Here is a 280107-nt window from a genome sequence, read left to right as displayed (position 1 = left end):
TTTCTTGTTAAAATCCATCTGTGAATAATCTCTGAAGACAAATGAATAAGTGTTTGTTACTTGAAATATATCCACTTCATAAAAGGTGTCTCTAGGACAGGAGTCCTAACTGCCATTTCTTTTGTTTAAACAGATTATTGCCAACATGTACACACAAAGTTTGACTATCCAGAATTAGCATTGTAGATATCAACAACATCTTTCTGACTAATTCTAATCACATTTTGAACAGTTGGACTTTTCATTCAAGATAGCTGTAACGTAATTGTGACTAGTTGAAACGACATATAGAGATATCTATAATTCAGTTTTGACTAGGCACAGCTGAATTACAGATATCTGCAAAGACGTCACTGAAAACGTCACTCAACTCGTCACACATCTTAAATGACAATTGCAGATATCTGTAAGTCAGTTTTGACTGGGCAGAATGATAGTTAAAGATATCTCAAACGTCATGCATGATGTTTCGTCATGCATGATGTTTCTCTGTTTTACATATCAAGAAATACGTCACTTCCCTCAGTCAGTGGGTGCGGCATTGAATATTCGAGTAGCTCTGGCTGCTCCGCCATCTTGTTCACCACAAGTGCATTGTTTATCAGCAACCCACTCCGACTTGAAGTGGTAGAGGGGACTGGGACTGAACAGCTGTGTAGACTAACTGGGAAAAAATGGCTTCAGTTTGTTAGGGAGCATAAAGATTAGACTCTGCCTCAGATTATACAAATGGAAGATGGCCATGTGGTCTGATGAGTCCAGAATTACCCTGGTCCAGAGTGATGGGGCATCAGGGTAAGAAGAGAAGCAGATGAAGAGATGCCCCCATCATTCCAAGTGTCTACTGTACCAGCCTGTGGGGGCAGTGCTATGATCTGGGGTTGCTGCAGTTGCTCAGGTCCAGGTTCAGCAACATTATGCCCAAAGAATGAGGTCAGCTGACTACCTGAATAAATGGATGACCAGGTACCTTCGTCAATGGATTTTTTTCTTTCCTTATGGCATGGACATGTTCAGAGATGACAACGCCAGGATTCATGAAATTGTGAAAGAGTGATTCGGGGAGCATGAGGCATCATGGACTGGCCACCACAGAGTCCAGACCTTAACCTCACTGAGAATATTTGGGATGTGCTGATGAAGGTTTTGTGCAGTGGTCAGACTCTCCCATCATCAATACAAGATCTTGGTGAAAAATGAATGCAACGCTGGATGGAAATAAATCTGGTGACATTGCAGATGCTTCTTATTGGAGTAGTGCTACATTGAACGCTGCTGTAATAAAAGCTAAATGCTTTTTTTGGTGGCCAAGCAGTGTGTGCTATTGGCAGTGAAGGTTCATTATTGACTGGCAACCTTTGATCCAAATAAAGCTAAACGTGACTGCTCCGATAACACAATGGATAAATACTTAAACAAACAGGTTCAGATAGAAAGGCTCCTTGTAATAGTGTAGTTGAGACACTTCTGAATGAGTAACTCTGAAAGAAGAACACTGTCACTGATACGCAATTACAATAGTATGGAGTTGAGCCATTGGATTGCACAAAAATCAAACAGACACAACCTGGTGTGATTGAGACACAGTGGAAGAGAACAAAAGGTGTGTTTCATATGAGTAATTCTGATTACAGGGGGGGATTTCATCAGACCGAAGTCAGCGGATGTCAGCTGTGATGGTACCGGAAGGAGCATGTTTAGTACTATGAGTAAGAACAGCACAAACTTCACTGGCATTTTAAAGAGTTAGATTGTAAATATGTTTTGAAGACGATAGCCACCAGCTTCATCACTCGTTCTTAACAGCAGCCTGATGTTTTTCTTCTGCGATATGACAATTGGTGTTTTATGCTGCATTAAAGGTACTTACATGTCATCGTTATGGGGCGGAGGTGCTTGGTCCGGTCTAGGTGGGGCTCTCTGTATTAGCCCTATAATAGACTGACAACCTGTCCAGGGTGTACCCTGCCTCTCACCCAATGAGTTTGGATAGGCTCAGTTACAGAAAATGAATGAATGAATAAATGTAAGCTCATTCGTCTGTAATAGATGAGCGTACATATGATCCACCCTCACAAAAGCGGCCTTGGGTGATAATATATTATAATCTGGGGCGACACTAGGCTTCTGTCCTTTTGGCCTGGGGCCAGACATATTTATAGAACAACAAAATGGTTCAGAGATCAGTGTGTGTAGCTGTGTCCGTCTTGCTGGTCAGAGAATACACAGACACTTTTGTCACATAGAGCAGTGGTGAACAGTGGTTGAAACCAAGGTGATCAGTGGAAAAAGAATCACCGAGAACAGACCTAAAGGTGGTGCCCAGCTGCGAGGGAGTGCTGAGTAGAAAATTCTCTGCATGTTTACTGGCAGGGATATCAAACATCTGTTTCCCTTGACTGATGGAACTCCTTTATTCCATTTCACTCCCTTTTAGCCGACGCACTGTTGACTTACTAAATTTAGGAGTAATGGAACGGTGCACGATTGTTTGATGTTTTTATAAAATCTGTGGTACTTCTCTATTTTTATACCACTTTGTATGATTTCAATCTGTTTGAAACAGACGAATAACAAATGTGTAAAGTTGACTAATGTATTCATACAGTTCGTTAGGTTTTTTCCTATATGTTTAATTCTTGTTTTATTCATTATCACATAGATTTTCTTATCCATAGAAGTGGTCAGAAGGATTTCTGAAGACTAAAAAGATATCAACCGTCATCCCTAAATAAAACAATAAATTTGATGCAATCAGAATAAAAACAGAAAAATAGCAGAAAGACATATGTAACCACAGTAAGAGACCAATACCTGGTGAGAAGCGTTATCATCACTAACTGGACAAAAAGCTTTGTGTGCATAGAGCAGACTTCATTTGATCTTCACATACAGCACCCTGAAAAGACCATTATAACATTCACACAACAGCAACATAAGTGACATATAAATTATCAACATCCATTACCTGTGCAGAGTTACCCAGGAATAAAAATCAAGTAATGAATGAAAGAGATATGTCCTCTTTTTGTACAACCATTGCCTTCGGTGAGCAGGCAGAAACTGCTCACTAAAAACACAATGCAACAGTCATAATTGAGCTTTTGCAAGTGGCTGGATGAAATATTCACAGTTTTTGTGGATGCACGTCCAGCTGGTAACCTACACCTTAGAAGAATTCTTTAGCTAAATAATAGCTAAAATCACAGTTATGCCTTATTCTTTAATCCATTCGTTCTGTTAACCCACTCAAGTCATTCCCGGATTCCTGATTTCCTCCTGACCTGTGCTCACCCGATTCCATTCCCCTCATCCCTCACTGCAGTTAGGCTACAACCTAGGCTCAACCTACAGCACACATCGCTCACTTGTCCGATTGTGTTTGTTTAGCTACGTACCTTATGTTCCATGCTTGTCTTTATGTCTCTGTGCTGGTGATAGTTGTAGCCAGGCATTATGTTTTGGGGTTATTTGTCCATACAGCTCTACGTCCACTTGTCCCACTCTTGTGAATGCAACAGCTCAGAAACCACATGACCAAGAACTGATAAGAAGATGATGGAAAAGGGTCACTGTGCACTCACAAGACATGTTCTGGACCATAACCATTGAGTCCATATGCTAACGTTGACAGTATTTAACGCAAATGTCCAACAGGATACAAATACCAAATGCCAAATAACTACCAGAGCTGGCCGCATCGCTGATACTACAAATCCCATAATGCTAGTGGCGCGGCCAGAACAGGACAGGACCCGTCTACACCCTCCCCTTTGTTGACAGTAGTAGCAGCGTCCGCATGCTGCTACTGGCGCAGCGCGGCACCTCCCAAAAATGGAGAAAAGAAAAGCGGAAAACAGGTGGGAGGCAGAATATCTGTTTACATATAATATCAGGGGTTGAGAATGCAATTGCAAATGCAATGCAAAATGCAATTGATAAGTACATTAGCAACGAAAAGAATGAAGTATTGAAAAACGCAATGAAATATGACAACTCGTCCCTTGCTGAGTAGGTAGAGGGGGGCATATAAAACAAGGACCCAAATACTTACGGTCTGGGACAAAAATATGTAAATAAAACACAATGGAAGCCCCGCCTCAACTTGACCCAAAGCATTAATAGTAATTTTTCTTCTTTTTTTTTTTTTTTTGCAAATTTTCCTTTTTTATATTATTATCAAATGCATTGCGTGCAGACCCCAAAAGATAAACAAAAATGCTTTATGTGGCTATACTTTTCGTATAAATAAATGCACAAAAAAATAATAATATTCTGGCCCGCGACTTTGTGGTTTATTAAATTTTGGCCCGCTATGAATTTGAGTTTGACACCTCTGCTCAGACCTGTTGGAGTTGACAAGTTCATTGTCTGCCCCCTAGTGGCAATCACGAAGGACTGAAACTCGTAGCTTCCTGTAAGATCAAGATACAGGATCATTATATATAATATTCAAAACTTCAGTTCAAATGTACCATCAAACTCTCTCCATGATGAACTGAAAACAAATGAAACAAATGAAATTATCTTGCTGCATGGACAATTTCACTTGACAAGATTTCTTAAATTAAGATTGTTAAATCTAGAAGTAAGCAAGTCAAACACTTGGAATAAGAAATTAACTCTTAAAACAAGACAAATTATCTTGCACTTCTAAATCTAAGTTGTTTTTTTTTTGTTGTTGTTTTTTGTCTTGGTAAAAGCAGTGTAGTTGAAATTCTTGTAGTCACGGCTACTCTCTGCATCAGAGGGTTGTGTTACATCACAATCTCTAAACCCAAACTCCCGCAGGACCAAGAGAATGCCATAAACGACCTTGTAACTCCCGATCATCTGTAATATCACCAAATCCACTGTAGCCAATCAAATCTGTAGCATTTCTCTGTCGTATGAGAAGAGTCGGAGACACGACCACGTTCAAAAATAACAAAGCGGATCATGACCAAATCAAGGCGTATCATGCTGTTCAGAAACACTCAGGCAGAGTGAACTAATGCATATTGAATGAACACAAATAACGCCAAGAGCACTGAATTGTAAAGTGCCTCTTCACATTAACTATTTTTTTTTTTTTTAGCAGACTCCTTGATGAATCATCCGCTCAAATTGGTTCTCAACAAAGAGAGAGGATCTCTGCAAACCGCACTCCACAATTAAGCCCGAAGTGGACAGTTCATGTTCACAAATGTGTGCATTATGTAGTGACGCACACTGTCTTTTTTTCATCTTGGGTGTGGATGAGGTAGATCCAAGACAGTGATATGTACAGTTTGCAACATATGCTCCTATCATGTTGCCCATGTTTTTGCTTTGAACGCTGTCTTTACCCTAAAAGACTGTCCGTGCTCAAACTATAACAGAGCCGTCATTTCCGACAAAAAGCTTAACGGTTATTAATGTACTCTAGTACATCAGTGTCAGATTTCAGAGACTCAAAAGCACGGCAACAGAAACACGCAGCCTGGATTCACTCTCAATTTGCAGAGCAGGCCAGCCAACCTGGTACCCCAGACGGTTTGTTACACAGATCCATCTGGGAAGTTATCACTGGAAAGTGTTTGGAGAGGGAAGGCGCTGTAAAAAGAATTCTAATAGGTGACTGGAGGAACCACCTGTCTGGTTTAAGTCAACCAGATAAATTGAGTTCTCTGCCTGTCAGTGACTGATGTTTAGTAGCCCGTTCATGCACCTTTGAATTTAATCAAATCAGTGTAGAGCATTGTTCCATGGAGTCCTGATGGTTCACAATATGGCTTCAAGGATTGTTCTCATAGACTCTCACGTTAAAGTTTTTTAAAGTAACTGATAAGGAAAAGCAGAAAAGGGGGATCAATGTGAGTGAGTAATGTCATTTAATTGATGGGTTATGTGACTGGACCTACTTTATATTAAGTTCAGTGGCTGAGTTGTAAATGTTTCAACAACCTTTATTGAACATTTTCAAAACACGCACCGCTGCTCTTCATTCTGGTTTTGTTGCCCTTAAAATGAATTGTACGTGTTGAACTCACCAGATGATTGCAATGAGTCAATTTATTTTTCTTCCATTAAATGATGAAGACCCATCTGTTGATGACAACTGCGGACGGGTATTTTTTTTATTGTCGTAACAGGCGTTGACAGAGCCAGCATGTATCGCAACTTGAGTTGTGAAGCAAAGACCTGTTGTTCAACGTGACAGTGTCCAGCCGTCCTGTTGTTAATTGACCCAATCGAACAGGTCACCAGATCACCCATCCATAACTCAGTTGATTTAGCAGGAACAGACACTTCCCGAATATTTTGTTGAGATAAATTAGAATGAATTGGGAATTGGGTTTAGATTTAGGAAAAGATTGAATAAAATCTTGAGCTAGTACAAGAAAAAGATTATCCCCTACTCTCCCATGAAATTGGAATATCCCTTCAACAACAAGCACGTTACATTCCCATGGGATTAATGACATAATGAAAAAACAATGAAACTCTAAGCCTGCTATATATTCTGCTTGTTGACAACCAGATCATAAGCGCACCCAGTGTGAGCAGTTTGTCATACTCAGCTAAACGAAAACATACAAAATATACTGGTCTTCATCATAGCAGAAACAATAGATTAAGAACAAACGTTTGCATCTGTGTACACGACCCAAGCTTTTCTTTAAAGACAGTCTGATTGTGTTTCAAATCAACTCTGAATGAACGCTGCAACAGGAACACAAATCTTTCAAAGTGTAATGTTAAAATAAAAGTTCACCCATTCAAAACTCTTTTTGAAACTTTTTTTTACAAACACATGCCAGCAGTTTTTCATTTAGGATTCAAACTTAGAAAAACAAATGAATACACAGGAGAACAGAAACAGATACATTTGAAGCTCTATACAGTGGCTCTAAAAACAGAGCTACAGTTGTGGAGATAGAAAATTGTGTGACTTTTTTTCAGACACATTATGCATGTTTTCAAAACTTACTTTCACACTTTCATTTATTAATTTATTTATTTTTAAAAAATGTATGTTTTTGTGAGAGGTTTTCACGTCTTCCATATCTACAGTCCACAGTTTTTTTTACAGTGTGCTATAGACATTATCACTGAGGCAAACGACGCAATATCTGCCTTTGACTGATAGCAATGATACAAGTGGGATCTGATGGTTTGCCATTTAAAATTTTTAATTTGACCAAATTCATTTTCACAACCGAGCCCAACTGATTTGAACTGACAAATTGCTTTTTAGACTAATTGCTGTGATAACGAGCGGGCTGCAGCGCCGGTAGACTGGGGAGTTTTATTTATTTATTTATTTATTTGGACGAAGGCAGGATCTTTTATGCCTCAGTCAGTGCAACAGAAAAAAAAGTCGTTCAGCCGCTGAAGCCATTGGCTGGAAGTCTTCAGGTCCCTGCGCACTGGCGGTGGCCAGCGCTCATAAGCAGCGCTCAGTCTGACTCACTACGCACAGCCATCTGTAGGGGAACATGTCGCAGTACATCCTGGGAGGTAGGACGTGTCTTTGTGTGCTTTTTACTTTTTCTTATTGTGGTTTGTAATCTCTCTAACCTCCGCTTTGCTTTTATTTATGTCTTGCATGCCTTTATCATTCACGATAAAAAATAAAGAAATAATAATAATAAAAAAAAAACATCCGCAGCATCAGGATGTAATGCGGATTTAAAAAAAAAAATATATATATATATATACATATATATATACACTGAAAAACTGATCTCTAAAGCAAAGAAAAGCCATAGACTGAGAGAGATTAAATTGAGGCAAATCTCTGTGGCATGGACCATGCAGCGGTGCCTGTAACTCATGTGTCCCAATTCTTATTTGCCTTTGATAAGTTTGTATGGATAAGAAACAGGAGTCTTTGAAGGCAACGAACAAGATCATTCAAGCTCAAGGGTTTAGAACAAGCTTCAGTCACATGCAACCAGTGTGAAGTAACTGCATGCCTCATTACTTTACGCATGATTGGTGAAGTCTGTGTAGCATCATACACCACAGCAGCACAATGCAGGCACCATTTGAGACTCTGCACTAAATGCTGAACATGCACATTACATGATCAGGACTGTACGAGCTGGCCATTCATTTTATTTTAAAGTGATCCCATCTGCTTTTATTTTCCAGCACCCAGTCCACTGCATTTTCATCTCTTAATGGAGTCTGCGTGAGGAGCTGCCTGCTACTGCAGGCTCTTTGACGTGGATGAAATTGACAGTTGCTTTGATATTAATCATCTTTATGGATTTACAGATGCTCCTCATGCGGTGTGCTCGTACTCCCAAGTCTCCCGTGACGAGAGGATGTATGCGTTAAATTTGCTGTCAAAGTTAATGAACCTTAATCTTAGCTGTTTTAGCATCCAGCTGTTTTCAGAAAACGGTTTTCGCTTTTGTTGCAAGCTGTTTGCCTCACTGTGGTCAGTGGCTGAAGCTCACAGCATCCCAATCTTATTTTCACCAAGTGCCCCAGTGTGTCTGATGTATGAGTCATCCCAATACACCCTCATTACCTGACGTCAAATGAGCATCAGGCTCAGCAGCTTCAAATTGTGTTTTAATGGGAAATTTAGTCCCGGGAAAGTTGGAATAAAACGGTGAAGATGACAAAGTCTTGAAGAAAGTGGTCTTGTTAAAATATGATAACGTGTTTTTTCAACTTGTTTGTTTTTTTGTGGAACTTCTGGCGACTAAATTAAATAGTATATTTACTCAAATGCTGAATACAAACAGGCATGCCGGTACTATGCATGTTCACTGCTCCTCCTTGGATCAAAACAGCAACTGCCCCAATATCATTTAAAAATTATAATGAAAACATTTCCTCTTTAATCTCATCAGAGAGTGCAGACACAATATGATAATGGTCCAGAGTAAGATTTTTTTTTTAAATGAATTTGGCTTCATTGACAGTCAGACTCAAAGCTGATTCGATGTGTCTGTCTGGGATGAACTTACTGATCTTACTTTTGCTCACTCCTCATCACAGACACAATATAAACCTGTGGCAATGGCTTTCTTTTCCAGTCCACCTGCAGATCCTGCTGGCCGTGGGTCTGGCTGTGTTCTGCTACTGTCTGGTTCTTGGCTGCGTCCTTTGCTGTCGCAGGAGGAAGAGGGTTTCGTCGGAGGACAAGGAGGCGGTTTTCTCGTCTCCTCATCACGGTGAGAGGGTGACCGTGACGTTGACTCCATCTCCGTGTACGCAGCTTGTCAAGCAGCAGTACGAAGAGCTGGAGGGGGATGTGTTGGAGTTTCCTTCCTCTAAGAGCAGCTCTTCTCCTTCTGAGGATGACCTCACTGCTCTGCCCTCTGTCTCCAGCCCAACCAGGTCAGCCGAACTGGTGCAGTCTTCGTTCCCGATGCGGCGCCTCAGCACTCCCGCTGTCCCTTGTTCACCTAATAAATCCCCGAGTCACGGCAGAGCCTCCTTGCCCTCACTCACTAAGCTCAGTTTTGTGTCCAAATCTCGCAGGGCGATGGGTCGGCGGAGCACTGTGAGTGGGGAAAGTTTTGCTTACAGTGAGGGCAGTTTCCTGACCTCTGGCGCCACCAAAGCTCCCAACCAGCAGGGGGAGTCCTCTCAACTGCAATATGGCTCTAATGCTCTTTCAGTCCCCTCCAAGCCAGCTCCTCTCCTGAACTTCTCCCTACTCTTCTCCTCTGCCTATGGCACCCTGGTGGTCAACATCCTGGGGCTCTCCGGGGCCAGCCGGAGGAGGAGTGGGGTGTTTGTCCGGGCCAGCCTCCCTCCACTCTGCCCCTCACCCCAGCAGATCGCCCCGCGGCGTCGCAGCCTCAGCCCGGAGCTCCACAGCCAGAGCTTTGTGCTGCAGGTGGGCTCTTTGGAAGAGCTACGCAGCTGCACCTTGAGACTTGCAGTCTATAGCAGGGACTTCTCCGGCCTAAGAGAGACTACGCTGGGGGTGGTGGAGCTGCCTTGCGAGCAGATGGATTGGGAGCCAGACACCACCACTACCTACACCAGGCAGCTCATCCCAACTAAAAGCAAGCTGAAAAAGGTGATTTGACCATTTAATATGTTTGGTGCATTCATTGCAATTTTATCTTCAAGGTGAGTATAGAAATGTTATTGTATAAGGGAGTTAGACATTGGAAAAAATACAATGGAACACATACTGAAACACATGAAGATGGTGACGCCCAGAGTGACCAAAACAGAAGCTTCAAAACTCACCTCCAGAAATGGTGACAGAGGATTCACTCATCTTTATATACTTGCGCTGAGTGACTCGTACCTAGCGCCTGGACTGAGCTGACACTCTAATTTGTCTAATTTGTTATGAGCTAACACAGACTTGTTGCCTTATCGGCCACCAGATCAAACAAGTCTGACAAATCTAGGCTCCAAGGATAGGTGTAGCAGCCTGGTTATAATGCAACTAGGGAGAGTTATACGTGAAAACTGATGCCACTCTCATGTCTGTAAAGTAAGTATAAATCCAGTTTAATGCAAATGCTGACGACAAGGAGACAAGTAGCCGGGCTCCTCATTAAGTTCCTCTCTTGTCATTACCAGAAGTATAAACGAAGCAGTTGGATCTTTTTTTGGCTCACTTCATGTTGAATGGCAAGAAATAAAATGCTTAAGGGGATTGCTTATATGGAAAAGTAGTGTCTCACATATTTACAATTCACTAACCACACCTTAATCGATACAAATATGTTTATTGGTAAATATAGATGGAGGGATGAGAAGGGTCAAAGGGAATAAGATGAAAAGTAGCCGAGATTATGGGATGAAAATGGATGAAAAGGGGAATGAAGAGAATGGTATGAAAAGTGGTGGAAAGGAAGACATAACATGGGTGGAGAGAGAGAGAGAGAGGGTTAAGACCAAGCGGCTACCTCCGGGTCTGAGCAATGAAGCGGAAGTGCAGAAAATTGCAGCTCATCGAGCGGCCGCTTGAGGCTGGTTGCAAAGGGGAGAAAATCCCAATAGACCGCCATGTTAAAAAGTCCAACTTTACCCCAATATTGAACATGTTTACAGCCTGGTACAAACAGTTTTGGCCTCAGTAGTTTATTTCACTATTCATGACACTATTCAATAATTTTTTTTTTTTTCTAATTCATTTGTTTACTTTTTATTAAGGTTTAAAATTCTGCATGATTAAGGGCGTCCCCGATTTGAGTGATCGCCGCTAGCCTGAGCTATCAGGTAGCGGGGAGTAGGGTGGATGGGTCTCAACATCACGTCAACCCCCATGTCCAAATTTGGAATATCCCAATGTGGGCGGAGTAAAGCTCATTCAACATGGCTCCGCCCACTCCGGGCTTCATTTTCGAGGTTCAGAATCCAATGAGTGACATCACGATGGGTTTGTCCAGGGCAGATACAGTCAGTGGTTAATTTATAGAGCACTTTCTCAGATTTTTTTGAGTCATGTGAGATCCATCTAATGCAAATAGGAAACTCAATGTACGAGAATATGTAGATGATGGTGTGGTCTGGGTCTCTAACTTTAATGGTTAGACTATGGGCTTTGTGTGCATCTAGTGTACACAGTTTGTTATTTGTGTGTTTCTGTGCATGGATAGCTGGGATAGCAGCTTCTTTTTAGGCCACTGACTATATATATATTTGTATCAACTGCACAAACAGTTTTATCTCATCGCAGAGAATTTACTTGATTATTTCTTTTGAAAATCTTTGCCAACGTAGTCCCCATTGTCAACGGTTTTGACGATAACGGAACTACGCTGGCGGGAGTATAAATAACACGTATCATGTTTTACCCATGAAGGAATGCGGCGTCTAATCAGCTCCCCCATTAGTCCTTTTTCCATTGTTGGTAGTCACGGTGACATTGTTGTTGGTGACCGCAGAGCAAACAAGCAGAGTGCAGCAAAGCAGCAGCACGCCCACGGCGACCTCGCGCCCTCTGCGGCTGTGCTGAAACGCTGCCAGAAGACATTAATACCAAAGCTTTTGAAGGGGAGGAGAGTCTGATGTTTCAGCGGACGTCACTCAGTGAGTCACTCTGAGACGTGCTCCACTCTTGGCGAGGAAACCTGTATCATACCTCCCGCTTTGCAGTAAAGTCAGAGTCAGTACCACTTCCACGTGCATGTGTGCTTCATCATCCCCCAATGCACCATCACCTTCCTCTTACTCAGTCAATATCTGCTGCCCAGTGTGAACACTGTCTGTGTGGATGCGTAGTAGACAGTTGTTGGGAAAGACCAGGGATGCTCAGCAATCTGAATAATTCTTTGAAGAGTGGGCATGCAGAGGCTGTACACTGATGACTCAGGCTTATAATTTACAGTAGGCACATCCTGGATTTTGTAATCAGTGTAAGGGGACCAGCTGGATGATTATTCATCTGCATTGCTGGACTTATTTCAACATTTTTGTGGGCATGGGTGGGATGACATGGCAGGACTTATAGTAAGACCGGAGCTAATCAACTAAGTTCACACTGGCTTTTCATTTTTAACCACAGTCGCATGCAGTATAGTTTTTCATTACCAGCCAGTGATAATAGGAATATATGAGGGCTATAGCAATGCTATACAAGACATTATCATCTATATCTGCTGCTGCATCAATCTATAAAGACAACAATTAAAATTCTATTTGTGTTATATTGTTCAGTCCCTAAGTAGCAATTATAAAGTAATTCACTACACAGGTTTGTGCAGGACCTTGTGCAAGCGTTGCTTGTCTCCATTTCTGGGCTGAACACAGGTGATAAAAGACACCACTGTTACAGTTTATTTGACTGGCAGATTTATACAAATATCAGATTTGCAGTTTCCCTGAACAGTTTGGTCACTAGAGACACAGATAGAAGAGAAAAAGGGAACTTTTGCCAGACGGATGACATTTGATAGTATGGAGAAATTTGTGTAAAATAAACATGGCTTTGATTTTCTTTGTTGCCATCGGCCAGTACTCACAGCTCTGGGCCCACGCGAGGGAACGGTCAGCAGGTGGCAGTAGAACTGAGGCTCCAAAGTTAGTGGAGGGGAGCTAGAGTCAGAGGAGACCGAACTGCAGTCTACTGACAGAAAAAACAACAGCGTTAAAAAAAAAAAAAAAAAAAAGATTGGTACTGAGCAGCTATTAATGTGTGTGTGCGTGCGTGTGGTTGGGTGTTTGTGTAAAATTTCATTCAGGCATTTCTTCCCAAATAAAGACGCGGTTAGAAGTTTTCTGATATTATAACCTGTTAGGTTTGCTTTGCAGAGTGACTCATAGAATCAGTCTGTGAGGTTTGGTTATGTAACTCAAGACTGCACATTGTTACCAAATAATAACAGACTTCTGCAGTAAAAATAAATGCCAGAAAATTACAACACACCATGTTTTAATTTAATCTAAACTATATTGTACCTAAGGGGATATTTTTTTTTTTACACATTTCTGTTGTTGTTTTTTTTTTCAAAGTAAATTTTTTTTTTTTTTTTAAATCACACATTTTGATAAGGATATTTTGTAGGAGCAAGCTGCAAACCTAAAGCTCCATACTTGTGCTAAAGAAAAAAAAGTAGGAATCGTTTCAGTTTGTCAAGTAGTTATTGATATTAAAATGGTCTAGCTACTCTATAATTCGTTTTCAGCATTAGTCTCTATAATTAATTTGTTGTTGCTCCCTGGCTGTGTCATAATTGAGGTGTTGCCTATCTCAAAGTGTCAGAGTGTCTGAACAGACAGCATTTGCACTGAAAGGTTGGGATGCTGGGTGTGCACCTGCTTTTCAGATGAGACCAAAGTCTGCTTTGAAGGTTTATACTAAGGATTATGAGGGTGCCTCATATCAGCCTATGAAATGCCAGCTAAAAATCTTCTGTGAAAAACAAATCTCCAGTGTAGCTTTAAGGTTTGTTCTGCAACGCATGCCTGCAGAACAGAACGAAGCCAGTCTAAGTACGAGTGACTGTCTCTGAGTGTTGGTGACAAACGGAGGCAGTGAACTGAAACTCAGTTGTTGGATAAAATCGCCCTCACACCCGACCTCAGCCAGTCGCTGGCGGGCTGACACTCACACACACCCAGCTGACAGCAGAATGTGACTCATTGGGCCCAAACAATGTAAGCTGACGAGATTTGACGTGAAATTAGATGGAAATTAACAGCTAACATATGCATGCTATTTTATTTTTATCCCGCCTGACTTAGTGTGTGAATGTCTGTGACCCCAGCCCTATAATACAAATTAGCTTCAAGTGACAGAAAAGAGACATAAATTTAGTTCTGCTGACAGTCCACAGTCGACTGACAATTTACTTTGCAGACATGGAAACTCTCCACTGTAAACTGCCCATATACTTTGACTGGCAGTTATTCACATTGTCATGAGCATGGGATTTCAGTGCTTCACAGTTTGAATCAGCTCTTTCCTCTTGTTTCTTTATTGGTTTTATTCCCAGCTTCCCAAATGAAGCAAACATCTGCTCAGCGAAAGAAGACTTTTTTTTTCATTCTCATCCTTGCTAAACCACTCACATTTTAATCTTTATCCCTTTACCCTTTTCGTTCTTCCCATGCTTAGAGTGTGAGCACTCAGGAAACGCTGGGTCGCAGGAAGAGCTCGGTGTGTGGTGCACCTCGGGCTTTGGGGCAGCTGTTCGTCCTGCTGCAGTACCAGACCGTGGCCCAGCGCATCAAGGTGATGGTCCGAAAGGCCGAGAACCTGGCCAAGCTCACGCGCATCCCGGGAACTCCAGGTGAAGACCAGCTTCATACCCAATGTCACGTTATGTCAATCTGGAATTACATTTGTTTCTAAATGTTGGACTAAATGACGATTGGCCATTTGTTTTTGTCCTCCTGATGTCATCCATCCAGTGGTTACAGAAAGGAGGAGGCAGCATTTCCATTTTCCCACATTGTTAGTTTACTATAAGCAGCAGTTCTCGTCAATCCATTGCATTGCACTGTTTCCCCCCAGCCATAAGCAGACAGATTGGATCCCTAATTGGTTTGTTATACAATCAGATTAGAAACTGATCCACCCAGTGTCATTTCCCCTCCTGTCTCCACCGTATCTGAATACATCTGATTTAAAGCCCTGCTTGGACGATGGTGGTGACCAAAGGAGGAAGCAGGAAATTCTGAAAAAAAAGAAAACAATTTTGATGCTTTGGTTTCCCTCAGATTTCCCTAGATTGGCGCTTTGAGACAAACGGTCAGTTTTGTGCCTCTGGTCCCTGGAATCTGTGGAAAAAAGGGCTGTTTGCTTTTTCCAGATGGACGATTCTTGTGTGAAAGTGACACATGGCTTTTTAATTTTAGTAAATCCAATTAGCATGCTAGGATGGATTGTGAAAGGAAATTATGCTTTTCAAGTGATGATTCATATCTGCGACAGTGACAGCGGGGAGGAGTTCAGGGGCGATTAGAATTGTGTAGATCAACAAGTGTGGACGTTTTCTTGTGAATGTAACAACGCACAACACAACACATGTGGTTTTATGCTGCTCCTTAATTACTGGCCATTTAATATATGCATCCACTAATACAGGCACTTCTGTCCTATTTTGCTTTTTCTTTTGCCCAATAGACCACTATGTTGTTATTAACTTGCGTCAAGATGGCAAAGTAATAGCCACCAAGGAGACCAAAGGGGCCAGCGGTCCTAACCCCATCTGGAACGCTCCATTTCTGTTTGACCTGCCTACTGGAGACATCACTCAGCTGCCACTGGTTCTTGAATTCATCATTATGCAGGTAGGAAGTTCTCCAAGCATCCCTTCTTCATGCGCAGTACCCCGTCAGTGTCTTTAAAGCTCATATTTTTCATCCGACTGTGTACCTACCTGCAGGGACGCCTCTACACTAAGAGCAGCATTCTGGGTCGTGTGCTGATTGGCAGCGATGCATCCGAGGCGGGACAGGGACACTGGAAGGAAATGTGCAGTCGGGGGCAGATAGAGACCGCTCGCTGGCACACCATCGAGTCTGACGCGCCGTAGGTTCGACCGTGGGACTGGAGATTGGTGGAGGGAAAAGGGAACGGCACGATGGACACGCGTCATTTGCATCCACGCTATTTATATTGGTCATTTTGTCTTATATCTGAGGGTTTAGAAAGCTTTGACCACTGGATAGGTTTCATTTAATAACAGATAATGACAAATTGAACTGTGATCTAAAGGAGAGACAGTAGTGAACTGGTTATGAGGCCCGTGTGTGTCTAGGTGTGGTGGGGAATGTGTAGGATTATGAACAGTATTCTGCATCCCTGCATCGCCTTTGTGATTATTTCCACTGTGACTTCTTAAAACTGTAGCCTGTAAAAAGTGTATCATTCTCGGTGGACTGTTTGAAACCTGTACTGACGATGTAGCACTGTTTCTATCGTGTCCATTTTGGTTACGAGGCATATTTGGTACGGTACCTCTGTGCATGTGGTTTGCCGTGGTGTGTAACTGTGCCAGTGTTTGTCCACAATCTCATCTCCCAGTATGAGGCTTCACTGTGTGTGGCATGCCTGCTGGATTATGGTTTTATTTTGTTCATTCCCCAAGAGGAGAAAAAATGCTCTGTTCTTTTTTTTTTCAGTCACTGGAATTAACAGAAAACATGTGGGTGCTTTATATTTCACAGTCACCGTACACCAGGCAGTTGGCCTGCACATGGATGCACAACAAATGTGTAATTAAAAATTACTGCTGTATTCAACACTGATGCAAAACTGATAATTACAAGGATTCAGTTGCAGCTGACGGTCTGCAATGCACAAGAATAAGTGGGTGTTAGCTGAACAGTGAACTCACATATGGTTTAATAATTACTATAATTTAACAGTAAAATGTACAGACTTTTTTGTTGTTGTCGTGTTTAAGCAAGAAATGTTTTTGTTTGTATGTGGAGTATATTGACCCTGTGGATTCTTGCTAGTGGCATGTATAGTCTCAACTGTGTATGAATGTCTTTACGTTTTAAAGGAAAGCGTTTCTGAGAGTTTAAATAAAAGAATAAAGGAATTTTGCCCAACAGATGCAGATTTTATTGAGTCTGTGCCAGTTGAAAGTCTATAAAGTAAGAAAAACAAAAACAGAAAGACGTCACAAATTTGAGAATCAGCTGCTGGAAGACATTTTGACCATTTGCACAATTTCCAGAGTGTGGGTATTGTGCATGCAAGCTCACTGTCATGGTTTACTGGGACACTTGGGATGAAGCCGTACTTAATGTCATTAGTAACACATGTTCCCCCCCTGTCAGAGGGCAAAAGGTTTTAAGCAGCCACCTGCTCTTTGAAGCTGCTTAGCCGAGTGATGAGATTAGACTCAGTGGCCTTTAGTGTATAATTGTGGACTGTATGTAAAAGATGGACGCAGCCACAGTGATGCCGCCGCCCACTGGTTAGAGGACTGCTGTTTTAAACCCTTCAGTTGTGGTCTCTTGATTTGCCCTTTGCCGCCTTGTTTTCTGTTGACCATATTTGGAAGTGAAAGAAGAGTTTGGGACCTCTTTTTTAAGGTCAACGTACCCTGGGGACACAGGCGCCGTCATCTTGCAAGTTTGTAGTCAGAGTCAGCGCAGTACTGAGAGTGGAGCCACGTGGAGCCTCATTAACGATGACCCACCCGCACTTCCGCCAGCCTCAGTTTTCGTTTAATTACCACTGTGCTCTGCTCTACCTCCACCAATTACAGGGAAATGTTATATTATACACTGTACTTATTTATTTATTAATTGTTTTCCCATTCTCGTGGTCCTACGGGACCGCTTTATGCAGTGGTGGGCATGGCAACTGGTAGTCATCACAAGGTCACATCCTGTTTCTATAAACTAATAACTAAAACTAAACTTATCAGAAATGCGATGCTTGAACATGGATCAATAGTATATATATATTAACTACTTAAAATGAGAGAAGCTATCCTTGGGAAAAAAATAATAATAATTTTGTCCCAAGTCTCACCCACTTGGAAGAGGTGGAGTTTATGACCTATGCTGCAGCCAGCCACCAGGGGTGGTCTACGTCACAATGTAGGAGATGTTGACATCAAGTTAGAATTGGTTGGACAACAGGAAGAAGAGGAAGAGGGGTTAACAGTTCTTTTCCGGGATAAAACGTCTTAAATATTTTTGCGCCTATTATACAAATGAATGGAACACACTATTACTTCTGCTGCCATGGTATGTTTTGTGTTTTGTGGAAATTTAAAAAAAAAAAAAAAAAAAAACTTTATTGAACTATCTCTTCCAAACATATTGTGGAAAATAAATTAAACCCATGTTGTCTAACCACGAACCGATCTCGCAGTCCGAGACGAATGGAGCCGAATGGAGCCGAACGGAGCCGAACCTCACCGAACATGAAGGGCAAACATATAGACTACTTGACGTCATCTGGAAGTGCCGGATACTCAGCTGAGCAGATCTGGTGAGTATGTCTAGGTTTATGCTGTAGGTTATTGATAGGACATTAAGTATGTCCTATGGTTGTGCGCTGTTGAGAGCTGCTGCAGACACTGATTGTCAGGACTACATCTGTGCTACAATCTCACAATCCAAAACTCTAAGTAAACAAAGTCTTGCGTTAAAGCTAAATGCTAACATAATTATTGAAGCGTGCTCACAGAGACGCTGCCATTTTGCTATTTAGCATGTACAAGTTGTATCATGTTCACCATGTCAACCAAGTTAAGAAGTAGCTTTAAAGATGGCTTCGAAAGTCACAGTAGTTAGATTTCACTCAAAACCATAAATGTGGTTCTCGTGATGCTAGAGGAAAAGTCAGGGTATCAAAAACATCTGCAGGATTCATCATTAGTGGAAAATGAATGATAGTACAACGCTTTGTAACAACCCATCCATCGTTGCTGAGATTTTTATGTGATTTAGATCTTTGGAAGCCGTTCAGTAGGAATGAAAAGTGTACAAAATTCTGATTTAATTGGCCAAAACCTGGGGAACCACCATTAAGATGCCAAATGAATTCCTCCCGGAGCTGAACAACCGGCTGTAGTAAACATGTCACAGAGACGAATGCTGGAGCTGCTCCGCAGACAGTGAATAAACAAGCTCTTCTGACATTATGACAGCTATCTCTGAGATTTTATGGGAATGCAAGGACAATTTCTGCTTCATAGCTGGAGGCTCTGCACTTAAAATAATGAAAGTCAATAAAACTCAAATGAATACCATTTTTTAAACAAAAATTGAAGAGCCCTCAGAGACCGGCCTTAACTAATTGACAGTGGTCCAACTCCAGAAAGTGTCCCCTGAAGATATGCTCAACTCAAGTGTCTCTGCTCCGGTTGTAGCTAAGAGAAATAAGACACCACACTGAAAGTACGAGGTGTTGACAGGTGTATTGTGTCAAATGTATGCTTAACAACCATATCTTCAACTTGCTGTTCACATTGGGGGACAACCCTCCTAAGAGTTATAAATATCTACAGGATGTGCAACCATAAGGTGATGTAATCTGGCTCCTGGGGTGATCTTATGTCACATCGGATCAACAAACAAATGTGAGTAATGGTAAACACACACACATATAATACTCAACAGCACACCGATTTAGGCACACACAGAAGAAGTCACGACTCGGGTCCACGTGTCTTGAGAAAACATCACAATATGTAAAATGTGCAACTTTGGGCCCAGCCAGATGGAAAACACTTTCTCACGCTTAATTACACTCATCATATCAAGCCATGCTTCACATGCAGCTTTTTCATCACAGTTCAATACAGATTCGCTTCATGTTTTTTTTCTGTTTGTTAAAAATGCTTCAAATTCCTTTTTTTTCTGTCCTCTTCTATGCAAAACATGAACTTAGTAAACAACTAACAAGTCAGTGTACAGCAGTATGGCCTATAAGAGATCATCTGCACCTCCAAAGGTGACATTAAACAAATATTTTCCCAAGATGCTTTTGTAGTGGTGTAATGTCAATAAATCCTTAAAATGTGAACGCACAAACGACTGCACATCCTGTTTAGTGTAGAGAACACTAAATAATGATCCCGGCATGAGGCTGTGAAGAATTTGACACAGACATGCCTTTCTTTCTCCATTCCTCTGATCTGCCCACTCTTCTGGGGGAGGCTTGGTAAATAAGATTTTGATGATCTATCCGCAGTCTTCTTTTTGTGTGGGCCTGCAGCGACTCAGCCAGCGTTACAAACAGGCTTCCAGATCCAGCTGCTGAGAGATAAAACATTCAACATCATTACTTAAACCATCAGCTTTTTTATAGGTATAGGATTATAGGTGAAAGAGATGAGAAGAGACACTGTATAATCGATCTGAAGAGTTGATGGCACTTATCATCTGTTGTGATCCAACACTAACGAAGAACGAACGAGAGCGTTGATGGCCGTTACTTTTGGCTCCGTGTGGAGAAATGTTGGACGTTGAGGTTGAACACCATCTCAAAAATGCCTTATATTTCTTGATCATTTTTGACAACTTACAGTTTTCTTTCTTTTCATTAACAGTTAGGTTTTCATATGTAGCACAGGTCTTGATAATTTTCAAACTCTAGAAACTTAACCCTTCAAGACCTGTACGTCCACCTGCTCATAAAAAAAAAAAAAAAAGCTTGAAGTATTTGACTTAACCTTAACTTGCCGATGGACAAAATTCAAAGTGTGGCTGACATTGAGAAGTTGCGCTTTCTGGGAACAAAAACCTGCCATTACCGTAATGATGACGCACCGCTGCTGACGGCTACAGGTTGGGTAGTGACGCAAGGGAGATCAGGGAGACCCAGGAAGAGAGCGTTGTTTGGAGGAATTTGTTGGTAAAAATGAAGTTACTTATAGCCTCGAGATGTCACGAGGGTCTTCCAGACAAAAGCACAACTTCCCATTGTTGAACTACACTTTGAATATTGGCAAATAGTTGTGAGTTACGGTAATTCAAAAACTGCGTGCTTTAGCGGATTGCTAGCAATCCGTTCGGTTTTAAAGGGATAATATATGGCAATGGCATATACATGACGTTATGATAACGGCAAGTTCCAAGTAACAAATAAGTAAAAATCTGATGAATAATATAAAAATTATATCATATTAGTTTGTATTGTATCAATTGGCTCATTATTGTCCCATATGACGATGTCTGTTTAAGAGGAGGATACATCAGTAAGTTTACTTGATAGTAAACCACTGCTGATTGTTTTACCTTCCCCTCTCGTGACGGACTAGTTCTGTATGATTAAATTAGCCTCACTCTGACTGGACACTGTGTTCTCTCACAGGCAAATATGGAAATATAAAACAAAAGGTAACTCCATCAAGTCCAGTGAGCATCCCTCGTAGTCTGAAAGTATTGATTCGCATGTGTCAGCTTGCCTACCTCTCTATTTACCTCTCTGACCCGCTCTGACTCCCCGGTGAAACACGCTAGAGACAAAAGTTTAATTCGTTCGTGTGAACACGGAAAATATCTTCAGCATATGTGCCATCATTAAGCATCGAATAAGGCAAAGGGTTTTGGAACTAATGATTGCCAGAGATTTCAGGGCTCTAACATCTTCCTCCCTGCACTGCAGGACACATGCGTGACTCACTGCTTCGCTCGGTTGCCTTCGCCAGACCCACGGTCTGACATTTACTGCCTGTCACTGTGCACCTGCTTTCATCTGAGGAGACAGCGGGTCCTTTCTGTTTTAAGGGTAGAGGGGCCGTGTCCTCCCTCTCTGTGATGCTACTCTAAATTGGATGTCGTGGGCATGCCACCCACCAACAGCTTTATTGCTCTGCCACGACAGAATGAAGAAAAACTTTGCGTGTCATGAAAAAGACATCTAGATCAAATAAAACAAAGAGTGATACCTGATCGAGGTGACAGAGGCAGTGAAATGATGTCATGAAATTTTGGAATCAAGCTTTGTGTCGCTCAGTTTTAGTCCAAAAATGAGTGGAGAGATTGACACGCACAGATATTATGAAGTGTAATAATCTTCTAAAATCTTTTCATTTTTTGTGACCTACCATGAATTTTGGATGATTTCTGTAACTTAACTTTTTTTATGTGTTAAGAAATGGAGCTCAATCAGAAGTATGTATTAAAGTTAAGTTGGAGTAAAGTAGATGAATGAATTAAATATTTTGTAAGTACTATAGCGTAAATACAAATACATGAGAAATCTGTGACACAAATAAAATCCCTAAAGTTGAAGTCACTGGACTCGACAAAACATTTCTGTCACATCTCGGCAGCTCACCAAGGAAACTCTTAGTCGGAATTCTGCAGAATTGATTTAAAATACTATTTTTTTTTCTTTAGTAAGTATAGACTCAACAGAGCAAAGAGAAACAGCTGGACATCATCTGGCCACTGTGGAGCAGCTGCAGAGGATCCAGCAGTGACACAGAACTTTGTGCTCCCATTGTGTCAAAAATACACTTTCACCACAGTTTTTTAAAATATATTGAGTGAATCGCGTGTCTTTAACTTTATTTAATCATCACAGGCAACTTGATCTTGTATCTGCCTTTTTTCCCCCTGAATTAAGTTTCCATTTACCCTAATGAAACTATATTTGTTTATCATTACGCTTTAGAATCACAGAGGCAGTGACTGACAGATAAATTCAGAATAGATCATTATCACAGCACAGATCTGGACAAGTCACTGGCAGGAAAAAGCACAGGAGAACACAATGCAATTAATTATGACTAAACTCCATTTAGCTGCTTAATTTTGGATGTCGTTAGCACCGCATGGGATTTCCTACCACAACCATTCAAAATGTCATCTGTCAGAAACGTTTGCCGGTGCAGCATTTAGCCACAAACGCTGCCTTGAGGTGTCCATTGAGAATTACATTTACTTTACGTGCAATGCATGCACAAGTATTTTAGAGGCAGCATTATGAAAAATGGATTGTGCAAGAAAGGTAGTGCAATGCTGGGCCAGAATTTTCCTGTAATGTATTTAAAGCGTTTTGCTGTGGGAGCTTTAAAATGTGTTCTCCTTGCTCTGAGGACAGAATTTTTTGGCTGCGATTCATGATACATCTGTGTGAATGTGGCCATCTAGTGGATCCCTGAGGTAAAACGTCTTTTGGCTGAAACTACATTTGTAAACTGTAAAACATGTTTTTTTCATTGATAAGAGTGAGCTCACATCAGCATGACTAAAACTCGGCGGAGTTGTACGCTTGCATGCATGCAATAAATACCACGCTGCTCTCGTCAGGCGGACGTAAACGCAGGCTGTGCGAATGGCTGTGACCTGCGTTGCATCAAAACAAATACACATGTCCCTCCGCCGTTTGAAGGTGAAATCGTTGTGTGCATGCGGATTCGTGGCAGCGACTCCGCGGTAAGCCCTCACATCTGGAGCCCACTGCAGACCTAGTAGAGGATCAGAGGACCAGACTTGAGATCAGAGCTGCCTCCTTTTCTTTATTAGAGCTCCTTGTGACCATGATTAATGATTTCTCTGTCACGTTTAGACCCTTTCATGCCCCCCTTGTGCCAGCTTGGAACTTTAACCTCTTTTGTCTCGCGTTGCTGCTGGGCCTTGAAATCACGGCACGGTCAGAGGTCTTGAGACTGACCGCAGCGGATCAAATGACTGCTGGATTGATGCGGACAGGAACGGCGTTCAGGTTTCTGGAAGTGTCAGAGGCAGGCAGGGGGGAAAAAACATCATGTAAACATGTTGACAGTCTTGCAGACATGGAGGTTTTTGAGGGGCCATTTGAAGGTATTAGGGACTGTCCAAAAATGACTGGTGTGGAATTAAATACCATTATTGAGCTGGTATAATTTGTGTGGTGCATTTAATAAACAAGCTGCATTACTTGTGCTTAATTTACTTAGCTGCGCTGCAATTAATAAGTTAGCATAAATAAGTTACTTCGCTTCCATAAAATATTAGGTGCAGGATGTCTCACCTCTGCTCTGCCAGTCAAAGCATGTGCTCATTCTGTAATAATGGCTGTAACACTGCGGTAGTAATGATTCCCTAATGATGTCCAGTCACTAATAAGTGTGACCGTAGCTGTGAGCTCAAACCCTCTGTCTCATAATATATGTATATGAGAGTGAGAGCTATGGCTCTCAAAGGCACTTCTCGAGTTAAGTTGCTGTTTAAGAATGTGAACGCTGGCACACAGACTTTCGTAAATCAGTCTGCATGCTGTGGCCGTTGCTTTCTGCCAAACACTGTCAAGTGTGGCCTGCTGCGTATTACCAGGGCTAACGCTGCTGCCGATGCGCATTGTGTGCTTGGCTCGCGCGTGACAACGTTGGCTGGGTACGCTCCTGTGATAGCTAAACTCCGCCTGACAGTAGTTTCACACAAACTGAACTACTGGCTTGGGAATACATTGGGAATAAAACTATAAAATTGCCGTTTCTAATATTAAACACCTTAAGGTAGAAGTTTATTTTTTTTTTCAGCTGCATGAAATTGTGTTAAGGCGCTGTCACGTTAACTCAGACAGCTCCGAAGATGACATGCTCTATTTTGTGTGCAACAAAACGCACATTAAATACTGACAACCACAACAAGTTTGTGCCTTATCAGAGTCGGATTATGTTTTAGACCGAAGCTAGCACATAAGCATTTGTTAGTGTCGTATTTTGAAACTTTGCCCTAAATAATTTTCCTGCATTCCCTTAATTATTTTTTCCCTCTTAAATGTTTTATCCTCACATGTTGCATCCCCCCCCCCCTAAATAAAACAGCAACAAACAAAAGGATCCATCTGCCAACCTGTGCCAACACTAGACCGTAAAAGAAATCAAAGTGCTCTAAATGCAACACGTGTTCCATTTTACACCGCGTCCTTGTGCCCAGATGTCCACCGCACTAAGCTGTCCCTGCTACGCATTCAGTGGGACAGCATGGTGCACGGCTACAGCTGCGGGGAGGACTGGTGAGAGCTACAATGAAGATGTGTTAAAGACAGCGAGGCCCAAATATTCCGGAGCAGCTGGACTCAGTGTGCCTCTCTCTTTTCCATGTAAACAATGGACCAGGCAACGTTTAAGCAAAAACACATGAGATTCGTTGCCGTTCAAACCGTCTCCATTGTTGTGTTTGCTCGCAGGCCCATCTGCACGAAACGCATTTTTGAACTCCGCAAAATGTTGGGACGTCTTGAGAAACTGTGAAACGCTGCGATTAGTGGTGTTTCAACCAGGAGGAATGTCAGATCATTCGATGACCACATTTCATGAGTTGGAGCCCTATTTTCCAGATACTTTTATCGCTGGGGGAAACGCAGACGAAACACAGACTTAAAATCATTAGGGGTCAGTTTAACGAGACGATTTAGCGGCACTGTAAATAAACGAATAAAGGAGAACCATATCAGTATTTGTTCACATCCTTTCACCATTCAGCTCTGGTGTCTTTCAAATTACAAGACGAAAACAATATGAAACACGTAGGTCAATGACAACACACCGACCCGTCGGTCTGCCACATATCGATGCACGTATGGGTGTATCTATATATTATCTTCAATTCAATTATGAGACATGTTATAGCTTCTGAGCTGCTGTCCCCAGGCCCCAGCAGCCTGCTTCATGGGCTCCACTCCCAGCCAGCAGACTCCGCCGGGTCTGCGTCACTTCGGCTCTGATCCCTTGCCAGGGGAAATAAATAAATAGGAGTAAACCAATAATGAAAGTCAGATGATTATGTGACAATGATGTTACGGGAAACATTTCAGCCTCAACATGTGATGAGCAGAAGGTCAGCCGAAGAGAAGAAAACCAGGCATTATGTAGTAACTTGGGATCTTCAAAAAGTACACTTACAGTTGGCAAGTATTGTTATTTACTGCGCACTACCCTCACAGGACGCGTCAGCCGACCTGATGACAGTAAATTCTTAATTGGGAGCCTCAGAGAAGATATGATGAATGTGTCTGTGTTCCACAATAATGGATAACAGCAGGGAGCTAAAGGGCAAAAAATGAAAGTCTCAGTTAAATTGTCCTTTGTTAAGAGGCACTTAGTGCGACATTCTTATTTCAAATGACCCTTTTGTCCCTTATTAACCTCTTCTCTGCCTCCGCTCTGTATCCTGGTGGGAGGTGAATGTCTGACTGCACCAGGACACAGACCACACAGATGTGCCCATTCAGTCACAGCCCTGTACTGTAACACGCACAAACACACAGGTAGTCACAAAAGTTGCACGCACACACACACACACACACACACACAGAGATACACACTCGGCTGCCTGTTTCTCATTACAGCGGCTAAACTCTCAGAATCAACCCTTTCTGTGATGTTTATGTAATTAACTTCAACACAACACCCATCCACAAGTGCGAACTGTGCGCCTCAGTTAAAGGAGTTGGAAAACATCCCTTAGTTTCTCCCTTTCTCTGGCACAACGAAGCTCTTTCGTAAGGCAAAGATGGCTTGAAACCGGCAACGTGATTTGAGAGAAGGCTGTGTGCAGTGTGTCTCATTACCAGCCCCAAAAAGCAATTTACAATGCAATAAAATTAGCTTTATAGGCTATGTACTATTTAATATTACATAAATGTTCTTGCCTTAATGTCTTAATTAAAAGGCAATGCAGTCTACTGTCTTAATATGGGACAGAATTTTCTAACTTTGGGAGGACATTATGCATTCCGTACCATTTACTGTTACCCTAACCATCTCGGCTAAGTGCCTACCCTAAAACCAAGTCGTAACAGGTTTTGATTTCAAAAGGGGCCCAGGAAAAAAAAAATGTCTCCACAACATTAGTATTCGAGTTTGGCCCCACAACTTGATACAGACACAAACACACACACACACACATAGGACCACATGTGATGCCTAAATGGCATAATGATGTAGACATTTGTGGTATATAAAGAATATTGTTTTAAGTAGTTTACATTACAGAAAAAGAAACTATTTCTTTTATTTCCCAGAATCTCAGTCACATCTCATACACAATGCTGTAAATAACCTCCAGTGTACACATCGTTCACCATTTGTATTAATCAGTATTATTTTATTGGCCTTAACCAGAGTCTGTTCCATCTGCAAGGTTGCTTGGTCTGCACATCTGCTCTCTGCACTGTTATAAGAAATGAAATGAAAGCTCTCACTAACTGATGCCTCTTTGTCAGCAGTGGGCCGACTGTTGTTCGCCAGCATGTGGTTTTGATTAAGAAAACTGAATGTTTTTTTATTCATCCCGAAATCATTGTTTGTTAATGCCACAACTTCCTTGGTACCAGCATTTTATAGTGATGTCGACAAACCCTACATTTACAGGCAACAGTAAAGAAAGCCGAATAATAGAACCAAACATTTACTCAGAGCAATTTGCGTGCTTTACCACATGAGATTTGCCCCTTGTCCCCATCTGCTCCTGCTTACCGGTACCTTTACAGTTACGAAATCACCAATTCCCACCCACAACCAAACCGCCGGTTCTGTCGAATAAAGCCAGCCTTGTTAAAAACAGCACAATTTATTTGTTGCCTGAAGTCCAATTTGTTCGGGATTTGTTTATATTGCATCTCACATATCTGAGTTAGGTCTCCAAGGTTGGACCTAGAAGTCTGCAGGGACGAGAACCTGGTCGTCCTCATAAAGGAAAATATGGGAGGGGGTGTTTTATTTGGGTCAGTGACCATAGGAACACTGCTGGTCTGTCTTTTTTTTTTTTTTTCTCGACATGTATTCTGTTAGCAAAGCAAAGAAAAAGGAAACCATAAAACAACAGGTAGTTCCAACCGAGCAACCTGATTGGCCAAAGACGTGTTCCAGTCATACTGTTAATTCCTCATAAACAAAGCTGATGTTGATTTATAAAACAAGAAAGGGGTTGCCATGTTAGGTCTAGTCGTAGCCAGGAACCAGGTGCTGGTTTTAATGTGCGTTGTAAAACCACATCTAGATCCTCCACCCCGTTGTGATTAGAGAGACAACTGATGTCTTCGCGTTTGGGGGTATAAACGTTAACTCTTACTTCCACTTAGTGTTCAGCCTCATGGTAATGGGTTTTTGGTGAAATGCTCCATGCATTGTGAGGAACTTCCTTTTATTTATATGTGTGGCCTCTATGTTCTCTTTTGCCCATCTTATTACACCAGTGTTATATCTGATGACTGGCTAAGTGTAAGAGTTGTCAGCTCAGATCTTGTTCTTCCCACTCAGCAGAATTCTCATGACTTGCCTCACTCTCTGTGAGTATTTGGCATGGCTGCGGTCCTTCCTCATGGTTTCCATTTGCCTGCGGGATTCCAAAATACTTTCAGTTGTCAATCTGCTATGTTGTCTTTTGGTATTGTAATCCCATCTGTTCTGACAACCTTCCGTCTCCTTGTTACCATCCAACCACACTGGCCAAAGGACATTCTGATATCACCGCTGAGGGCCCCGATTGTATGGATTTGTGAGTTAATGACTCGATCACTCATGCAAACACAGCTTGATGTCATCCATGTAGAGGAGGCTGATTGCTGCACCATTCCATACCTGGCATCCATAGCTACTCTTGGTCATGACCCTAAAGTTGACCTCTAGCATTGTTTTCCACGGCCCCACACTGAGTTTTTGATGAAAGACTGTGTGATGACAACACAGGTCTGTTGATGCTGTGCAGCCTTCCAGGATCCATATGTGAGGCACTGATTTAAAACTTTCTTGTAGTCAGTGCAGACGTTGCAAAGGTTGGTCTGTCTGGTCCTTCGGTCTCAAGCGACTGCTTTATGTACCGGTAGCTGGTGTTTTGCTGCTTTGGTGCTCTCTCCCTGGCTCTCATATATTGAGCCAAGTGCCCACTCATCTTTGCCACTATGATGGGCAGGATTGGCCGGAGTTTGGCTAACAAGTTGTTCTTTTGTTGTTCTTTTGTTTTCTTTTGTGCTGCCAGGTGCTCATATATAGAGATACACAGTATACATTACTAGTCAAAAGTTTGGACATATGTTCTCATTCAACTCGATGAGAAAGTGTGTCTCAACTTTTGATTGGTAGTGTATGTACATAAACACTGATCAGCTGCAGGTGTCAGCTAAAACCACTGGCAAACCTTTCGAAACTTTTGGACCGGGTATTCGTGGGGATGCTATATAGACATGTACAACCCAAACCAGACCAGGCCTACGTGGGGGACGCTCCTGGATGATATCAGCCACCCCCAGCAGGATGCAACCTGACATAGACAAACACTCTTAACAGTTTAGGAACAACGAAAAAAAAAGCCCTATCCACAGAGGCCTCTCCCCTCAACCCACAGGACCTAATGACCCCCACTAGTAGCCTTGTGTTGCCAGACACCACAGGACATCCTCACAAGTCCCATGTCCATTCTCTGAAGAGTCAGAGGCAAAAGGGGCAGCTACACAAGATTTTGAAGGTGGTCATAATGTTATGCCAGATCAGTGCATGCAAGCGGCGATACCTAAGAAATGTAAATGAACAGTACTTCATTTACACCTCATTTCACCGCTGGTCACTGAGCAGAAGCATCACTTTCCTGCCTTCGTTGTGGCTGCATGCAGACGCCGATGTCTCTGCATGTCCAGTCATTCGTTCTGAACCAGACTCTAGTTTTCTTCTGTCTTGTCTCCATTCAAATTGTGGTTCTTTCTGTTCAAACCCAATCCAGGCCAGTGTCTGACACTGAAAGTGCAGTTTCATGACTCATTTAAACTGTCCTAACATCTCAAGGCAGTCTTTGCTGTGACCGCGATGCGAGAGTAATGCAATACATGCAATACGCAGATGTCGTCAATCAATAGTGGGAGTGCCAGTTACTTTCTCTGTGTTGAAATGTTGAGGCCTTGCAGTATTTCACCTTATTTTTCTTGCGCTCCCACACACATACAGAACACATGTTATCATTGGTGACAGCCAGACCTCACATAGGGCATAAGATTTAGTGTGCAGCTCTAATTGCTGTCATTGTTGCCCTCTGATCTGATTAGCTCTTTGTTCCTAGGCAGCACATTAAATTAAAGCACAGCAATTAAACAGAGTAGCCTGCTGCTGCTGAGTGGACAGTGAACAGACCTCGGTTTTGACTGAACGTGTCATTACTGAGAGAAAAGTTGGCTGTATATTTCCAAACGACCTGTCTGTTCGCTTTGGGCACAACGTCAGCACCACAGTCAGATAAGACATAACAGTTTCCCTCATGTGAAGAGAATGATAAACAGTCCTGCGTGGTTCATTGTGTGTGTTCTACCACCTTTCCTGTGTGCGACTCCCTGCTTGCAGGAATTTTTGTCCCAGGCCACACAGCTGCACTAGGTATGGTGCAGCCTGATTCAACGCAAGGGGTTCACATTATCTTTCCTGAGCTGTTTAATTTGTTTCACCCACGAGATTTGCACATTTCTCTCATCCCGCTCCACCACCAAATGTCAGCTGGGGGAGTAGAGTTTCAGCAATATACACTTTTTTCACTGTCATATATCTGACTTTTGTCTGCATGTGGTACAATTCAGCCGAAGGTGTAGATCACTGCTGGACGCTGGGCCCTGATTCCCGCTGTGACAACGCATTCTCAAAAGTCAGAGCAGTTATGTAGCGTGTTACTAGAGGTCATGGATTTTTGACGATTTTCAGTTCATATGTAACCCTTGCATTTCTACTGACGCACAAACTTATAGGGAGCTTGACGCAAAGAACCAAAGGCTGTTGTTTTCTTTGCATCCCTCTAATCTACAATAATTTAATGTTGGTCAGTCAGACTAGAGTCAGCCAGGGGGGTCTTTGTAAACATTGTAAACCTCGTAAGCCTGCGTGTGCAGAAAATTGAAGGGGGCAGCACCTAAACGTCTGACTTTTCCGAGGTGCGACCCCGTGGTGTTGCTGAGCAGCAGTTTTGACCGCAGGATCCGCCTGCTGTGTGAAGAAAGGTCTGTCCTCTCTCACAGCTTGTAATCCCTCTCATCCGAGGAGGTCACGGCCGTGTGGGGAGGCATTCCAGACATAACCGCTGGTCCTATACCCCATTAAACCAATCACTGAACTCATACAAAGCGTGAGTTCGCGCTGCATGGTTGGACAACGGTGCTACTGCTGCAGGATCCCGCCTTTGGCCTGCCTGATCAGGCCTTTAGCGTGGGGTCAACCCCCCGTCCCAGTTTACATAACTTTTAATTTAAGCCACTTACAATGTGCGCACCGCTGGCATGATAGAGGTCATCCACGGGCCAGGATTTCTTTTTAGAGACGAAACGAAAAACTTTCCCAATCTCAAAAGAAAAACTAACACTGAGTGTTGTCACGAGGGAGTGCTTGTGCTGTTGCAGGAATTTCCAACACCAGTAACTCAAGTTTTGTCCGTGAGCTGATGTTCTTTGCTAAACTTCTGTGGTAATCTCATTGCACTGACTCTGGACCGCTGTTCTTGCTCTTTTTATCAACTTGTTGAGCCATGACAGATTTTTGCTATTGGTATACTTTAAGGAATAGCCACATAAAAACTAATGGTGAAACGGCAAGCCTGACTCAGACTTGGAGTGGCAAAACATAGTACTGTGTGAAACTTGTCTAGGAAACTGCCCTGCATTAAATTTAAGTGATTCCGTGCCTTCAGCAGAGCCTGGTGTTTGGGAGCAGGTCACCCGTTAAAACGCTGAAATGTGTCCCCGGAACGATCCTATCCTTTTGTTGTTCTTTATCCTTTGACTTTATCACATCATCATCATCCGGCCAGTCAAGCCAAATCCATCACAGTTGACACAGTTTTAGCACATGGCGGGCTGTGTGCTGCGCAGGGCGACATGTGTTGGGGTCTGAGTCATGTCAAAGCCAGACCTGCTTGTGAGAGCGTGTGTTTTCAGCTGCTGTCTGCTGGGTGCACCTGTGAGATCAACAGTGACTCTCCCTCTCAAAGCTTTTTGACAAACTATAAATCACGCAAGTTTAGCGGCGGCACGCGGGCAAATCAGCGAAGTGGCACAGATTCACAACTGTGAGCATTACTTCTGATTCTGATCATCGCAGTTTACGATTGCGTAAGGTTAGGACAGCAGCAGAGAGGATTTGTATAATTACTCCACTATTTCTGTTATAAAGGAGAATCTCATTGTTTGGGTGTAATTGTGTTATTAATATCATCTAATGTCTAAACAGATGACAGAACTGACAATGTGTTTACAGCAGTGATATGGGAGGAGTGTAATAGACAGTGCTAGCATCTTGAAAATATTCATTTTTTTAAAGTGATGCAACTGATGGAAGCCAGACACGATTTCCAGTAAGAAACAGCAGCAAATATACAAAGTCAGCTGTACAGATAATCACTTGTCACCAAGTATTGACCAGAGTCTTGTGGGATTTATGTAGAACAATATACTCGCAGCGATAATGTGGAGCGTGTTCCATTCTCAGCATTTTTGTACCAAAATATTGTTGAACTCAGGTCCCTGACCAGAAAAATGCAGCATTTGCGGACAGAGTGGTTTCCTTATTTGAAAGCACTGAAACGACGTGATCTCTCCACTGTTCCTCATCAGTCATTCTGGTTTGATGTTGTGATTCAAAGTGCTCACTCTGCTGCAGACAAATAAATAAATGAGAAACTGGAGCCCTTAGACATCTGTTGGAAATGATTTATGCATTTACTTCTCGTTTTAATACAGAAAAGATTAGTCATACAGTAAAGCCATAAATATCACATCCAGGAGGAGGAGGAGGAGCCTAATTCTCAAGCTTATAGTTCAGATGTTGAACAGCAGTTAGACGGCGGGAGGACATAAAGCCTGTAAAGTAAACCAGAGAAACATTTCCCATTGGACGAGCTGCATCTCTGGAGCTTTTTATAAGGCCTACTTTTTTGCGTTGGAATTTGATGAACCAATAAGAGGTGATGCCGCTGTGTTTACACAAGTTCCTACGTTGTCCTAGTGGACCAAAGGCCCCAGGTTCATGTTAGTGAGGGGCCACTAAAATAAGTCTCGTGCTGCATGACTCTTTGACCTCAGTCAGCCGTAGTAAAAAAAAAAAAAAAAAAAAAGGAAAAATGAGACTCAATAAAAACATGTATAAAGTGGCTGTATATTGGAGTGCGTGGTTATTGGAGAACAGGTTCTGCACAATCAATTGCTGCCTGTAGTAATAAAAGCAATGAAGCAATGGATTGTCAGAAACGATGAAAGAAAGAAACTTATGGGTAAGCCGAAGCATTTGTCCAAAGTTCAGCCAAAAGTCAATGTGTTACCTTTAGCCTCTGCTAAACATAAACTAACACCAAAAACATTTGAATTGTGCAATGCAAGTTGTATTACAAAAGAGTTTTTCTCTTCTGACACTGATAGATCGCCATTGTGTTACTTGGCTCAAACAGTCAGGTGTTTATGATAAGAAAAGCAGGCAACACTCATATTTCTGAAACCTCTTCCGTTTCCAAGCAACTGAAATACAATAAAAAACAGAACTGCAGGATATATCCAATTGGAAGACGGGAGGTCAGTATTTCATATCAGTGAACGTGAAATCGTAGTCAAAGACTCCAAATATGAATAAATCAAAGCGACAGATGAAGGTTTCTCTACGCTACACGCAGGGACGGCACAACAGTCTGTCTGCTGAGCACACTGTGTGCTGCTCCATGAGATCCTCAGACTTGTGTTATTTTTACCAAGCAAGAGCGCTTTTTAATGCCTTTTGGAAAATGTGCTAGTTCCGTGTGGATGTCATGCTGGACTTTCAAAAATCACTCAGAGGAAACAGAATTACTCCCAGTAGTTTTCCAACCTTGACATCTACTTGCAAAAGATTAAAAGCATTTCTCCGGCCGATACGCGAATTCAGTCCTGACGCGCAGGTGTTTCACTGGATTAAATATCAGTTGAGGCTAATCAAAAACTGAAACCAGCGTTTCTTTTTCTAACCTTATGAAATTGGACGCTTATAATGACTGACAGCACAAAATGAAAATAAGTGATGGTTGTCAGAGTAGATATTTGATGGTTCGAGAGAAGAAAGTGCGTCAAAGAGTCTGAGGCGTTTAAAAAAAGAATAACATGAGAAAGGCTGTTGGACGTGTTTTGTCCTGTTCGGGGAAAGACTTTCTCAGTTTTGCATGTGTGTGTAGATAATAGAGTGGGTCCTTAAAATAAGTATTATGTTACATTAGAGTAACTATCAGCATAATGTAACAACATAAAGAAATGCACTGGATGTTGTCTGACAACAGGATGATGTTAGTGGGGGTCTTTGTGTCCTATGGGCTGAGGGGATCCTCTGTGGATCTTCCCACAGATACTTGATCAGTTTGGGATGTTGTGAATTTGGAGGCCAAATCAACACCTTGTACTGTTCCTCATGTGTTTTTTTTTAATTGTTCCTCGACTGTTTTTGTGTGTGTGTCTGTGTCAGGCTGCGTCCTGCTGGTGATGACTGCTGCCATTAAGGAGTGTCATTGCTATGAGGTGGAGGTGCCCGGTCTGGTCTAGGTTGGTGGTACATGTCTAAGAAACATCCACAAAAATGCCAGGTCCCAACATTTTCCCAGCAGAATATTGAATTGTCATAGGATGCTCAATATTATTTACGTAACCTGTCAGTGGTCATAATGTTATGCCTGAACTGTGTAACGGCTACGATGACACTTCAAATAGAGACATCTGTTGAAGTTAGCATGTTCGCTCCAGCCTGTCAATCATGTTGCAGGACAAGTACTCAATGAATTATACAGTCAATCCAACGGTGGCTGAAGTTCTTGTCAAGACTAGCGGTTTGCTAGAGGTTTGTTTTTAAGCCAAACATTGACCCTCTGTTCGGCTGGATGTTGCAACACTCCAGTGACGGTGGTAGACATAAGAAAGATAGAAATGAAACTAAGCTGGGCTGCGAAAGTGCCAAACCACATCAGCAATGTGAGACATTCTTGCCCCGTTTGTAGCTACATTTAAGTCTTGAAGTGGTGGGAGATTTAGTTGTCACTTCGCCTGACAAGTAGCGATTAGTTATTTGTCGGTGATGAAACCATGTTGAGGACTTTGCGGTTAAAACAAAGCGTTAAATTTGTAAGTGCTAAAGTCGACGAGCAGCACGGCCGTGTCCATTTTATACCACAGGTTTAAAATCCCCTCTAACTCCTTTGGGAAGTTAAAGATAATCTCTTTGCTTTTTTGGGTTTCACAATTGGGCAGTTTTATCCGTGAATGACAAGGAGTCGGTAACGATGCAGAATGTGGCCTCGGCCCTCAATGAAAAACACATTTCTTCCAGCCTGCGTATATGCGCATACACAAACACCAAATAAAAACCACAACCAAAGTAAACGGAGAAAGGAGACTTTCCTTCGTGGGAACAAGAGAAACCGTGGCCTGTGTGGTCGTAATAATGAAGCAGAGGCCGCCATTTCAACAGCTGCCTTTTTGCTGCGGTTCTTTAATAATGTTGCTTTATGTATTTTATGAATTTACTTGATTCTACAGGGAACGGAGCCAAAGGAGACGGCGCGGTTTAATTTAATGTGCCTACTCCGTGCACGCATGTGCAGCTATACAATACATGTTTAAGTGAGTGCATGTGTATTTGTAGCATGATTCATTTGTGGGTGAATAAAACCAGCTGTTTCTACTGAACTGTTGCCAAGACCCCCCAGCACCCAGGGGAATGACGGTGTAAGAGACCACTACGGAGTTACCCAACACTGCATGACCATCCACTGACCACCACGTCGTGTTTTCCTTTGAGGTGAATATTGGTCAGATCTTCTCTCACAACAACGGAACAACCATTAAATTCATTTCACTGAATCATCAGAAGTTGCCCACAAAAATTTACAGAGTAATGCAAGCGATGTAACTAGTGATCATGTCGCCTGAATAAAAGGTTACTGCGACATTCTTGTCACATTTGGCGACAAGAAAATCTCTGTGTATAATTCCAATTTACATTATCTGTGTTAAATTATGGTGACAGCACCCTCTGGCATTGCATTATTATTACACTGTACACTACATCATGTACTTGTGGTTTTGTAGTGATGTATGCGTAGTATGCCACTAAAATATATGATAGGATTATTACAGTTATTTTTCCACTATTGGGTTCTGTATGCAGAACGTTTGGAGCATTACTGCACAATTTGGCTCAAATTTCATTCAATTACTCATTTAGGATGTGCTCTAATTTGTATTAATGTTTAACATTAGCCATATGTCAAGCAAAAGAATAAAAGTGCAGATTGTTCTCGTCTTGCATTTTATAGTATAACATAAAGGAGCTGTGAGGAAGGAGTAATATTCTGTTCAGCATTAATAAAATAAATAACTAAATAAATAAAGTGCACAGTCGACATGGCTCACATCAGTCCTTAATGCGTTTGTTTGAAGATGTTATTGTGCGTGTTGCAATTCATCATCATAATGTGTAAAACAGAATATGTGTACACAGTGTGCTGGGTTAATCAGATAGCACAGCCCAATGCTAAAAGCACATGGCAAACATATAGCGAAAGCAATCAGGCGGTGATTGCAGGTACCGTTAAAAAAACAACAATAATGAGTGGATAGTTATTGTATACACAAAACGGGCCGCTATATGGAGGTTATTTTTTTAATCACCTTCTTATTTTAATTAGGCAGTCATACCCACTCCTTCTTCAGAAGAGTTTCCAAAACAAACATAGTGGATAAGTATGTTTTAGTAAAGCTTACCGGGTTCTTGTCAGTCAAGTATAATTATCCATTTTTTCACGTTCAGTCAGACACAGTCTTTTCAATAGTCTTGTCAGTACAAGCTACTATCAGGAGTTCCGTCTGACTTCCCAGGAAGTAACCCGGTAAATCTTTTGCTGTTTGACTAGCTCCGAGCTTGGAAACGCATGAACTGAGCATTTCATGAGGCGACTTCTTCATCGTGATCAGGAGATGTTTCTTCTTCTTGGTCATGTCTCAGAGAATTTGGTTCCACTTTACCAAAAAGTGGACATTGGACGATGTTTTTCATCATTTTATGTCACATATTATTTCCACAACAACACTACAGTCTTTGTTGGAAACATTAGTGATGAGTATGACTTAAGGAATAAATAGACTTGTTGTTGTTGACCATGGTTATCCCAAAATGTCACAAAAGAGAACTTCCTGGCGTATCTACATCTGCATTGACAAATATTTCACATAGATTCCCTGAATAGATTAAGTTTTCATCTCATCGCATCTTCTCCTACCGCTTATCCTCCGCTTATCCCTGGGGAAGGCTGGGTACACTCTGGACAGGTCGCCAGTCTCTTGCAGGGCTAACACAGAGAGACAAACAACCATTCACACTCACATCTAGGGTTAATTTAGAATCTAGTCCCAAATATTAAATATTGAAATACTGAAGATTAGTGCCTATCTTGACTCTGTGTTACTGACTAAATTTAAGGAGGGTCTAAATTTAGAGTGGTCAGATCTGTGTTTCACTAAAGATTTAAAAGACTTAATCCAGGCATTTTTCTGTCAAATACTTCTAATGAGCTTTTCTCTGGTCTTTGTGATGAAGATGTCTGACAGCTGCAGGCAGCTTACTGACTGCTAACAAAGACCACACCAGTGCAACTCTTAATTACCTGAAATGCAATTCAGAACTAATTTCAAATTCCTGCTCCTTGATAAATCATAGAAGCTCTCGGGACCCAAAATACATCTGGGATCTTCTTCTACAACGTCGGCACACTGCCTTCTCTCCAGATGAAATCCAAACATGGTTGCGCTGGTTTTAGCTACTCTGCTGCACATGTTTGGATCTTGTATGAGGGACTTTCCTCCACATTTCTAACTTTTTTAAATCACAGCTTATGTTAAAGTCTTTTAGTGGCAGTCTGCATCTATTAGACAGGTCCAGTGTATATGTAATGCACACTTTACATAGAGGATCTTCAGACAGATGTTTGTCTTAACAAGCACAAATGATTATATAATAATTAACAATTATTATTAGCTACATCATCCACATTCATTGGGCAGTGAGGGTGCCTACTCATTTACTTTAAGTCTCCTCTTTAGAGGCAGGAATGTAAATCCAGAGGGATTAGTGAGCACACATTGGGCTGTAAACCCTTCAGTAGCTCTCCAAGGGGTCTCTGCCTCAGTGCGTAAAGTTGGGAAGGGGCTCCGGACGCACCGCGCAGCACTTACTATCCCACAGGCTCCATGTGCGTCACCTCAGCGGGATACTTGACAAGGATTTCTGATATTTTGATACCCGCGCGGGTCACTGACAGAGGGAAACAGTTTCGTTTTGTGGATGTTAAGTGGCTCTCCCTTGAACAGGTCATCTGTCCCGGAGCGCAAAGGGGGGACATGGGTCAAATTTATGGTCCGACTCTTTTACCATTTGGCGCAATCTGTGCTTTTTTCCTGTGGGAATCTGGTGCCAGCTCTATCAGGACGACGCACGCTGTAGACACCTCCAAGTAAGAACTTGAGATGCTGATCTTAAAAATATCTCTAACTTGATGCGAGTGAGCGGTGTTCATGCTGATGAAACCGCGTCTTGTCTCATATACGTTTATCCGTTTTCACCGTGAAGTAAAATTCCGAGAAGAAAAAAAAAAGCCAGCGTTGTTGGTAAACTTTTAATCTTGAAGCAGCGTGCCTGAAATAAAGTTTACCGACCTGCCGTGGTTTCAAAGTAAACTTCTGACAACGGTTACGTTTGTTTCGTCGTTTTAATTTAACCTCAAAACAAATACTGCACTGTCAGATTAGCACACGGTGGCAAAAGCAATAAAAGCGTTTAGTCCATGTTTTCTGCTCTTTACGACAGTCCCTGACCGGGCTGTCAAAGAGGAGTCCCCTGGATGAACCGCTGTAGCGCGTCTAATCTAGTCTAATGTGATTTTCAGGGAAACGTAAAAAAAAAAAAAAGCAAAGGGAAAACTCCAAATGGTTGGAATCGGTCGCGGTGCACTGAGCCAAATGTTACTTGTGCTTAGACATAACATGACAGATGCTCTTATGGTGCCGGAGACAGTAGGTCGAGAGGTGAGGAGAGGATGTGAGTGGAGCACATGCTCCCAATGGACTGAGGAGAAGAAATCACCGAGATGCAAACCTCCGCGCGACACATTTAAGATCGAGCCGTGTTACTTCTCCACCTGCGAGACGTCGTGGTAGTGTATTTTCAGTTTACAAGGTTTAGTGTGAACACACCGGATTCAGTTACAGTGGGAGGAAAACATCTGTCACCTTGATTGATGGCACTTCTACTTAAAGATCATTACTAGCAGCGAGCAGTCCTTCACTAGAAAACAGACCATATCTCTAGTTCTTGTCAAGGATACATTGATATATCTGAGTAGGTATTTCTTATATAAATTAATAGCTTGAATTACTTCCTGACATTCACAGTGAGCTGTATGTAGTTTCCATTTTTATGGCATTTCTTATGTTTCAAACCCAAATATTTCTCTGACCCATACAAGCTTTCAGCAGTTCCTTGGTATTTACAGTGCTGCATGTCTGCCAATAAATAACAAAACACTACTGTGTGACGGATGTGACTGAGATCATTTAGTAAGTGTCTGTTGTATAATGTGTCCAACAAAATCATATACATTTGACAAACTGACTCGTTTCGCAGAATTTCTCATCGTGGATTGTAGTGAAAGCAAGGACACCTCATCAAAAACGTCCGCTGACGCGTTCAATGAGTCTCCGAGCTGCGACCAAAGATTATTTTAACTTATCAGTTAATTGGCCGATGATTTTTGTGATTAAATAAATTAATTCTTCTCTCGATAAAACGACTAAATAATATAAATAAAGTGTTTCATTGTTTTGCAGGAGTCAGTGAGAAACCATCAGATGGCTGGCTTTGGGCAACCAACAGTTCAAAATCCTCACTCCATTTTTCATGTTCAGTTTAAAGTGAAAAGTCAAACCAGCTTTTAGTAGACAAGTTGTTTTCTGCATTTAACCCATCTAAGTGAGCACACTTGACCACAGCTCAACCATTAGCGCACATCTCACTAAATCATGGCAAAGCTAGCACAATAAACAGTGATTCACATCAGGGCATTGTTGAGCAAGACTCGACCCACAGCTTTTAAATCTGGGAATATGAGCGCACTCTAGATCACTTCCAGCTCCTTATCCAGAACAGGACCTTTGCTACTAATCATCTGTTAAATCTCCCTCCCTCTGTTTTATCTGTCTTAGCATAGCAGGATCATTCGATCATATCTGCTCCTGTTCTCATGTCTCTTTCTGTTCTCAGGGCAGAGTGTCCGGATAGTAAAATCTTGACGGTGGCGTATCCCTGTATCAGATCCGGGGGGAAGAACAGCACTTGTTTCAGGTACGTCATGCAACTCAACTTTGAATCACAACTTAAATTTCTCCTCGGGCCCCTCGGGTTCAATAAGCCTGGGGCACCGAAGGGAACAGCAGGCAGTCACTGTATATTACACATTTATATACTGCACATTCGGCTCACTGTCCTTCCCAGGGCGGCGATTTACTTAAGATCGCTTTGACAGAACAAGTGGCTGTTGATGCTCGTGAGGAGAGTTGAACCTGACTTGGTTTCGGAGTTATTGAATGGTTTCTGTAACCACTAAACCACCCTGCAGTGTCATTTCTCAAAACTGTATATTTCTTTTTGGAAACTATACACATCCTTTTGAGGGAGAAAAATAACAATTTCCTGAAGACCGTCACTCAACACCAAATGATGATCTTTAGTGAAACTAACCGTGTCAACATTCGTCAGCCAACAGCAGCCATAATTACCAAGGAGGCAAGATGAGCTTTTCTTCATCCACCTTATATCCCTGATACATATCTGACACAGACGAAGTGAATAAGTTTAGTTATTAGCATTATTTCTCCCCGAGGTTTCCACTGCATTTCCACCGGCCTGGCTCCGTGACAGTAAACTGAATGTGAACTTTCTCTGTGGTCCAGAGCAAAAGCATTTAGGGAAGGCATCCCCCCTGGGAATTATGGGCCTGAATTATAACCTAAAAAGTAGAAATATTCTGACAGGAGAGGATCCGATTTGTTATTTTTGTTGCGCTGAATCCATTTGGGAGGACAGCAGACTCTTAATTAACAACACCAAATTTGGTTGCACCAGTGAATCATCAGTGCATGAAGACTGTTTTATGTATCTGACAAAGTCAGATCAGACAAATAAAAACGACAACTACAGTGAATAGAAAAGTAAGAGAGAAACATGTTACAGTGTTTTATAAGATCTGCAGAGACTGGCTCTTTTCTACCTCTTCTTTACCCACAGGCCCCCGAGTTTAATTTATGAATATGTCCGATATTGTATCCTATAAGAGTCTTGAAACAAAGGTTAAACGAAACAAATGAATTCAAGGCGGACATTATGATGGCTTATAAGACTTTCAGCTGGTGATACATCACACACGGCAACCATAAGAAATCAATGTAGATCACTCATTCTGACGGTGAGATTACTTTCTTCTGAAGTCAAACCCTGGCCGGGATTTGTTGGCTGGCGTAAGAAGATCCTTTAATAAACGAGGCACCAGGTTTGGTGTGAGGCCAGACCATGTGATCTGTTTACTGTCAAGGCTGGACTGTAAAGGGCTCGTGTCTCATTTAATCTCTGGCTGGAACAGGGATGTGTGGCGCTGGAGGAGGTGGATTAGATGAGGTTGTATTTTCCTCGACATGTTTTTCAGCTTGTGCTTTGTTCAGCACAGACCTGGATCAAGCACATTTAGCAAATTACTTCAGGGGGAAAGCAGATTGAGACATCGTGCGTGCACATAAATATTGCTTCCAATTCAATTTTTTTACTGAGGGGGGTATTTTGTTCAGACATGGCTGCCGAACCCACCGCTACGCACTTATTCCATCTGACTGAAAGTTTTTACTGTAAGTCTGTGGCAGCTCACTTATCTGGAAGGCTGTTCCTTCACTGATCCAAATGTGTAAGACTTTTGGTTTCTACACATCAACGCTCTCCAGACAGTAACTTTTAGCTACTGATACTCTGAAAGGCAGAGTATGCAGTTTACAATCAGTCGCCACTGGTTGTTATTATCGTTATTATTATTATTTTATCCAAGTGAGGCTCCCTTATACTGGCAACTAATAATAGACCTAATTTTATTTCTTAAAAGTTGGACTACACCATCTTAAAGTGTCCTAGGCATCTTCCCTTGTGTGAGGTCTTGTCTGTCAGTTGAGTCTGTGTTTTATTGGTTTTGGGTGCTGTTGACAGCACCCTTTAGCACCTGTTTACTTGGATTAGATGGACAAGGGATCAGGAAGAACCTGTGCTGAATTACTGCGCATGGCGGCCAGGATGGATCCCATTAGGAAAGCAAATACAAAACAGACTAATTCCATATTGCTCTGTATAGTTAAAGATGTCTGGTCAAGACTTTTACGGGCTTAGCGGTCGTGCTCTCTTAACACATCACCACACACATGTCCGCTTGGTTGACCACTACCCCTGCTACTGTGGCGCTATTAACTACTTGAAAGTCTAAATCATTTTAAAAACATTCTCTCATCCTCTTGAAGCAGAGGTAGAAAAACACAGGCTCCTTAATTCTCATTTCTTGGATAAAAGACAACTATGCTGGAGGAATTTAGGTCCCTAGCAAGCTAGTAAATGTTGGCCTAATGTAAACGGTGTCTGGCTGGCTACCAGACTGTTATATGCTGGGTCATTTGGTTTGTTGTTCTTTTGAAAAGTGCTTTTCACTTTTAAAATTGATTGCAATGGGAAAGGGCTGCAACACATTAAACCTATCTGAAGTGTTTGGGTGGGATTTCTGGAGCGTAAACATCTCCAAATCCAATAAAGAGCATGTTAGAGGTGATGACACAAAAATAAACTTCGAAAGGATCCACGGTCTGCATCCGCACAGTGAGACTACTACAAAACAACACCTTTTATTTTGTCTTGAAATGTTACACCACACATTCACGTGGTCACTTAATTATTTGCTCGTTGTCCTTGGAGGTAATGTCAACCGTATAACGCAGGGAGGAATTTGCAAGACATGCTAACAAATTCACCTTATGCTAGAGCGCATTGTCGCACAGTTTTGTGCTTTTGCTCATGGCGGCGTTAAATAAAATGAACAAGTACTCCTCAGATACAAGAATAATGTTTTTACTCCATGTGGAGAAATCCGAAGCTTGACAGACCTGCCGTGCCCACTTACGACTGCTAAGCTATGACTGGACAAGTGCAGTTTTTAAACTGTATTTGACCCACACCTGGTTTGTCCAACAGTCAAATCTCTACCCACAGCGCTGCGCCGTCCAGACAGGCTGTACGTGTTCCAGCAATGTCTGGTTCTCTTCTCTTATTTCTTCACCTCGCACTACGGTCTCGCATTCATATAGTCTGGGAATACGCAGTATCTCCAGAGTTCTTATTGAAGAAGGCATGTTAAGCTTTTGGACAAATTTACACCTTCCTAAAGAAAGTGGCCTTAGTTTCTATAAAAACAAGAGAAAATGATCAAATTCTCGTTGGGCTCAATGAGAGCTGCTTGACTGGGTGAGATTTTATGCAAAGGGCCGTCTGATGTTAACACTTATTTCTCTGCTGATTTACTCGTCTAAACATTAATCACGTTCCCTTAACAGAAACATATTGGTCCACCCGGTTGTCAGTGCTTAAACGCTCTGAATCCCGCGGCGAGTAACTGCTCATTCTGTTGATCATCTTTTTCGCCTCCCTGTCATCTTGGCGTGCTTGCCGTGAACAAGACTGTTAGTTGAATTCTTAAAATGAAATGTTTCTGTCTCGGAGGGTTTTGCGGTGCTGTGCAGCAGTAAACCCACCCCTTTCTCACCATCTAAACAAAGACTGGATGGCTGCTGTCTCCCCCAGTGGTTTTCAAAGCAATGAGGGAGGAATCAGCTCAACTTCTACATTTCTATTGTTCTGCCCATTTTGTGATCTGTCCTCACCGGAGGTCAGATTTCAACCCATGCCAAGCCAAATATACCTAGATTATGACTGATGAGCGTGTGTATGAGCTTGCATGTTTACGCATGAGCCTGTGTAAATTGTCTCTCTCTGTACTGTCGGCGCTGGCGGTGACAGCTGTTTTATGATGATGAGAATTAATTTTCTGCCGTCACACACTCTAAACAGTCTCAGCTGCGGAGTCTGATGGGCTCTGCTAAACTGTAAACCATTCGTGTGCTTGACTGACACGTTCTGGTTTAAATACCCTGCAGGACTCATTACTGCAGCAGATAACACCCACAACATCATGCTACAGTATGGGAGCTCAGGCCGCTCAGACGAAGCGGGGCTCGGTGATAAATGCTATGGAGACATGACTGATCTTAATTGTTTCCATGCTTTATGCTACTTTTGCTGTTACAATGATCCTCCCCTCCTTGTGGGATCGTAACTGTTTTGTATTCCGTCATGTCCTCGGAGTTCGTAAGCAGTGATCATATCCTGCACCATTTCACACAAGGAAGGGTGTGATAATGTTTTTTTTTTTTTTTTTGCAAGTATAGTGACAAAACCTGTAATTTGCATTCGCTCACACTCTGCAGGGGAGCCTGACTGAGTTTTACTACTTCACACACCGAATGCTAAATGCTGCCAGGAAGCTACTTTTGAATACGTGCAACAAAAGTCAGTTATTTAAATTATCTGGCAAAAAAAAAGCTACATATTCTTTAGGCTGGATATATTCTGTGTTATAATCATAGGACGCTGACTCCCACATGAGGAGGTGAGGCAGCAGGGCCATTTATATGTTGCTGACACAACGTGCAGAGACTTAACAGTGATGCCGCTTTCACTTTCCCTCGAATCCTCTGATAACACGGGGATTTACTCTGACACAATCAATCTTGGATGGAGGAGACTGAAAGGGATTCCTTGTTGAAGGGAAGAAAAAAGAAAAAGATTATGAATATAATAACAAAAAACGATGCGGATGAGTGGAACGACAAGTGGAGGCACTGGAAGGGAGAGGAGTCAGGCCTGTGTTTGGGCCTGTATTTTAATGCTTGCAGTGATGTTATCTTCAGGAATATCATTAGACTGACTCTAAAACGTCTCTGCAAGGGTCTCACTAGACTGTGGAACCTTCTACACATATTTGCCCCCAGATTGACTCGTCTACTCTGTTTGTTTGAAAAACGTCTGTAGAGGTATTTCTTGAATTGCTCTTTACTCGTGCATTATGGAAATATAGTCTTTACCATCACTAGACATTCACTGTTAGCATGGAGGATCTAACAGCAAGTGAGAAAATTCAATAACTCTACGCTAACCTGTGTAGAAATAACCTTCCAACTGTATTTGATTTAAAGTTTGAATGTCATGGGGTTACTCCTCAGAGAGGGAAACACACACTCGAGACGCGCTTTTGTTGTAACTGTTCGGTACAAAAAGAGCTTAAGACACAATACAAGCTTTAATAATTAGAGGTTTAGTTAAAGTCGGCCGTAGATTTTCAACCACAACGACTTCCTGTCTTGCCTCATTATGCGAGTCGTGCAGGCTTTGGCCCTGCGAATATGTGAACGCGTGCTGACATCTGCTCCGAAAAAAGGCAGCCGCCCCTTTACACCTGGCAGTCACATGTGTCTCGTATCAGACGCCGTCTGGCCGCATTCGGTTTCCTGAAGATCCACTTTATTAAAGTGATGATGAATCCAAGTTGCTTTCGCCACACCAGTGCTGTGGTTCTGATGTCACTCTGATTCGATTCAGACTGAAATATCTCAACAGGCCGATCACCGTGAAATTTAGTGCTGCTCACTTTGGTGATTTTTCATCTTTTTTTCATCTGGTGCCACCATTCCTGCACAGTTTTCAATTATCTAGACAAATGTATCTTTTTTTTTTTTTAATTTATTTATTTTCTGGAAGGACTGGTATAAAATGAAGTACTGACAGCTAAGGCTCCCAGACGATTCCACTCCATGTAATCACATTCTGTCACAGACGTTGAAGGCCTGTCACGAAATGCCTGAAAAGTGGATACTAGTGGTTTTAAAGGTCATGCCACAGTGTATGTTTATAACGTAATGTCAAACAAATGCGTGTGTGTGTTTCATTTGCTTTCCATATCTTTTGGTTGGAAAGGACGGGGTGAAAACATTTACATGTAGGGAAACTCTGTAAGTACTCTCGGAGAGGCATAGATTCGTTTACAAGTCCAAGTACAATTACCCCTCCACCCCCCACCCCCCAACCACAGCTGCCCTGTGTGTCACCCAGAAACATTTAAAGTGTTCATTACTGGGACTCGGCTGAGACTGACTGATCTCCAGGCCTGGACTCCATCTCCTCTCTACAACTTCCCTCTTTCTAGTTGGACCCTGTTGTGCTCTGGACAGACAGAAGCCAGGCCTCCGTCTAGTAGCCTGAGTATCGACGCTGGGGTTGAGGTCAGGTCAAATGCAATAAACAACAAGAAACATACATGTTAAATGTTGTTTTGACCTAATTGCACGGCGCTGACAGCTTTGTGCTAAACAGGTAGTTTCAGTGCTGAGAAACTAATCATGTCTGATCACATTCGGGGGAAAAGTAGCAAGTGTGACAGGATAGACTTCAGGCTGCCTTAAACTGGCCCTCAGTCCTTATTTGTGTCTCTGGTGTCATAGCACCACGAGAGATAAAGACGTGTAAAGTTTCAGTAATTAAACCTCCCGCAGTAAATAACACTGAGTTGGAGGCTGAATGACTCCCTGACTTTAAAACTGGTACAGACTGAATGATTCACGGATTGATTGACCTGCTGGGATGATTTATTAACTTAGTGCAGCTGTGGTCTGACATCCAGGTCACATGACATACAGTATATTATGCATGTGATGCATGTGTGTGCGCGAACTTTGCTCTATGACATCGCAGCTGCAGGATTACAGATAATGAAGTGTTATCTTAGGGTTTTAAGCTGTCTCTCATCTCCTTTGTTTTCTACTGGATTTACTGCGGCACAGTTGGCTCTTACCTCGACTCTGAATCCTGCAGGATAACTGCACATATATTTAAATTTACCACATACCCCCACGCAGTGATGCACATAGAATTACACTCAGCAAAGCTGTGCTTCTTGTGTGTCCATGCTGCAACAATGACTGGAGTCGTTTGAATCAGTTTTTAGATTCTTGGCTCCTACTTCGAGGCAGATACTTTCCCACCACAAGAGGAATCTTTAGTGATGTAAGCTCACTTTGACTGGTCCATACACAGGGGTGGAGCGTTTGCATTCAAAATGTCTCGTCATACAAACAATAACTCATCACTTACGCTCCATAAAATGTAACCAAACACTGATATTGGCCGACAGAGTAGTCAGGGCTTTATTTGAACAAATGTGAGACGTACTTGTATGAATTTGTGTGTTGCCTCTTCAGCATTTCTATTGGTGCTGTAAATGCAAATAGGAAAAAAAAAAAAAACAATTTGATTGGAAAATTATGATGGTGAAGAATTGCATAACTGTACCTGAGTCAAAATGTTAACCAGGCTAACCTGAAGTTTATTCTGAAAAAGTCACCAGAAGTCCAGAAAACATCAAACTATTTTAGGCATATAATGTAAATGACCCCGAATACATGTGTTACAGTGCTGTAAGAGGTTACAAGCACCTAGTTGTTATTCATGCATTCATCAAAATAAATCATCATTAGAGACACATTCAAAAGTCGAGTCTATCTCTCACAAATGGAGAAGCCTTCTTTAAACTTCTTTGTTGAATCTTAAAAAAAAAAAAAACTTTCTGGGAAGATGGCTTATATGAAAGTTTTCAACACAATCCATAAAACTGTTTTCTCTGCCCAGTTTTTGGGCTTGACGCTGTGCTCAGTCATCAGAAATCTCTTCTGAAGGTTCTGCTCTTTCTCAACCGTGCGATGGAGGCCCGTATCGTATATCTGAGACGTGGGTGGTTTCGTATTTTGTCGGTAGTGACATTTGCTTAATAGATACTGTGTGTGCGTTTCAGTCATCGTTAATGGAACAAGTTAAGACACGGATCACTAAGAATGTATTTACTTTGTATTTTTTTTTATTTTTTTTTATGAAGGGAACCATCATCATACACCCGAATGGGACAAATTATAGTAAAAATATATATAAAAATATGCACAGCAGGGAGAATAAATGAAGGTGGTGAGATGGAGAGGAAATAAAGTGAAGGAGGCGTGTGGGGAGTTTGGAAGGAGAGGTATTTTTTTTCAACCAAATGAAATAAAGTTGCACCCCGGCAGGTTGACTGCTCTTCTCAGTGGGGGATTTGTACGTCGACGTCTATAAAAAGAGCAGAAAGGGGAAATCAGAGCTGAGGGGGAAACTACAGAGTGTTTTTTCTCTCTTTTGTAACATCCCATACATGAGTGCATGTGGTGGACCGCTGAGTGAGACCCTGCTGATGGGTCAGTGTGGGTGAATCAGATGTTCCTGGAGGACAGCAGCTCCGTTCAGCACACGTCCAAGTAACTTTCACTCCCATTTCTTTACTTTAATCCATCATCATCCTGTCTTCCGCCTAAACGTCCATTTATTCTGGCTCTGTCTTGCTTTGTTTTGTCTCTTTCCGCCCTTCTCTGTATTTCCACATTAAAATTTAATCACGCCATCTTCATTCTATTTTATGTTTTCTCAGTCTGTAGTTTCTCTTTCTCTCTCTAAGTTCTTCACATTCTCCGTTCCTGGTTAGTTTGTGAAGTACAGAGCTGCTGCTCACAGTATCTCTTTAGTCGAACTAGCTACCTTGGTTGTAATTGTAGAGGAACGGGGATTTCTCCACTTCCACAGTGCCTGAACTCACCATGGGAGATCACAGAGAAATGTTCAGTTACAGTTGTGGATACTTTGGAAAAACGTATCAACAAAGAATGATGGACAATAACTACGTCTACTGTATAAATCCAGTATTAAATATATGAACTACCCTTTTTTCTGGCATACATACAATGTAATGAGTAAAATGTTCAGTAGACTAAGTACATTTGATCTGTAATTTTCCTTTCTTCACGAAACAAGAACAAATGATATATTTTCACAATAGTTTCTATTTATAGGGATAGAGGTGAGATATAGGTAACGCAGGAGAGAGTACAGGAATGACACGGAATAAAGAAGTTAGTCACATGGGCCCTACCCGCTTCAGGATCATCACACAGCTTTTGTCTTATTCAGCTATCCTGTTGGGGCACCTCTTCTGTATCCAACTCCTAATATTCATAAAGCATTGCACAAAACAACCTATTTTGTGTGTCTCTGCATTATTTTCCTTGTGTTTCCTCACTTTATTTGCTTCCCTGGAGTTTCTTGTCTTGTTGTTTTCCTGTGTTTTACCTCTTTGGTTGTTTGATTGGTTTCTCCTTATGTGCTCCGCCCTCATTATTTTCACCTGTATCTTGTTAGCTCCTCTGCCGTGTGTGTATGTGTGTACTTGTACAACTATCTTACCAAGAATCAGTTTAAGTTTTGTACCATCAGATTGAGGACATTTGTGTGAAGCGAGGACATTTTGGCCAGTCCTCACTTTTTCGGCCACACTTTTTGGCTGTTTTGGGTTAGGGTTAGGCATTTAGTAGAAATGGTTAGGGTAAGGGGCTAGGGAATGCATTATTCCAATGAGTGTCTTCACAAAGATGGCATATAAGCATGTGTGTGTATATGTATGTATGTACAGCTGTCTTTCTGAGGACCGTCAGATTGAGGACATTTGTGTGAAGCGAGGACATTTTGGCCGGTCCTCAGCTCTTTATGAGGCTGTTTGAGTGTTAAAACTCAGTTTTAGGGTAAAGGTTATAATTACGTTATGGTTAGGGTTGGGGTAAGGCTTAGGGTTAGGCGTTTAGTTGAGATGGTTAAGGTTAGGGTAAGGGGCTAAGGAATGCAACATCCCTGCAGCGCCTCTGTTTTTTAAAATTTTTTAGTCGTTTTGCTCCCTGGTTCTGCCTCCCTCCCTTGCTACTTTGCGTGACATGCAGTTTGCATTTAATTTGGCTTGTTTCTTCTCAGCTGTGCCAGTAAGATGAAACAGTGTGATAATGAAGCCAACTGAGGTATTTACAATTGTGCTTTTCTGACTGTAACATGTGAACACATACACAGTGTTGAAAGTTGAACCCAGTGAGTGCTGAGTGGAGGCTCATTGTAGCAGTATTCCAACCTGCCACAAGCCTGTTGTTGCAACATGCAGCCTACACCAGGACTAACTATTGACTAAAGGGGGTTTGTTGTCAAAAAGCAAAAGTAGAAACCTTTGTTTTCCTCAGAATAATTTAATGACTTTTCCGTCAGAGATCCCGGTAATTTATTACAGTAAAGTGGACAAACAGGCAGCTTGAATCACTGAGCGACTGCTCATCTGTGTCTGGTTGTAGAGACACAGAGCTGCTTTTTAGAGTAGTTGATGAGAAGCAGGCATGTGCATAAATGTGCGTGTGCATGTCCACATGTTCTCTCTTCTGTGTGTTATGCGATGGTGTGTGTGGCTTGTATGTTTCGGGCTCCGCAGTCAGAGGTCCCCCCCTTTATAAGCCATAAAACAATCCATTACACCACCATTAAACTTCCCTCTGTAAGTATGGTGGTGTAGGTTTTCTCAGTCGAATTAAATGTGTGCACTGTCACCTACGTTTTGATAGAATTAAATGAGCTTTCACAATACCTGAAGTACACCCTGTAGTATTTTCTTCCTAACATCGTGTTTGTACACGCTTTGGTCATCGCTTAGTAACAGCGTATCTTCAGATTCTCCAACAGCACCAGTAGGCCTAATCTGTTAAGGCGGCAATTGCTTAGTGACAGAATTAACACATAATGGACTAACAATAAACAGTGAGATTAGGTGTTGAAATCAGTCTTGTCAAACAGCAGGAAACCCTGTGACTAAAGTATGGAAGGAGGTGATTTAATTTTCCTTTGAAACAGGTAACAAGGACCAGATGCGCCCGCCGTCGTGTCATATGTTTGGACATATGTTTACGAGCGGTATGTGCATGCGTCCATGTGCGCCTTGTTATACCTCGTAGATGTCTGGATTGAATAGCTCCACATTTGTTACTTTCATGCGAGCATCTTCCATTGTGTGTGGGCGTGCACAGGTGCACATGCATGAGATCATCCTGTGTGCTTGTAAATGTGTGCGCACAAGCGCAAGTGCTGCCAGTGTTACCTTAGATTGTAGATGTCTGGTTGTATTAAGTGGGACATCATTTGATAAACTGTAAACATCTGTGTGTACTTATAGGCTGTGGACATGTTATATATGTATATATGTGTGTGTGTGTGTGTGTGTGTGTGTGTGTGTGTGTATGCTAGGGATTCAGTGCTCTCTACTATTTATCATGTGGGGAGGATTTTATTGAGGCACTGACAGCTCTGCGTTTAGCTCAGCTTTCATCATTAACGCAGAGGACAAAGTAGTTTTTCGCTCTCGGCTCATAATCTTTAAACATCTCTGGCCTGGTGAAGTCTCGGCTCTTGTCAGGTCCGCCGAACGCGATCCGCTCTCGGATTGTTTACTTTGCATCCAAAAGTCCACAGGGGCATCCTATTCAAACTATCACCTTCTTTTCACCCTTTGGCGTGTTCTCCCTGTGTGCTTTGGATGGTGATCAACAAAACCCAGGCTGTGGGAACGGTAACCTGTTCCATTTTTCTCACACTGTGGGTTGACACAAGGTTCTTTCTGAGAAGCTATATGGCGCTCTGTGCTTCGCCCTTTAATTTCAATGAGAGGCACTTAAAGCTGTCCTCTGTCTTCATTTTCTCAGAGAAGACTTTTACGAGGCCTTTGAGTTACGCTTCCTGTGTTTAATGGAGGTATAATTGTCTTCGTAGAGCTTCAGACCGGAGTCGGACCTCCCCAAAAGTCATCATCGTCCATCTTTATCTGATTAGCGCACACCTGAACAGCCCTCTGGACAAGTACAATGGCGCATTTTTTTTTTATTTATTTTTTTTTTTGGCAAACAATCTGCTCTAGATTAGCTTTTTTTCTGTCTTTCTATGGCTGCGCTGTCACTGTCAATGCCCCAGCAAAACAAATCACCAGCCAATTGATAGCAGACTGGAACGACATTGTTTTTGGGCCATTGTTTGAAGTTGACAAGCCCCGACTGGGTGCATGTGTGTAGATGCATAGACCTTTGTCTCATGTAGCACAATAGAAAACTGAGAATGGAGGGAGTGCGGAGTTCAACAACTGGGGAGTTAAAACTGAAAACGGCAATAAATCTTGCAGTACCTCCAGGATTTTCTAGCATCAGCACAGTCGCAGAGCCATTTAGAAAACTTGGAAGACCTCGCTGGTCTTATCAGCCTCTTACTTTGAGCCTCAGTTACAGTTTCTTGTTGGATGTTTTAGTGGAAGTTCCTCCTTAAAAAAACAGCCTTTCCTGTCTGGCATGAAAACTGAACTAGACACATCATTATAAGAAATCTGTCATCGGCATGACCTCACTGCTTAGCCGTTTTCTCTCACCCTTATCTAGCATTCAGTCATCCCCTGTGGTTATGTTTACTTTCTCCTCCATTCCTTATTTCTCCATCACAGTGTCAGTCATTTGTCCTTCCAGTTTGTTTAGCCCAGCGTCTTTTGCTCCCATTAATATCTTAAAAAATTATTATCCAAACATCTTAGGAAAATAAGTGTGACTTCTGACAGCTTCGCTCTTTGTCACTCACATACTGGCGGTATGCATCCTGACAGCGTTTTATGCCAAAACATGATGCAGTGAGTAATGGTGGAAACACTTCGGGTCTGGAAAAGAGCAATCCTGCAATATTTAATGTTGCTTGCCAGAGACTTTCACAATGTGGGCACTAACGTCTGGTATCAGTAGGTCAGTGAGCAAATCAAACTCTTTAAAACAAAACAAAACACAACGGCCGTCACAGACATTACAGAACTGTCTGCAAAATATCAGTCAATCTGACAGAAAGACGTATTTAGGTGACATGCAAAACCAGCGTGGATCATTACAATTGAATTATCAAATCACTTGCACAACCAGGTATATTTACTTCAAACCAAAAAGCTGGCCAAAAAGACTTTATATCTGGCAGTTTTTCATGCATTAACTCTCAAATGCTTCCACATATAGCAGCAGCTTGTCAATCCATCCCATCTCCTGTTCCATATGTTCTCCATCTAAACGGTCTTTGCTGTCGAGTCGGATGCCAAACCTCCAGCTCCCTGCAGACTTAGACTTGGGCAGAGTTGATCGTATACTTGTGTGTGCCACGGGAAAGCGGCTCAAAGGGTCAGAGATGCCGCATTCCTGCAGAGACACTGAGCCTAGACAGGGTCACAAAGGCCACAGACCACAGGGAGAGAGCTCCATCAGCCATGGGACACACACTTCAAGACGTGGGCCCTTCTCCGTCTATGGTCTCGAAATCATGAGTCCTCTTGTTCGACAAGTTCAGTCCAGTCAGCTGGACGTGCTTTCACTCACATTTTATCAATTACAGTTTAATGTGTTAATTATTATGAGAGCTGTTTATGCTGCTGGCCGTTCCGTCTTCCTGGCAATTTTCTGAGTATTGAAACGAAAATTCATTTTCCCCATAAGTCAAACTGATGAATCTTTCAGTGTGATGCAAAGATGATTTTAACTGAAGACAAGGTGAATTATTATGTTTTGTGTCATTCGTTTTTCATTGTCATCACTGGATGTTTTATATCTGGAAAAACTTTCGTAGAGCCTGCAGGCGTGCTTTGCTTGAGACTGTGGTGCATTTATCCATTGATTGAGGATGAACAAGAATCATGGTATTTCACCACTGACTCCAACATAAAATAATAATAACTCTTTTTGGAAGATAGAATTTATTGGAATATCTCTTGCCACAAGTATGTCCAAAGATAAAGTTAAATGTGACTCTGCTTCCAACGTCAATTTTGTGGCCTTTACCGATGACTCAGGAAAAACAAAATAACTTCAGGCGACATGTTCAAAGATAATCTGGCAAGGCGCAGATTATCTGTTAGACCCATATACAGTGTTTCCTTTTTCTTGGCAAGCTGTTTAGGAAAATGCATTCACAATTATATAACTCATAATTATTTATGTAATAATTATATAACTGTGTAAAATTCTAAATATTCTGATTTTAGGAATTACAGCTACTTTAATGGGAAGTCCCCCCTTTTTTTAGCAGCTCAAAAGTGATCAGACATTTGAATCAAAAGCTGCTTCAAGGATAGATGTGGGCGATTCCTTCATTATTTCATTATTATATAACTTTCGGGAAGCAGAGTTTGTCCTGGAGGTTATTCTGTTGCATTAGTATTGAGACGCCTGCAGTCTGGTTCTCTCATGTTAGCGTTCGTCTGTTAGCAACATTCTACGTATTGGTACTCAAAGCACTTTACAGACACATCAAGCTGTTTCCTCTTAGAAACACACGCACGTTCACACACATATACAAATACTGGATGCTTTTCACAGCTCTAAATAGCATGCATGGCGTCCTATGGATGGGACTGTATTTAAGAATGGTTGTAATTCCTACACGTTTCCTCCAATGTGGATGGGATATCCTCACATTAAAAGTGAGGGTCTGTACTTTATATTATATTCTATTTTCATGATATAACTGTAACTTCAGTATGCTTTGATCAACAGCTAAAACAAATAAGGAATGCAGTATGTCAGTGGTGAAACAGATATGGATCCAACTTGGAGTGTAGCAGTGGGTGGTGGGTTGGCAGGAAGGAAGGGCAGATGAATGGATGGTCTGAAGTGATGTGAGAGTTTGAAGCAGGAAAGCGGACAACTAAAAACGTGTGAATGACTGAGAAGCAAGCCGTGACGGACCAGATCTTTCTTCTTCTGCCTTCTTGAAACAAATGAAAATCACAACACCCCGTTGCCTTATAAAACTTTTCATCTGAATCCCCAATAATTAGATTGAAAATCTGCCATCAAATGTGAAAATGAATCACTTGCACATGTTTCACTGAGACCGGGTTAGCGGTTTCCAGGAAACCATGTCGGGTAATTTACAAAATGTCACAATGAAGTGGTGAGATGCTGCATCACTCTCCGTCATCGGGCTTGGTTGATGATCTGGTCTGTGGTGTCTGAGGGTTTGTGTGTGATGCCAGCACGTACAAACAGGAAAGGGGCTCTGATGTAGGAACAGTTTCACACGTTGAGCCATGTGCAGAGTCACTTCGCCTGAAGATGAAAGTTGGCTGTTGATGTCTTCACACAGGAAGAAACAAGGGCGCAGTGTAGAAGCGACGGCAAGGCACAAAAGGTTTAAAGGGTGTTTTTCTTTTAAGAGTAGACTTGAGGATGGGAGGACGATGGAAAGATGAGGCGAGGTGAGGCATAACACAGAGGAAGAGGAGGAGTGCAGGTCAGCCTGTATACTGGTGGAAATGGTTCAGACCTCCAGTGCTTCCAGTCAAAGCTTCCTCTGTTAGGCCAGAGATCTGATGTCTCCCCTGAGGCCCGGGTCCTGGAAGTAGACTGGCAGAGCAAATAAACAGAGAGGAGGTGCTCACGCCGGCCATACTCACACCTTCGCATATGTATACTCACGCAAGTTAAAAAGAATACACACACGTGTAATTATAACACTAACACTAAAGGAGACGTGCGTGTTTTCGGGCAACACCTTCACACCTTCACAGGAAGCCGTCTTGAAGAAGGGCTTTGGTTAATATGCAGAGAAAAACCTAGAAGATCACAAAAACATATTTAATCTTCACGCAAGCGTTGGAATTTGATTCATCTTACGGATGTGTAGTGAGACAAATGTGAGGAACGCATGAATTATTGAGCTATAAATCTGTTTTCAGTGAGGATTTGAACACTCGCACACACACACATGCACACAAACACACACACACAAAGGGTGCATGGAAAGAACACCTTATAAAAATCTCTTAAAACCTCAAGCAGTCACAGAACCAGCTGAAAATTAGCACCACATTGAAAGGACAAAAACCAAAAACCACAACATAGGAAATGAAAAATACTGGCTCACGGAAGAATATACATACATATGAAAAGATGGACATGGCTCCCCTCCAGACTGTGGTTTTATTGTTGGTCTCGTGATGTTAATGTGTTTCAGTGTCATCCATCATCGCGCCATCGTACAAACACCAACCAGTCAAGTATTTTAACTGTCTGCGACTGCCCGGCGAATAAATCAACTACAGCACGGCTGATGAATGCAACATGCTCTAATTGCAACACGTATAAGGCCCATCAGTAAGAGGCATCCATCAAAATGGCAAGACGTACACACATATGCGCACGTGGCCAGTTTCTTGTCCTGGTGTGTCAAAAGGCCGTTGACCTCCCCTGAGCTCCGCTTCCTGTGTTCTTCCCGCCACGGTCCCAAGAGGGAACACACTAAGCTTACAACCTTCGTCCCCGTCTTGAAACCATCCTCCTCCTCCTCCTCCTCTTGTCAGTGTCCTCCTCCCTCATTTCTTACCCGTGGCATTTCCTCCCCTGTCATTTAAACATCCCCTTCATCCCACGTCTTTGCAATCTACACTCAAAACTGGATTAATTTCCAAGGACGAGAAGCGTAAAAGAAAGCAGTGCTGAAGCCGGTAATCTTTTTCACGTGTAGAAACTCTATCTACAAACTGGGAGAACAGCACTGGCTGAAAGAGAATGGGGCTTGTAATGCGCAGTGACTGCAGCAATGTCTGTCGGAAAGAACCGTGAATCAGGACCACTGCACTGCCTGTGTTGGGGTCTGCAAAGGTAGTCAGGTTTTCTCCTTGTGCTAAAAGTAATATCCTTTATAGCGCCTGCCTGCGAATGCACAAATAAATCACAGTAACGCTGTATCGGAAATCATAACAGCGAGCAGTCCCCCCCTGGACGGAGACCCCTTGCTAAAGTACATAATCTTCGGTGTAAAGTGATCCAGAACCAGGCCCGTCTCTGGAAACTGTCTTCAGATTTATTCCAGTGCTGCCATGCTGATTTTGGCAGCAGCTGCAGGAGAGTGGGGTTGTACATGGGGCTGTCTGCACCACTCACTGGGCAGGTAGCTGCCACCATCACTTGGGGTGACTGGTGGGAGAAAGTGGTTCCCAAAGACCAGAGGGGCTGATGTGAAAAGACCTTGCGACCTTTCTGTCATCCGTATTCTATCTCAGTGCATAGATAATCAGCTGTGAAGAACTGGCGGGTTGGCACGACGTACAGGATGGCCTATATAAGAACGTTAGAAACGTTAATACTGCAGACAAGTCTATGAAAAACAGTGCATATACCAACTGAGACGTATCCTGACAGGCTCTCTCAGTCCTTCAGGCAATCCAGTGGTGGAACACTGGAAAAAAAATATCTACTTGTAAACAAAAAATCCCATTGAACTTCGCAGTGCTTCTGTTTGTTTTGTTGTTTATGGCTGCGGTTCATTTGATTTCACCACATGAACTCATGAGAAAACACTTAACCAAGCGAAGAAGCCTCGCACGACTTTGTCCAACACACTATGGATAAATGTTTGTTTTGTAACTGCTTGTAGACATTTATGAAACTGTACCTCTTCTTCTTGTGTGAACTTTACTTTCCAGCAAACAAGCAATACTAATTACTGGCTAGTAAGGGACATTTTGACCCATTAAAGCTACTGTTCCATCGGGTCTTTGTTCATTGTCCTGGGGTGTTGTTACAGTCACGTTTTGATGTCTCATAAGGAAAAAGTTTGTAGCAAGACTCATACATGTGTGCAACAGTCAGGACATATTTATATAAGTTAAAGTTTGAGGTAACAGCGTTGAGTGTTTCGAGATATGTAATTGCTTGTTCGAATCTGAATCACATTTTAATCTTTGCGTGTAATGTCAGAACAGCCTGTGCTGCAGGCAAAAATCCGAGCTGGCACATCTCCAATAAACAGCACAGAGATAAATGCTCAGACAGAACGAGTTCCATGGAAACACAGACTCAGCGATCTACAATGTTAATGAGAGTAGTCTCCAGTCATGTAGATTTAATGCCGTTTACTATCATAGTTTAGCATATTACCATGGCAACATTTGCTTTACAGCTGACGTGTATGGTGTACATATTGCAGATAATAGGTATTGCATGTGTCCTGTAGGATCATGAATGTCGTCTCCATATTTGACCACTGGTCTTCTCAAAGTTATAGAGACATTTAACTTAAAACGACAATTTTAAGCCTCTTGGTAAAGCTGCAGAAGAAGGTTTCAAAGAAGACAAGAGGTCAACAGAAACGGTTGTTTGGAACAAAGACCATGTCCGGCACCAATGTTTTGTACATCAGCAATGATTTCATTTCTTTGCCAGAGCTGAAGAGGAGAGCAAGTGTAGAAACAGAGACAGACTGTAGTATGAGGAGAGCCTATGGTGGAGAAACAATGGTTGCAAATGTAACTTGGGTTCTATGAATTCTCTGCCTCTGACAATCAGAAACAGGAACTGGGAAGCTTCTGAGAAAATGTTTTGATGAACCAGATAAAAAACAAACTGTATTTAGAGGAATGATTGTAGTCTACGGCCAAATGGACCACACTGTAGCACTGAGTGATGTTTATTGCCTTTGTCCTTTATGATCACAGAAAAAAAAACTTTATTTGAAGTAAGCCTCAACAGACAGATGGTCCTCTTTGGATGTGTAAACGTGGCCGTTAAAGGCTTTGAGCGTTCCCAGCCGCAGCAGGAATATTCCTCTGAATGAAATAAAAGACGGAAAAGTTGGACACTTAATCACGTTTTATGGACAACAAGAGGTCAACGACATGTCAGTCCTGGGACTGGAGCGACAGAGACAGCGATTATGTCAACAACTAGCGAATCTATGGAGTGCACAGTGAAACATGAGGCATGTTTTGAGTCCTAGAGTCGAGTAAAGTGCGTTGAGATTACGTGAAAACGAAGAGGAGGAGAGGGAGCTTGCTAACGTCACGGATCTCTCCTCTAATAAACCCCGACTGACATTAAACACACACACACACACGTATAATTGCAGCATGTACAGATGTATTCTCACGGACATGAACACACACTCTCCTGGGTTATGGAAAGCAGATTACGGACTTTATTTTTTCTTTTTAAGTAAACGACACCAAGAGCCAATTACAGGTGCCAATGTAAAACTTTTGTGCCAGCAAAATAACACTACAACTTCTAAAACCATTACATACACGGATAAACTCTCCTGATTCCCAGCACACTCACCCCTCTAAGTTCACATACACTTGTCAAGACAGATTCCAGTGTAATCGTGCGGTGTGTTTTAGAGGCCATATCACGTTGACCGGGCCTGTTGCTTGTCTGACCAACATACTTTCACATTCCAAAACAAAAACGCACGGTCCACGTCTCACTCCACCCGCAACTTCTTGTCCAGACGACTCGGCCTGCCCCATCCTGTCCGTCAGACACACCCAGAGGAGACCTGCTGGGACTGGCATGCTGCTTTCTGACCTATATATTGTGATGTTGTTTTTTACATTTTATTATAGGTGTGTGTATGGACCCTCACCTTTCTGAAACCAACTGGCACCAACTTTCTTCTCAGTTCCGATGCTCGGTTTGGACGTCAGCAGTTCGTCAGACAGTGCGTGATTAAACATGTGTGAATGAAAAATGTAAATATGCCAGTGTTAGCAGAGTTGCTAGTGTTTAGCTGCAATCCCAGGACAGATGTTTAAGTCCAGCAAAAGAATAAAACTACAAAAATACAGTTGAAACTGAGGGATACAAAGTTCGGGCGGACAAGCAGGCAGACGCTCAAAGAAAATACCACTTGCACACACAGAACAGGTTGCAGACAAGTGCACAATGGATCTGATTGTGACAACATTTCTGATTTAGTAACAGACAGTTTTTGAGTGTGAGTTTGAATGTTTTGTATGTGTCAAGACTCTGACGGAGAAGGCTGATGTGCTGAAGATGCTTTTCCTCACTGGGATGATGAAATCTCCCTCTGCAACTGCACTGAGGTGCTGCCATGTGATTGACTGAGAAGGGTTTGAAACAAATCGTGAACAAAATTGTTAGCATCTAATTAGCACTTATCTCAATGTGTATCTGAGTCTGCTGGGAATGCCACCAGTTCTACACGTGTAAAAGAAATTAAGATGACATTAATTCTAGTATTTGTTAAAATATTTATATATTATCTCTAATTAATCCAGTGGTTGTTGAGCTATTTGACTTCAAGTCTCCAACATTTCATGGTAGCACCGTGCTTAAAAATAGTATACTATATGTACCGTATAACTTGCGTGCGTTGTCATAACAGCACCAGCTAACAACATCTCTGAACTCCAAACTTATAAGTAGAAGCAGGTTGCTGGCTTCAGTCTTTTGGAGTTGGAGGATGAGTGCATCTATATTTGGCCTGATCTACTGTGACAAAACGGCCAGATCCAGCGTACAGGGCGACATCAGTGACAATAACTGCGACAAATTCTGTGTCCATGCGTCCACAAAGGTGCAGAAAACATTTTCATCAGTAGCCAAGTTTACGCAGAGACATTTTTCTCATTCCTATTGGAGGTTTCAGCCATTTTACAGATATGTGACATGAATTTTTGATGGACCTTTTTAAACGGTTAAATATTTCTATTTCTTTCTGCCGTCTAAGCGTGCGATAATGTCTACTTCTTTCAGAGTTGTTGTTAAAAACAAGCTCTCCATGGAAGCAGCTGAGGAAACTTTACTCGAACGTCACTTCGCATTTACGTCAAGACAGAGCACGCGCAGACAGAACGGAGCCTGACTTCATTCCGATTCACCGTTTACATGGCTTGCGATCGATTTGGGGAAAGGAATATTCTACCCCTGTGAAACCGAATAAAATTTAATTTGGTTTTGGCCTTTTTATTCCAACTGAGGTGCTTATATGGAGCATTTTCATTCGGTTTGGGCTTCTAAACTGACTGTAATCGGAATATTTGGCTCCGCGTAAACCCAGCGAATGTGTCACAGCTAACATCTATGTGCGAAGCCTAAATAAGGGAAAAAAGGAAATGTAAGAGTTCAGGAGGGCAGACTGAGGTTAACTGTTGCATAAGATGACTCAAATGTGGGTCATGATGAGTCAAACCAACATATGCGTGTTTGGAAGCTTAAATGGAACTCCACCTTTGTTTTGGCGTTTCCTGGATTTTAACGCGAGTTTCTCACATCAGTTAACAGGTACTGAAACAAAAAAACTCCTAAAACAAATGTGGTGCAGGTTTTTCTGTAGTTCACTGATGTCAGAGATATAAAGCGATACCAGATCAAGTTTAATCTTGAAGCCTGATAAATGTTTTAGTTCAGGCTTACATCTGGTACACATTAGTCCAACTACCACTGGACTGACTGACTGACTGACTGACTGACTGACTGACTGACTGACTGACTGACTGACTGACTGAGTGACTGACTGACGGATTGACTGACCGACTGATTGAATGAGTGACGATCTTAATCTGACCATTCACTCTCCCTTCTCCACTTCATCTCCATGTCCGGTCTTATCCATCCCTCTCAACACTCCCAGCTACAGGCTGCAGATTAAAAGCTGCTCTCATCTGGATCTCATCAGTTTAAGCCAGCCTTGCTGTTTTATAGGTTATTTTTCATTCAAGAAAAGGGAAGGGGGGATCTCAGAGTGATTTAAGGTTACGCTGCATGGAGGCTTGGAGGAGAATAAAAGCAACTTGTTGTCAGAAGGGGGCAGTGAATGAGATGGCATGCTAAATCTCCTCCGGTAAACAGCATGCAGTTTGTAGGACAGGAGTCGTGCATTCTTCCCCTTTTCCTCCGAGCGTGCGCCTGTGTGATATTTGTTGCGTGGCTGTGCGGCTCCAGTTTCTGAGCCATTTCCTCCCTGTTTTTCCAACTGTAATGTCTGTAACATGTGGTGGATTGTTGTGGGATGGCTGTATGGATGTCATTTCCAAACATTGTAAATCAATTTTGGGAGAAACTGTTTCTCAATAATCATTGCACAATGCTGACAAACTGGTAAAAGCCTGCATCCCAGAAAACAGACTTTGGAGGAGTCTAACAGTTTTTAATTTTTTATTAGTTTCAAGCAAAACAAACAAACGAAAAAAAAAAATGACCACAAAGTCTGATTTTATTGAACTCCAACTGAGCATCATGCAGTATTTAGTTTTTTTTTCCTGTAAGAATAAGTGTCAATTTATCAGTTTATCAATATCTTCAGTAGTCATGTTAATAATAAGATATCCTACCTTAGTTCGGATCCTGTGAAAATGTAGGTTATTAATAAGTAAAATCTAAGTAAAAGTTATTAAGTACATTTATTCTAGTAATATATTTGAGTACAATTTATATTATACTGATGAATATTTCCATTTTATGCTACTTTATACTTTTACTCCTCCACATTTCAGAGCAAAATATTGTACTCTACAGCTTTGGCAGATTTAATCCCTTTTACACCCTTTATGCAGTGGATAATATAGCAGGCTTTTAAAATAACACGCAAAGTTAAAGGTTCTTGCGTCTCATAAAAACCCATGTGTTGTATACGTTTAGATTTCTGTGAGTTTGCTAAGAGCAAATGTTGATTTTTCCCACATGGTTTTATAACAATAAATTAAAAAAAAAAGGAAAAGTCTCAAAATCAAAAACAGATTTGCACAACAGAACTTTCTTCAGGTTTTTTTCTAATTTCCGCTCAGCAGCTCACTCGCTAATGCTCCAGTAATAACAATTTAACGATTACATGCGTAATTATGCACTAATCGGTCATAACATTGCGACCACCTGCCTAATACTACTGTGTAGGTCCTTTTTTATTTCTTTAGTTATTTATTTTTTGCCAAAATAGCCCTGATGTGTTGTGGTATGGGCTCCAGTGCACCAGTACAGTTTAAAGTCCCGCAAATTGCAAGGTGGAGCCTTCGTGGACTGGACTTGTTTGTCCAGCACGTCTGACAGATGTTGAATTGGAAGACTTCAGAGGCCATGAGAACATCTTGAAGTCACGCCTTGTCTTCTTCCAACATCGCATCCTGGTGCCATGTGTTCCCCGGGGAAGTGATGCACCGTCCATGTTATGTAAAATAAAATATTCCTCATCGGGGCGTGCCCTCTTCTTCCATTGTTCCATGATCCAATTTTTGATGCTTTTATGAAGCGGGCTTGCTGCCTTCCTAACCACTGACGGGATGTGGTAATGAGATAATCTGTATTATTCAACTGACCATTGATTGCGACCAGAGAGTCATCATGTTACCACTGATGATTCTACATCAGTCAGCGTGAATAATCCAGTAATTTTACTTTCATGTTTGTACTCTATTTTTTATGTCAGGCAAACTTTTACTTGCAATGGAGTATTTCCACATAGCTGTGTGTTGGTACTTGTACTTAGGTTAAGGGCTGGAATATTCTTCTACCACTTTACTGAGCTATCAGTGCGTCTGTGTGTCTATACATCACTGTCCTCACATTTATCTACAGCCACACTAATCAAGATACTGTACACGTGTCAGCACTGACTGCTGCACTTAAATGTTTCACTGTTAAGCTTCTTATCGGTCCTTGTGGAGTCTGTAAACTCGCTTATTATGCTGTTTTTAATCTGCACTGTTGGGGATACCCCAGAAAATAATGCAGCGTGGTCACCTCGGCTGTGTAGTTACTGGTTTATGGGACCCATGTGGTTAAATGACAGCTCAAGTATCCCCCAAAAAGCAGTTTGGCAATATTACCGTGGTTTATGTTGTTTTTATCACAAACCTCATTTACCAACCTGTAATCATGGGACCACACTCGTGTAATTTCTAACAAAGACCATATGTCGCTGTAGCATAGTGCCTCCTATATGGCATTCTGCAAGTGCTGGTAGATTTTTTTTTTTTTTTTGGTGGTTCCCCATTCTCAGTGTTTCCAGCCAGCTAAAATCCGCCAATAGCTTAAAGTGGTATCAGTCTAATCTGAGCGAGCATGAAGTGGCTCTTAAATATTAAAGAATTCCTTTAATGATGCTACCCTGACATGCTGTAGTGGTCGCACCATATTTATTTTATTTTATTCTATGTTTCAGGAGGAAATGCTGTGAGGGGTTCAGGTTTGTGATGGGCCAGTGCGTACCTGAAAGTAGGTAAACCATGCACTCCACTGTCCGTGCTGCGTTTTATACACAAACTCTCACATCAGATTCACATGCATTTATACTTACGAGCTGTACGTTCTTTCCGCTCCACAGCAGTTTAGTAGTTAGAAAAAGCTGCACAATCCAAAACACAATCTAAAAAGAACATACAACTGCTTTTTATCGTGACAGTTTAGAGTAATTACATTATGTATTATCAAACTTTACACCACAGTGGTTGCTGCCACATTTTAAAAAATAATGAATCTGGACAAAAAATACTTTCATTATCCTGATCAGCAATATGGTGTAGACATAAACTGTACACTGATCAGCCACAACATTATGACAGGGGAAGTAAATATCATTAACTATGTTGCAACAATGCAACGTTCTGCTGGGAAACCTTTAGACCTGGAATTCATGTGGATGTTATTAAGACATGTACCACCCACCTAGACCAGACCAGACACCCCCACCCCATAGCAATGACACTCCTTGATGGCAGCAGCCATCCCCAGCAGGATGCAGCCTGACACAGGCACACGCATGAAAGAAAAACATGAAAACTAGCACAACGTATTGACCTGGCCTCCAAATTCCCCAGATCCCAAACTGATCAAGTATCTGTGGGATGCACTGGAACAAGCCTGATCCACAGAGGCCCCTCCTCTCAACCCATAGGACCCAAAGACCCCCTCTTACATCATTATCTTGCCAGACACCACAGGACACTCTCAGAAGGCCCATGTCCATTCTCTGAATAATAATATGTTCATAATGTTATATCTGATCTGTGTATTTTATACCCCGTGTAGTAACAGTGGCTTCTGTTATCCACTAGAGGACACTGTTCTTCTATGATGAGTATAACAACCTGTGGACTTAGATCCTCAAGAAAGTTAATACAACAGCTTATACAATTGGTCCTCAGAGCTCTTTTCCACATAATTCAATAGGGATAGTGATTTAAAATCAAATGTTAGTGACATTTTTAGGAAGTAATATCAACAGTAGCAGATGCTCTTTCTGTCAGAAAGTACACACAGCAGCCATGGACAGTACTAACAGTAGTTGGTTACCTTTGTTGCGAAATTAATTTGAAGCATTGACTGCTGTGGTAACCAGACAATGTGATCAGTAATGAGAAATAACACTTAATCTGGCATTCACTGAAATGAAGTCTAGTTATGGTTAGAGCTTTATTTTTTGAGCAGGTATTTTGATAGCAGTATTTTACTCTGTGTTCTGCTACTATTAGCTTTTTTCTGTTCACAAGTCCACAGTGCACCATATTATTTAGATACTAAAGCTGCAGTCCATACCTGGCAAAGCTAAATTTAGTACAGTAAACTACTAGGCAAAGCTGTGACCATGTGGCAGCGGTTTCAGACCCTGAAGATGCTCAGTGGATTTCAAACATCACTCATGTCATTGACTGAGACATGTGCATTTCCTTCTGTGTCGGGTCCAATCAGCTGTTGATGGACTGATAGTAGAACCTATTGAGGGGAGTTTGCCAGATGTGGCTCTTCATGAATGGAAAGAGGCGGTTTGACAAACTCCGTCCACACACTGTCTTGCCCTCTCTCCTCTGCAGGCGTGGACGTGTGTGCGGCGTCGCCCTGCGAGCAGCAGTGCACTGATAACTTTGGACGAGTTGTCTGCACGTGTTACCCCGGATATCGCTTCGACCGAGAGAGACACCGCAGCCATAAATCTCCTTACTGCCTGGGTCAGTACACACACACACACACACACACACACACACACACACTGGGTTTAATACTTTGTGGTAATTCCATCAACTTCTCTTTGGCTCATGTGAGCACGGAGATGTTCTTTAGACTTCCCTCTGGCCCCCTCAAAGTGCACTAAAGTGGTGAAACAGCGCCCTCCTCCTGTTTTGTGCTGCATAATATTTTCCCTTGTTGCCATCAAGCTGTTCAGCAGATTTTTTATTAACTAAAGTGAGGGATCAGAACGGTCATTAAACACAGCTTTTAGCTACGCTTATGGTCTCAGAGGGACTAAGGACTAAAGAAATATTAAAAAATATCTTGGTTCCGTTCCTGTGGAGTGAGGATGTAAACACAAATATCTCACCTTGTAAGAAGAGATAACAGAACAGATAAGAACCAGAACTGAGTTATACTGGAACATGAAGCACACATTTAATGTTTCGTTCTTTCTCTCATTTACTTTCACCTGTAAGTTGTTACGTTCAAGTCGCTAAAAGAAACGTGATTGATTCATTGTAACATTACATTAACACTCTTTTCTCCCCCCCACACGCTCAAATAGACATTGATGAGTGTGCGGTCTCGGGCGGCAGCGTGTGTGACCATGAGTGTGTGAACACTGCAGGCAGCTTTGTGTGTCGCTGCCACAGTGGTTACATACTAGCACCGGACCAGCGCTCCTGCATCCCCGTGCATAACTGTGAGTTCCTTTGTTTCAGTGTTACTGACGGTTTCATTTAGTCTTTAAGGCGCTGCTCTCAGTTTGTGATGGTAACAATAAAGTACAGTGTGTCTGAGCGTGTCCAGAGATTAATATTAGTAGATGAGCTTTTAAAATGTACATAAACATGCTCCTTTCGTTGCTCGCTGACCAGTAATCTTATGCTACAGTTGTTTGTAAACTCTAGAGATGGAGATTCTCAGTGCGACCGGCCGTTATTAAACTGTGTGCTCTCTTTCTGTTGTTGTTCTGTCCAACAGAAGAAGTCTAAATGTGTGATTTTTTGGGTTTTTTTTGTCTTGCAGTGAGCTCATCGGGGAAGTCAGACACCCTGATGAGCGCGGGAACCTGCTCGTTTACCTGTCAGGATTTTATGAACATGAAAAACAATCTGCTCCAGCTAAAACTCCGTCTAGGAAACACACAGTCACCCAACCAGGTAACATATCCACGTCAGACAAGTTCAACTAAACAATGCCAGACCTGAGAGACTCAAATGTAGGTACCAGACATTTTTAGGTAAATAATGATGGATACAATGAATCAAAACGTGTTGAACCACACACCATGCCACTGCATTTAGTTTACTCAGTTTTTCCGCTTTCTATTTGCAGGTACCTGGTCTGGCCAACAGCAGTGATAAACCATCTCTGGGACGACCTGGAAAAAGTCCCGATAGCCCTTGTCTTCCAGGTCTACAAGGCCCCCCAGGAGCTCCTGGGGTCCCAGGTAATGTAATGATAACTGTAACGTCAGATACAACCAAATCCACCACCGGCTATAGAGCTTTTGTGTCCAGTGAGAGTTGATGTTTCTTTCACATTGTGTGTTTTTCTGATGTTAATCTTGCCTTATCATCCACCGTCTTCACTAGGACACCCAGGAGAGCCTGGAAAGAAAGGGGACCTAGGAGAGAAGGGCCCTCCGGGTCCTCAGGGTCCACGGGGAGACATGGGACCCATGGGTCCAGAACCTGACCTGAGGCATATAAAGCGAGGCCGTAGGGGGGCAGTGGTAAGAAAGAGACATTGTCTCCATAATTTTGGGAGTTACCACAGCATTTACGTTCCACTGAAGTCACCAGTACGGGACATTAGAAGTACATTATAAATTGTCCTGAAACCTGCTGGGTCGAGATCACATTTTGAATACCAGTAAAGTGCATCCATCAGCTGTCAAGTCCTCACCCACAGTTAGTGAAGACTGTTTATCATAATCCACGGATGCACACGTATGAGGAGAAAGTGTCAGCCTTGCTCCTTTTTTCTTTGACTGGCTGCTAGTGGTACAAAGCGGTGGTAGTGGTAAGAAGACATGATGCATTTTAAATTCCACACATGCATGTGCTGAAGAGTTTGCAGAACGTCTTACGCCAGTGTCTTAATCATTCATACAGGGGCCACCGGGGGCACCAGGAAGAGACGGATTAAAGGTTAATATTGTCATTTTTGTTCACCCTCATGTGTGTCTGCTTCCTTGTGTGCTTATGTAGCACTGTGTGCGTCTACCTAAGTTACATGCACATTGTTTCAAAAACACCTGTCAAAGTGTTATATGTGGATTAACATGTGCTGTTTCTCATCCACAGGGTGACAGAGGAGCTCCTGGTCCCAGGGGTCCACCTGTAAGTTTATTCTATGTGTAATACACATGCATGTACACACATTGTAAAGCAATGAAGCTGGTATGTGTAATAACCCTCTGCAAGTAAATGCTGCAACCCACAAACATGGAATTAAGGTTAATCATAGTACTCTCTCCTTGCCTGTAGCTTTCACAGGCCAATGGGTGTATATTGACTCACTGTCTGAATCAACTCCTCCATTTCTCACCCCTCTCCAGGGACCACCCGGCTCGTTCGACTTCCTTCTGCTAATGATGGCCGACATCCGCAATGACATCATCGAACTGCAGGAGAAGGTGTTCGGGGAGCGACGGGGCATCTCTCTGGACAGTCCTCCTCACTCCAGCGGGGAAATGGATTTTGTAGAGTGGGGCTCTGGGCAAGGAGATCACATGCTCAACACCTGACCTTCGACACCTCATTTGAACCCAGCAAAACCAAACCCCCAGGCCCGACACTTTGTTTTGTGGATATTAGACACCACTAGTCAAAGTATCACATGTACATATTTCCTAACTTCACGTGTGGGACAAACGGGACGAGGAGACGGAACTGAACTCTCATCATTGCCGCAGACAGTAAAACTGAGAGACGCGAGAATTATAAATGAGACCCTCCTGACCACTGCGACTTTTTTCTGCAGCCACTTTGCTGCCTTTTCAGATGCCGTGGACGTGAGAGAGATATGTGCGTGCGGCGCATAGAGTGACAAAGATGCAGCGTGAGCCTTTATGTCTGAGTCTCTGAGCTGTGCCTTGAGCTGAACCACTTCAAACGACTAACTCTATCGTCTACATCTCTTCCTGTTCCTGAGTCTGACCGTGGAAGCTTTGCTGTGCTGCTGACAGTCTGCCTGCAGGGCATCGGTTTAAAAACCTGGGACCTGCGCTGGTAGCGCTCTCCCGCACCTGCCTGGGTGTACGGCTCTGAGTTATGAGTGTGCACGCTCACAAACTAATCAGTGAGATTCTTGAGTGTGATGTTGTTTAAACTGTACACAGTATTATAGGAAACAGTTTTAGACAATAAAAACCGAAATGACTACCCGCAGTGAAAAAGATGTTGGCAGATACAGGGTCATATTTAAAATCTCTTCTATAACCCGTAAAAATTGACTGTGAACATTTTCTTAATGTGAACACATTTATGCAGATATACATACTGTACATATCCTCTAGTAGAGAGTTGACCCACACATGGCAAACATGAATATGGAAGGCTTGAATACTTGCCACTCCATGCCATTTACTTCAGCTTGTCTGTAAGGGGAAATACCATCACATATTCTGGCAAAAGACCTGCATAAAAAAGGGGTTTCGACCATATTTTCCCCCGTTTGACCGCTCATATTGTCGTAGTAAATAATGTAAGAGGCACATTAAGATTGATGAGGTTGTTCAGCACTATAAATCATTGATTAAAGTGGTTATTTTCAGTATGTTTTACAGTTTGAGCAGCATTCAATGCGCGCAGTATGTATCCTGTCCTATATGACCACGCCAGCCCTGCTGAAAGAACGTGGTAGCTGTCACAATCCTCATTGTATCGCACAACCGACATGTGCAAAACGTGTGCACCATATGACTGTAGAAAGGTCTGATGGCCCTCATTCTCTTTAGTCTTCGTCAGCTGAATTTCAGTGCTGTATTTAAAGGTATAACAGTAATAATACTACTACTAATAATAATAATAATAGTAATCCTCATCACAATTATAATAATAATACCTCTATCTGTGTTTTTCTACCCAAAGCTTTGATAATTTACAACATTAATGTCATCAGCAGGCATAGGCTTTTGCATGGTAAGCCTCTGCAGTGGCTGTAAATGAGCCACTAAGCAGGTTTTTACAACGCATTCTGCATCAGTGATTACAATTCCTGTGCGCATTTACTCTGAGATACCAGCAGAGGGTGCTAAGTCACAGATAATCTCCTAAAACAGCAAGGTAGCTATTCACCTCACCAAAGTGAGTTTTCAGAGCACGACATCATCGCATAATTACCATCCGCAAATATTCAAAGTTTTTCTATTGCGTGACTTATTGAAAATAGCTAAATCATCCTAGCATTTATGTGCAAAGCAGATGCTCCTGCTCATTATCTCCAGCAATGCCTGTTGAAGCATAGCGTGGCTGCGTATCATTATGAGAGGTGTAAGTATCCTGGGTCAGAGGTCAAATGCCTGGGTATAAACAGCTGGAGAGATAATTATAGACTTCACGCTGTCAGCGGGGGCCTGTTAGGGCCTGAGCCCACCACCGAGGTGATGGTTGAACCAGAGTGTGTCTGAAAGATAAATGTTTGATCCGTGTTGACGTCGTCAGGCTTATCGTTTGCTTATGTTTGATGCCCTTTCTCTCCCCATGGGAAGATTCTGCTAAGGTGTTGCGCAGGGCGACCGATGCCATTCATATTTCAGTTTCAGCTCATCATTAAATGCTTTGGGCGTTCGTGCGTGTGCGTCCCGATACCTGCATCAAGTGTGCCTGTGTGTCACTTGACAGGCTTCTCATCTGACGGCTCCGCCCCCTGTCGTGCGGTCAGTGCTCACAGTGCGGCCGTTGCCGGGGCAATGGGGATCAGGAAAAACAACACGAAACAATTTTTGAAGCGTGTCAGTAAGAGAAAGGCAGGAGACTGAATGAGATTATCTCATTTCCTTCACCACTTGTCATGCGACTGGAGGCCTCCCTCTCAGCCTGTAGGGGACAGCAGAGACAAGGTCAAAGGAATGCAACCCCACACACGAAGTTCACATACCATCACTGACAATGGATCTGCCACTGCCATTAGAATAACAGTAGCAGGAAGTGACCCATTTTCTGTCTGACAATAAATTAATCATGTTTCATTTAATACCGTAGAGTGCATAAAAGTCATCACACGTACCGCTGTTCGTCCCGCAAGGAATCCTAAAAATGTAACATTATGCGCCTTCTAAAAATGCGCTCTGTTTATCTCTTTATATAACTCCTCCAACAATCGTATCTCTGACTATCAGTGACACGACAGATTTTACAGAAGTATTCTGAATCCAGGTGGCTGGGATGCCAGACGCTGTTGATGCTGCACGGCGAGTGTGTTACTACTTGCTGGCATCTTCAGATGAGAATGAAGATACGGCAGATAAAATTTGGCCAGATGTTTCCTAGTATGCGAAGAATTTCCGCACTGGCACACTATGGTCGTCCATAAATACACCTCATGCACGACAGGGCCGTCACTTCAAACAGTCTGGCCCTGTTATGCGAGTATGCGCACATAAGAGTGGCTCGTGTGCATGTCTGCGTTTTGTAAATGGAAGCGTGTGTTCAGTTCGCAAGTGTAAAATAAGTAAGTTCCCGGTTTGTGTGTGTGTGTGTGTGGGTTTCTTTTCATTCTGTTACCATATTTGAGCTTCAGTATTTGTTCTTAAACCGACTCCGACTCATTATTACAGGACCGTGACAGTGGTTTTACAAAAAGTAAATTATGTATTGTGCTCTTTGCTCCCTTGTATATAAATGTGTGTGTATAAATACGGCATATACATGGAAAATAAAGCCGCTTTTATTAGATTTCATTTGATGCATCTAAATGACTGAAATGCTTTAAAGGTTCTAATTAAAAATTAAATTGTATCAGATGCCATTTAGAGATATGCCATCAGTCAATAATATGATGTAATAATATGTCTAATATTTTTAAATGCGTGGCAGCGTGGTGACCTACACCTTTCTCCACATATTTCTTGTTGTTTTTCTACTTTTATGTGATAAAGTCATTGAAACGCTTAAAAAATGACAATGGTATGTGTAGGAAAATCCCTGACGCATGACAAACCAAAGATTTAGACGTCAGAACTCTCAGACATTTTTGGCGTCTTTATAGAAGTTGCGGGAGTGTGTGATTCTCTAAGAACAGCATTGGTAATCTGACCTATGTTATTCAATAGGTGGATCTTAACCAGATTTTTCACAATGATATCAGGAACTTTTTTGGTATTGTTTATATGTGGGCACCCAGAGGCTTCCCTCTAGTGTAATATGCTACGTCTAGACTATTTATCCTGAATCTGATGGCACTCTGCATCATCACCGTGTTTTAAATACCCCAAAACAACATAAATAGGCTTCCTGCACACAAAAGTGTAAAAATAGTGGAGGAGTTTAATGCGGGCCCCGGGTGGCAGGTCGGCATAGCTGCATATTTATCATTCATCTGAACTTTGTAACGCATGAAGAAACCACCTAGTGACAGAAAGAACAGACACGTACAATAAGTGGAAACTGTGCTGATCTTTTCAGGAAATAGCGTGCGTGTATAGGGACAATCCAGTGGGGGTCACGGGTCATCGGAGCACTGGAACACATACAGACAATTGCCCTCACTGTGAGCGTGTTACGTTCTACCTTTTTGCTGTTTCATGCGACGACTTTGGGCAAATGAAAATCAGCCTTTTGTGATTCAGTAGGACGCAACACACAAAAAAAACACACAAAAAAATTGTAAGAAGTTGCGAGCAAGTGCCTGCCCAGACAAATTATGTTCCATTTTTACATTTTAAATGGCTCAGACGGCTGTGCCTGTTACAAAAAGGTGTAGTTTGCGTTGGCACGTCCACAGAGAACCATCAGCCAGCTGTGCAGTTCCCCTCATCAGAACTTTAACTCGCCTTTCTCCTCGTCGCTTTGATTTGATGCCCTGCAGCTTTTTTTTTTTTTTTTTTTTTGCTTTGATTCTGCACTTTCTTCAAAACCCTTTCAACTGTTTGCTTTAACTAAGCTCACAGAAACACACTGCACACTACTACTTAAATGACAGAAGAACAATTAGAAACCAGGGAGCAACTTGCTGGTTTGAGCATCAAACCTTTAATTAAGACATAGACGTTCACTTGCACCAAAACGCAGCCGCTGTACAATGGGAATGAAGATAAAAAGCAGTCAAATGGAGGCTACTGCTGCTACATGTCTGCCCAAATGTGTAAATAGTGTTCTGCTTGTCGACACATCAGTGGCAACATGTCACAACGCAATGTGGTGTCTGCAGTCTTTCCTACTTCTTCAAAAGGCAGTTATTGCTTTATTACCGCCGTTTATTACTTTTAAAAAAAACAAAGTCATTATAGATCACGTTACAGACTACAGACGTACTTCTTTAAGTGCAGATCGTGTTTTACAAAAATGTAACATTGCTCAATCAACCTGGAACAAAAACAGTCAGAGCCCATGAATCACACGATCAGGCACGGATGATTAGGAAACTTGGAAACAACACATAAATCTTACAGTTTATATAACCAACTTTTAAGTGTCAGCAAAAGACTGAGAACATTTCCTGGCCAAACAGGCGAAACGCTGCGCTTCTCGAAAAATATTTAGGCGTTTTTCTATCGATGTGAAACGGCTGCAGGTAAATCACAAGTGCCAATCATCGTTGGATGATATTCAACTGCGTGCAACAAAAAGAGGGAAAACATAAACAAGCGAATTTTGCATGCAGCCATGCACGTAACACATGCTCTCCCTCACGAAACCCAGGCATGCCACAGAACACCTGACAGGTGCAGGCGTGGTCTGCTGCAAGACACGCTATCTTGACACGCTAACTCATTCTTAAATCTGAGTTACGTGCCTGAGGCCGAGTGCTAAGCACCCTAGTTTACTCTCCGAAGCCTGTTCCTCCTCCAGTCCTTGTCTCTGGGCACACCCTCTTCCGATTGTAGTCCGACTTCTGTCATTCTGCTCTTAATGGAGCTGTTAAGAGGCCTGAGAATCTGAGTTTGTCTGATGAGTAATGGACCTATTAGCTGTGTCAAAAGCATGCTACCAATCCCATGATCAGTATGTATTATCTGTTGTCCTACAGGTGTCTGTTTAGAAGCTACTAGATGAAACTCTTTTCAAAGCACCGATCCCTTAATCAACACCTAACACTGAAACTGGGGTTATTCCAGCAACCTAGCAGCCAAGAGCTGCAAGAAGACTCTTTCCACTTTTTCTCACAATGTGAAAAGCATGATTTATTTACCACGCGAATGATACATGCATGATTTAATTATCCACAGTAGTGCCTCCTGGGTGATTTAACGCCGAAACAACATCACATCTGTTAGGAATGCACATCCAAGAGTTGCCAAAGCTTTTCCTCAGCTTCACAGGCAAGTTGCACCTGACTGGCATCGCTATGGCAGAACTGGATAGAAAAATCTGAGAGGGCGGATTAATGACAACACGCTGTGTAAACTCCCCTTGCCTGAGGCACTTGGTCTCTATACACCTCGGCTTCCTCTGTCATTTACAAGCTGTTCGCATGCACGCAGCAGTGCCAAGAGTGTGAAAAACCGGATGAGCAAGTCCGTGGCTCTCTTGTGTTTTGGGAAAAAGAAAAAAAAAAAGAAGAGTGTTGCCTCCGGTGGCGGAGTTGCCTTGCGTGAGGACAGCAGCTTCATCTTTTTTGGTCGACCTCCTGATCTGGCCTGTGGCAGCGGCACTTTTACAGCATGCCTTTTTTTTTTTCATTTTACATGCTTAGAGGCATACAAATTCTGAATGACAGGTGTAAACATATATGCTACTGACTGACGGTGTGGAACATCTTACCGTGACAGGCGCATTTTTGAACCAACTTACGTATCAAACTAAAGTTCATTTCCATATATAAGTTCCTATGACCACGGAATATAGAAATAAATTAGGTTGCTTATGAACCATGAAGCCCTGCTTCTCTTTAAAGCCATATCAATGAATTTAGTGACAACATCTGTGTGTTAAAATATGTTATTTTATTTCGTCCCTTCAGCTCATCTGACACATTTAATGTCTTTAAGCGTGAAGTCCTTAACATTGCAGACATTTCCAGTTGAAGTACATTTCTGTTATCAGAGAAAAAAAATGACACACGTAAAAAAATATTATTTCTTCCCCATGCACACCAAAGAGCATGGAGTCAATATCTCTCAGATAGAAATAGAGCAAAAACGCAGCGAATATTGACTTTACATTCACAGTCTGTCCAAACAGAAAACTCCACATCAGTTGTTGCTCTGTGTCTGGTGAGGTCTAAACAGGAACATCGGCCAGAGTACCAGTTTTACCTGGAAAGCCTTATCAGCGTGTATTAATCACTGAAGAGGTCGCATGCGATTTTAATCTGTTGTAAATTGACCATATCCATGATTTGGAAAGTAAAAATAACGCCGCAAATGACCTTCAGTTTTGTAGAAACTGAATTATGGAACAAGAATTATGAGGGCTGTGTTATAAATCAAAGTCTGGACAGCTGCTTGGGCGCAAAGTCAAAAAGTCACTGCATAGTACGCGTGACCCATTAACGGGGAAGAGGCAAACTCAAAACCATCAGGAGAACAAAATCACAAAGGACGACGAGACGGGTGACGTGAGAATCATTTGATGTGATGGATTTAATTTAGCGATGCTTTTTCATTTTGTGAGGTTTGTAAATTCTTCCCCAAGATCAATACGGTCTCACTACATCACGCTTTCACTTTAAAATAATTTGAAATAAAGGTGACACAAAGTTGATAAGTTTACAAAACCAGGGACAATGTCAGTAAATTTCAGGAAAACAAAGTTTGTAAGTTATTGCGAGCAAATGAGCCACAGGAAACACAGACAGAGTGGGCCAAATCACGTCTCAGCTCATCCCGGCTCATACTAAACCCTTGCAAATAGCTATTAATATAGAATAGATAATAATGTAGCTACCTATATTATCTCTGCACCTTTCTGTGTTGCCCCCTAGTGGAACATTTGGAAATGTAATGCAGGGAATTATTGAATGGATGCCAGCTTAGCCAAAAGCTTCAGCTGCAAAAACAAACCGTGGAAAATGGTCATTCTCCTGAAAAGAAAACACGCTTTTTAGTTGCATAACTTCCTAATTGGCTTTTCCGTCCAGTGGTGTGAGTCAAGGATTTTATCCAAGCTTTGGATGGTTTTGTGATGTGTGTATGATTTGTGTCAAGTCTCTGTGTTTAGAGTTCCGTTTTGGGAATAGATGCCAGTTGATAGTGAAGCAAACAGATTGATTTCTATGGAAAATCCACCATCAATTATCCACTGTCATGATGAGCAGTGATACATATACAATTCCCAGTTGTGACACTCTACCTGTTTACACAATTGTCATCTCTCATATGATTTTGCTGCATTAACGTGACACATCTGGCATGAATCCAGTGACTGGCATATACAGCCTTTTATTGTAACGTTAAAGACATGAGAGGACTCTCAGCTGATCATTTCGCTATGGAGCTACCTGTGTGTGGTCTGTGTTGGCGTTATTATTGCTACAAGCTGCACTTACTTTCTAACTGGAAACATGTGTCAGGTCAGCAGTCAGAGCTCATAGACACCTATCAGATGTTGTGTGTAGCTAAAAAAAAACAAAAAAAAATCACATACAAAAAGTTGTTTTACAGGTTTCCGATCTATGATGCTCTATACAAATGATATTAACCTTTTAATAACAATATTTATAGAGAGGCTTGTACATATTGTGACTGAAAAGTTTCAAGAATAATAAGTTTTATTGTCATTGTCCCAAAATACAAATAATTTTTGGGATTTTTGTTTTTATTTTTTTACATTTGCACTCTGACCTTTGATCACATGTTTAATTAACTCCAACTGCATCAAAAATACTAATTCTACTAACTTTGTGCAATATATGTGTTGGTACTTGGGGATAAACTCTTTCAGTTTTTCAGTTTTTTAATATCTTTTACTCAGTTCTACAATTTTTACCAGTGTTTACGTGCACACGATGAACACTGATTAATGTTAGAAACTGACTCCCTCCTCACAACTGCCAGTTGTTGCATTAAGTCACTTTGTCAATCACTTCCCTGTCAGCAACATAATGGCGGCGTTTTATTCTGGCTCTTTTTTTTTCTTTCTTTTTTTTTTTTTTTAAGAAAATCCTAATGTTGCTTTAATGACGTGTGTTCCTGCAGCCTTCACATTCTTCAAAACAAATGCAAGTTGTAACATCTCCTATCGACAGTGCTGCTTTGCAGTGGCAGTTAATCTCCTGTGTGTGCTTTCCAATTACTTGTTGTATAAAGGAGGGAACTTGTTGATACTTTTGGGAAAGAACCACAGCTGGATAACTGTGATGGCACGCCGACGGACCACAAAATCAACCGATGACACTCATGTGGGTAAACAATCCTGCCTTGGGCACCTGGAGCACTCAATCTCTGAACAAATCACTTTGTCATGGCTGATATATTTACCTGCTGACACTGGAACAGATGCAAACACACGCATATAGACACATAAGAACACACACTGGAGCCTCACAAGTTGTTGCCAGAAGGCTTGATAGTGGTTTCTATAATGGAGGAATTTCAAAGTGGCCGGCTCTGGAAAACAGGCTGATAATGCAATTAGAGCTTGGCAAACATTGTGCAGACACCAGTAGCATTACAAAATGACTCACACCATAACAAAGGTCTTGGTTAGACAGCAGCTGCCTGTAAGTAGCTGGAAAGTGGCCCAAAGACCAGAATCTGACAGATTTATTCAAAAGCTGGTTAGTCATTTACTCTGCATTTAAATCAGTTTCTCCCATCCACATGTGCTAAATACTCTTACAGAGCAGAGCATTTTTTTGTGTTTTTATTAATTTTTATTTACTTGCATTCACTCTTTTTTTGTGAAAATGAACTTGCAGACACTCGACAACTGATTCAAGAACTCCATTAGTGATTTAATCCTCTTTGAGTAAATATCGACCTTACCTCACAGACACATTCATTCCAATGTAAAATAAGTAAGACATGTAACATTGGTGCTAATAGTATGGGTGCGTTCCATTTGTACTTAGAAGTCGGAATTTCCGAGTTCGGAGTCGGAATTTTCAACAGGAACGCCCCTGAAGTCGGATTTTCTACTCAAAAAGTCGTAGAATCCTCACTAAAACCCGAGTTGAGTTACCAAGATGGCCGCCATAGTTAGAATCTTCTGTAATATTCCGTTTGTTAGCGCTTCTGATTAGCTTTTGGTGCATTAAATCGGTCGTACACTAGAATACTGTTCTAGTGTAACTGAAGTGTTTCATGAGTTACATGGGAACTTCAAGCTAATGACAAGTTAACGGCTAAAACCAACAGCCCGGTAAAACCAAAACAGAGCCGAACACCATGGTGGCAAACTGATTAATAGTGTATTTTTTCTACATTTACATTAAACAAATTTCTGCCTCGTGCAGTCTTGTAAATTTCATCGCTGTAAATAATTCTAGTTAAAAACACATGAGTTGGTTCAAGTTATCTGTTCGATATACAATTTATGTATCTTAAATGGCCTAAATTTAGTTCAACATGGCTGCAAAAACAGAGCTCAGCATCACTGCCATGTCATATAACTCCATTAATCTAATGGATGGTCATGCTTTTAATACAAAACAAAATACCATGAATGTGAAAGTAAAACGAGTATCAACAAACAGGTCTATATGTGATCATGATTTGATCTGAGCACTGTATCTTAAAGTAATTGCCAAGCTGCCACATTCCCATAATTATCCAGGTACACGCCAGTCACCACTGAAACACTGCTACTTCAACTTTATATGTGTCAGCATAGGATGTTTTTCTATTATTATTATTATTTCACTGAAACTACAGTGTAGAAGCCGTCGGCCAATAAAGAGACAAAACGTATGTTTGGATTTGGTTCAACAGCAGCCTAAACATATATTATTTTCGTGGAAAAAAGATGAGCATCTGCTCAACGCCAACTACAAGCCATTACAGTACGTCTCTGGTGCCCCCCGAAGGAGACGACCCGTCAGAAAAAATAAATAACAATTACAGCCGACGGCGGCATGAGCTGTGAGTGAACAGGCCGGCCACTGAGTGGGAAGGGGTCAAACTTATCGACCGGGGATAACGCTTGCGCAGACAAATAGGCACAGAGGTTATGAGCTTCCCTTCACAAATGACCACCTGTTATCAAATGTGCAAAGTCCTTTACCTAGTACATTAGGTCATGTAATGTGATGTAATGTAATGACTCCTGAGCGTGGAGTGGAGTGTAAAACAGTGCAATTAAACTGAACAACTTTTATCACAACACAAAAGGGAAATATGTCTAAACAGTTAAACACACTGAATATTTTGACATCAGAGTTAATTTCTCTCATTGATCACTATCTACCGTAATTTGAGCAACATGCTATGCTATATGCATCTATGATTTTAAAAATGCAAAACCCGTGATCTAATCTTGAAGGCGTGTGGCGGCCGCTGTTTCCGTGGTGCTCATGGATAACAGGTATAGCATGCCGCATGAGCTTGTATGAATACATAGGCGCTAATGTACCTTGATGAACAGGTGTGCAGACTGAAGGTGGAACATGGCATGTCAGGGAGGGGAATAAAGCAGGAAACATTCCTCTTATAAAAACGTCTGACAGGCAGTTAAAAGGGACGTCTGATTTACAGTCCATCATGGAAATCAAGCAACATCAACAGGCTGTGGTGGCGTTTCATCGCACCTTTTTTAACATTCATCCTGAAGGCAAAGCGGCATTTCCTCAAGAGTGTCGGCAAAGCACAGCAAGTAAATAAAAGGAAAACCGGGATGTTAGATGTTGTTCTTTCTATCTACCTGTCTTTCTTTCTCGGGCCACATTGCAAAGGTGTGAGTGTATCTCTCCACTGTATCAGTATCTATTCACACATGGATTCACACCTACACAATAAAAGCAAAGAACACACACACACAGCATGCCTATTCTCTTGATAATAGTAGAGCTAACAACAGGGCTGCGCCTGCCGGGTCATGAAAGTTTGTGAATAAAACAAGACCATGTAATTAAACCTGGCACTGGTCCCGATGGCGTTCACGCTTCAACCTTCACTTGTTGTGTACTATAGGTTAATCTCATTTTTTTGTTGCATGACTAAGAATCATACACTGTACTCACTCACTGTCGACCCAGACAGCCTTTTGACAGAGGGCTGATAGTTGTGTTGTGCTGATACTGATTTGAGCGAAATAAAAACCACCCACGGCCGAAACCTAGCGCCTAAATGTGTGCGATATGCACTTGGACTGTGTTCCCTGGTCTCCTAAAATGAACAACCAAGGCAAAGTCATTAGTGCACAATCAGACACCATGAGAAGATGTTTTGTTGCGTATAGTCACAGCAAGAGTCCACGTTTTTCTTGAGAAACCCAGACAGGCACTGAATTGTCAAAATGCATTTTTTTTTTCAGCGAAGCCAGCCTCTGAAATATCGCAGTGACGGAGGATGTTTGGAGAGTTTGTGCAGTGGACAACCCTAAAATTGAGATATTCTTGCTTCGACTACATTTTCGCATTAGTCAGGCCCTGAACCATTAATTTTGAGAGCAGTTGTTTTTGTTGGCAGATGGTCTGTGGAGTTGAAGCCGTGTACTAGAATCTGACATGGGCGTCGTCTCTCCCATTCGTGTTAGCTTTGACAGGGAACTCAAGGTGTAGAGGTCAGGAGAGTTTGCAGTCGTTTGATGACATTATGTACAGCAGCCCACTGAGGGGACGCTTTGTCTTTTCCCCATTGTGATCTGAAAAGGCTCCACGGCCATGTGCTTGCATTGGGGAAACATTTCTTCTGTTGGAGCTACGACAGATCACTTGTAATGGAGCAAGAGAATTAAATCTGATGGTTAATTTTTGCACTAATCAGTGTCTCCATCTTGACTGTCTGTCTCAGTACATGTGAACTGTTTATTTTTTTCATTTCATGTCTGATCAACACTGGCATGAACAGAAAAACATCATAAAACTAAATAACTGGTCGTAGCCTGAATAAGCTTTTCAGTTATTAGCTTTGTTATAGTCAGAGATGTTCACTTTGTTAGTGCTGGACGATAGCAACAGAGGCAGGATGTTGACAACAGCAAACAAATGACGCATCTTTGTTTTCTAGTGTCTCATATTGTCACCGTCTGCATTATATTCTTCATAAGGGCCATTGTCTTGCCTTTACAATGAGAACTGCAATAAGAATCACAGTCGAACAGAGAAAAACAGCTCTCGTGCCGGTAATGTCAGAGTTCTGCTCTGACTCGCGGTTACTAAAGAAAATACCTTGTCTGTAGCTTGAAAAGCCCTGGAAGACACACGGGGGAAACTCTCTTCAAAAGAATCTACTGTCATTCACAAAAAAGTTTTCATTCATCTGTGCCTGGGAGTGTCTCCAAGATTGTGTATGTGCTCACGATGGAGCTTGGAGCTCAATAACACTGATCCAGGAAAACACGGAGATCCGTAAACCTGACATTACACGTGGAGCACTCTGCTCGGTGTGTACTTTACATTGTGTGTTTTATTAAGTAGTGACATTTCAGATGATGCAGAGATAGACGCTTACTATATTGTGCATTGTTCTAGGCCTTTCTTCACCATCTCTGTTTGCTAGATTATTAGCCTCTAAGCGGATTATCATTGAACAGAATTATTCTTGCAGCCATTCCATCTGCTTTCAACACAAGGGGAAGAAATGTGCAAGCCTGGGCCACATATAACATTGCTCGAAAGCAAACTTATGAGTCATGCTGTGGGAACTGGAATGCAAAGTGGTATGCCAGCACATTTACTCACTTACCTTTGTGCACATGAAACTGAGGTGTATACTTAGCTTGGGACATAGTTGCCACCACACCCATGCATGAACATCCTATTTTCTCTATCTTTACTGCCATCTCCCTGTACACTCTGCACCGAATTGCAAACATCCCATCTGCATTTAAGGATAACTCCTTCATAGGTGTTTTTCCCAGCTGTTGTTGTGATGTGTAATCAACATACAAACTTAACTGGATAATTCCAATTTGTTGCAAGTTATTGCCCTGGTTCATCTGCCATTTTTTTTATTAATTATGCTAGCGCACTTATTATTGGCAAAGCATTATCCTGTGAAGGAACAGTCAGCATTTTGTTAAATAAGAAGATCAATATCACTCTCATGCCTCTACAAGAAAATATGAGGCTATAGTTGGACTACTACCAGCAGCTGCCTAGCTTAGCTTAACATTAACAAAGAAGACTGCTTGTCTCCGTAATGAGGTGAAAGTCTGTAGAAAAACCTAAGTGCACAAAGCTGCTTTCCTTTATTATTAGTCGTCATGCTAGGGTCCGTTAACCAGTGTTTGCTTCCTGGACATGGGAATTGCACAATAATCCTCAGCTCCATCTCACTTAAGAAGTATTTGAGCTTATTTCCCAAAATGTCAAAATATTTCTTTAATGGAGAGAAACAGCAACGGATTCATTCAACGTGTACACGGATACATGGTCCCATGAACACTGGCCTGTAGCCGAGTATCCTGTCATTGTTGGTCCGTCTTGTGCACAGTGGGTCAAGTGGTGTCATGGTGTGATGACAGAGGCTGACTTGCAGCGTCAGATTTAGAAGTTGAATCACGCATGAATGGTAGTTCTGGCATGTATGTGGTGAGTGAATATCTGTAATCGCACGCAAACACAGTGATCACAGCCCTTTGCGTAATTATGGTTTTTAACACATTTGCACTGGGTGAGGTGGGGCCGTGCCTCAGACATGCCTAATAAATGCGCATTAGTACCTGTCATGCAATGCCGAACGTTAGTTAGTTATATTCTCAAGAAGTCGGCTATTAAAAGTTAAATGCAGGACGCATTGGGATAGTGTGACTCCTACTGGTCTGTTGTGCAAATATAAAAAGCGGTGACTTTTGACCTACAGCCTGGAGATAGAACAAAAAATAGGGACTTCAATTGCAGTGAGATGGGCTGAATCTAGACGGATGCTAGTGTCCTATCTACTACAGTTATGAGATGCATCTTTTCTGCTGACGCACGCAGCCTGGTGTTCATAAAGTGACACAGGACACGTACTGATAACAGAACTGTATCATGAGATTAAAGTATCAAGAATGATCCCGTGCAGAGCAAATACACATCAAAGCCGCTCGGCCCGACACTAAAAAGCTCCAGCACAATCAGTCTTAGACCGTTTCATTTTATTATTATTTTTTTTTTCCCCAACTACAATTATCAGTGCTCATAAATGACGTTCAGAGTCTGACAGCTGGCTCGGGATCACATCAGAATCATTTCTCAACTGACAGGCAGGGCACTGCGCTGTTGGCACATGTGTGTGTAACATCGTTTGATGTGGCCCTGGAGGGCAGAGTGTGTGTGAACGCTGTCATGTCACCACATGCGACATGACATCCGCAGCATTTCCTTGTGAGACAGACTTTTCCCTAATACAAACTATGTTATCAAATTTGACACACATCATCGGCGCATGTTTTGATTCTTTTTTTTTTTTTTTTTTATTGGACAAAGTGCTGTTTCATTTTATTGCATTATCAAAACAAGTGGGTTAGTAAAAATTAAACAGGGAGCGAAGAGCCTAAGTGTTGTTGATTGTGTTTACGAGCTGCTCACGTCCCAGAGACGGGTGGATGACAAGCCCTGCTGCCCCGCAGGGATCAAAATTTATTTAAACCAGCTCACACCCACTCGCAACAAACATCTAGACTATTCTCTCTCTCTCATTCTCACACAAACACATATGCGCTGCTTACACGCACCCACACATCTACGTGGCGGTGAGCAAGCACGGCAATCCACATGAGCCAGGTGTGGCAGTTGCTTCAGTAGTTTCTTTCGTGTCTCTTTAACATTCCCGTATCATGAACACTATCTTTAATCTCCTGCTGTGTGAGGCCTGTGAGCTAACAAGCTGTTGGATTACTGCCTTTACTTATCACACATGCCAGCACGACACACGGCAGCCAACCCTGTTAACACACTTCTTCACTTTTTAACTGCCTCGTCTTAGATTGCATAACAGAAGTGCATTGTTTTGCTTCCTTTCGGCTTCATATTGCACCCCACATGCCACCGCTGCAAATTAACTGTGTTGTAGTGTAATAAGTGTGACCCTGTCACATGCATGCGTCTGCATGCGCATGCATAAATGCCAGGCACAGAAGCACACAAGACCAGTGGCCCGATGTACTCATATTTTTTTTTTTTTTTTTTTTATCTGCCTCCGTGTCATTCACTGTGTTGCATAAAAAAGGGCATGTTGAGACACAGAGGGATCAGATGCTGGAGTGCTTAACAATGCACACGATTAAATCTATTTCCACCGGTACAAAAGGAGGGCCAGTGGCTGTGTAATTTACACCACTGTCCAGCGGCTATGTCAGCACTATCAACCAGGGTGTCGTCATCCTGCCTCTGTTCTCCCGCTGCGTGTAATGAATCCAGTGTGTCTGAGCGCTGGCATGCACAAATGATTAACTGGTGGCAAAGAGAACTGATTAAGGAGATAAAGCTTGGCACACAATAGTCTCAGCCCTACACATGTACCTGCACAACCAGAACTTCCTCACGCGAGGGAATTATTTATCTCCGTGTTTGACTTTTTGAGCCCTTTCCATTTAATCCCAATGCAGGAGAGTTAGAATCTGCAAATTCTCAAAAGGTTTGGGTCACACTGATACAAAAACTAGGCTACACAGAGGTTACAAGTTCAGCAAATATGCAGTTACAAGTTATTAGCCTGGAAGCCAGATCAACTTCAAAGATACCGTCTGCAGTTGTTTTGTGCCAGAAAGTTTTTTTATTTTTTTATTATTATTATTCACTCCAGTAAAGTTCTATGTCCTGGAAAAGATCTGCCAGGCAAGTCAACTTATTTGTGTGGGATTTAGACTGTGATGGACAGAAGAGTAACAATATGATACAGGTGATCTGAGCATCAGGAAATTTAATTTAATTTACAACAAAATGGCGAAACGAGGAGAGAAGTGAGCTGTTTATCTGCTGTAAAAGACATTGACAGAGCAATACAATGCTTAAATACTCACTTGTAAATTGTAAATTGGTCAGTTAGTACAGTCTTACACATCTCCAGTCAGTCTCCATGTCTGCATATGTTTGTGTACAAGCTACTGGACACTCGATTTTCCCCCAGGGGATGAATAATAACGTATTTAGGATGAAGGATGAACAATTAACAACAATTAAGGCCTTTGTCAAGAACGACTTAACTGTTGTTAACTGTTCAGTCTTTAAATGCACGTATTGGTTGTAGGACTATACAATTCCACGCAGAGTTTTTTTTTTTTAGTATTAGTTGAAACATGCCTCATAATGAAATCCCAGTGGACAGTTACCAGACTCACATTCTGACAAGGCCTGACTCCTGCTGCGCCAGGCTACAAAGTTATGTATGTGTATTATTAACAAAGCGTTGAACAACCAGAGTCTGACACTACAGGGCACAAACTGTGAGCTCCTGCATACTATGGATCTGGGAGTACCAGCAGAAACACAGGTTCAGTGATGAGCCACTTTTGGTGGTTTTGTGGCAGCGGATGTATTGCACACCCACGGGACACATGGGAACGAGGTGCGATGAGCACTGACGAGTGCAGCATCCACATTGTTCAGCAGCAGCTGGTACCAGTTGCGGGTCCACGTGCGCCTCTCTCACCTTCTACTGAGAGTTTGGTGACTGAGGGTTCAGATCAGGCTCTCCTGATAAAAAAAAATATATATATATATATTATTTCATTGTTACAGTGCCGAAGACCCAGAAACCCAAATTGGATGGTGGCTATAGCAGCTCAGAGGTGGTTGAGCAAGATTTAATCAAGTCATTAAAAATAATGACTGCAAATTGAACTTAAGCAACCACAACCGCTTTACAGTGAGTAAAGAAAAACCTTCATAAGTGCAAATTGCTAATGCTGACAAAATATTTAAGTTACCTCCGCCTTCTTGGTATTATCGACTTAAAATATCATTATTTTCGAGACTGTTGAAAAAAAAAATGGCATACGGCATTAGTGATTTTAGAGCGGTCTCTTTAGGTGTCTCACCCAGCTCCAATGTCAAAAACCTATAAAGCAGCTATGCTGTGCATTCTGGATCCAGGCTGAGTTTGCTAAAAGCAAGCAGATGCAGCAAGTGTAGCGAGACTAGCAAGTCCCACACTGTGTTCTGTTCCCGTTCTCCCACCTCAGCACCACAAAAAATAGACACTGCTGAGAAACAAAACCATCTGAGACCAGATGCGCTCTATTACGAGAATGAGGAGCTGAGAGATTGTCACTGATTCATTTTGAAAGACACGGGGTGTATGCCAGGTATTTCCTGGTTCCAAAATACAGTTTGCATGCGACACCTGAGCGTGTGTACCACATGTTTGCTGTTTGCTTACAGGAGCTGCTAGAACGTGCTTTATCTTCTTCAAATCTGGCTCAGCCCTTTCTCGTATCACGATGTCCTCATCGTCTTTTAGTAACAGAAGATGGACTTATGTCATAGTTCTTTTGTGACATATTAACAGATTGCGTTTCTACTATTTTATGGCCGCATACATTTTTTTTTCTTCTTGTTTCGTTCTGACAAACATAAGCACTCCAAAGAAGTCTATCTCAGTCTGTTAGTCTGTTGGCTCTGGAAGAGCACAATGCATTTTCAAGCTCACCGCAGATTGTTTCCACGCCACAACAAATACATTCCCATCAAAAACATCCTTCAAACGTGGTTAAGGTACAATAGAAATGCACAGTTTATGGCTCTATGCTCTGTATGGGATTTTAATATGGAATATAGCCCCTAGTTTATGTCCACTTACACGCACTCAGGTTTTTGATTGTCAGGATTTATCTCAGGAGACCATGTTTTCAAGAGTAAGCATCAAACTTTCATCAAGCTCATGCACTGTAATGTGAGCAGTTTCATTTTAATTTATTTTACTTATTTCTGCATGCATGTCTGGAGAATAATTTTGAGGGACGAGACACTTAACTGCGAGGGACGACGTGCAAGAAGCCATGCCTCAGCGGAATACACAGTTGGCCCATAAACGCATGAGGGCAAAGTTTTTTTTTCTTTCTTTTCTTTCGTTTTTTTTTTCTTAACACAACTTTGCGTGCCGTCTAAAAAAACGGCCGATGATTGTTTTGATAGAAAAGGGTGACCGATACCTCCCTCAACTCTTTCTGTACACAACCTTCCGACCCTTGGCTCTGTCCGAGCAAACACAGTCTGCACGCAATGCAGAATGATTAACCCGGAGATCGTCTATTGCGGAAGGAATTACTTAGTAGACAAGAAAAAAAAAAAAGAAAAAGAAAAAGTCCCACTACGCCGTACTGAACATCTACATACACCGCTGCTCAATCATTTCCCCTCCCGGTTTCCTTGTTCTTTGTATTGTGTGTTATATTGTTGTCTGCGAGGATTGTTGTCTCCGTTAGGGAAATGCCAATTAAAGGGACTCACAGAACGTCTAAGCAAATCGGATTATAGTTGTATGTTGTCGTTGTACTCAGTTTCAGTTACACCAGGACCACTCTGTCTGTTGATGGTCAAAACAACTCAACCCACTTTTGGCTCTGCAAACTTGCATGAATATTTTACTTTATTTCTGTGTTTAAGTCACAAATCGGGCAAAGTCTATAATACATTAAAGGGATGTTTTTATACACAATATATTTCTAAATGTACTGCAAAATGGCGCAGTTTTGTTTAAAAAGATCCATTTATGATTTAATTATATTTATAATGTTGTACGATTTTACATGGTTTCTGTCTACATTTTACACGCTTTAAGTTTACCAATAGTCATGCCTATGACTAAAGTTTGCCTTTTCATGTGCTGGTACCATGTAGACTTTAAAAGCCCAAAAAGGATCAGGGTACAGTTACACTATCACATGATTATTTGTGGTAAGAAACAATACTGATACTTAAAGTACTTAAATACTATAATAATAATAATAATTAGAAGAATTGTGGTAATTTACTGATAATAAACAGTCTACAAGTAGTTTTTCAAATGTGCCATTGAGCACAATTGAAGTAATTCCCTAAAGTCCTCTGGGTGATGGTACTTTTATCCAGAAGAAAAACAAGTTTTGTTATACCTACAGCCCAAAACATGCGATTAGAATAAATCGCGAATTTGTGCGAGTAGAGAAGCACGATTAGACGTGCCCCTTCAGTACGGTCCCTTGAAAATGGAGCAGAGTGAGACCTCTTTCCTGAAATCACGGTCTGTGGATTAACCAGTAGATGACAGGCTGGTTGTGGGTCCATTGGTTTGCACTGCAGAGAGAATGAAGACTGCGGTGGGGCCGATGTGTGTGTGTGTGTGTGTGTGTGTGTGTGTGTGTGTGTGTGTGTGTGTGTGTGTGTGTGTGTGTGTAGGGAGCAGAAGAGGTTAATTTGTGCCATGCATGACTTGTTTTGCGTGCCAAGCTTATCCATATCTTATTTCCCCGTAGAAGAAAAAAAAATCTGTCCACCATAACAAATACCAATGCAAATCTGTACATTATTTGAATTGATGGAATCATTGTCATGCAACAGATGTGAGATTAAAAATAGAACATAAAGTTGTGTGCACGGTCTGCACAGGAAGGTTTTTTGAATGTTGGCTGTCTGCACGCATAAAACTAAAGCTCCATGGCAAAACACTATGTTAACAGCAATTACATCATTTGCATAAAAAGTTTGCCTCACGTTCAGGTTATATTTAGCTATAAAGGAGGCGGGAGAGGGAAGTTCCAGACTACAAACTAAATCATTGCCCTCATCCATGTTAATGTTCAACATTTACAGTTATAAAGTGATCATTACTTGTCCTGAATAGAAGGCTACGATGTTGTTATGACTAGCTTTTGCAGACACGTCCATCTGAATAGTGCTTGTAGCCACCTGGTCCTTTCACTCTGTTTTGATATAGCATCATGGGAGAAAGTTTTTTTTTCTATAACCATGGCGCCAAAGTGCGGTCATAGTCAGACAGTTAATTAGGGTTGTGACCCCAATTCACTCATTTACTCACTTGCAGCATTGATGAATGTGGCCTGCAGTCAGACCCCCCCCCCACCCCCCACCCCCACCCCCTCCACATATACACACACACATACACACACAAACACACACACATTTTTCAACATATGGTTCAGACCTGACAAACTTCTGCTCTCTTTTTGTCCAAAATACAGGCCGTTCAAACTCAGGATGCACGCACATAGTTTTGCAGATTTGAAGCCATATGCAGACCTTTCCCAATTTAGACAATATGATTGCAGTGCCTCCACAAACCTTCTGGGAATGATGCAGAGAGGGATGTCAGTAAAGACTCCCGGTCACCTAGGTCATCCAAAAATCAAAGCAGAAACAAAGGAAGCTGGACTTGTTGGCTGGCGAGTCCTGTTGCCTTTGTTCCAGCTTTGATTCCTGGATATACTGAGAGGAGTACTTCCACTTATTTATCTGTCTGTAAACTTCTGTGTCTGTAATCTGGAATCCTCAAAGAAAAGACACTTTTATACTGAAGTGGGCACCACGGGGGAAGTAGAAGAGTTTTGTCTTATGGTTGTGACGTGCTCGCATGACATCTCCACAAACTTCAAAAGTCATCATAATGTCACGATTTCTGATCAGAATAATTTATTTATAAACTATACATATATATATATACAATTATTTATAACTATATATATTGTCATACTACATAATTTATAATGATATATAATATTTAAATAAATTAGCCATTTATTTATGTAAACTGAGTTGTGTATGAGTTGCAACCATCACAAGTCTCAGCCAAACACGAGCCAAATATTCTCACATTCACACGCTTCGTGTCTGGCCAAGTTTCGTGCTACTCGTTTTTTTCGTTGCAGTGCGGGTCATGACTCTACTTAGACACGCTATCTTAAGGGCTTTTCCTTTATGATCTCTCCCTCCTTGGCCTTGCCCATTTACGCTCAGTTATAGCACCTTCGTGCACCGCTGCAGAGGGAGAGGTGACAGAAAGATGGATGACCGAGATATTTCCGCACGCAACTATTGTTACTGCAGCGCAGCGCGCACATGCTGGCTTGCGCAAGGGCATAGGAGGGTTGAGGGGATGGGAAGCAGGGGAAACCATTAGCTCAGTTACTAATCTGGTATTCACGCCTGCTGAGGAAAGGATGGTGATTCAGAAACAAACATTGATTCAAACAAACGTACACAGGTCACAGAGAGTCTATATGGAAAGCTTTTTTTTTTTTTTTTTTTTTTTTTTTTTTTTCAGGGAGCTACTGTCTGTTTGTGTTGAGGTCGTGGTTGCGTGCGAGCGTGCGAAACACATATCAGCACGGACCGTTCAGCTGGTTTTACGCGGCGACCTCGCTATCTATTGATTGTGTCTTCCGCTTTGACCTAAACGATCACCTCGGCTCCGTCCCACCTGTTGCTCCACTCACTGTTATTTAGATAACGACTCTTCCAAATCATCCCGAGATCACTCAAACCGCAGTGAACAACAACTACCACATGTTTTCAGAAAATCCCGTTTGGCGAACTCAAAGACACGCACAAGGAGTGATGCATTTCACACCCTAAAATCACAAGACAGCTACGACGTACGGCATGATTATTTATAATTCTGATTAGACAAAGTTACAGTGATGCTCATCCCTGTTTTCTGAGCTTGTTGATAAGGAATAAGGTTGACAGAGTTATTTGGGTCCATTCTCTCAAATGAAACCATCATTTGTTAAATCATATAAAAATAATAATAATAAATCTAGAAAGTATTTTCACACTTTTCCTCATTTCTAAATTCGACTCCACTGCATTTCATTTTATTTCAAGTTGAACTAACCACCAGTTGCTTTTCACAGTACGACCAAATATACAAACCCTGGTCAACTTAGTGTGAAGTTTGTAAAATGAAAAAAGAAAAAAAGAAACAGAAACAACATCACTTCCACAGGTAAAAATTTAACCAGTGGCTATTTTGAAATTCTGCACTTAAATGTTGATTATCTTTTATGTGCATCTGTTTTGTGATGTTTCATCAAACACCTAGACCTCAAATTACACCAGAAACATCAAATGTAAATTCCACGTGTACTGTATATTGAGAAGTATAAGTACATGTGCATGTTACTCAACGTGTGTTCAATCACCAATCTGCTGTGCTGTAAACTGTAACCCCAACCTAATGTAGAGATAACTTTAGCTCTGTGCGTGCAGAAAAGTCCTGTACATTGATCGTATCATGCAACAGATAACATAATAATGCAGACATGATCAAATGCAGTCCACGGAGCATGAGACGTTGCGCAATCTTGACTGATGCAAACATGTAGAGTGTCTCGTTAATTCTTAAGCAAAATGTAGGGGAGGGGATCTGCTGTAAATTTGCATTAGGCCGTAGACAGCGTTCATGTGAGGTGTCATGACCCGCCGCCCAAAATAATCCTATTAAATTTTGCTTGATGGGGCAAAGAAAATGAAGGCCAGCAGCCAGTTAAATGATGTCCTGCTCACGGTACTGCTTTCTTTTACAGATTTATTCTTCAAACCGACGTTAAGTAATGAAAACTACCACAAACGGCAAACAAATCCCCTGACAACGCAGGTATGCAAAAGAAAGACACACACACAGTGAGGTTGAGGTACACACCTGCTCTGAAGGTGTGTGCGTGACAGACCTCGCGTGAGTAGGAACTAACAGCCTTCACAGTCATTACACCCGCTTTTATGTCCAATAATTCTTTAAGAGGTGGCTATGGGCAAAACATTTTTCTCGTGTGTGTGTTTTTTTTTTTTTTTTTTTGCTTTTCCCCCCACTTCTGTGAAATGGATACTAACAACAAACACCTCTTAGCCAACGTTCAGCCCTGTCCTCTTGCAAGACCCACCACTGCTTTCCCTGTGCTGCATGTTGACACGCAGCTTTGAACTGTGCAGTAGCACGGTTGATCACTTCTAGTACTAGCCTGTAATCTCTTTAATCTTTTTAAGAATTAGTAGACTACCTCTACATGGAATCGCCCCATGACTCACATGTAGGTTTCCACGTCCCTGCTCCACTGCTCCTTCAGTTTTCTTTTACTACAAACACAAATGTCTGTCACCTCAGGTTCAGCTGTTCTATTCCTTGCACTGTGTCTTGCAGTCTTGGAATCGGGTCTGGCAGTGGGAAGGGACATCCTAAAATGTGTACATATCTAGAAACAGAGAAGATGTATTTATTTATTTATTTATTTATTTCTGGCTCAGCTGTGTGACATTTACAGTTGCCCTGTCTCCAGTTGTGAACGCTGCTCACCTGTTGTGATCTGACACACACTCCTGAAGCCTCACTGCTCACTGAGAATGCAGCCAGCTCTCACCTCAGGCGGACCACGCACAATCACAGCCGCATTCATCTTTAATCAGGTTCAATTTCATCCCCGGGGAGCACTCACACTCGGCGCACAACTTGAAAAAGCAACAGATGAAGATAATCAATATGCATTAGGATTGCTTTATGTGCTGAATGTTGTGGAAAGAAGAGTTTATTTTATTATTTACAGTGAATCAAGATTTGAGTTTATCTGCACTGCCTCTCAGTTTATTTACGTCGAATTTATGTCGAATCCACAACGTTGCAAAAACGATTTATTGGCCCAGATTGGGATGATGTTGTTGCAGCTATTATCAAAAATGTTTTGCACCCTATCCTGATTTACCATATGGACATTTTTTTGTTCAAACCAAATCCGATTATTAATTTAATCGACAGCTCACATGTGCTCCCGAGGCTGTGTTTTTTTCTGCAGGGTGAAAATTAAGCATCAGAAAGTTAACGTGCTTAAATCAGTTAATATTTTGCCCAATATTTATTTATTTATTTTTTATTTTTTTGTAAATTGCATTGCTGCTCTGGGCCTGTGAGTTTCTGCAGCTTTTCGCCTCGTGTCTAAGTTCCAACCTTGTTTTGGTGGATGCTCGCCTGTATAGCAGCTGAGTCGTGTTGCATGACTGCAATGAATGAAGCCTGAGTGGCAGATTGCATGACTCCAAAGCCCTGAGCTCCTCGCATTTACAGAAGCTATAGCGCGCAAGTATGTGCACCTTCGTGCCCGAGGAGGGAAAAAAGAGAGTCTCGCGTCCTGCGCTCTTTGTTCTGCAAGTTTAAAACCCCTGTGTCTTTTCCAGAGGCTACTGCCTTCGCGTGACTTGACCAAGCAGATTTAGGATTGTCCAGAAGACCGAGACCCTCCCCTCTGGACGGCAGCTCCGCTTCTCACGCAACCTGCAGCACCAGAGGCGCAGCGCCGAGGCGCACGGCGAGAGTCCCCAGAGAGTCAACACACAGTCCCACAGGATCAGGACAGTGCTGAGCTCCGCGGATTACTGGAAATAAATGAAAATGAAAACAAAAGTTTTACTTGGCAAAGTGTTTAAAAACTCAAAAATTTCCTCGTGAATTCGCTTCTTCGCATATCAACGGACTTAAATGATTTTGTGCAAGCTAAAGAAATAATAATAATAATAATAATAAAAAAAGTTAATCCACGTGTTAGTTTTAAGAAATAAAAGACGTCATTTATGGGAACCGGTTCTCTGCATACAGTAGTCTTTCTCGCTGTGGCGACTTAATCTTCCGATTACTAAAACATAATTCGCACTTAAAAAGCAAACACATGTTGGACACATGAACAGGATAAATTGGGCTAAAGGGAATTTGGTGATAATCTGTTTTTCTTTTCTGCTTTTCTTGTTATAGCCTACTCAACTCTGTCACGGCACTTCCCTGGCTCACTATAGACCTGTATTTTTAAATGGACTGTAAAGCAGCACGTGCACTTAAGATTCATAATTCACAGAATAAAAGACTAACAGATGCACTACAAGACTTAAAGTTCAAAGTTCAAATTAAATTAAAAAGAAAAAGTTTCTTTTATTTCTTGGATAATACAGAATACTAGTTGAATAGTACTCCACACAACTTAAACCACCTGATGACCAGTCGCTATTATTGCAGTTGGTCGACTGCAAAAGAGAAGAGCACATTGAGGAGGACGTCAGTGTGACTCCACGAATCACAGCACGAATCAAAATGATTATATTTAGTCCCAGATGCAGGAGACAAAGAGACAATTTTAAGAGTAAAATAACTTTTTGGAGAGAGAGAGAAAAAAAACGGCGAGGGATCCACACACAACATTCATCTGACACAGTTAGAGCAGAAATTCAATCACGCCTATTGAGCATTTTAATGATATTGCATAATTTAGTCAATTATAATAAATTACCGAATATTTCTGCAAATGTACAGTACATTTATATATTTGGACCATAGTGGTGCCATAATGACAATATGTGTTGAAAAGCCAGTTTTGGAGTCATGGTGAACAGATGACAGAGACTGATGATCAGCCAGCACGGTGCCTAAAAACATATCTGCAGAGCCACGCAGCTCTCAGATGTTGGTGTTGCAGAATCCTTAACAGACTGCGCAACACCCACGTGGTTGGAGCGTGAATTCAGCAATAGATACTTCTGTTGAACAGTTTGAATATGTAATCTGGATTTTCTTCAGTTCAGTGACATGTTCAATATAATAATGCGTGTATGTCCCAATACATTCAATCATCATCAGATAAAATCGCCAGATAACCCGCCTCTGCACAAAGTTTTCTCTGGACATGAAGCAGAACTCTTGGATAAAGAAGACCTACTCAAAAACAACCTGGATACAAAAGATTGAAAAGACTACGGTGAGGAATGGAATTGAACTCATCTACCCTTGCACTCCAGCCGTGCTGCCTGATTGCCCCGCTCCCTCCCTCTCTCCCTAGCCTAGCATCCTCTTCAAAGGGGAGGTGAGGGTTTGATCACTGCGTTCTCACGCAACTGGTCAATCTTTAACTCCAGCGGAGAACTAACAGGTACAAGCACGCAATGGCATCTGGCTGTTTTATCAGGACTTAAACCTGCCTGCGAGGTTGCTGTGAAGGTTGTCACAAACTCCTGATCTCACCCCAAACCAAGGGGATTGTATTACATGAAACTACTTATAGGCACGGCATTGTCCTTTTGCAGTAATATGAAATACCTCATCATCTCCAGAGAATAAAAGTTTCCTGACATAGTTCGTGTAATACAGCGAACACATCATTCTTCTCTGAAATCTAACTCATCGCTTCCTTAGAATGAATGATTCGCTTTTTGCACCGAAATAAGATGGGGTCAGCCAGGAAGGGGTCAGCTGAGCCATAACGATGTGTGGGCAGCACAGATGTATCAGCCTGCGATCAGCTGTCACGCTTTAAGAAAACTATAGAAACGTATTTGCTTTAGCCCTGCACGAGAAGAACGTCAAAGGAATTGCAGACCTGACAAACATACAACTGGCTCACGTGGAATCATATAAAATGATAAAACACGTATACGCTTCAAGTAGTGCAAATGCTTTTAGATCAGCCTGCAGAACAGTAGGTGACGTATTGAGTCGAACACGGTTATCACACACAGGATATTGTTTTATAGCGGTGGCAATTATACACTTGTGGCTATTATGTCGTATATGCCTATAAAATATTGAACTTAAAAGGAGGGTTAGGTTGTAAAGTCCTGAAGATCCAAGACTTTGTAAAAACTACACAAAAGCCGATCTGCTACGCACGCCTAATGCGCGCGGACGTGTGAGCGTTTTTTTTTCTTCTCCTCTCCAAACTTCATTCATGACAAACACACGCACGGGAGAGGAGGGAAGGGGGAGGGAAGGAGGGATGGGGAGAGAGAGAGAGAAAGAGAGACATTACGTCATGATCAGCATCCAATGAAGTTGCGGAGCGCACTATAAAGCAAGAGTCCGTTCTCTGCTTAAGACACATTAAGAGAGTAATCTCGAAAAAATAATTCCACTAAAGATACTTTAGTGGACTACTTAAGAACACTTCTTCGCATCGCAACTATCTTCATTCGTCACCGTCCGATAAAGGTAAGCTTGATATATGTTAATATATGTACATGCATCAGACGACTGACTGATTTATAACTGCTAGCTGAGTGTGCCGAGTAGAGATTATTTTGAAATAATAACTTGAGTAAACGTAAATTTCTCTCTTGCAATTGCAAGTTTTAATAGTGTTTGTGTTATATAACATGGTAGTAATAAGTATTTAATAAAAGTATAAACTTGCACTTGCTTTAAAGCATACTCTATATACAATATCACTTTTATATAAATGTTGTGTAGCAAGTGAAGACATTAAGTCAAACAAACGCATGTGAGATCTTTCGAACTTTATGGCGCATGCAGTCCACGCGTTGCACAATACTTTACTGTCTTCGCTGCCATCACTGCTCTAATGCCCCTCCTATTTAATTTACAGGTTGTGCAGAAGCCAGAAAGAAAAGAAAAAAAGTTACCATCATGGCGCTAATGATACTGCCATTCATTGGAGCACTGTCGGTGTCTGAGAGTTTGGTTGCCGTGCTAACGGTGTGTCTGGCCTACCTGATCTTAAAGTCTTTCCAAGATAAGATTCCCGAGGGGCTTTCTCGACTACCTGGCCCAAAGCCTCTGCCTATAATTGGGAACGTGCTAGAGATGGGCAGCAGACCTTACCTGAGCCTCAGCGAAATGAGCAAGCGGTATGGCGACGTCTTCCAGATCCAGATCGGCATGCGTCCAGTCGTCGTTCTGAGCGGCAATGAAACTGTTCGACAGGCTCTCATCAAACAGGGCGATGAGTTTGCGGGAAGACCTGACCTGTACAGCTTCCGTTTCATCAACGACGGCAAGAGTCTTGCCTTCAGCACAGACAAAGCTGGCGTTTGGCGCGCCCGCAGAAAGCTGGCCTACAGTGCCCTACGCACTTTCGCCACCTTGGAGGGCACGACCCCAGAGTACTCCTGTGTGCTGGAGGAACACATCTGCAAAGAGGCCGACTACCTGATCAAGCAGCTTGACAGCGCCATGAAGGCTGACGGTAGTTTTGACCCCTTCCGCTACATAGTTGTCTCTGTCGCCAATGTGATCTGTGGCATGTGCTTCGGTCGTCGCTATGACCACAACGACCAGGAGCTGCTGGGCTTAGTGAACCTCAGCGATGAGTTCGCCCAGGTGGTGGGCAGTGGCAACCCAGCAGACTTCATCCCTATTCTCCAGTATCTGCCAAACAAAACAATGAAGAAGTTTGTGGGCCTCAATGACCGCTTCATCAATTTTGTTCAAAAGATTGTCACCGAGCACTATGCCACCTACAACAAGGTAAACCTACCACTAAGTCATACATTATCTTTAATTTCTGAAGACACTTTTTACTCAGTGATTTGGTACTTTATTGAGCTTTGTTAATGTGTTTGAATGATCTTCTTTCAGGACAACATCCGGGACATCACTGACTCCCTCATTGATCACTGTGAGGATAGGAAGCTGGATGAGAATGCCAATGTGCAGATATCAGATGAGAAGGTTGTTGGAATTGTCAATGACCTGTTTGGAGCTGGTAAGTGAAATGTCTGTACATGTTAAATAGTCTGATAATAAGTTGTCACATTTTTAAAGAGAGTCCTCACAGATCTTACCTATTTGTGTATTAGGTTTTGACACAATCTCCACTGCCCTGTCGTGGTCTGTGATGTACTTGGTGACTTACCCAGAGATACAGGAGAGACTTTATCAAGAACTGAGTAAGTACAGGAACAATGCACGTTTATCTTGCATGCATCACAAACATGCTTAATGAGTGCAATCTCCGTTCTCGACCTCCACTAATATTCAATGATCTCTTTTAATTTCCAGAGGAGAAGGTAGGTGTGGATCGTACACCTGTACTTGCTGATCGAAACAACTTACCTCTTCTGGAGGCCTTCATCCTAGAGATATTTCGCCATTCTTCATTCCTGCCCTTCACAATTCCACACTGGTGAGTTTAATCTCTTGCAAAAGTACCATCCGTGCTTATGATGATGAGTAATTAATGACACAGAGCCACTTCAAGATAGATAGATAGATAGATAGATAGATAGATAGGTACTGTGTGAAAATTTATGAAAATTGGACTGACACTTTCTCCTTTATTTTTAGCACTACAAAAGACACATCTCTGAATGGATACTTCATTCCCAAAGACACCTGCGTGTTCATCAATCAGTGGCAGATCAACCATGATCCGTAAGTGTTTTTTGTTAGTTTTATAGCTTTACAATTACAGTTCTATTAAAACAGAGGTCTTGAACAGTAATTCAATGAAGGTTATCAATGAATACAGCAATAGTTCACAGTCTCCCCACATTCAAGATTTCAACTTGTTCCTGTTGAATCAGGAGCTTGTGTTTCAATTTGTGCAGCTTCTTTATGTTTTTATTCTCTTTCAGTGAGCTGTGGAAAGATCCATCATCCTTCAACCCAGACCGTTTCCTCAATGCTGATGGAACCGAGGTCAACAGGGTAGAAGGAGAGAAGGTGATGATTTTTGGCATGGGAAAGCGGCGCTGCATTGGTGAGGTCATTGCACGAAATGAAGTCTACATGTTCTTGGCCATCCTCATCCAAAATCTGAACTTCTACAACTTGCCCGGAGAGCCACTGGACATGACCCCAGAGTATGGTCTCACAATGAAGCACAAACGCTGCCAACTGAGAGCCACAGCACGAGTGAGGGATGACCACTGAAGCTATTTATAATGTACAATTTGTGATTCAGTAGGTATAAAATTGACTCTTGAGACTATAAGGGCCAAATTAATAGTCAGTGACAGAAGCATCTTTCTCAAAATGTAAGGCACTGGATGTCACATTTGACTTGCAGAGCTAATGGTATTGAAGCATAAAAGTGAAGTTTGCTACATGCAGATTGTCAGAGGTCTTATCCTGTGTCTGTCTCTGTTATGTTTTTGTTTGCAAAGAGACATTTGGGCACATGGTTGGTGCTTCTCAGTGAAGTAAAAACGAGATGCAGTTTTTCCTGCTGTGCTGCAGTATCAAAGCTGCTCTTATTCAGTAATTCTAATATGCAAAGACCTTGTTCAACTTTTGGACAAACAGTGTATTTTGTTTGGATGGACATTACTATGTAGGTCACTGTAAACTAGATTTTTTTTCTGTGACACAGGTCTCTGAAGTGAACAGATGTTATCTCATGATACCATTCACATTTGTAAGCTAATTATTTTCATTATACTGTGGATGTGAGACACTGAAGCTATTTGTATCCCAAAATGTGATTTTGTGTACATATCAAGATTTTTGTTTTTGATAAAGTTATGTTTTAATAAGGGCGCGTTTGTATATATTTGAGGTGAAATAGTTTTGCTCTCTATCTGTCTTATTTGTCAGAACACCAAAAGAATTTAAGCGATGGAATATGGCTGTTCAGTTTTTGTATTTCGATTTGTAATGTATCACTGGTTGTATAACATGTAAGGGATGTTTAATCAATCACACAAATAAAAAAAAGTGCTATAATAACCCTTTCTTTTTCGTTTCACTTGAAATAAAACACCAAAACTGTGAAAATCATAAAATAGTAGATAAGTGCAAAACAGACTGAATTCAAATACAACGAGCTTCAAATAAATTGGTCCACGGATTGAACTTTCTCACGAACCGATTTAGCTTCACAACAAACCCACGTGGGAAATGAAGGAAGTGACGTAACATATTAACCCGGAAACCAGCACAAACAACAGCGTCGGCTATCGCTTGCTTTGGGATCTCAAGACACATCTCTCGAAAAGGTAAATCTATAAGTTGGTGACTGAATAGAATTTGGTTGGATATTCATATGTATTTAAATCGCTACGTACGCCCGGGACAGACCGCATTGATGATAAAAACAAAACAACACTAGACAGAAGCTTAGCTAATGTTAGCCGCTTGGCTAGCTAACGCAGCTTTGTTCTAGCAAAGATAAATCTTGTGATTTCCTTAAGAATACTGCCTTCAAATGGATGTCAGAACTGAGATTAATTCACCCCAGTTTTTAACTATTCGAATCCATCTATCTAATATTTTAACAAAGCTCATCACGTCGAGGAGCATACATAAAAACATTTAATGTTAAGGCTTCATTTGAAAGCACCACGCAGATGCTGTCAGGTAGTAGTGCTAATAAAAATCAAATTTAAAATGTTATCGCAAATAACTATGTCTTCACAAGTGGAAGTAGATTAAGTCGGCTTTCCAGTTATTTACAGTGTCTACGGTAAATGAAATAGCGTTTGGGTTTAAGCTCGACAGCACATTACAGTTATTGTGAGGAATTGCTTTAATGTTGCTAATTTTATTACACCAAGGTTGAAGGCATTCATTCTGATACACTTTAAAAAAAGCTCTAAACGTTTATACAATGTTTAAGAACTAAAGGAACACTTTTTAATCAGAGCGTAGCATCAAGTCAGATAAACTTCTGGGATATTTTTCTGGTTGGTTAATTAGCTGTTAATCAGCTTCAGCTGCTTCGGCGCTAATGAAATTAGCAACAGGTGCATTAGGGGAACAACAGTAATGAGAAGACCCCCTAAAACAGGAAGGGTTTACAGGTGGAGGCCATTGACATTTTAAAATTTTTCTTTCATTAGTATTTTTTGCTAGTTTTGTATTTGGGTAGGGTCAGTGTCAAGCTACTGGTACCATGAAGCGATACCTGGACCTAAATAACATCAACCGTCTTGTGACAATGCAGTGTTCTGCCGGCCTCCAAACCGATCAAGTATCTGTGTGCTGGGACTTGTCTGACCTGAGATCCCTTAGACCCCTAGAACCCAAAGACCCCAGGGCAGGATAGGACTCCCTCAGGACGTCCATGTCTATTCTCTGATGAGTCACAACTGTTTTGGAGACACATGGGAGACCTACACAATGTTATGAACGTAATCATAATGTTATGCCTGTTCGGTGTAAATATCCACCATGATTTTGTTCCCATTGATAAAGTGTTCTTTTAATTATTTGAGCAGTGTCTATTAAAACTGATGAATCTGACACTTTAAATTGCATATAACATAATGTGACTTCTATTTGTGTTTGAAGCGCAGGATCCCAGTGGGCAGAATGGCCACAGACTGGTTGGGCAGTGTTGTGTCTATAAACTGTGGTGTGACGTTGGGAGTTTATCAGGGAGAGGTGTCATCTGTCGATCACGGCAGCCAAACCATCTCGCTGAGACAACCCTATCACAATGGGGCCAGGTGTCCTGTTCCCGAGGTCACGTTCAGGTAAAAAAGGAGAAAGACACCACGCATACCTTCTCATCTGACACTTTCTCTTTCCCCAGGTTTTCACGATTGCCCTTAGACAACATTTTAGGCCCAGCATATTGTCAGTTTTATGTGTTTTACTCGGTTTCTGGTGTTAAACATAAACGGTACAGTAATGCGAGAAGAAGTACATCCCATGGAAAGTGTGGTGGAAAAGTACCCCACTTTAAATTTATCACACCACTAAATACATGAAATTAGAATTTGTTGTTTTCTTTTCAGGTGAAGTGGATGTTATCATAATGTCCAGGACAGGAAGGTCACATGAGAGCATACAGTTTAACAGAAACCCCCCAAATTTCATCATAGCGTCTGCAGTTTGAATTGGTATCAAAGTCCAAACATCTACTATCAAAAAAAAGGTTGCACTAATTTAACCTGCATGGGAAGCGTGCCAGGGACAAGCCTTCGGTGTCCACAAAGAACACTACAACAACACTATGTGCCATTAACACAGAGGCAAAGCTCAGACCGTCATATCAACCTTTCTTTGCTGCTTCAAAGACTTGACATTTGTCACATTTGAATTCTGCATCAGCGCACTAAAAAAAACCTACCAAGGAACGGATTAAAGGGAAGAAGTGGAAAATTGTGCAATGGCGTAGTCAAAGGCCAGATTTGAATCCTTTGAAATAATGACGGGGAGATTACGAACAGGAAGTACATGCAATTGTGCGTGGAAGAGTGGCAAGAAATTTCAGCAAGATGATGACAGAGATTGGTGGACAGTTATGCAAAACAAGAACAATAAGTTATTTCTGCTAAAGCGGTGAACACTAGCTTCTGGTGTACAAACTTTTTCCAACAAAGAAAACCGTATCTCTCTTGATATTTTTTGTGAATTAGCAGCTTATATAGTTGCTCTTTCATGTGTGTCCAGATAGATGCAAAAAACAATTTCCCTGTCCAATTTTCACTTGACTGTAACCATATTCTAACTTTTCTTTTCCTAGTGCCATGGATATCAAGGAGTTGAAGTTCCTAGATATCCAGAACACAGTCCACAAGCCCACCGCGGGGCAGACTGCTGCATCAGAACCCGGCTTTTTATCAGCAGGATGCCATGCCCAGAGTAACAGAACCACTCGCTCTCATGCAACAAGCAACACTGCTCATTCCAGCACTGCTCCAATCACCATCCTACGCAGAGGTAGGTGGACTGATGACCGGAGGTTTAATCACCCTTCTTTCATCTTCATTGGTGGAGCACTTAGTGAGCAAATATTGGTGTTATTTAGAGCCAGTGTTCATCCCAACAAAACATTATTGTTTCATTTAAATTCTTTAAAAAAAATTCTTCCATGGTATTTTTCCTGTCTGTCGTCCATCCAGATGAACTGATTATATTAAAATGATTATTTAAAGTTGACAAGTGCAAACAAAATTGCTGCAAGTAGTTTTGATTCAGTCAATGCATAATTTGGTCCTTTGTCATATTTAAAAAGTCAAAATAATTTTGATATTCTTGTTGGTGAAAGCTGCAGAAACCTTGAATACACATGTAATGGCTGGGTATAAACATCAGTTCATTCATAAGTCATCTGTGGTCTTCAAGTATGAGTTCAGTTTTCCAAAAGCATTAATAGCAAATAAAAGACTGTACTGGAATGCCTGTGACCTTAACACTCAACAAAGCATGTGCTAAGGTAAGGTGAAACATTTGGAATTCATTATGGGGAGTACTTCAAACAACCCAAAGAAAAATACCTCTACGTAGACCAACAACAGATTATTTGACTTATGATTCTTGCCAAATTCCTTAATTGCTGTTCATTTTTAATCCTTAAAGTTATTCCGATGTCAATATCTCTCACAACAACAATGGCAAACATGTTGTTGTTTAAAAAAAAAAAAAAAAAAAAAACTGTAACTATGTTACCTAAGTACCTATATGTGCTTAGGTAACATATGTGACTACTTTATTCCTCTTTCCATCACCGCAAGTTTAGAAGCTCGTCCAAATGATTTGATTGACAGTGGTCCCAGCAGAGCAACTGTAGAGTGAAAGTCACCTACACAAATTGTGTGAACTTCGTGCTGTCTTCCAGGCTATGATTGTGCGCTACAATACAATAGGAGTGTCAGGTTATTTTACAGTTGTTCCAAAATATAAATAGAGTTTTACGTAAGTTTTCTTAAGATGGGAAATATTTTCTATTGTTACAGATTATCTATTGAGAGTCATGTTCTACATGTCAGGAATTTACCACTGTGATTGTGACACAGTGCTCTTCTGTTCAACATAACATTTATATTGATTCGGTGACTGAAGGAAAAAATGACACACATTAGTGTCACATCTCTTGTGATTTCCAGAAAGCTGCTACTAAAGATAGGATAAAGATGCAAAGTCACTCAACACCACTGTTTTTGATTGTACAACAGACGTGTTTCCCAGCCAACAAGAACAAGGAAGCCAGTTTTCAGATCAAATGACCGGTGAATTTTTGAGGGATAAGATGATCAGTTACCTTTCACACACTTCATTATTTCCCCAAAACTCTGCAATTCTGTGCCACTAAAGGCTTTTCTTTATAGCCCTCCTGCACAGAAATGTGCTTTGGTCAGTGTAACGTCTCTGGAATTTCACTGTATTTTATGACTCCATTAAAAACTCCAGCGTGATGTGTGTAACCTTGTAACTGATGGAGTGAACTCGCAGCATAGAGTTTAAGTGATGTAGGATGCATATTTAGTATGCAGTAGTTAAACTTAGAAGTAAAACCATTACATGAAAGAGTGTTAGATGTATGTAAGAAATTCTAACCTTATTATTATTATTATTAGTGCTAGTATTATTTTTGTTATTATTATTATTATTATTATTATTATTGTTATTTTTTTATTGTTATTATTGTTATTTAAAGCCAAGAGTTTATGCAGATTTATTTCTAAGATACACCTCCCTCTAACAAGAGGATGCAGGAAACGGCATATTTAAAAAAAACAAACAAACAAACAAAAAAATAAATAAATAAAATTGAGGGTTTTATGAATCGATATTGGATAACATTTACTGGAGGAGTAATTATGAGTCATTTACATTTTAATTGTTGTAAAGCTAATTACAAAACCCTCAGTTTCACCCTGAACCCTCTGTTCCATTTTCAAACAAGTGATAAATCCAGGCCAATTTTTTGTGTTCTTACAATATAAAATTGTCAGCACACATGCTGATACTAAAAGACTAAAGAGGATAGCTGTAAAAATCAGAATGTGTTACTCAACCTTCCTGATTAGATAAAGTTAAAAACAGCATTTCCTGTAGTCAACATCTAGTCAGCAGGAAGTCTGCTTGGACAGCTCTGTGACCTCTGACAGAGTCAGTTCACTTTCACACTCAGGATCACTGAACAATGGAGGAGTCAAAGGTCCAGAAACTGGCCTCCGACACTGTGTTAATATTCTTCAGCATGGTTGTAAAAATTACCCCCCTGAGCACGGAGAATGAAAGTTGCACAACAGGACCCCATTCTATTACATTTACGGAGTAAATCAGTCAGACTCATAAGTTGTTAACCCGGTCTCTGTTCCTCCTCGTGTATCATTTTTTTTCAACGAAGAAACTTGAGCTCGGTACCTCACAGTTCCTTGCTATTACTCCCCTCTAAGATTCCCATAGCGTGCTAAACGCTTGTACCAAAGTTCCTCTTTACAATATGTGTGTGACTAAGATCAATAAACATTCCCCCTCCCTCTCCGTGTCTGCTCCTAAAGAGAAGGTTATGCAAAGCCTGGCTTTCGTGCTTCGGTGCCCTCCTGTCCTCTCTCTCCCCATCTCCTTTCTCTCTCTCGCTCCTGGCCAGCACAGGAAACCGACACCCCCTCCCCGACAGGAAGCCATGTTGTCCCAGTGTGCTCGGAAAGGCCAAAGCGATATCAATTGTGGAAGCAATGTTTACCTTTTGGGTTTTTATTTTAATCTCTAGCTCTCAGGCTGGTGGCCAGGGAGCTAATGCCCAAATTGCATGGGGCCAAAGTGCTGAGTGGCTTGGGCAGGGCTGGTCCTTTCACACGCAATGCCATGCTCCCAAGAAGCCCCGGCCACAAAGAATGAAAGGCAGGGTGGGCTGATGCTTACACAAGATTCCAGATTCCAGAAATGCTTTCTAAATATCTACAATTGATCTTTCTGGGAGAGTAGAAATGCTGGTCTGTAATGAAATATAAATTGTGAATTAACTTTGACTTATTTAGATCACGGTTCTCTCATGATACTTAAGCGACAAAGTCTCTCTTTAGTTAGATGAAAAACAATACGATCGTCACTCAAGTGGGAGCCTCAAATCAACTTTGCACAGTGAGGGGGCCCCTAATGTCAAACGTGTTTGATCTGACATGACAGAGCAGACAGAGGTGATTGTAAACCCCCACACTGCACATACTGTGGTGCGTGCTGGTGTGAAATAATAGTAAAACATGAGTGACAAGCTGTTAGATTGCACACAGCAGCCGGCAGATATAATCTGTCTGATCTTCTTTCAACTTCACCGTGACATACAGATTAGTTTTTTCTTCCTGTGCATCGCACAGTTGGGTAATTGTTTGCGATTTTAGAAAACCTGACTTCCTTTTTGAATGATACACGAGTCTCCAGAAGCACAGTAGAATTCCATTAGGCCCAAGCAGATCTCATTAAACAAGAGTAACTCCAGATTTTGCCCTTTTGAGAAGTGTTCCCATAACCAGCAAGCTATCTCTGTACACGGAGGCAAATCATATACCTCCTGGTGTTTTCCCGTGAACGCCTGCTTCAGAAAATGTTTAAACTTTACATACCCTATAAATGATTTGACTTACATCCGTGGTTTGTTTGGCTTCGAATATGCTCGATGAGTTTCCCGGATTGATTGATGAGACGCCCGTGCGTTTTAAAAGCCTTGTTAACAGACACGAGGGAAAACTTGAATAAATTCATGTTTTCTGTTCAGGTTCTTGTAGCGGGTTCGGGTTCAGTCATTCGAACCGGCAAAAGATCTGCGTGCGTGTGGAATAGTGAAGTTATTATCCGTACTGTTCACATTGTATTTCTACTCCCACCTTCTCCAGTAGCTCCTTCTTCCATTTATGCTGCTTGACACTTTACTCTTGCATTTGACATTGCATTTAAAGTCCATGGTCTATAGATACAGCAAATAAAACTTTGACTGTCACTATCAGTCTCTCTTTTATTAATACATTCCTATCTCAGTGATTGATTTCTTATGTGAAAGCAGATTAGTAACAGAATGTTCATCATCAACATGATGAGAAAGTTTAATTACAACCACAGAGATGACTTTAAAAAAAAAAAAAAGAAAGAGAAATATTCCTTAATTAATGACCTCGTCTCGGTTTAAGCACTGGTGAAATTTTACCATAACCCATATTTTATCTCCTGGCCTCTGCACTAATTTGTGGTGGTAAATTTGTCTAAACTGAAATCACTGAGATTCACTGTCTACGGTACTTCTTATTCATTAGCCTGTTTGACTTGGAGCTCAGCCCAGTTCATTCAGATTTTTGATTCATAGCATGACAAAACACTTCCTTGTAAATAATGACATTGTTGACTCATCTGTGTTGAGGGGGAATTAGGCAGTATAATGTTTTGTCAGGACGGAGGTGGAAATGCTAATTGCATGTTAGCACTACCTTACTGCCGAATGAAACTACAAAAAGACCAAAAAACGGGGTCCTGTTTTCACCATAGATGTGGTTGCAACACTGTATTTTAATATTGGGGCAGGTGTCAAATTAGGTCTCAGTTTGCTCGCAGCTTTGTATCAGTGCCAGTGTACAATAACTGAGCCTTCCAGTGTCTTGCGTGAGAGAGGCCAAAGTACCTTAGCTGTCACACTGACAGTAGCGTGCGACTGTGCCTCTCTGTCTCCTGGTTAGCGTGAGAGCTCTGGATGGTTGGGGTTGAAGGCCAGGTTTTTCCAGTTTTTCTTTTTTTCTTCTACTTGGTTCATTTTGTTTTTTTGTTTGTGCTTACGCTACTAGTCAAAAGTTTGGACACACCTTCTCATTCAATGTTTTTTTCTTTTATTTTTACTACTTTCTACAGCGTAGATAAATATCAAGGGCATCAGATATATGAAACAAGATATGTGGTGTTATGTAGCAAAGAAAAATTAATAGATAATTTTAGATTCCTCAGAGTAGCCACACTTTGCTTTGTTGACAGCGCTGTAAACCATTTGACCAAGAAGGAGAGTGATGGAGCGCTGTGCCAGGTGACCTGACCCCCACAGTCACCTGACCGAAACCCAGCTGAGATGTTTTGGGATGATATGGACCACAGAGTGAAGGCGAAAGGGCCAGCAAGTGCTCAGCATCTCTGGGAACTCCTTCAGCACTGTTGGAAAACCATTTCAGTTGACAACCACCTGAAGCTCATTGAGCGAATGCGCAAAGCAGTAATCAAAGTAAAGGGTGGAAGAATCTTAAATATAAAGTTATTTATTATGAGTTATTTCACACTTTTTTTGTTTACTGCATACACAGTTTTGATGCCTTCAGTGAGAATCTACATGTGTAGATGTAAATAGTCACAAGAAAATGAAGAAAAAACGTTAAATGAGAAGGTGTGTCCAAACTTTTGACTGATAGCACACATGTATGTAAACTTTACTGAGTGCTGCTCGGTCGGCCATTGTAGGTTTTGTGTGTCAGTGGTGTTGTGTTCTCAGTTATGGTAACCAACCGTGAGAGAATAAGAAGCAGTCAGAGCTACACCCGATGAAAGGGCTTAGAACCATCTAGCCAGAATTCGAAACTGCTCCGTGCAGGATGTTATTGTGTGTGGATGATACCATTTACTCAGTCACTTACTGTTTGTATGACAGCTCATAGCTTATTTCACATGAAGACGATGTAAGTAGCATTAGCAGATGGAATATACATTTGTAATTGATGTATATTTAAAGCTAAAATAGGTCAGTGGCAGCCTAAAGAAGAGCCTCCAACTCCCTGTTTTGAACTCCCTCAGTTGAAATGGTTTAGTCCAATGTATCCATACTGCAAGGTGTGTAATTTTTTATTTTTTATTTTTTTGTACGGCTGACTGCACTCTATATTGGAGATTAAAATTTCATTAGGTTAATTTCTTGTGATTAAAATTCAGAGTTTAAATTTGCTTGACACATTTGTCTTACTTTGAATTGTCACTGTTTTCTGAAGGATTGCACATTTTTCAGTCAAATTGGTTAAGATATTTTTTTAAGAGACCATCCCTCCCTTATTTAAAAGCTCCCAAAAACAAAAGCAGAAGCAGCCGTTACACAACTATTTGAGTTGGATTTGAAAAATAAAAGAATGCCATGAAAATAAAATCCCCCACATGATTGCCAAGACACTGCCGTGTTTTTCTGCTTCTTTTATGATGTGTGGGTAAGCCTGGCTTCATTTCACAACTGGTGTCCCCACAGTGAAGCTAAACAGTTTGTCACGAAAAATCACTTCTGTCAATATCCTGTTTTGACAGCTTGTTACACAATACACCAGGACAATATAATGCCCTAATATAATAGGCCTGTATCATTATAAGTGTTATTATAATTATAAAACAATTGTTTGCATGCAGAAAATTTAGGCTTTAATACTTATATGTATATGTTCTATATGTACTATATGTTTAGTAGGACCCAAAGTAGTGAGAATGTGCTCTTAGTATCACAAATCTATTATTTAATAAGCACATGAGCCCCCTTATAACATAATTTTTATGACATTATATATAATACGCCTGTTACTAATAATTTGCATTTGGATATCCAAAATGAATAGTAAAGTCGCTTCTGTTTAACTGGACCTGTTGATATTCATAATAAATCTCTCTCAGTCAGCATTGTCCCAAACAAATCTGTGTTTTCTGTCACAAACGATCTGTGTCTATGTTCCCCAGTGCCTACGGGTCCATCTAACAGCAGAGGAACCGCACAGACCACACCAAGGAGAAGCAATCTGAGGAACGGAGGTGCTGGAGGACCAGTGAGGACAAAGGATGACGAGTGCTTTGGTGACGGGACTGATGAGGACCTGGACACTGACTTTGACTTTGAGGGAAACCTGGCTCTGTTCGACAAGGCAGCTGTTTTTTCCCAGATTGATGGGAGCAGTAGCCACGGAAACAAAGCACAGCATCACAGCACACATGTCGAGCAGAAGCCTCTGTCCTATCGGCACGATGAGAATATTCTGGAGGGGAAGCCAGTCACATACAGACAGATAACAGTGCCCCAGCATGGGGGTAAAGAGTACTGTACTGGTGAGTAAAAAATGCCTACAAACTCACACGTGTGCTCAAGGCCTTCTGTGTTTCTTGATCCCTTTGAAGTGTTCAGTAGAGAATTGTCACCATTTTTTTTTTCAAGTTTCAAAGACATTGTAGAATCACATTGTTTTTGTGTGGTTATGAGATCTTGAGGAGGTGCTAGCTGATTGTGACGTAGACCACAAAAGCATTAGTATGGTTTCACCCATGCAAGCGCAAGCTGTGTGTCAGATTTCATGCTATACAACTTTAATCTGTAGAAAAAATCTCAACCAAAATGTCTGTTGCTGTTTCCCAGAGCCAAAGTTGACTTCCTTAAAAGTAACTCCATATTTTTGGTTAATTCCACAAAAAACCCGCCAGTAAATTTAAACCAAAAACAACAATGAATCCATCATTGTCACCGCCGGAAATAACATCATCCTGCGTGCCACTTTGAGCTCTAGTGTTGTCTAGAACTTTTAAAAACATACCATGACTCTGACTGACATGTCCCGTTCATTACCAGGAATGAGACACAGTAGTTAGTTCTGAGAAGGTCCAGTGTACACGTACACTCTTTAAATATAGTTTGCTGAAAACTATGGTGGCTGGGTCTATTTTTGACCATTTAGAGATATTCAGTAACAATCGGTTCGTCTTTGAGAGCTGTTGACAGGTGGGACAGAAAATATGGAGAGAGGGACTCCTCTACTCAAAATACCAGAAGGGAATTGGGTGCGTGCAAGATTTATACAAGTCTTTGTATATACAGTATGACATGAGAACAGAAAAATAATTAAGGTGTTATTCACAGTCTCACTATCACACCTTCTCCCACCCAGCTATTACATTCTGTCTCTTTCCAGGCTGACAGTACACAGTCACCCAATCTTAATTTCTCACTCAATAGTTGACATGAAATAACATGAAATCTGTCTTCAGGGCATTTTATCATTAAATGTCCCAGCGTTATGAACACAGTTTGTTTTGGAGAGAATTTTTTTTTTTTTTTTCCACTGCGCTTTGACTTTGGCCAGGAGTTCCATCTGGTTATATAATAATTTTGACAAGTGAAATTTGGGAAGCATAGTTACAGGTTTCGCCAAAGGTTGCAATATCTTGATGCTGGCCACTAAAAAGACAGACAGTATTGCTAAGAATGTGCTGCAGCTCCTCTCTCTGTTGAACACAACACAAAAAAACCCCATGGACTATGAAGAGGGACTTACTGCTTATCATGGGCACGACTTCTAACCTCATACACACCTTTGCTATTGGCCCACAGAAATGGTGAGCCTGTCCATTCTCACATTAGCTCACTCTAGTAGACTTGCATAACTGGTTAATACAGACACAAGATAAGTGAATGACACACAATGGTGCTTACGCGTTAGAACTTAAACGTAAAAGGAGGTTGTAGAGCCGATGGTGCTTTGTGGATTTTTATCACAGCCTGTCTGTCTGTGTCTGACTGTGGAGACACAGCAGAGTTCAGTAGAAACGTCTGCCTACCATCCAGCAGACATCTGCCAGGCAGAGCCTCCTTTCCTTACCGTGCAGGCAGATCTACTTCCCAGGCTGTCATCATAATCCCCATCCTCTGCACTCTGTAATTAGTATGCCGCCGCACAACCTTACATAAACAGCACCTCTGAAGCAGGAACAAACCGCAGTGCTCTTGACCTGGAATCTTTGCCAGTAAACATATAAATCAACAATAGGAGAGTACAGAAACCAAAACAAAGTACCCAGCTGTAGATTAGGTTGACATAACTGGCATTGACATGGGAATTTGACAGGCCTGTTTCTATAGACCATTGTCTGTGTAAGTTTAGTTTTGCTATTATCTTGTTTTCCTATAGTGAAACCTCAGCACAAACAAGTCAGACCACAATGCATACTACAACCAAGTCGGGTGTGAGCCAGTTAATTCAATTCATCTCATCTCATCTCATCATCTACAACCACTTATCCTCACTGGGGTCGCGGGGGTTGCTGGAGCCTATCCCAGCTGTCCCGCCTATCCCAGGCGGGGTACACCACTGGACAGGTCGCCAGTCTGTAATTCAGTTAAATTCAGTTTAATTTTATTTATATAGCATCAATAGCAATACAAATTCTCTCAAGTCGCTTTACATAATTCAGTCCGAAACCCATCCTTAAACCTCTATAACAAGCCTGAAGGCCACGGTGGCTCATATGGAGGGACTCATCTACCTTGGCTGGCCGGGTAGGGACAGAACGATGGAGGAGAGGAGAGGAAGGGGAGGAGACAGAGAGACACACAGAGAGACACACAGCAGTTAACATCGCATGGCTAGTAATAGAAAATAAATTGGATTAGGAAACTAAAGGACACAAGCTTGGTGTGTGTTTTGTCTGAGTTTGAGAGCAGACAATTACAGGTCATCCAAGCCTTTATATCTTCAAGGCATGCTTGGAGTTTAACCAGCTGATTAGTTTCTTCTGGATAAATATAGCTGGGTATCATCTGCATAGCAATGGAAGTATATGCCTTGTTTCCTAATAATATTGCCAGACAGAAGCATGTATAATGTAAATAGTATTGGTCCTAGCACAGAACCCTGAGGAACTCCATAATGTACTTTTGCAAAATAGAAGAATCATTGTTGATATGGACAAACTGGAATCCAGCCTAATGCAGTCCCTCAGATGCAGATAGATCCTCAGAGCAGATGGAAATAGCAGCATATGGTGGCGCTACCTTCCAGTGCACAGTTTATTCACGTGCATTTAAATTGGTTGCACTCTTAAGATGGTGTGAGCAACCATTTGCAGATAAATACAGGTGTGTTTCCAGTCAGCACACACCATTTAAGTTAAACTATACACAATCAATGCTTATTATGTTAATTAATCACTACAGCAAACAACACTTTTCCTAATCAGTTTTATATCTTGACTTTTGTGATTAAGAGTATTATTTGTTAAGAGATGTAAATCAATATGTTTATGTAATGACCTTCTACTGAAACTGCTGTGATGCAAAGAGAAGGCCAGCACAGGAGCTCTGACAGACACAGACCGTGCCTTGCTTGTAACAAAGTTCTTAAACTGCAGAAAGGTTTACATACAGATGCACAGTCATAGATAAAAATAAATAAATAAAAAACACTACACACTGCCCCTTATATTAAGTGTATTTGGTGCATATCAGTAGTCAGACCTTCAACAGATTAACTTCACAGGATCAGAATGGTTCGGACAGTATGCTGTTTGCACCAACGACACCAAGGAGACTGTGTTAAGCTCTTTTCGTCTTCATGAATCTGCACACCATCGTTCTACCTCTGCGTCTCTTGTGGTGGAGCAGAGAGCTCTGGAACAGCCTTGTCTGACCCTGCCTATCCCAATAAAAGCCTTAGTCACACATGGCCCATATCCAGGCAGCATGTATTGGTTTCAGTCCCGTCGGTTTCCTTGTCATGCTTGAAGGATTGCTTCCAGCTCAGTTTATTTTAGTGCTGCTGTATACTCATGGCTACCCGGTTTAGCTAGTTGACTGTTGAGTTTGTTTTCACGCCACACCGAGAGTGGGTGTGTGCATAAATCACTGCATGTGTGAAACAGTGTCAGGGAGGAGGCGATGGTGTGTGGAAGGGAGGGTGGGGGTAGTTTTGGTAGCGGCAACTTCAGCAGGAGTTATTAAGCAGTGCACCTGGTGGGGTGGCTGAAAAGCAATTAGTGCATACTAGTGCTACTCCCACTTCCCCCAAGCTTGGCACTAAAGGCAGCACTTTGCATGTCAAGAAGCAGTTCTTGTGCTTATCACTCACGTGAGGGTTGGCATCTTCCAGATTTCTGTTCGCTGATGAAGTGTATTAGTGCGGTATCAAAAAAGAATAGTGGGAGGGGACCAGAGCTAACATAAAGATAAGGCCAAATTTCAGCCAGGCACGGCATGAGTCTCCGTGTTTATATCTAATTATCTTGTGTATGAGGGTGTGTGTGTATGTGTGGTGTGGTGTGGCAGAATGTGCGTGTCACTGATCGCATTGCATGCCTGGGTTTAAAGTTGTGGGTGTATATGTGTTTGTACATTAGCTTGTGTGCGTGAGTGTGATGTAGGATGATGAGGTGTGTGCGTGCGTGTCATTGTGAATTTGAGCTCACCAATGAGGCGACCAAGTTCTCAGCTACCAGGCCAGTGATCTGTAGAAGGCCATTAAGGACTTAACTGCCTCCCAGCAGATTTATTTATCAAAGGCATCCTGAGCCGTTCAGTTCCCCAAGCTTGATTTTCATTACCCTTCTAATGTGCCACAGGGAACTGACAGCTAAGGATTAGCACGGACTCTTGTAAGGTTTCCACACACTTCAGTTTGTACAGTCATAAAAGGCTGAACTGAGGTTATGTAATAAAGTATTTCAGAAATCTTTGTTGAAATTTCAACAAAGAAATTTCAAACAAAGGGAATAGTTCTGAAAAGGTTGAGACGGACATTACATGATGTCAATGTAAAAAAAAAAAAAAGAGAGATTTAAGGATTTTTGTCAAAAGTAACAAAAAGGTAAAATGTGGAACAAAATCTACTTTTGTAGAGCAACAATTCAAAAGACATCTGACCAGCTAAGAACAGTGATTGTACAAGAGCCAAACATCTGCACAGTCTATCACTGTCTATTACTGTCTTGTGGTAAAAGTGACTCATCGTCTGGTCACACAATCAACTGATCAGATACGATTAGCTCATTTTGAAATGTACCGGCTTGTGTATATATAATATGTTGACTGATAAGAAATAAGAAATTGCAGTTACGAAGATATCAAAGATCTATGTAATTGAGCAAATTTGAGGGACCATTACCAAAATGGTTATGTAAGCATGCGTGTTTTTGTGAACTGTAAAGAAGTATTTCTCTTTGAGACTTTCCAGAGACCAATGTATTGCTGCGTAAAGCTGAAGCTTCACCTTTCTGCCCATGCAGTATTCACTTTTTGTCAGCCTTCAAACGCTGACCATCAGTCAGTGGCTCAAGTATTCACCTCGGGCTCAGTTACTGTTGTGGTAACGTAGATCATGCACTTTTATGCCTTTTGTGTTTCGTCCATCTGGTGCAGTGCATTCAAAGCATCAAGGACACTGCTTCAGTGCCGTCATCTTGTTGTTAGTAACAAGTTTTATTTGGCTGTGCAAGAAAAAGTAGTTTACTCTGTGTATGTTTGTTGGGTAAACGCAACTGTGAAAAAAACATGTTTTCTTTAAAATACTTTAAAATACACGTTTCTTTACATAAAATGCCACTGAAAGCAACTAGATGACAAATCTCTACTAAAATGTGTAGTCTGAGATCCATGTGGTCGGGCTGAAGTTTGAACCAACAGTTTTAAGAAACCAAATGCCTTCTGTTTTTGAGCCCCGTCACCTGCATGCCTCTCCTACGTTAAGTCCTGCCCAATCTCTCACCACATGCTGTCAGGATATAGGTGCAGGTGTGCATATGTGTATGATGTTTGTCCCCTTTTTTGTCACGCTAGCCCGCTGTATGTTTTGACTGAGACAGCAGCCGGTGTGGGGGGTCCAGCCCAGCGCAACCCCATCCCACAGCTCAGGGTTGGGGATTGGTCAAAAGCTATGTGTTGGTGCGTGTGAACTCGAGGCCCTGTGGGGAATAGGCGTCTCACTCTCACTGCCTCATGTTTGTCATGTTTTGTAAAGGCTGCCAATCTTCCCTTTGTTGCCAAACACAGCAGTGACAAACAGGAGGGGAAATGGAGAATCTTCCGTGATGGGAACAAGAACAGGTCAGGAGGAGGAGGAAGGGCTCCTCCCCAAGGAACAAGTTTACTCGCATGAGAATATTTGTTTCTTTTCACGTAACCACCACCCCCTGAGATCCTCAGAGCTCTTTATCTGTAGACCAATATATCTTAGAGGTCAGGTTTCTGAGTTTGACTTCTGCTCCAGCTCTAGTTGTCAGGTTGCGCTGATGACGATGAATTGCCATAAAGCTCATGAACACTTCAGAAAATAATAGTTTTTGTGTATGTCCTCTTAAAAAGTGTCCAGCTGTTCCAGTGAATCATTTATAATACCAAAATTTCAGCAGCACTCTTACGGTGAAGTTATCAGTAGAAAATGTTTACCAGTAACCAAGGTGAGGTTGATTTGTCTAGATTTGGCAAGGAGCTTGACATGACTTCAACAGCAGTGAAGGAATGATAATGACAACAATTTTTTTTGTTTATCTCCGTGACTGCTTTTCTTAACAGGATGTTTTTATTTTCCTCTAAACCCTGAGACTCTGCTGCGCGTGAGATGACAGAATGCCGCACTAACGTTATCTGACTTTGTCACTCTGCAGACTCCGGGCTGGTGGTTCCCAGCGTTCCCTATGACCTTCACAAGCGTCTACTAGCGGCTGCAGAGCGCTGGGGTCTGACCCTTGAGCGCAGGCTGGAGACGATAGGTGTTTGTTCCAGTCAGATGGCTCTCACACTGCTGGGTGGGCCAAACAGGTAAGTTGAGTTATTATTTTATATAATAACAAGAAGAAGTGGCCAATTTTGAGACAAATGTCCATGTCTCAGTAGTTACACGGTCAGAGGTGGTCTGGCCAACTTACTGTTTTCAAGTCTTGTTTCCTGTCTCCATGGCAATCATTTTTACTAGTTTGTTTCTACAGAAGTTTGATGGTGTTAACCTTTGCCCCCCTCCCCTCCTGCATTTATTTCCTCAGAAAAGCGCTACACTGAGTGGTAGCACAGCAGGTCAAGAACATCTTAATAGACGGAAGCCGTCCGGTTTGGTTTTGTTTACCTACACCATTATGAGCAGTGAAGTCTCGTTTAAGATCAAAGAACCACGAGCGCCGTGGCTCATATAACAAACTGGTTTATTGTCTCAGATCCTTTTATCAATATAGCACTGTAATTCTTGCGTGCCTCAAATTTACACTGGGACTACCTGTGAGCTCAGATCAGGTTTCATTTTGTATTGTGGTGCCAGGATCACAGGCGCTGAAGTGGCGTACCACTGTTTTACTGACATTCAACAGACACCCAATTCATTCTTCACTCAGTCAATCCTTATTCAAACATGTAGGGATACACATGCTTTTATTTAAGCATCCAGATAATTCCCTGAACATATTAGCAGCAATTTATAACTAACGCAACCTATTTTTTTCATTGCATGAGGAGCTATGATAAATAACATTATTACTGGACCAACGGCGCCTAGTTCAAAGTCTAGACCAACCTAACCTAAAAATCTTCCTCTACTATAATTAATAATACGACGCGCGTATGTCACAGGCTATGGGTCTTTTTCTTTCATAACCAAACCCAATGAAACCTTTTGAAGTTGTAAACATGCAGCGCTACCAAGAAATTGCCCAACACTATATATTTACTTTTTACACAAGCTTCATTAATGTTTGTTGGTTAGTAACCCTTTGTTAATGTTTTTTTTGGGGGGGACAATCTTATGTAATTTGAATGGGTCAGGGTGGCAAATCATTTTATATTTTAACCTATCATTATTATTATTATTTTTACACGTACAATAGTGTAGACTTGGGTTAGAAGATGAGCTTGTCAACAGCATCTGCAGGTACCATATAAGAGGAGGTCACTGGAGGTCATTTTATGAAGAAATCTCCGCTATCTCTCAAATATCCCTAGGCTCACCCCCAAAAATGTCCACCAGAGACCCACTGTGGTCCTTCTGTGCGGGCCCCATATCCAAGGAGCCCAAGGCATCAGCTGCGGGAGACACCTGGCCAACCATGAAGTGGAGGTCTTTTTGTTTCTGCCCAACTTCCTCAAGATGCAGGAGGCCGTCACGAGTGAGGTCAGCCTCTTCAGCAGGACGAGCGGCAAGCAGGTGGCCAGTATGAAAGGTAACCAACAGAGTTTTTAAATGATTACATCCTTGTCCATACATGTTTCAGTTATTCAGATGGAATGGGCCAAGTTGATAAACGTGCAAATAGTTTGCAAACTAATTTTGCAAATGTGATTTAATGTTGTTCTGTTAAAAGAGAACAGCACAGACAAATGCTGCCCTCTAGTGGAGTCACACCACCTAAAACTCCTGATTAATTTGATCCTTGAAAGCTCAAAAAACTCTGGGTCAGCAGCATCTTGACTTACTCCAAGCTAACATTACAGAAAATAGATTTTGATTTTTCTCTGTCATCTTCTCAAGGACCAGGACTGAGGCCTTTTCATGAGCTTATTTGAGGCTTATTTTGATATTTGACAGTTTTGAATTTTTAGTGCTCAGTTTGAAATCACATGAACCAAATCATTTTCTCTCATGATTTTTTTTAATTTATTTTCTTTTATAACTATTCTTTCTCCTCCTGCTCCTCAGACCTGCCTGTGAGCCCAGTCGATCTGGTCATCAATTGTCTGGACTGCCATGAGAACCCACTGCTGAGAGAGCAGGCTTGGTACCAGTCAGCTGCTGACTGGGCCAACCAGAACCGGGCTCCGGTCCTAAGTATTGATCCCCCGGTCAGCGAACAGCATCAGACTGTGGAAGCAAAGTGGATCCTCTCTTTAGGACTGCCACTACCATCATCAAAGAAAGACAGCAGAGTCTACCTCTGTGACATTGGCATCCCTAAGCAGGTTTACCAAGAAGTTGGCATCAACTACCACTCACCCTTTGGATGCAAATTTGTTATCCCTCTACACACAGCATGACAGAGTAGGTACATTTGGACACTAGGAGTGACACTAGGAAGGTCTGTTTATCATAGTAGGGCTAAGGCATTATGTATGTGTAAAAGATATGACTGAAACTTTTTCACAGTTTTTGTACAACTTTTTAACACATTTGGAAGCACCATCTGAGAGACTGAACTGTGCGTGAGCTGTAGGCTCATTCCCTCTGCAGTCACCCCATGTTGCGTGAGACACCTCTTGTTTTTGAGAGGGGAAGGTTTCCTGTTCTTTGCTGTGTTTTGATAAGGGCTCTGTGGATGTGTTTACAAAATGCTGACCACTATGAGACTATCTTTGACCTCTGACCCCGTGATCAGTCAAAGCTGCAAGGACACGCTTCCTGTTTCCTCCTTTAGATTGCATACGGAGTCGGATCCCGACCCCGTGACCTGGAGCACAGCTCAGCTCAGCCTAAAGCTGTGTGCCAATGCAAAAATGCCATTCATCGTTCACAGTTCATGGTCTGTGTCTGTTGCATTTCATTTATTTATTTATTTTTTTTGACGGGAAACGTGATATTATATAGAATTTATATTTGTATTTATTTTTTTGAATACATCTCAGGAATTGTTTATGGGGAAACTTTATATTTTCATTGAGATTACTCTGATAGCACTCTTTTTGCTTTTTGAATTCATAACCACTGAAAAAGAAAAGTGGTAGCAGACATTCCTGGAGGATTATTTTATTCAGTGTTTCTGAAGTTCTGCAGAAATTTGTAGCACAAATCCCACATTAATCTCCAGGGATAGTGTCTAGATGGATGTAGGGAAAGGGAACCAGTAAGCAGTTTCCTTATTGGCATAGTAGATTCAGCCACTTGAGTTAAAATCATCCGACAAACTGCTTCTCATTTGGTCAATTTTAGCAACTTTAGGTTTAGACTTTGCATCAGTAAAATGTCATCTGTACTGGAACAAAGAAAGCAGCTTTGTTTTTAGGTCAAGGGCCAAGCACTTACCTCCTTGTGTCATGAACTTCTTATGTGACCCTGCAGAATACAGATCAGTGGGCTTTGTTGTTGTAGCACTTAACCTACTTATTGAAACTTACGACATTTTGTATTTACTGAAACATTTTTGTACTTTTGTACCTATGGAAATGTCTTGGCTTATTTTGCCCAAAAATAATATAGTGACAATTGTTCCAAGAAATTTTGATTAACAAGAGACTTTTTCAATTGACAGATACAGCTCAGGGAATTGTACCTCTTCATCTCTTGATACCTTGGCCAGAGCAGAAATAGCCCTGAACATGTTGTACAAAGCTGGCAGAGACGAGCTAAATAGATTGAATCGGTTGACGCTTCTAAAAAAGTTCTAAGTAAATGAGCTAAATATTCCTGTTAATATTTAAACAAGTAAGTTAGTCAAACAGTCACAGTGGCTGCAGTCTCAAATGTTGACTTCTCTCTGTACTGTAGCAAAGACTAAATCATGCAAACCGTGGTCATGGCTGTGATGAAATTGTGTTTTGAAACATGCCCTGCACATTTGGTTGCAGATGAATCTCATCCTGAGATTCACTGAAGTGAGAAGTTCAAAAAAATAAGTCAATAAAAATAAATTGCATTTTTCTGTCTACTTGTTTTTCATTAAGGAAATACACTAAACACCACAGTCACTACACATAGGTGCTGGGAGAGGAAGGGAGATGGAGAGAGGAACACAGCTATGAACATGCTATATAGTAGCATATAAATGCACGAGAGTAGGAAAGAAGAAATTTCACAACACATACTCGCGTGATGGACATAATGGCATCATACTTCCATTCCATTTATTAATTTCAGATATAATTACTGGTTTCTGTTATATTAGAAATCTGTATCATACATAATCACTTTAAAATATCTCAGTAAAGGAGGTAGATTGACCATCCTGATGGGCTAGACTTGTTATAATGACATACACGTTTTCATTAAACTGTTATTTTATAGGTTTCTTTGTGATTTTTTTTTCTAGTAGTGACACATAAGCCAACATGAATACTTAGCGACTTCTTATGATTATTGTACATATTATAATGTGTAAATTGGCCTCTCTTTTGCAGATATTTATGTTCAATGCAGGCTTTTTAGCAGTAAGGCATTTCTGACCAACAGACTGATAAACACAGGTTTAATTCCTAACATTAAACATGGCTGCAGCCCTTTTACAGCTACCAGGACTGTGATTCTGTGCATGTTGCCTTAGCGAGTTACTCACTGGAGCACTGGGGATAGAATGCAGCTAGGGTTAATTTGTCGTACCTGTGATTTTCCTGCTGTAATGAAGTGTGTGTCCACTGGAAGTGTTAATATTAGCCCTCGTGGATCATTAAAGTCTGTCTAAAAGTAGTGTGATAGAAGAAGTCATCTCATTGTACCTGCTGGGAGTGGAACTGAGCCATCATTAATACACCTGCAATGTATTAATAATACATATACATTAGGTTTATTTAGGGCAACCTACATTTTACAATGCAGGTGGACTACACAGGTAGAAGCTGGCTCCCCACAACTCCTGTTCACACTTACATTTACATATTTATGGCCTATTTTTTTGTTGTTGTTGTTGTTTATTTATTTTTTACATTAACTGTATCTCATGCTCCACATCCTCCAACTCAAATGTGCCTTAAATTACGTTTGTGAATGTGAATCAGTAATTATCCTCAAGGACACCGAAGTGGAAGTTCACAATGAACTTAGTCAACAAGTGGCTTTGGTAATATTAGATTAGATTCAGCTTTATTGTTTTTGCACGTGTACAGGTACAGAGAAACGAAATGCAGTTTAGTATCTAACCAGATGTGCAATAAGCAATAAGTGCAGGCAGCATGAATAGTGTAGCCTATAAATGGCACAGTACATGTGTTTTTTTATAGCCTATGAACAATATTTACAGGTGACAACAGATGTACATATATACAGGTGAGTGAGCAAGACATACACAATAATTGATAGAGGTAATGAACATGTAAGTAAACTATAATTTACACTAGAAGTGGATGGATGATAAATTAGGTTATATAAAATACAGATAACGTGAGTATTAAGCCATGCGTAAATAATAAGCAGTAGCTACCCAGTCTTACTAATCTAGTGCGATTTTTGGCAGTACTGTGCAAACTAATTGTTTAAAGTGTGCGTGTGCAGGACCAGTCTAGTGGTGCAGAGGTAACAGTCTTTAGTTTGAGAGGGAATGAGGAACTGAGTGATGTGAGTGGATTGGCGGGTAGGGGTCAGCAGAGGGCAGAGTTGATCAGAGTAAATCACAGCTCTAATTGGCATATTGCAACATAACCATCCTGTAATAGTACGACATGCTATGGCTTCGGCCGGTGTGAAACGTGGCGATAAAGCTCAAGGGGAATAAAATGCTACTGTACGAAGTGTGCCATCGAATGACAGTGCCACCTGTTGACCACGTGGTTGTGCTCTCAGACCGTCCACCTGCGGACGGCCAGCCATTCCCCCCGCGCATGCTCTGACGGAGCGGAGACCATTTCCTTCCAGCGGCAGGCCTCCCTCCTCCTCCTCTTCCTCGCTGAGCTCAAACACACACTTATGCGGACAGAGCGCAGACTACCGTCACAGAAAAGCCACGTTTGGGATTGTCTAACGTTAACACGGCCAACAACTGGATGCCCCCCGACCGCAGAACTCATCCTAATGGGCCTTCATCGCTAATTTGCAGCAACATCTGGTCGGGTATCTTTTTTGGGTGAGTTGGCCACAGCGCATTGACTTGTTTTGTCTCCGGTTTGTTGCTGCCACTGCTGCTGCTGCAACGTTTTAGCACAGAGGGGGGCTATGGAGGTAAGGGCTAGCCAGGGGATGCCATTACCGGGTCTCGTGTCCAGTTTTTGGTTTCGGGTCTACTTTACGTTCACATTTAGCGGCAGTATGGTGTTTTGTTGTGACCGTGAGCCGCCGTGCGCGGCTAAACCTGTTAGCCGCTAGTTAACGAGCAGTAGATCCGTTATCGGACGCAGTTTAACGTCATGCTAGGTCTTGCCAGATTTTAGCCTTCTTGTCTGCCTCCCAGTACAAGCAGAAGATCTGGCAGCAGAAGAGAGAAAACGCATCAATGGAACAAGACAGCCGTCAGCATTTATCCTACCTACTCCCGGGTTCATCTTGTGGGCGGTTTTGCGGCTGTGCCCAAAAACCTCCGAGTCACCCCCTTTTTTTCCCCCCTTTGCCCCGGTTCCATAATCGGACACTTTGCTCCCATCTACGTCTTGTGGTACTGGCCCTTTCTAGTGGCTGTCAAATGTGTTCATACACTCTGCTCCGGTACTGTAGGCAGGGAAACACAAAACCAGTAAACAAGAATCCTTGTCTCATTGTTTTGCAGGCGGATGCGCCCATTTGAGTTTATGCAAACTGAACTGACACTAACTGTATATGAGAATCACATAGCGTGTAGCTGGAGCAATAGCCTTGTCTAATTAGACTTAGGCAAATACTGTGATAGCGCTTTGTGATATTTAGCTTTTTTTGGTTTGTTTTCGCTGAGAAATCAGGACGACGAATAGGAGAGAACTGCTCTGTCCGATAATGGACACGGTGATCGAGGGAGGTTCAGCCCCTTGGTTTGAGGAAACATTGATCCGTGTCTCTCCACAGGTCGTGATTTAACATGTCACCCACCATTACAGTCTTAGCCAGCAATAGTTTTAGGGGAATGCATTCCACTTTAAGTAAGTGTATAAATATGGTACTACGGATTTGTCCTGTTAGTAACGCCAAATAATTGTAACACTGTAGTGAGATACCTGAGATGCTCTGTTTATCCCACAGGGAAATGGGTTATGTTGTTTTTTTTTTTTTTTTTTTTTCCTCTTAGCTTCACGGGGAGGCAAGACACCAGGTTAAGCTACAGAACCCCATCCTTGAAGCGGTAGAGCTCAAGTGCCTTGCTCAAGGACATGTAAACAAAGCGGACGCGTCGATCACAAAGGTTTTCAACAGCGTTTTATTCCGTGCTACATGTAGTTAAAGCACACCAGCATGTGTCCCGCTGTCCCTGCAGCTTTCACCGTTGTTTATTAGATCCTCACTCGGGCCTTCAAGGTAACTGTCTGACATGTTGAAATGCACATACCTTTGCAAGCCATGGCACGACCGACAAAAGCAGTGTAGTGTCTGGAGTCTATTGTGGCTCTCCGTGGTGTCGTTTAGGTGAAGACCGACTGTTCTGCATTGTAGTGAATCTAATCAGCTCTGATCTTACTCCTGGGTAGTTGTCAGGGAACAAATCTCATGATTAGCGTATTATCTCTGTACCCATGCTTGTTTTCTGACATATCACATCGCTGTGGTGGCTCCAAATCTGGAATATCATCAGTTCAAATCTTGTTGCCTGTTTTAATAGCTGATTGCCTCAGCAGGTTTGACCTGGGATTAGCTTGTGCATTATTTTTTGAGTAGCAGCCCTGGCCAAAAAAAAGACTGACTGATTGAATAGATGGTCACAGTGCACAATTTGCTGGTTTCCGGATTGCTTGCATGTTCGTACTATAATGGATTACAGAACTCTGTTTTTACACCAGTATTATTATATATAATGCTTAAAGATGACTCAATAAAATCAAAACAATAATAAAAATAGTTGTAATAATAGATGTCCTTTGTTTGCACCCACATACTTGCCCACCTGCTTTTAACTCCGATGCTGCTAAAATGAGTCCTGATGAAGCAGCAGGAGAACTTAAGAGTTTTCTATTAGAGAGACCTGTTTCCAGAATTGTTTGGAGTGAGGTGGGGTCGTGAGGGCTTGACATGCATCATCCCCAGAGGAATCTGGTGAACCGGACAGCAACAACATCAAGGAATCCATGTGCTTTGTCTGCCGATGCTAATCTGCCGCCAAATGTAATTTGTATGTGGGAATAATGATGCCATAACAGCGCTGTAAATTACCAGAGCTCTGAACTGCCTCTGGTTTATGAAGCGAGACTGTGCAGGTCAGACCCAGCTAATAATGTGGCAGAGCCCTCTTAGATGCCCACACTTAGTTGTCTCCTCCCATGTCTTGTCTTGTCAGTATTTCTCTCACCATTTCACTGACTGACTGACTGACTGACGGCTACTACATCAGAGTAGTCTAATCGAGATGTCGCTTGACGTGGACCAAAGATGACAGCACAAGTCTCAGGGCCCGGAAACGTGTCGGCTTTGTGCTATTTAGCGGCGAGCGCTGTCAGATCTGTCCGAAAATCTGCAAGGAACCGAGTGGTGCTACTGTCTCATGTTAAGCTTTGAGCCTGGCTTATGTGATCGGCAGGGAAGTAATGGCTCCTCTGTCTGTACACTGACCATCTCATTGGACATTTGAAGCGCGTCCAATGCCCTGCTGACCTCAACACAATAGCTGCGTTTAGCTCGATTTACCCCCCCACCCACCCACCCATCCCGACTCCCCTCTCCGATGCTCACTGTCTGCAACAACTGTGGTAGAATTTGTTGTGGTGCACTAATTTAGTGCAGAGGTAGGTTAACCGTATACTGACACACATGTTAAACAGGACGTCAACAGATGGTGCCACCGTGTGAATCACGTCACTCTGCATATATAAATGAAAAATAAATTTATTTAGTTCATGGGAGTGTGCATTTAGGCAAGCTGTTTCAGTAGCTAAAAAAAACAAGTGCAAAAGAGTCGACAGTAGCACATGTGGGTTTCCACACATGCATGTTTAGTTTATTTTAGTGTGGTATCTGATAAGGTATTTGCACATTCTGAGTAAGGCATTCTTATAGCAGACCATGCAAGATGCAAAGCATCAGTACGTGCTTCAGTTCATTAGTATAGGATGAGTGATAGAAAGTGAAACTGGCAACAGATCTGCACTGCACCTGCACTGCTTCCTCTTTTTTCAATCATTTTGCCCACCATAGACACTGAATAGGTGTAACATACAACACAGCAGCGCACATCTGCTTGCGAGGTGTTCAACAACTTCCTCGCGTCAGCTGGTCAGTGATCAGGATGTTGTCGCCAAGCATGACTTTCTTTGTGTCTGTTTTCTGTTCAGGATAATAATAGATTGCCCGCTCATGTATAAAAGCAAATACAATCGCACATGTATTAGGGGAGCATCTCGCGATTATGTTCATTTCCAGTTTCTCTGCAAATTTTCGGTTTTGGTTAATCAACTCATTCAATAACATCAAATGTCAGAAGTGGGAAACAAATAGGGCAAAGTGATCATCCGTTCAAACTTAGCTTTTTACTTCCGTCCAAATAAATTACCTATCCTTAGTTATTGCAGCTTCTATTGTTGTTTGTTGACAAATCTTTCAATAAACAGCATGTTTCAAATCTATCACATTTGCAGTGTGGAGGGTATTTACCAATCTTAGCCTGCCTGTTATTAGAAAACAGACTGAAAATATTCATAAAAATAAATTAGAAAACCTTTACCCTTGAGAAAAAAAAAATCCTATTATGTTGTATCTTTTTTTCTCCAGTCCAGCACCTGCTGAGTTGTGTTACGAGCCCCCCTTCCTCACCCCCTCCTTCTTAGCGATCATGCTGCCCAGCAGAATAGCGGCATTGTGGCTGCCATCTTGCGTGCAAACTCGGCGAGGTCTCTCCATCTGGGCAGCGGCTTGACAGCTCCTTGACGTCCGGGAGCCTTCTCCCGCCACGCCTGCTGGCTAGCTGCACAATGTAGGCAATGAGGAGAGCTGCAGGCCTGACACATGCCTCAGTCTTTCACTACGCCCACAGGCCCTGGAGATTTCCTACTGAGAAGTGCTTGACAAAAGGATAATGATATCCCAGCATTTTAGCATTTCTGTGTTTATTTTCAATGTCTTGTTGCTTATGGAGCTGTGGTAGCAAAGATAAGAGGCTGTTTTGAACACATTGCAAATGTCCTGACTCTCTATATTGGCACTATTTGATTGTGAACACATCATATTATCTGTGTCATAGCATGCTGTACATTTAATAAGCAATGCTGTGTCATAAAGGAGCCTGATGACAACCCCAATCAGTTCCACTAACCTGCAGCAGGAATGTTTTATTACCCGCATAACTATATTTTGTTACCGGAGGTGATCATTTAGAAATGGCATGATAAGAAATTCTCTGGGTCCGAGAAATAAATCACCTGAAACTGCAGAGTCACCATCTTTGTTATCGCCTCACCCTTTACTAATCATCCCACTCGTATTCTGAGAGCTACCTCATGGAGCTGTTCAGCATGTGGTACGTAGTTTTATGGTGCTGGATGGTCAACCCTGTTCTGGAATAGAGAATACATCCTTTTTAAAGGATGGGATATTTTGAAAAGTGTTTGAATTTCTGGAACCAAGCTGCAGTCTACCCTACGTTAGCTTTGACGGCGCTATTCCAGTGATCTAGGAGCATTCAAGTAAGATTGGATGAGGACTCGGATCAGTGGTCTACTTCGAAAGTACTTTTGAAACTAAAACATCTCTAAATGAATCAAATTGGGTGAATCTGAATTACATCTAATCACAAAATTATTGGCGATACCCAGCTTTACTCTAGAGGAGGGTGAGTTGTAAAGTTTCTTTTGACCCCCTGATCTGTTACATATGTTTTAATATCCAATATCAACCGATCCGAGTCCTGATCTGATCTTCTTTCAATTCTCCCAGATCACGTATGCACCGTGCAGCTGGAATAGAAGAGAATCCTTGGCTCCAGAAGCTCAAATAGTGCAAATGTGTGTTTTCTACTCCAGAAATGGGCTGGTCATCCAACACCACCGTGTCCAACAAGTCCCTAACCCTGTCTGTCTCTAGGAAACGGTTTAACGTAATGTTCAGCGTTTATTTATTCTAGGCTACCTTTGCGCTAGTCTCCCTCCGCTGAAACATACAGAAGACGAAGTTGCCTTCTTATTCGTTTTGCTTTTGGCAGCTTTGCCACTCGCCAGCTAAAACAGAAGCAGGAGAGGATGAAGGCTTTTTAAAGCTACAAAGATGTGTTTTTGGTGTAGCTTTGCTTGGATCGGCCTCAGTACCGATCTCTCTTACATGCTCTGAAATGAAGAGCTGGTTTTTGGCTGTAGTCTGTAGTTTACACACTGGTCCTTTAAATCCATTATCCCCCGTTTTGTGTTCAACATTTTGACTGTATAGTGGATTCTGGGTGTTTCCAAAACACTAATGACCTCCATGAGCACTGGACCTGCTGGTGCTAATAAGCTGCTTGTGCTGTGGTGTGCCTTAAATTATACCTTTCACATATCCAGTTGATTTTGACCAAATGAGCCTTGGTTTCCCTTTGAGCAGCTGGGGAGATTTTCATTCTTTGCTCTAACTTTGTGATGTAGCGCTCCGATTAATTACATTGAAACAAACCACAATGACCAGCCGCTGTGATCTGTTGAGATAGAATCCCATTGGCATCTGATCGTTTCTGATTAATTGGTTACTAGTTACGGCACGAGTAGCCTCAGCCATTGTACTAGACTGTACTTTGACCAAGTCTGTTTAACATTAGCACCACTGGACTGATAAGACAAAATTTGATTATGGCCCTGAGACATTTAGTTTGGAAAACTAGCTTTTGTCTTGGGAAATTTCAGGTTTGAAGAGCTTTTGTCTTGCCTGTATTTAAAATAGAGGGAAAATATTTTATGCAGGTAAATTTTTTTCATTACAATGGCAGTTACGTGTGGGTATGGGCCTGAATAAGGGTCAGTAAGATTTCAAGCTTGTACCTGTCAGCGTGTGGAAATGAAGGCTTTGTCACTGGACTATCACTGTGATTCAGACCAGTTCAGACTTTTGACTTAGCTGAAGTGTATTGTATTTACACCCAACCTTTACATGCATGTGCACAAGCTTGACTTGGGTTGGTAGATTTACAGCTATAAACCTTTTAATTACATGAGATAAATGTTTTATATTGTTATGAAGTTTATTTCAAAGTCCTAACCCTTTTATTACGAGTTATTTTCTCTGTATCTTGCCCCCCGAGTGGTTTAGCCTAACCATCTGTTTATTTTTACCTACTAACTCATTTGAATGCCCAGAAAAATCAACTAGGTCGGTCGTGATGTATAGCGCATATCTCCCTCTCATAAAATAGATAGTGTTTTATCTACATCTTGTGTTGTGTGGTGTAATTTGTCAACACAGTGTTGTGCTCGGTCACATACACTCTGTTTCACATAACTAAAAAAATCAATCTGCCACCTGAACCCTGGGCACAAGTTCACCATCAGCAGGAAATGGACTGTGACAAAGTTGTGTTGCCAACACGTCCTTTCTATTTGAGACTTCCCTCTGGTTATTAAAAACTGTCTGATCAGTCTGTCTTCCTGGGCTCAACACCTGTGTCCTGGTTCATATTTAGGCCAATACAGGGACGTAAAGAGGAACTGCAGTTAGGCTGTAGTTTTGTGTGCGTTTGTTTTTTTTTCCATTTATAGATACATTAAAGTCTGCTCCAGTTATTGTGACTGGTATGAAGAGAATACAGGATGAATCACTTGTGATGGTGATGGTGATGATAATGACGATAAATCCCGTCTCAGCAGGGAGGTTCCAGAGCTTCCTCTTTTCATCTGCCACCCTGCGCTCTCCAGGGTAGATTTGTGCAGTCGAGTCATCAGACGCACTTCAAAGTCGCCGTAAACTCTTCTGCTTTAATGACGTCACACAGATTGCTGAAAAGTAAAGTGACCCGAATCAGATCTACGTCAACACATTGTTTTCTTTTAGGGAAGGTTTCACTTGATCTTTTTTTTTGTGTGCGTGGAATTTCCCTCAGGCACCTTTTAATAAAAGCAACGTATTTCCTCCTGGTGAAAGATATGTGCGGTGTTGAGATGATTGGTGTTGACTGTGGGCCACAAGCTGATGATGTACTGACCATCAGGCAGAAGTGGGATAGATCGTAGGTGCACAAGAACCTCAAATGAATGTATTTTTAGTTACCACCTGCAGTGCGGAAGAATGCAAGGAAATAGCCTTTATCTTCTTGCTCCACGCAATAGTGTGAGTTAAATTGAGTTTTTACTCCCACAACTGGCCTACACAAAGCCGATGACATAGGGGACTGTGCTGGTGAAAGCATTTAGAACTCTGCACTGGTGCGTCGACTTCGCTCTGCAATTATTCCGCATTCACGTTAGCAAGTGACTAGTCAGTCGTACCGAGTTTCTCAGTGTGTTTCAGACAATGGTGACTCAAAGTGGGCGACTCACATTCAAGTTAATTAAATGTTAACAATGGCTACTTTTTCTGGAAATCACAGCACGACAAAAAAATGGAGAAGACATCTGAGTGGATGGCGTGTGGGAGGCTGAACAAGAGAGAATTTTCTATCCGTGTTCGGCCGCTGAGAGATGCACACGAGGAAACGTCTTCCTGACCAGTCACAGGAGTTGCAGCCTGTGTTGCTGACACATCTTAGACAGTTACGGGGGGGGGGTATATGTCAGGCAGCTATACAATACCTATACTGTAGAAGTGATGCACCACTGCGAGTTATACAAGATCTAAAAAATGGTTAGTCATTGAGGAAGCAGGGATCATATTCTTTGCCAGTAACTGAGGGTTAGTGTGTTTGTTTTCCTGCCAACATTGTCTTAGTAGTAGTCCTGCTACACTGCCTGTAAAGTGCCTTTAATGCTAGGGATGCTTTAGTAGAGAGTACGCAGTAACTGCTGTGATTGTGTATTATTTTTAGAAGTACAGCTAGATTTGCATTAACTAGAATAGTCTATGTTCAGCTGTGGGAACCTGGTGAAAGATGATCTTCTCGTCCAGCACCTAGTGAGAAGCCTATTAACCATTTTTGTAGAAATTTGCTGTTGTTACATAACTACACTTTTCAAAGGTGTGTTCATTCTTTTTTCTCACCTCCAACTCGTCTACCAATACAAGCCGCTCCATCTTTTGCTCACATGTTCGTCAGTGGCACACAGAGATCATCCGCTATTCTCGCTGATGTCCAGACCATCCTGGGGTCGGCGTCAGAGGAAAATAAAGCCACCCGTCTCAAGTTTCTGCAGAGCTCCTCCGTGAGTCTCCTGGGAACGTAAGAATGCACTGACCATTTCGGATACACCGGCCCCTCCCTGCGTATTAATTTGACTCCAGTGTTAACCTCATTGTGTCAAGTAAGGGTCAGGGTTTGGATAAATGTTAGGCTGTGGATTATTTTCATAGTTGTTGCCAAATAAGCTTCTGGATTTAGCTCAGCCGGGCAGCCAGAAGAATGTGTATTGTTATTGGCATTGGTGATGCTACGTGTTGTCACTGTGATTTTATTGCAGTTTTAAAGTGCACTTTTGTTCCTATTCACTTGTGAAACAATGTCCCAGGACCAATCCTGAAGTGTGTGGCCATATCTATTCGTATGTTTTTCAGGTAGACACTGACAATTTTTAGATGTAAGAAGACACGTTAACTGAGGCTTCAGATCTACAAATGTGGCTTTTTGTTCCTTTGTATTTTTCTTGTATTTTGGAGCAGCTCCTGGTGACGCAAATCTTCCAGTTAGTTAATGTGTAAAGTTGAATAGAGTAAACACGGTGTGCTGTGCAGTATGGCCTCCAGTATACTTCAAATGTAGCTGCGGATTACCGAAAGGTTTCTCTTGAAGCCCGTATACCTGTCCCTCGACTGTGAGAGTGAACGGGGTTATCATTGCGTGCAGTGTGTGTCAGGCTTTCAGGAATTTACTAAAGAGATCCCTGAGCCCTGCTCTCCGCGAGCTGGATTTGCTGCTTGCTGCTTCTGCAAACATTGGCTCTGCATTAGCAGAGCCGTCTGTCCTCTGTCCTCTGTGATGCTCCTTGGGCACCTCACTGTCTACATGGGTTTTCTCACCCACGCCATCACCTCATCACCCTATGTCCTCCTGTGCAGGTGAAACAGACTTGGCATGCGCTGCCCAAATGCATTTTTTAAGCACGTACACACCACTGTGTGGAAGACATACTGTAACACACTCCACCACTTAAACACAGCTGTGTGTGTGTGGGTTTTTTTTTTTTTTGTTTTTTTTTGGTCTGTATAAATGTATTCTCTCTGGGCTTCTCCTTCTGTTACATTGTGTTTTCTTGCCTGACAATGGTTTGGCAGCTTGTGTTGGCTGGCTCTCCGTGTGGGGATGCAGAGTTGTTTTCTCCTTTGATCAAAAGATGTGTGAGGTGTAAGGGAATCTGTCTCTGTAAGGTACACATAACAGCTGATGCAACGCTGGGTAGTAAGAGCTGTCTACGAGTACGTCGCTGTGGTTGCATGTGGATTTTAGCTGTAGCTATAATGTGATTTGATGTGACTTAAATTCTACTTACGGCACACAACCATACAAATGGTAAGAAGTGGTGATATATGCTTTGCTTTCTGCTTGGCACGATGTTTAACGCAGCATTGTGTGCTGATGTACTACTGACAGTTCTTCTTTCGTCTAATTAGGCTAAATTTCCTAACCTAGCCTATGAAAAGAAACCAGTGACCTAGTTAATATTGTCTCTTGGGTTATGCTATTGTGGCTGAAATGGGAATAGTTATTAACTGGTTATTCTTCTGGATAGTTTGAAGGGAGTGGTTGAGAAAGGAAGCTGAATACTGTTCTTGTTTCTCAGTATATTGTCTTTTTCTCTGTTACACAGACCTTTATGCTGTTGCTTGAATAATCCCATGATTATTAATCATCGATTCTGAAATCCAATAATAGCAATAATTCTTTTTTTTTTCTCTCTAAAGAACCTGTATTAGTTGTTTCCCAGAACGCATCAGCAGTTCAGCGTCAGTGGAGTTTTCTGGGGAGCGACCTGCTCGATGCTTCGGGGAGAACAGTAATTTGACTTTGTGTCAGTGTGTGAATATGCAGGTGTGTGCGAGTGCACACATGTGGTTCAGCCTGAGCAGGCAAATGTGCCTGTACCCCACGGTGAAGAGTGCCCCCGCAGTGTGCACTAATGCAAGTCTGTGGTTGTGAATTAATAATTCAAAGTGCTGGTATAACTGGGTGGAGACTCTATTATTCATGGTGGGCATTGGAACCGACAGATGACTGCTGTTAATATTAAGGACCGGCACATACAGTCCTCCAGCGAGAAACCAGGCAGTCTTCAACGGCGCCCTCCATCCCCTGACATCTACACCCAGCGCTCCTCTACACTCCCCTGACTCCTCCTCTTTTGCTATGTCCTTGCTCCCTGGATCTTTGTCCTCCATCTGTGAGCATCCTTCACTGTATGATTTTATATCATCCCTTTCTCGCTTTCTGTGTGTCCAAATGTCTTCAAATATTATGTGTTTCATATATCTTGACTTCTTTTCACTCTGTTTTGATTGCTGTCTGTCTTTTGTCACAACCCAGTGACTTATTTCTTACGTAAGTTCAATCAACACAATCACAGTGTTGACTGTGTCTACCTTTTTTTTTTTTTAGTCTGCAAATACTAAATGCATTTTTTTTTCTCAATTTGGGATTGCTTACTGTGCAGGTAATCTGTATAATCTTCCTTCTGAGCCATAATGGTATCCCTTTGTCACTTGCAATGTGAATTTTTGAATTTAGTTTCACCCTGTCTGGCTACCCTACCGTCTTCCTCCACCCTCGCTCCCTTCTTTTGAGTCCACAGAGTCTTATTTTTCTCCATAGTATCGGTGCTGCTGCTGCTGAATGCTTTTTTTATTAAAGAGATTTGAGGCTGCAGTTACCGCTAATGCTGCTGCTGTATTGTACCAGCACCCTGCTGTGGCTGCTTCTAATGAAATTCTTTGTGTCTCCATCCCTGTGCTTTGCCTCCTCATCTCTTCCTCTGCTCTGAATGAAGGAGTTGTCATAGTTTGCCATCAAAGGAAGAGGAGAGGCAATGAAAGCAGCAGGCGGTGTCCCCCTTTCCTTCACAATCATTCCCTCGCCCCCCTAGGATGTTTGAAGCCACTTTTGTCTGTATGCACATGCAAAGCACAACATGCGTAAGGCCACGCCAGAAGAGCATTTATGCATATGTACTTGGAATCAAAGAGTATATCAGTATTATATGGACCAGAATACTGACCCGTCTGGCCGTCAGTCTGAACCCCAAACCTCCCATCACCAATTTAGGAGAGTCCTACAATTATCTGGCTCCACATGTCTTACTGCGCTCAGGCTGGAGTAGCCCTGTCATCCTGCCCTTCTGTTCCACTCTGCATTTTAGCGCAAACACATGCATAACATTTCCAGTAAGCTTTCTATTCCATCTCCTATTAACTAATCAATAGATGGATGGAGGTCTGTTTATTTGCCCCGACACACCCACACACCCACACACACACACACACACACAGAGCACTTGTGAGCTTGTTTTTCTTCCTCAGTTTGTTTCACCCTATTGCTAAACCCATGTGGTAAAGACTGTGCCATGTCATTTTCAAGGACATTGCATCTTATTTTGTGAGGATTGTGTTGGCTGGTAGGTATTAAATGAAAGGGCTGGTGTGACTTGTGACTGTATTCGTAGTCAGATTAAAGAGCAAAATTCATTTGTTGGGTTCTTCGTGTCTGGCAGCGTTTATTCTAAAACTAGTCTGCAGATGCATTTTCAATCTCTTGAGATTAGCCCAGTGTAATGCCCAAAGAGAATTTATTGAATATGTATGTGACCAGGTGAGCACTTTAAACTGTTTTGTTGAGAATATGACTCGATGCCGAGTGATTGAGTAATTGATTTTTCTGTTGATTGTTCTTTCAGTTAATCAATTAATCTATGGTAGTGCTGTCAAACCATTAACATTTATCAGATTAATCACAGGGTTACCACGGGTTAATTTCGATTAATCACGATTAAATAGAATTCATTTTTAATCTATATTAATCTTGTATCATGAGCAAACAGAAATAAGAAAAAGAAATAAGGGAATATATATGCACTTAATGTGTTTATTAAGCACCTTTATCAGTTTCAACAGAATAAGTTAGCGACTCATTGTCTCTTACTTTAAACGAACATTTCTCCACATTAATGTGGCCCTGTTACTCCTCTGTCAGCCAGCTACTAAGACCAACTAATTTGTTTACATTGTTTGAATTTTTGACATTACTGTGCTTCTTGATGGAGCCTTACAGTGCGTCTTGAGAGGTAAGGTGCAGAACCCTTGTAAAACCTGATTTTAACCAGATGGATTAATCTGCATTAACACGTTCATTTTGACAGCGCATCTATAGATTTGTTTTTGATCATCATTATATTTTCGATTTGGCCTTTTGGTCACCATTGAAAGACAAACTTTTATTCAAGTCTTTAATATTAGTTAACTTGACATATGAAAGAAAAAAACAACTAATTGTACATTACTTGCTATACATGTTGAAATATCTTCAGCAGTGTTGCCCTTATAGCCATTAGCATCTGTTCAAGAGAACGGAAACACCACAGATGAAAACACAACTATGACTCTAAGGTCACATGTACACAGATATGATTTTTGGGTGAAACCACATAAATCTTGCACATTTAACCATCACAATGGATCCGGATGTTCCGGTGACTGGAACCGCAGCTTTTTGACCCTTTAGCCCCCGATGTCTCATAACGACTACAGACTTGTGATGGTGGCGGATTAGATATTGACTCTTGTTGAGTGGCTAGGGCAATATACACTGTTGCTTCACCACTACGATCAGCTAAAAAGGATTACAGACTGTAATCCGGACTATATGTTTGTATATGGTGTGCATGATGCACATGCTCCACCTCTTCTTCTTTTGTTATTATTATGGCTGAGTTCTGTAGCAGAAACAGGGCCTTGGTAGTATGTAGTATGTACTACAGACTTTCTACAACTTGATGCAGTTTTGCAATGGACCAATCTTTACGTAGAAATTCTAGATAGATAAGACTATTTTGGTATGTATGGATGTGGTCTAAGGCACCATTTACCAGCCTGGAACCAGCCAAAACTCACTGTAATATTGATACTGCTGTCTTGTTTTGAGGCCATAATGCCAGTGGAGGTTCTGTGTTGAGATGCTTTTACGTAGCGGTTGTGCTGTTCCGGTGGGACATTTTCATTTTTGCAGAGCTCTGTTTTTCACTGTAAGGTCTCTGGAACACCTTTGAAGATCCGGTGCAGGTATTTTCAGATAATTTCTGCACGCCTGGCAGCAGGAGCCCTCGTAATTGGGGATGAACATAAACATGGAAACACATCATTTTATTCCGCAAACATAACATATAATGGACGTCACTGGCTACGTTGCTGCTTTTGTTTTTGACCGCACGTTATTTTATCTGTGTCATGAAAATGCAGCTAGGTACGCTTGTGGTGTATTTGGTCAACTAAACCTGAGCTGATGGAAAGAACCTTGTGGTTTTCCACATGTGCATCTAAAAACCTAAATAATACAGTTCTGGACACGCCATCAAATATTGTCACGTAAGAAAAGTAGTACAAGGAGGCTTGCTTTTCAATGCTGTTTCTCCGTAATGTATGCAATGATGAAAACGACTGCAGCCTGCCTCCGCCTGCATGGATATTGAGAGGATATAAATAGCCGGGCCTGGATGAGTGTGCGCTGACAGTGGAACCGCAGCACACGGAGCTTAAACAATAAGCCGTCACTGCTACCCTTCCTCCCCTCTGCTTTCTACAGTCCAGCAGCCTCCCAGAGCTCAAAGGGGGTGGGGGTTCTCTCTCCCTCTTCCTTTCTTTCTTCGACTTCCTGCCTCCCGAGTTTTTGTAATCTGTCATGAGTGGCAAGCCCAAGCCTGTCACTTGTTACGTCAGAGAGGCAGACGGGAGGTCTCTGGTCTCCCCACTTGTCTCTCTTGACTGACTGAGGAGGAAGAAGTTCCTCTCCGCCGACGCTCTATTTTTTATTCAGTTGGATAAAAATAGAGGTCAAAGGCTATGGATTAGACACACATGACTTTTTTAATCTACTGCAGAGAAAGGATGCAATTTTTGTTTCTGTCCCTCTTGCTCAGTTCCTTATTCTCAGAGTTCTGTGGCAGCTTGTGACCTGGTGAAGGTTTGTGTTAAAAATGTAGCTGTAGACCAAAACCTGTTTAAACAGCTATTTTCATCACGGCCTTTGCTCCAGTGTTGTACTCCGTTGCTGCCCATAATGAGATTTAGGACTTAGTGATTTATTAAATTGAGTCATCATGTGTTATAATCATTTATTAAAAGAAGAAACGCCAACTGGATGTTTGATTTCTGTAAAAGCCAGTAAAACCAGACCTTCTTGTACAGCAGACGTGATTTGTACAAATTCATGTGTATTTGGTGAATCCTTGTAGGAGAAGTGCCAGCCGTCTGATACTGTGCATGTGTAGCTGTGTTGGGTAACATGTGAAGTTAAATAAATGTTTAAATAAAGACCGCTAAAGAACTTCCACCCAGACAAAGGCGACCGCCTGTCTCTGTATTGCAGCTGAAGTAAAAAAGGAAGCTGATTTCCTGTGGGACAGTGAATTCAGTCCCTCCGCTAAATAAAGGAGATGATGGTGAGAAATGTTTCATGTGGCACAGAGCAGAAGGACCAGTTGTAGCGACAGTAAACCACTAGTTTCCATTAACACCCTTTACTCCCTTCTTCTTCACTGTTCTCCTTGATATTTCGGGGTCTTCACCAAAGCACCAGACTCTTCTGAGTACTCACCAGTAAAATATGAGTGATGAGTAACTAAGAGCCAGTCTAAGCTGGTGTTTAAGTGTTTCTAGTTATAAATGTGTTTATAATCTGTTCACTTGAAATGTATTGCTAGAGGCGGTAATTGTGGTGAGCACGTGTTAATGAAAATTACAGATACAAAGTCAACTAGGTAGTAGGGTTGAAATCATGTGGGAGGACATACACCGCATGAGACGGGGCTGTAGGTTATAGGACAGACAGCCCATAACGTCATAACCCCATACTGTGCTACACACGGATGTAGCCTATTCACAGCAATTTAGGTTTAGGTTAAATAGAAAGACAATCCTGTCTTTGCAGGTGCAGTTTTAGACCTGAAATAAGCAAATATCCAAACCAGAAGTCCCTTGAACTTTCTGATTTTACCAGTGTTGATGATAATCAACTATCAACTGAAAGTATCCCAGTCAAACACTAGAGGGTTAGAGGAGCTCGTCCTACAGCGGACTGATTCAGCTCCACTCCCACAGTGAACGCTACAGAACGACTTTCCTACTCTATCCACCTGTATAACTGCTCATGTTTTTCTAACAACTAAGCTACTATCACCAAGCAGTTTCCCTTATGGATCATTAAAGTCTTTAGCTTAAGGCACCTCAGTTCCATATGTTGACTTTTGGAAGAACACTGTCGTTTCCATTCGGCATTCGGTGCTTTTACTGGACCTCTGCAATGAACACTGTCTATCAGAGTCATGTGATCATTGAAGCTTGTGGACACCCCATAGTGACTGCTTGCCACAGTGGGAGACAGCCCATCCACATGAAAAGAACATGAGGGCAAAGAGGCTGATTAAATCTCAGGGCAGATCATCTCTGCATTTGAACCTGAAGGCGTTTAAAAAAGGCAACTGGACTTGTAAACCTTCTTATCAGGCACTTATCAGAGTAGCTTCTCCAGTTCTAAGAAACTACTCGGATGAGCAGCGAAACATCTTCAAGAAACTCTACAAGTCCAGTTGCCTTTTTTAAACGTCTTTGGATTATGGTGACCTGGATCAGAATTCAGAATCAGAATCAGAATTACTTTATTGATCCCAGGGGGAAATTACTTTTCGTTACAGCAGCTCCTACCCAAAGTGAACCAGTGTTAAGAACAGAGACTGAGAACCTTCACAGACGTCTCTGAATTTGCACTAAAGGAAACTTCCTGGTGTTGTGTCGGGGGCCTTTTCACATGTAGATATGTACACACACACACACACATGTGGACAATGGTAAGTACACACACACACACACTAAAGGTTGCTATGCCTTTTTGTGGACACATCCCTGCCTTTTGTGCATGTACTACTACAGCACTGCTGAGCTGTATGACATGTCTTTTCGTGTTCAGTACAGTCCTTAGTTTGATTGAATCTGTAGCAATAAAATTAAATAGCTGTGTATGCTATTTCTATTGAACTGTGAGCCTGTTGCTCTATGCTTTGATTTAAGGAAGTCGCTGTCTTGTTAGTGCTGTGCTTTTTGACTATGTGCGTTAGATTTGTACGTGTTCTCTTTTTGCACTAAAACCAACCTTTAGTATTTTTTTTTTTAGTGCAAGTTATGTTTTGGAAGCGGTTCAACATTTTTGTTGTTGTTGTTCTTGTTTTTGTGTTGTCACTAAAAGGAAATGGACACCTGCACACTCATGAAAGCAATTACTATTCTATCTCAGCCTCAAGGCCAATTCAGTTTACTGTTTTATATCACATATCTGGAGTTGCCTTATTGCCAACTACAAGTATCATGTTTTATTACCGCGTGCCGTAGGCCACACCTGATGCACCTTGAGTGTTCATCATCTGCAGCAGTAAATACCTTTGCTGTCAAGTACTTTACATAAGAGGAAATGTGTTGCAGCCACAAGTCATTTGTTGTTGACAGTTCCACGCTGTCCACTCTGTCCAGCCCTGTGAGTTTTTTTTTTTGTAAGCTTGTACTGTATATTTGCATACTCAGTAGGTCGCATTTCCATATTTTTACCCCTTTGTTTTTTCTGTCGGTACACTCTACATTACAAACTTTGTACTGAGCCTGAGCCAGAGATTGATCAGTACCGTACTTGTTATGACGCCACATTAATTGTCCATGTGAGCAATCGTTGAGTCTGTATTATGGTCATAACACTTGGCTTCTTGACATTGAACTGTGGTTTTACATTACTCCACATAAACCTTGTGAGTATACATCAGGATTGATGTTCAGATTGCATTGTGTTTCCTTACAATTTAAATTTAAATTTGTCATGAATTAATTATGAATGTTTGTAGAGGGAAGTGTAGCTGCGTGTGCAGGCTTGTTTGCATACATCCAGCTGTGGCCAAGTAGTCAGATTAGACAGGAAGGCAGTCACAGAAATGTCTGTACACAAGCAGATGTTTATCTTAGTGACAGACAAACATCTGCTTTCAGGACATTCACAAAACCCCCAAAAGACAGACACTTTACACGTTACATCTACTTAATGGTAGAATACTTGTGGTTTGATTTTCCGCTACTTCTGTTCCCTCCAGTGGGTTCACGTCAGTATACATAGTAGTAGTATATTACTGCATGTGAGTACACTAGAGCTGCTCCTTGTTGGCAAATGTAAGGCAGCTTTGGAGCATTGGGGTTTGGCCAACTGCCTTTGTGAGAGGATTAATTCATCTTTGGGTCAGTTAGAAAGTCGTAATGTCAGTAAATCAATTTATTTGATTAGGTGCCTGGCTGTAATGAAGACTAAAAGAATATTTTGAGTAAACATCGCTATTGATTTGGGTCCTGTTGAGGAAATGATGTGAACTTATTTTATTTAGATTCCTCCCCCATAGTTAGCCCTATATCAGCAGCGTTTAGTCGACTGTTTGGTATTTATTTGCACTATATTAGAGTTTGGACACATTTCCTCCTTGAATTGAATGAGAAGGTGTGTCCAAACTTTTGACTAGTAGTGGGTGTCTTTTTTTTCTCCTCTTCATTTTTCTTTCCCTTTTGACTGCTAGAGGGATGATTTGTCTTTTTTTGAATTGGGTGCCATTGTCATAGTTGACTGCTAAGTGTCTTTAAGGTCTCCTGACAGTCATTGGAAGCACATTGCCACTGCTGCAGTTTGCCAGCCCAGCGGTTGACCAGCTACGTCTCTGTGTCTCTCTTATAGGGCTCAACGATTTTTGGAAGATAATCTAATTGCGATTTTTTTCCCCCAGATATTGTGATTACAATTTAATATGCGATTATTAAAAATAATGTAAGGAATGATTTCAAAATATAATATAATAAGACAATATTAGATACATGTATAGCATAATATCTTCTTTGCCATCGGCTGGGCTTATTTATTGCCAGAGAAGAGAGTGTTGTGTCTAAAACCGTGAAATACTGTTGAATGCAGCTGTTGTCTGAGCCAAAGAGAAGACCAGCTCCTTCAGGCTCATTGCACCATTTTATATCGCTAACATTAATTTTACTATGCTAAAAGGACAACAACGAGACACAATATTAGTGTGACACAACATAAACAGATGTTCCAGTTGTCCCACAATGAATGTGTCTGTGTGCTACGCCCTGATGGTGTACAGCTTCATCTTCCTTTAAAACCAAAATAATTCCAGACAACGACTTGATGGTGCTGTAATGTCATGCTAGTCGTGTCAGTTTCAGCCTGTTCAGTCGGCCCGACCCTGTTGTTTTCGGCATGAAAATCGCACCTTATTATATCGCGATATAATGGAAAATACCTACTGTCTTAGCAGCAAGTTACCCGGCATTTCGACAGACATCTGTACCAACCAAAATTGTCACCCCAAGTTAAAGCAGATGTTTAGAAGTTTCGGTAGAATTGTTTCTATTATCGGTGGAGGATAGCCTTGGCTCTGCCTTGGCTCTGCCTCGGTCGAGAGACTTTTGTTTCACATCACCCGAGGCTTTGTCACATAAGATTTGGACTGCAACAGCAGCATTCTGAGTAAAACACCAAACTTCTCTAGTAATTTTGTTTAAGCTTTTATTTATCCAGGAAGAGCTGACAAAGCAACAATCGGCTAAACATTCCCAGAGTTGCTTGCACACGGCAAGGTATCCATGCAAACAGTGATGATGTGATTCTTGGATCGAGTGTCGGCCAGTAAGAGCTAGATTAGAGTGGGAGATAAATGTCCAAAACTTGCTACTTAATCAAAAAAAAAAACGGAGAGTAAGGACTCTTGGCACCGTGAAGAGATCCATCTAGACCTGCTCCACTGACTAGAATCTGAAGAGTTAATTGTGCAATTACTGGGTAGTGATTTAAACTGTTATATCCAGATGAGCATATTTCACGGCAATACCATCAGTGAGTAAGAATATGAGCTTTAATTCCATCATTAAAGTACTTTTTTTTTTAATGGTTCAAGCAGGCCTCTAGTGTGTTTCAGAGCGTCTTATCTACCTGGAGCGGATCCATAAAATGATTGGTTGTAACAAATTAAAATGATGTTAAGCAAAGAGAAGAAAATGCTGCAAAGATGTGCTTAAAGTCCACTTTAAATGAAACCGTTATGACAGGCAGAGGACTAACCTCCATCTGGTTATGTAATTTTGTTGTACAATGTATAAAGACAAATAAAGCACTTTTTACCTTTACCTTTCCCTAATTGAATTAGATGAGGCCTTTTTTAGTGAGACGTTAAGGGGCAAAATCTTGTGCTATATATCACATGTAATGCTCAAAAATTCAAATTTTGATGGTTTGTGAATGTATGTTTTACCAGATATAAAAAAAAAAAATGTTTAGCACGATTTTACCTTAGCGTGATTAGAATCTCTAATTAGGAATATTTTTAATTGAGTTGAAAAAAAATTCAGCCATGGATGGTTGTTCTCTGTGATAAAGTTGTGTATCAGTCACCCTTTGTATGCGGCCCTCTAGCTTTTCCCCCCCAGAATACATTTGTTTGTCGACGTCTGTATGAACTCTTAAAAACACCTGGACACCTTATCATATGCTGTCAGTGGACATTGTTTTTGAGTGATCTCTTTTGCTGAGTTCAGAGGAAAAAAATGTGTCGGAGGCTGTGAGTACAGTGACGTATTACTGTTAAACAAGATCATACAGATACACAGTCTGTGTTAGACGGTCACCCCACATTATCACTCATCTAGATGTATTCATCAAGCAGTGAATGTGAAACACAAAGACCTGTACACACAGTTTAAGAAGAACGACTCACAATACTGGTTGAAATAAAAGTTAGATAAGACGAGTGAGTGACAATTCTTAGTGATCTAGGTCATGGTATATCAAGACAGTCAGTGTTCAAATAAAGACTACCTGACTTGTTGAGTTTTTGCTCCATGAGAAGTACTGTAACAAACCCTCAATGGCTGGAAACTCTGAACTCGAGGTGCCAATCGGAATCTCTTAAAAGTTTTATCCGCGTTAGAATTGCTAACTAATTGCTCAATCATCTGGCATAACAAAGGCAAAAGCGGTTGTGTATCAGAAGCTTCTGTTATCTACCGTAGTGTGTGGTCATGACACAGGTGGCTACTCACACACACACACACACACACACACAGGAAGAAGAAGTTAAGGAGGAGGAAGTGATTTCCATTCAGGCTGTGGCTTGACTTTTGCCATAATGCAAGGACACATCAACTGGCAGCGCTTTGTATTCAGTCCTAGCCGGTCTTCTTGATGCGAGGTCACACACCAGATAGAATTTATTTCACAGAGTAGCATTATACAGAGAGTACCTCTGCTCACTTTGTGATGCAGAGCCATTGTCGGCCTGACCACAGCCATGAGTGTCTACACAGATATTCAGCAAGCGTCACGTTGCACTGGGCAGTAGCGTAACACCTTGTAGACCATCTTTCTCAGTGTCAAACATATACTGGATGGTGTCACAGTACACTCCTCCTCAGTATATGTGCATTAGACCTGTATCTTGTTCAGTGAGGAAGTGTTTGTACACAGTCCCATCGCTCTTCAGACTGCCAGAAAAAAATGGAGAAGTTAGGTCCCTGTTGAGTACCACTTGACTAACTTAAGAAGAGTGATGTGAGCAGTGTGATGCTGAAGCTCTTGAATAGCCTGCGGGCATTCCTCAGCACTAGAGTGAGATAAGAATAGCGCTCACTTGTCTCTCTTCTATTGGCCAGCGTGTGCGACTGTGGGCTGGTGAGGTCCGCTGCTCCGTCAGCGCTGCTTCGGATGTAAAGAATGGCAAAGTGAAAGAAGCCCTCTTGGTTCGCCAGAGCAGCCTGGCCTCGGATATTTTTGGCTCCGTCAGTTTGCATACAGATCCGCAGTGGTCTGCAATTAGACTGCTTCCTGTTTCAAGACAGGATACAGTAATCCTGTGAAGCTTCGCCATAGATGCTCTCAGGGAGAATGCCAGCAAGTAGCCGAGCCGTCTGAAGTAGATGCTTTATTTTCATGGGTCTAAAATTACACGGAACACTAAGTTACTTTGTAAGTGGAAAACAACCGGCTTATGCTCAGTGAAAATGTTACTTTCCATGTAATAAAATCTGAGTGAAAGCTATGGACTGTCATTAATGATACCCTGTAAAATATCCAGGAGATTCGGTCTAATTGCTTGTCGTTGTTGTTGTTTTTTTCCCTTATTGAGAGTGGCTGTGGTCAGTCTGATTGGAGGCAGTGACCAGAGGACCAATGTTCGCATTGGACTCCAAATACAGCCCCTCCCTACCTCATACAAAGCACTGGAAAATATGCGTCAGCTACTTCCTCCTTCTCATTCTCCACCCTCCCTATTTCAACTTCCTGTTCTATGGACTTGTCGGAAGTGAGATGCTTTGAATGGAGGCGGCTGTGGGAGACCTAGTGTGATTACCGTTATATCTACAAACTGTCGTCATATCGAGAGTTCTGCCGCTGACCTATGACTGTAAACGGTAAAGGCTTCATATTGTTTTTATGTGATGGCTCCAAAGGCATTATTGCATTCACACAAAAACACTCCGACACACAGGCCATTCAAGGGTCCGGTCGTAAAATCACAGGAATATGAACTCCTTTCAACTGGAAACTAAGACACACCGTGTTCACTGACTGAGTTAATGCCCATTTGCTCTTCTGCTCTTCTGCTCTTCTGCTCCCCCATCTCTCTCTCTCCCTCTCTCTACATTTGTCTGCCAGTCTCTCTCTACATTATGTGTCTCTATCAAGGTCACCTTTAAGAGACCGGTAAATGGCTGATGCTCAACTGAGTCGGCTAATATGAAGGAGAAGTGATATGAAAGCTTCGTTTTCTATAGACTCATAAGTTCCAACTTTCATCCAGTCTGTGCCGTATATGAATTATCTGTTTATATACGAAATACAACAGGTCTAGATAGCCAACTTTATTTGTCTAAGGAACTTTAAAAGAGAAACGGGGAGGATAAATTATTTAAATAGTATTTGTTATTGCTATTAAGGATCAGCACCATTAGGAATTTTAGTTGAGAATCTGTCGTACATTTGTAACTGATATTCTGCATAATCAAAGGCACATTTACTCATATGAATATTCTTTCATATATATATATATATATATATATATATATATATATATATTATATATATATATATATATATGTGTGTGTGGTTTTTTTTTCCACGCAGGAGACAGACAGACATATTAGCCCTTTGTTCATTTATATCAACTTCTGTACTGATTTGTTTAGTCACATTTCAAACAGGTTTATAAAGTTATTTGAAACTAGAACAAGTATAAATAAATAAACAACAAAATAAATAACTGAAACTTCTCAAGAAATGATCACAATTTTTGTTCAGGCAGTTCCCATATTTTAACAGTTTTATTTAGTTTCGGTTCTCATCTTGCTGAAATTTTCTCCATTGTATAAACATTTTTTGAACAGTCCCAAAATATATAGGTGAAATCTCCCACAGTCCCTCCAGCACAACCTGAATGTGAGCGGGTCCTGGTTACACAGCGATGTCTCCAGCCACATTTTATTAGAAAGCAAACACATCTTTGGTTACATCTACAGTTTACAAGTGTAGCCTCACTGTTTCATTATGCATAAGATGTGCCTCCTCTGCCTTTCTCTTTTCAAGACAAATCAGCCACATAAAGTGTATATGACTACGTTATTGATTTTATCTCTGATGCCTTGCTTTTTGTGTGTTGCAGCTCTGATGGTACTAGCTGAACAGTGACCGCTACCTGCCCGAGGACACCTCCTGCCCAATTCCCTTCATCATGTCTGGGATCCATGTAAGTGAAGCCTAACTTAAGCCCCTATTCGCACAGGATTAGTTTTACCTGAGGACGTCCTGTGATCAAAATATTACTGTGTGACACATTCACACGGGATGAACGAATTCTTTGTTACACTCTGATTTACATTCCGTTGTTATGGCTCAGCTGCTTTCCGTCTCATTCCGCTGCGTGAGTCGGAGACAGTTTTAATTATTTTGCAAATTATAACATGACATTGTGGTAAATGGAATAGTAATGCACAGTACAGTAATGCACGGTTCGTATCAGCAGATCATGCGTCAAATGCAACATCTCAACTCAACATATGTCCAGACTTTGAGTTATAGCACATCCTTCATAATTGTTAAGTGACGAGGGGCAGAAAAAAGAGCTGCATAGTTTCTTCCTCTCACTGTATCACTAACCGGCACATTAACACCAAGCTGCAATTCCACATTCCAGTTAAGTTAAACATAGTTGCTTTCATAGCTACTCTGTGAATCACACCCTTATTACCATGGTAGCTAGGAAAAAAGCGTATTGTGGAGGTAGCCGCTTTAAAGGAATTGTATGTACTAGGGGTGCACCGATTGCAACCTGCCGATTCTGATTTTTTATAACTGACAGCATACACCTTCAGTGTTTGAATCGTAGTTTAATACCTGCCAAGCAATACAATGCATACTTGTTGCACATGAGGTAGTTCTCTCAAATATAAAAGAAAACAATAGAGCATGGCCGTCCAATCTACTAAATTATACCAGCTCCTTTAGTCTTTTTCTCATATTAAAACAAACACAACTTGTGCAACAGGTTACACTGTAGTCCTGTTTTGAGCCTCTTACCAAAAATAAAGTGCACAACAGTATTTTGCTTTTACAAATAAAGGAAATCACGCTGTTTGAGGTAGTAAATAAAATATTAAACTTAAAATAAATTGCAGCAATTTACAGGACAAACTAACAAAACAACTTAGCAACCACTAAGTGTCTGAGTTTTTGGTTTCCTTGAGGTGCAAAAAGAAAAAAATGCCCAAATGCAGCAGCTTTGTGGCTATTTAAATGTTAAAATATTAATCTGAAAGTCAACAGGTATCTTTAACTGTGTAATTCTCCCACACGGACGACCACATTCCTGTTTGTTTGAGCGTGCTCCGGGTAACTGTTGATGCATCGTACAGACGCACGTGCAGACGTGACCTGACCTGGTGGACGGGCCTGTCAGTCAGAGAGCAGAGCAGAAGGGGACAGTGGCAGACTTTCAGACCTTTGCGGAGGTAGATAAGATCGGTTTCACTTCAAAGAATTGGCCGATCGCAAATTCCGCAAAATTAAGGAAATGTGCACAGATCAATCGGTGCACCCCTAGTATGTACGTTATAAGTTTATCCTATCTTGAAAATGTGTGATGTGTGAAATTCTGAGAATCAAGTATTTACTTGTGTATGCTCTTTTACTAGTTTTTTGAAGTTGCGGCTACTGATGCCTATTAAGATGCATATCGATACATTGTTCAAGATGTTTAAGCACATAAATACGCTGAGTACTGGTGTCGTCTTAAGGTCGACAGGGTGTCTCTAAACAGGACAGGATGTCATGTGCCCAGGGGCCATCTCGACCCTGGATATTTTGAGGAGCAGCACTGTGACCTGTTGGTAATGTTAGCAGCTCATGACCAAAAGCAAATAGAGTACACCATGTCGATGAAGAGGTGAAGTAGTGTCGGATGATAGGCTCCTGTCAAGCATTTTCAATTTAGGGAGAACAAACAGTGTTGTCATAAAAATGTATGAAGCCAGCCTTAAATTCAGCTATATTTTAAATGAATATTAACATTCTGTCTAGTAAAGCTCGTTTTAATGTAGAAAGTTCTTTTCTTCATGTCACCTCACAGAAATGAATAATTCTGTAAAAGCAAGGTTTTTCTGCATCTGCGTAGCCCTGCATTAGCGGACTCAGGCAGACACATTCAGTCTCTTGTGTGAATAAAGCAGTCTTCTCAAGGACCCTGCTCCTCATTCACTTACACCTGCTGCCTTCTCATTCCATCTAATTTAAGTCATGAAGCAAGATTTTCATCGCGCCACAGTGCTGATCTCACAATGCAAACTGAATACCCTCGGCTTCTTTCTCCTTTTTAGTCATTTACCTTTGTTTCTTGCTGCTACCATTTTTATAGCAGGCAGATTAGCTGACAGTGCAACTATAGTTCAGAGTTTTTATATTCTTGGGCACAGTGGTCCGCTTATTTTATTTCTGGATGGCACAAAACGAAAGGCGATAGCTGTCTGCCACCAGTCTGCCGTCAGTGTCTGCAAACTTTAAAGTCTTTCTGCCCAGCTCCAGTGCTTCCGTCATGTCTTCCACCTTTTGCCAAGATTCATTTAACCACCTTGGGTTGTGCTAATTTGTTCCTTTGAAGTGGAGGATATTGGCATGCACAGCTCCACAGAAATAATTTACTGCCTAGAATCTACACCTCACCTTCTCTTGCATGTGCTCAAGCTTAGAGATCTTCATCACATGTGTGTTTTTTCCACCAGTAATAATACGTTGTCTTAATGGCTGAGCATAGAGTGTGATGTCCACTCAGCTATTTCCACCTCCCCCTTAAAATTTGATTCTGCGATTGTGTGTTGTGTTGTAATTGGGGTCATTCAGCTCTTAATGCTAACCTGAGATACTTGAGTTATTAATGTTGCTTTTCTATTTTGTTTCATGCAGGCGCCATGGTCGACTGGCACAGAGTGTGTAGCCAAGTATAACTTCCAGACTGCCAATGAACAGGATCTGCCCTTCTGTAAAGGAGATGTACTGACCATCGTTGGCGTCACCAGGGTAAGCAAATGGGTGTTGTGCTTATTAACACACATGAGAACAACCATCCAGGTAGGAAATATATCCAATGTAGTCACTGAACACCCTATAAGATGCACGGGGTGAACTGTAAATATTTTATCAACCAATTACATTGAAGCAACTCAAGTTTAAACCTAGAAGGAAGAGAGGATTGAGTGGGTAGTGAATGGTACGAAGGGATGGGTATTGTTAAGCTTTTATCCGATTACGGTGCCAAAAAGGTACTTGTGTAATGGTGCCGGTGCTTAAAGAATGGAAAACATACAAACTTTGCCCAAAAACGATGCCTTTTTATGTTTAAGGCATTTTGTGATCTGCAAGTTGAGCAGAATTTTAATTTAAATAATATAAATACAACTAAGAATAAGAAATTCAGTGCCACCAAAATGAAGCACCATAATCTGCATTGCATTTCGGTCTGGTTACTACCGGTGGTATCAGCACCAGTGCCATTATGGTACCAAGTATCGGTACCCATCCCCAATGGTAGGTAGTCGATTAGTCGACTTCTCTCCTGGTCTGATGCATCATTCACCTGCCCTGTATCAATAGTTCCAATGGGTTCCGGTGGGTGGTGGTGGTGGTGGTGGTGGTGTAATGATGTGGGGTTTATTTTCTTGAGTATAATTTAAATGCCTGTCTCAGTACTGTTGCTGACCATGTCCATCTCTTTACGACTTCAGTTTATCCATCTTTTGATGGCTGCTACGAGCAAGATGACACTCCTTGTCACAAAGCTCAAATCATCTCAAAATGGTTTCTAGAACATGACAGTGAGTTCACTGTGCTCAGATAACCTCCACAGTCACCCGATCTCAATCCAATAGAGTGCCTTTGGGATGTGAGATGGGAGATCTCATAATGGATGTGGAGCCAACAAATTTGCAGCAACTGCGTGATGCCATCGTGTCAATGTGGACTAAACACTCTAAGGAATATTTCCAGCCCTTTGTTGAATATACGCCATTCAAGAATTATTAGCAGTTCTGAAGGGCAAAATGGGTCCATCCTGATACTAGCCAGGTGTACTTAATGAAGTGGTCAGTGTAAGTGTATGTTGGGTACATCTCTTCCGCAAAATGACAATAAGATGGTACCATACCTCATTAAAAATCTTTAATATAAACCTTGTGTTGTGTTTGTCTGTTTCAGGATCCAAACTGGTACAGAGCAAGGAACACAGTGGGCAGAGAGGGCACCATCCCTGCAAACTATGTCCAGAAAAGGGAAGGAGTCAAGTCAGGAGGGAAACTCAGTCTCATGCCGTGAGTACAGCAGTGCTAACAGAGAATTAACTGTCGTGGTAAAAATCACTATCAAAGCAGCATCATTCTCAATGTAATTTCTGTAAGAAATAACTGTTGAATGTCAACAATGGTGAAAGAATACAAATAATATGAATATGACAATAAGCAGCCATGTACAAAGTAATAATTGTAGCTGTCTTGTATATGTACATCTGCAACACATTATATGCTCTCCATTCTCATGTGTGTGACAAGTTGTTGTACCCCCATTCTGATGTGCTCCCAGCGGCAAGGGAAAACGTAGGCTTGACTTCAAAAGATGGAAATTCTGTCTCTCACGGTCTTTTGCTTTCTACCGTGTCTTCTACCGTGTCTTCTACCGTGTCTTCTACCGTGTCTTCTGTTATGCGTTTGCGACTGGCACAGAGGCTAGGGCCAACTGTGCACTACATCTGAGTGACATTTGAGGCTCTTTGAAACTGTAGCTATTCAAAAACGAGGAGCACATAACAAGAGGCGTATGCAAATGAAACGAGACACTAGAGCTAAGCTGCTGCTCAGATCACCGCCGAGTTATGAAAGCTGCCAAACCGTTTGAGTTTATCCCTGAAGTGATAATAAACGAGTATATTAAATTTAGAAATCAGCAGAATGTTCTTAATTTCTGTGAAATGTAGATAGATGTTAGCCTGATGTAGCCAGATTCGATTCTTATCGGAGTACAAGAGCCAAAGCCAGCAGCATTTGCCCTCAGGTTGGATTGTTTGGGTTAGAGTGAGCACGGCAATCGCTCTGTGTTACGGAGCAAATGAACCGAGCTGAGCCCGGTTAGAGAGTATGGTCTCAACCCAATTGCAAGTACTTATCGGAGCAATTAGTTTACAATGTAAACACAAGTTACCCATATGCCAATACGACTACCTTACAGTTAAACCAAGTAGTTAACTTGATGCGTCTTCGTAGGAGTGCACACCCAACTGAGTTGTCCGCTAGCACAGAGAGGCCTCTGATGGTGTGTACATCAACGTATTCTTTGTGTAGTCATGCTCTATTTTTTTTTTTTTTTATTTGAATATTTCTTGATTTCCTTAAATTCAAAATTTCCCACAAATCCAATTGTTTGCAAGAAGAAGTGCTGATTGTGTGTCAGACCTTTGTCTTGATTGCTCCGCGAGCACAAACCAAACCAAGCCCCCCCACAAACACTGTGTGGGCGGGGGAAGTTCGAGCTGCCGCTCAGAACTGGCATGTGTAAAACCACAGCGGACTATTCTGATATTAACATAACCAAGTTTTGTCAGTTTTCTATTATTGCCTCGTGCTGCGCGGAACACTGATGTCGTTTTCCCCAAATGGTGCGTTTTATTTTGAGAGTACGTGGGGACGTACAGTACAGTACGGTAGCTGAACATTAATTGGACCCATTGTTCTCTTGTGTGCCTTTCGAACATTGTACAACAACACTGTCCTGTCCTCGTGCTCCTAGGAGGAAATCGTTAATGTGATAAAGGGAGATCGCTGTCTGCACGCGGTGATCCGCCCATTCATTGGTAGTCATATACATGGCGGGCGTGTTTGCGTTGCTCCGGGGGCACTTACTAGGTGGTATGGCTGTTTAACATCTTGTTGGCAGGAAATATTTGAATAGACTTTTGACCCGCTTCTCGTCAACTGCTGCTGAAAGCTTTAACCTTTCTTTTTGCCACCCCTCATACTGTCTGTCCACACCACTTGGTTACTGTGTCATCCAGCTCTGGCATGTTGTTGTCTGTGATCTGAGTGGGCCCACTGGTAACTTTATATTTGCCTTGTGCAACTGTGAGGGCTTTGTCAACACAACAACAACAGCGTGAATTACTCAAGGATAACTGCAGCTTCAGCCGAGCTGTAGGTCTGCCTTGGTTTAATTAATCGTTAGCCAGATAGTTGCTCTAATAACGTTCCAGTAGCCATTACCACAATGGAATCACAGCACATTTATGTTCATTATCAGCGTTCATCTTACAACAAGCGCGTTCGGAGTCGATATTAGTCGACGGCTGTTTCGCTCACTAATTCTGCTTGGATCGTGTTGTAGAGAATAAATTGACCAATCGAGCATGAGATCACCGAGTGAAACCACGCAAGAATGTCTCAGTGCTGCCCTCGAGATCCCTTAATAGTTGTTTTTTCACAAGTGTTTTTTAACCGTCAGAAGTCGCTCCTCTGCAGCCATTAGCTGTAACCCGCAGGGACTTGTTGATTTTGTTGTGAATCACTAACAGATGTCTCAAAGAAGACCTCTCCCTCTCTTCTGGGTTACATAAGGCTTCAGCTGTGGTCTTCTGCCCCCATGCTCACCCTGACCGGTTGATACTCGGCAGCAGACCCCATCCATGCCTCCCTCAACTGGCATCTACTGTCTGCTGCCCTCGTGTGGCAGACATCTACCCCCGGCAACAGCGCCATACTGTAGAAATCGCAGCCTGTTCAACCCTGCTGTCCTACTTCCTCCATCCATGTTGTCCCGTTCAAGCTGTTTACCGCATTTTTCGCAATTTTCTTCTATTCCAGTATGATGCAATGTCTGAAAAGTGCGGCTCATTTCAGGGGGACAAAGCGGTAAGTGTGCGTCCACCAAGAGGCTATGTGTCCCTCTGGGCCATCCACACTTGGCGCCTGCTCTCGGATTAGTGGGAGTTAAAGAGCTGCTGTCCATCGGAGAAGCTGCCTGCGCTGATCTAATCAACTCAACCCGTATTAAGCAGCTTTGCCACAAGGGCTTCTGCTGTCTGAGGAGGCTGAGTATGAAGGAGGAGTGAGGAGTGACGGAACAGCCACGGGAAAACAGGCCAAATCAATTATAGCCGTTAATTACCACCCATTGACCAGCTAACACGGGCAGGGAGACCCTGTGCTTTGCTACTATTGCTGCTTAATTTAAGCTCACACACAAGGAGGACCTTCTTCAGTGGGACGATGTGCTGCGTGTTTCGCCGTAGAGTTAGCTTGGATCATTTCGTGTGCCTCCTAGGAAAGGAAATTTAGAATCCCTACAAAGGGTCTCAGCTTTAGTCATATTAAACTCTCACAGAGAAACCTAAGATACAGTTCACTTTAACATTTGCTGTTGAAGAAAAGATCTGTAAATACCACAGAGCTTTGTGAAGCTGCTGCCTAATCCATCCATTAGTAGCCTATAGATGTATCCACCAGGCCATATGGTGAGGGCGAAGCAGGGTTATACAGCTCGCTTCTAAATCGGGAAGCAAAAGCTTTATTTGTTGTCAGAGCACATTAAAACCAGCAGAACTCTGACCAGCTTTTTGGCTTAGCAGGAGCATGGATTTTTTATTTTTTTTAGTAGTAGTAGTAGTAGTCGTAGTATGATGAACCCTTAGTCCATCTCCCTGACAGTCAGGAGTCCTCGACCCCTCCTCGCCCGACCAGTGTTTGCATTTTCCTGTTATTGCAGTGGCCGCATGTCAGTTTCCGACTCTGTCCCCAGGCTCCTTGCATGTGTGTTTGCGAGCGCTGCGTTTCCTGTTGTTTGGGTTCAGGTACTTTCTCAGTGGCTCCCCGGGACGAGACAGCCCCACCCCTGCACCACTCGAGCTGAACAGAGTGGAAGTAGTTCTGCCAGCTTCCAATTACCACCCCATTCTTGTTTTTCACTTCTCATTTCGGAGGAAGCCGTGATATGTGGAAGTAGACTCTGCTTTATGGTTAATGCTGCCAATACTGCTGCAGCTGACTGTGATTCTTTTGTGTGACTGATCATCTAACTATTCATTTACCCACATTATTTGTAGGATTTGTTGATGTGTCTCCTGGCCAGTTTGCTGTCCTTCCCTTTCCTCTGTTGTCTGATGTTCCACCTCTTCTTTCTTCCCTCATTCCAGCTGGTTTCACGGGAAGATAACTCGGGAGCAGGCCGAGCGACTCCTCTACCCTCCGGAGACGGGTTTGTTCCTGGTTAGGGAGAGCACCAACTATCCTGGCGATTACACCCTGTGCGTGAGCTGCGATGGCAAGGTGGAGCACTACCGCATCATCTACCACGACGGCAAACTCACCATCGACGAGGAGGAGTACTTTGAGAACCTCATGCAGCTGGTGGAGGTGAGGGATGGTCGACAGTGAAGCTGGGATTTAGGCTCTAATAAAACATTTGACATTCAATGTGGCAGGTGAAAATCACACTCATCAATGCTGGCAGATGGTTGGTTTGTGTTTAAACCTAATTAAAAGTAAAAATAGGAAAGGCTCACAGGGTTTAGCTGGGCCACAAACAGAGCAGCATGACGGAGACTGAAACCTTTGACCTGTGACATTCTCTCAATAAATGTCAGTGTGTTTTCATCATCCTTCAAGTACTTCCTCTCTCCTGAAAGCTACTAAGAGTTAGAAAACCCCTTCTTACTGGAAATCAATTCCTCCCTGAAACTGTTCCTGCAGCAGGGGAAGAGAAAAAAAGGCGTTCCCACAAATGTAATACCACAACAGAGTTTCCTCAGAGAAACTGTACGGTTCAGATATAATTATGCAATTAGTCAATCAGCAGGGGAAAAAAATGCCAAATACTCCCCAGTTACAGCTTCACATTTATGTGGATTTGCTGCTGCGTCAACCAAATATTTTTCTGGACAGCTGTTCCCCGTGGACATGTTTTGACATGTCGATGAATCAGAAAAATTCTGTTTTGGGTTGTTTCAGGTCAGCTGTTTACATGTTCAAGCATATTCAAGTAATAATCGTTTTTACCCCTGACCAAGAGGACTTGGTTCGATTTAGGGGCCTTGTTTATTTATTTTTTTGTTTTTTTCATTTATCATTTGGTTCAGTTCAGATGGATGGAGGATTGTGTTTCTTTTCTTTATTTATCAAATGCACATTGGCCAATAACTGTAACGGTACGGCAAATGCTTTTTTTCCACAAGGGGTTTATTTTTTTTAAATGTAGCAGCATAAAACAATAACAACAGAATATGAGACTCACGTTTCCAAGCGGTTCAGAGTTCACTTGTTTGGTCTGCGCCAGAGTTCAGTTGAGCTTTCACACCTGCTCAAACGAAGCGGACTATCAGAGGACACTAACCCTAGTCAGATTAAAGTGAACCAAACAGCTCTGGTGCGAAAGCGACCTCATATCGGTACAAATAATAAAATGAAGTTCTAGTTCCAGTTCATTAATCATACAGCAGTATGATTACATAAGTCTGTAAGCAGGAGGACGCACACGCTCGCAGTATCCCCACGGACTCTCCTTAAACATCAGACCACATACAGGGATTCTTTAAAAAGCTCATCTGACAGCCCGTCGAAAGGAAGGCAAAAGAGTGGAGAGGCAAAACAGGAGGCGTGATGGCAGAAAGAGAGAGACCTTTCATCCTCTCCGATAAAGAGAAGAGCTGGATTGGCGGCTGTCACGCTCTTAATTGGGCCTCATCTTTTTGCCTCGTGGGGTGTTGGAAGTGGACGACAGGAATGTGCCAGCTGGCATTGAGACCATCTACATCCCTGGTGCATTCTCGTTATCAGCCGCCCACAATCTCTCTTTCTCTCTCATTCACACCCTCCAGGCTTGGTTCTGCCTCCACTTCCTTTCTCCACCTCCTTCTTTCCCTCTTTGTGTTTTCCCTCATGTATATCTGGCGTATTGCTCTCTGTTCTCCTCTATTTGTTGTCCACCTCGATCTCTTCCTCTTCCTCACCTTCTGCTCTCTCCGGTTCTCTACTTTCCCTCGCCGTCTTTCTTATTTTTTTTTTCAGTCTCTGCGTCTTTATCCCGTAGCCCGTCTGCATTCCCCAGTGTCTTCTCTCTCTGTAATAGCCTGTGATAGGATTCCTCACATTCTTGCGTGTTTTTCCGGCTGGCTCGCTGTCCCCCAGCTCTGCCGTGATTGGTCACAGCAGGCTTCACATACACCACCACGTATACACTATATTCATAAACACATACTGGCACTACCAGGCTGGCTTCCTGTCAATCACCGCTTACACTTGAATGGTATGCGAGAAAAAAAAAACCAATATGGCTCCAACTCTGGTATTTCGAAGGGTGTAATTGCACGGCATTGTGACGCTCATTGTTTATTTTTACTCTGTGATCACACCCTTGTGCACTGATTACATATCTTCATTTAGCCAGCACTATTGTGTACTAAAAATACGTCATCATGCAGTCTGACTGAGTGTAAGTTTTTCAAATCATAATCTGTTACACAATCACACCTCATTAATCTCTTAATCAGAGCTGCATTCACTGTATGTTTTTCAAGATGATATAAATAATAGTACACACATCACGAATTCTATAGCCAAAGTCACTGAAGAATACTGAATAGTGTCTATTTGTGGTTATGTGGTGGTTTTGTGCCATGGCTACATTCATCCTGTGCTGAATAATGTACTGTGATCACATCCTTCCTTCACCATGCTGCCCCCTGGTGGTCGCGATGGCAGCTTACAGTCTGTGGTTGTATAACAGTGGTTTAGTGGGTTGGGGAACTTCTTCTTTTAGAGGTGCAATGTTCGCGCAGAGATTTGATGAACCCGTGAAACCTCCTCTGACTGTCAGAAAGCGACTGGTTGATTATTCGCTTCACATAGTTCCTTTTAAAAATAAAGCTGATAAATCACCAAATCAAAGTATCTCTTTGCACATTTTCTAGCCTGATGTCATGATTAGCGGGTATTGATTAGTGTTTGTTGTGTTTGTGGAGGGGGCGAACAGCGAGATGCATCGACCTCTCTCACACCCACACACTCCTCCTCGGGGTGCTGGTTCCCACCGCAAATCGGCCCCCGACTCCTCACTTCCCAGTGGGGGAGCTGCTTCACAGCTTTCCTCGGTCACTCTCCAGCAGAGGTCTCTTCATTTCATATGTGGGATCAGTTTGCTGCTGCCTCTGTTTGGTTTCAGCGGCTGTTCTTACACATGGTAATAAGCTGTGTATTCTCTCAGTTTAGATCTCCCTGTTTTATTCCATGTCTTATATGGAAATGAGGCAGAGGTTCTCGCGTCCCTTAAGACAGCCCCCCTCCTTCTCCTCCTCCTCCTCCTGCTGCTGATGCATGTTGATAAAAGTTAAACCTGTCATGCCGGTGTGTATCTCTTTGGTGAAGGAAGCCTCCTCACATCAAATATTACAACGCATCCTGAATTTGCTTTCATCTCCGCCTTCATGTTCCTCTGTAGCGTGTTGCAGGAAACACCAGCCTCACTCTTGTTTTGTATATCAAAAGCGTGTATACAGATTCACCAATCTGAATTAATTTATGAACATCTGCCCTCAATCTGTCAAGAGTACAGTACACTAGCAGTCAAAAGTTGGGACGCGCTTTCTCAGAAGAAGGTGCGTCCAGACTTTTGACTGGTAGTGTATAAACCTCATACTTTACGTTTTACTTTTAGACAATGAATTCCTTTATTCAAAGAGACCCTGGATTCTCTGCTGCTGACTTTTCTCTTAACGTGTTGAAAACGCTTTAAATTCTCTCAAACTTTCTGTGTCCAGCACTACACCAAAGATGCCGACGGCCTTTGTACCAGGCTGATTAAACCCAAGTTGATGGAGGGAACCGTGGCAGCGCAGGACGAGTTCTCCAGGAGTAAGCTCATTACACTGCTCTGCGGGGACACTGGCACCAATGCACACAGGGAACATTTTGTTGGGCTTGTTTTTATATACTGCCAAGCTTCCCTCACGGCCTTTAAGTCCGGTGAACACACACACACACACACTTTACAGACAAAGCCTGCATCTCCTTCGAGGTTCTGTTATCACGGCCGTCCTAATAGCATTAATCAACAGAGGGTGATTAATCTGTGTGTTACTGGAAGCAACTGCTGAGCTTCACCAGCTCTCAAGGTCAATCTGGGTTCTCTTCCACTGCTGTCTGTCTTCATCCATGTGGCCAGATGACCCCGCTGATTTATAGAAGCGGTAGAAAAAATAAGAACAGATCGGTGGTGGGAAAGGTTAAGACGATGACTTCCATGAACGTGAAATTTGAATCCATTTTTTCAATATGTAGAATATAGTCCTTTCTTTTTATATATCAACTGCTTACTAACAAAATCATATACATGTTTTGTTGTAAGAATATTACACAAGATGATTTTTTTAGTCAATTTTATAATACATGCATATAGTGGAATGTGGCTAGATGGTAGTGATATACCCGATTACTTTTCCTGGTGCTTCCTGAAAGATTTCCTGTCTTACTTGCATTCTCCCACATCACTTGTGCTCGCTGTGCAAGTGCATCAAGTATAATAAACTTCAAAATCAGTCCAATGTTTTTCTATACGCTTGACAGTTGAATCGCTTGGCAAAGCATTAAGAAAAAAAGAGAACTTCCTTCAAGCTATACCTCAAAGGTTTTACACACTTTTATATTACATTTTATACAACACAGCCATCTTCAGTGTGCACAATAAATAACAGTAAAGAAACTTAAACTTTATCACCTCTGATCACAAAAGACACCTAGAACTGGGTGGTGTATACCAATAAGCCACAACATTAAAACCACTGACATGAGAAGTAAATGACATTGACCATCTTATGACAGTTCAGTTTTCTGCTGGGAACTTTTGGACCTGGGATTCATGTGGATGTTACTTAGACATGTAGCACCCACCTAGACCAGACCAAGCGCCCCCATCCCATAACAATGATGGCAGCCAGGATGCAGCCTGACACAGGCGCACAAAAATAGTTTAGGAATGTAAAAACAGCACAAGGTGTTGACCTGGCCTCCAAACTATCTGCGGGGTGCACTGGAACAAACCTGATCCAGACACCGACACCACGGGATGCCCTCAGAAGCCCTGTGTCCATTCTCTGATGGTAGACCTACACAATATTAACAAGGTGGTTTTGATGTTGTACCTGATCCAAAAACTTAGCTCTGTGGTGTAAATTTAACACCAACACTGTGATAAATCACAGCTCTGCCAAGACCTTTATTATTAAACTATGCAACAGAAATCTCTCCTCACTTCTGTGAAGCACTTGCACACAGCAGACTCCCCAATTTGGTTTTGGTTTTGGGTCATCATAAAACAAACGATTGTACTGGCTTTATCAGCACTTATACTGATTGGGTCATCACTGTCTTATTTCTGAGCGTCATTCTGTCTGTCTGCAGGTGGCTGGGCCTTGAACAGAAAGGAGCTGAAACTCCTCCAGACGATTGGCAAAGGAGAGTTTGGAGGTGAGAGCCACACGGGTCTTTGCATCATTCATTTGCATTTCATGTATCAGAACCCTGATCACAGAAATCAAGTTCACCTTGGAGATTGTATTGAACCCTTAGAAAAAAAAAAAAAAAAAAACCTGCTGCTCTGTGTCCTTGTCAGATGTGATGGTAGGAGACTACAGAGGGACCAAGGTGGCGGTCAAGTGCATCAAAAACGATGCCACAGCGCAGGCTTTCATCGCTGAGGCTTCCGTCATGACGTAAGATTCTCCAACTATTATCTTGGTCAGAACATCTTTTCCTCTTTGAAATGTTAAGTTGTCCATTGATTATTTTGAGTGTTTTCTTAGGAAAAAAACTATCTGAAGGAGATGAGGAGTATTTTTAGCGTTTTCCTGCATGCTAACCCTATGGTTTTCCTGCTTCTGTGTGTTCGCAGGCAACTGAGGCACAACAACCTGGTGCAGTTGTTAGGGGTAATTGTCGAGGAGAGGGGAAGTCTCTACATCGTCACAGAATACATGGCAAAGGTCAGTTTCACTGGTTTTTCTCTCACGCGAAAATCCTTAAGCTTGAATGGCTTTCAAACATGTGGAAATGGTTACATGCTCGTTAATGTCGAGATCCTTCTTTGTTAAAGGCAAATGAGAAAATGGATATTGGGCTCAGGAAACTATCACAGGCAGTGGGTTTAGTTCAGCTTTGAATAATGAGAGGAAGCGTGGGAGTCTGGGAATCAGCCGGCGTAAAGCTCACTTATTAACACATTTTATTTAGGTTGTCTTATTTACACAGAAAGTGAAGAGCATTATTTAATTCTGTGTTGTAATATAGTCTGAGCGACTTCTCCTCCTACTACGCTTTGCAGCAGATGAAATATTTTAAAATTTGCTTCTCCGTTTCAGAAACTTTCTCATACCAGTATTTCCCAAAGATGTATTTTTATTTACAAATAACATTCAAGTGAAATAATTATTCCTGATCAGTTCAAGGTCTATAGCAAATTGACATGTCCACACTATTCAACCCAAAGTGGTAAATCTTAACTAAGATCTATAGAACATATTTTTGCACAGTTTGCTCTGTTTTGATTCATTTTTATTCTCATGGCAGTCTGATATACCTATTCTGTCTCCTATGTTCACTTCATGTTCTCTAAAACATTGTGAAATTTAAAATCTATTATTACTTCAAATAAGCCAGTTTTAATCTCTCTGCACATGACGTCTGTTTGCCACCTCTACGGGTCTGAATCTGAAAACTGATAAACTGGTTTCATCAATTACGATTCGGTTGAGAATTTTTAACACTCACAGGGTCAGGGATTTGTTTTTCTCTTGGGCCGTTCATGCTAAAAATGTACCTGCACAGGATGGTGTTGTGTCCACATGTTAATGATGTGAACTGTGCCACAGGGCAGCCTAGTGGACTACCTCCGCTCCAGAGGACGGACTGTTCTCGGGGGAGACTGCTTACTCAAGTTCTCACTGTGAGTCCTCTTCATCTCTCCTCATATACTTGTAGATCGTAGCCGCGATTGTAAATCAGATTTGTGCAAAACGCCCAGGTTTTCAGGGCCTGGAGCTGAACTGCTGCTGCTTTAGCTGTCAGGCTTTCAAAGAACAGTGTAACGCTCTTGACTGGAAACATAAAAGGACCATTTGTTTATTCCAGCAACCATCATGCTGTTCCTTGCTTTGATGAGTGCCTCTTTTGTCTAGAAGTCAAGGGTTTTACACTCTTCTTTTATTTTTAACCTAACAGATGTTGTTTTCATGCTGTAATCCAGCACAAGTTACAATGAAGTCAACCATAAAACAAGAGTAAATGTACAGATCAGTTGGCATTAATATCACCACAGTGAAGTATTTACTGTTTCAATTTCACTGGAAAGCTGAATAGCTTAAAATGAGGCGGAAAAGGAGCATTTTGGATTTAATGGTAGTTTGGTTTGCTAAAACTTCTCAATGAATTTACAGTGAATAATAGTGAATTTACAGTGAATAATAGATGCGGTTTTCTCTCCGGACTCGTACCACCTTCCAGTGACGTATGTGAAGCGATGGAGTACCTGGAAGCCAACAACTTCGTCCACAGAGACCTGGCAGCTCGTAACGTGCTGGTGTCCGACGACAACATCGCCAAAGTCAGCGACTTCGGCCTCACGAAGGAGGCCTCCTCCATACAGGACACTGCCAAGCTGCCTGTCAAATGGACCTCCCCCGAAGCACTAAGAGAGAAGGTGAGAGGACCAGGAGCGAGGAAGCAGGCCTGGGCTGATGTGTTGTTGCCAATCTCTTGGCATTTATATGAATCCTGAGACCCCACGTCCTCATATGGGGACATTAAGTTTAAGGTTTTATCGCGGCTTATTCTGCTTCATTTAAACCCACCGTCCTCATTAGTTGACGCTTTAGTCTGCCATCTAGTGGTAGCAAAGAGTCACTACACAAGTCGGTGTGAAAACATCAACCAATTTATTTATGCTTATTAACGTTTCTAGTTTGATATGATGCGCAAATTTAACCAATTTTATCAATAGCAACGAGCTATAACATCGCTAATTAGCAAGTACTCATTTGAGGACGTTGGTACTCCATTGTTCTGTCTTTGCACAGCCATGTTCAGGTATTAAAATAAACATTGGTGACTTTATCATAATAAAAAAAAAAATAAATGAAATAATCCCAGTGCCCACACATGAGGACATAGTTTTTTTTTGTTTGTTTGTTTGTTTTTTCAAAAAACTACTATTTCCTGTTCAAAGTTGATGCTTAGTTTGTGGAGAAATTAAAAAGTAACAGGTTGGTGGGATATATTATGTCTCATAATAATTATTATAATTATGAGACTGACAGGACACTTGCTGCCCCACATTCTTTTCTTTTAGTCTTTTTCAATTGTGCGCATGCTCAGCTTCCAGCTTCACAGATGTTTATCCTTCACTTATGTATTGCAAATTTTGCAGATTTAATATTCTTAAGTATGCAGCAACAGAAGCAGGGTACTGGTTTCTGAGAATTAATTTCCTTACTAGACCTTTAGAAATAAAATTAAAACTGAATAAAACCAATTCTCTTCTGCAGGATTCACAAACAATCCGTTCTCTGAATCACTATGTATAAAGTCTGAATTCTGTCTTCTTTCTGTCCAACAGAGGTTTTCCACTAAGTCTGATGTGTGGAGTTATGGAATCCTACTGTGGGAGATTTACTCCTTTGGCCGTGTGCCTTACCCCAGAATTGTAAGTATCACTGGCACTCGCCAATGTCTGAGATACGCCAGCAGATGGCAGGCTTTATTTACCGCAACTCTGGTTTAGTTTTCTTATTTATATTTGTGTGACTAGTGAAATGTCTGGGTCTCTCAGCGTTGACCTCAAAATAATTAGATTTATGCCATTAAACCGTTGGAGCAGATGATGAAAATGTTACCCAACGCATACTGTAAATTAGAAACTTAATTATTTCTGCATGCCTCTGCACGCCACGTGTTACATTTACATTCGTTTTGGCGAGGTGTAACCTTTGCCTGGGATGTTGCGGTGCCTTGGAGTCACTTGCATCAGATATTGATCGAAATGCAGAGAGCGTAATGTCAACACCGCACTGTCTGTGTCCCCCAGCCGTTAAAAGAGGTGGTGCCCCGGGTAGAGAAGGGGTACAAGATGGACGCCCCAGACGGCTGCCCGCCCGTGGTGTACGACCTGATGAAGCAGTGCTGGACCCTGGACCCCGTGGTGCGGCCCTCCTTCCGCATGCTGAGGGAGAAGCTGCAGCATATCAGAGCCAAGGAGCTCTACCTGTGAAGAGGAGGCGCAGATGGAGGGCGTGTTTGGGTAGAGGAGGGGCAAGACGCAGCCCAGCACAGCTGTAAAATGGGAGGAGGAGGAGGGGGAGGAGGAGGAGAAGAGGGACCACCGGACCTTACTCCTGCCTGCCCAGCCTCTTGACCCGTGGGACTGCCATACTGTGCCCCTCCCCCAGCCTCAGGCGTCCACCAGCCGTCTTCTGCTTCCACACTAGGACTGTTTTCCTGTTTGTGTTGTATAGCTTTTGCCAGACAATTTCCTTCCTCTCTCGATGGGCCACTGCCCTTTCCTCCTTCTGAACCTGCAGCTGCTCATCCCCCTCCCCAACGCCCCACCCCTCTCTCTCGTCACTTGGTCCAACCTGTCACTTGTCTACCTGATAGATCCCCTTTTCCCTTTTCTTTTTTGTAATTCCTCCCCACCTCCTCCTCCTTCTCCTCCCCGTCCTCCTCCTCTCCTGAACATGGCATTAACTGGAGGGGAGGCTGGCCTTTTCCTCCACGTTTGTCAGGTGCTCTTTCTTCTCCACCCCCAGCCCTTTATCATTCCTGGATCTTCGTGTCACTCTGTGGCTCTGCATGCCTTTCAGCCCAGCTCCGTGTCATTCCATCCTTCCTTCCTTCCTTCCCTCCTCGCTTTCCCTCGGTCGTGGTGTCAGGTGTGGGGCCTTCGCTCTGTGCCAAAGTGCCTCCAGTCTACAGAGCTCCAGACTCCCCTCCAACACTTGTTTTAATTGGACTGTTGTGGTTCCATTTTTTTATTACGTTTTTTAAAAAACAATCTTTTTTTATTGCTTTCGTTTTTTGTTTTTTTTTTTGTTTTTTTTCAGGGAGGTTATTAAACTTTTTTTTTTTTTTTTTAGTGCCGTCTCCCCCACTTCCACCATCGCCACATCAGACTTTTTTTTGTTTTGTTTTTTTTTTTGTTTTTTTTTCCAAGTGTCCGGGAAGAGCACGTGAACAGTAACCGAGGGGATAATATGGGGGCCAGTATCATGTTCGTCCTCCGGCCATGACAGGCTGGAGGAGCAGCGGCGGGCGGGTGAGGTGGGGAGGGGAGGGGGGGGGTCGCAGGACACTAACAGGAGAAGAAGGGGGAGAGGCAGTTCACAAACATGGTTGATTCGTCATACGTGGGCTTGTTTTTATATCAAAATGTATTTAAAGGATTAAAAAAAAATAAAATAAATAAATACAAAAAAAAAAAGAACGCAGAAAAAACTGACCGGGGACAGAGACTCTAAAAAAAAAAAAGAAAAAAAAGACAACTTCCAGAAGCTGGAGACGTCTTGCCGTTAAGGATGTTCGGTGTCTCTGTGGACACTGGGGTCGGGGTGGTGCATGCTGTGTGTGAGAGGCCTTGGGTTCAACTGTCAGTGCTTTCAATGTTCATTGTTTTATTATGCTATCATAATTATGAATAAATCATTCCATCTGAACAGTGTGGAAACACCTGCATTATTATATCAGTGTGTGTGTGTTGTTGCTGTTCCCTCTGTGCGTCTGTGTGAGGAGGTGGTTTGAATGGGGCTCCATTAGGGTTTCGGTTAAAAAGTCGACAGTAGCTTTTTGAATACGTGGCCGTAACTGAGTTTATTTTTATTCCTCAACAGCCATCAGGTTGCTCACTCATCCCTGGTTTGCAAGCGTTTAGGAGAAGCTACAGTGAGCTTTACTTAAACACAAACATCGTAAACAACCCTCTGTGTTTGGTTCGTTTGTCCTCTGACTGTGGATATGAAGTGCTTGTTCTAGGCTAACAAAAAACAATTTGTAGATAAAGGTAATTAAAACCTAATTATGAACATGATATTCCATTAGCAGTGATGCTAAAACTCTGGACTTACAAGGGAATTTCAAAACTGGCACAAATGTCCACTTGGACTTGGAGGTTAAACTAAGTACAGTGTTTTATCACCACACGATATTACTCTGACAGAAATTATTTACTAGTTAATTTTGTAGTCCACTGGAAGCTCAGTGTTTTTGCTGATGTTGAGCTACAGGTGATTGAGTTTGATTTTAAGACGTCATCTTTGTCCAAAGATGCACTTAAACCGGTTAATAAATATCCCCAACCACGTTTGAGTCTGGTTGGCACTGATGCCTCACAGCGAGGAGGATCTGGGTTTTGAGCCTTTCTGTGCACAGTTGGCTTGTTGTTGGATTTGCCCCTGGGTGCTCCGGCTTCCTCCCGCGGTCTGCACTGGCCGTACGAATGTGACCGTTGACGGTTGTTTGTTTTTCTGCGATAGACAAGCGACCTGTTCGGGGTGTACGCCGCCTCTCGTCCGGTGACAGCTGGGATAAGCTGCAGCCCCCTACGGCCCTGTACAGTGTAAGCAGTAATAAGATAATGAATAATGAATCCACAGCCACTGGTTAGTCAACGGCCTGATCTGCTCAGACAGTGCTGTGCTCACGGTCACCTTCATGGAGTAGTTGGGGAAAAAAGACAGTGTCATTCTGGCTTACATCTAATGAGGGCACATTCAGGCTTCAGTAAAAAAAAAATAAATAAATATCACAAACTATGACGTGATCTTCTGTAGTAGAAACATTTGATCTTGTTTTTATTTATTTTGTAGTTATGGGCCTGAGGGGTTTGAGATGATAATGTCTGGTGTAAGATAAATAAATGTGAAAATGTAAAGGTCTGACGCGATGGAAAATACATCACTTCAAATTAATTGTTCGTCAGCACCATGACCCCTGTGTTTAAGGTGTTGATGTGTTTCTTCTTCAGTTCTGGTTTGAGGTTGACGGCACAATTTTGCTGAACAAACGTTCGCACCTCGACTAACAGGCCTCGGGAGGTTAGATGTCTGCAGCTCTCACCAGTCCACGAGAACAGAAGAAGCGTCTCACATGAGAAGGAAACTTCTACCCAGTGGCGACCCCGGGGTCTGGGGAGGTCCAACGCCAAAGACGTACACGTGTGCTATCCCCCAGTCTTTTTTTTTTTTTTTTTTTCGTACAGTTTGGTTTGACTGCTTCACGCAAATCCAGTTCATTTCATATTAGCAATGTTGACAAATGTTTATTAAGACTCTATGAGCCTTGTGACGATGATTGTGAGACTCTTGGAGGCCGCGCTGAGAGCGGATATCCTCTGGTCCTCACTGTATCGCTCTGATCGCTTGTGTCTCGTGTTTCCACATTTACCGAATTTCATCTTTTTGACTTTGACCAATCTGCCCTTTCCCCGCATCGGCTCTCGCGGCCGCGGCAGCGAGCAGTCGTTTCTTCACGTGAATCCTATGAATTTTAATGGCAGTGACGGAGCTGTAACAATGGGCTGGTTATGTAAGCGAGGCAGTTTCGCGCTCATGGCCAAGACTGTGCCGCTGTCAGGACCCATCACGCCAGCTCCAGCTTTACCATTCCGCCTTGGCAGCACGAGACGGGGCCTGTTGCAGAGACCCCCCACCACCACCACCATCACCACCACCAACCCCCACCCCAATCTCCATCTCTGTCTCCTTACTTCACTGGAGAGAAGTGCAGCTCATTAGTCATTTGGAGAGCGTCTCTGGGTGTCGTCTGACTGCTAAAAGTCACCACTGGGAGGCATAGCGCAGAGCTTTCAGCTTCGATGTAATTGCGGTGGTGACGGTGGCCCTCATGACATCGAGCACTAGTTATATTCGCATGTCCATGTCAAAGGTCGTGGACGGCTGCATCACTTGATGATTTTCACTTTCCAGAGGGCCACTTAGTCCAGCCCGGCCACAGCTGTCACAGCTCTCCACGGCCGCCGCCTCGTCGCATCCCATTCATCCGTTTTATTTCCCGATCCCAGCACGGTAAACCACTGTACACGTATGAAATATGATCGCTTTGTTTATCCTTTAAAATGCGAAACTGAGCTTCGAAACATCCTTCTGACGGGGGCTCGTAGTGACAGCAGCGAGAGTTAACGCTCGGCTCTCGCATCTGGAAGCCTCAGTCTCCGGTTCGCACTTAAGTAATCTTGACAAGCACCCAGCTCCCCGTTCGTAGCTGGCACTACAGCGGGAGGACTGACGGGTTAATCAGCTTTCAATAAGTTATGGATCTGTGCCACTGGCAGCAGCCGGGCTGAACGTGACAACGGCCGATTAGCTCCTGGATTAATCTAGTTGCACCCACACAGTTTTTTTTATTATTATTATTTTTGGCTGTGCCTGGAGTAGGAAGAAGATGCTCAGGGCTGCACATGTTGTTGTGGAGTTGCCGTGTGCATGTCAAACCGGACCTGACAGATTTACGTGCGTGACAGAATGAGGGTGAGGTGGCGAGGGTGTGTTCGGCTCGTTTTATTCTGTTTTTATTTAGTCGGCCTTGGCTCACCACCCGTCTGTATTTATCGTGCCGGGTCCGGATTACAGAGCAGCTAGTAACCGTTTTATACAATCAGCTCTTCCAGGGGAATTGATCACATCCGCAAGGGATGCAATCATCGTTCATTTCATACAGAACTAACAAAGTGTGAAGTCACAGGTGAATTTTGTTAATCACCTGTGTGTTTAAAGCTGCTTTCCCACCATGTTTCTCGTCTTAATGCTAAGCTAAGCTAGCTGGCCGCTGTGTAATTAGCTCTCTTCCGACTCTCGGCAACAAAGTTAATGTGCATTTCCCCAGGATGTCAAACCATTAAAGACAGTTTAGCGGTGATGCAGCCGATTGCAGGGGAGAAACCCCGGCATTACCGGCTCCGAGGGCTTTATTTATACACCTCAAGCACTGTCACTGTGAGTGTGGGAGTTCTTCATTTTCATCCCGCTTCAGCGACAAGGAGCGGGCGTTGAGCTGACAGGAGACGAAGGAAGTGATGGAATGAAGTGATGTTTTCAGCACCGGGCCTAACGTGCGGCACAGGCCTCGGCGACAGAAATCATTTCACGTCTTTTAGTCGCGTAGCACGCCTTGTTTCTGTCTGGGTACGGCCCCTCGCCACTTTGCTGGACAACCTAAAATTGTTTCCTTCCGCATTTAGCTCCTACACGCGGACAGTGATGTTAACCTTTCAGGCACTGACGCCACTGTCTCTGGTGTTGGTGGGTTTTCTCAGTCTGCGTCGATCGGCCTCAACGAAACGTAGCCTGTGACATTCTCCTTCGCAGCCTTGAGTTCCTGTTAAGAGCTGCAATCCAGTTCAGCATTCTGAGTCATAATAAGAAATCAGTGTATTTTTTTCATTATTTTTTTTTGTTCCCCCATGTGACTGCAGGAGACATGACCTCATAAACAGAGCTACTCATGAGCACCGCCAGCGACGGCACATGCACCCGACGCGACGGAAAGGAGCATGATCACAGGACATCCTGTTGTGAAGGATGTGATCTTAATCTGTTGATTTAATTCAGACCTTAATACGGTTTATTCCGACATGTTTTCCACAAAAAGTAATCCATTTTAAATTTGATACATAACAGCACATGCGTTAATTATACCTGTTACGAGAAATATTTTAATTTTTTCCCCCTGTCTGTCTGTCTGTGAACAACGTCCACAGGCCATGGTTTTGGTAGATTGTTCCTTCCACGTTTGTTTTATATAACAGATGGTGAACAAAATCCACTGTGTTCCACAGAAAGAAAAACTAACACGTGTTAGATAGACACGCTTCCAAGGCTTGTATGTTCACAGCTACATTCTTGGACCTTTTGGGGATGTAAGAAGGAGCGCCTCGAGGTCCGAGAGGACGTCAAACTCATTCCTGAAGCAACATGAATAAAATTGCTGGGTCATTTCCAAGGCTGAATCTATTTCTCGTCACTTCTTAAAAATAATAGTGTCGCGAGTGAAGTGTTTCCTCGCTGGGATGCAGGAATAGGAGCAAAGAGAAACAGAAGGAATGTTGAGTTAAACTCAAACAGAGCTGTAAAAACTGAAAAGCGCTGTCAGAGAGACTGATGAGATGCAATAAGCGTTTAAACATGTGCAGAAGAGGAGAGACCCTGGCTACGCTAATCAGTGCAGTTTAAGCCGACATTAGTTTTATGATGATGTATGAAACGTATATTTTAATCACAACCTTCCTCTGTCTGACAGCTGTGACTGTTAATCCATCCAGTGGATTGTCTGATTGGCAGCGACGTCCACGGACCTCCTTGAATCACCGCGGCGCATGATGAATATGAGGTCACACACATTCTCGCAGCAAAAAGGCTGTTATGATATTTATAAAGTGCTAACCAGTCATCGGTGTGAAAAGAAGAAGGGGGGGGGGACTGTTTGTGAGGGCCGTGGTTTCCTTGGCAACCAGGAAAGCTGCAGCTCAGCTCACAGCAGCTACAATGGAGCCAGGCTTAACGAGGTCTGAGGCTGATTCTGGTCCTTAATTCTTGATGGTGGGCTGCGTGTCGCATGGTGGGCTGGGGAGGCTGTTGCTGGAAACGGATATGAAGCAGGTGCCGGGTCCGACTAGAGGGCCTGGCCGCTGGGAGCGCTGCAGCAGAGGTGTTGGCGAACTAAAGTGACCCTGTGTGTGTCTCCTCTCTAGTTGGGGACGGCTCATGGACAGATGGAGACCGGGGAAGGGGGACAGCGACCACAACAGAGCCGAGCCTCGTCCGCTGCCGAGCCGCGTGTAAACAGTCTCCTTCGCTCGTGACGTAACGTCGGCCTGCCTCCTGGACCTCCTTCCTCTTTAAATAACCCAATCGTTGCCCTGCAGTGTTGGCTGACATGTTCATTTGACTTTGTGAAATATCAAGGTTCCCCGAGTCGCAGAGAACATGTTTTCTGCACCGCTTGTCAGCATGAATTTGCATTTTCCTCTTGACATTTCACCTCCCCCTGCCCCCCGGGCCTCCCTGGCCTGCTGGATGCCAGCCGGAGGGGGGAGGCCGTGCCAACACACATCCCAATGAGGAGTGGGTGAAGGGCCCTGTGGCCCCTGGGAGGAGCCACCACTATGATACAGCTCCCCCATATAACCTCCCTACCTACCTTCTCACAGCTGTGTTGAAGTCTAAAGATAAAATCTGCATCTTTAAATTCTAACTAAAATATTGTAAAGCCACGCTACACAGCTTTAAAGCATTTCATTCCATTGTTTTAGTTTGCAACCTTTATAAAAAGGGACGCCGAGGTATTAACTAGCTGCTTAAGATCCAGATATTATTCCTCTCAGAAGGTGGTGGGGATCGAAACGGAGCCGGCAATGTTGCATAATGCATTAATACAGTTGCACACTGGCCCTTTCTGCTAAATGTTGCTGGAAGCTTTCTCTGTAGCCGTGCATGAGGGACATGACCAAGGCAGTTTTTCTGTCTGTGCTGCTCAGATGCGGCCACCTCGTGCGAGCGTCGTGCTGTAACGTATCGAATGCCAGCGGATAACGAGGCCGATCGCGGCCGCAATTATATCAGGTATCAAACGCCGAAAAGCCACACTGTAAGATCTTCCACCTGCAGGAAGCGAAACAGCCGACTTACTAAAATTAGACCTCTTAACATCCCCGCATGCCGCCTGGGTAAACACGAGCAAGCTGGGTCTGGTTCGCTGACGTCACCTCACAGGATTTGTGGGTTTTGAAGTTCAAATAGTTTTTTCACAGGCGGCTCGCTGCCATTTGGAGACACCGGCGCGGCAAAGTTTGTTGGTTCAGCTTGAAAGGCTCTCGCTCTCTCCCGACAGCCCCGGTGCCTGGCAGATGATGTGAGGTTTGACGAATCCTCGCAGCTTGAGTCAGAGTTGCCTGTCTGACATTTGCTGTCATTCAGAAGTAGGAGTTTATTATCGCTTTTAATAGACGAGCAGCAGGCCGGGTGGCAGGCGGGTGACGCGCCTGTGCACGGCAAACACAACACTTTGCAAATGCATGAACGAGAACGGGACCTACTACGCGCTAATTTGCTGGCAGCTTTTCCAAACTGGTGAACTGATTCTGTGAAACTCTCCGTTATCTATACGTCGTCTTTACCGACATGCGCTGGTGCGACGGTTGCAGAGACAGGAACGTCTCCTGTCTCACAATAAATAAACATGGAATGCTCTGTCTTTCAGGGTTTCCACCCTCACCAGTGACCCGGGCTTTGTTTCTGTGATTTAGCGAGCGTCCACGGAGGACAGACAGTAAACTGTTGTGACACATGAGGATCTGCAGCCAACCGCGAGTAATGTCAAGGTTCACGAATGCCTTGGAGACTGCAAATAAAACCGTACAGTCAAAGGCTTGTCACAACTGTATGTTCACAGCTATATTCCTGGACTTTTTTTCTTTTTTTTTGGAGGGGGGGGGTTAATGACTGCCTTGGGCTCCGAGGTGACATCCACTCATTCCCGCAGCAAAGCACGAATAGAACCGTTCAGAGCTGAACCAAAGTTTTTAGAAATAATAACCTTCAAGAAAAGCATCACCGAGTGCTGGACAACATTTTAAAAGTCGGGGGCCACTTGCTCCGTGAGGACCCGGAGGTGCCACCCATTGCCGCCGTGCACCCGCGGGGGCGACCACACACGCCGCCTGACTTTACTCCTGCAGCCTGGCAAGGAAGGCAGGGGGAGGAGAGACGCAGATGAGGACTGAAAGGCTGCGCAGTGTCGTGAGCCAGATCCTCCTAAAAAACACGGGAGCTAATGAATGCAGCCAGAAGTCAGTGTGTGGCTCAGCAGCTGCAGCTCCACAGCGCGCGCACACACACACCACCTCGCAGAAACAACCCTATACAGGAGGCAAAAGAGGCCGGAACGGCTCACCAAGTACAACAAACGCGAATGCATTTGCGTTGGATGTTAGGAGGGGAACGTTATCCCGCATTTACGGGCAGGGGAAATGTCTCCAGAACAGCTGTGTGTGTTTTTTTGTGTTTCCTGCTCCGTGTGAGTGATGTAACAGCCTCTCTACCGTGGGCAGGAATGACTCCGGGCTGCTCCGAGCACATTCACATTAATTAAGTTGATGCATCGTGGCAACTCACATGTGAAGAGACACGTATAATCACATAGCCGCAGCGAGGCAAGCTGTTAGCGAGCACACATGTTCTCCGTGATGGCCGAACAGGAGACCGTTTACAATAGATTTATTTATTTTTGTTTGTTTGTTTGTCGGATGAATACGGATGACGCCGCTTCTCCTTTGTCCTGCGTGGGTCTGCTATGATGAACTCCACTCAGGGCAGTGCTTGACCCCTTCACTTTGTCCCCTTTGTGTTCTCCATTTAATGGATCACTGCTTCAGTGGCTCAGAGCTCCTGACGTATCCCTGCTCTGGGTTTTTACTGTACGTTTTCACTGTTTTGTGCAGCAATGTGATCGCCATATCTATTTATAATCGTGCTAGTGATCATCGCAGCGTGCTGCCACCTCTGCCCCTCTCATCTGTGTGTAAGTGTGTGTGTGTTTCTGTGCCTGGAAGATGTTGCGTAATTGTATGATTGTGGTTTTCCTCATCAATTTGCGAACCACAGTGATTATGATTACCAAGTTCAATTATTATGCAGATTTTCCAGAACCCATACACATTGCAATGATCCTCATTCGAAGCAGACATTCAGCACTTAGTTCTTTATGCAGAGGCTGAGGCTGATGACAGTAAACAACAGTCATTCGTGTCACGTGTTTTAAACGGATTGCAAATAGCAGCAGATGGTGAGAAAAGGCCATGACAGTTACCTTGAACATAAAATTATACTCAAACCATTAGTTCAGAACAAATGCATCAACATTAAAACCACTGACAGGAGAAGTGAAGTGAATAACACTGACCATCTTGTGACAATTCATTGTTCTGCTGGAAAACTTTTGGACCTGGCATTCACGTGGATGTTACTTAGACATGCACCCCCACCCCATAGCAATGACACTCCTTAATGGCAGGTTTAGGAACAACTCAACTCAGAAATCATGAAAAACAGCACAAGGTGTTGACCTGGTCTTCAAATTCCCTAGATCCCAAACAGAGTAAGTATCTTCTGGGATGCATTTGAAAAGCCTGATACAGATACCTCCCCTCAACCCATAGGACCCAAAGTCCCCCACTAACAACATCCTGTTACCAGACACCTCAGAAGGTCCATGTCCATTCTCTGATGAGTCAAAACTGGTAGAGGCACAATGGAGACCTACACAATATTAGGTAGGTGGCCATAATGTTATGCCTGATCTGTGTATATATTAAATATCATAGAAAAAAAAATCCAGATGAACTCAAACTAGTGATTTTATTTTATTGTATGAAAAAATTAACGTTTGTATTGTGATTATCTAAATCTGAAACTGTGATGGAGGAAGACCTCGGTCCACTGATACTTTACGTGAGAATTACAGACAAACCGTTGCTGTTCTTCTTCTAACCCGAGGCCAGTTTTACATCACTGCTTGCGTGATTTTATAGCCCTTCTGCTACGGTGGGGTGACATTTTGGTCTGGTGGCTCTGAAGAGGTTTATTCCTGCTCAGCTGTCCGTGATAAAGAACAACCATCCCAGTGTTTTATCATTTGAAACACTGACCAAGGCCACTACCCGTCCTTCACTGGCATTAGGTTTGAATTAGTTGTGTTCATCCTGGTCCCTGCTTCAGTATTTCCCTACTCGGCTGAGATTTGTCTTCAAAGGCTCGCCTCCCGCCTCAGTCCAAGCTGGATTAATCATCACACCACACACACACAAACACACACAGGCGTGGGCAGCGACGTCGTGCATGACTCACGTGGCTCTCAAGAATGTTTTTTATTTTTTACTCTGCGCCATCTACAAGGGACGGGAGTATTAGAGGTGGCCATCGTAAAAAGGTTGGAAGATGTTCACCAACGGAGGACTCCTCAGTGGGCGGTAAAATCTTCGAGCGTCCAGCCACCACGTCAACTACACTAGTTTTTCAAATGTCTTTTAATGCTGAATGATTCTTCCTAAATGATATCTTCTTACACCTTGGCTTGCTGGCATTGTCACACATGTTGTTGTGCATTCATCCTGACGTCACCCTGTATGATATTTTTAGGCCTTCACGCTGCCTTGTCCTTTGAACCTTTCCCCAAAAGAACAATTTACATCCACAAGGGGGACGGCGGGAGACAAATGCAATGAAATCAAATGTGTATCTTCAGGTTTGAGGAAACGATGGTAGAAAAATGGAAACAGACAGAGAGAGACAGAGAGAGCCCCCGTCATGTCAGATAACACGTGACTACGAAGACTGTGAAAGCACCACATGCAGCAGCTACAGCGCGCAAACACTTTCCTTTTTTTTCCTCAAGTGCTGAGAATAAACACATTTGAATGTTGAGCGTGACGATACTGCAGGTGCACGCAAGACACGTATCTGAATGAGTGGCAAACAGTTTTTTTGATGCGTCATAAATCCGTCGGAATCAGTGTTAAATAGATGCCGTGTGTAAAAACTCATGCCATTATCGATGCAGCTCAGTCAGCCGGAGTGTTTTGTTGTGCTCTGATGTTTGTGTAACTGCCCTACTTCTCGTGACCTGTCGGCCAGGTGTGCGGCGTTCTACTGCGACAGCTCTCCCGCTCAACAGGGACGAGCCATGACCGACGTTCTCTCCTGGCTGGGAGGGAAACATCCATCCAGCCTACGTGCACACGCCGCATGCATCACGTGGCGTGGAGGCCATCGCTGTGGCGCCCAGCAACGCTAACGTCTTCAGGCAGCCTGCCACATAAATCCAACTTCCTCGTCCAATGGCTCTACCATTCGGCCCTGACTCCTCAGACGTCAACGGCCTACTTTGGGGCCTAACCTTTCCTTCACCTTCAGCTGTGACGCGTGAAGAGACGCTCCGATTGAGCCGGAGTTAATTGAATTCGGTGAGCAAAGGTCTGACGTGGTGAGGGGAGGGGGGGAAATGTTGGCATTCCAGCAGGGATGAAGATGATGAGTTTGCCTTTGGGGTGAGGGCTTGATTCAGTAGAGCATATGAGCCGTTTTTTTGGGTCTCATCAGAGCTGGCCTCATGTTCTTTGGTGAAGGGGGGGAGGGTGAGAGGTTGAGCGGAGACATCTACCAGTAGACAGGATCTTATATAAGTCCTCCTTGTGTCGTACCAGGCGAGTGGATTTGTGGATTTGAGGAGAGGGGAATTCAGGAGAGAAGACGGGAATTCAGTGCTTTGTTCTCCCCAGACAATTATATTAAATCCCAGTTTACCTCAATGACAAAAACATACATTCTTTTTGTGAATGTATGTTGGCACAGCCAGTTTGTATAAACTGTGTGTGCTTGTTGCGACTTCCCGGACCACAGTGCATCTCTACCTGGCTTTGGGGCTCTATGTGCGGATAGAAACGTGCTCCTGAGCCTTGGAGTATATGTCCTTCCCCCAGCGGCCAAAGCAACAGTGTGTAACAATATCCACGCCACTGTTAACATGCAACAATATAATCAGCAATATAACTGAAAAAATAATAACAATACAATTACTACATTAAACAGCCAGCCAGAGTGTCACTGCGCTGCGTCTGTGTTTGAGGAAATGAGTCTCCATATGAGCAGGTGGCAGCAGCTCATCATTGAAAAGAAAAAAAACACGTAGAGCTACGGCTGTCGATAGACAGATGATCTCCTATTTTCTGTTGCTGGCAAAAAACTATTGGTATGTGTCCTCTTGATTTGCTTGCCTTCATCGCTTGTTTCTCTTCTCCTGCTGTGGTTGGCTAAGGTGGACAACCAGTCAGACTAACCAGTCACTAACTAATCAACCACCTCCGCCACCGATTGGTCGACGTGCTCAATCTCAGCTACGTCGCCAACAGGGGTCCGACGAGAGGCAACAATGCACGACGCCACCTCAAAATCTAGGGCACAGACACTCGCTGGGGGCTCAACATTAACTCCCTCCCCAGCAGAAGCCTCAACAGACAGGGTGCTTTATTTAACACCGGTGGTTTATTGTATTGAATTTTTCTGCTTCGTTCGTGGCGTCCGTTTCCTCTGAAACAAGTGTAACTAGTGCACTGTGGTTGCTTGCAGAGGAACAAGGCCTGGCTGTGCTTCTCAGTACGTCTGGTGTTCTCGCGCGCCTTAACAAATGATCTTTTTGGAAAACAACAGCAGCTGATAGATTTGTCAGTTGGTGTGTGACTAGTGTCCATAGTCTGTTGTTTACCCGTGCGGCCGTCCCAGAACCTGAGCAGACAGAGGAACACAGGAAGTGACAGGATGAGGACGATTAGCCCCACCTCCAGCCAACGCACTGCACGTGCACACGGACACGCACTGACTCATACTCCGTCCTCACATGGGGAACGGCAACACGGCCTCTTTATGTGTGTGTGTATTTGGTGTTTACGGATATGAGGCCTTTAAGGAGAGCAGAGGCAGCAGCGTGTGAGGGCTGAGATCGGATGAGGTCATCGGAGATGGGGAGCTGAGAGGAATTTGTCTGAAGAAGTCAGCTGTGTGTGTGTATTTAGGAGAGAAAGGTGGAATAAGGGGGAGAGAACGGAGAGGAAATGACGCTCTTAATTGCAGCGTGTGTCGGGATGCTGTCATTTTTAAAATAATTAGGATCGGGGTCAAACTTTAGCAACAAAGCACATCCAGAAGCAAATATCAGACACCTATTTATAGCACGAAATACGTGACCGCGTGGACACGTGATGGCACACACTGGCACTTTTTTTCATCCCTGTTCCGATCCGTCCCAACTCCGCGAGGTCTCAGGTTAGAGGCGGTTCAGCTGGTCTCGGATCAGTAATGTCCGCCGGGGCCGTGTAAACATCAGCGCTCGCAAAGCTTTCAGCGGACGGACAAACAGAGCGGCAGCACGCAACGCGCGCACACGTGGTGTTCATGAGGGTGCTTCAGATGGAGCTGGGTCAGTGTGGCAGACAGCGAGGGCTGTACGTGCTGCGGGCGCCACATCGTTCCCATAAGGATCTCAAAAAGTCCAGAAAATTGCATTCACTCCCAAGGCACATGCTTTGTCTTCTGCCTCTCTTCCTTGCTTTGAATCCTAAAATATAACAAAGCAGTGCCAGAGGAGCTACGGGCCGGAGAGACGGTTTTCTGAGGTCACACTGAGGGAGCTGGTGCTCATATTGTAAACACACCAAGCCTGTGTTTATGTGAAAGTAAGAATAAGCTGGATGACTCAACCTCATGTGACTCTGCACTGGGAAACGTCATCGTTTCAGTGACAGCAAAGCCCGCCCGCATGCGTGTGTGTGCGTGTGTTCGCAGGAGAAGCAAGAGAGAGGATCGCGGCACAGACTTGGGGTCATAACTTCTGTCATAACTTGTCATTGTGCTCATGGGGGAGGGGTGTTACGAAAGATAGGAAAGAATGCATGTTGCTGGCACGGAGGCACATGTGGCAGTCTGCTCATATGTGCTATACTGTACGTGTGTTTTGTAGCTGCAGAAGAATGCTCTCATCCACCAACACCACCCTCGTAGCTGCGCTTGCAAAGATGCCAGAACATGTATTGTAGATCTACCAGAGAGTGTTCAGCAGGCTTGCATGTATGGAAAAGGAAAACTCTGTCAATCACCACGAATACACGGAGTGCAAGGCTCTGGCAGACCTCAAGGTCACAGCCATGGACTGTATGTCCATGTCCAGATGACGCTTTCGTTACGTCACCAATAGTACTCCAGGAGAGCGGTTTTGAAGCTCAAACCATCTTGCTGCTAGCAGACAATCAGCCACCTGTGAGATCACTCATCCACTATACAGACGACACCCTGGGTTTTGTTTCACACTGCAACTTGGGCCCAAGACAAGGATGTCCTCTCTCTCTGCTACCATTTTCTTTGAATTTCTTGCAGAAGTCACAAATCTCATATTTTAATTCTCAAATGCCTCCATAAATTGGTCTAAATCTACATGACTACCAATCTGTCAGCAGGGTTGAACACATCAAATATCCTGGTATTAACCTTTCCGCTAAGTCACCAGAGCTGCTCTCTCTGAATTTCACACCGTTACGAAGAAGTGTAGAAGAAGAAGTCTTCCATTCACTGGAACAACAGGCCCATTTCACTAATTGGAAGAAGAGCAGCAGCAGCAGCAGCAGCAACAGCAAAAATTTCCACACTACCATACCAACTACGTTTTTGTTATGACCCCAGTCAGAAAAGCAAAAACAGACGCACAATATGCGTAACTTAAAGTTGTGTCTAGAAGCAAAAATGAATACAGTAAATAACAGTCAGCTGGGATGGGCTCCAGCCACCCACACAACCCTAGTGAGGATAAGCAGTAGTAAACGAAATAATAGTCTCCAAATAACCAAATTGTTGAACTTTTATGTACCAGGGGGGAAAAAAACTAAAATATATAGACTGAAGGTCAATAGCAGCATAGAGAAAAGGACACAGGATTAAAAATGACTCCAGATATTCAACAGTATCAGTTTAAAATTTGATCAAATTAGCTAATTACTGTATCTACTCTTTCAAAAATGTGTTTCCTTAAAAAAAGTTAAGTAATACAGTCTCATTCAGGGCGCCAGACTTGAACTGACGTGTCACAGTTGTCAAACTGGCTGCAATTGTTCAATGAAAATAACTGCTATTCCTAATTTGTCCACTGTTTTAGTCACTCAGTGTGGTCAAATTGCACAGATTTTTCTTAAGAAATTTACATTTTTTAAGGATAGCTTATTAATTGTAACCATTCTCTTAATTTACTTGTTCTTCTTTGCACTAAAAGAAATGGAAAATCTCTGGAGTTGTCGTTATATTTAGGTTATTATATGATTGGTCTGCCCCATTTGAGATAAAACTGGACTAAAATGAGTCTGACACCCCTGTGTTAAAGGGTTTCATTGTGATTTATAAACTTTCAATTCACTGCATTTGATAGTGTGTTTTTAAAAAACATTTAGTTAGTTCTGAGTAAAAGTTTTATTTTTTCCTACTACCCTGCATTGCATACATTGTCAAAACTGCAACAGGGAGTAGAGAAATTGGGCAGAAGAAAATCCTTCTGAAGCTTTTAATGAAACTCAAAGTGGAGTATTTGAAAACTGAGACCTTTCCCCTAAAAATCCACACACACAAGCCTGGGATAATCTGCAGTAGCTTTATTATTAAGTTGCAAATGTCAGAGGACAAATTGTTATCAGAATCGCTTTGGGGATTAAAAACCGCTCCTCGGTCTCCGTCTAGCTGACCCTTCTTCACTGACCTTCACCCCATCTCCAGCCACCTCGCCAGCAATTTTTCCTCCATCTTTGTCTCTGTCCTGTTATTTCCCCGCCTGCTTTATCTCACGCTCCTCTCCTCCGTTCACCCTCGCGCTGCCAATTGTTTGCATCTAGTCATGAAAGAGAATTTTCCGGTTTTCTCATTCCATTTAAGCTCATCCAGCACTAAACCATTGTGCTCTGATGTTCCTCTCAGGCAAGAGGTCTAAATCAGGCAAGGGAGGACGGCGGGGAGGGACAGAGGGAGGGTGGCGGGGATTTGAAGGAGGCAAACGAGAGGGTGAGGAAGGAGGGGGAGGATAAGAAGGAAGGGTTAGAAGAGGGGAAAGCCAAGTGTGCGATAGCAGGGGGTTAAAGAAAAGTGAACTAAGCAGAGACCTGAGCAGGTTTAGCTCTAAATGTGGACTCACATCCGACCTGTGATCCTTTAAAACGTCTGTAATGAAAAGTCTCTACCTCATGTCAAGTGCTAATATCTCTTGTTTTCAATCATAACTTGTACTCTTTGTTTCCATTCACCCTGCAGTTAAAAGGCATTTTTTACCAAAATTAAAGTTGCACACAGATGATGTCGCAGACTGTCAAACTGTGCAAGCACTTGGGTGCCCAGTCGGTGCAAGCGTGGCAATAAAGCTTCTCTGCCTATAAGGTTTAAACCCACCAGAGCTACTTATACTAATACAAGATCACGCATTTATACGTCCAGAAGAGGAGTATGATGTTAATGCTAGCCTGTTCGCACATGGAGATAGGGGCTGCATTTGATGTAGGCCGGTTTCTTTTAAGTGGCTTTAACAGGTTGGCAGTAGTTTTAGAGAACATAAAGGGCAAGGATTAAACAGCACTCGATCGAGCATGGCACGAAAACAGAAACATCATCTTCAAAGGCCTGTTAAAGGGTTAAGCCTTGGTCTTAGGGTTGAGGTTAGAGCAAGGTTTAGCTGAGCGTTGGGGTTGGAGTTAAGCACTTCGCTGTGGAGGCTAACGTTAGCCCGTGGGCCCTGGAAAGCATTACGTCAATGAATGTCCTCGAGAAGATAGTGAGATATATATGTGTAAATAAATGAATGGCTGACTGGGTGACCGACAAGAAAAGAAGCTTAACGATGGCTTTGACGAGATTTTGTGGTAAAATACACTTCACAGCTGGCAGTAAGAAATAAGTCCAGGCACTGCACACATAGGAGATTGAGAACCATTTAAAATAATTTATGCTAATATGCTAATGCAAGGGCCTTCGCTGTTGTAAAACTGGCTGCAGGGATTTGATTCCATTCAGCAGAATTACTAAGAATCACTACACTTAGTGTATAGTGTTAGACATCGACTTCCTCATAGTGTCAGTTGTTAAATACTACAGGTGTTGACTCCATATTTACACAGCATGGTGTCAATTTTTTATTACTTACATGTAACATGAATTATGATTAAATAAAGAGCCCGTGTTGAGCTTAAAACATTTATTTTAAAATGCACCACGGTAACAAATACGAAATACATTTAAAGAAAATAAGTGTTTGCATAAGACATTAGACTCCACTTTGCATGAAACTTTCCAGATACTTTGTTTGTTCCCAAACATCAGGCAAAACGACAGAGAACGAGTCCTGTAGCTCCTACAGCAGGTGGTGAGTCGTCTCCAGCCTCCATGCAAGACTGACCTCAGAGCTTCTGCTTATAGAAACACAACATGCCTACACTCAACAGGGGAGCTCCTAGAAAGCAGCGTTTTGCCTCAGTCATTCGCTAACGTCAGGGTGGAGATCAGTAAATAATAGGTTGTGCGAAAGTGCCAAGTCATGACGCACACACATAAAACAGAGTTGTTCCGTTGGAGACAATAGATGTAAAAATATTCCACTGAACCCCAGATGATGTTTGGGTTTATTTGCATACAGAGTGCTATAAAGTGAGATGGGAACAGGGGAAGCATTTGAAGACGCATGTTAATGTCAGGTCTGACCACGCCTAAAGATGTGATCCAACGGTCCAGATCGGATCTTAATGCAAGGTCTGAAGAGGCCCTAGGGAGCGCATGACATTATAGACGTCATGACTGAGTGGCGCTCGAAAACCCAGACAGGCACAGAGAGAATGTGCCTATTATTATAGTATAAAAATACTATAAGGGCCACTAATGGCCTTCCACTGGATTGGCTGGAGGCTAAGCATGAGCTTGGTGTCTGGAGGAGGCTGAGACCTCCACCTGCAGCCACAGTGGGCTGATCATCTGGCTGCTGGGTTGGACAGGCCAGAGTCAGCGGAGGAGGTTGGACCTTAAGACCCAACCTCCAAAACTATTAGTGGGAAATGGGAAACAGGTCCTATTTAAAAACTCCTGCTGCTCATTTGATGACGTCATGATGACATCATCAAGAACAAATGTGGCCAATAGTCACGCCCCTTATGGGCATTTGTTCTTGTTCTCAATGATGTCATCATGACGTCATCAACTTACCAGCAGTTCTTATATAAGACCTGTAACAGAACATGAGAACATGTTGGGTTTTAATGAAGATGTTATAAGTGGCTTCTTCATATCAAGTTTTATTCAGACCCATTCATATGTCTCCATGTATAAACCCAAACCTGCACCAGGCATTTAAAACCAGAAAAAGACACTTGGATGAGTGATGTCTTCAAGAAAACAAAAACAAAATCCAACTGCTCTGGTTTCAACTTCATAATCAAAAGTGTCAAAGTGTCATCTTCAGCTATTTTGCTAAAAACTTAAATTCTTAAAGTTACTACATTTATTATATAAGTCTGAACATATTTGAATGTTTCCTGTTTAGTGTAAAGATGCTTTTGAGATACTTTTCTTCTGTTGAGAAAGATCCATGTCATTTTTTGGAGCACGGGCTAGCTTTGATTTCTCTTCTAATTACATGCTACTGCACACACTAAGAAGTATTCTATCTAGTAACACCAGTTTTAGGGGTGCTACTCCCATCGGTGTTCTGTTTCTGTTTTGGTTGAGCATTTACATGAGTAACATTGGTTGGTTTTTGAGAGATTTATCTATTTAAACTTTGGAGAACTTCTTCCTTTGTTCCATTGCACGCTTTTGTTCCTTTGTTCTTCATGTGCTTTGTTTTATTTTTGTATTATTGTACATTAGTAGCCAACCAGCTGAACCTGTTTCACGCCTGGCTCATTTATGTTACACCCCTTCACCCCTAGTGAGTTAGTTCAGAACAATTCCAACTTGTTTTTTTTTTGTTTTTGTTTTTGAATGTACCATGGTCTAGACAGCTAAAAACCTCGCAGACAATTCTCTACCCAGTAACCTTTGATCAAGATGAGCTCATCCTTAAATTCCAGTGAACATTTGTGCTATTTGAAAAAAAATAAAAAATCCATGACTCTGATGAGCGTTAACTTCCAGCTGTTGAGGGGGACAATTCTGTTTAATGTCCTGTTTCTTAATTTTCTATTCTCTTGTTCAGGTGCCTCTGTTGCTGGGGATTTCTGTCACAATGTCATAGTCAAATCTGAACCTTTGCAGTCATCATCATAAAGGTGATCCACTACCTTTTTTTTTTTAACACCGTCTGTGAGTCAGCCGTCTGCTCTGTTCAGAACAGCGACTCGGTACATTCTGTGACGATCTGTCCCTCTGATTTCCTGATCCGATCTTTTCGGTGGCAGCTGCAGACCATTTTGAAGCCTTTTTTTCCCATTTTCACACTCAATTTCACAACCTATTTCAGCTTCAGTCCTGCGAACATTTGTCTTTCATCTTTCTCACTTTTGATATGCTCGTTTTCCTGTCGCTGAGTGTGTCTCTTGGCGGCTTTTTTTTTCACACTTCCGAAGACGCCAGTACGTAATATGAATCCCAGATTGGGCTTCTGCTTTCAGTTTCTTCTAATGGATGTAATTTCTCTCAGTTAAAAGACCAATTTAGAGAAAATTGGTCCCGAGTGAACATGTATATGTTATGTAGGAATGTGTATATCCCTGCTGAAATAAGGAAGAATAATTCATGAAGTAATTATACACCAAAGCATCTGTTGCTCAGAATTGATTGAAAACCCTTTTTGTGTAATGGAAAGATAACATATTCATTTTTAAAGTGATTAACAAGAACAAAAAAAAAAAGAAGAAGAATTCCGATCATATCTGAGAATATTTTCCATATTTGTGTTTTGAACCCATCCATGTAAATATGAGTTTGATACGGACAGATGCATTCTGCTCATGTGCTCATGTGGAGACACTCGTCTCTGAGAGTTCTGCTGCTCCGCTAAAGCAAGAGGAGAATGGGCTGACGTCCTCCTCTCTTCTGTAAAACAGTAAAACACTCTTCACAGCAACATCTCTTTCCAAAAAAGACAGTATCTCAGGATAATCCACAGATTTCGCTGTCAACAGTTTCCATCTGAACTACTTTCCACTGAAGAAACAGTCCCTCTGAAGATGGTTGGCACTGTGTTCTGTGGATTATCCAGTCTAGCTGAATTTCTGGAAAGAGGTATTTCATTCTTTTTTTTTTTTATTTGCAATACCCCATCTGCTTCAGCTGCTCCAGGGCAGACGCACGAGACCCAGAGAGAGATGGCTCTCACTCTGATCACCTGGACAAATGTAATCCGCGTTTTCTGCATAGATCTTTAAACAGAGTATAAATGGTCTTCTTCTTTTGGCTCCATCTGATGTGGAAGCAGCTGATGTTAACCGGGGAGACAGTTGCCATGCTGACATTTGGTGCCGTTCCACACCTCCTGGACAGCCTGCAGGGCATCAAACCACTGCTGCTGGGGCGACTTGCCCGCCACCATATGGTGCCATGCTGCTGTGACCCCACCTGTCTGTTCAATCTGCGGTCGGGGCCTGGACTCCGGTAGAAATAATCTAAACTCATCGCAAGGCACACCGAATCGGCCGCAGCGGCTTTCTTGATACGAAAAATAGTTTCAGCTGAGCACACTGAGCACTTTTCACTTCTAATGAGATTAGTGTGATATTTTGTCATCTCACAAGGGGGGCGCCACACACACACGCACGCACACGCTGTTTTCCTTGAGACAGGCCTCCCGGTGACTTGCTAATGGCGTCATCTCCGCCTGTGCGAATTTAAAACCTCCCCGAAGGTGCTTATTGTCTGCTGCGGGGCACATTCGTTTGACGGGCCTAATCCCATGTCTGAAGAAACAAAGGTATAACACTCAGCTGCTGAGGATCAGCGAGCGTGAGTGATGGTGTACATAAACCCATCTTTCCCAAAACCCGCACAGACTCCCACTGTAATCCTAGAAGATCAAGAGTAACCCCCACTGGAAGTGTGACTGGGCCGGAGCCAGCGCGATGCTTTCGGTTGTGTTGACTCAAACTGCAATCACTCCTGGCACAGAGCAATCAGAGCGTGTCACGTCTTTCTAACCTATTGTTGTTTTGTTGCTATGGCAATTTGTTTACTCTCATTTGTATTTAAAGGCCAAATATCACACGATCTGTATTCCTGAAGTTCCTTTTATACACTATTCAGTAGGCTATATTTGGCTTGGTAGCAGAATCAAATGTGTTTCTGCAGATTAAACACAGATGTTTATGCAATAAGGGAGAGTAGCGTGTCAGGTTTGTGTGCAGCCATGCATTGTTTTTACAGTAAACATCTGTGTGAAGGCTTTGCATGCTCATGTGCTCCATATGCGCTTTCCAAAGAACTTAACTGCTAATTTTCATAGCACAATGAGACATCGGTCAAAGCTGAGTAGGCAGTAAGTTGAACTGAGCACAGGCAGGACTTAGGCAGCATTAGCATGAGCCTATTTTTACATCAAGCGCCGTGAGTAACGAGGGCGTTTTATTCTGCGTTTGACTGATGGTTTCCTTTCAATGCCATATGCTGCTATTAAACAAATACGGCTGATTAGGTGCGGCTTAATGGTAAGCGAAGGACTCAGAAATATCCTCTAATGTGAAATCATTTCGCCGCTGTGAATTCTTTAGAGGCAGCAATTACATTTTCAGTCGGAGGAAGTGCAATCAGACAGAATCAAACGTGAAGTCTCTTTCATTCGAGGAACTGGCGGAAGCTAACAATCTTGTTCGGCATCACATGGAACGTTACGGATGTAAAATGCAGCTGAAGCCTCGGCTCTTGCGCGCCTCATGTCTTCGTATTTAAGACACATATACTGAAGTGCGTAAAGTTATTCAGTATTCATGCTAAATGCATCTGGCTCCACTGAGCTCTCTAACAGGCAGGTCCCTTACCCTCGTGTACACAACCAGTCAAAAATTTGGGCACACCTTCTCATTTAATTCAATGAGAAGTTTGTGTTCAAATTTTTGACTGGTTGTATATTTTAAATGCAAACTACTCCACCTACATTGAGAACCCAAGGGAAGAAGTCATATCTGATCAGCTTAGCTGCTAGCTGAGCTACTCTGGCTGGAGTCATAGTCTATTTCATCCGAAAGTCATGGCTCATTAGTTGCTCCACTGATGTTACAAATAGATTTTCAGGAGTTTTCTACATAATATACTCATCCTATTTAGCTTTTAACTTCTGAGCTACCAGACATTTGATCGCTTAACTCTAAATTATATCTGCCATGCATCTGTTTTGCCTGTGTTTGACGGGCTTGACTTCAGGTAAACTAAGCATCAGCCATGATAATGTAGCTCTACCAGTCAGGGCCATGTCTGGTTTCCCAAAGTTATAGATCTCCGAACCTGGCTCAAGTGCATAACTAATCAACACAGTCAAGAACTATTTAGCAGGGTTTCTCTGAAGTGGGGGCATGTATTAGGTTCTTATACCTCATGGTCATGTAAATAAGATGCATTGTAAGTCTCCAGTTTGGAGAAGCAGAAAGGAAACAGAGGAAAGAGTGAAAACAGTGAACTGGTGTGGATGGAAAACGTGCATTAGCCACGTAAAACAAGGCCCACCTGAAAAAAAAAATCCATATCAGTTACAGTGGGCGTTATATTTAGAATATCATCGCCGCTTCACCTTGCTGACAGGCAGCCTTTTTCGAGGGGAACTGAACTCGTTCTATCGATCTCTGCTCTGTTCAAAGTCACTGGACTCCATTGGCCAAATCAGCAATTTTACTGCACACAGCTCAGGGGTTCTCGGACTATCCGCTGTGTGGCTCTGGTGTGTTTGGATTCGATGTGATGTATCAACACCCCAAAGACACACAATAGTACAAACAAACCTACTGAGGCGTCATCATCATCCCTGATTATGTGCTTCACACATACCAGGAGTTAAACCCCACTTTAACTCCTGGTAATTCTAGGAATTTGTTATTAAACAAAAAAAAAATGCGGCTGTAATTAAAGCTTCCACCTAGTAATCACTGTTCAACTCTAACCCCAGTCTAAGGAGACCTCCTCAATAACACAAAGAACTCAAAGCATAGTGGGATTTGAGAGTGCAGCCAGGAATTGCTGTGCCTTTATTCGTGCCGGTTCGTACCTCGGTGGATAACACCGTATCACAAGAGTGGGGTGAAAACAGCTGATGAATTAGTCATAAGTCAAGTTTGGCGCACTTGCCAACAAACGCAACACCTCTGCTCTCACTTTCTAGATCAGCATTGTTGTCCTGCGAAGCACATCCCTCTCGCCATGTCGTCATGTGGGGGATGTGGTCCTCCTCGCTGAAATGTATGAATTCTTCACCATTAAACCTACATCAGCTCAGATTAAAGCCTCCTGCTGCAGCTGCTAGAGCACCTGTAGTCAGAGCTCACTGCTAATCCACAGAGAAAAGTGATTTGGACTCAGGGACGGATCCCACGGGTGTGAATATCAAAAGAAAATGGATATAAATTGATGTTGAAACATGCTGGTTAGGCAAATTCTTTCTTTTTATTCAATTTCGCAAAGATTACAGTCACTGATCTCATTCACGGCGTTAACGTTTCAATCTATTCACCGTGGCAGCTTTGAAGTTGGAGGGAGATTTTAAAGCGAGGCAGGTGTAGGGCTAAAAGGGCCTCACTAAGCCTGTGACAAAAAGACACTGAGACGCGCTCTGTCTCTCCTGATCCGCGGGGACCGGAAAAGTAGGCCAGGCTCGGTGTCAGACTGCTGCGCGGATCAGGACGCTGAAGTTGTTGACTTGTGATCAAAGTTGCTTCTCACACTTTGGATGTCAAGAATCTCACAGAAAGGAGATTTAAAATATTCCTCACACGCGCCGCGTAGGTCATATTTTTAGAAATGAGGCTTTCCAGCTGAACCCTGCATCATCATCCAGATGCAGCCAGCCTCGAATAAATCGTGATGGGATGTTGAACTACTCACCGTGCCTACTATATCAAAGACACACAAACACAGAAACAACAGAGGAGCAGGGAATCTTAAAGGAGACCCGATGAACATGAGAATTTATAATATAAACTCCCTTGAGGGTACCAGACTGCAGATGCGTCACGGTGAGACTGGAGAATTAATAAATTTGTATTCTTAAGATGTCAACTCCAGCTCCTGCATGTCAGCAGCAAGGGATACATACAGAGGCATTAAATGAGCATGGAAACACCCTCCATCACTCCAGCTTAATCTAATGTCATCCAAATGAGCTTGCTCATGTGCAACAAAGAGAGAAGGGGCTGAGACTCATCATTTCTAAGCGATTAGCCCAACAAACCGAACAAATGCCGTCGGTTAACAGACAGCAATTTGACTAATTTGCAATTATGGGACTCTTTGTGTGTTGACAAACTGTATATTAGGCTCCAGCGCGCACCCCGAGAAAGACAGTCAGACAGGCACCAAAACAGCCAGGAGATGCTGAGGCTCGTCACGTGTTGTTTGTTCCCCTCGGAGTTCTGTCTGACTCCATCGTGAATTATAATCAGACGGCGAATCACGCGATCCCGTCCAGCCCACGATGGCGACGCGCTCCATGCAAGCGCACACCCAGTCCGGCGGTGCCTGGGATTGGGTGGAGGGAGTGGTGGCTGCGGACGGAGTCACAGGATTGGTAGAGTTCAGCGCCAAACTTGTTGACTCACAACTGAGCAGCCCTCTCCATCCTTCTCGGCGCGGAGCTGTCCAGGGCAAGTGGTGCTGAAACTGCCAGCTTCTGACGCGCCGCGGGAATATTTCAGTCTTTTTCTTTCTTTCTTTCTTTCTTTCTTTCTTTCTTTCTTTCTTTCTTTCTTTCTTTCTTTCTTTCTAAGGTTTGATTACTGAAGTTGAAAATTGTGCGACACTATAAGTCGCCTGGCTAAAGCATCTGATCCCTGCACACTGTCGCCGGCTGCTCTATCCAAGAGCGCACCGAGTTTTCGACTTCACTGCCGATCAAAGAGAGGGCTCTTCGCATCGCAGCCATGGCTTTCATGGTGAAACACGTGGTGGGAGGACAGCTGAAGAACCTGACGGGCGGACTGACGGAGGAGAAAGCCGAAGGGGAGAAATCAGATGCCGCCGCGCAGGGGATGACTCAAGAGGAATTTGAACAATACCAGCAACAGTTAGAGGAGGAAAAGTAAGACGATGATTGAAGTTTGTGGGTGCTAAGTTGCCGAGAAAGCGATATTGGTCAGGAAAGGAAAAATACATCGTGGTTTGTTTAAACAGTGTGTTCCGGTGTGTGAATAGCAGAGAGCTCCCAGTGCGCCGCGCGCTTTTTTACGCACCAATGCAATAACGCGAGCGCTCCACACACAGCTGCTCCTCTCGCCCAGGGAGCTCTCCGTCTCTTCGCTTAGGCGAAATAGGCTATGCAGCGCCGCTTTTCATTTGGTAATCCTGGAATCACTGTTCCACGGGAATGTCTACAGGGATTCGTGCCCGGGGCGAAAAATGTTCCGTGCGTGCGCGACTGAATAATGAGTCAGTGTGTGATAAATAAAGTCGCGTGGCCGAAGCATTTGATGAAGACGAACAATCAACGCTAATATTCATTCATTCGTATTACGTTATTACCCATGGTGGATGCAAATTAAATATGTGCAGTATCCTGTAAATGATTGGTATCTTGTTAGTTGGGAATTTTTCTTTTTCTCTATTTTTTTACAGCAGTGATTGCACCGAGTGTGTCACTTTTCCTTTATTCGTTTTTATCTGTCCACTATACCTCACTCGCGCAAAAGCGTGTTAATAATATTTTTATTTATTTATTTATTTTACATGACTGCATATTTATAGTGCTGTTTATCCCCAGAGCGCACTGGAGAACAATATAAGGTAACAACAACAAAGTCATTTGGTAAACAGTTCAACTCACTATTGATTAGAGTGATTCTTCCCTCAGAGCAGAACTCCACGTCCCATATTACATGTACTCCCTTCTGGTCATACAATATGTTAGCATAGAAAATAATAATGTGGATTCAGATTTTTATGGGGGAAAAAATCTTGCAAATGATTTCATAGATTAGATTATGTCTCTTATTTCTGTGATTCATGGAAATCTATAGAGGCACTGCACGCTCTGTGCTCTAAATTATACTATTGTATCATGTTTGAGAATCCTGGCTCACTCCTATCCTCACTAACACATTGTTCGGACACTTTTGTCTCAGTGGCAAGTGCAGACTTTTTAAGAGTGAGTGGGAGTTGAAGCTGTAACTCTGACAGTATTAAGGCTCCGCTCTACAGGAGACATGGCGAGATGCTTAATGCTCTTCCGTCACACTGTGACCTTCAGTGGAAGTGAGTTATTAGTCAGAGGTGCTAAACATGGGAATAGATCACTGGGGCGCCCGCGCTGCTTGGATTAAAGCGGACTACGGTTGTGGGGGCAGGTTGCTCATACTGGCATGTCACAAGTAGGCATTTTATCACCCTCAGCACCCGAGCCACAGTGACAATCCTGGTCATCTGATGCCCTTGAGAGGCGAAGACACGCGGCTCTGCTCATTGGCTTGCGAGTGAGTGTAGCGTGGCCCCTTTTGCCATTTGATGTCTGGCCTCTTCGCGTTAATACGGAGCGGACCAGGGCTCACATGGGCAGTCCCATGAATGTTGCATCTCCCCATAAATCGCCCATCCCCTGACACATTGAGTACAAACACTTTGGTAACTCTGCCTGTGGCCCTCCAGTGTCCCCGCCTCCTTTAGATTATGTTGTTGATTTGATCCTTCTAGGCGAACAACGCAACCTCTTTCCCTGCAGCTCCACTTTTATTAAAAATAATAATAATAATAACAATCATCTGTTGTTCATGCTGTTATAAGCAACTACTATGCGTTTGTACAAATGCCACTCTAGTTGTGCTATTTTGGACCTGTACGAGGAGGTTTGTTTGGGATTATATCATGTTGTTGACTCTAAATGTCTGGGGCCTTTCAGCAGATTTAGCAATTTATGGGAGACAATTATGATCCGGACAGAAGCCATAAATATTCCAGTGGAGGAGTGGAGGAGGCTGTGCCAGCAGCCTAGTGCCTGCCCTCTGCTGGAAGCATCACATACTGTTTGATGGAGTGCAGGCTACACAATGTCCAAACATTTGGCTTCTCCATGACAATTGTATAGGGTTATGTATTTATTTTTTAGAAATGCATGTATCAAAATTGTTGGACTGTATCTTGCACTTCTTCCATGAAAAGGAAGCAACTTCCTACTCTAGTCAGGATTTTGAAGGAGAACAAACACTAATTTCATGCATTTTATGAACACAGTAGGAAAAGCATAATGCTGCACAGTGAGGTGCGCGGGCGGCTCTGCAAATGTGGGAGTCGTAGTAAGTCTGCACATTGTAGGTTACCTCTGCCAGTCCGCATCCCAAGCGCACTGAGGACCGCTGGACAGACAGGCGGCTGCATCTGGTGCTCCCACATATAAGCGGAACGCCTCTTACTTGCTTTTCTCCCCGCGGCATCACTGCTGCTGCTCCACCTTCTGTTGGCTTTGTACCCTGTAGTTAGGACACATGGTAATGCTAGGCCCCAGGGCCTCCAGGATCCAGATCCAACATGACGCAGATATCCAAGTGCACACAGTAACACAGAGCGCGTTCTTCTCCTTTTTAGATATGTCATGAGCCAAAATGGGCAACTCCCACTTCGTAAAACAATATTTTTTATTTGGTAAAGAGCTGAGATGTGTCTCTGTGTTTTGTCTTCTTTCTTGCAGACAAGAGCGAGAAGCTAGTTTTGCCCAGAAGAAAGCTGAGAGAGCCACAGTTAGAAGTCACTTCCGGGAAAAGTACAGACTACCAAAGGTAAATCTGACCTAATATGCTTTTCTAAAGAGATCCTCGGGGTTTAAAAACAGGATCTCTGTGTTTGTAAAGTCACATATTCGTCTAATCTCTAAACCAAGGAAGAAAGATGAGTGTTGAACCTGGAACTGCCCCTGTGTGTATCCACCTCAGAACGAGACAGATGAGACGCAGATCCAGCAGGCGGGGGACGACGTGGTGCTGCCCACGGAGCTGGCCAAGATGATCGCCGAGGACAACCAGGAGGAGGCACACAAGCAGTCGGTGCTGGGCCAGCTGTCCAACATCCAGAACGTGGACATCGACCAGCTGAAGGACAAAGCCCAGGCCACACTGGAAGACCTCAAAAAGCAGACAGAAAATTGCAGTCTTATGTGATCTGGCCAACTCTAAGTCCCAGGGGAGTTTTTTTCTTGCACAAATATTTTTCAGAGGCAGAGCTGCTCCGGTGGTAGACGTTTTCTCATTGCTGTAGTGGAATGTCAGTTGGCAGAGCCGCATAATAACAGTTTTTCTGGCTGTGCGGAGTTAGACAGAAGCCTTATATTATGAAATCCGGGCCTCGCCTCGCCAAGGCGGGTAAAATAATTGAGATACTTCAGTTTCCTTGACTGATGATGACCTTTCAACATCATAAAGGTCACGAATGTCATCCCCATTTTAACGCAAATGAACCAATGAGATTATTTCTGCCTTTAGAGAAACTCCTCCTCTGAGAAAAGTTTGTCCAGTGTATGAAATCATGAAATCATCCGTCACTCCCTCCATTCCCTCAGCGCCCTGGCTCTCTGTATCTCACGTGACCGGTAATAGCACAATATGACTGCAGCAGAGCTCCCAGGTGTGTGTCCGTGTGCAGGCTATTTCTCTTTTGATTCCCAATACACGGCAGCTCATTTCAGTGAAAGAACCTGTGCACTTTCAATACGAGAGGATCGCTGAGATGAGCTGCTGGACTGGAGCGAAAACACACGCGCGCGGTCGACACTGGTTCATGTGTTATGTTAAATTTGGGAAATTTGATGATTTGTTATCAGTGAAATTAAACGAAACAGCTATTTTTTTGCTAATGTTGCTGCATTAATTTGAATATTTTCAACAATTTTTTTTTATTTTACTTTTTTTGTAAAAACTTTTTCCGTACTTCAGTGTGCCTTGGACGTCCGTACAAGGTTGTGTCCTCACAAGCCCCGAGATCTTAAAATCTTAAACGTGCTTTTTACAAAAACAAACTTACGTCCTCGTTCGTTTCTGCGTCAGATTTTTTTTATTTTTCATTTAGTCCACGAACTGTCAGTAGGGCAAGCACAGATGATGTCTCACTGAAAATATCTGTTGCATTTTGTATTTACAGTGCTCAGTGTATGAGTTCCCAAATTTAACCTAGCATCCACATCAACTATATTGGAAGCAAATCTGTGTTTATGCTGCATTCAGAGGTCAAAAAGAAAAAAAAACGAAAAAAAAAAAAAAAAAAAGCTGCTCAGTCAAGAGAAATGTAAATGCTTTAGAAGTTATATGCCAAAGCCTTTGTTGATAACGCCCCGATCAACGTAAAGGACACGGCGCAAATATGTCAGACTGTGTAACTGAAGTGTGTGTGCTGTATAAATCCGACTAGTCCACGTACTAATATTTATGTTGCGTAAGGCGTATACGTATCTGCTGTTTGCCTATACTGTCAACGGCAGCCTGTCCCGTTTTCATCGACTCGCTGGGCCCCGTAGTGTTGTCGACCGTCACGCGACCTCTGACCTGTCCCCCATCTCATCAACTCCCCCCTTCCCTCCCCTTCCCCCCATCCCCCCCACGCCCCCCGGGTCTCAGTAGTGCCGTTTCGTGCTGGTGGATTTCGTGTCGTTTAGCCGATGTGATACGTCAAGTGGTGTCTATGTGAAAAAACCTCGTCCTGTAGCCGGGAGTGCTCACTGTAGTGTTGCAGAGCACGCGGCCATTGTGGGCTTACTGCAATATTCTGTGTATGTTGTGTTCTAGCCAGATGTCAAGTGAAGGCATGGGCGACGTTCGGAGGGGATGCCGTCGATGTTGTGTTACATTCACGCGCGCGCTACATGCTGCCAGTGTTCGATTAACACAGCAGCGGTGCTGAGGGTCACGCCAGCTTTGACCTCTCTGCCAAAATGTTTTTCTTGGGTTCTTTTCATTTTTTTTTTAACCTTCAATTTCACGCGTGGCTCAAAAAGATTCTGACTTTCCTTAACTTATTCTCTGAGATGAGTAGTAATTTTTCTCGCTGGAGACACCACACTACTGCTGAGTGAAAACTAATTACAGGCTTTTGGTGCAGTGGTCATTGTCGTGTGATAGATGAGCGGTGTATTCATGATGTTAACAATAATATGAGGCAGAGGAAAAAGTTGCAATAAGTACTTTTATAATAGACCTAATAGACCAGGAGACAATATTAATGGGTGGAAAAGAAGCCATAAAGCAAAAACTCTTTGCTTTGTATGAGTGTGTGTGCGTGACTTAAATTATAGCTCAATATATACAAGTGTAACTCGTGTGCTGTCGTCCTGTGGAACTGATTATTTTCAGGAAATGGCTGCCATGACACGCAGTTTCCCGTCGTTGTTTGGCTGTTTTATTTGTTTCACTGTATCTCCGTCTCTGTGTCTGGCAGTATTCTGGTGATTTTTGAGTTTTAACTGCAATAAACCGATTTTTATTATAATGTGAATAATTTCCATGCTTTTTTTATTCATATATATATATATACATCTAACAGCCTCTGGTTGTGTTTTGCGTGCATTTATTTACTTACATCTGCAGCAGCTTGAACACCAGGTGGAGACAAAAATGCTCTCGTAAGTAGAGAACCGGCCAAGGAGGAGGCTGCAGGGAGGGAAGGGTAGACTGAAAGATGTGGCTAAGATGTGAAGTTGTCATCAGCTACATAAACAATGCAATATAGCAATTATATTATATATAGCACAAAGGTCCTAAATATGGACACATACAAACACATACTTGTATTTTCAATTTATTTGCACATATGCAATGTTTTTGCAGTTGTATTTTATTTTTTTATTTATTTATTTTTTTTTTTGCCTATTCTTTTTACTAGCAATATCTTTTTTTATGTGCAGCTGACCTACTTTGAACGAGCAATCTCTCTTGTGGATCAATAAAGTCTATCTTAGTCTAATACAAACAAGATAACTGCACAGAACTGCAGGTTCCCCCCAAGTTATCGCTCCTATTGTAGTCTTGAACAGAATTCAGACTGGGCATCCATCTGTTTTGTTGAGCTTGTGCAAAACTGGCACAGCCTCTTAGACCTGAAGCTACCAAAAAAAAAAAAAAAAAAAATCTAGTTAGTTACCATTTCAATGGCAGGGAAGCCTGAGGTATTGGTAGTTTTCAAGTGTGGTGTGAAAGGGAATAGCTGTAAAATATATTGATGCTGAACCCCTCTCTATTGATAGGCTGCAGTGCGTGAACAATCTTCAGCCTGGAAAGACACTGGGCCACTGCATGGCCAAACGGACACAATTAGGGTGAAACGGGCCAGAAAATACTATTCTCTCCCATTCTCCTCTGTCAATCGGGGCTTAAAAACTCTGCAGAATGAAAGGCGGGGGGGAGGGAGTGTGGGGGGGACGGGGCGACAATTAGAGACAACTTTTAAGTGAAAAGCCTCGGCTATGAGGCAGTTATGGCGCAGGTTCTCCTCGCTCTGGCGCAACAGATTTGCCTTTCTTTTAGGAGCAGCGAAGTTGCAGATGTGAGCTTCTTGCAAAGGAATGCATTTTGCCAGCTCCCCACTGCCTTCCCCCCCTCCACTCGTGTTTTGCTACAAGAAGACGGGGACCACACAGATCCTGGGTTTCATGCAAGGAAAATTATAAACAGTTCCATCTAGCCTATCTCGTCATATACCGAGAGGATTTGCGCCGCGCAGGGCTGTGCTGCTGTAGGCCTGGAAATGGGTCCCACGGCTGACTCCTCAATGACGACCAATCGGCGGCCGGGATTGTAAATGAGAGAAGGGTGGGGAGAATGGGGGGAACTTTTCTTTCTTTTTTTCGACAGAAGGAGGGGTGTTGTGGGGAAATGCTCGGCGGACCGTGAAGCGTAACAGCCAGAAGAGGGACAAAGACGCACATAGCGGGACCACATTCGACAGAGAGAAACCTCTTCCAACTAAAAAACAAACAAACCTCGGAATGCGTGGATGGATGTTAAAAGTAGCAGCGCCGGTTAAGAGTCGAAACTAGCAATGGCGAGACAGATAAGTTCAAGTGCAGGACCTGAGTTGCGAACAATAACTGTGGTCAGAGTGCGCGTTAACTTTGGATAGCCCCGTGGCACGTTTCAGCGCCCCCCCTCCGGACCTGCACCGGTGGCATGGTGCGGAGAGAGACTGCGTTTTGGAGTATGGTTTCATGTTTTTGAATGGACATGCTTCCCGGAGTGACTGTTTCTGGGCTGTTTCTCGTGTTTTGCAGCCATGCGTGGTGATTTTCCTGAGTCAGACCCTGACTGCTTCTCATGCGGAGCTCGCCGAGAGGAGGAAAACTCAACTAAGGTGCAAGTCGGTTGACAATTTGTAAAAGAGCGGCGTGCGGAATACTTGTACGAACTTCAGCCCGGAGGACTAAGAGTTTGAATTGTCCCGACCCCAATGTTCTGGTGGAGAAAGTGCACGTCGCCGAACTAGAACGCCATCCAAGCATGAAATGTTGGTGCAGCGCCCTGGCACTTCTCCCATGGGTGCTGGTGTCTTTAGATGCCCAGCTCATCTGCTGGCAGGCGCTCCTCCGGTGCCACGATGAGCCCGAGTGCGAGCTCGCCTACAGCCAGTACCTGGCGGCGTGTGAAGGCAACATCCGAGCGGTGAGGAGGCAGTGCCCGAGCCACTGCATCAACGCGCTGATACGGCTCAATCACACCCGCAGCGGGCCAGACCTGGAGACATGCGACTGCGCACAGGACGCGGAGTGCCTCAGCGCCAAGCGAGCCATAGAGCCGTGCCTCCCCCGCAGACACCCGAGCGACGCCGGAGGCATCGGGTGCATGGAGGCCCGGCAACGCTGCGAAGAAGACAGCAACTGCCACACCTCCCTCACTGCCTACTTGTCATATTGCGGGCAGCTGTTCAATGGCAGGAAGTGCTCCTCCAAGTGTAAAGCCACCATTCAGCAGATGCTGTTCATCCCGAATGGCATGCTGCTGAACCGCTGTGTTTGCGATGGCGTGGAGAGGCCTTTCTGTGAAGTGGTCAAGGAGAACATGAGCAAGCTTTGCTCCATAGGAGACCACAGTGTAATTTCAGACGAGCCTGACGTCGATATCATCTATGAGGATGAGGACTATGACCCTAAAAGTGACACAGAGGTGGTTTACAATGACAGTTCCTCCTCTCCCCAGAGGTTATCCAGCTACAGGGCGCTCTTGTTCCTTCCCATAGCATGGATATTATACTGAGAGAAAGCGGTCACATTTGTCGGATTTATCAATGTGACATGAACGTTGACTGTGTCATGAGTGCACGATCGACCCTGGATCTAGCAAGGATGCAGTGACTTGCTCAAAGAGTCTTGGGCAGGGCGTTTACTTGCTCGCACCCAGGTCCGCTGGATGAGGGAGGATATTCTTCCACCTCTGTGCCTCTCTGCCAATTCGTCTTTAGTTGCATAATGACAGAGAGCACTGTAATGTTTTGTGTAGACTTTCCACAGCCGTATAGTTTGCATGGTAATTCTTTGTGCACATATCACTCAGGAAAACCGCGCCTTTTCATCTGAGATTCAAATCTCCACATACGTGGCCTTCGCAGTACTCGCAGTCAACTGCCTTCTTTTGTAATTTAAAGAAAAAAAAGTCTAAAAACCTCAAAAAAACGGTAGAAACACATTCAGACGACGACCGGGGGAGATGAACCAAACCACGCTCGCTACACTGAACCACCGTTTTGTGTGTGCCTTTAAACAGCCCGTGTTTATTTAGTTTGGTTTCAATGGTACTTGAAGTGTGGCTTTATTAAGACCTTGGACAAACATTGGAGCCATCCAGCCTCTGTTTGCTCTGCTCTCCATTTCAGGGGCCTTTGCATTGTTGTAGCAACCACACTTCAAATATTTGTGGGAACAGTCGGAGGACACGCAAGGTTGTGGGATCAAGTACTTAAATTAACGGAGGCCTCTTTCCTGTGCTCTGTCCTGTTCCCCTCCCCCAGATGAGATTGTTTTATTGAACTTTTCCTGAGACCCCCTCCCTTTCTCTTCCTCCTCTCCACCTCCAGCCCCCCTTTAATGGCTGTAAAAGACCCCTGTCTTTATTACTGCTTTCACACTGCTGCAACACTCACTGGGAAAACCTGTCAGCCACACGCTGCTGTGAACGACTCAACGTGTCATACCTGCAGTTTGTCCACAGCACCGCTCCTGTCTAGAGGTTTATCCAGGCTGACGCTGCTTTGCTTTGCCTTGCCGTGTACGAGCGAGCCCAATCCCCGATGTAAGCCACCCACGATACAACAAGCTGTCTCGTTTGAGAATAAGTTGGCGGAGCAAGTCGGCTAAAGCCAGCCAAAACCACACTGTAGCATCCAGTGAACAAAGCAGTGTCACAAAGACAACACAGTGTGGTATGCACGGTCAAACACAGGTTTAGCTTCGTACTGCGTGTCACACAGTTGTGGATGAAGGAGCTTAGAAGTGTTACTAACTCAACAGGAGGTGGATCAGACTACTCGTAGAGAACTTTTAGCATAAGTTATAGTGTTTTCTAAATATCTTGCAAACAAATCCAAGGCTATGAGAGGCATCCTCACAAGTTCATAGCGAGGTTCCGCTTTTTAGAAAATATATTTTGTGTGTTTTTCGGGCTGAGTATCTCAGAATATGCAGCCGCAGAGGGGTTCGAGTTACCTGTTTGCAGGTCTACACACACACAAACACACACACACACATAGTCCAGGAGGTTCAGCTTAGCCGTTTAGTGTGTCACGTCTTTCCTCCTCAAGCAGTTGAGCGAACAGGGAAAGTAGAAACAATGCGTTTGTTAGTTTTGGTCACGTGTGCTGAAGCTGCCAGTTTGTGTGTCTTTGCCACTTGAAATGAAGTCTTGAACAGTGTTGTTGAAGTGTTAAATTATGAAGCTGGATCGTGAAGAATGTGTATATATTTTACAATCATATGCAGTAAAACAAAAAGAAAAAAAAAATGTCACTTAAATGCCTTTAATATAAACACACGAATGTAGCCAGATGTGATTTAGAGTTATCAGTTTTTCTGTCTCATCTTGTGGGATCATAGCAGTAAACACCCTCCAACAGAATCCTGCGTGTGGAAGTGTGAGTTTTGTAATAAAATGGTCTAAAGCTGTGTTATGGTGTGATTCATCTGTTATTCAACAAAGACAGGAATCAAAATGGAGTCAAACGTACCTATCGTGGAATTAAGCTCGTCTCTGTCTTATATTCGTGGGGACGTCCCATTCAGTAGTGTCCACTAAGAAAAAGCTGCACATATTCACACATTACCAGTTAGTTATTAGATTCCAATAATCCATTTTCATGCAGTTTACTTTTTAATGTTCCTCATCTGAGTGCAGTGACATTTCTTCGTGTTAGAGTCACAGATGAGCATAAAATATTTATATGAATACACCTCGTCCGTAAAATAGCAAATAGACGCCAAAAAAAAAGTCACTGTTTAACAGTCATCCTCCAGTCAACCACGTGACTTCACGGCACACTCTATTTTCACTCCCTAATATCTGAAGGATTAGGTCAGTGTAATTGAAACCTGGTGAGGAATTTTAAGTGTCTCGTCTTTGCACAATCCATACTCACTGAGGACGGATGGCAAACGACGGGTCTATTTTAGGCTCAAGCCAGAGTGAAAGCAGCGAGACTCGAGGAAGGCAGAGAAAGAACAAAACGCATCTGTGCTGGAACAGCTTAACGGTTATTAGGTGGAGTTACTGCGCACATTTAAAATTGGCCTTCACTGTACTCAGAGACATTGTTAATGTTGAATAATTAAGCGCTGAAGAGAGAGGAACCGTTGGGCTCTTGAATCTTATTCAGCTCCGAGTAACAAGTTGTAGTTTAGCGTCACTTCTAGGTGGCAGCGACGCATCTGCTCTGTAAATTTTTACCTTAGCTGCAAATGTGCACAGACAAGGACAAAAGGAACACATTTGACACTATACCTGAGTGTCAAAATCAACACACGGATCAGTTACAAGTTGTTAAACAGGTGGAAAATCTCTACACAGCTACTCCTGTTCTTTCTGTAAACCTCAGGAATCCTCGAGCACTTCCAACTGCCTAATATCATAAAACGTATCTCCCCGTTACCTACAGGGAAGCGTGCACGGTGTGACTCCCCTCCCCAGTTTAGTTAAACTGTCTTCGGTCCAGGCTGTCTTAACCATTGCCATGCATCTCAAAGTCCTCCAAAACAACCACCCGGCCCCCTTTAAACCCCCTCCCCACCCAGTCCCCAGCTCCAGTTCTGGGAGCAAAATCAAAACAAACACGAGCAGAGTAGCCTTGGGGAGTTGAGTGTGTGGAGGGGGTTACAGAGGCAGCACTGTGCTGGAGCCCATTTTCTAAATTATCTGCATTCAACATTTCTTTGAAACAAATCCGCCCCGCCTCCCCGGACCCACACTCCTTCACTTCACATCTCCCGAGTGAGAGTGACCCGGGGATTTAGGGAAGGCTCTTGTCTTTCATAGGTACAATGTTCCATTCATGATAGCCATCAAGCCACGGTGAATGGCTGACCTGCTCTCTGCGCGGGGGCAACCTGGAGTCAAGGGCACCCGGCTCCTCCGGGTCCAGGACATATAGACCCCGTCTTTATGGGAGACGCCGGTGCCAATACGACTCGCCTGCTGTTCCATTAACAGTCTCAGCAGAGAGAAAGAGAGAGTCAGGAGTTGCTGCTGGAGCTGCAGCAAAATGGAGGCCAATCAAAGCTACAGTGTCGTAGGTTGTGGTTTAGGACAACAGTGTGGGTGGTGCGGAGGAGGATGGGGCAGTGGGTAAAGTTTTCCATGTCAGATTCTGCCTCTCTGGGTTGCATTACTGTAAGGATTTTCAACACGCTACTTTTTTTTGGGGGGTGGTGGGGGAGTCGGGGGCAATTTAAACTGGCAGCGTTCCCAGAAACAAGCAACAAAGCGAGCACAAGGGTCAAAATTGCATCTAAAGTTTTCCTGGCAGCAACCAGCTCATGCAATGATTAAAGCAAGGAAGCCAAGCCAACACCACAGGCACCGATAGCCAATTAGAGCCCGCTCCACAGCACAACCACAAACGCATCACCTGATGGTTTCTCCATTCTGTTGCATAAGGAGCCAGGGCCGTGCTGCCGGGAGCCTGGGAGTGATTTACACCTGGCATGCCGGGTGAATGTGATTAACGCGACAGTAGGGCAGAAAACAAACATTACTCAAGAGTCCTGAAACCACTTGTTAAACCTAGACCAACTACATCTGCACTTTGTGTTTCACTGCTTTTAAGAGAAAATACATTCGGTAAATTTTTTTTTTTTTTTTTCTCCAGGACCTCGTCAGAGATTTCTAAAAGTTGTCTTCTGGTGATTTAATACATCCAGTTGCAGGATTTACACAAGAAAGGCTTAGACCGATCAGCCACAACATTAAAACCACTGACAGGAGAAGTAAATAACATCAACCATCTTGTGACAATGTTCTGCTGGGAAATGTTTGGACACGTACCACCCACCTCGACCAGACACGACACATCCCAGAGCAATCACTGCTCCTTGATGGCAGGATGCTGGGGATGACACACGCAAACCAAAAAAAAAAAAAACAGCTTAATATACTAAATCTCAAACTGATCAAGAATCTGTGGGATGAACTGGAGCAAGCCTGATCCCCACAGCACCCAAAGGCGTCCACTAACAACATACAGACACCACGGGACGCCTTCAGAAGACCAATGTCCATTCTCTGATGACACAATGGCCAAAATATCCTACATTTTAGTGTCCAGTCTTTCATTAGAAACCATTAGACCATGTCCCGATTTAAACCCCATTTAGTCAAATTCTTATACCTTATTTATATTTTATGTCCCTGTTCTTATGTTGCCAGTCCAACGCTGATCCGCGTTTGACCTTCTGAGACAGTTTTCTATCCGTGTTGCAGAGAAAATAAGTCTTTGTGTGTTGCCAGCGTGTTTGATTTTCCCTACTTCCCAGACTTCCATATGAATCGTGTAATTATCAAATGTCCTTACTTTCCCCTGCCTGCCTTCCTCTCTCCTCCCCCGATGGACGTGAGCCAGCCGTTTCTTCGCAGCATCCTTCCACAGGATGACGGTGGCGAAGGACCGGAAGCGTAGCTCGCACAGAGGGACCTTTCCGCGGACGCAGAGACATGAGATCTCACCTTTAGCTGCGAGCGAAAGCTTTGAGGAACATGTCGACATGCACAGTTTTAAGATATTGCAATTTTATTTCCAGACTATTTTGCCCTTTTAATAAATACATTATAAAATGTACAGCTGTATAAACAGTCAAATAAAAAAAAAATAAAAAAAAGAAACAAAACAGCAGTGTGGAAATCTTGCCAGCAGACGTATAATGCTTCGCTCCTTTCGCTCCTGTTTCAGGTATTTTCCTACAGTTGCCTTAAGGTTATACCCACAAAGTAAAGCTCCCTTTTGAAATATTCAAACACTTTACCAGTCTGAAATGAAAACAGCCTGTGAAGACCTACAACAGTGAGGATTATCGGCTCACCACCAACTCTTCAGGCTTTTCACCGTTTCACAGAGGCCTAGTTGTGAAGACTTTGCTGAGCACCACAACTCACTGTATCCCTCAAATACCCGGCCACTGCCAAACCTACGAAAATGCGAGGCTAGAGTAAATAAGGCAGAGGCCGCACCTCTCCAGTTTTCCCCTCATAGTGGTGGAGAGGGCTCCATCAGTGGAGAGAGCATGGTGAGCTTGTGGTTGACCCACAGTAAAGGCAGTGGAGAAGGAGGGGGGAGACTACATGCATGTTTTCACAAACCTCTATATAATATACTTTAAACTACAGTTCAAAACAGCTGCAATACTTGTTCACGTCACAGCTCCCAATTGATTGTATTTACAGTTGATCAGTCTGTTTTTCCTTTTTTCAGGCGCACTGGAAACCCGCGAATGTTCTGAGCCGAACTAAAAGTGCCACGGTCTCGGTTTAACTCATTTACCATGACAGTGCGGTATTGTCATACAAGCTGTCCAGCATTAACATATCAATGACGTGTTGGGAGGAGGGGGTTGAGGCTAAGCAGTGCAGCGACACAGTGTAAAGAACAGGGAACTTTCACATTCGCCAGTGTGCAAATTCAAGAGCTACTTTCAGTATTTTACCAGTAAAAGAAAAAAAAAAATCCCCCCAAAAATAACAAACAACCTGCCAAATCTTCTGGTAGAAAAACTTTCCAGCCAGCAGCCAAAACACTGACCACGTTTGGCTGGCAGCTGTGATATCCCACCCAGACAGTGTACTCAGTTGGTTGGGATGTGGTTTGATTTGGCCCAGGCAGAAACCTGATCAGCTGAAGGCTCAGTGTCCGACCCGAACACCGACACACGGCCTGCGGGAAGTCCCAGTCTTCTCGCGGCGGCCGTATCGCTCACTGCAAACAGCAGGCTGAAAAACGAAAGAAGTGACCAATGTGTTAAGTTCCACTTGTTCATCAATTTTCTACTATATCCTAAACAATTAATCTCTATGGCAACCGCGTCTGTCCTCCACAAGGATGGATGGTTCATGCTAATGATTACCAGATGTGTTTAGGAAACTTTGATGTCCAATTCATTTCAACTAGATGATTAAAGGAGCACAAATTGTTGGACTCAGTGTTTTCAACATTGTTAAATGCCTGCAATTTATAAATGTCTAGCCTTCATTTGTACACTGTATACACACATGCTGATTTACATTGTCCTCCACTGTATATTTGCGTTCTCTGCGTTCTGTCTGCGTCAGCTCTTCACTTCCTCTATTTCTCATTGCACCACATGAAAACACTAACGCTAACTTAATGCTGTCATTTAAATATGACTTCAAGGACGTATGTGTGGCTGGTGACGATGGCCTGACCATGTTGTTTCATTAATAAAATAGAGCTCTGGCTGTGGGTTGAGGTTGAGAAGGCAAAGAGGTGTGGTCTACTAAGTAGCCTCTGAGCTTTTTGTGAAAACCAAAGTATCTTCTTAAATGACCTAGTAAATGTTTCATTATGATAATTTCACAACCTCAAAGCAGAAAGTGTTCTGCACCCCTCCCATAACATTTAACGCCCTCCTTTAATTTGCTTCGGACCCATGGCTTTAGCAAATACAAACCTCCATCCTACTGGGACATGTTTGTAATGTTTTGTGTTGATTGCCACAATATGCATCAGAATTATTGGAGCTTCCTATAAGATATAATATACACTCACAGGCCACTTTATTAGATACACCTTGCTAATAAAAGGTTGGACCCCCTTTTGCCTTCAGAATTGTCTTAATTCTTCGTGACATACTTTCAACAAGGTGCTGGAAACTTTCCTCTGAGATTTAGGTCCATATTGACATGATAGCATCACACACTTGCTGCAGATTTGTCAGCTGCACATCTATGACGCAAATCTCCCGTTCCACCACATCCCAAAGGTGCTCTATTGGATTGAGATCTGGTGACTGTGGAGGCCACTGGATTACAGTGAACTCATTGTCATGTTTAAGAAACCAGTTTAAAATGATATGAGCTTTGTGACATGGTGCATTGTACTGCTGGAAGTACCCGTCAGAAGATGGTACACTGTTGTCATAAAGGGATGGACATGGTCAGCAACAATACTCAGGTAGGCTGTGGCATTTAAACCATGCTCAGTTTGGACTAAGGGGCCCAAAGTGTGCCAAGAAAATATCCCCCACACCATTACACCACCACCAGCCTGAACCTTTGATACAAGGCAGGATGGAGCCATGCTTTCATATTGTTTACGCCAAATTCTGACCCTGCCATCCAAATGTCACAATAGAAATCGAGACTCGTCAGACCAGGTAATGTTTTTCCGATCTTCTATTGTCCAGTGTTGGTGAGCCTGTGTGAACTGTAGTCTCAGTTTCATGTGCTTAGCTGACAGGAGTGGCATGCGGTTTGATCTTCTGCTGCTGTGGCCCATCTTTTTCATGGTTCGACGTGTTTGTGCGTTCAGAGATTCTATTCTGCATTCCTTGGTTGTAACGAGTGGTTATTTGAGTTCCTGTTGCCTTTCTATCATCTCCAACCAGTCTGCCCATTCTCCTCTGACCTCTCACATCAACAAGGCTTATTCATCCACACAACTACCACTCACTGGATATTTTCTCTTTTTCAGTCCATTCTCTGTAAACACTAGAGATGGTTGTGCCTGAAAATCCCAGTAGATCAGCAGTTTCTGAAATACTCAGACCAGCCCATCTGGCACCAACAACCATCAAAGTCACTCAAATCCCCTTTCTTCCCCATTCTGATGCTCGGTTTGAACTTCAGCAAGTTGTCTTGATCACCTCTACATGCCTAAATGCACTCAACTGCATTGCATTGCATCCATGGGATTTATCTAATTGGTAATTTGTGTTAACAAGCAATTGAACAGGTGTACCTAATAAAGTGGCCAGTGAGTGTATATGTAGCATCAGCAATTCTGACCCTGAAGGCAGAGCTAGTCCTCATTTTCCACTTGCGTCTACAAAAACTAGACATTTCCAACACAAACAGCACACATTTCATTAACCTAAAGTGTTATGAGCCATAGGAATACCTGTGCATAGAAATGTGAGCCGAGTCCTGTTACGCCTTTAAGCCGATCTTGCATGTGATGTCAATTTCAGTCTGTAAGGGTTTAGTGCTTTCAGAAGGGGGAGGCATTGTAAATGGGCTACCAAAACACAGCCCCGCGGCTCAATGTCTGAAATGTAAATTGTCCGGGGGGGTTACAGCGTGATGGTTCTCAGCAAAACTCGCTCTCTGCTGCTTGTACTGGTGTAGTCTAAGGTCACCAGACAGACTTGGGCGTCGCTGCAGCCCTTTACTACAGCTGCTGTTGGACCAGCGCCAGCTAGTACGGCTGACTGTGGCGTGGTTTTTATTAAAATAACAGCCGCAGAAAAAGAAGCCACATACTTCGTGAAACTTGAGCAGCCTCTAGAGTCCTTGGTGCCCGTCCTCATCCGTATTTTTTCATTTTATTTTTTTTATTCATAATTCCCCAGGAATTTCTTACTGAGAACAGGATATTGTCTAGGCTTTAGGTATCCACTATCCATCTAGGAGCTAAGCCCAGAAAATACTGGGAATTAGCATTTGTTGATGTAGGTTACCACTGGAGAAATTCAAGTATATTAAAACTTACCTTTACATTACTGCTGTCTACACGGTTCGGGTTTGTTATGTACTCCACGCTTTGTCTTTTAAAATATATGGACGTCATGAGAAAGGAGTAAAGTCTATGTCTGTTGTTACTCCGGTGTGTGAGATGGTAATACTTCTTGCACCAAGTCCGACTTTCACATAGTAGCCTTTACAAGAGGACAGAGCTGCTCAAGGCTGCACTGAAACCAAATCAAAGAGCCAGACAGTCCTGCAGGGTGGCCAGCACAGCAAGAGAATGGCTCATATTTTACTAGTGGAAAAACCTTCAATGAAAGGACATTTCATTGCAACTTTAGGTGCACATTCCTCGCTTCCTCCCCCCACCGCCTTCTCTTACCAACCCTCCGCGCAGATACTTATCAGTAAAAGTGCAAGCTTATAAAAACCACATTCTCGTGGCCGAAGGAACGGTTAACGCAACACAGCGGGGGGAACTTACTGCTTCTGACCGAGTCTGCGAGAGGTTCTCGATCCATAGACACGTCCCTCTGGTTCTCCTGCATCTGAAAAATGAATTCACGTTTGGATTTAAAATCATCATCAGCGCTTTAAGAGCCAACAACTTACTAAAATGAGTGATAATCTTTTCATACAGTCTGAGTTTGGACTGCATGCTTACCTTGATATGTTTTTTGAGGTATTCAGCTCTGGCCATGAGGCTTTTAATCTGGTGAGAGACATGAAACGGCAATAAATGTTGTTACAGATTACAAGTGGTTACAAGTGTTTGTTTTTCTTTGTCTTCCATTGGGAATATGGCTCTTACTGATGAGAAGTAATGTTGGTTGGCAGGTCCTTTACTTTTCATCAGTACCACCACCAAGCCAACATTTAAATTCGAGTCTAGTCTAGTTTTATCCTGATATTACCATCGGCTGTACTTTGTAGTTTTAAGCATTAAGTAGCAAATGTTGGACCTTATGCATGTGTGTTTGTGTCATTATGGCAAAATGTAGATGCCCATAGGTAGTTTTGTATACTTTAGGTTACTCAAGGTTTTTCAGGCCAAGGACCCCCACACTGATGGAAAGATTAAGTAGGGACCCCCTACCTACTATATGTGTTCTATATGAAACTCAGCCTAGCGCTTATAAATATACATTATTATTAATTTGCATTCAATATTAAGCTATTCAGATAATACACAGGTTCAAATATTCTTTTTTTTTTTAATTCAAACATGTGCAACAGCAGAGTGGCCATGAAACTGCCGTAAACATAAACATACCTATATATATCATGCACTGTTAGCTTCTCTTCTGCTAATATTGCAGAGTGCTGCTTCTGGGATTTCTGGGGACTGAACCTGACAGAGTCAGCGTGTAATATGCAGCCTCACGATTGGCTCAACAGTGATAGGGGCGGGGTACACGGAGGCTTAGATTGACAGGTCTCGCCTAGTGTGACGCTCTGTGTAAAACAATGCTGTTGAGACAGCTTCTGTATCGCTGAATGAGTGCTGACTGAAAGATAACGTCTTCTGCCTCCATTTATCCCTTTAGAAAATTAGTTGTATTTAATTTAATGTGTAATGAAAGAACTTTAAATTTGTGAGGGAAAATTGTGGGGAAAAATGTCCAATCAACCAAAGATTTTGCCACCTCCCCCTGCAATAACTCCACAAACCCAGTAGGGGTCGCGGAGCGCCTGTTGAAGACCTATGCTTTAGCAAGTGTTTACATGTTAGTCTTTTGTTAGCGTGACAGGCGCGGGGCCGGGATGCGGAGGTGTCACGGCTGCTGTGACCCAGTCTCTAGTTTTGGAGCCGTGCTTGTTTACGATGTAACTGTGGCTCCTTCGTGCAACAAGACGCCCAAATACGATGAGACGTGCGGGGACAAAAACTCCCTGTCATAATCACATCAAACTAATCATGACGATCTCCTTTTTTTTATTTTCTGAAAACATTTCATATGGTACACATGTGCAAGTAGTAACTGCTGTCATCACAAGCGTGAGGGCCTCTTTACTGTGGTAATCAGTCCTCTGGTGATCATGAAGGCTCTTGGATATCCCCAATACCACGTTCTATAACCACTATGTCACAATATCAAGTAAGCACTCTTGGGAATTACGCCAACAACATCTGACGGTCATAATAATGGAAAAACAAACTGATGATTTCCATAATGTCCCTTTAAGACCCCAATCTGCATCAGTAAATAATCTTTTTGACCACAGCTTTTTAGCATCCAGCTCTGCCCCCAAATTTTATGTGGCCACAGAACTTTAATCACAATCCCTTTAATCACAAAGTACAATAAATGTGGAAGAAATCTACGAGGGTGAGCAGTTTTCGGGGGACACTGAGACAGACACTATGTCATCATAAAGACTGGATCTCAACAACGGCACACGCACGCGAGAGGCCGGGATAGTGGATTTCAGCTTTGGAAGGGGAAAGTGCACTCTACAGTAGTTGCGAACGCACATGGAGGCCAGCCATGGTAGCATGTGTTGGCCCTTCTCACATACACACATGCTTTCAATCTAACCCCCTAACCCCCCCCCCCCACCGAATGCTGCATTAGATTATTACAGCCGCATCTGAGTTTACTTAAGACAAGTACCCATAAAACTTCAAATAGGGAGGTCTATGAGGCCCACTCGGTCCCTCAATCCCCTTTTGGGGGACTGTTGTTCAAATGCTGTTGTCTGTTATTGGCTTAGTCGCTGGCTAAAAAATGCACAAAAACAAAAGACCTTGGTGCAATGATGACAGATGTTATGCGTATCTTCTTGTCGAAGTAGAATATCAGTATTTGTATTCAGGGCCTCAATTCCTCCGCTTTACTGGACCCATCCAACTCAGGGTCAATTCAAGTATGTTCAGGTTGTTGTCCAAAAGCATGTGTGGTCTGGGATAAATCGGATAAATGGAGGGACTCTGTTAGTGCTTGTCGAAGTTTCTTTACTTTTTGAGTTTTGTTATTTGCTTCCATTTAGTTTATTTTTCGTACGATATGGCAAACCTGTAAGATAAGCAGCAGCGTAACCGCCCATTAGGGCTCATATTTATGGCCGCTGTTTCCCCTTGTATCAAAACTTTTTGTTTGTTTCTGAGAGCACATGGTCTTCAAATGGCGAGTCGCTAGCTTGTCTCTCAGCTGACTGGCGTTGGGTTGTAGTGTTGTGTTTGTAGAGCTACTGGGTTGAAAACTAACAGTTTATTGTGACTGAGGCATCCATGATTAAAGCGGTAAGGCAGAACCAAATGGGTTCAAAAGTGTAAAACCAAAATAATTTGCTGAACTACGTTATAAAACTTGAGAGCTGAAGGGAACTACAGCTCCCATACAGGAGGTCATGTGATTGATCGCCAACATAAAAATATCCAATTATAAAGCGGACAGTGGTCGATGTGTATGTACTGTAGATGATGAATTATGTGATTTAACCTTCTTTTCTGAAAAAAAAAAAAAAAGCTCATGGAGCGTCCGTTGAGGAAGGTGGTCAGTTGTTTGAGTTGAGGTGCAGTGGGTACTACTGTGAGCAGTCGACCAGAAACCCTTCCTCACCCACTCACCTCGCCATGGAGCAGCTCTCTCCTGCGGCCCTGCGGCTCAGCTGGCTCACCGAGAGAGGGGGGAGAAAAAAAAAAAACACACAAGAAAAATGAGGGTAGCAAAGGAGGGAGAGGAGTCCACTGCTTAACCACATTGTTTGTTGAAGAAGAGGTCAACTACCAGATTGCATTTTGTGCTAGCGAGCAGACTGGGGGCTCAAGAGTGGAAACGGTTGTAATGTAGGCCAGTGTTTTCCACAGTCAGTCATTCTCAAGGGCAGAGTGACAGAAAGTGGAGAGAGGAGGAGGCTCTGCGGTGGTTAGGCATGTTGGGAAGCTGCGCAACAAAGAGCTCTTGGCCAAACAAAGAACCAATGTTTTCTCCAAACAATCCCCCTGGTGGTATCTGCTGTGCCACACAACGAGGCTCCCAGACACTGGAGAGATCTACCGACGGGATCCACGAGGCCCTCGTTAACGTCCACCTTAAACGTCTCTTCAATTCATCACCACCTTCTCTAATTCAATCTACGATCATTTACCTCGAGTCAAAAAGAAAGCCTGAATCGCACTGAACGAACGGAGCTCTGGTCTCTTAGAGAGATAATAGTTTTTATTTGTTTCCAGTGTGTAATAACACAAACAAATGAAGTGTGCTGTCTGAATGGGAAGCAGATGGCAAGGCTCGTACCACACACAGGGCGCTGGCACTGGGTCTCATCCCAGCTCAAAGCCACATCTGGATCACTCTATCCCACCTCTTCCATTAGGCTGATCTTTCAGATGAGCTCATGAAGCCGGTCTAATGGACGCCAGGCCACAGAGAGAAGCAGCGGAGTCTCTTCTGTTACTGCTCTGTCTGTTTGTCGGTCTGCCACTTATTAAGTGTTCCCGTCTCTCTCCAAGTCTATCGCTTCGCTGTCTTCTCGTCTCCGTCTCTCTCGGCTTGTCTTTCACTCTCAGTCGCTCTTTGTTTACATCCAGCTCTCTCTCAAATTGCCTCCGAATACTCAAGAGTCTCCGTTTACAGTTAAGTGTCTTTTAAAATACCTCTTTAACTTTATGTTCCTGCGAGTGTTGTTTTTACGTTTCACTTTTCTCATCTCACGATCGTTCTCCTTACTCTGGGCTTTGCTCTCACCTGTGGCTGGATTTCTGCTACAGTCTTCTCATCGGACAACAAATGCGTGCAAACACACAGCTGCTGCAGTTAAATTAAATAGAAGGATTATCTGTTTTGGGACTACGAGATGGTTTAAACTTTGCCCACATTCACCAAATTACAACAAGCTGCCCTTGAACTGTTCCCTCTTGCTCAACGACACCATGATCAGCCTTGAGCACCGCAGTTGCCAACAACCGTAAGGACTAATTATTTGCATAAAGCCTTGTTATACGTTAAAAAAAAAAAAAAAGCTACTTGTTTACCTGCTAGTGCCAACAGTAATTCTCCTAAACACTGCTGGTAGGCATCCAGAGCCTCGTGATCATCTGCTCCGCTTTCCTCCTACACGGGAAGGTTGAAAAGCGAGACAACAACGCTCTACGTCACATCACAAAGACCACGATTCAACTGAATCAGTCAGGACCAAGAAATGTATTTACTTATTCTTGCTGATTCTTGAAACAACTTCACCAGATCTTAAAACGTGCGGTTTGGAAAGCTATGAATAAAACGGGGCTTGTTTTGTAGTCGGTGGTTAGTATTTTTCTGCGCTGTTATTTCTACTTTGCCCTACTTTTGTCTCTACAGCGGTCCCATCATTCAGTAATAAAACACATCTTACCTTAGCAATGGCAATAGAGGCCATCTCCAAAGCAGCCGCCAGGCGTGGCGCGTTGTGAGACATTTCTGCAAGGGAAGGAAAGCAGGAAACGTTACTTTGAGTTAAACCTGTCCATACGTCCTAATGGAACATGTAATATGCAGTAATATGCAGGCCCACTCGGTCCCTCAATCCCCTTTAGGGGGACTGTTGTTCAAATGCTGTTATTGGCTTAGTTGCTGGCTAAAAAATGCACAAAAACAAAAGACCTTGGTGCAATGATGGCAGATGTTATGCGGATGTTCTTGTCGAAGTAGAATATCAGTATTTGTATTCAGGGCCTCAATTCCCCCCGCTTTACTGGACCCATCCAACTTAGGGTCAATTCAAGTATGTTCAGGTTGTTGTCCAAAAGCATGTGTGGTCTGGGATAAATCGGATAAATGGAGGGACTCTGTTAGAAAAGCAGGAAACGTTACTTTGAGTTCAACCTGTCTATACGTCCTAATGGAACATGTAATATGCAGTTCTCTTTCTGGCAAGTCATCCGTCTGATACTCATTTAGGTGGATCAAGCACGTTTAGATGATAATAATAATAATAATGGTGGCCCTGCCTCTGCTCCCTCTGCCCCGCGCTCTTTACCTCGGAGGACATCCCTGGAAGTTCGGGCCTCCTCAAAGCTCAGCCTGTTGTCTGACGCTACCAAGGCTTTCAGTTCCTCAGCTCTGGACACGTACTGGCTGACCTGTGGGAATTCTTACGTTTACTCAACTTAATTAGATCAACCAAACCATATGCTCCATAAGGACGATATCATTCCGAGTCACTGGAGCATATACGGTGTCTAAAGGCCTACCTTCTGCCTGAGAGCCTCTTTACGTTGCCGGTCCGTCTCATCTGAGGAGGGTGGACACAAAATATTTTCTGTTTTAACATTTAACATTTAATTGGTTTTCTTTGCCAGTTCATTGTCCCGGAACAGGGGCGACGCATTGTTGGGGGGCTTAAGCCACAAACATGATATGAGAGTGGATGTTGCTCTTACAGTGAATAGCAGGGACAAAATGTTCAAGGGCACTGCAGTAAAAAGAGAGAGCGGCGGCCCTCTCCCCCTCCTGGTCCTTCTGAACAGCCTGCAGGACCAGCTCCTTCTAAAAAAAGAGGAAACAGAAAGTGGCATTGCTGAAGGTGAACCACTGAAACTCTCCACTGCTTATCCGCACATGCGGAGTCATGCGTGAAGACACATATGGGCCAAACCTACTAACACATGTGTACATTTGCTCAGTCAATCGCACATATGTTATGGGTCTCCAGAGAATTCTTGTCCACTTACCGCTTTCACTATACTCTCTGCACTTGGCATGTGCTCCAAATCCACAAATGGATGGGTGAAGAACTCCGCGAAGGTGATCCGGGCATCTGGATTTCTCTCCAGCAACCGCAACAGAAGGTCTCTGCAGTCCTTGGATACTCTGGCCCCAGGAGGGAGCTGATGCACAAAACATAACCTTATTATGTTTCAGCCAATCCACAGGACAATCCAAGGGGAAAGGACAGCACATTGTTGTCACAGACACTCTAGTCCCACATCACTACTTTCAGTCAAAAGATGACCTTTAAATGGTCTATGTAAATCCCTGGACAATGGTCCATGTGCTAATGCGATCCATCAAGACAGAGCCTAATCTCTGACACGAGAACTCAAGTGTTTTGAAAGCCTCACATCGTTTATGTAAGTACTGTACTTGTGGCTTTAATTGGTCCAATGGTAATTAACACGGACGAGGCTGATGCACAATTTTAATTAGCGGTTACAGACCCATAATTTAATTGTTATATACTAGTCTTGTTAAGTGTATTTAAATAGTCTGTTGAAATATTCCCTACAGTATCATTACAAACTAATGACTTAATATGTGCTGTTTTTTTTAACCAATGTATATTTGCAAACTTTAAAATAAATTTTAGACCTGTTTGTTTCTCCAATGTTTCCTAATTGCCTGTTCTCCTTAAGGGGACAGTATGCCACCTAGTGGTTCAATACAGGAAGCTAAAATCTACAACCACATTATAATGTGCACCCTCAAATTTAGTATTATGGAGAGGGTGTAGGACATACTTAAACATATAAAAGTATAAATATATATAAATACATTTTCACCCTGATACATGCACCCTAGTACGGTGTTAGTGTCAAGGAATTAAATATTTACTTGTATTTAGGCTTTGGCATACTGTTATCTTGCAATGTCCATTAGATATAGATATACTTTACTATTTATACTGGACAATAGATTTGCATATGTGCATGTACCAAACTACTGCATGTATCACATCTTCTACAAATATGGCGACTATCTCAGCCCAGAGGTTTCACTAATAAATAAACTCATGTATGAGTCACTTACCTCTATAGGTTGGTTACTTCGTATCTTCTCCTCCAGTTCAGCATATGATTTTGATGCGAAAGGTGCTCGTCCAAACAGTGCCTCTATGTGCACACAAACAATGCTGATTAGACCAATAAAAATGATTATGATCTGCGGTGACTACAGCGCATATAGGTTAAAATAAATGATCTAATCTTTGCAAAATCCCTTGTACAATATGTATATTGAAGACATGACTATGACTGGGAGTGAGCTGCTTACACCCCTTCCTGCCCTTTCATGAAACAGTTATTCCTGTGACCTACTGAGCGAGCATCTCCAGTCAACTGATAGTGCTTATGTAAAGATTATTATTAAACTGGACTCATTGTAAACTGCACAGGACACTACATGTGTTACAGATTATCTAAATCAGGGTGTTTATTGTGTTTAAGGCACATTAAACAGACATGTAAAGATGAACGCACAGGACTCACCAAAGAGGATGACTCCTACTGACCAGAGATCCACTCTGGAGTCATACTGGCGTCGGCACACCATCTCAGGTGCCATGTATAGAGGAGAACCTCTCAGGACACTCTGCTCATCCCACGGGGACATGTACTGCGCGAAACCAAAGTCTGAGAAATGATAAAAAAAAAAACAAAATAAAATGTACAGAAATATGTTGTTTGAAGCTGTACATTAAAACACAGTTTGAACACATATGATATGAAGCCAAACAACATGAAAAAGGTAAAGGTGGCCTGTGTAATACAAAACAAAATAGCTTCGAGAACATAACAGCACAATAACACGACAATGACTCAGACCTTCGTGCGCCTGGCACGCTGTTAATGTTATTTCATGCAAGTCAACATGTGTTTCTTTGAGCTGACTGTGTGAGTGGGCATGAGATCACCTGCTAGCTTGAGGACAGAGCCACTGAGCAGAATGTTCTGGGGTTTCAAGTCCAGATGTGAGATATTTCTGTCATGAAGAAACTGGAGGGCGCAGGCTGTTTGTGTGGACACACACATAGAGTAACGCAATGAGATTACACCCACTGCTAATAATCATACTAGTCTGAGCATTAAGTAGAACATGACCTCAAATACAAAATGTGAATGGAGTTTCTACCATGACAAAATTTTCATATACATGCAAAATGTCATATACAAAACATGTCATAATTATCAGTATATAAAATGTACATAAAAAGCTTTAATCCTGGAATCAATGATGATCTGTTGATTGATTTAAATGAAACCAATGTAAACAAGAACACGTATTTGCAAACTGAACTGGGTAGTGACTAACCCATCTGCTGGAGGAATCGCCGGGCCACCTTTTCAGGTAAAATCCTGCGGCTCCGAATGAAACGAGAGAGATCCCCACCAGAACACCATTCCATGATCAGATAAATGTTCTCAGCATCCCACTGACAAAAGAGAATAGTTTAGAAAAAGAGCGAGAAAATAAAATCAGGGTTGCTGGTTGTGGTACGATAAAACAGATCTCTAAACCATCTAAATGTAAGCATGCTGTCACAGGGTATGGTTTCATTAGACACTGTACTGTACTACACTCTATTGGTGGGCCTACCTGAAAGTCTTTCAGCTGGACTATATGAGGATGGCGCACAGTCTTCAGGATTTCAATCTCTGTGAGCAAGTTTTCTGTAGCAGCCTTGTTTAGCGTCTTCTTCCGAATTACTTTCACTGCTACCACCTCTCGACTGTTCTCCTGTAACATGGCAGGCAATTACTAAACTTTCACATTAAACCACAAAAGCAGGTCTGAGATGTAATGTTAAATCACACTCAATAACAGCCACATTCATAGAAATGTCATATTTTATTAAGTATGGAAATGCACATGCATCCGAGAAGAAACATGAAAGTTGGAGCAAGTTTAGGACATGGACAGGTGTTGTGTCCCCTTCCTCACCTTCCTGTAGGCTTTGTAGACTGTGGCATAGGTGCCACTGCCCAGCCGCTCTGTGAGGATGAAGTCCGCCAGTTTTGGTGGAGCAAAGCCGGAAGTTGAAGCCATGGCGACAGCAACATGAGATTCTCCCCAAGCAGGTCCAGGCTTTAAAGTAAAAAAAAATATGCTGTTGATGTCTGATATTACCCTGTCTGTTAAACTATTTTGCTTCAAAATTAAAAAATTAAAAGTAAAATCAGTCATGTGTTTGTCACGTGATTTTTATATAAGTTACTAGCATACTTCTCTAGCAGCGAAACCAAATAAGTTTACTGAATTAGTTTAGCAACTGTTTTATTGCTAATTGATATATCTTAAATATTCACTTAATGTCAGACATGCTTGTTAAACTCGTTTGATGTGTACGTGACATCCTGGTAGGAAATGAAACCGTGAGGTGTCCGATAGATTTGGTGTTAACTGTTTACTCTGCTAGCCGGCTGGCTAGCTGGCCGGGACTCGCTATGCTGGCAATGTACAGTTTGCTCTAATGTAAATAACCACCGTGTGTATATGAATTTATCCGTTACCCGGGAATAAAACGGAAGGACTTACACGTTGTCGATCTGATTTAAACACGCGTAAACAGGTGACGCTTACCTGTTAGCTAATCCACAGTATATCAATGAAAAGTCAATGTTTACATCGCGGACCTGATCAGATACGTCAACACGCCGCTGTGCAGTGTACGGATGACGTCAAAATCTATTAAAAAAGTGTCACTGCCTCCTGGTGTTGACACTGCGTTACTGCAACCCAGAGGAGTGACGGCCGTCTTTGAATGGTGTTTTCTTAAAATTTGCAAAGCGCTAAATAAAATAAATAAATAAATAAATAAAAAAAAACACGGTAAATTTCGATTTAATTGCATTGTGTTCGTCTCTTTTTAGTTTTGTATCAAGGCTTTTAATTTTTTATAACTCCCTCCATCCACCGGAAGTTAGCCGTCATTGGTGGTCATTTAAAGATGGCGGAGTGCTTGGCTGCACGTTTAGCTGACCAAGAGGAACAAATACGACTCCTCAGCAGGGAAATTACCACTCTTCGGGATGGACTAAGCCAAGGACTGGATGCTGTCGGTGTTGCGGTCGTTTCCCCGGAGCTGGAGAGCCTGCGGACTGAGAATGAGAAGCTCAGGTACCGGCTGCTGCACCTCCGGAGGGGTCTGCAGGCGGAGCTGGAGCTGGAGGAGGCTCAGGGCAAGAAGCAGCAAGGAGCCAAGTGTGGCAAAGCTCCGGAGAGAAACACAAACAAAGCGCAGCAGACAAACAACCGAGTTGATAATAAGGTGCTATTAAAAACTGGCATATTAATTAGAATTATTATATTTCTAATATGATTGGGGAGTGAGCAGTAATAGTGCTGAAACATTATGAGTAGCGGGCCTCTGACCAGTGAAGCCAAATAACAAGCTAGACCCCGCCCCCACCACCACCCCTTCCCTTCCAGAAATAGCTCTTCACTCAGTGCAGTCCGCATACTTGATTGCTGAACATGATGGTAATAAAAGCCCATTGTACGTTTGAAGAAACATTCCTTTCTGTTTGTTGACAGGTGGCAGCCCAAGATACAAAGACAGGTGACAGGAACAAGAAGGAGAAGAATAAGGGACAAGGAGATGGAGGAGTAAAAGAGGTGAAGTTATTCTATTCATCCATCATACTGGAAGGCTATAACTTGCCACATTTAAGTTTTTTTGTATGACAAACTAACGCTGTAATGGCAACTATGACGATATTCTTTAATCTTAACAAGTGTTGTCACTTTCTTGACTTCCTTTTCCCCGTTTCTTATTTTCCACTGTAGCTGAATCCCTGGCCTGGGTACATTTCAGAGCGCCTCAGCTTGTACGAGGAGCTGAAGAGGGAGAGCGATGCCCTGCTGTCAAAGAAAACTGCAGACAGCAAACCCATTACTGTGGAGCTGCCAGATGGACAAAAGGTGACAGGCAAGGCGTGGATCACCACACCGTATCAGCTGGCTTGTGACATCAGGTCTGTATTTGAAAAGCTGGCTCAAATTAGAGTGTCAGTCAGTCATATTTTTATTTATAGGCCGATTTAACCCATCCATCATTACAGCCAGTGACCGCCCACAGCTGCCCTCTAGTTATTCACTCATAAAACAATAAATTGTCTGGTAGATCCTACAGTGAGACTCTGCTATGTTATGTCATTTGAGCCTTCTCCTAAATCTATGGTCTTCATTGTAATGATTGAAGTCACGTTGGTAAATGTTGACAGAGCCTTTCTGTACTGTGCTTGATCTCTCAGCCAGGGCCTGGCTGACAATGCTGTGATTTCTCGAGTGAATGGGGAGCTCTGGGACCTGGACAGACCACTCGAACAGGATTGCTCTCTTGAGATCTTGCGCTTTGACAATGAAGACGCTCAGGCTGTGAGTAAGCAGAAGTTCAGTCAATTACGAATTTGCAGAATTTGCCAAGATGCCTCACAAATGTGTGATTTCATAGAGCAGATCTCTGAAAACGACAAGCCTCTACATCAAAACAACATGCTCCATTAAGTCTGACGATGGCTTTCTTTTCCTAGGTGTACTGGCACTCCAGTGCTCATATCCTGGGGGAAGCGATGGAACGCTTTTATGGAGGTTGTTTGTGTTATGGTCCTCCCATAGAGAATGGTTTCTATTACGACATGTTCCTGGACGGCCAAAAGTAAGCCCATGTTTTCACTAAACAACTTATATTTATGTATTATTGTATGCGCTGTTTTTCAATAATTTATTAGTCACACATATAATTTTACTTCTGCAGATATAATGTTCAAATTTAAACACATAAGCATGTATTTCTGAATCAGTGATCTGTGGATTTTCCTTGTTGGGCCAAGAAAATAATGGTTTACAGGAGGAAGTAGACTTTTTGTTTTAAAATGCACTAAATGAAAATGCAGCGTCATTATATCAAACATGGGTAGGTATTTACAGGCACATAAGAGAAAACATATTTGCCGTTTCCAGGGGAGTGTCCAGCGTGGAGTTTGGTGACTTGGAGACATTGTGTAAGACTGTGGTGAAGGAAAAACAGCCCTTTGAGAGGCTTGAGATCAGCAAAGAGACACTGCTTAAGATGTTCAAGGTGAGGAAAAGGCAGCACATATGGTCACTCGGGATCTAACTGTGGTGTAGTTGTAACTGTCCCATAATTATCATGTTGAAAGTCATGTTCCTGTGAATCCTATTGTCCAGTTTATTTGGTCTTACTAAGGTCGCCCTCACGAGCATTCATGAAACAAAGTGAAATCTTTAAACGAAAACAAGAAATTTGCACATATATAATTTTCCCTTCGTATCTTCCAGTACAACAAATTTAAATGCCGCATTCTGAATGAAAAAGTCACCACGCCCACTACCACAGTCTACAGGTAATATGATAATATTCACTGTATTATTGCTGTGATCAGTTCACATGTTTTTTTATTCACTCATGTGATCCTTTTACTAAATACTTATGTTAATTGTTGCAACTCATGATTCTCTGATAGATGTGGACCCTTGATTGACTTGTGCAGAGGTCCACATGTCAGACACACAGGAAAGATAAAGGCTATGAAGATCTACAAGGTATATGGGAAATTTTAATCTAATTATTATTAATATATATATTTTTTTTTAACTTTTAATTCGCTAAAAATTATAATTCATCTCTTTTCTGTCAGTAGAACTCTTCCACATACTGGGAGGGCCGCTCCGACATGGAAACTCTACAGAGGATCTACGGGATTTCCTTCCCAGACTCAAAGATGCTGAAGGAGTGGGAGCGCTTTCAGGAGGAGGCCAAGAATAGAGACCATCGCAAGATTGGCAAAGTGAGTCCCTGCAGGCTGACAATGTTTTCGCCCACCCGGCTACTTGAGGCCTAAGACTACAGACTGGAACCCAGTACAAAGAGAATTTTAACCAGTAATTGTGTAATGTGATGGCTGCCAGATTTCCCTTCAGGAATTAGTTCAAAGTTTTTCCTCATGTCAATGGATGTTGTGTATATGTATGAGGAAAAGGGTTTAAACTAACCCAGACAAAGACCACACTCGCAGTGTACACAACCGCATAGAAACAGAATACGTTTTTAAAAAGATGTTTATGCTGCATGTAAAGTTATTAAGCATACTGTATTCCTCTGGATTAACTTTAAAGTTAAAGCAGTGCTCTCATTCATGTTACGCAACCTCAAACCTGAGCTTCTAAAGAAGGGGCAGTTTAGTGTTTCTCAAGTGTTTCACAAGTGTTTTCCTAACTCACTTGCTTATTCTCAATATAAATATTAAGTTACTATTAAGTAACATTTCTGGCCCTTCAAGCCACATAGTCTGTCAATGACTTGATCTGTTAAGTTAGCTTCACAAATTCAGTTCAAAGAGGTGAATTTCGCTTCTTTTTGAATCAGTTATTCATGGCTTTTTTTGTGTTGTGTGCACCGTAGTGTTATGGCTAATCCAGGAGGCACAACAAATCAACCAGCTTCTGATTATTTTTTTGTTTCAGTTTTTGACAAAAAAACAAATACTAACCTGCACTAAGCTGCCTGTTGCTGCCATGTACCATTTGAGGGCGCTGTATTTCTTCTTATTGACACATTCACACAACAGTGAGTCATCTGAGCAGCCCAGCTGGTTTCTCAGCATGGCACACACAGACAGCAGCACCTCAGTTAGCAGTTACAACACAGTTCCATATTAAAACGCAGGAGTCAAGATAATGCTGTCGAAGCCATTTGGTGGGAGGTGGCGAAAGGGACATGTGTCAAAGATGATGCTCCGTGGCAGGATCATAAGTCGACCTTTTTTCTTTTTTGGAAAGCGATCCGTTGGCCCACTACAGTAAGAAACTCTCTCGGCGAAGATTGGTTTTCTCAAGCCTCACTGTTCCCATCATAGTGCATTACCATAATGAATCTGATATTTCCTTTTTTTTTTTTATTATTTTTGAGAAAAGTTTTTCCTGTTCTCCAGCTGCGAGTGAAAACCAAGCCTCTCTTTTTCCCTGAGCTCATTTGCCTTCCTCCCACCTTCAGCTGGTCAGTCGTTGACAGAACATCTGATGTGTGATGATTGGATAACTCCCCGCTGTGTGTGGAGGAGATTCTTGCTGGTTTTACCTGCAGATATAACAAGAATGTGTGAAGTCATTAAAAAAAAAAAGAAAAAAACAACTCTTTGTCTCCTTCACAGGATCAGGAGCTGTTCTTCTTCCACGATCTCAGCCCAGGGAGTTGTTTCTTTATGCCACGTGGAGCCTACCTCTACAACACACTCACAGAGTTCATCAGGGTAGGCGTGGAGGCTAAATGCCTATTGTGTATTGTATTTGTGGCATGTGTGGGCTGCAAAAGCCTCAGATCAATATCTTATTTTGAATATTCATATTATTAAAATCTTGTGTATTAGGAGGCATATGCAGTATATCGTTTTCATATTTCTTTTCATCATCATTATTCAGAAATTTATTTCTAGACTGTTGAAATTATTTAGTATATCAAAATACAGGGGTAGTCAATGTTTTTCAGGCCAAGGACCCTCAGACTGATGAGATATTAAGTAGGGACCCCCTACCTATTATATGTGTTTTATATTAAACTTGGCCTAGTGAAAATTATAAATATACATGATCATTCTGCATTCAATATTAAGCTGTTTAAATAATACACAGGATCCAATATGAATTTTTTATTTCTATTCCCTGCCTCCATTTATCCCTTTACTAAAATATGCTGGATTCATGTTAATGTGAAATTAAAGAAACCATGTAATTATCCAAAGGTTTTGCCGCCCCCGTGTTGAAGACCTTTGCTTTTTGTATCTCCTCTGTTTACATTACTGACAGTCAGTTAAACACCAGCTTCTATTTTTTTTAATTTTTTTTTTTATATATATAAAGCATGCACTCGAACACAAAAAATACTTAAAATTACTTTCGGTTTGAGGCCCATGAGGCTCCGGCTATGCTTAACATTTCCAGTCTGATTGCCAGCTCATTGACATGCCGACCACTAACCGTTGACTTCTGCAATCACCGGGACGCTGCTGAGATTAGCTGCGAGTCTAACAGTGGACTGAGTAGTTTTGATCAGCGGTTCTCCTCCCAGCTTCAGATTTTATTTTTTTTATTTCCCCACACCTGGCTGCAGCCTTCCGCTGACTACACTCTGAAATTATGCGTAGAACCATAGGCTTTTGTTTTTCAAGTAAACACCAAATGCACGACCAGCTGAACATCATAAATTTAGAAGTGTCACGCCCAAAAAGCCAGCCTGTCTTCTAACCGGGCCCTTTTTCAAACATGAATTTAGTTAAAAGATGAAATCGTGTTTGGGAAGCCACCATGTTTCCACTACTGGTAATTTAGTTGAGGTAGGGCAAGCAGACTTTTCGTTTTAAGTTGAGACTTTGGATTTCCAAGTAACTCGCACTCCTCAGCCAAATTCAGTGACTGTGCAGGAACTCGTCTCGGTGATATATTTGCAAAGACGTGCTGACATCTTGAAGGCTCACAGCGCACGCCCACAAACCGGACAAGGCCAAGAAGACCTCGCATACATTGCACTGCAAGGGTGCGAGATCATTATCACATCCCCTGAATCTGTTATCACTGGAGCTTACTGTGCGTTTCCCTCCACAACATATCACCTGAACATTTAATGATCAGATGGCACTATGCAGGGAACCCAGCTGATATTTATAGCTCCTGAATTTTGGCTTCTTTTTTTTTCCTGCAGGGGGATGATTTATTTGGCAAAAGCACTCAATTGCCACTCTGCTAAGAACATCCACATTCTGAAGCGCCCCCTCTTTGCTAAATAATAATAGTTTAGGAAAAGCTGACTGAGCGTGTATAATTTTTTTTCCCAACACCTTCCTGCCTGATTTCACAGAATCACAGGAATCCTTCCAGTTAGTCAGGCCCTCCGCTGTTGGCTGCTAAACAGCAAAATGACAAATGTTTTGCCTGAAGGCAGCACATAGATAAATAAAAACGGCAACATGTGATTTTCGTTGGGTAAGCTCAAGGTTTCGTGCCAGAAGTCGGCTCAGCGCTCAGTACCTGTGCAGTCCAGCTGGTGTGTTTGGCTTATGCGGTTTTGATGTTTTTTTAGGATGAGTACTGGAGAAGAGGCTTTCAGGAAGTAGCCTCCCCCAACATCTATAACAGCAAACTGTGGGAGACATCTGGCCACTGGCAGCACTACAGTGAAAACATGTTCTCCTTCCCCGTGGAAGATGACATCTTTGCTCTGAAGCCAATGAACTGCCCCGGGCACTGGTAAATTTAGAGCGCTCGGAGAGGAAACATTGTTTCCCGGCGGTTTATATATGGCACCTCTCACAGTACTCCAGACATGTCACATGTGTATTGTGACGTGACTCTCTCTCTGGCTGTCCTTCAGCTTGATGTTTGGCCACAGGCCCCGCTCATGGCGGGAGCTTCCTCTGAGACTGGCGGATTTCGGAGTCCTCCACAGAAACGAGCTGTCGGGAACACTGACGGGGCTGACCAGAGTGCGGCGATTCCAGCAGGATGACGCTCACATTTTCTGCACCATGGATCAGGTGACAACAGTAGCTTTTACTGTTTTTTTGTTTTCTGTTGTTATGTAATGACAGACAAGTACCTACTTATTATGAGTCATTTTCTAAATTGCGTGTCTCTGTGTTTTTTTTTTTCAGATCGAGTCTGAGATGAAGGGATGTCTGGACTTCCTCCGCTGTGTTTATGATGTGTTTGGATTCTCCTTCCAGCTTCACCTCTCCACTCGCCCAGACAAGTATCTGGGTGACATTGCAGTGTGGAATCAGGCGGAGAAGGTAAACCGTGCAGTGAATTACAGTTTGAGGTATGAAAATGAACACTGGCTACAGTCCAAATTATAAAATATGTTGAAGATACTACAGCCACAACTTAAATTGAAAGCAAATAAATGTTGATGATGAAAGAGTTGGTCCTCTGGCGTGTGATCATCCAGTAGTATCAGATCTGAGTCATTATGATTTTCTTTGAATTTCTGTAGGCGGTGTTTTGTCAGTACAACATATTACTCATTTGTGAGAGATGAATTCTCTTATTACTTGTCGTCAGTTGTAAGTTAAGGGTACCACTATACTTGAAGTGTAAATGTGCTTTAGACTGAACAAAGCATAAATTCTGTACTTCGCGTACTTGATTACACCCTGGGCTGCCGCACAATAACGGCCTATTGGGATATAAATTATGTGTTAACCCGTAACTGGTGTTTGACAGCAACTGGAAAACAGCCTGAATGAGTTCGGGGAGCCATGGAAACTCAACCCTGGAGACGGTGCTTTTTATGGACCAAAGGTGAGCACATTGTTAAAAACGTCCTTCCCCACACAAGATCGTCTGGATTCTTTGAGGTCCGGAAAGGGTTTTTTTTAATTCTTCCTGTTATCTTGTAGATTGACATTAAGATCAAAGATGCAATTGGACGCTACCACCAGTGTGCAACCATTCAGCTGGACTTCCAGCTGCCTATCCGCTTCAACCTGACCTTTGTGGGGTGAGTCACCTAATCAAAACACTGACACACTACTGAGTGTGTGCGCTGTTTCGCACCAAGGATTATACTGTATGCTAAGCCCCTCCTGGATAAGATGTCTCAGCTTGTAGACTGTTCTCGACAGTTACATTGTATTTGTAAATACTGTACTGCACACTATTACCTCTGAAAAGGGAAGGAGGTAGATATCTGTTAAGTGGCATGTAGGTTGATCATGAGCTAGAAGGTACACTCATCAGCTACACTAGCAGCCTCATACAAAATAAACTGGGATGTTCTGTGTGTTCTGACACCTTTCTATCAGTCAGCATTAACCTTTTCGTCAGTCTGAGCTACAGTAGCTCATCTGTTGGATCGGATCACATAGGCCAGCCTTCAGTCCCCACATGCATCAGTGAGCCGTGGCCGCCCATGACCCTGTTCTCAGTTCACTCCTTTTCTTTTCACAAGCTGTTTTGGAGATGGCCGTGAACCCTTTTCTCATTTTCTCTCCTTCTAACACATACGCTTTGAGAACAAATTGTTCCCTTGTTGCACATCTCGGCAAATAACATTGAACATCAGTGTCCTTCTGGGAAACATTTTGGAGCTGGCATTCATGTGGATGTTACCCAGACCTGTACCACCCACCTAGACCACACCAGGCACCCCTCAGGGCAGTACACAAATTAAAGTGGATCTGAATTAAAGGCTGGTAGTACAACAGGGAGTAGGTCTACGTTTATCCATTTACCAGAAAATTGTAAATTTCTCTCTCTCTTTTTTTTTTTTTTTTTTTTTTTCATGTGATCACAGAAAAGATGGAGACGACAAAGCCCGACCAGTCATCATCCACCGTGCCATCTTGGGCTCAGTGGAAAGGATGATTGCCATTCTCACAGAGAACTATGCAGGGAAATGGTAAGGCCCTCTCTGGTTTTAAAGGATCATTTAAAAATGTCAAATTTTTGTCACACAATCTGAGCAGCTGATATGTCCGGCTGCTTTGATCCGTCCTACATGTGATAACTCAGATGGTCTTTGTCATTATTCTAGATATTTGGTGTTGCTCTCCATTTGGATTTTCAGTCATTTTTTCACCTACCCCTTTTCCACCAGTAGTTCCTTTTTGACTAATGACTGTAGTGTGAAGATGATCGTATCACATCTGTCCCTCCAACAGGCCTCTGTGGCTCTCTCCACGTCAGGTGATGTTGGTGCCCGTCAACCCCTCCTGTGAGGATTACGCCAAGAGGGCAAGTTTCTCACTTGCATTTTTACTTTTAGCTCGTTTTCGAACGATGACATGAATGCAGGCACTTGTGCCTGCGAAACAATGTATTAATCAGCGGTATCTGCACATGTCAGGTATGTAAGCAGTTTACAGAGGCCGGTTTTATGGCAGATGCTGACCTGGACTCCAGCTGCCTTCTAAACAAGAAAATCCGAAACGCGCAGTTGGCACAATATAACTTCATTCTTGGTGAGAAAATGTTCTTCCTGAATGTTCTGTTTGTTAGTTAAGTTAATATGCCATGTCATGAACACTTATCTATTTAATATTTGTCATTACCAACCCTTGCCTGTAAAACTGTATCACTACACACACACACAGTTTGGCTTGGTTCTTGGCAATGTGGTTGTCCAGTGTCTTGGAGTATTTTCAATAGATCTTCAGTGGGTTTATGTTGTATCAGTGTGTTTTGTTTCTTCATGTAATCCCGGACTCTGTGATGCTGGGATCAGGGCTCTGCAAGGTCACACCATCTGTTACAGAGCTCCCCCTTCTTGTTGTAGTTCTTTAGAAGTCTTTAGCACAGATCATTGCACAGTACGGCACATTTATTTGATTAGGCCTGCGGCATTCAGTCTGTGTTCAAGATGGTGTTGTATTTGTCTCTGTGCCTGTATTCATACCTTTTAAGATTTTTACTGTAACATGAAGCATCGTCACATTACATTATGGCTACAGACTAAAAACACTGATAATGTAATGTAAAAGGAAATGTTTTAGGTTTTCAAAATGATCAACAGGAAGGTACAGATAAAGCTGCAACATGGTGCGTTTTACCACACTGCTCTCAGCAGACTCATCATGAGAATCTCAGTGAGTCAAAAACATTGTGAGATGTTTACATATAAGGCAAATGGACCTCCAAGCTGGCTCACCACCCACAGTTGTTGTATTCAGTGGCACAATGTGTGAGGGTAGCTGTGTGTGTGTGGTGTTACTTGGCCCGTGTCGAGCTGTTGTGTCCTCTCGTGTCTTGGCAGTGGTCGGAGAGAAGGAGAAGATGACTAACGGCGTCAATGTGCGCACGAGAGACAACAAGGTCCACGGAGAACTGTCGGTGTCCGAGGTGATGGCTCGCCTGACCCTGCTCAAACAATCCCGCTGTCGAAACGCAGAGGAGGAGTTCTGATCGAGACAAAGAACAAAGCAAACTTTCAATACCTCAGTCTGAGGAGTAGTCAGATAAGCAGTAATGGCAAGTTAAGTTGGTACTGGGCAAGTGTACTATGTAGAAATTGTTAACAGATGAGATTCAGAATGTAGAGTTAGTGAATGGGGCTGCAAAACGACTGAAATATGACCACACAATCGTGTAAAAGATGTGAACAGTTTGGTTTGTGGTGTGGATGTCAAGTTATGTGGAAGTAATCCAAGTCTATGTGAAAGAACGTTTCTTGATAATTTACGCAAACGGTGTCGTAATGAAAGAATTTGACACTGACCTATTCACACAACGTTCTGCCTCTGTGGGAAACCTCAGAAGTAAAATAAGTCAACCAAGTGTGTGCGTGCGTGTGTTTTCTTTTTTTTTTCTTTCCTGAGTTTCACCATGCAAGAGGTTCATGTTTTAACAAGAATTAGCTGTCAGGATGCATTCCTCCAAGCATGGCATTAAGTCATTTTCGCTGAAATGCGTAGGTTAATAGGTAATACTAGAAAGTTCCAGTAATACACTATCACATCATCACACAGAAAGTAGTTACATAGATGGAATCAGACAGGATCACTTCACAGTGTCAGCGGTTAAAGTGTAATTCTCACTTGAACCCATAGTGCTGCCTGAAAAGACTGCATTAGTCTGATCTAAAGAATATTAAAAAAACTAAATGTGAGCGTATGGCCCACAAATAACCAAGAAGACTAGAGATTTCTCCAAACGCACTAGTGTGAGTCAGTGTTTTGTGGGTGGGTCGTTACAGTGGGCGCGTTCAATTGAAAACCAGGAAGTTCTGTTGGACATTTTGCTGCATTCAAAGTTATGGGAATGTTGGTGCATAAAATTCTTGTATGCTTCACTTCAACTTTTCGTGCCCCACCTTTCTCTTTCCTTATACCGAAAGTTTTCAAATTACGGCCACCACAAATCACGTTGTACTGCTCACGTTACTGTGGCGATTTGGGGGCTTTTGTTTACTTAAATATGAATTGATCTCTAAAGCCTATACTAAAACATGTGCATTTTATCATGTGCCGCTGCTGACGATAGTAAGAGAATAGATGAATGCGAATTTTTCAGATGACAATGGTGTTGGTTGCATATTTGCAGGTAGAGAACCAGAGGATGGGGAATAGTCTTTTTTACTACATCACGTGAATGTGGCGCAGTAATAATAATGGCTGCTGTCGGTCAGATCTGGAGACCGGACCCAGGACGGGGCTTTAAAAAGAATTATGGAATACTCGCCGTATTGTTTATGGACCTGGTCTTACAGTGTGTGAACGGTAAGTTTAGAGTATTAGCCCTTGTAATGGCTCCCCCTTCCTCCTTCCCCTTATGTTGTCTAACGTTAGCTTTCTCCCTACTGAGTTAGCATCAATGGGTTAGCTAGCATGCTAGTTTTACACTGGGACGCCTAGCTAGTTCAACATGAAAACATAGGAAGCAGTGAGAGGGTAAGGGCTAACCTTAACCCTAATTCATGAGTTGTTTATCAAATGTAATTAATAATATATGACAAGTAACGGTTAGCTCTCGCTGCTAATTTGCCAGCAACCGTCAATAGCCAACGTAAAGTCTTTTGTAATTTTATGTTTGTAATATTATATATATTATATTGTGTACTTTTCAGTTTTCATTTTTTATTGTTTATTTTATTTATTTATGTATTTATTTGTATGTATTGTATGTATAGTGTCGGTTGCCTATACATTGCTGATGCAACTGAAATTTCCCAGTTTGGGGATAAATAAAGCATCTAGCTAGCTAGCTAGTTAGCTATCCATCTAGCTAGCAGTAGCTTAGATTTTTGATGTTATCACATATTTTCCTCAATCAATGCAAGGGGTAGTAGCTGTGGTAGCTTTCACGGCCATGGGCGTGAACAGTAATTTATTGTGTGGCTGGTTCTCAGGGTACCTGAGTTCCCCTCAAGTTGGCCAGGACCCTCCCTACACCAGAGACGCTCAGCATGGACCTGTCATCACCAGCCCAGTGATCCCTGCTCCAGCCTCAGGTAAACTCTATAGCAGGGGTGTCAAACTCATTTTAGTTCAGGGGCCACATGCAGCCCAATTTGATCTCAAGCGAGCCGGACCAGTAACGTGATAGCATAACAACTGATAAATATCGACAACTACAGTTTTCTACCGTAGTACATTAGATACATTACATTATATTTAATTAACTTTCCATTAAAAAAAAAAAGATTTTTTAAGACAAATAAGTGCAATTTGTTTACATTGCCATTTAGTTCCAGGTCTCAATGTTGTGTCTGTCCACTTCTCGTACTAAAACAGTGGACAAATTAGGAATAGCAGTTACTTTTATTAAATTAAAGTCCTTTATGTAATTTTGGCACTTAGCAAATTCACGCTGTGGGTCTAATTAGCCTCTGGAACGCGGGCCTTGTGTTTGACACCTGTAGTCATTAACCAGCACTAATTATACATTTTTATATCAGTATGAGAATTATATTGTTGTTATCAAGTCATTCTTAATGAACCAGTCCAGAAAACGAAAAGACAAAACAGTGCATGGACCCCACAATCACAATTATGTCAAGCCCAAAGATTAAAAAAAAAAAAAATTGTTTCAATCATTTCTTCTAACTGTAAAAAAACAAAAATTGAAGAAAAGCAGCCGATAGTCATGCTTTAAGAAAAATTAGTTAAAGAGATTTACAATTTAAAAGATTTTCTAAAATCCTTTTGTAGCATGCAACAAAGAAAAGCACTATTGTAAGTAGTACTTTAATTACCTTGTGAATAAATGTTCAGATTTTATTGTTTGTTGTTATATATAGTACAGTGGATATCTATATCTATATACAGGGAGGATTTATTAACTCTCAGAACAGTTTGTATAGTTTCAATTTTTTATTATTTTTCAAATAAAATGTTGCCCTTCTGTTGTCCGGGTTTTTGTAGAGTTAATTACTTTTCTATCAGAGTTGCAGCAGCTGTTTCACAGTCATAGTGCCACAATCAGAAGTAAATGGTTTCGCTCAAGGACTCCTTGATGGCCCAAGTGGCCGGAGTGTTAGTCACTTACCACCCACAGCCTTTTTTTCCCTATTTGGCAAATATATTCAAGGGGATGGAGTCACAAGCCTGTTGCCACAGCTACTGGTCAGACTGAAAGTTATAAAATTAACTGCCATAAAAGCTTCATGGCAGCACGCTGATTATTCTAGCTAGAAATGAGTCCTGTAACTCTGGGTTGAATGCTTTGCAGTGTCTCCTACGCACGAAGAGAACTCCAAGTGTCCCAGCGGGGGTTTGTGTACTCGCCTGCCAGCTGATTGCATTCAGTGCGATTACCAGCACAACTGCACCTACGGCAAACCTGCAACCTTCACCTGCAGCCCCAAAAAAGGGGTTCACTGTACAGTGAGTAGCAGCTCGTCTTGTGACAGATCTGTGTTAAGAAGAGGTAGACAGTGGACTGAATTCATATGAAGTAAAAGCTGTGTAGTGAGTTTTTATTTTTTTTGTTTCTTCTGTTGTATCTGCAGGGAGAGTCAGGACAGCAGCGAACCAACTTCACTCTCTCCATCACTTGTCAGTTCTGCTGGCAGCTGGACCCATCGCAGTACCGCTGCTCCAACGCTACCAACTGTATGACAGTCTCCTGCCCGCGCAGCCGCTATAACGCCACCTGTGACGTGTTAGACCATGTGCATTGTTTAGGTATGTGGAGTAACTGTATCCCAGTTGTTCTTTGAAGATGAATGATTACTTCCGACACTGACTTTCTCTAGTTCAAAGACATCAGCTCTTAGTCAAGTCCACTTTATTCCTACCTGGCGTATTTCCCATGGATATTATTCTATCTGTCATTCAGTCATGTGAATTTGAACTCAACATGACATTTAAACAGATTTTGGGAAACCAGGTGTAACACAAAGTGTCATGCAGTCAGTGCACATGACAACAAAAAACTCAACTTTCACCAACAACATGATTTTTAAATGAATTATTTTACATGTTTGTCTTTGAGTGTGACTTTTGTTAACTGCATAATTGGTATGGTTGAAATGAATGTTACTAAACATTACTAAAAGTTTCAAAGAAGTGTATAGGAGAGCATCAACAGCAATATGGTGACAAGAGCGTTGTAATAATTATTGGCAAAGTGGGTGTGAACCAAGTTGAACTAAGCTCAAATGGGAAGGAATGGAACAGTTCATTGACAAACCATCCTGCCTTGAAACTGTGTGTGCTGATAGCAGCCTTCAGTGTTGAACCCACATGGAGCGTTTGCAGCGTTGTCGACAATTACTTTTCAAACAGAGACTGGTCATGTTAAGAGGCGCTGTCTCCATCCATACACCAGCAGTGTTTTTTACGTTCTGCTTGTTTTACGTTTGGGAGGGGGAAATATACAGGAGGGTTACCTAGGCAACAAGAGGCCGGAATGTCCACTAACAACCAACTGTCACCTATAAAGACCTGAGGGATCGAGTGTGTGAGGAAGAAGGTAGCACAACAGTGTTTGTTTTGGGCTGAGTCACGTCTAAATACAAACATTATAACAGGCGAGGCGCTGTTTTCAGTTTGTATCTTTCTCCCTCATGACAACACGGTTCTCACACACCCCCAGTCTACCAGGGGGTAAATGAGACAAATAGAAATGTACGGCATATGTACAATATTCAGCTATATTTATTACCTTTACTAAAAGCTATCTCTTCTATCAGTGTTTTATCAGTGTTAACACAAAAGATAGATTATATGATAATATGGGAAACTGTGTTTTCAAATATTTTAATTCATGGGTCTTCAACAGGGGGTCCACGACCCCTGGGAGGTATGCGGAGGTACTGTAGCAGGGTCGCAAGATCTTTGGTTGATTTGACATTTTTTTAATTTCCCCCACAAATTTGTATTTTTTAAATACACATTAACATACATTACACATTACATTCCACATGGTTTTATTAGAGGGGTAAGGGTAAGCTTAATAATGAATGCAAAATGATAATAATGTATATTCATAAATAGCACTAGGCCAAACACATAGAACATATATAGCAGGTAGGGGGGGTTCCTACTAAATCTCTCCATCAGTTTGGGGTCCTTGACTTGAAAAAAACGTTGAACACCCCCATTTTAATTTCTCCTAGATTTGTTAAACCAAGGCTACTAAAGTAATTTCTTTTTACTTATTTTAGGTAAAAGACGTTTTCTGAAACGTTTGCTTTGTAACTGGACTGGTGGATACAAATGGTCAACAGCGTTGGCACTCAGGTAAACCTTTCACTAGCGTCTCAGCAGTTACAAAAATATCAGCAATATTTATCACTCAGGATGGGATGTGTGCTCTCATATAACTTCTGACAATCTTGTTTCTTTCCCTCCTCTTTGTTTAGCATTACGCTCGGGGGCTTCGGAGCAGATCGGTTTTATCTGGGCCAGTGGAGAGAGGGTTTAGGCAAACTCTTCAGTTTCGGAGGTCTGGGCATTTGGACTCTGATAGATGTTCTCCTGATCGGGGTTGGTTACGTGGGACCAGCTGACGGTTCTCTCTACATCTGAAGCAAAACTCTGGAGACGCGGCTGGTTTGTGCCCTCTTCCGCTTCACACCGTGTCACTCTCAAAAGATTGAAGATCTGAGATGCTGTGTCCTTAGCATGTTTGCCTGCCCAAGCTCGCTGTGCAACACGTCCTCATCCCATCTGCTAACAGGCAGGAAGTGTTTTCCTTTCACACCAACGATGACTCTACCCACACAACCATCAGATCAATCCCAATCACTCTGCGTCCGACTCCTGTTGAGACTGTGCAGATGGAGCTGTGCAGAGGGATGACGAGCCAGTAATTATGTCTATCTATTTGGTTTGACTTAAGTGGTGGTTAGGCTCTGTCATGCTGATAGATAGCTTTAGTTTCCCGTGGAGCAGTGTTTCCACAGATATCCTGTCACCTTGGAGCTGTGTATTGCATCGATGGTAAATGCATCAATGTGGGTCATATGGTAACCATGGCTACAGAGCTTTCTGTGGTGACTCTGCAAACAGAAGACAAGGTGAAAGGTAATTTTTATTTCCTGAAATGTGTTTGTATTTTCTTGCAGATATTATTTAAATGGTTAGTTTGCATGTATTTAAAATGCACCGACAAAGAAGTCAGCAGTGCAGGCCACGACTGTAAATACGTTGCCTTAAAGGCTCAGTAAGTCCTACCAAAAGTTCATATCAACTCTCAAATTGAATGTTCCCTGTTAAATAAATAAATGAAAGCGAACCAAAAGGATGCAGTATAATCGCTGTCAAATTCTAACATTGTTTGTAATAAAATACTGAAACACTTCCGATGTGTTGCACTAGCTAAACTGCAACTACATGTGGTTTCCTGTGTTGGAGATGTTGGAGATATCCTTTGCATTCAACCGTTAATTTTCCTCTGTATTTTTTCTTTACACTGAAAAAAAAAGGAAAAAAAAATCTTTGTACTGACACTGTAAGATCTTTGCTCCAGACACGCCACCTTATGTAAATATGTTTTCTGTTCGGTGTCCTCTGTTTCTTGTTTGTTGGGACACACTGTATGTAAATGATGTTTTTTTAAGTCATGTAAATAAAATAGTGAAATATATGTCCTGGAGATTTAGGTGTTCTTTTTTTTTAAGTCTAGGCAAGTTACTGCACAGTAGATTTATTTCATCTAAACACAATCCCTCTGAGCTTGTAATGAATGAAAAATTATTGTTATTGTTAGCAGTCAACTGGTTTAGAAGGTTTCATGGTGAAAAAAGTAAAAAAAAAAAAAAAAAATTCAAAAGGCTGCCAGTTTAAGAGTGTACACAAATACGCTGACAGCTGGACATGTCACGTTTCTAAAATAACAGTAATACTATCATTTTTATTCTGTTCAACAGGCTGGATCATAGTTTCCCTAGTTCCACGATCTCAGCATGGGCAAAAAAAAAAAAAAAAACTGTTATTTCCATCAGATGCTCCATCGACACAGACGCTCTCCTCCTCCTTCCAGCGCTGCAGAGCAGGTAACAGGTCAAGATCATTTCACAGATCTCGAACAGGACAGACACATTACTTGAAAGGGCCGTGAGTCTTGTTCGTTCTGTTTGAGAGCTGTTCTCCTTGCAGCCGGTGATGGGAATTCAGAGCTCTATTATTGGCTGAGGTCATTTTCACAGATGTCTGTGCTTTTTCTCACATTAAACATGGTGAGCGCTGCCAGAAGGCTGTATTACCCACAGGTGGGTGACGAAGGCGGGAGTCGGGAGGGGGGTAGCACGGTGACAGAGACACTCCTTCTTGAGCTAATGCAGCTAAAGGGCCCATGAGCAAGGCACTGGACTGCAATTATTCCTGATTTGCCAAGTTTGTGGGATGACTCTTTGTATTCCACAATTCTGTCAGTGCTCTCATGCTGTATTACAGGAGTTTAAAAAGAAGTGACAGGCAGGGGGGGAAAAAAAAACAAAAAAAAACTTTCTAGTAGGTTCCTGGTCCATGTGTCGACTTTTCCAATTGGCCGCTTTGCTGGCTCTGGTGTTAATTCACTCCACCCTAATTCTAGTTCCTCAAATATAACTCCACCCACACTGAGTCCCTGCCGCTCCCTCCCACAGACTGATGCAAGTGTTAGCGATATTCTCAAAGTTCAGGACATTTCTACTCTGTGAGGGGACCTGTGATTTATTTTTAACCATTTAGAGACTGGTTATTTAATCTCAAAGCTTTGTGATTGTGCGTCCACCATTTATAAGTATTGCTGCTATCGCTGTGGGATTTCAGTTGGTCTGAATCATCTGAATTACGGTGTTAAAGGGCAGACTTTAATGGGTTTACTGGGACTCGCAATGGGTACAACATATAATGGTTTAAATGCATTTAATAGGAGTACACAATTACACGGGACATACTTTTAAAAATGTGTATCATATGATGTTGAGGGAATCATTTAGCAGGACAGTGCTCAATCCATAATGACAAACACATACAAAAAAAAGCATATATGTAATCTCACATCTTACCAATTACCTCTGAGAAAAGTCTAGTCTGGAGTAAAATGGCTAAATTACTGCCCCATTATAAATAATGGCCAGAGTTGTATTTGGGATTACTATTACCCCTCTTTGTGCTTTGTCAGTGTCTCTTTGTGATGTCCACATGGAACTTCATTTTTAGGAGAATAATAGTTTAAATTGCTGGTACTTTTCCCGAGCCTTCATTATTCACACCGTTAGAATGAACATGGCCAAAATTTTGTTTGTCAAAGACACACGGTATCACGACTTCCTTATTTTGAATTGCTAATTATGCCAAGAGGAGAACAAAAGTTTATTCATCATTCTCTTATGCAATCCCACTTAGCCCCATGTCTGAGTTTTGGAGCGCACACGCTGACCCCCTGCATCCGGTGCTCCAGAGCAGATTGTGTCCTGAAACACAGCTGGAGATGCACCACATAACAAAAAGGCAAAGTCCTTTGAACACCTTTAAATTCGTGCTGCAGCCACATGAATTTCAATATCTAATGGCTCCATGAGCATCCAACTGTGTTCTCCTTTCTCACACATTTGAACGGTTGCTAAGGAGCGTTCGATACCACCTGAGGACATGGCACAAATTACAAAGCCTATAAAAAGTATTCATTGCCCTTGTACTTTTGCATTTTGTTTTGCACAACATTGAATAACAATGGAGTAATTAGTTTTTACACTAATCAGTAGCGCAGACTATTCAGGGCCCATGTAAAAAAAACTCTGCAATATCGTCTAAATTGATGACCAACATAAAAAAAAAAACACAATAGCAGGTTTAACCCTCTTGGCTGGCATACACAAATCACTATTATTATCATCGTGACAGCCGATATTCAGCTACACAATGTACTCCTGTAATTTGCCATACCTGGTTTGTCATTTTCCAAGAGGAAAGAAACGTTCAGCTGGAAAAAAATAAAAAATAAAAAAAAAAAATGTTCTACAGGGAACCTTCGAGAAGCCCTAAGTATTGCGGTGTGGACAAAGAGCGCACAAGGCTTGTGAAAGGAGAAGTAAACATAAATCCAGCCAAATCCTGGAGTCCACACGAGAACAGGGGAAGATTATTCATTTTCCAGCAAGACAACAGTCCCGGTCACTATACTAAATTTAGAAAAGAATGTCCTCCGTACAACAATGACACTGTCCAATTGAGAATCCAAACCTCAGTCTAATCAAGACTGTGGCAAGAAGTGAAAATTGCTGTTCACTCACAGTACCAATCCGACAGAGCGTGGTCCACACAAACCGGGGATGTGTAAACCTGATAGATCCATACAGACTCACTTTAAGTACCCTCTAAAATGTGCTTCAACCACATAATAGGTGAACACTCACAGAACAGTTACGTTGTGTGTAGATTGTAGAGAACTGAATAAACTACTTGTGCAGCTACAGTCGGCCATTACCACTGTGAAATGCTTTCTCATATTGGGTTGATATATTTTTGAATCCAACTCTCTTCACGCTCTCCCATCTGTGCGATTCCTTTTAAAACACACCAATGTGCCAACTCTTCCTTCCAAGTCTAGGATTGCTTCTACAGTGTTGGCACAGCTACAGCATTTCAATTAATCATGCTACATACTGAAATAAATAATAATGAAAAGACTGCATCACAGTCGTTACCATTATTACAAACTCAAAACATATCCCAAACAGAAAGAAGTACTCGGGCCAATTGCAATTTTAGTGATTTATTTGTACAATAGTAATTGCAGTGTACAAATACCCCAGCTCAGATGTAAAGGCAAGAACATGAGAGCATCTATTCTGCCTGACCTGAACGTCCCTCAAACCTCATTGTGACCTGGGATGAACTGAGAAAACGTAAAATGCTAAAACAAAATAAATAAAGCAGCTTCCTGACAAACGTATCCAGGGGTCTAGAAGAGACCTTTACCAACTAAGTGCCAAAGCATACTGAAAAGTATGAAATTAAAAATAAATGCTAAAAGAAAATGTAATGTCCAAGTTGAGCTGTGCGACCTTTTATGGCAGTAGAGCGATTATGGCCTCAGATTCAATAGAAATAAAAAAAAACAAACAAAAACAAAACAAAACATGGATCTCACGGTAGACAAATACAGAAGGCATATGGTGATATTTCTATCAAGTCCATGTGCCTATGCCATTTATACCACTTACACATTTATACACCATCCACAGACAATGCTCATAGATTTTACACACAAGACAGAAGACACTTGATAATTAAAAAAAAAAAAAAAGAAAGAAAGAAGAGAAAGGAAAAAGGTGGAAATCCTTCCCCGGCTCGCCCATGATAGACCAGTATTAGATGAAAGAGAGGTGACATGGTTCAGTGGTGTATGTAAAGTATTCTCTCAAAGCAATATCAGTACATTCACTCAATATTCCCATTAGCAAATCACTAATGTTACCATGGTAACTCAAAATGCTGTATAAAAATATAACAAAGACTGAAAACTGATGCACTCAACAAAACTATATATACACAGTCTCAAATGTGGGGCCGGGGCTGAGCAACACTGCCGAGAACAGCTCAGGTTTCCAGTATGTCAATTTGTTTCTGGGGGATAGGGGATGCATAAGGATGCCCCTACATATCAAGTCTGAGTGGCTGCAGTCTTTCCCCTCTCACCGACGGTGACGCAGTGAAAGCCACGGGTCCCATCAGGGCCCCTCGGCAGCCTCACTACTCCCGGCGGCAGGCCATCGGCGTTCTGGATCTTTCTACCCAGCATGGGGCTGCCGACTGGACTGCTCTCTTGAGATGCCACCTGCTTGCGCCGCTGAACCCATGGACTCCCTGAAGGGGTGAGGCTACTGTCTGAGGAGTAGTCTGCCCAGCGGCGCCCAGGCTCGGGGCTCAGTCTGCCCTCAACGACTAACGGGGACTTGTGGGAATGGGGCGATTTGCGTTGCGGACAGGGGCTGGCACGTGGGCTGGACCAGGGGCTGTTACGCGGGGACATGCCAGGACTCAGGTGATTGTTCTGGAAGCTGATTCCTGCGGTGGTGGGGCTGAGCTTGTTGCACGACTGGGACTTTCTAGCCAACCTGGGCGACGTGGGAGTGCTCTCCGTCTCCGAGGAGCTGCACGCCGAGTCATCCCCGTGGTACTGAAGCTCTCGTACTCTGCTGTTGAGAGAGCGACTCTTGCGCATCCCTCCCTCCTCACGGGGGCGTTCTTTTTGTACCTTCTTTTTAGGCGGCTTGGTGCCAATCAGGACCACCTTCAGCCCTAGCGAAGCGCCCCCGTCCTCGCTCCCGACAGCTTCGTTGGCTTTGACGGCGGCCTCGACCTCCTCGAATTCCACAATGGCGCATTCCTCGGAGCCTAGCTGAGTGTAGCGACCGCTCAGCCTCTTCAAGTCCGCCGGCAGGTCCTTCCCCAGCTTCAAGACTCTGACGGAGGCGATGGCGCCATAAGTTCCAAACGCTTTCAGTAACAGTTTCATCAGCTGCTCCTGCTGAGTGGCTCCTCCCTCGCCACTTCCATTATCCTTGGTGAGGGCGGCCAGCTCTGGCCACCTCTGCAAATCACTTAACAGCAGCATGCGGCTAGGCAGTGACTCGCTGGCAAAGACCGGCACTGCAGATTTACGCCGCACTTTCCGTCCCTCATCATTCAGCTCAAGTATCTTTGAGTGTCTCAGGGCATAAGCAGTTGTTCTCCAGTCACGAGTCAAGTGTTTCACCTGCAAAGAGACAACGCTTGGGTTACAAGGGTGGTGTTGCTCAACGGTCTCCAAGGGTTATCCAATAACCATCAGGTCAAATGATGTGATGCTCAAACTCGTGCTTACTCAACATTACCAAACCCTAACCCGTCAACAAGATCAATCACGAGTGTGTATCGTCACAGTCAGGCTTCATGCATCTACAATTGAAGCTATTGTTCCAAACATTCTGGCTTCAATGTTTTACCAAATCCATCACTGTATAATTCGGTCATATTTATAAAGCGTCACCTCAGTGTTGCCGAGCTCACATTTGAATTCTTGTTTATATTAAATAATCTGCATGTGTGGAGGGACTCCAATTATTTGTGGCGTAAACAGATTTTAAGCCAACAAATCTGCATGCATGAGCCCAAAGTAGCACCAGCTGTTGTGAATCAATGTGAGAATTTCATTGAACAGCAACAGCTAGTCATGCCGACACTAGAAACAGACAGTCATTGCTACTCAATTTTCATGAGCTTCTTTGTCACTGGGAGTTGAAATAGCCTTTTCCTCGGTGCGTCAATCTTTTGTTCACTTTTGTCAGTTTCCACTCGCCGTACATGGCGATTCTAGCTACACACTTCACTCAGCTCAGGAATATCAATATAAACTTTTCAAGCGGCGTGCACAGGCTTTGTGTGCAAGGTATGCAAATCATTTTCTCCTGTCCCTGGGTTGTACAGTAGAGCTTTGTAGCTGCCGTTACCTTTTTGAACGAGGTGAGCAGTTTGACGCTGACAAACCCGAGTTTGTTGCGCCTGACGTGTTTAAGCAGGAAGGCGTCGTGCTCCAAGTTCTCATCGGACAGGTAGTACTCGATCTGGGTGACCAGCTTCTGGATGAGCTCCGGATCTGGGGGCTGCCAGCTCTCCTCCTCCAACTCACCTCCGCTGGTCCCAGCGCCGCTGTGTGTGGGAAGACAACACGCATCATGGTTAGCAGAGACTCTATTCTAGTGCATTATTGAAACAGTCGATTGTTTCCTATCCTAACCCAGCAACATTACAAATGCCACACATTTTACCGTCATTAATACAATAAGCTAGAGGCTTACAAGTTGTTGGCAGGAATAACTAATTGTCCTGCCATCCCCCTATGCAAAGTGCTGGATGAAAAGAGATCATTTGCTTCCCTCCTTTCAGATTTTCCTTGCAGCAGTCAACAAGCTGCGTCTCCAGCCACAGTCACCCGGCCTCGGTGCCAGACCTCGACACCACAGTATCCCACAGTCCTAAATCTGCCAAGACCTCTCCATCTGAAGGGTGCGGAGTCACAGGCACTCCCTCCCACACAGAATATGGTGGCTAACCACACCAGCTTCACACAGTGAACAAAAACTGACATCAACACTGCACAGCGGAGGCACTGGGGCGCATCTCGACAGACACCTGGCTGGTCCCGTGAAGCGGCGCAGTCAGGTCGCCTCGCAGATCAGAGCGAGGGTCTGAATGAAATTTTGTGCATGACTCATCACCTCCTCCAGCCTCCTCCCTCGCACGCCCTCAGTCAACAGCTCTCCAGCCGGCTGACCGCACAGCTGGCACGAGCCCACGTCTTCCCCGGGACATCAGATAAAGGGAGCACCAAAGAAACCGGTTGCAATCATCACATACAGAAAAAAAAATGTAAACAGATGCGCAAAGAAAGGAGAGTAGGTTTAACCGAGATACTAGATTTTTATTTTTATTTATTTATTTATTTTTCGTTTTGGGACGCTGTGATGAAGTTTATTTCCAAGCTTCCATTTAGTAGTGCACTGCAAGTCTGAAGGAATGCTGCAGGAATCGTAGTACACACAGGCAGCTGACAATCTGCACCGTTTCCTGGAAGTTTAATCATCTTAAAATGCGCCAAGGACTAAAAACGAGCTACAAAGTGAAAGCCGTGAAGCTCTTAATGCCGCAAAGCCGCGGAGGTGTGATAAGTAAACAAGAAACGCTTTGCATGAAAAGATTCATTTCCCCCCTTTTGCCCCTGCTATCACTGACTCACTCTTTGCGCGCATAGTCCGAATAGAGACCTTATAGGCCAGAGGATAAAAATAGCAGGCCATGACGCAGGGGAATTGGATTAAAGTGAAGGTGCCATCCTTTATCTCATCCCCGTCTCAGGTGTCGGGTGTAACGGCACCGAGGCTACACACAGGTGGTTAAACACTTCCCACCCAAACGATAATAATACCCCTCAAGCATGTGAGGATTTACACTCACAGTGAGCATCTATTGTGCGGCTGTCATGTCGTGTGCCGTCTTTTGTTGCCACCGTGATTCATCGTTTTATCTGTTTGTACATAATCTTCCTGCATAACTAAAATTCTTTCAGTGCAACCAAACAATCCAGTCCTGCTCCTGTGCTGTCAGTGCATCTCTTTCCCTTTTTTTTGTAAAGCACGCTGATTTAACAGCTCTACTCCAACCCTGAGTGAACTTTGGTATTCAGGGGAGTTTACTATTCAAACAAATCTGACACATTTATGCGTCCGTTCAGGCTATGATGGGAGAGATCTAACTTGACCTGACATAACTGACTTAAAACAAGCTGTAGGTTAAATCTTTGTGTGGCTGTTAAGGCGAGCTGACTGAAAGCGTGGCAAATAACTCAAACCTTGACTTGTCATGTCGTCCGATTTCGTCCTCGCTACAGCTGCCTCCGAGGAACTCAATATTATTGGATGACACTTCCTCCGGCTCCTCGTCCTCCGCTGCTTGGATAGCCACCGTTATCGTCACCGGCCCCATCTCCTGCGAGTGCTGGTCCACGGTAATTACCTCATCGATGCCCTGCTCCCCTGATGCATCCGAGGCGCACTCCGCTGGGTTCAGACTGGGGATACCCGCGGACACGCTCATGTTCCCCGAATAAGTCAAGGTGGTTTCGCCCGGTCCCTTCCCTCCCTCGGTTATAGCAGCGGCAGCAGCGCCTCCCTGGGAGCTTCTAATCTCACTCGACTCGAAGGCACAGACAGGATATGGGGTGCGCAAAGCTGCTCGACGCTTCTTCGGGCACCAGTGATGGCGGAGAAGGACCCAGGGTGCTCCGAGGACGCGCTCCACGGCTCGCCAGAGACCCCCGATCCAAATCAGACCCGACGGAGGGCCCTGAGGAGCAGCGGGGCTTGTAGCAGCCAGCGAGACGCAGCCTGGACCTGGCGAGACCGACGGGATGGTGCCTCCTTGTGCTTCTAGCGCTGCTGCCGCTACTGCTGCTACTTCCTCATATGTAAGAGGCTTTCTGCTTTTGAAACGAGCTCTGGGATTGGGCCGCGGCGGCGTCTCTTCGCAGTCATTCCCAACCCACAAGCAAAAGCTGACACAAAGCCAAGAAGGAGGCAAGAGGAAGGAGAGGCAACGAATGAAGGCGTTCACCAAAGCGTGCATATTTCAGGGTTCTGTTTTTTTGTTTTTTGTTTTTTTTTTCACTCACTGATTTCTTTATTTTTACAGACACGGTGTTGTCTCTTTCTGTGAAGACGCGAATGCCCCACTGCCATGTCTCTAAGTAGGGGAGCAAATTCACGTGTTCCTCCCTAATTGGGAAATTGCCGTGCCAAGGACGACCTCTTCTCCAACGCCGCTAATTGGATAATAGGCTTTCAGCGTACCTACTTACACGCATTGTATCATACGTGCAATTGTGCGTGTGCCTGAAGCAAACACAAACACAAATTCTACACATGGAAGCCAAGTGGGGCATTGAAAGCCATAAGTGGGGTTTAAAAAATGATAATAATACAGCAGTGTGTTCAATAGCTGATAAAATGCATGCAGATAAGTAAAGTTTAAACACAATAGGCTCTTGGTTGTACCAAAAGTACATTCTTTTTGCTAGGAGTATCCTTTCTGCCATCTGCTCAGCTGGTACTTGGTTCACCATTTGGGACTAAAGTATTTCAAAATGTCATGCAAAGATGGCCCCTAATGACTTGGGTGACTCACAGATCTTTCCTACCGTGCCAACATGAGGTGAAAACTCCACAGCTGTTTGAGGACTTGCTATTGAACTCTTTTAACGTCTGAATTTTTTTACACGTTTGTTTTATAACAACATACCTTTGAAACTATAGGTGCATCAGCCTCAGCTGTACTTTTTGTTTACTGCAAGTCAAGTCAAGTCAAGTCAAGTCAAGTCATTCATGTCATTCAAAGACTGGTACTATAAGAATGTTAGCGTTTAAGTTGTGAGATTGTCTTCAAGTACTACAGCTTAGCTGCTCACAGGGGTTTCAATAAAATTACAATTATGCAAATTATTTACACCAATGTGCTCAATAGCGTAACAGTAATGGGGGCTATTTGTTGGACTGGTCCACAACTAGGGCCGTAGCCTGGATTTAAAAAAAAAAAATACTGAGGCCCAATGAACTTCTCACCCCAGCCCACAAACATAACTCCAAATGTAAGTGCTCATTAAGCTGTCCACTTATCTTCTGTCAAATTAATCTTCAGACTAGATCATCTAAATATTGCTTCACGCAACTGATATGCCAGCAAAACTTGCACATTTCCAAGACAAACAGCGCTGAGAGCTTGACCTCAGAGTGCACAGCGGTAGCTACAACCTTGGTCCTGGCTTACCACTGAGACCAGTGCAACCTCCGTAAAACAGAAGTTCAACTGTGATGTTTATTCTTTTGTTTTGTTCCAGGGCTACACTTAGACCCCAGGAGTAATCTGTGTTGGCTCAGCATAGGCCATATTTGCAGAGTCACTGATTTCATTGATGTTGACTTGTAGCATGAATGCATGTAGGTGTTCGGCTATAAAACATTAGTCATCTGACTACTTCACTGTAGACTATACCTCAAGTCCGTTTTAGCAGCTTTGCTGTTGGCTTCCGTCCTAATAACACTGTAAATCACCCACTCCGATGTTGTTGGCTGTTGCCAGCCCTGCATGAAATATCTTTACTCCTCCCCACTGGCAAGCCAGGCTCACAGCTGGTGGGCAGTCTGAGTCATTCTCTGCACCACATGCCATACAGTGCTCCAGTCTGTGTACAATGCAACATGGGGAGAGGAGGAGAGAAACGGGAGGAGAAATTGCCAGCAAATAATCTGAGGGAATTTAGTTTCTTATTGCACACTTATCTTCTCAGATCAAGAGACAGTCTGCCAGCTTGTTTTCTATCATCGCTGATCCACTCTGCCTTGTTCAGTCAAATTAACACTAATTTTTCCAAGATCCAGAGCCAACAGGAATGAGATAAAGATTGTTGTGAAACTCTGAAGCAGAAGTCAGAAAGCCACTGTAACTATGGCAATGTAAGACCACGCAAATAGCACCGCAGGTCACTTCCTCTTATCAGTGATTCTTCCCCCAATTTGACACAAACAAAAAACCCCCCTTCACTTCACTTTCAACCACCTGTCCCCAACGTGTCCATTTTCTTATGAAAGTATACAAAAATGTGCATCGAAAGGTGTGTCTGTTGTGCTGCCTTCTCTTATTTTAAGCAACTGGCAGTTTAAGCCAAAATCAAGTTGCAGCGTGACACGGTTCAACTGGACTGAATCGATCATATCTAAGAGGAATTACATGAGGGCGGTATATATTAAAATGCTGTTGCGCTAAATTGACTGAAGTTCATTAATTTTTCACTGGGACTGGAGACTCTCTGTACACGATCATTTACAGCCTGAACTGCAGGCATTCCTTTCTAATTTCTTCATTTTTCTTAAGCAGCATGTTACTACTTGCACTTGCCTCCAAGTATAATTTCTCTTCTGTGCCTTATAAACTTTATAAATAATGTTCTTCCCCACTTTAGGCAGCAGTTGTTTTTAGACTTCTTTTTTTAGGAAATTTAAATCCCATTTATATTGATTTTTTAAATAATGAACTTGACTGTTGCATGACTCAAGCCTGGGACTGCAGCCTTTCAGGTCTTCAGTGCGATCATTCAGATTATTCTCGCAGCGTATTTACAGATAAGATAAATACAGTCATGTTATTTTTGCCCTCAGCGCTGTGACCCGACACCACTGTTGTTCTGTTGCTTGGTTACATTCTGGACTTAAGGATCTCAAAAGTTATAAAACGGATCACAGTGAAATGTTGACATTCGAAGTTCGCAATGGATGATCCTTAAGGACTTGGGTGACTCCCAGAGCTTTCCTGTTATGTACCATAGCCTTCATTCAACAATAAGGTTGATATTTGTAGTTTGGGTGAAATATTCTGTTCTGTTCGACACTGTTCTGTTCATATTTTATTTTGACACCTTTAGTTTATAATGAAATATCTGCAAAAGTACCATTGCATCAGCCTCAGTCCCAGTCATTCTGAGTACGGTCCCATATGAATGTTAGCATTTAGTTCACAGTGCTACACTATAGCTGCTTGCAGAGGTTTAAATGCACTGAGTCCTCTTATGATGCAAACTATTTGAAGGGTACCACAAAAATAAAAATGATACTGATGTGCTTAAAAGCATTCAATAGCTGTGGCGTTTTGGTGAGTTGGTGCACAGGTAGGGCCATGGCCTGGAGGCCCAGCAAACTTCTCAACCCGACCCATAAATATGACACCAATTGTACGTGTTCATTAATCTGTGCATTTGTATTAGCATGTCATTCTGAACATAGCAATATCATTGCTAGCATTCAGTTCAAAGCCCTTCAGCGTAGTCCACTAATCCGCTAGCAGAAGTTTAAAAGAAAGGAATTCACCTAGTAAACACCTTGTGACAGTAAAACGTCTTGGACGAACAAATAGTAGTTCTAGATGTACGATAGAAAGGCTTCCGCCATCAAAACCTGCCTTTGCACTCGCACTGTTGTCGCAGTTGTTGATGTAAGCAGGGTGCACGCTAATGATAGGCTGTTACTGCTACATACGTACGGTACATTACTGTTAACGGTGTGATGTGGCAGATGGAAACAGCCGGGGCAACCAAGCTGTTTTTCACCTCCTTTTTCTTTCTTCCATCCCCCGTTTGAACATTGCTGCACAGGTGGGGGATGTGTGTTTGATGTGTTGCTGCCAACACAGCAAACAGAGTGCGTTTTGGGCGCGTGAATTTGTCATTTGCATACATTTGTGAGGTGAAATTAATGCTAAATAGAGTTTAGTACATGAAACCTAGTTTTGGGTAGTAACTATTGATCATAAATTGTGTTGGATGCCTCATATAAAGTATATCAAAGGAAAAATATCCAAATCTTTTACTATTCTTTATTGAATGAGAAAGTCTGCATATTCTATATTATTATCTTACATTGCAAACAAAGAGTGTTATTGTGAATCCACTACCCCACAATTTATAAGACAATGTGCATTAAATTTTTAGATATTAAAAACAATGGAAATCATTTTCCAAGTAAAGAATGACAGCCTTCCAGTTTGTATTCTTCAAAAGGAAACTATAATTTAAGAGCGTTATTGATTTTTGAAATGTGAAATATGGAATAAGCTCAGTGATTAGTTTAAATCATGTAGCTCTCTAAGTTTTAAGAAAGCCTTAAAATGTAAAATAATGAGTAATTATAAATTATAAGTTACAGCAATTATTATTATTTTTTGAATTATTATTTGCATTGCTGATATTCTAGGTACTTTAATTTTATGCGTATAGGATTGGCAAATATAAGTCTTGGGCTTCAGCCTATTCCTTTTTCGCCCACTGTTTTTGTGTGTGTGTGTATTTGTGTGCGTGTGAAATGTACGATTGTAATTATGGATAATATGTTCTGACCAAACTGTCCACACAAAACGGTTGATTTTGATGATGGTGTTGTGGGACCGAAATAAACGATTTCATTCATCCATTTCAAACAAAAATAACCATAAGTAATCGTATTTATTCTTTTGAAATAGATGATGTTAGTGTGGACCATACACTCTGTCTATTTGGTAATAAATGTTACGCTAAAGTGCTCGCTTGTATTTTTCTTGTGAAAGTCACTCTTATGCGCAGGGTCTTGCATAAATAAATAATTGAATAAATAATTAAAGCTTGAAATCATTGACCCCGAGCTGTCAAGTAATCTATTTCCCTCTCGCTGTTGTGACATGGAATAAATAACAAACAAATGCTTGATAAGTGGATTGACTGACAACAGAAATCAAAGTGCTTTCTCTCTCTCTCTCTCTCTCTCTCTCTCCCTATCCCTGTTTCTCTTTCTGTCACACACTCAGAGACGCACACATTCGTGTTTCCATCACTTCATAGAACATTCCACTGAGTTACATTTCTGGAGACTTGCCTTAAGTCAAACTCTTGAAAAATAAATGCCGACCTAAAAGTAACCCTAACCTTCAACTGTGTGTCCGCACTAACTTTTAATCTTTAACAATAATAATATCTTTAACAATAACACGTTAATAATAACACATTCCCATAGTGAAAGCAGATCCTCACAGTGCCATTTATGCCCCCGCTGTACTGTACACACACACTGCCACAAAGCTGCAGAATTACCATACAGTAAGTTGTCTTAAAAAAAAAGAAAGAAAGAAAGAAAGTGTTTAGAAACAATCTCCCTGTTTTTATATACTGTATATGCTTCCTCAGTCAAGGCCGAGTGCTGCTGGCAACCAATCAGCTCTGCTGGTACAGCTGCACTGAATTAATTTCTCATTTTCATGAGAAAACAATATGCTTCATATCACTTTTCTGTTGTCGGGCTCTAACTAAATGCGCATTTTTGGTCTCAAGATTTTCAGCTTTTCTAAAATATGTCGTGTGTGACACCCGTGGGCCCAACCTTTGGTCAAGTGGCAAGTATTTATTTACAGTTATAAAAATGCGCAAATGTCTTTCCAAAGGCAGATGCTGACAACATCAGATAAACATACACGGAGGCATTTTAAATGAAGAATGAAGAAATGCAAACATGTGGAACGACGGAAGCACCTTTTATTGCCTCTGTGTCTGTGCTCCTTCTGGGGAGCGCCTAAGCTTTATAAAGCAGAGCTACAAAAATGTGTCTATTTACAGCTGGAATTTACATTGTATTGTGTCAATATGGGCTGTCACACAAATCGTTGAAGATCACCTCCCATAATATGTGTCAGCCTGAATGAATAGGCTGTGACAGGCAGTGTGTGGGATGTCCCTTTGATGATTCTGGACTTGTCTCTTTCTCAGCAACCGTTTATTACTGCCAGACTAAAAGGGCTGAAAATACACTGCACAGTCTATTTGATCACTTTTAATGTTCTGTGTTGCAGCCGGCTGATGGACACGTGGGTTACACTGGGCTTAGAGCAAAGGATGGTTGTCACAATGGGGACAAAAACAGGAGATTATTCATATCTTGGTCAAATGGTATTCCTCCCAGTGGGAATTTTGACTTTTCAAACAGGTACAGTCAATGAATCTGTTTTTATGTCTTAAGTTTTTCCACATTGGATACACTCAGTTCCAACATTTATTGTGCAATTTATGATGACCGCGATGCATGAAGGCCATGGTAGTGTTTTTTTTTTTTTTTTTGTTAAAGTACCGTACAGATATTTGAATTAAGCTACATGCACCGATATGTATGAGCATTTTCACACGTAGGGTACAGGAGGCAAAGGCACGGATGAATCAACTTTCCAAGAAAGTGTACGTCTGTTCGCTGTGACTTACTGACACACCTACATGGAACAGATCATTATTTGCTGCACCTGTACCTTTTGTTACATAATCACAAAATGTCCGCACTGTATGAGAGAGGTTTGTTTTCATGGCAATCATCACAACAATCTCTTTCCTATCATGAGTGCAAAATGAAAGCAGCGAACAAGGTTCCAGGTCAAGTAATTACTGTTTTTTTTTTTGTTTTGTTTTTTTAAGTGATGATGGGGAACATGCATGTAGACAACTATCATGTGTAATTTACATCCCATGTTCTATATAGTATATATATATATATAGTCACGTTAGTTTCTCTTGTTAAATCAAGACTAGGATTACGGTTTTATCCGTACACTGTTTAACCAACTGTTGCATGAAAAGGAAAGCTTTTGCAGACTTTACTTTTAAGTGCTGGTTTGCTGGAAAAAGTTGACTGTGTGAAGGGTCATTGAGAATTACCCTTGCATAGGTCACTGCTTGTGCATTAGTTTTTGTGCACCAGTGACCCAGAGGGCATGTTTGATTGACTGAAATGAACCCCTGTCCTTTTTCACTAAGAATGATCTTTGGATTCAAACTACTCTGTAAACATGGATGGACCAATCTTATAGAGACATGTGGGCCCCTACTGCTCTCTGCTTTTACCTTTTCAGATGGTTTGTCGTTCATGGAAGTGCCTGTCTGTTTTCTGTGCTGCCTCAGGGTACATGCCACCATTTGTTTTGTGGTAATTTGGTTTGGACTACTCCCATACTTTACTGTCACATTGTCACATAATGAATGAGGCTGCGATCGGCTCATACAGAGGACGTCATTTGACACGCTATGTATTGAATTAAAGGAATGTGGTCATTCGTGTATGTGGCCATGGCCACTCCTACGTGTGGTCTCAGCGATAGGATCTTATTGCATCCTCCTCCTCCAATTTGTCTTGGGCATGTTTACACCTGTAACAGAAGCTGCCAACTTGTGATCGGAACACTCAGGTTGCATGTTAATACCAGGTCTGAATAGGGAATGTGTATGATGCAGCCCCTGCAGCTACAGATTATAAATGACACCCCTGTCACTGGATAGTTGATTATTTAATGTTAAGTTGGCAACAACAACAACAACAACAATAATAATCTACAGAAAGCACAGACTGTGTACAATAAACAGATTGTGACAGAAATTAGTACCTGTTTCCCTACGGAGTGATTTTCTGTGACACGGGAAGTGAGCGTTACCTGGCAACGCCGTCGTCGCCATGGTAACAGTGAACGTCCCTGAGGAAGTTTGGAGCTTCTGTGGTAAAGATGAACGTCGATATTAGAGCAACGAATCCAATCTCTAACAATACTGTAGCAGTTTAGTTGACTTATGTGCTTTCAATATTCGCAAAATGATCAATACTAAGGGATAAATAAAATAGAGCTTTCGTTTCCATGTCCAAACTTTAGCAAACATTAGCGAAATGGAGCCGGAGCTGACTGAGAGCAAAACCATGCCCTCTCATAAACACAGCACCAGTGTCGTCGATAAATGGGTGTTTCTCGCCCCCATGGTAAATATGCTTTTCAATAGTTTGACAATTTCTTAACAGTATACTCATATATAAACAACATATTTAATGTTAACTCAGTGGTTCAGTAGAGAGAGAAAAAAAATCCAGCTACATTTTGATGTTTTATGATAGTTGCGTTGTAAACATTTTCTGTAGATCAACAGCTGCAAGTTGCACCTTACAACTGTCAGATCACTAGGGAGAGCACAAACGACGGTGAGTCATCACAAGAGCACACCGGTGGACTATCAAAGTTGTTCATTGACTGTTTCTCAGTTGTTCTGTTTATCCTTTTACAGCCTGACTCTCAAGATCTTGTGAAAGAAACACACACAAGTACCAGCACCCAGACAATTATTCATCCGTGCCCAGGTAGGCTTGACCCACTCCTCTCATTTTCTGTTCACCAAACAGGAATTGGTGTGAATCTGCATCGCATCGCACTGCACATTCATGAATGCAAACGATCTCAAGTTGTGTTCGTGCTTCTTGTTTTACTACATCATTTTGTCCGCAGAAAACAAATTACATGCTTGCCGCCAGAAAAGAGTTGTCCGGACTCCGCCAGTGCCATCATTTGCCAGTGACAACTGTACAGATTCATCTGCACATAATCTAGTACTACTACTGGGCGGTGAGTCATCTTCACATGCTGCTCACAGAACTAGAGACAAACCCAGGAGGTCAACCCACAGTGCTGGAGCTTCTCACGGCCAAAATACATTCAACGCTGCTAAGCCTGCAAGTAAATACGGAAATATAAATATTATGGAATTGTGAAACTTGTTCTATTGACTGATTTTGGATTTACAGTTTCTACACTTGATTTTCACGCAATGCAGTTGGATATCATTCAGTATGTAATGTCCATGTCAGGGCTTTCTGCAGGACTTAAACACAATGCTGCGCCTGGCTGTTCCTCCACTCGGTTACCTTTAGCATCCAGCTTGCATCGGGTTGACTTGGACAGGTGCTATGTGTCTTCCTATTAATTTCCTTTTAGACTTTATTCTTTTCTTATACGATGGTTGTCCATTGGAGTTAACTGGACGTAGGATTGATATGTCATGTATTTAATAACTTTTATGTATATTTACATGTTATGTGTTTCATATTCATTTAACATCCCTCTGTCACTCTTTATTCAGAAACATGCAACATGTACTGACCTGCTTCAGACATTTAAAGTGGCAAGTGCCTAATATTGCCACCAGGGAGCAGCAAAGTGTCTTGACATACACACCACTCCTCTCCAAGGAGCAGTTACATTGAATTATTGTGCTGTTGAAAGTCTGAGTAAAAAAATGTGTAGTGAAATACTAAATCAGTCATTTGAATCATTTAGTTGAAATGACTGAGATCGAAACTCTGTTGTTATATCGTGAAATTGATTGCTGAAATCTATAATGATCCTAAATTTTGCAATTCTTTCTCTCTCTCTTTCTTTCTTTCTTTCTTTCTTTCTTTCTTTCTTTCTTTTTTTTTTTTTTTTTTAACTATTTAGGCGCTTTTTAGAAGAATGCCCCCAGCTTGGCATTATGGAGGACCTGCAACTTCTCAGCCTCCAGCACAATCTAATCACAAGGATCCAACACCTGTCACATCTTCAACAGCTTGTTTTCCTGAACTTGCATGACAATCACATCTCTGATATGACTGGCATCGAAGTTCTAAGGTCTCTCAGGATACTCATGCTGGGGAAGAACAGGTTAGTCATCATTACACAAACAGATACAATAATGTCACATTTAACTTAATTGCATGAATAGATAGAACTTATTGTTTTGTTGTGGTTATTGTTTTGTTTTATTTATATTTTTACTGTTTTTATTTTATGTGTGAAACCCAGGAAGAATGGGGATCCCAATAAACACAATGAGTAGACAGTAGTTCATAAAAGGCGATCAAGACATCCAGTTGTTAGATTTAGAGTTTAATACATATTATTCACTAGGTTCTGCTGTGTGGTAAGCTTTAGAGAGAAGCGGCTTCAAAGCCCAGTTTTTAATTAAGAATTATTCATCTCAGTGTTATTTTTGAGTCAGATGGAACACAGGGAATAAAAATAAAAGTTTGAGATAATTTAGTGAATTGTGTCAAGATCTTATAGCAGAACACTAACCTGAAAACGCAGATTTGCTGTGTAGAAATGCATCATTAATTGTTGAAATACTACAATGTTCATTGTTGAAATACTACAATTGTATTTCATGGACATTTCATTGTTGTGTTTTCTATTTTATGTCTTCTCTTCGTGACATTTCTAAGAGTTCATAAAATTTGCAGTCTGGAAAGCCTGTCCAAACTGAATATCCTGGATTTACATGACAATAAGGTACCCTTCTTTTTCCATTCCTATCACTATCAACGTGTTTGTGCATTCAAGTACCAAGCTTTAAATATATACTGCAAATTTAGGTTACAAAGTTCAGCAGGATTTAATTCTTTCATTAGTTTAATGATAATATAATGATAACAATTCATGCCTTTTGTGTGCTTACTAAACCCTTTACCATTGTCCGTTTTCCTATGTGCATGTTACTGGCAAACATCTAGTGAAAAATGAACTATATTTCGAGTGTCTAAACACTATTAGGAACAAATAAATCGCGTCTCGCATTCTTTCTCGTTTTGGTATTGAACTCAGAAATCTGATAGGCCATTTAGTGACTTAACGCCAGCATTTGTGTTAGTTCCCAGCACTTTCAGAGAACAAAGCACTGAAAACCATCAGAACCTACAAGCTTTTGTCTGGGGTCTACTCCCACACTCATTTCCTTAGTGACCCCAGTGTAATTTATTCAACAGGCGCAACAGTTTCTGTGTTTTCAGCTCTGGGGATGGTTTTGAGCAGTAACAGATAATAGTGTTCTGCAATTAGTTTACGCTTTAATGTTTTTTTCCTGGGGGCTGTTTGTTCGGCCTCAACAACAGAGCACGGCTCACTGATTTTGAAAGTCTGAAAAATTAGATGATGTCAGATGAGGATTTTAAGTGCTCCTGGAAAAGGAAGAGAATAGAAAGGCTTCCCTTGGTCAAATTAGCGTTTTGCCAGCGTGCCGCCTACACACCTCCCCAGAGAGCTACTCCAGAGCTCTGGTGAGACTCCCTCCCCTTCTGGTGTTGGCTGCTCTTTACATGAGCAGTCATCACAATTACTATTCAATGACTGCTACAGTGTCGTGTTATTTCTACTGACAGAGGATGCTTTGTTACCTCAAGCACAGCTGACTTTTGCTTCCCAACTTAACTTCTAAAGTTCATCACTTATACTGCTACAACTGAAGTGGCTTTGAAGTTGAGTGGCTTTACAATGAACAACAAACACATGTAGAGTTTTTTTGTGTTGTCCTTGTCTGTAACGAGAGCACATTTTATTTCGGTCTAGCCATTTGTTGGCGGACGTGTATTGCGGAGCAGACGATAAATCTATTATTCTCGCCGGGACAGGTTGGCTTTCAGTCACTGACCTCAAAACGTCCTCTTTTGTGTACTTATGTAACAGTTCAATAACATTTATTCAACATTTTCGGAACTCATCAGAGTTCTGGCCGCACAATAGCAATTTCAAGTTCTGCACAATAATGATACAACATTATGAAGTGAAAGGACTCGAGGTTGTTGTTCAGTCGCTTTTGGAACGGAACGCCAGCTGCTCGTCCTCTTTCCTTTTGTGTGCATCCTTTTGACCATGAGCCATACATCACTGTTGTTCTGTCTTCATCCTTAAAAGAAGGGAGGCTCTCGACACTCCACACCTATATGTTTGCCCGTTTGTTTCTGTAGCAGGATGCTGTTTCATGTCCGGCTTGCTGGAAGTATTCAAAAGGAGATATTCTCTTTGGGAGTGTGCATCCCATCCACACGACGTCTTAGTGATGAAGGGTTACAATGTGACCTGACATTGCTGAGTAACCAATTCCAAGTTAGACTGTGATGTTTTCCACTTGACAAACTCTCGGAGGAGAGTTGAGAATACCCTACGGGGCCTGTGAAGTGAAGAAAAAGATTCACCCTGTTAGAGAAGTTGTCTAAGTTTGTGTCTATGATTGAAATAGTGTTGGTCCTACAAATGAACAGGATGATTTTGATTAAGTTTGACTCAGTCTGTCATGATTGGTAGGCATATCACTTTTGGATAGAGTCGTGCTACAACAGCGGCATAAGATTCCTCTGGGCTAAAGATACTGTTGACAGGGTTGTTAACCGTTAGCGTCCACTTCTTTAAATTGTTCAGTCACATCAAGAGCTATCTCCCTTGGTCCCCACCCTTTGTCCTTTCTGTGAAGCAATATGTTCATTCACCTGCTGAAAATGATGTTATCACACTATACAGTGGGGGAAATAAGTATTTGATCCCCTGCTGAATTTGTAAGTTTGCCCACTTCCATAGAAATGATCAGACTCTGGTTTTTATGGTTGTTTACTGGTTATGGGTATAGACAGAATATCAGTCGAAAATGCATAAAAAACACACAATCTAAAAGTTATAAATTGTTATGTATTTTATTAAGGGAAATAAGTATTTGATCCCAAGCAGAACACAAGTCAGTACTTTGTAGAGAAACCTTTGTTGGCAAGCACAGCGATGAGACGTTTCTTGTAGTTGGTCACCAGGTTTGCACACAGCGCAGGAGGGATTTTGGCCCATTCATCTTTACAGACAGTCTCTAAATCCTTCAAGTTTCTTGGCTGCCTCTTGGAAACTCGGAGCTTCAGCTCCCTCCACAGGTTTTCGATCGGGTTAAGGTCTGGAGACTGACTAGGCCACTCCATGACCTTAATATGCTTCTTCTTGAGCCACTCCTTTGTTGTCCTGGCAGTATGTTTTGGGTCATTGTCATGTTGGAAAACCCACCCACGAGGCATCTTCAGTGTTCTTGCTGAGGAAAGAAGGTTTTTGTCCAAGATGTTACAGTACATGGCTGCATTCATTGGCCCCATAATGCGGTGAAGTTGCCCTGTACCCTTTGCTGAAAAACAGCCCCAAAACATGATGTTTCCACCTCCATGCTTAACCATGGGTATGGTGTTCTTTGGGTCATACTCACGTTTTTTCATCCTCCAAACACGGCGGGTCGAGTTAATGCCAAATAGCTCAACTTTGGTTTCGTCAGACCACAGCACTTTCTCCCAAGCCTTCTCTGAGTCATTTAGATGTTCACTGGCAAACTTAAGGCGGGCCTGTACATGTGCCTTCTTGAGCAGGGGGACCTTGCGGGCACTGCAAGAGTTCAATCCATAACGGCGCAGTGTGTTGCCAACTGTTTTCTTGGTGACGGAGGTCCCAACTGCTTCCAGATCATTAACAAGCTCCTGCCGTGTTGTTTTAGGCTGCTCCCTCACCTTTCTCATCATCATCCTCACTCCATGAGGCGAGATTTTGCGGGGAGCTCCAGACCGAGGACAGTTGATGGTCCTTTTATGGGTCTTCCACTTGCGAATAATGGCACCAATAGTTGTCACCTTCTCACCAAGCCTTTTGCTGATGGTTTTGTAACCTATACCAGCCTTGTGCAGGTCTACAATCTTGTCCCTGACATCTTTTGACAGCTCTTTGGTCTTGCCCATGGTGCTGTAGAAGTTGGAATGTAAGAAACTGATTCTTAGAGCAGGTGTGCTTTATATACATGACGAGTTAAGATCAGGAGTATTGGTAATTAGTTGACTGAGCACAGCTGTGTGCCACATGCGCACCAGCCAATCTGTAGGAGCCTGAATTCTAAGTGAATTGTTGGGGATCAAATACTTATTTCCCTTAATAAAATACATAACAATTTATAACTTTTAGATTGTGTGTTTTTTATGCATTTTCGATTGATATTCTGTCTATACCCATAACCAGTAAACAACCATAAAAACCAGAGTCTGATCATTTCTATGGAAGTGGGCAAACTTACAAATTCAGCAGGGGATCAAATACTTATTTCCCCCACTGTATATTCTGCAGTCTCACATTCGTTCCTGCGCTAGTGATGAATGAAATCTTACTAGAAGCACCGTTCGACGACCACCTTAAGAATCAGGATCCTGACCTATTCCATTGGAAACACTAAATTCACTAGTTGTAACACAAGATTCACTAATATTTAACAATATTTTTCAGTGTGCTGTATCTGCGTGATGACAGACATTTGATATACAGGTGTTCCAGGCTTCCCTGTGAAGCGTAGTCCAGGGACCCCGAAGTCTGTGATAATGGACCTTCTTTGTGTTTTATCCTCTCAGCACTTTGCATTGATGAAGTGCTTGTCCACAAGTGCAAGTGAAAGGCAACCGGACATGTAGAGTTTCTTGAAGACGATTCATCCATGTAGCTAGCTAGCTTACCTGTTGTTTGAGGAAACTGTATGACCCTGTCCTCTTTCTCCAATTAATGGTAAAACTTCTTCAGGGAAAGTTGTTAGAACCTTGTTGTAGAGTGAAATGTCAACAAGGAACTCCGCTAGTCTAGTTGCCTTTGTTTAACATATCTTGAAATACCACAACCTGGATGACTGAGAACCTTCACGTTCATTATTTAATTTATTCATTCATATTCACAGCTAATGTAAAGGCTTTTTGAATGATCTCACTCTGTTGTATGCATCATCAGATGATTGTCTGTCTGTTTGAGGCTAGGACTCCTAGCTGCCATCTGTGTATGTACACATGCTGCCGGCACAGTGGCCACATACAATCCTTTAGTTAGAGCTTGAATCAATAATGGTATATAGATATATTCATTTTTAATTAATCTTTAATGAGGTTTTGTATATCACACACCTGGAACATGTATTGAAGTTAGAAAGCCTTAATGGAATATTGACTGGGATATATTTTGATTATACTGGTTAAAAAGAGCTCTTTCCTTTATGCAGTTACATCAGTCATTTTGACTGCAGTTTGTTGTATCATTGTATAAACATCAATTTAGCCTCTAAGCAAATGTTCAGAAACTATTAATAGATCAGCTGAATGCAAAATGTAGTGGCCTGAAATCTGATCGAGACCAGAATGAGACAGCATAAATCTCCTCTTCCTGTTGTGGTTTTGTGTAGGTTTTGTGAATGAAAGTGTTGTGTACTATCCAAGCCAGAACCTTTTCCAGAACATCTTTTCTAAAAGTTTTAAATTTTTCAAAAGAGAATAATAGTTGTTAATGTATATACAGTTTATATATCTATATATATATATATATAGATAGATAGATAGATAGATAGATAGATAGATAGATAGATAGATAGATAGATAATGCTACATTATTCCATTAGACGTATTTAATATTAATGTTGGGGCTTTGCATTTTTACAGTATCCTTGAACTCCATATGACCTTTTCCTCACATGTACACTTTACACCAAAGGGAGAAAAAATCACAGCGCCTTATGGTAATTGCCACTAGCGAATCTTCTGAAGTATTTTAAATGTCACTCTTACAGGGGCCCCTAGTGTAAGAATTCTCCCCCTGACATGGGAGAGAAGGTAGGGTAAGATTTCACCACTGACTGATCCTGAGCTACATCTTTTATATTGCAGTTTGGAAAGTGAAACAGGAATTAGAGTTTAAAAGAATTGGAAATCACTTAATGCTAACATTAACGCTTGTTAGCGAGCTGTTGGCTAAGGAATTTGAAATGACCATGAACCATTGTCACTTGAGTGCAAAAGTACGCACTGGAATTCGTGAAGTGTCCAGTCCAGCTTCTCTCTGTGCAATGATGTTTTACAAACACGTTTGTCTCACTGTGCTTTTCTCCAGATCTGCAGGATAGAAAACATGTCTCACCTGAGTGAGCTGCAAATCTTGAACCTGGCAGGAAACAGCATCTCCACAGTGGAAAACCTGCAAGGCCTGGACTCTTTGACTGAACTCAACTTACGGCACAACCACATCTCTGTTGTGGTGAGGTACCTCTTGCTAAATTAGCGACAGCTTAAAGGGTTTTATTCACTGCTGTTGTCTTGAAGGTTCGCAATGTCAGTGATGAACTTTATATTATGTGAGACATTGTTTCACACCAAATAAAATGCAGTTTTTCAATTCTTTTGACAAGAAGCGACTTTCTAGACTTGCAAAATTAACGTCTGCTTTGAAATGTGTTGTAGTTTGCTAAACGTACAGCTAATGTGCTAATATATTATTTTCCTCTCGCCATTGACTATTGAATATATTTTCCTCAAAATAAAGTTCCTTTAGTGTTACAGTCTATATACTGAATATTTGACACATTCATATATATATCTACATTTTCTAATTTTCAAGTTTTCCCCCTTTTCCTTCGTGGACCATGTTTCCTTTGCTACTTCTTAGTCTTCTTAGTTTCTATAGTAGTGAGTATTTTTTCCCGCATTTTGAAGAAACATACACATCCACTCTGACAACTGTTGGGAAAATGTTCCTGTGAGAAGAGTACTTCATCTTTCATGTCCGTGTCACATCTTTTGGATCAAATCCCTGAGATACTCACTGTTTCCTCTGCGCTGTCGTTTTTAGTGTCACGAAATAACAAATACAGAATTGACATCAATAGAGTATTTGTCAGGAAGTCTGTGGTGAAAAGTATCTTGTTGGCGTTACCTAGGGAAACCTAGCTCATTACCCACAACCTCCCACCGACTTTCTGGCGCACTAAAAGAGAAACTGGATATTCTGAACACGGAAACTCACTCCCCTTGGTTTCTATAGTTTTAATCTGATAAACAGAACAGTGCATGCCAAAACAGGCCGCTTCATTTGTATGCAAATCCCCTAAGCCCTTTCCTGCTTTTAGGGGGTAGGAAATAAAAACGAAATCCATGATTGTGTATCAGCCGCCTGCCTTTGCCATCGCTCACCCTGTCTCCTGCCTGCAAGTTCTGATCAAGTACCAGCTCCAGCCCTAATTATTGGATGTGATGTTTTTTTGGATACGCAGGAAAGGAAAAGTGCAAACCCTCAGCCGTTTCTCCGCTCTCTGTCATTAATGATGCTTGTTGCCAAGTGCTCCTATCAGGCACAAAGTAAATAACCACCCTTCAGGTGCTCTGATTTTTCCCATTCATGAAAAGGAAGGAAGATCTCATCTCATCTCATCTCATCTCATCTCATCTCATCTCATCTCATCTTTTACTGCCGCTTTTCCTCGCTAAGGTTGTGGGGGAAAGGGAGATAAAACTGTGAAATTCTGAGCCAGAAAAAATAACAGTCATTGACTTTAAAATCAAGCTTCGGAGTTGATTATACATTGGGCCCCGTCATTTGATGCACATAACCACTACAAGTTACATACAGTAGTGAAATAAAAAGGGTGCGGTGTAGATCTAGGCACCAATTATTTACTGTATGGTTTACTTATTTTGTTTAATCTGTTTTGGTCAATTTAAGTAATTGAATCCACATTTTATCATACCTGGAATCTGTCCACGTTTTCACTTTGTTACTCTGTAATGCTTACACCATAGTAACACAGGGATTCACCTTGTAGCCACTTTAAAAAAAAAAAACTTGGCCGTTTACACTTGCTCTCAGGTAGGTCTTTCCATTATGGCATTCTTTGACAGCCCGTTAATAATGCATTTCACATTTTTGACAGCGGCAACAATGATTTGTTTGGAAGAGAAGAGCAAACAGCATTAGCAATAATAAAAGAGACAAAGCCAAAAGGGTTCACCTGGAGGCAGACCGTGCTTGGATTAGCAGGAGAAGGGCATGTCCTCTACTGAGCCAACTGCGTATCAAGATGGTAAATGTATAAAAAATCTGCGATATACTTCTGTAGTTCTACCGTAGCTCAGTTATCTCAATACAGTGTATGCGTAACGTCAGCTCTACCCCTTATATACTGTCACAGTTTGTGGACAAAAGAACTTCTTAGCTGCGACTGCAAATTCATGAGGAAGTCACATTAAGGCAAAACATTTTGATTGACATGAGATCTTTGTGAAGTGTCGTGCAAGAAAAGCACAGCAATGCGTACTTAATACGACAGCATCCGCGATTCCCGCATACAATAGCAGAGATCAGATGTGGGCCGGTTAATGTGAGGTCACACCTCAAGTCTGCTCTATTCAAAGAACCGGCCACAAAACCCAACTTTCACTGCAACCGTCCTAGCATCCGATTTTACCTGTGTGTTTATTTGTGCAGCTTTTATGCTCCTTTGTGGCGTGTGTTGCTGCATGCAGCAAAGACAACAGTGATGAGAGGTTTTTGTGTTTTTGAGTTATGCTCCTGCCAGTGCTCTGTGTGAGTGTGAAAAATGGAGACACGCAAGCTGTCAGTGAAAAGAGGGTGGAGCCGGGATAAAGAGGTGAATGCACGGGCACACGGATACATAAATACACACCCGCAGGCATACAGACACACACACACATAGCAGCAGCAGCAGCAGTAGCAGCATGCCCAGCTGCACAACTGATCCTGTGAGCTGATTGGCTCTGATCAATCAGGTTTTTCTGCAAAAGGGAGCACATTGGTGGGCGATTGCTATGCAGCTCATCAGCTCAGTGATGACATCATTCTGTCTGAGACAGGGTTTCTATATTTAGGCTCAGCCAACATTCACTGGCTGCTGCTTTTCTAGCATCTAACAGTGGCTGGGACAGACAGAGATTCTGGGAATGTGGTGGATGGTCAGTGTTGGCTAGCGCTCACCGGATAGCATGACTTGCAGTTTTTTTTAAAAAAAAAAAAAAGGGAAAGAAAGAAATCTGTATTGCTGCAGAGTGAAGCATTACACAACCAAAAGAATAGAAAGGGTAACACACAGTCTTTTTAAGCTCAATGGAAATTATGTATAAACTAATTAAGCAGCTAAAAAACTAAAATAATAAAGCCCTGATGTATATTTTATTATGAAAGACTTAGATTGAACAAACAATTGCCAGTTATCTTTAAGTTTCTTTTAGTTTGATATATATATATTCACTTAACTGTTGTAAAACATATTTTAGAAAACTGTTAAACAGACTCAAGTATTGCTACTAACTCAGCTGGACCAAACCTAATTCATAAGGCGTGAATAGATTTATAATGATAAAGTATCACCATGAAAGCTTTTTACTAGATTTTAAACGTTGAGGCATGGGCAGTGAACGATGGAGATAACGATGTTATGTGTTTCAATTTTAATCTATTTGTTTGGAGGACCAGCTTGTGGCAGATTTCGGCTTTCTCTGTTTTGCAAAATAATGTAACAAATAAATCATTGTTGGTTGGTAAAAGGGGGGAATCCAGATTTACTAAATGTGTAAAATTACACAAATACAGTTGATGTTTTACTGTGGATGTGCAAACAAAGACAAAAGTTAATCCAAACTGACATTGCCAGGTTCGTCAGGTTCATGTGCAGTGCTTAACACATATACAGTATCTTCAGGATGTTATATAGTCTGCTTGTTGGAGTAGTATATAGTAGTTTTTTTTTGGTAGGAGCTAATTGGACCTAAATAATGAGACTCTGCTCCAGTGTTGTACTGTTATCTGCAGAGGAGCTAGCATAGCCTCAATGCTAGAACAGAGACAGGCAGCAGCACTGAGGGAGGTTGCAAGGCGTTGGCTGGGTGGATGCTGACGCAGCTCATTCAGACTGCTGCTGGGAGTGTCTTCTTTGCCTCCATCATGAGCAGCACTTTCCATCCACACGCAGCTCAGACTTTAATACTACTGAACATGATGTACCCTCACGCCACCATCTGATGAGTCCCTGTGGTCGTGACATTGCCTTTGTCCCCGTGTGTCCAGTTCAACATGCCAGCTGTCCAGCTGCTGCTCTGCACCCCACCCCCTCGTTTAATTCTGCATCGATTTTGATGCCGAGCTCGCCTGGCTGTGAGCCCCATCCCAGCTAGTTGCCAATGCATTTACTCCAGCTATTGCTCTTGCGTGATGAGATGCAGTGCCACCGCTAGCTGCTTGTGTACAGCTAAATCCATATTGCTGTGAGCATTTCAAGTTAGCTTCCTGCAGCAGGGGATCTCTGCATTAGCGCAACACAGTCTCCGTTCTCCCTCCCTTCCCCCATTCTTCCTCATGCTCTCTCTCTCACTCTCTCTCTCTCTCGCCCCTCCTCTCCATGTGCAGACGAGGAAGCGTGCTGTGTGTGTGTGTGTGTGCATGCGCAGGGTGGATGGGGATGCTGTGTGCTGGAACTGAGAGCTGCAAGGTGACTGTGGAAATGGAGAGGGATACAGCACTCTGACGACAGTGACGATGCAGTGCCCTCTTCCTGAGCACCTTCACTTCACATCCCACCATCTCTCTGTCTTCCCTCTCCCTCTTTGCCTTTCTAGACCGAGGTGGACCGCCTGCCCTGCTTGCAGCGACTGTTTCTCAGCTGCAACAACATCTCCAGGTAAGAGCTCGTACCACTTAACTCCCTCCTCCCCACACGGCAGGGACGGGGATGGTGGCCGGGCAGTGCCACGTCCACTCCCATGGGCTGTTGGCCACTCCTGGTCAACAGTAACACTTACTCACAGGTTGGATGTGGTGGACAGTTACTGTAACCTACAAAACAACAACCTCAGTGTGATCTTTATTAGTATTTTACATGTTACCTTAGCTGCCGGTCATTGTATTTATGACAGCAGCATAGACAGGTGAGAGTGTGTAGGGCGACTGAGAGATGTGTTGTATTTTTCTCTGTGCATCAGATGGTTTCACACGCTTTTTGATATGTTGTGTTTTGTGTTTCCCCATAAGAGAGACCTGCATGCGTGATTCAGGGTGGGACAGTAGTCATTAGCCTCCTTGACCATTGTCACCTTGTGCTGTGATAGATCTGACCTGACAGTTCAAGCCAGCTGCTCTTCTAGTGTGACAAAGCAAGCAAGTGACCATTTAAACTCCCTGGGACTTTATAAAGTTCCACCCAGTTCAAAGTATAATGCTCATTCTGCTAATTGTCATAGTTTATGCACGTATAATTCTTCTTCTTTGCAGTGTCCTACTTTCGATGAGGATGTTTTAATTCAGACTGCTCATGATAATGTATGCTTGTAACGGCATTGTAGACACCTGGTGTGTGTTCCCTATGAAACGGTTAAATTCTGAGGAGAGCATTTATGCTTTGTTGCTAGGTAGAGAGACTGAGCACACTCATGTGCTTGGTGCAGTCAGTCTTACTCAGTGGAAGATGTTGGAACACGAATTCCTCACAAATGTCTGCAAATATGAATTTGATTTATCGTAATATAACATTTTAACGAAATGTGCCTGAATTAAGTTAGACACATAATTTTATAGGAATAACACATATTATAATACATGTTCAATATAGACACATAAGAATGTATTGCACTGATAACAGTATTAGATTACCAGGCTAACATTATTTCCACAAAACAGTATGTTCCATTGTACAGGAGAGACCTGACTTTGTGAGCATTTGCTGCCACTTCCCAGCTTCCCCAAACTAAATGGGAGTTGTTAGATTTTGCTATGTATTAGCCTGAGCTCAATCACCATCCAGTGTTTGTTGCTCTTGCTTTCATAGTTCATCAGAGGTTATCATCTGACCCTCTTTAGCATTCAGGGGATCCTCTGGCTAGGATCAGACACAGTGTAGTGGACCCAAGTGTAGTCGCCAGCAAATGATTTATCAAGGTTATTATCATAAATTAGCTGTGATAGCATCTCCACTGGCTTTCATAACATGACTCTGCTTTTTCATGTCTCCTTTTGCCACAGGGTGATATCAACAGTGTAGCAGTGTAGCGTTTTCTTCGCTCATTGCCCCTTGAGTAATGTTATGCTGCCAGACTGCCTGCTAAATTACCATGGCTTGTTTTAGCTCGGCTCCTTCCTCTCATTACAAACTAAAGAAAAGTTTCAGAACGAAGCCATGCTGTAGATGGTGAGGTTGTCTTAAATGACTTACCTGGTGGATAATTACCTGGCTTCCCAGAACTATTTCATCATGCCTCTGCAATAGTAAGGATTCAGTGTAGTAATTCTTTGTGTTGAAAGGGGTGTTATGTTAAGCTTTAACTTATTATCTTATTCTGAATGTTCTTTCTTCGTCTGTAGTTTTGATCAGCTAGTCTGCCTTGGAGAGTCTCACACCCTTTCTGAGCTCACCCTGGATGGGAATCCCGTAGCCCTGGAGACATGGTACAAGCAGGCCGTCCTGCGCTGTGTGCTTCATCTGAGACAGCTGGACATGAAGCGCATCACAGTAAGACTAAAGTGTTAACTATGTCTGTGTGTGTTTTCCAGAGAGAAACTGGCCACTAGCCAAATGCTGCAGCCAAATTTCTCTATGCCTGCTTACTCAATTGCCCTTTGAGATATCTTGTTTAATTTCCATACGTCGATTACAGCACATCATCGTGACCACAATGGGAAAACATCATGTTTGTGTCATTGTTTACTGTATCCCTTAATTGTCTCACAATGGGTCCCACAGCCATGGAGAGGACGGGAGGCGCTGCACCTCTAACCACTACTCCACAGCTCCCCATTTCTTTTTTCAACAATAAGGAAGATAGATGTACAAATATTGGTGAAGGAAAGTGTAGCCCAGCTAATAAGAAGATGTCCGACATAAACATGTGAATGACCTTAACCTTATAATAGGGTCAAAATTTCAGCCCCAGATAAGAAGACTTGTGAGTTTATTTCAGGTCCAGGTCAATGAAGTTACCATATATGCACTTCCTTGCCCTTAAGTGCTAAAAGACAAAATCTAAACATGTATTTTAGAGGTGCTGATTCAGGCACTTGTCAGCATATATATATTATCACATTAGACAACATTAGGCCCTTTCTTCACCTACCCATTAAAGCAGTTAAGCTGCATGTTCCCTCCTCTTTGCTGATTGGCTGATTGGTGCAAACCATATGCTTCTTGACTTCTCTGAGAGGCACCAGGGTGCAATTTAAAATGTGGGTGGAAGTTACCAAATATGATTCCTCATCCAAAAAAGGGTTAAAAGCATAACCACTTTTGCAACGAGTGGCTACACTCCATCATATTTTCCAAACCATCATACTTTCATGTTCAGATAATAGTCCACACATTTGTCATTTTCTGAACATATGTTGCTGAAGAAACTCTGCATGCTGATTCTTGACAGTTCAAAACCAGCTTATTGTGAACCTGCAGAATCTCCCATTTACTGTAAATAGGGCATCTCCAAGCTAACATTCATGTCTATGATGACACCGGCACGGCATTATTGATGCTCTCTATTGCACATTAGGGGTAGAAATGAGTTAGTGCAAAGCATTGACGGTAAGCTAAGTATTTACAGTACACGTAATCTAGATATAGAAGTTACAAAACAATAATTATTCTCATTAAACATTGTGTATATTGTGAATAAACAGTGTGTCAGCAATGTGCTACGTTGTCAGCATGCCTTTAGAAGCTGTCAAACAGGTAGCACCCAGGTCTGAGCTTGTACTTCCAAAGAACCTGTAAGTACCACACACCTTGCCCTCAAAGCATAATGCTGATAGGAAACTCCATGTTTTTACTTGAGTTTTAGATAAATGTGGTCCTTAACAGGTTTCGCAAGTTTTAAGGTCTGGGTCTGTTAAAGCTCAGCAACAAGCTACTGCCCACGTCTGTAAATGTTTATTTCAGATCGTTTACATGGAAAGTATTGTCGTGACAACAGAACAGCATAGGCATTGCAGAAGCATTAACATTTTTTCAGTGTGTATCATGACATTGCTGGGGGGGGAATCTTTGTGTTAGCCAGAGAAGCTCTAGACTTTCCTCTTAATTTGATTTGCAATAACACACTTGCTGTCACTATGCTGTAGGAATCTGTGCCTGACTGCTGGTACACTGGTTATCATTTATGAATGAAAGGGGTAAATGTATCGTAGATGAAATATATTATCATTTGTTTTATTATATTAATATTCCCTGGACTAGCAAGAGTATAATGTGTGTAGCTGAACTGTAATCTGCCTTTAACAGGGCACATAGGGCTTTTATTAAAGAAATAAACTAGTTCAAGAAAAACGTGTGTGTTAGGATGTTAGGATTTTTTAAATTCACAGTACAGGTGACAATATTTAATTTGACCGAAACCTTAACAGCCAAATAAGGAACAGATTGTGTGTAAGCTCTCTAAACAAAGACTGTGCCTGTGAAAAACAGCAGCCATTGCAATCAATAATATATTGATCAGTTTGAGAACAGCATCCACACTTTGGTATCATAATCTGTTTTTATAACAAAATTAGTTTTGAGCAGCGGCATACAGGTCCAGTCTTCGTCTGTTTCCGCTAGCTGACTTCTTTGTCTTGAATCCGGCGAGGCTCACATTTTGCCTCTATTGATCAGCCTGAAGCATCGTCTCTTCTGTCTCGTCACACGGCGGACAGCTGAATATCCCCCTTCTCTTAGCTGGCACACTGAGATTGTGTTGGCAGCATTGCATTCTGGGAGTTTTGGCTTTCCCCAACAGCTGGGCTCAGTTTATTTGAGACTGAAAATCGGAGAGATAATCCTGTGATGCAGCCGGCTGGTGTGAGAATCTCTCTCAACCTCCAAAGTGGTCCACTTCTGGTGCAGAGAGCAGTCTTTCTGGCAGCGTCTTTTGTGGTGCCCCTCTCTTGAATAATTCAGAACTCATGAATGGAGCGACTCTCTGATTGCACTAGCTATGTTTTTCAGGACGAGGATCGGCGTATGGCAGGTGTACAGGCTCGAAAAGAGGAGGAAAAGAAGCGGGAGAGTCACAAGCAGACCATTCATAAGGTACCACTCTGATCTGGTTTGCTGTCGTTTGTCTTTGTCTGTCTGGATTTAGCATTTGCATACATATATATAGCACATTGCCGCTTACACATCACACAGTAGGTTCTCTGAATGCAGCGGTGCCTTTTCCTTGAGCTGAATGTTGTGTAGTTACGTCTGAAATCACCAGGCTGCTAAATGGAGCCCTGACAATCTTAAAGCTGACAGCATTTCTAAACTGCCACATTTAAGTGGCGAGATCTGATGGGTTTCACCATCCTCTCTATGTATACATATATATACACATAAATATATATATGGGACTCAGGTTCAGGATTAATGTGTGTATTTAGATAACAGCCAATCCCTTTGGATTCTTAAAGTTTTTTGCAACTGTCTACTGTCTGTTTTTTTTGTTCGCCTTGCACAACAAATGATAGCTAACAAGAACGCTCTACAATATTAATGTTCAGGATTGTTTTGTTTTGTTTCCTCCCTTTTTGCTACATCTCTTTCTGTCTTATGTATCTCAGGATTGATGAGGCTATGGTTTAGTGGGTCATTAAATTTTTTGGCTGCATCGTAGAGTGGATTATTTTATGTACTAAACTCCAGTATCGTTCAGGGGATGCAGTGGGGTACACTGGTGCTTTATTTTTAAATATACCTGTAAATTAAGACTTTATTTCTGTAAATGATCCAACATGTTCCGTCTTGCACATCGGTTCTGCAGTAAATGTTGTGCGTGTGCCAAAGCTCATGTTGTGTCCTTTAGTGAGAGACTGAGTCTCAGTAACCCAACTCTTGCTAATCCTTAGTGTTGAGAAAATGTTATATTGCATGCCACAGGCCGGGGTTAATGAGGGCGAAGAACTCACTGTGAAATGATACTGACTCACCCCTGCATCAAGGAGTGGCACATTCCATAGCTGAGCATATCAAAACTACAGCTTGGCCAAGAAAGAACAATTAAACGTCGAAGAGAAACTGCAGTCGTGTCTCTTGCAGGGTGGCATGTCACTGTTTCTGCTGTAAAAGCCAACTGCAGTTAAATCAAAATGCTGGAATGTGGTAATCAGAGATACTAAATAGGGCCAATACATGCCTATACAATTTCACATCTGACCTCGGGGAGGTGTTATGTCTGTCATAGTGAAATTAGTGAGAAATTTATTTACTCTGTTGAGGATCGTTTACCAGAGACAAGCAAGCCGTGGTCAAATCAAAATACAGAGAGAACTTGTACTAGCGTAGTTTTTTTTTTGTGCTCTATGTTCTGCTCAGGCAAATTGTCACTTGAAACCTTTTCTGTTCTCTTTGTGTGTGTGTGTGTGTGTGTATTTGTGTGTGTGATCTGTTCATCAAGGAGAAGCGGCGTCTGGCAATCCGTAATGCAGCACAGCAGTGGGAGGGAGTCAGGGCCTGTCTGGAGCTGCCACCAACGAACGGTGCTAAAGAAGAAGTCAGTCCAGAGAACAGCCCTGCTCACAGCCCCGCCCAGACCAATGGCCACGCACAGGAGCCTTCTCCGGACGAGCCGAGGTACACGCCACATCTACAGGGAAACAAGATTCATTTCAGAGCTGCTGCTGGCGGACCCTCTAGGGAGAGGATTGTCTTTCAGCGGGTCAGTTTGGCCGCCATTTTCATGCAGACTGAAATGTCTCAACAAGGACCGGGTGAAATTGTGAACAGACATTCACAGTCCCTGGAAGAAGACCAGTCTAAGTGATTTTAAGTGAATTTCCCTCGAAGGACCAAAATTCCCTTGTAGAGATCAAAGCCCCCCTTTCAGGATTTATTGCAGTGCTCGCCATCCTCAAGTCAAAATTTTAATTTGTCCCATATTTTGGTTTACCAACAAGTGCCTGAGGAACTAATGACATTTGACAGTTGTTGTGCAAATCTTTAATAATTGCAGCGCCTTCTAAATGGATGCACCATAGCCAATGACAGGAAAATTGTCTTAAAGGAGGGACAGAATAAGTTGTACTTGACAGCCTTGACAAGACATTAAAATACTCTGGACTGTTGGTTTAACTGACATCTGATGGAGAGAAAATGACATAGTTTGTTGATATAAGTGGGAGAGAGTGAGAAACACAAGCAGCAGTGAGACAAGTCCGATGTGTGCGATGCAGATATTTGTAATCCAGTTTGAGATTGTGTATATTTGTGTTTTTTTTTTCTCATTTTGATTGTTTGAGCAGTGTTTAATTGCTTCTCAAAAGAATGGTTTCCTCAGTTGCTGAGCAGATTTTCTTTCTTTTTTTTAATCAGGCGGATTAGTCCAGGTTCAGGACCAGAGCGACCATCTGGGGGAACAGAAAGCCGACTCCGCACCAACAGCCGTCCTAACAGCCCCCGAGATCCCAAGTAAGACAAATTGCTCTCATGATTGCTCTGTCAGTTAGATTGGACGTTGCTTTTGAGCCTGATAGTGTCACAATCTGCATAGTTAAGAATATTCCGTGTTGTTCGTTGGCTGCTCCTGTTATTAATGCTTTCATGCTGTGTTTCTAACAACAGTAGATACATCATCTAAACTAACTGAATTAGCCCCTGCAACAACTGGATTCAGTAATCCTGAAATATTCTTGGGAAACACAGTGACGCCATTACTTACTCCAGGGACACGAGCCCTGGCTGTTCAGAAGCTCTGTGAGATGTCTGCGAAAATCAGTACATGCATGTTTAAGATGTCTGAAGACAGTTTCGTCCTTCCACTGTTTATACGGTGATGTCGGATGGGCTCTAAATCAACAGTCTGCACACAGTCCAATGTGAACGTGTAGCACTGGTTTCTCTCCTACAACGAATGTAATCCAGGTCCGGATGAGTTATGAGGGGGAGGACTGTGATGAAAGTGGGGACTGTGTCAAGGTCTATTATTACATGTTTAAAACACGGCCTTTCCTTCCTGCACCAGGATATAAAAATTGCCCTGAAGCAAAATCCTTCAATAGCAACGTCTCACCTTCGCAAGGTCTATCATAACTTCGGTAACATGGATTAACAGGTTAGAGTGACAAAGAAGATCACACTCTTATCATTTAATTTGAAATATTTTGGCTTGACCAAACATGAAGGGAATTTATAAAACGCTTGCACCACCACTACCATGAAACAGACACACAATTTGTGTCAGAGGGTAAAATCTGAAAATGTGAAATTTAAACAGCAGATGGGGAGTTAAAAGTTGTTTTGTTTAATAGTGTGTGGGTTTATAAAAGGGTCATAACGCCCACACAGTGTGGTGTTTCTGTCAGATTGGTGTTTTTTGTTGTTTGCTTGACTACACCATACTCCCTCATCGAGTACATGAAGAGACAACTGCGCATGAACTTTGTTTTGTGAGACCTGTGAGTATCGCTCTGACATCCCCGTGTATGACATCGTCATCATCATTCAAGGGTGTGAATTCCAGGAAATGCTAACAGCAGGGGACGGCTTTTGGTTACGAACCACGAGGAGACAGTGAATGGTTTGTTACAAGTCATCCATAATCCCGCTTCTCTAGAATGTCAGTGAGTTATTCGTCTCTCTGCTGCGTTGAAGGCACACCCACACATCTGGATCAGCTCTTTTGGAGCCAGGGGAACGGGGCAACTACTTGGAGCGTGTGTGTGTATCTGTATGATTAGGCACTGTACTCTATTAAGTTAACTCAAAAAGAAAAACGGAGAAAACTGTTGAGACAACTATTTACCCTTTTCTTATGGTGAGATACTACGCACTATGTCTTTGACTTAATAGGATTCCAAAGTGTGAAAATTTGAACTTCTCTTTTTTCCAAAATGTATTTAAATTAGGTCTTCGAGGCAGGAAAAGTAAAAAAAAGTAATATTAAAGCTAATTACTGAGCTAACTTTGTCACAAAGGGTTAAGGCATATTATAGCTAAATATTATTATTATAATAATATTATACTAACTAATATTAACTAAATATTATAGTCACATCTATGTACACATTACCACAACCACATTCCTTCTGAACATTATTAAATGGGATCAATGGGAAAACTGACTCAGCACCAATCTGTGTTCTAACTCAGTTGAGTTTCAGCGAGCCCGTGAGTTCAGCAGTTTCTCTGAAATGTAACTATTTGAAATCAGACATGTCACAGGGTTTTTCCACATTAACTAACACGAGCTACACCAAGACCTAAATCCATTTAATGTTCACATACTATAAGTGTGTGGTAATGTCACTTTTAGGTGCAACGTGGGATACATCGGCTGGAAAGGACCATCTGTCTGTGTATATAAAGAAAACACATGATGTCATCTCTGGTTGACATTAGCAGCCCCAGTTTGGTGACAAATTAAAACGAGAGAATCAAATGTTGACAGCTCTTTTAGCTTGATAGTGTCAATGTGATTCCTCAAAAATTTATGGGAGCCCGCGTCACTGCCAGATTGTGACTGTGATGCAGGCCCAAGTTTATTCATTTGCAAGTAATTTAAGATTCATTAAGTCTCATTTCCACGGAGGGATGGATAAGGGACGCATGGTAGTGGAAGATTTACAACTCAGAAATCCAACCGTGGAGTTGGTCACCTCGTGGGCAGATGGAAAGCCCTTTATGTTTCAGATGTTCATTTATTACAGGCTTACGCTGAGAACCCGAACAGGTGGTTTTTCAGGCACATGAATCAGTGATACATCTGAACAATGGTGAGAAAAAGGAATAGCAGGGCCCTTGAATGAAACACGAAATCCTAAACCAGCGCGCGCTATAGAACTCTTTCCATTAACCGCCTGCAGGATTCACCACCCAATAACCATCGAGCTGAGCTATTTGTTTTCACTTTTGAACTGTGAACCCTTGGAACGCTGCGTTGTTATGACAGCTCAGAGTAAGATTTCATATGTGTCACTACCACACAGATTTAGGTATTTTTAGACATCTGTGCAAACCGTGTCTTTGGGAGGATTAAGTTGTTGAGAGATGTTCTTTTTAAAAGTCTGTGGGATTAACTGAGATATCCCTAACTGAATTAAATTCAGAGTCTAATAAGCTAGAGCACGATTCCTAATGGTGACAGATCCTTCATTCCATCGCGCCCGCCTTATTCTCATCTTCTTTCTGTAGCGGCGGCGGGTTAATGTCATGAGGGGATTCAGGGCCACCTGGCAGCCTTTCAAATATGATTATGGGGGAACAATATGTGACACAGTTCAGAGTGTGTTGATGGCACACCTCCAGCTGCACGGACATTACTCTCATTCTTTACATTACTTATCTACGTTTTATGCTCAACCTCCTGCACCCCTCTCTAGCTCCTCTTGATTTACTGCCTTTGGCTATTCCATGTCTTGGAGGAGCTGCTTATTCTGATCCTTAAACTGCCTTTCTGTGTCTGGCGCCTCCTTGTCTAGTCCCATCTTTCTACGTCTCCATCCACGTCTGTGCTTAAAACAGGACACACTCAGACGTTGCAGCTTTAAAAGTCCTTTAAAATGATTGTTAATAATTGTTTAAATTCAATCTGGGGCATTATAAGTATCACTTTCTGCACATTTTGTATGGCATTATATTATTTAATTATTTTGTGTGATTCCACACATGACCATCATTTGATTAAGAATAGTTTTCATAGAGGGTGCATCACCGTAACTGTGTAGAAGTAATATGTCTGAATAGTGTGTGTGACAATTCCCATCTGTAACTGCTTTGATGTATGATGTAATCCATTATTTTGTTGGACATGTGATATGTTTTGTAGTGTTGGTGAGCTGTTAAGTATTTAAACCCACTTTCTCACTAACTGAAGTGGAGGGGATTGATGTGGCCTAGTGGTTGGTGTAGCGGGCTTGGAACTGGAAGGTCGTTGACTCAAAGCCAAGGACAGATAGAAAGAAATGTGTGAGGGTGGAGTGGATGAGAAGGATTTCCCCCTTAGCATCCATGGCCAAAGCGGCACTGGGCAAGGCACCAGACCCCCTGACCTCCTCAGGCACTGTAGTCGACTACCCTCTCCTCTGGTCACTACCTCATGTGTGTTTACAAATAAATGGGTCAAATGCAGAGATCCCGTGTAGCCTAGCAGCTTCTTCTTAACTCCAGTAGGACTGGGTCAACTTTTACAACTATGTTATATTAACTGAAAGCTACAACATGACTTTGGACACAAGTTTTGCGATTTAGGACAAAAAAATAAACTGGTCTGTTTTCGTTTTGCCTTTGCACCAGAAAACGCCATGGTCGGACGCATTATGTTCATTTCATACTTGAGCACGCAACATCTCAGAAACGCCTTGAGGCAGTGTCTTCAAATCAGGCTGAAACATATGACTGAAGAATTAACAGATTCGATTTGAATGGTCAAACGACACTAAGTGTTCGAAAGGTGAAATGTCAACTTCCCTCAGGCATTTTAACATTCTGCACTTTTATTGCATTTCATTAAAAATCTCCACTACTTATTTGAGTCTGGACAGACAGATGCAAACTGCAACTGCAGCGTGTCTTTTCTCCCTGGCATTTTTCCTTTTTTGGTCCTCCTTGTTAATCTGATGGATTCTCCAGTCTGCTTTAGCCTATCTTCCATTTTAAAGCCTCTGATAATCCAGTTTAACCATTTGCTAAGTTCCCCCAAGTCTTTGGTAATCTTTTTGCAATTCATTTAGAAGATCTCTGAAGTACAGAGAAACATGCTCTCAGGAGGATCAGTATAAGAATACGCAACAATAGTGGTCATAACAAACAAGATCACCTACATGTTTTTTTTTCCTACAGTATACACTGTCCATACTTACACGTACTTACGTATTAACACTGTAATATATATATATATGTCTTCTTCCACTTACTTTCTTTTTTTTCTCACCTCACAACATGCACACTTTCTGAAATTCGGTCCGAGCAAGATCCTTGGATTAGACTTCTGTAAGCAAAGGATTAGTCTCCTAACCACTGTGGCTCTCTGTTGCGGTGCTTGGGTGGGTGTGATATATGAATAGAGTGATTAGTACGTTGGCGGGCTGAACTCAAAATGATCTGTGTTGAGTAGGGTGCAGCCGGTAGCCATCTGATGCCCTGCTATGCCGAAAACTCCCCTGAGTGTCAGCAGATCCAGAAGGCTGAGCACAAGGACCCGAGCAGGGAGATTATGTCTCCTTGAGACTCGCCCAGATTCTCCACTCTCACGACTCTCTTATCAGGCGAGGGCACTTCATCTGTCGCACAGGAAAATAAAAACAAATGGGCCTTACAAATAGGACATTGTCTGGACTAGTGAGTGTTCTCTTGCCTTTTCCTTCCCTTAGCACAATGGCTGAGTTTTCAAGCAAATGTAAGCAAAACACTTTTGGCTCGGAGACGTTCTTCAAGTTACACAAGGTAACAAATTCAGTGGATTGAGCATATCATGACTGACTTACAAAGGACTGTTTTGTGTGTGTGTTTGTGCATATTTTACAGACTTGTGGAGACAGGGAGCGGCAGTGTTCAGAGCTTGTCCTTGTCTGACAGTCACCTGGCGGAGCTAGATGGAGATACCCTACGTTTATTCGGACTCGGAGCCCTGGAGGCCCTGGAGCGGGGCTGGGGCGTTCAGACCGCTGGTGCTGTCACTGTAATAACCTTTCGCTACATCAACTTTGATGCCATTGTACCAACACTGCCGCGATTAAGGATCAAGTTCCCAAATCTGTTGGTGAGGCCATGTACATAAAGCATGAAACGGTTTGACATTTTTCGACAATTTACGCTTCACACATGGTTGGGGCGAATCCTAAATGTAATCTAACACTAAACTGCCATCACATCAACAAGTAGGGAAGACTTTAAAGCTAGTGGATAGAGAAGTCTTTCTTTGCTGTACAGTTTTCCCTTCATCTGCCGAACCATTTCCTATATTAGATGTTGGAACTTGTAGAGCTACAGCACCATATAGACTCAATGTGCTTTTCCGCATCATCAAGCCTTTACAGATAATTAAAGGTGCTGAATGTCCAGTTATATTCAACCTCCTGCACAAAAACACCATTTCTTTCTGGGCGTTTTACATAATTTTCTCGACCCAATTTGCCGTAATTACACGGTTGTCAGTGCTGTGGCAAAGGGAACGCTGACACTGTTAGGACTGAAGCTAGAACATATGGTGTATGATATGAAGTATGAATTCCTTTTACTTCAGATACACTTGTTAGTGTAGTGAACATCTCTCAGGTGTCCCTTGTGTATCGCAAAAAAAATGTCTTCTTGCCTCCACGCAGAGAAACCAAAATAAAGGGAAATACTGAGAGATGAACTTGGCTCATGTATCGTATTATCACAATTTCTGTTCAAAGCATCTTGTGTTTCCTTGAATGTGTGCATGAGGATATGTTTTGAATCCTTTTGTCTAAGGCAAACAAAACCTCTAATCTAGTCTCTAATCATAACTTAGTGGATTACAGGCACATACATACCTTAAACATTGTACTGTCGCGACCTGTTGTTTCATCTGAGACAAACCTGTTGCTTTTTTTTTTTTCTAGCACCTGATCTTCCTGGAAACCAACATCAGCCGCCTGCCCCAGCTGGCGGCCCTGGCTCAGGTGAGGCGTCTAGACCAGCTGACCATCCATCCAGAGGGCAACCCAGTGGTCAGTCTGGCTCTGTGGCGCTCCTTCATCATCTACCGCCTCTACCACTTCAACCTGCAGAGGATCAATGGCCAGGAGGTGAGGACCCTATAAAATTCACCTTGAATTGTATGTTTTTATATATATTATCTTTATATTTATTATAATTATAAAATATTGTATTAGTGTACAAACCACAGGTTAGCTTAGCATAGAATAGACAAAGGAAAAGGAAAACATTTGTTCTTTGAATAATTGGTTTGTTCTATTATCTCTAGTTTGTGAGAAACTAAAGTGTAAAATACACATCCTATTCTGGACTGTGCCTCAGCTGTTAGCAATAACTTCCTTGACCTGGTTGTGTGATAAACGATTCCAAGAGAAAATCTGACACATACCTCCCTCTCAAGACTGTATTTTTGTTCACAACTCTGTCTTTGTTTGGATAAAACAAAAAATGTGCTTTAGCTGTGCTTATACCGTAGGTGGCTTTTTTTTTTAAGCTTCAGACAGAATCAGGTTAGCTCTCTGTTGTCTTTTTTTTTTAACAGGTGTGCAGCTGCAGCTTCGTAATTCCTCTACATTAAAAACTTATTTTTGACTCGACTTGATAAATGATCTTTAAATTACTTTACACCTGCCGCTAGACAAATGCCACGACAAAGCTGTAAGTCTTACCTTTGTGTTGAGTTACATGAAAAAGTGTTGGTGTGTTTGTATGTGTGTGTGTTTGTGTGTCTACCTCAGGTGACCATGAATGATGTGATTGCTGCAGAGCGTGTGTTTGGGACACTGGGTCATATAGCAGCCACTGAAACTCCACGTTGCCGTCTCCTCCTCCTGCTGGAGGAGTCCAGGTGAGACTCACGTAACCGCAACATAACTTTACTTACAGTTGAACGGCAGGTGTTTGCTGTGATTTGGACTGTGTATGTTTTTGGTTGTAATATGAAGAGATTGCGTGGATTCCTAAACGTGTATGTGTGAGTTGCGGCTTTAGTGTGCAAGCTTCACGTACATGTGCGTGCATGCCTGTGTGTAGCGTTTTGTACAGTATACATTTGTGTGAGTTTGTTTTTGTGAAATGCTTAGACTGAGCCTGGTACCAAGAAGCCAGGGAATTAGCCCAATGTGTGAGGCTAAGGGTGGATACTTGGCACTTGGACACATTCCTCTTTCACCAGCCAAAAAGCTCTGGGGATCTGTCATCCTGGGTCAATGAAAATCGTCCTCTCAAAGCAGAAATCTGGCCAATTTGTCACGCACAAGATTATTTTTAATTGGTTAGGAGCGAAGTGTAAATTAAGAAAGTTTGGAAGCAAAACTGCACATTGTACTACTGTTCCTTGTGAATAAATCGTCAGGTCTGTTGGTCAGGAGAAGTATTTCTCTGATGGCCTTATTCAAATAATTAAGTTAATCAACCTGGAGAGACTGAGAAACAAGTCAGATTAAACTAACTGTGTGCAGGGGGAAGAAGATCACCAAAGGATGAATAAGATGGTCCCTGAATGATGGAAAATCCCCAGAGTCTAGACACTGGTGGTGGTGATGATTAAATCATCTTGAGAATGTATCATGAGAGGTCGCAGGCCTTCATGAGAGGGAAACATCTGTTTTGATTTAGATTTGATCGAAACGTCAAAGCTCCTGACATCTTTGTAGTAATGAATTCAAGTAACCCACCAATTAGTTATTTGTAACTAACTCAGGAAAGGGAATTATGAATAAGCAAAAACAATGCAAACATTTTGAGTCCTTTTGTGTCAAGTTTCATGCAGAGAGGTCTATGAGTAGATAAAGGCCATAATATTCCAACAATTAGAAGATCCATCCCCACTTTGCTCCCTGCCGCTATAACATCCTTTGTATATTATGCTACGTGTGGCCTATTTAAAATCAGTCAATAAGCACTTCCAAGCCTAAACTACAAAGTTCATGATTTTACTGAATTAAATTCTTTCAATTTAATGTTTTGCAGGCTTCACTTTGTCTTGGAGCATTGTGTCTTATTTATATGAGAGACTGCTTCCACCAATCAATAAGATATTTATCTGTAATGACGGGCCCTAATGTCCTCTCTCATTTCCTTTCTTTTCTTCTCTCTCTTCAAGCAAGTTTATACGGTACTTACTTCATGTTTAAGCTCCAGTTTATTCCACAAGTAATTGCAGCATAAGTTTCTATGAGTAGGATAATTAGTTTGTGATGTTTCTGCTTTCATGGGCTGTTTATTTACAGCGTTATCATTGCTAAGAACTCTGTTCACTAGCCTACATAGGCGTTTTTAAGCGTTTTTTTTTTTTTTGTATCAGAAAACTTTTTTTTAAGGTAGCACACATGTATTCACATGATTTCTGCCTCACGCGACCTGTTGACCTTAACAGGTCTCATCAAAGGAAAACTATTGCATAAAAGCTGTATATCTCACCAATGGTAACTATAGCAAAAGGCCTATAATGTAACTTTAATGCATGAAACATTGTGTTTGTAAACGTCAGTCAGAAACTAAGGTAAGTAAAGTTTGTCATTGAACGTTACATATTGTTAACACAAGAACTCTTTCACTCAGCTTGACTTTACCGATCGTTACTGCTCTTCTTTCAAAGGATGTTTTTTTTTTTTTACACACAATTACATTACATTGGATTTAGCTTGACAACAATTATTTCTGATGCCCGTGTGACTCCCACTGACAAACATGCACACGTATAAAGTGTGTGTACACAGCAAAACACACACAGACTGAGCAGATCAGGATTCCTTGAGCTTGTTTTACCTTGTTAGTCAAAATTCCGTGTGATTGATGCACACCAGTGCTTTCAGGCACACACACACACATACACACACTTTACAAACTATCTTATCTCATAAGGAATGTTTGCCTCCAGCCTCCTCTGAAAAGTCTATTTCAGCATCCTGGCAGTGACCTGTAGAACATGTTGGTGCAGTAGTGTATCACATGGGATTTCCTACTGACAGACAGCAACATTTAGTGTAAGTAACAACAGTTTCCTCTACCGCTGTCACCGCTGAAAATAAAAGTAAACATTTCGGGAAGTGTATTTAAATGCAAAATCATTAATATTTAAATTCATTTAAGGCAGTTTGCAGTGTTGCCATCTCATGAATTAGGGGGTTTCAAAGCATTCAATGCTTAACAGTTTTCTGTGCTTGTACCAGCCTTCAGTACCCATGGATGTTTTCAAGCATTATTTTTCTCAAAAACCATGTCTCACACTATTAAGGTGACAGATTTATTTTTCCGTCGAGCACACCTTTACCGCCGTGGTGTTGCTCAATTGCTGCCACACTTTCTCCCAGGCGTCTGTGTGTTTCTGTGCCTGAATCACCCTTCTCTCTCTCTTCACCCCGAAGGAAGCGCCAGCTGCAGTTCTTGTTGGAGGGTCGTGGCCGGCGGGCAGGACTGAGTCCAGAGGAGCTGCGGGATAACGGAAAACTAATGGGAGAAGGCCTGAGCAGAGCGTTGTTTAACTACCCGAGCAGAGACTGCAGCGCAGAAAGTCCTGAGGTTTGCTCCGTTTCATTCACAGTAGTTTCACAACACCCGCAGTGGTTTTAGAAAACGGAACCAGGCTCTTGAAATGATTGAAGATACCAGTTAGGTTGCCACATCAGCCACAACATCCATCTGCTAGCAATCAACAGAGCCTTGTTTAATTGCAGAGTGAGTGCCCATTGTACTTCAGCCTTTATGACATCGGCCTTTCACAAAAAGGAGCTAGAATTACGTATCAAAATGAGCGGATCTCAAAAGTGTTACCATGTCGCCACCTGCCATCACAGATGTTTTGCTGAATGCAGTAGCTCATGAATATGATTTCCTAAAATTACATTACACTGCCATTTTATACGTATTATTATTGACCGCTTATTGTCCTTGTGTCTCTTGGGACGTACATTTACTATGTCATTTTCAAAATAGAAGTTAAAAATAGGTGATAGGAGTCAGGAAAATCAGGCTTCCATTTGTGGCCTTTGAAATGTGGGTAACAAACTGAGTTAGTCGCACTACTATTACTAGAAACTGTGCTTTGGCTGACGTGGCGCATAAACCCCATTTCACATCCCACAGGTTTAACGGTAAACCTCTTTCTTCAACCAAATAAGCTACAGCTAATACGACCGAATGTGGGCTTACTCTTAGTGCTAAATATTACTTTAATCCTTATTCACTATAAAATTCCACTACAATAAACATGTGGGTTTTGGGACAGCCCACTCGTAGCTGAGAAGATTAATACTATAACTACCATGGCCTCTTCATTCTTTGCTGACACAAACCTGGCAGTGGCACAAATGTGATTTCATCCCGTTTTGTTTGGATGCAACTGGATCCCGATGGCATTAATTTAGCTTTTTGTCCAATTGCATGATAAAACAAACTCTCGAGTTTCATTTATGCAGCTACCAAATAACTGTACATAACTTTTTTAAACTGTCAACACCTCCAATACTGTTGCATTTCTTCCTGAGTGACCAATTTTTATTTAAAGTTTCAAGAAACGTTCAAGTCTTAGTGATTAGACTCAGTTGAGACGTCCTCAGATTTGAGGAAAAGAGGCTGAGCGCGTGTTTAATATAATATAGACTCTGACGTTGTTCACCTTGGCCAGGGCCGGCAGCCATTTTGAATTAGAGTGAAAGTTTGACAGCAATGACATAATTGGCCTAGACCATGCCAAACAATGAGAGAGTCACATGAAGGGAGAGCCATCAATGAATGTGGGCTTTTTTTTACTTCTCAGTGCTGTAGTCTTCCTGACTCAACTAAGGTCGACCTTTATTTGGCTGAACTACACAATTGCTGCTATAGCTACACACTGACATTTTTAAAAAAGAAAAAACCTGTAACATAAGTAGCAAGAAAAGTCAGTGAACCCTTTACAGTTATTTTCACCATCTGAACAAACTAATCATTGTATTTTTCACGTCAGTGTCAATTACATTTATAGTATCAACTTGAAAAAAGTATGTGAGCGCTTTGAATAATAATAATTGGAGTCAGGAGTTAGAAAATTGGAAGCTGCTCAGTGGAGATGTTTTAGCAATGTACTGTACAATGACGGTCCCTAGGAGTGAGCACCCGAATAAGATCCAAAAGCACAAATCAGACATCCCAATGAAGTGAAAGAGAAGCAGCTAAAGACGAACTGGATTCGTTTAATGTCTCTCGTCAAGAATCCACCAAATGCGAGTCGTTGAACGGGCGTGTATCGATGGCAGGACACCATGTAGGTATCTTTCGGGATGACATCACTGTGGCTGTGTGTTGGCTGAAGCTTAGCTGTTTGGTGTTGTAGCATAGCAATGACCCCGAACTAAATCTACTACAGAATTATATTTTAACTACTTTTTCGAGTGACCCTGTGAGAGCCTAGACTGTAACCCAATAGACATAATGTGAAATGAGCTTGTTCACATCAGACATCCTAAGAATATAGCTGAGCTGATGCAGTTGACATTTTACGCAGAAATCCCAGTAATTTCAAAGGTTTCACTTATTTTCTCATGCTATTGTTAAATGAGGTTGAATGAATGACATTGTCTCTGTTTTCCTCACAGGAGGGCACTGTGGAGTCATCAGAGCGCGCTGCCATGATAGAGCAGTACCTCCAGGAGCTGGTCCAAAGGGCATCAGACACCAATCTGAAGGGTGAGGCTCTGCACAAGCTCTGGCCCTCCATGTTCGCGGAGATGGTCAGAGACTGTGTGTTGGAGATGAGGGACCGAGCAGCCTTTCGCCAAACCAGCCTGGCCAAGCTCTCTGAGACTAAGTGAGAGGAACCAAAGGTTCACTCTTTGACCACACACATGCGCACATGTGGACATAGCTACCCTGGGCACCTCCTTGGCTTCATTTCACACTCCATCAGATCATCACTGAATCACTGAAAGGTATATTTCCTAGTCTGTTGGACACTCTTTCTTGAGATGGATGTAGATTATTTTAAAGATGTCTGAAGAAATTGTCACGATAAAGGCAACTGAATGTGGACCGAATGTGGACCGAAAGCACAGTTTGATTCTTAAGAACTGTGAAAAAAAGTTAAAAGGGTTTGGGGTGCATCGCGGTTCCTACGGAGCATCCTGTGCACTTTAAAAGCGTCCTTGAATGACCCCTCTGCCCTGTCATCACCATCAGCTGAAAATGACCAGTGTCTCCTTTCTTGAGACTAGAATGATTTTTCCGTCTTAACATGCGTCTCATGCACCGCTCTGTCACTTCCTCCTGCCTGACGTAAATGCAAGGGCACAGACAAGGACAAGGTCTTTCTTTGTTTACCACTGATTTTCTGTATTGTACTTAGTATTAAAAGATTCTGCATTAACACTATTTGCATTCGTTTCCTACAAATTTCTCACGGGAGGATTGAAATCGGCCTCACAGGCGAATCACTTTTACTCATCGTGCAGACATTCTCCCGTCCGACAAAATGAATCCACCTCTAAAGTGTGTCTCAAGGGCAGTCTAGGTTCACTTTAAAAGACAACATTATTGCCACCTCGTAGGCCACTGGTTTCCTGTTGAGCAAAATGTGCGTGCTAGGAGGTCTCAAAACTGCCAAGGGTCCTCTGAGGTTTTATGAATTTAGACTGGAATTTCCCTGAAGGGCTAAACGCTGCATTGGTTTCTCAGCACCTGTTCACGCTCCCCTCACTAAAACCAGCCAACGAACAAACTTTTAACCCTTATTTAATCAGACACGTTAGCAGCAACCCGGAGGAGTAACTGCGGGCGCGTCGAGGAGCCGTCCACACATACACGCTCTAAGGAGCTGACAAGGGCTGCTGTGCTGTGTCTTTCGCCCAGCTGGAGATCAGAGCCTTGCTCACGGTTATTTAACTTAAAGGAGACAA

General features: G+C 42.4%; 12 protein-coding genes across 16 annotated transcripts; 10 read left to right on the top strand and 2 right to left on the bottom strand.

Annotated features, from left to right (window-relative positions):
• Positions 1–7437: 7437 nt before the first annotated feature.
• On the top strand, positions 7438–16961 carry LOC125005447 (synaptotagmin-4). The gene is made up of 5 exons (XM_047580799.1): positions 7438–7482; positions 9018–10012; positions 14513–14687; positions 15524–15690; positions 15786–16961. Exons 1-5 carry the CDS (start codon positions 7461–7463, stop codon positions 15933–15935), a joined length of 1509 nt encoding a protein of 502 aa, XP_047436755.1. The 5' UTR covers positions 7438–7460; the 3' UTR covers positions 15936–16961.
• A 21002-nt stretch (positions 16962–37963) lies between these two features.
• Positions 37964–71552, top strand: LOC125004982 (collagen and calcium-binding EGF domain-containing protein 1-like). Its single transcript, XM_047579849.1, has 11 exons — positions 37964–38286; positions 40092–40172; positions 63855–63907; positions 65503–65637; positions 66207–66344; positions 66671–66804; positions 66980–67094; positions 67240–67379; positions 67762–67797; positions 67954–67989; positions 68208–71552. The coding sequence occupies exons 1-11, from the start codon at positions 38024–38026 to the stop codon at positions 68394–68396; spliced, it is 1320 nt and encodes a 439-aa protein (XP_047435805.1). The 5' UTR covers positions 37964–38023; the 3' UTR covers positions 68397–71552.
• Positions 71553–95621: 24069 nt separating this feature from the next.
• LOC125005207 (cytochrome P450 1A1) lies at positions 95622–99263 on the top strand. Its single transcript, XM_047580335.1, has 7 exons — positions 95622–95786; positions 96181–97061; positions 97173–97299; positions 97394–97483; positions 97596–97719; positions 97881–97967; positions 98171–99263. The coding sequence occupies exons 2-7, from the start codon at positions 96222–96224 to the stop codon at positions 98466–98468; spliced, it is 1566 nt and encodes a 521-aa protein (XP_047436291.1). The 5' UTR covers positions 95622–95786; positions 96181–96221; the 3' UTR covers positions 98469–99263.
• Positions 99264–99419: 156 nt separating this feature from the next.
• On the top strand, positions 99420–119561 carry LOC125005208 (enhancer of mRNA-decapping protein 3-like). Of its 2 annotated transcripts, none has more exons than XM_047580336.1 (7): positions 99420–99532; positions 100827–101011; positions 102007–102203; positions 108942–109304; positions 115620–115773; positions 116941–117158; positions 117635–119561. In XM_047580336.1, exons 2-7 carry the CDS (start codon positions 100848–100850, stop codon positions 117967–117969), a joined length of 1431 nt encoding a protein of 476 aa, XP_047436292.1. In that variant the 5' UTR covers positions 99420–99532; positions 100827–100847; the 3' UTR covers positions 117970–119561. The 2 variants fall into 2 exon arrangements, with proteins under 2 accessions (XP_047436292.1, XP_047436293.1); XM_047580337.1 differs by having other exon boundaries at positions 99428–99532; positions 100832–101011.
• Positions 119562–121487: 1926 nt separating this feature from the next.
• Positions 121488–163106, top strand: LOC125005792 (tyrosine-protein kinase CSK). Its single transcript, XM_047581361.1, has 13 exons — positions 121488–121697; positions 144727–144810; positions 147519–147632; positions 148806–148918; positions 152782–153001; positions 156400–156493; positions 158039–158104; positions 158250–158349; positions 158529–158619; positions 159505–159578; positions 160136–160331; positions 161247–161333; positions 161715–163106. The coding sequence occupies exons 2-13, from the start codon at positions 144796–144798 to the stop codon at positions 161895–161897; spliced, it is 1353 nt and encodes a 450-aa protein (XP_047437317.1). The 5' UTR covers positions 121488–121697; positions 144727–144795; the 3' UTR covers positions 161898–163106.
• Positions 163107–186608: 23502 nt separating this feature from the next.
• cplx3b (complexin 3b) lies at positions 186609–192846 on the top strand. The gene is made up of 3 exons (XM_047581474.1): positions 186609–187462; positions 190058–190145; positions 190299–192846. The coding sequence occupies exons 1-3, from the start codon at positions 187305–187307 to the stop codon at positions 190521–190523; spliced, it is 471 nt and encodes a 156-aa protein (XP_047437430.1). The 5' UTR covers positions 186609–187304; the 3' UTR covers positions 190524–192846.
• A 1013-nt stretch (positions 192847–193859) lies between these two features.
• Positions 193860–197497, top strand: si:ch1073-459b3.2 (growth arrest-specific protein 1). The gene has a single exon (XM_047581548.1). It carries the CDS (start codon positions 194844–194846, stop codon positions 195594–195596), a length of 753 nt encoding a protein of 250 aa, XP_047437504.1. The 5' UTR covers positions 193860–194843; the 3' UTR covers positions 195597–197497.
• A 3095-nt stretch (positions 197498–200592) lies between these two features.
• On the bottom strand, positions 200593–214958 carry ulk3 (unc-51 like kinase 3). Of its 3 annotated transcripts, XM_047581731.1 has the most exons (17): positions 214796–214954; positions 214157–214300; positions 213812–213952; positions 213527–213647; positions 213129–213224; positions 212704–212847; positions 212246–212328; positions 211171–211326; positions 210880–210985; positions 210691–210731; positions 210477–210579; positions 209853–209917; positions 209494–209572; positions 208087–208127; positions 205180–205227; positions 205000–205063; positions 200593–201803 (listed from the first exon to the last, which is right to left on the bottom strand). In XM_047581731.1, the coding sequence occupies exons 2-17, from the start codon at positions 214259–214261 to the stop codon at positions 201787–201789; spliced, it is 1410 nt and encodes a 469-aa protein (XP_047437687.1). In that variant the 5' UTR covers positions 214262–214300; positions 214796–214954; the 3' UTR covers positions 200593–201786. The 3 variants fall into 3 exon arrangements, with proteins under 3 accessions (XP_047437687.1, XP_047437688.1, XP_047437689.1); XM_047581732.1 differs by lacking the exon at positions 209494–209572 and having other exon boundaries at positions 214796–214958; XM_047581733.1 differs by lacking the exons at positions 200593–201803; positions 208087–208127 and having other exon boundaries at positions 205012–205063; positions 214796–214958.
• Positions 214959–215125: 167 nt separating this feature from the next.
• Positions 215126–225502, top strand: tars3 (threonyl-tRNA synthetase 3). The gene is made up of 19 exons (XM_047581730.1): positions 215126–215483; positions 215750–215830; positions 216002–216189; positions 216469–216592; positions 216748–216872; positions 217178–217295; positions 217517–217581; positions 217702–217780; positions 217879–218025; positions 219388–219486; positions 221310–221476; positions 221601–221763; positions 221881–222018; positions 222452–222529; positions 222628–222728; positions 223524–223628; positions 223891–223963; positions 224076–224190; positions 224982–225502. The coding sequence occupies exons 1-19, from the start codon at positions 215163–215165 to the stop codon at positions 225128–225130; spliced, it is 2436 nt and encodes an 811-aa protein (XP_047437686.1). The 5' UTR covers positions 215126–215162; the 3' UTR covers positions 225131–225502.
• A 765-nt stretch (positions 225503–226267) lies between these two features.
• On the top strand, positions 226268–231766 carry tm2d3 (TM2 domain containing 3). Its single transcript, XM_047581734.1, has 6 exons — positions 226268–226443; positions 227073–227174; positions 228395–228549; positions 228675–228849; positions 230334–230409; positions 230532–231766. Exons 1-6 carry the CDS (start codon positions 226335–226337, stop codon positions 230695–230697), a joined length of 783 nt encoding a protein of 260 aa, XP_047437690.1. The 5' UTR covers positions 226268–226334; the 3' UTR covers positions 230698–231766.
• Positions 231767–234855: 3089 nt separating this feature from the next.
• On the bottom strand, positions 234856–241024 carry larp6a (La ribonucleoprotein 6, translational regulator a). Its single transcript, XM_047581729.1, has 3 exons — positions 239489–241024; positions 237591–237789; positions 234856–236857 (listed from the first exon to the last, which is right to left on the bottom strand). The coding sequence occupies exons 1-3, from the start codon at positions 240259–240261 to the stop codon at positions 235763–235765; spliced, it is 2067 nt and encodes a 688-aa protein (XP_047437685.1). The 5' UTR covers positions 240262–241024; the 3' UTR covers positions 234856–235762.
• Positions 241025–247741: 6717 nt separating this feature from the next.
• Positions 247742–279580, top strand: LOC125005948 (leucine-rich repeat-containing protein 49). Of its 2 annotated transcripts, none has more exons than XM_047581619.1 (18): positions 247742–247991; positions 248148–248207; positions 248291–248363; positions 248509–248736; positions 248868–248961; positions 249496–249699; positions 250260–250326; positions 255733–255876; positions 260244–260305; positions 261982–262129; positions 264587–264670; positions 266019–266191; positions 266930–267025; positions 272078–272312; positions 273139–273324; positions 273973–274082; positions 276604–276757; positions 278812–279580. In XM_047581619.1, exons 1-18 carry the CDS (start codon positions 247902–247904, stop codon positions 279025–279027), a joined length of 2424 nt encoding a protein of 807 aa, XP_047437575.1. In that variant the 5' UTR covers positions 247742–247901; the 3' UTR covers positions 279028–279580. The 2 variants fall into 2 exon arrangements, with proteins under 2 accessions (XP_047437575.1, XP_047437574.1); XM_047581618.1 differs by having other exon boundaries at positions 247744–247991; positions 266016–266191.
• Positions 279581–280107: the final 527 nt, after the last annotated feature.

Source organism: Mugil cephalus, chromosome 3 (genome assembly GCF_022458985.1).
Source record: "Mugil cephalus isolate CIBA_MC_2020 chromosome 3, CIBA_Mcephalus_1.1, whole genome shotgun sequence".
Lineage (NCBI taxonomy): Eukaryota > Metazoa > Chordata > Actinopteri > Mugiliformes > Mugilidae > Mugil > Mugil cephalus.
Note: the sequence above shows the minus strand (reverse complement) of the source record. Positions and strands in the feature narration are given on the sequence as shown.

What these genes read in the sequence shown, in the direction of transcription:
- LOC125005447 (XM_047580799.1), top strand. Translation starts at nt 7,461, where the DNA reads ATGTCGCAGTACATCCTGGGAG. An exon ending in GTCGCAGTACATCCTGGGAG is followed by an intron (nt 7,483 to 9,017) that starts GTAGGACGTGTC and finishes TTTCTTTTCCAG; the next exon opens with TCCACCTGCAGATCCTGCTG. An exon ending in TTGAATTCATCATTATGCAG is followed by an intron (nt 15,691 to 15,785) that starts GTAGGAAGTTCT and finishes ACCTACCTGCAG; the next exon opens with GGACGCCTCTACACTAAGAG.
- LOC125004982 (XM_047579849.1), top strand. Translation starts at nt 38,024, where the DNA reads ATGTGCGTCACCTCAGCGGGATACTTGACAAGGATTTCTGATATTTTG. An exon ending in TAAATCTCCTTACTGCCTGG is followed by an intron (nt 65,638 to 66,206) that starts GTCAGTACACAC and finishes ACGCTCAAATAG; the next exon opens with ACATTGATGAGTGTGCGGTC. An exon ending in AGGAGCTCCTGGGGTCCCAG is followed by an intron (nt 67,095 to 67,239) that starts GTAATGTAATGA and finishes CGTCTTCACTAG; the next exon opens with GACACCCAGGAGAGCCTGGA.
- LOC125005207 (XM_047580335.1), top strand. Translation starts at nt 96,222, where the DNA reads ATGGCGCTAATGATACTGCCATTCATTGGAGCACTGTCGGTGTCTGAG. An exon ending in ACTATGCCACCTACAACAAG is followed by an intron (nt 97,062 to 97,172) that starts GTAAACCTACCA and finishes ATCTTCTTTCAG; the next exon opens with GACAACATCCGGGACATCAC. An exon ending in TGGCAGATCAACCATGATCC is followed by an intron (nt 97,968 to 98,170) that starts GTAAGTGTTTTT and finishes ATTCTCTTTCAG; the next exon opens with TGAGCTGTGGAAAGATCCAT.
- LOC125005208 (XM_047580336.1), top strand. Translation starts at nt 100,848, where the DNA reads ATGGCCACAGACTGGTTGGGCAGTGTTGTGTCTATAAACTGTGGTGTG. An exon ending in CTGCTGGGTGGGCCAAACAG is followed by an intron (nt 115,774 to 116,940) that starts GTAAGTTGAGTT and finishes AAATATCCCTAG; the next exon opens with GCTCACCCCCAAAAATGTCC. An exon ending in GCAGGTGGCCAGTATGAAAG is followed by an intron (nt 117,159 to 117,634) that starts GTAACCAACAGA and finishes CCTGCTCCTCAG; the next exon opens with ACCTGCCTGTGAGCCCAGTC.
- LOC125005792 (XM_047581361.1), top strand. An exon ending in GGGAAACTCAGTCTCATGCC is followed by an intron (nt 148,919 to 152,781) that starts GTGAGTACAGCA and finishes CCCTCATTCCAG; the next exon opens with CTGGTTTCACGGGAAGATAA. An exon ending in ACCTCATGCAGCTGGTGGAG is followed by an intron (nt 153,002 to 156,399) that starts GTGAGGGATGGT and finishes TTCTGTGTCCAG; the next exon opens with CACTACACCAAAGATGCCGA.
- cplx3b (XM_047581474.1), top strand. Translation starts at nt 187,305, where the DNA reads ATGGCTTTCATGGTGAAACACGTGGTGGGAGGACAGCTGAAGAACCTG. An exon ending in CAACAGTTAGAGGAGGAAAA is followed by an intron (nt 187,463 to 190,057) that starts GTAAGACGATGA and finishes TCTTTCTTGCAG; the next exon opens with ACAAGAGCGAGAAGCTAGTT. An exon ending in AAAAGTACAGACTACCAAAG is followed by an intron (nt 190,146 to 190,298) that starts GTAAATCTGACC and finishes TATCCACCTCAG; the next exon opens with AACGAGACAGATGAGACGCA.
- si:ch1073-459b3.2 (XM_047581548.1), top strand. Translation starts at nt 194,844, where the DNA reads ATGAAATGTTGGTGCAGCGCCCTGGCACTTCTCCCATGGGTGCTGGTG.
- ulk3 (XM_047581731.1), bottom strand. Translation starts at nt 214,261, where the DNA reads ATGGCTTCAACTTCCGGCTTTGCTCCACCAAAACTGGCGGACTTCATC. An exon ending in GAGAGCTGCTCCATGGCGAG is followed by an intron (nt 205,228 to 208,086) that starts GTGAGTGGGTGA and finishes GTCTCTCACCAG; the next exon opens with ATTAAAAGCCTCATGGCCAG. An exon ending in ACCTCAAAAAACATATCAAG is followed by an intron (nt 205,064 to 205,179) that starts GTAAGCATGCAG and finishes TTCATTTTTCAG; the next exon opens with ATGCAGGAGAACCAGAGGGA.
- tars3 (XM_047581730.1), top strand. Translation starts at nt 215,163, where the DNA reads ATGGCGGAGTGCTTGGCTGCACGTTTAGCTGACCAAGAGGAACAAATA. An exon ending in ATGTTCCTGGACGGCCAAAA is followed by an intron (nt 216,873 to 217,177) that starts GTAAGCCCATGT and finishes TGCCGTTTCCAG; the next exon opens with GGGAGTGTCCAGCGTGGAGT. An exon ending in CACTGCTTAAGATGTTCAAG is followed by an intron (nt 217,296 to 217,516) that starts GTGAGGAAAAGG and finishes CGTATCTTCCAG; the next exon opens with TACAACAAATTTAAATGCCG.
- tm2d3 (XM_047581734.1), top strand. Translation starts at nt 226,335, where the DNA reads ATGGCTGCTGTCGGTCAGATCTGGAGACCGGACCCAGGACGGGGCTTT. An exon ending in GATCCCTGCTCCAGCCTCAG is followed by an intron (nt 227,175 to 228,394) that starts GTAAACTCTATA and finishes AATGCTTTGCAG; the next exon opens with TGTCTCCTACGCACGAAGAG. An exon ending in AGACCATGTGCATTGTTTAG is followed by an intron (nt 228,850 to 230,333) that starts GTATGTGGAGTA and finishes TACTTATTTTAG; the next exon opens with GTAAAAGACGTTTTCTGAAA.
- larp6a (XM_047581729.1), bottom strand. Translation starts at nt 240,261, where the DNA reads ATGCACGCTTTGGTGAACGCCTTCATTCGTTGCCTCTCCTTCCTCTTG. An exon ending in GGACGACATGACAAGTCAAG is followed by an intron (nt 237,790 to 239,488) that starts GTTTGAGTTATT and finishes TCCCACACACAG; the next exon opens with CGGCGCTGGGACCAGCGGAG. An exon ending in TGCTCACCTCGTTCAAAAAG is followed by an intron (nt 236,858 to 237,590) that starts GTAACGGCAGCT and finishes GTCTCTTTGCAG; the next exon opens with GTGAAACACTTGACTCGTGA.
- LOC125005948 (XM_047581618.1), top strand. Translation starts at nt 247,902, where the DNA reads ATGGAGCCGGAGCTGACTGAGAGCAAAACCATGCCCTCTCATAAACAC. An exon ending in TGGACATGAAGCGCATCACA is followed by an intron (nt 262,130 to 264,586) that starts GTAAGACTAAAG and finishes TATGTTTTTCAG; the next exon opens with GACGAGGATCGGCGTATGGC. An exon ending in CCTTCTCCGGACGAGCCGAG is followed by an intron (nt 266,192 to 266,929) that starts GTACACGCCACA and finishes TTTTTTAATCAG; the next exon opens with GCGGATTAGTCCAGGTTCAG.